Genomic DNA, 288,358 nt, shown 5'->3' with positions numbered 1-288,358 from the left:
TAAAAATAAAATTGAATTAAATTGAATTAATTGATACGAATCAACTGATTAGCAATGATGTATTATTTGTTTTAATGTTACGAACGATAGTGAACAAGCTTCTGAAGTTTACAATAAAAACAAGGCCATACTTGGCTGCAGTGGCGTGCGCAAATTTGAGTTAGTGTTTCCGACCGACCGACCGACATAGTGAGCTATAGAGTCGTGTTTGCACGCGACAAAAAATAAGCATATTTTTGTTTTTATTTATTTAGGTGTTAACATTTTGACAGTGTACGGAGTCAAAAAGGTACATTTACGTATACTGGCAACAACATTGGACCTTCCAGCTAAGGCCATGGTTTGTAATATGAAACAGTATAACGGACAATTTGGTTGCAACTATTGCCTTGCAGAGGGGGAGACACTGCCAACATCACACTTGCATAGGTTTTATCCTTTTCAGGAAAACACGCCAAAAAGAACACACCAATCAATGATTAGTGACGCGAGAGAGGCAGCCATAAGTGGTGGTTCTGTAAGATTAAATTTTGATTTATTGCTGTAATACATCATTTGAATATATTTACTGTTATTTTCAGTAATAGTACACATAATGTTACCATTTTTTTTTATTGTCCTCTTTAACATGTTGAACGTAAACTAATACTGTAATTATAATTTAATTATTCAATGTGATTTGTTTCTAATCATTTGAAGGTTCGAGGCATTAAAGGTGCATTGACTTATCTACAGTGTGCGTCATAGACTGGATGCATTGTGTGTTATTAGGGGTAACCAAGCAATTACTCAACTTTTGGTTTGGAAAGGATTCCAGAGGAGAAAGGTTTAGTTTAAAAACAAAGGTATTTTTCTTATTTATATATATTATTATTATTATATTATATTGATAGCCTGTTTCATAAAAAAGTACTGTATAAAATTTCACTTGTAATCAGCAAATAATTTTTATTTTCTTTTTAGATTGCTCTTCTCAACCAAAGGTATTTAAACATTAAACCACCGAATTTTATTGCCCGCTGCCAATCAAGACTGGATGAATGTCAGCATTGGAAAGGTACCGGTATACATTTTTTTTGGTTAGTTTAGGCACAATAGGAACATTTAGGTGGTGACGTATGTGCCTTTTTAAGCCAATATAAACCACATTAAAGTATATGCGATTTTTGATGTCTCAAGTGTAGGTGTCTCAAAATTGACTACTACTACTACTACTACTACAACTACGGCATCTGGACTGTTCTAATAAAAGTATTTTAAATGTTTTAACACATACCATACCATTCTATTAAAGCATCTGAATATCGGGAATGGTTGATCCACTTCTCCATTCCCGTATTACATGAAGTCATGCCTGACGACATCTTCAAACATTATGCATTGCTGGTAAATGGAATAGCTAGGCTAACCAAATCAAAAATCACTGACCATGACCTGGAGGAAGCTGAAAACTCACTTCAACGCTTTTGCAGTTTGTTTCCTGATATATACGGTAGGCCTATATGAATTTTAAATTTAAATTAAGTAGGCCTATCTCGTCTTTCGGATAGGACCTAAAGCCGTTAGTCCTGTGTACATAATTATAGTGCACGTTTAAGTACTTAGTACTATTAAAAAAGAGTAGGGGATCGTCTTCTGGTGTGTTGCGCTGCTGGCTTCCCTGGGTCCGTAGAGGGTCGAATGTTTTATATTCTTTTATTACCTATTATTATTTTAGTACCTATTGTTTTGGGGGTTTTTCGTCTAATAATATAATATGCCTACGTTTGTTTTCTAGGGCGAACCAAACAAACCATGAACATTCACTTATTGACACATCTCACAGATGTCTGTAGAATGTATGGACCATTATACGAATACTCTTGCTTTGGGTTCGAGTCTATGAATTCTTTTTTGAAGCGAATGGTCCATGGATCACGATTTGTAAACAGCCAAGTAAGTTTTTAAATAAATGAATGTCATCCTGTAATGGTGTGCACTGTTCTTACAGTTATCTTTTTGTTTTATATGTTTTATGAACTACTTGCACTGCCAACTGTACGTAACCTTGCTAACCATAGTACTATACGTTATGATTCAATATAGATTTCATTTGCCGTTGGTATGGCTAAAGGCCTACCTTCATTGGTAAACAACATTATTGACGAAAGTGTGTCACCAAAGACGAAGAAGTTGCTTAAGCGGTTGACTTCTAAATTCCTGCGGTAAGTAGTCTATTTTTTTTAAATAATACATTTTGCAATACCCTGAAAGAAATATGAATAATTACCAATGAAAAATAGCCTTTACAGACGTATAAGAAACTGAATACATCCGTAATCCAATGCTAATAATATATGTAATAGACTAGTGTTATTATTTTTTATAGAGATGACAATCAATGTATGGAGGGGGAAACCAGTCTTGTGCTTCCAATACCAGATGGCTATGAACATCTAGGAAAAATTGCCACAATACAACACACTGGCCAATTTCGGAGGTACAGCAGAGGGCGCAGCATCTTTACCTGCTTGCACCACGAAAAAAGCACTAAAAGAAGCAACAGCAGCATTGTATACAGCAGGGAGGATGCAGAAGGACCGCACAAAACTGGCCAAATCATCAATTTCATAACCACAACTACAATTCCTTATGCCCTTATTCGAGAATACAAACACACGCAACAAATGTTGCATCATGTCAACATAGCAACACCTTCTGATCTAGTTCTAATTCCTCTTTCACATATAAAACATCATTGTGTTTTCATTCACATTCAAGACAGAACATACATATCTGTACCACGAAACTTACTCGAACATGATTAAAGATGTAGAAAAAACACCAAAATAATGTTTTCACTTATAAAAAGGCAGAAACGGTTTTAACCAAAAAGAATGTTTTGCTTTAAATTACATTTTTTTTCAGGTAAATAATGTTTTTATTTTCAATGCAGTTTTTTGGTAAAAGTGAACTTTTATAATGTGACATTAAAATGGCATATTAAACAAAAAGGTTTAACAAATTATTTTTTAGGGTGTTTGTTTGTTGGTGTTTGAGTTAAACCTATAGGCCTAAACACAAACTGATTGAATGTAATTTTCTCTAAATTGTATATGTATGTCTCGGTTGGTCATTCTGACAGATTTCCTCATCTTTATCGTTTCAAATAAATTAATTATATTTCAGTATATCACCGGGCGGTTTAGAATTAATGTTCTATGCCGGATGTGTTTATATACTGACAGATTTCCGCATGTTATCGTTTCAAATTAATTAATTAACCGGACGGTTTTGAATTTATTCTGTTTCTGTGATGTTTATAATAGAAATCCCGTTAACAGCACACTCTTGTACGTATAATGTTGCCACGACGACGTCTCTAGCTAGTAGAAATTTCCCATGCTAACATTTCCTAGCCCAGAGTTTCTAAATATAGAACAATATAACACCACTGCTCTCATGTGCGCTTCCTTGCGACGCGGCCGGCTTACACAAAGGGATCGCAATTAGACCACGTGACATTGTGATGAACTGAATTCCCTTCTCCGTACGTTGACCCATATTTGGTGTACGGAGAAGATCAAACGAGGTGACGCATTAATTGCTAGTTTGTCGTGCAGGGTCCGGATTTTTTTGCAGGATGGCGATCATCATCATAAACTTGAGTCGAACGTGGTATTTCTCATTTAATTTGTTTTAGTCCCAAGATTTGCTATTAAAACGCAGCTGTTAATACTGTACACTGTATTTTTAATACATTATTATCGTTATTTATTTAAAAACACAAAAACGATCAAAAAGTGGGTATATATTATTATATCCCAGGACAGCCATCGCAAAATTTTGAATTCAGAGAAGAAAAAACACACAATCATTTAGTTCATTGAATATTTAACTGAACTATTTAGCTGAGTTATTTGTACGGTAAACACGACTGTAATAAGTGGTCGCTGATGGTGTGATGGCTGTTTCGATCCTTAAGAGTTAGGGAGGTGGCTAGAGTGTTGACAAAGTGCGAGGCAGCGAGGCAAGCGAGGCAAATATTTGTGCGAGGCATCATTTTATCATTTCCAAAAGTGCGAGGCATGCGAGGCATATAGTTTACAATTTCAAAAAGGTGCGAGGCATATCTTAACGTGCTATTGTGCTATATTATAGGCCTAATAATCAATCGATACAAGCGTATCTAAATAGATTCGTGTATACACTCATCATGTTGTTTATTTTTATGTAACGATTGTTTTTTCATTCAAGTCATATCGTGTCAAATTTTACTTTTACAAAAGTGCCCAAACTACGGTTCAAAAATCTGAACGACAGTCTTCAACTTTCGATAAACAATAATTGTTATAGCGACACACTCATCAATTACTGCAATGTTTGTTGGCATTTCGAGCGTGTTCACTCACATGTCTCTCGAACATAGCAGAGTGAAAATAATATTTTTTCACACCCCTGCGCCTAGATCCGGTAGACCCGAGAGATGGAAAATCCCTCTTTACTATTTAGCAGGTAGCGGAATGATTCAGCCCTCAGCTCAGAGGATTGTGGTGCATTCCCCTCCTATAGCACGTGGTTTCAGCAGCAACGCACAGACTTCTCTCTGAGCGGCGTGCCAAAGACATTTTTGACATTCCATTCTCTAGGAACAACACGTGTACCTCTCTCGCAAATAAGGTGAACAGCGATTGCCAGGACAAGTTCAATAACTGGCGGTGAATAAAAGGTAACTGATATGCCGATCCAATAACATGCCGCAAAGAAAAAAATTGCGACAGAATTCTGGAGCGCGTGTGAAAAAAGACTTGTAATACTAGGCCTAAAATTAAACTTTAGCTAATATGCTTAGCCCTAACCTAGATAAGAGGCCTATGTAGAAAATAATTTAATCAATTTTGATAAAATAATAATTGGTGTAATATTTAATAATGATACACTATTCCTGTTTTAGTAAGCTAGGTATATTACGAACGATTTTTATTTATTGTTGTCCATGTACGTACTAATAAACCTGGCGCTAGTTTCCTTCGCTTGTATTTTTACTCCAAATTTGATAACTAACTTTATCGTGTGAATACCACACCTTAGAAGTATACCTCATGAGTACTTTAATGAAAGAATCACATAAAAAGTAACAAATAAATCCTTAAATTAATGATTTTACAGGCGTGTTTCTCGCACACTGTTCGCGAATTTCACTTATTCAATGTTCAATATTTTTGTTTCTATGGAGCGCCAAAAGAGCAACGATAATAGAGGACTAAAACTCAGTGGAATGCGTCAATTTCTCATGCATTTATTGGTGAAAAACACGTTTTATTTCAATATATTTGTTAATTTGTCAATAAAAATGTTGTAATATGTTACTGCTGATACTGTTCTGTTTTCAAAGAATAATAATCGATCTTAAATCAACATCACTACCTAGTCTAGACCTAGGACATCCTACTAAGGATATTATGATGAATTTTTCTATTTTATTCTTTAAAAGGTTAACGAAACCGTGTACATTATCAACAGTAACATTTTTCCTTACTGACAGTGACAAAATCTATTGAAATTGTACTTGATTTTCACCAAATAATGCGTTAAATATAAATGGATTCCACAGAGTTTTTAGCCCTCTAATTAATTTTGCTCTTTTGGCGTTCCATAGAAACCAAAATATTGAACATTGAGTGTGCGAAATGCGAGAAAAACAACGTCTGTAAAATCACCAATTTAATGGATTTATTGTTACTTTTATGTGATTTTTCTTCATTAAAGTAGGCCTAATAATTCTAAGCTGTGGTATTTAGGATAAAGCCTTGGTTAAATTACAAGGCAGGTGCAAAAGGAAACTAGCCTAGCGGGCCTAGGCCTAGGCTACTTCAATTTCGGTGATTTCCTGCCTTGCAATTTTGAGAAATGATAAAATGATGCCTCGCATTTTTTGATGATGGTAAAACGATGCCTCGCATAAATTTCTGACTTGCCTCGCATGCCTTCCCTGCCTCGCGTGCCTCGCTGCCTCGCACTTTGTTACTACCCAGGTGGCTACTGATCGGATCTCCTGCATAAAACGAAACATGCATTGTCTATGCAGGAGTGCATATTGCACTCATCAGCTGGTAAACCAATAGCGTAATACCCTCAACATATTATTATTAAAAGAACTCAACTTGGTTATCTCATTAAAACAACTGAAACTAATTGGTCGTAACATCTCGTATATTGAACAAATAACAACTCAACATTTGTAATCAATAGTATTAGGTTTAAAATAAACCAATATCAACTTTGAAAATAGAAAAAGTATGTAACAAAAAAACTCAACAATGTTATGAAATGAATAAAATAATGTAATGGCTTGGCAAGAAAATGAATGAACAATGAATGAAGTCTCTTACCTTAAATTATCGTCGAAGACGCGGCATCACTTGTACATTTTTTTTAATGACGACACAATTTATATGGTTCCCGCCATTTTTGTATTAAAAGCAAGGGGAAACAAAATCTATAACAATTAGATACTTCAAAGTTCTTTAAAATGTCTAGTCCTATCGATTAATGTACCTTTACGTATTAAAAGAAACATTTTTTTCGCGATACTAATGTAAAAACAACCACTGACAACTCCGATACAATATAAAAAAGACACTATATAACATAGCATAATTAAGACATTTTTTTAAAACTTACATAGGAAAGTTTACAGTAGAGTAAAGCAAACCGATCTTACTGTAGAAAATCCCCTATATAAACAAGATCCCGCTATGGCGTACAAGATCCCATACTTTTACAAACAAAATCCCGCCAATCCCGATGTTGCGTAGGCCTACAAAATCCCGATCTTGCGTTAAAAATCCCGTACTTTTACAAACAAAATCCCGACAATCGCGATGTTGTGTACAAAATCCCGATCTTGCGTACAAAATCCTTTACTTTTACAAACAAAATCCCGCCAATCCCGATGTTGCGTACAAAATCCCGTAGTCTACAAACACAATCCTGTCGATCCCGATCTTGCGTACAAAATCCCGTAATTTTATAAACAAAATCCCGCCAATCCCGATCTTGCGTACAAAATCCCGTAGTCTATACAAACACAATCCTGTCGATCCCGATCTTGCGTACAAAATCCTGTAATTTTATAAACAAAATCCCGCCAATCGCGATCTTGCGTACAAAATCCCGATGTTGCCTACAAAATCCCGTAGTCTACAAACACGATCCCGTTATTGCGTACAAAATCCCGCAATTCTTAACAAAAATCCCGTTTATCCTGATATTGCGAAAAAAAATCCCGAGTTCGTCCCGGTGGGATCGTCAAATCCCACCGGGATGGGGCCATCCCGGTGGGATCCCACCGCATCCCGATCGGGATCCCGATCTCATTTTTTATGGAGTGTATATACATCAAATTATTCCAAAACGGATTGAATCCTGCTTGATTAAATAATTTTGATTAAATAATTATTGATGGACAAGGCGCTCGTGCCACCATCACCACCACCTGCCATGAATAATATAAAATACAGAGCGACATTTGTGAAATGGTAATTTAATGTTTGTTTTTTCATAATATTCTTCTTATTTGAAAATCTGTAATTTTGTGTAAGGTTGGACTATATATAAGCAAAACCAACCACCTACTAACAGCATTAATCATAGGAACACCAGAGTCATCTTAGTATATTTTAAGCAAAATTAATCTGATTGGAATAAGAAACTGTGTTATTATCCATGCCCAGGGCGGGTTTCAAATTTAGTTTAAAACCCTTCTCAGTCAATTCCGATCTTTGATACATCATTACCCGAGAAGGCACATATCATTATAGATAGATTTATAAGATTATCTACACAATAATACTCGCATAAAATTGTAAATTTTATTTTAGGCTCAACAAGAAAACAAGAAGCTTGCTGGCGAAAAAAGAAAAAGAGAGAAGGTGCGCTGTTCCAGAGCGACGACCCTTATCCTAGCAGCTGCCGTGAACTAAAACATATAGAACGATATTTTTGAAATGGTAATAATGGGGTATACCAAAACCACTACTATACAGTATTAATCATATAGGCACACCAGTAACTTTAAACAATAAATGGAATTCAAGAACAAAGTGTTATGTTTGTTCTTATGAAGGTGAAGGAATTAAAAGCGGGCCAAAAAGCAATACAGTAGCAATTGGATGGATTTGCCACATGCAAATCTTGCATAAAAGCAGTGTAAAAGGTATACAAACTATTTTACTATTTTAAATTTTTTTTCTTTATTTGATTCTTACGTTCTTATAAACTCACACATTTTGCTATTAATGTTACTTTAATAATTCCTGATGAGGGGAGGGGAGGGGAGGGGGGGGGAATTTGCCTAGCATCCAATTGCTGGGCCATCAATGGGAGAGAACCCGGAGGTTCCGACAATATTATACCAGTAAAGAATAGTTTTAGTCACTTTTAAAAATAAAAATCTTTGAAACAGCACTCAGTGGGAATTGTATTATATTAATTAGGAAATATCATATTGTTCTCCACAACCTGGCCAAACTTCTCCTTTGGAAAGAGGGAGAAAAGAAAAGTACCCCTATCAGAATAGTCTTCAGGAATTGTATTTAGGACACTGCTTAAATGGATGACAAAGTTCAGTGTGGAATGTCGGCAATTTTTAAATACAAAATGGCGGCTGAAGGAGTGGTCGAAAAAAATGGCACCTAACCTCAGCAACTCAAGGATAACAAAGTTAGCCAATGAAATCTATTTTGGCACAAATATCGAGCTGGAGCTAGTTTTCCCAACAAACCCACAGTTCAATAAAAAGTTGCAACTTCTTCGAGAAGAATTGATGCCAACATTTGTGGAGAACTGGCCAAATAATTTTGCAAGATGCATTTATTAGTCAATTTTGCAATGGAAGCGGATAAAGTGTTGCATGTCAACGAAGAAGACATTATATCTAATTACAATTGCAGATGATTTCTAGCATATTATTTTAAAACAATTACAAGGCTGTGGCGGCTGTATTAAAAACCAATTAAGCCAGTCATAATGCTGCAAAAGCACAGTAAAAAAAATGAAGGGTAAGTTAAAATAATTTTTGTATTTTATTTATTAAATTTTTTAAAATTATTTGATTACTTTTCAGATCAATTGTTGAGACATGACTAAATATTAAGAAGGCCATAATCAAGTCGCTTCATAGATTTTATTACTGAATAAAATGTACCTGTAAAAAGCAACGGGAATACAGGGTATACTGGTTACTAGGATGTTTGTGTAATGGCTGGATATGTTAAGGTATAATATTAAAGTTAATAAAGTATAAAATTAAACAAGTTCTCTTGTTTGTTTGTTTCAGTACGGAATTTTTCACTAGTAAAATTCTCAACAGTGATTTGGATCAGACCAATTGGAAAATTTACAACTGGGATTGAAAATTATTACTGTGACCAGTTGGAACTATGACCAGTTGGAACTGGGACCAGTTGGACCATTTGTAACCAGTTGTCCTTTAATCGCAAAAATACATACAAATCACAGATAGTTCTTTAATTATGAATCACAGCATTTGAAAGAATACATGTGTATTATTTGCCAACAAATATTAATCTACTAATTCAAAAATGGCATTTAAAAATGGTCAATTTTGAACTTTAATGTGCTGTAACCTGTTTGTCTGTGACCTCAACCTGAACTGTAGGCATGTAACTGAATACCCTCTGACTTAAGTTGGTACCGTACAAGTAGAAATTCTTCCACAATCTGTTGATTCGCATCAACCATTCAAAGGGCAAGAATCCAAAATCGTTCAACTGTGAGCCCTCATAGACTCTTTTCCCAGATGTGTTTTGGGTCCAGCAGCTGCTGGGACTTATACATTATAGTCGAGTATGAATTTGAGCAAAAACGTCAGTCTCTAGTACTAAAACTGCTGCTAATTGCTTGTGACATAAGCGGGTAAAAAAAAAAACATTTGACTTTAACTCCATACAACTCAATTGCATTATTCTGAATATTTATTTAATACATTTTATATAGTGTAAATTAGATGACCTTTTAAACCTTAGTAACCTCCCTTCTAGTAGTAACCCACCTTATAAGTCAATCTATAATAATAACCCACTACTACGAGTCACAAAAACTATTGTTGAAGACTGGTCTGGTCATTTATGATGCAGCCGTATTTTGAAAATAGAGGCCGGTGCACACCAAACGCGAAGAAGCGAATTTCGCGTTAAAAAGTGGGAGGCGACGGACGCTTTCAGTGTGAACATACAATTGAACAGTGAACAATAGTCGAATTTCAACTTCAACACGTTGAAAACGACTGCAGTGAAGGCTTTGCACGCGAATGTTTAAAAGTTGAACCTTGGTCAACTTTTTGAGGCGTCGCGAGCACGGTTCGCGTTCGTCAACCTATCAAAACTCAGGAATATCTCTCATCATCAGACGACACCGACGGCAAAAAAATAGTGGCTGACGAGGTCTTCATGGAAATTATCTGTCATTACCCTTGTCTTTATGATAAGGGAAGTAAGTCATATCGATATCGATATCAGAAACATAAGAATGAATGCATGGACGACAATAAGTTCACAGACAAACATCTCTGTTGAAGAATGCCAGAAAAACTATAAGCGTATAAGAGATAAATTTGTAAAGTGAGTTCGCTAGCCTTCTCCTATTCTAGCCTACCTACTAGGCTAGGCGGGTATTGACAAACTGCAAGCCATGGATTCATTGGAGTCAGTGCAGTCAACTGCCCACGTGACCATGTTCATTGCAATTCAAGCGAGTCAGTACGAAGTGTAACTGTACGTTGGAATAACATTTGTAGAAAATTTTCTGCCTCGTTAATTTCTAGCCAAGATGAGTGTATTCCACTCAGTAGGTTTGAGTCTCATGGCAGAGACCTACGAAGCACCAACAAACTTACTGTCCCTGTTTTCCGGACAGTCAGATATCGTAAACAGCTCCATCCCATACATGATTAGGCAGTGGAACCGTAACTGATTTTACTTCTGTTTGAAAATAATTAATAATAATGTTAGGTAATTCACTTGGCCAGTCATTTAGATTTTTACTTGTTTTGATGTTGTGGTCATTTATTTTAATGTTTTTATATGATGTATTGTGTGGTTATCAATTTTTGATGTTTTTTTATGCTATCTTTTTATTACATTCCAAATATTTTAAGTACATTTTAATAATGTAAAAAATTGTCACCATTCAGTTTTTCTGTGAAGATAATTTTAATAAATATACCATTATGGATGTACCAAAAGTGCGAGGCACCATAAAACATATTAAATAATTTAATATAAATTAGTATGTTCATATGAAACATTAGAGAGGCGTAACTGCAACAATTCCAGTTTATATCTAAACTAAGCCTCTCTGTTCCAGTAGATACCCTGCACTACTGTCCAGGAGGGTCAGCATTTGGAGTTTTGTACGTATGCTAGAACCTCACTTGCCAGTATACCACACTCGTCAAATGAAGACCAATTTTGAACAAAGGTGAGTATAATTGTTAGTACAGTTTAAATAAATTATAAATTGGTATTTGTTTTCTTATTTTTAAAATTTGATTTAAATATCGTTTTTATTAAAACATTTTCAAATAATTTTCAATAGGTTTTCAAATTTGACACATTTGAGTGGCTCTTTAATGGATGCTGTGTATTCTGAACGCATGATGCTTCAGTGCCTTGTGATCGTGAGATGGAACAACGAATTCAACTGGTATTGCAGGGGGAACCTGGTGCTATTGTGGATTTAAGGAAAATGAACAAGGGTAGACCTGGGGAAACTTTCCAGACATATTTTTCTATACTGGAGGAAATTGTCAATGAGGTTACTGCTGCTGATGAAAGACGTCGTGGTATAGCGCACTTATCCGAATGGTTGTCGTTGGGTGACATGGTGGAAAGGATTGCAAAGAGATGCCCTGAAGGAACAGATATTCCCAGCAAGGCATTAGTCCGCCTACAGTTTGTACCTAGAAACAAATACACACACAGAGCTCTGAGTTTCACTGGAAGATTCCAACTGCAAAACAAAATGCAGGTATGTGAAGCAGCCAAGCTGTCAGAATCATACTATACCCCAACTCTGGAGGGTACACAAGTTTAAGTAAGATTTTAAATGAATCATTTATGGTAGCATGTATTTAATTTGGTGAAATTTAATTTCTCATTTCGTCAATTGAGAGCTGCACATCGTGATTCTCAATTCTGCTTTCAAGTATTTCAGGGCACGTATTTTGACGATCAGAAATGAGGTTGAAGTATATTTCGTTGACGACAAGGCAAAAATTCCAATTGGAAATCCTGGCTGCCCAACTTCCACTGGTGTCCAAGGGAAGAATATCCAATATCTACTACGTTGTCTGCTCTAGACCATGATATCCAATCAACAAGAAAGCGCACAGGAAAACACACAAAAAAAAAATTGGTACAGGTAGGTTTTTACAGGATAGAAATTTACATATACATACCAGTGAATTAGCAAAAGTTATCATTGAAAATCACTTTTCTATATACAGGTACTGTAATCTCCAAATTGAAATTTGACACTATTTATGTTTCTTTTTTGTTACATATAGGAAGATTCAATGGATGAACTCATAAGTGAAATGAGCGGCCTTAGATCAACTGATTGTACACCATGCAGTTAAGAAACTAAAAACGAGAAAAGGTGGAAGAAAAATGTGTGCAAGATGTTATTGTCAGAAGATGAGTAAGTAAACCTCTTTACTATTGTGTGCTATGTGTGGAAAACCAAGATTTAGGAGTGTAAATGAGATGAGGTATTCTTGTTTAAAAGAGAAATGCGGATTGCATGGAGGTTTGTTAAAGCCATTAAGAAATGAGAGCCAACTATCAAGTGGCAATATGGAAATGCGCTAACTTAGCAAAACCTATAGTTCCATCACCAACAAATAATAATGGGTGGACTGCAACAGAAAATGGATCAGAGCCACAATGGACATCTAACGAAATTTTACCACAAAACCTAATTGATATTCTTGATAAACCTGATGATCCAAAATTCCAGGAAGATGATTAAGAGAGTGATTTAGATGAAGATTAATTTAGGTATTTTAATTATACATTTACGTGTTTGTAGGTACAGTAAAACATACATCTTTATAGCTATATGTACATGTACCTAAAAATGGTTATATGAATCAGAATATATACCTATCATCTGAAACATTCTAGCCAATTTTTAGACTATATTTAAAAGATACATATATATATATATATATAAATGTTCGGTTCAATGTAACCATCTATCCCTAGTAGACAAACATTTTCCAAAAGATAACAAACTAAGAAAAATCTTCAACCGAAACACTATCAAGATTAGCTACAGTTGTATGAACAATATGAAACAGATAATAGACAGTCACAACAAGAGAATACTCAACCAGCCCGAAACAACATCCGTGGAAAACACGCAAGAAAACAAAACATGCAACTGCCGACAGAAAAACACATGCCCGCTAAACGGAAATTGCTTACAATCATCTGTAATATACCAAGCCACAATTACACGCAAAGACAAATCCACCTCGGAAACTTATATTGGACTCACTGAAAATGATTTTAAAACACAATACAGAAATCACACCTCATCATTCCGTAATACACGTTCTAGAAACTCAACCGAACTCAGTAAACATATTTGGACACTCAAGGACAACAACACAGACTATTCAATCTCATTGGCATCTACTAAAGCATATAGTAGCGCAAACAAAAAATGCAACCTCTGCCTCAAAGAGAAATTATTTATCATCCGCCACCCTGAATTATCGACATTAAACAAACGTAACAAACTTGTGTCCGCCTGCCGGCACAGAAAGAAAGCATTGTTACATAACAGCTGACATTCCAAAACATATCACCTGCAAATGCTAATTCTACAAGTAAATGTGCTTATAAGCAACGTTGTAATTGATTCTTCTCATTATAGTCTCCTGATGAGTGAGTTTCACGACTCACGAAACAAGCCTGTAGAGACCAAACTGTAGTTTTTACTTCTTTTCCAGACTTAACGTATATATAAATATATATTGACATGTTTGTAGATACCAGAATTTTTCCATTTTCAAAAATATTGTGACCTTTTGTATGTCATCAATTATTTAATTACCACTTATTACTATTATATCCTACTTGTAGAGCAGACAATACTATATAATATACATTGATACCAAGAATGAATGATTTGTTCAAAGAAAACTGTACTTATGGCTATTTGTATTACCGCCTACCCCAAAATTGGTAAAAACGTCTTTAAAAATCTGTTAAAAAACCCATCTCGGGAATGAGGATATTTGATGTTAACATCTATTTTTTTAGATGTGTACCACACTATACATTTGACGTGGAATTATTTTGTAATAAATACATAACCACATCATCGGTACAATTATTCTTTAGGTCTTAAACACGTTTATTGTCCTATTTTCTCAGGGGTGGGGAGAAAATAAAAATTCAATTAAATTTCCTCTATGATAGTACTGTAAACGTCAAACTAATATTCCATATTTATTTTTGTCTCACAAACCAGCTAGCTAATACACAACATGCGTGTCCGGCCGAGGAGAGAGAGAACGGGCGATGACGAACGAAACAGAATTACGACTATGGCATGCAATTGTCGCCAAAAATACCAAAATAAACGGCAATATTAACTTGCTTCAAGTTAATGTTCCGTTTAAGCAAAAATTCTATAAAGTGAAAAATGTAATTTAACAACTTTTTTTTTTCTAAAATAATGCAAGTTCTCGTCTATATTGACACTTATAACCATACCGTCGTGCAATAAGGTTTAGCCAGTTCGCGATGCATGATGGGAACGAATCAGAAGCAACATCGCCCCCACCTGAAAAAAAAGTTTGTATTATAATAACAAAAGCGGCTTTGAACGTACGTAGAAAATATGTTCATATTCAAAACAATATCGTCATGATTTTTTGGTACAGGATATACTGATACAGTATGCACATGTGCTCGACACAACTTAAAAGCAAGTTTCAAAGCGTACATGCTCTCACAATTACAATAAATGTCGTCTTGTTTTAATTATTACAATTAGCCATTTAATCAATTGATCATTTACAAGATAATCCTTAAAAAGGATGTGTAACTTTAATGTTTTAAAATGTTTTCGTAACCGCTGTAACCAACCTGTAATGAGTTAACGTTACGTAGAAATCTTGTGTACAACAACAATTTATAGTGTTATTTAATTAGTCGCTTCTTTATTTCAACAGATGTCTTTTGTAGCAGTTTATATTCTTTCAACATCAATGCTACATAGTGACCATTGCTTTTGTTTCACTATGGACGAAAACTTTGAGGTGTATGAAACCACCTGTGTGTAAAGGAAAAAACCTAATGCAAACTATATCCGTTTAAGCAGTAATTTGTATGTACTTAAATTTAACTTATGCCTACCCTATGTACCATTATAACAATCCACATTATTTATATATAACACTTTTTTCTAGATTTTTCTAACGTCAGCCTTTGACATACCCCAGTCCAAACTGACGGAATTTTACAACCCTCGTGTCAGAGACTTTAGTTTTGCCAGCGAAAAGGAGAATTAGCTTAAAGGCCACAGCTGAGGTGCAGTATTAATTGTAGTTATATAGATTCCCATTAACTTTTTTTAAACTAATAAGGTCATATGCATAAAATATATTGAGCATAAGAAAATGAAAGTATTACACATCACATCATTACAGGTTTTTCAAATCAGAGAGAGAAGTGGCTGGAAAAGACGAGATATCTTTCTCGCAGAAAGCGACGACAGACAGTTTCACATACAGTATGTGAAAAAGTGAAGCTAGAAAAAGACACCTGATAACAGCAACGAAAACCCACCACAGGGTATCAACCGAGTTTGCACTGATGGACATTCCTGCAACACAAAGGGAATTTATCAATAAACACTTACGACACAGCAAAGACACAAACGTTAACATATCAAGACCCTCTTGCTTAAAGGGAAATTACGGTTGTGGAACGAGGATTGCAGAAACTTGATGACAGTAAATTAAATTTTTAATGGTTTTTAAATTCCATTTTCTTAATCTTTCTGTCCTCTCCTTCCATACATAAAAAAAATAGGCATTGTTGCTTGGTACAATGCAACTAAACACCTTAAAAACCAGAATCTTGCCAAAACCTAAATTATCCCAAAATATTTCCTTCCCTTTATATAGTCCGTACAGCTTATTACCAACACAGTACATCTTTTACTTACCTGTTCTGCCAGTAGGTAATTGAAAAATCAGCAAATTTTGTCAAATTAAGGTAAGGTAAGAAGAATAAGAAACTTAAACAGAAAATTTAATTTTTTTAAATTAATTATTTTATTGTATTGAATAAATTCATCTGGTTCAAAAAAATATTTTTGTGGATTTTTTTTTTTTTACTTTTTACTTACTTACGAAACGTTCACGAAGGTAATTTATTCTTTATCGTTTCTTTGGTTCAACATAAAAGAAAAAAAAAATCCACAAAAATTATTTTATTGAGTTTTTCTATAGGAGATAACCCAGAAGCCGAGAAATAGAAATGAATAATTTTAAAGGTAAGCTTTAATATAGTTTATAAACAAAGTATGTAAAGAGAATACTTCTTTTGCTAATAGAATAGACAATTCCAGAGTGGCATAAAATCAAGACCATTATATTTATTGGTTCTAAACATGGAAACAAATGTTATGGTAGATCTTAAGTTCTTCAATACAATCACAACCACCTGTGTGTAAAGGAAAAAACCTAATGCAGACTATATCCGTTTAAGCAGTAATTTGTATGTACTTAACTTTTAAACACAGTATAAGTTATATAGATTCTCATTAACTTTTTTTAAACTAATAAGGTCATATGCATAAAATATATTGAGCATAAGAAAATGAAAGTATTACACATCACATCATTACAGGTTTTTCAAATCAGAGAGAGAAGTGGCTGGAAAAGACGAGATATCTTTCTCGCAGAAAGCGATGACAGACAGTTTCACATACAGTATGTGAAAAAGTGAAGCTAGAAAAAAGACACCTGATAACAGCAACGAAAACCCACCACAGGGTATCAACCGAGTTTGCACTGATGGACATTCCTGCAACACAAAGGGAATTTATCAATAAACACTTACGAAACAGCAAAGACACCAACGTTAACATACTATATCAAGACCCTCTTGCTTAAAGGGAAATTGCGGTTGTGGAACGAGGATTGCAGAAACTTGATGACAGTAAATTAAAATGGTTTTTAAATTCCATTTTCTAAATCTTTCTGTCCTCTCCATAATTCCTCTTTGAAAAAAAAAAAAAATAGGCATTGTTGCTTGGTACAATGCAACTAAACACCTTAAAAACCAAAATCTTGCCAAAACCTAGATTATCCCAAAATATTTCCTTCCCTTTATATAGTCCGTACAGCTTATTACCAACACAGTACATCTTTTACTTACCTGTTCTGCCGGTAGGTAATTGAAAAATCAGCAAATTTTGTCAAATTAAGGGAAGGTAAGAAGAATAAGAAACTTAAACAGAAAATTTAATTTTTTTAAAATTAATTATTTTATTGTATTGAATAAATTCATCTGGTTCCAAAAAATATTTTCGTGGATTTTTTTTTTTACTTTTACTTACTTACGAAACGTCACGTAGGTAATTTATTCCTTATCGTTTCTTTGGTTCAACATAAAAGAAAAAAAAAATCCACAAAAATTATTTTATTGTGTTTTTCTATAGGAGATAACCCAGAAGCCGAGAAGTAGAAATGAATAATTTTAAAGGTAAGCTTTAATATAGTTTATAAACAAAGTATGTAAAGAGAATACTTCTTTTGCTAATAGAATAGACAATTCCAGAGTGGCATAAAATCAAGACCATATATTTATTGGTTCTAAACATGGAAACAAATGTTATGGTAGATCTTAAGTTCTTCAATACAATCAAAGCACTTATTGTACAGATAGATATTAGGAATATATAATTATATATTAAATTGTTACCTTTTCATTTATTATTGATCAGCAGATGAAACTTTTGAAGCAGAAGAAAACGATGACATCACAGGTAAGCTTATAAAACATTAGTACTAAAAATCTATACCAGCTGGTGCTGAGGTGAGGTGAAATTAAGATTGACTCTTTCTATAAAGTTCTTTTTAGTGTTAAAATTAATTAATCCTAATGTCCTATTTTCCATTCCAAACTGTCACTGTGTCATAAGAAATGTTTAAGAGTTGTTCTTTATAATTTCATCAATATCTGGAATTGATAGATTAAGTAATTCAAGTACTATAACCGCTTTCCCAAGTGCTTCCAGTTCATCAAAACTGTCATCTTCTGAAGATGGAAGGTAAGTTTAAACTAAAATACAAAAACTGCATGTATTGGGGCACTTTACCCCTTTTCTGTTTCACTTATTTCAAATGGAATGAACACAAAATGACCTCCAATTACTGATGACAGTTTATGCTACAATAGTAAATGGACATGACTGGAATGACATGCTGATAAAGTTGATGCAATACGACAGTTTCCTCTACCAACATCAATGAAAAAGCTTTGGGAATTTTTTTAATGAAGATATTAATAATGAAGATGATTTGAAGTCCTCTACTACCAGTATTTTTAGTTCTTCATTTTCATTTCATTCTACCACTGCCATTGGTGGAAGTTTGTCTATAGATACATAGTATATGTACCATATAACAATCCACATTATTTATATAACACTTTTTTTCTAGATTTTTCAAACATCTGCCTTTGACAGAACATACCATGTCAGAGACTTTAGTTTTGCCAGCGAAAAGGATAATTAGCTTAAAGGACACAATAGCTGAGGTGCAGTATTAATTGTAGTTATTATAGATTCCCATTAACTTTTATTAAACTAATAAGGTCATATGCATAAAATATATTGAGCATAAGAAAATGAAAATATTACACATCACATCCTTACATGTTTTTCCAATCAGAGAGGGAAGTGGCTGGAAAAGGCGGGATATCTTTCTCGCAGACGGCGAAGACGACAGACAGTCCAAAAAAATAAATGTAAGCAATGGGGCTGCCACAGTGAAATGATAACCGATGCAAACATTGGCAATACCGTGACATTCAGCAACGTCAAAATCGAGATCTACAATGACGTACAACAAGTGAAGTCTTTAGATTTAACAATCATAAATGAGAAGAACATGATAATTTTGGTTCCCCATAGTCAATTGAAAGTTACAAGATAAGTTCTATATATCCATCTATTTGAGCAAACCACGTACAGCTTCTCTCGCCTTCTTGCACAATTAATATACCTACAAGATGACAAAAGAAAACGTTTCCCTTTTCCATTTTCTTCACACAGGTAGACGAATCCGATAAAACTTACAACTCACCATCACTGCTGTAGACGAAGAAATTGATTCAGAATAGTAGGCATATGTATCAAAATGTAAATAACTTCACTAACGCAACGTTTGTTTTCTTTCCACAGAAAACTAAATCTTCTGACAGACGATGATGAGATCGTGATGTGCAATGTGGACATTTTCAAATCATTAAATTTGTCTGTGGAAGAGTTTACGAACCTAATGCCAGTACAATGTAAAATACAAAACAAAAAATTAATTGATTAGTTCAATTCAATTGAACAAATGCAAATGTTTGAAAATAAAAACAAAACAAAGCAACAAAAACTTTTCATGTGTTTTGTAAACAGTATAGCTGAATGCTTTCATCTAAATGTTACTATCCTAGTCCAGTCGTCTAAAAATCCTATCGTTCAATTCCGTTCTGACCATTGCTTCATACAATAACATAATCTATATATAAATTATGGTTAATAATAGCACAATCTCAGATGTACCGCGAAATATAAGTTTGTAGGTATAAAATATAAATAAAAGATAAAACAACACTAACGTTTTCTTTCGTAGATTACTTGTTTAAGTTTAACAAAAAAAGTTTTAACATCAAGTAGGTCTACGGATATGTCCTGGAAATCTGACAGGATTAAGTCCCAGATTCGAGGGAATCTAAATAAAGTTGTACTAGAGGGTAGTTGTCCTACGGGATAATTGTCCTAGTGGGTAGTTGTCTGGGTCGTAGTTGTCCTAGGGGTAATTGTCCGGGTGGTAGTCCGGATACGCCGATTATTGTTCAAATAAAATTTCCAAGCATCTTGACATGTAAATTTTTCCAGCAAAGAGTATAAATACAGAAATATCCAACCTAAAAACCAGTGATAACAAATAATTTCAAACATATATTTGTCTAAAATAGGACCTGACCTTGCAAAAAAATATACCGCAAGAAATTCACAGAAGATATTACTAATCAAAGCAGGACCGACTTAAATTTAGTTTTGTAAACCAAGAATACATTTATAAACTAAAATTAAACTCACTCTATGAAATGAAAGTAAAACAACAGGCTTCCGGCTAAAATGCTCGTTATAGGGAGAGATATGGCAGATGGCTAGCAAATACAGACCCATATCAACCGATTCACTTATCTTTTTTAGAGAAGTAGACTAAGGAGGGTGATAAAAAGCGGCGCTGTTCATCGGCGACGCGGGACGTTCAATTTGCTCTTCTAACATATTTATTTTTATCGTTTTTATTGTATTATGTGTGCTGTAATTTTGCGAATTTCAATTCATACTTAGTTTCTGAGAGTATGGATACGTTTTTCTTTGTCTGGATTGTGAGTTTTTTCGCATTTTTTGCCGTTTTAAGCTACTAAGCTACGATCGTGATGTGCTGCTAGCGCTTGGCATATCAACACCAAGCCAAGCATCCCGGATGCCGAGCCCCATTATTCCAGAATGGGTGCCAAATCGGAATGACGTTGCAGTTAAACCCAGGAAAAGAGGACACAGAGGAGGCTTAAAGCGACGAAATAGGAAAAATCCACACCGTCTACCGCTTCCAGTTATAACTATGAGCAACGTTAGATCAATCGTAAATAAAGTTGATGAAATCCGTGCCTGTACAAAATTTCTAACCAACTTGAGGGAATCAAGACTAGTCTGTTTTACGGAAACTTGGTTATCTTCAACGATTAATGATAACTCTGTAAGTATTGATGGCTTTAATTTATTGTGACTTGATCGAGATGCTACAATGACTGGGAAAAGTAAATTAGGGGGTATTTTGTAATGTGTATGTTTGTGAATAATCATTGGTTCAGTAACGTCAACAAGAAGACTATGTGATGTGAACATCGAACTTATGTGCGTAGCTTTTCGACCGTTTTACTTGCCTAGGGAGTTTAATGAACTTAATATGTTATTTTAGCATATATTCCCCCAGATGCGGACGCGAATAAAGCAGCTAAGATCGTTACCGATACTGTACATGAAGTTTCAGATAAATCTCCAGATTCGCCTAAACTGATTATGGGTGATTTTAACCACTGTGATAAAGAATTGTCGAATTCTTTTCCTAATTTCGTAAAATGCGTCAACAAACCAACCAGAGTGCTACATCGCTCCTGGAATCGGCAACTCTGATCATAATGTTATCCACCTTCTACCATCTTACAAGCAAAGGTTTATTAGTAAAAAACCTCTAAAGCATTCGGTGAAGATATGGTCCGATGATGCTGTTGATACTGTGCATATATTACATTTTGTGAAGAACAATTTGTTAAGACAAGGACTATTAAAGTGTTTGGTAATGATAAACCTTAAAAATTAAAGAGTTTGCTAAGAGATAGATGTAAAGCCCATAAAGACAGGGATTTAGTAAAGTTAGGTATTCTAAAAGACGAAATTAAATTAGAAATAAATGACGCTAAATTTAAGTACAAAATAAAATTATCAAATAACCCACGTGACGCTTGGAAATGTTTGTACAACATGACTGGTATGGATAAGAAAAATAGTAATAATAATAATTTCGGTTTTTGAACATCCTTATGAATTTGCCAATGATTTAAATAAGTTTTATTCACGATTTGAGAATGATAATGATAATGAGTCCTTTAATGAGTTAATTAATATAGAAGACCGCATTGTTATAGATAAACAGGATGTTTACCAACAATTTCGGAAAGTGAACAAAAGAAAGGCAGGCGGACCTGATAACGTTAGCGCTCGAGTACTTGGTATGTGTGCTGAACAATTAGCGGTCCCTTTTACCATTTTGTTCCAAAAATCCCTGGATCTACACCATGTGCCTATCTGCTGGAAATCGTCAACAATTATCCCTGTCCCTAAAAGAGCCCGCCCTAATCAATTGAATGACTTTCGTCCGGTAGCACTTACCCCTATTGTTATGAAGTGCTTTGAAAAGATTATAGTAAACATCTTATTGCCCCTTTATCTCCGCTTCTTGATCCTTTGCAATTTGCTTTCCTACCACACAAGTGTGTAGATGATGCTGTTCTTACACTTGTCCATTTGATTCAGAGTCATGTTGATACTTTTGTACATTTTTCCTCTGCATTCAATACATTGCAACCTAGCATTCTAATTAGGAAACTTAGTGATATGAACGTAAATCCTTATCTTATAACATGGATTATTAGCTTTTTAAGTAATAGAGTACAACGTGTGTCAATATCGGGGACTCAATTCGGATAAACAGATAACTACTGTAATGTCGGATCCCCACAAGGTTGTGTTCTCTCGCCGCTATTATATGTTTTGTATACAAATGATTGTAAATCTATTCATCCGAACAATTATTTGTTGAAGTACGCCAACGATACTGTCTTATTAGGTTTAATTGATAAGAATGACGAGACATTGTATAGAAACTCAGTGAATTCATTTATTACATGGTGTGTAGATAATCGTTTAGTTATTAACGAATGTAAAACTAAAGAAATGATTTTTGACTTCCGAAATAGTTCTAATCAACCGGATTATGCTCAGGTTAAAATCAATTAAGTTGATATTGATATTGTGTCCAAATATAAATATCTTGGAATGGTAATTGACAACAAGCTTAATTGGGGTGAACATTGTAAAACGATCATGTCTAAGGGTAACTATAGATTGTACTTTTTAAGAAAATTAAACTCGTTTAATGTTGACAACACAATAGTAGGTCTATTTTATAAGTCGGTCATGGAAAGTGTCTTAGTTTATGGTTGTCTGATATGGTTCAGTAGTTTTAGAAAATCAGAAGAATGATGTTCAATGTTTAGTAAATATTAAGGCGTGCAGAATAACTAAACAGATCGTTAGAGTTGATGATGTTTGTAACGTCAAAATTTATGATAAGGTATGGGTAACCCCAAACAGAATGAAGACTTCAAGACCCTAATGCAAAATTTTAAAATGTTTAGTAATCCATTTGATTTCCTGTCGTCAAATTATAAGAGAAAAAAATACTTCAATTGCCATGATTTCAAATGCCAAAAGGAAGTATTACGTGACCCGCCGTTAACTCCTGGCTTAAAGATAGTATTTATGGGAGGCCTCTAAAAATCAGTACCGAACATGCTTCGTTAAAATGGCTCATGAATTTCAAGAATCCAGAACGGCAGCTAGCTCGGGTGTGTTTGAGATAATTGCCAGTTAGAAATACAACACCACCTGGGGTCCCGACATGGGAATGCTGACGCTCTGTCTCGTCGCCCTTGTAAACAGTGCGGACGAACTAACAATGATGCGGATGCAGCTGATACAGAACCAGGAAAACCAGGCATTTCGCCTCATCCATTTCTAAGGTTGACAAGGTTGATACCAGACATGAGTACCTCAATCTTTGTGAGGAACAGTTGAAGGACCCGTCATTATCTTGGGTGACTAGGGTCAAAGAGTCGGAAAGCCGTCGACCTGAGTTGGGTGAAGTGGATCCGATTGATAGACCCTTGTGGGTTCTTTGGGAGGTACTAACTGTTTGCAGAGGAGTACAGTATAGACGATGGGAATCTGATGATGGCCAAGAACAAGCGTACCGGTTAGATAGTAGTACCTACATCATGCGAGAAAACATGGTGGTCATCTGGGGCAGCGCAAAACGCTTGCACAATTAAAGCAGCGCTATTACTGGCCACAAATGAATTTGTCAGTTAGAACCTGTTTACAGACATGCGATCCATGTGCCAGCAAAAAGGCGATGGATAGCCTCGGTCCGTTACCAGAGACTGACAGCGGAAATAAATAAATAAAGAAATAAGTCCCAGGTGTTGGCAGAAATATGCACCCTTTTAGGGATAAAAAAAAAGAACTACCCTGTCTAATCCGAAATCGGACAGAATGGTAGAAAGGTTTAATCGAACATTAGTGACCATAGTTTCCTTAATGCTAGACCCAGTTTGTAAACAGAAGGATTGGGATGAATGGTTACTACGCCACGTCTGTGTATAGATGCACGCCTCGAGAGTCAACAGAGGAAACCCCGAATATGCTGATGTTAGACAGAGAAGTACAGCTGCCCGTGGAACTTGCTTTCCCTTCACAAAAGACCCCATCCCCCCAGCAGTGTTCCTGTTGCGGCTTGCCACAGACCACCACTGGATGCTATGTTGGTAGATAGAACGGTTGAAGTCGTGGTAAAATACGAGACAACGTACCTTGAAGATAGACAAGCAGTACAAATCGACAGAGAAACGAGAACCTATAAGTTAGACTAATATTGTCAGGCATAATAGACCCTGAACGTCCTAATATTAAACGTCCCAATTTTGTTTCATTCATTAAAAAAAAAATGTTAGATAGTGTTAAGGTGTAAACGCCGCCCTCTATTTGTTTGGATGGGGGTGTATTCCTAATTGAGTTAAATAATAAATGTTACCTTAAAGACAAAAGTGATTCCGTGTTATTATATTTCTGTATTGCATTCGATTGAAGTCCATGGCGTACAACTGTGGCCTTACTCACCTTCCTCTTACAAAAGTAATCCAAAGAGGAACAAAGACCAGAAGTTTCGTTATACAATATATTATCCAAGAATGGACTGATCAATAGGAAATATTATGCAAGTAATTCATAGCCTTTTAATGTTCCAATTAAGCCACTTTTGAAAATTATCCTAAACAATGGCAACATCATTACAGAGAAGATGGCATCATGGAAGAAAGTTCCATGATGGACAATTCGTTTTTAGCGTAAAGTGATGTTATCAAACTTATACTCTATGTATTTTTTAGGGTGTCTAAATTCTGTCTAAATGACAAGCTTCTAATTAAAATTGGCCATGCAATGTGGCAAAAGGTGAAAAGTTGAGTGGACAAGGCAGTGGATGATGTGGAGGCAAGTCATGAAGGTTGGCTGCAATTCACTAACACTTGCTGAAAACCAAAGATGTGCTTGCTGTAATGGAAATTATGGTTATGGGACAAGGATTGCAGAAACTTGATGACTATAAATTAAATTCCTCATTGTTTTTCCATATACAGTACTTACTTAAACATTATTATAGTATTGTAACTATTTCTTTATTATTCTTTATTATAGGCATACAGATGTTTGATATTCTGCCCATATGCTGCTGAAATGAAAAAGTACATCATTTCAACGTAATAACTTAAGTGTCCAAATTATTTTTATACTGTATACCATGTTAATGATTACCAAAGCATAATAGAATAGAATTTTCAATGAGTGAATTGACTTTAATGAAGAAGTGCCCTACAATATTCTACTCTATAGAGTTGCATCTAACAAATCTACTGGAAAATACATTGGTCTCTAATACATTTATTTCAATATACCTGTATGTACTGTTTTGTCTCTTACCATTGATTTGCTAATAATATAAAACACATTTTTTGGTTTTATTTTTTCAGAATGAGTGATAATAGAAGGAAAGAATCTTGAGAAGGAGGTATATAAGTTAAGAAAGGGGGTAAAAAAAAGTCAGAGGCAAAAAAAAAAACCCTAAGGATGATGGAAGCCGATACAATGGCCATTCCATGAATGAACTGAAGACATGTGCATAAGGCCAGTAGACCCATTTTCTAAAAGTGTTGAAGTTCTGGCCAAAAAACTACTTATAATTGAAGAACTGAAAAACAATTCAGTAACTGGGGAAAAATCAGTAAAGAGTGGAGACAGGCCTCGCCCTCGACTTAATCAAGACAGAATGCAAATTTGTTTTTATATTACACGGACAGTGTCTGGGGCGTCCAGAAAATAGGTGGTAGAAAAACTACAAAATACCATGAAAGTAGTAGAAAAACAAGTAAGCTAGAATAAGTATTAAAGTGATAAGCCCATAATACAATATTTAAAAATACGACTACCAGAATTGGAAGGTATTGACATGTTTGGTGCAGGTTAACAAAAGTACAACATTGTAAACACAACATTCTCAAAAGAAGACATTGGAGTTACTGTAAATTGGCACTTTTTTGCTATGTCACATGGCAAAGGAGCAGTTGGCATCGGTGGCAATTTCAAGAGAGAGGGGTGGCGAAAAATGCTTGCCCGCCAGGTGGAAGTTACAGATGCAAGATCATTTGCAAAATGTGCAGCTGAAGCCAATTCTATCACCAATGTTCTGTGGTGTCTTCGAAAAGTACACCCAGAAGTGCTCCAATACCACAATCTTCACCATCTACATCACCAACTAAATTTGATGATTGGGTGGTGGTAGAGTACAAATCAACCAAAAGTACTCGCCATTTTTTAGGCCACGTCATTGGCGAAAATCCACTGCCTGTAAACTTCTTAAAAAAAATTAGTGATAGCCAGAAATTTGTCTGGCCACAAAATGAGGACATTTCTGTCGTTGATGAATCTCAGATAATGGCTAAACTGTTGCCAACATTTGAGTTTTAATTATAATTTCTAATTTCAGTGTTGAACCTGTAAGAACCTTTTAATAATCTAGACAAGCCCACTAAAAAGTTTGTGTTTGGAACCATCTTGGACCATTGGTATCTATAACAAATAACATTAGTAAACACTTGTAACAGTATTAAGTGTCTCTGTTACATCCGTGACACCTATGTCACGTTCGTTACAATTAATTAAGTAGCTATTAATTAAAATTGGTAAAATAATTTAAAACTTTTTTTCATCAATTTAGTGTAGACTTGTTTTCATGTAGAAACACTAAATGTTCATCTTTTCCAGTGAGCTGAAATTTACATATGAAGTCACATTTTCAGTTATTCTAAAAAAGACGCTGTCACGTACAGGTACGTGACACAGTAAAACCGCGTATATTTTCATAACAAAGCAATATTTTAAATAAATTTTGGTAAAATAGAGTTTTACTGGTCATAAGTCTTATTTTGTTACAAGTTGATGCAAGCGTCTTTTATTATTTTATATATTTGCTTTGGAAGTGTAAAAATGTCACGTCCGTTAAAATGGAATTTCCCATATGTGGAATTCTCCACATAGTATGTAGTGTATATGATAAATCTGATCATCCGGACAAGTGCATTGAAACAGCAAGATTTAACAATCTATTCAGGTTGTATTATTAGGACGAATGATGTTGCTGCAGCAATTGGTCTGAACAATGATTAGTTGAAAGTTCCAGATAAGATGTGACGTGGGCCTACCCCTCTGTTCAGAAGAGATCGTTGCATTAGCTGTAAACTGCCTATTTCACACCTCTCGGAAAGTATCTTAATTCTCTTTCTAAGATGACCACATCCTTGTTGTTAGACTGGTTGATATTTTAAGTGTCAATATACAGTAACGCAGAGTTCAGCCAGATGTACTTGCCCATGTTGGTACTTGCATTTAGCTAAAATAGTCACAACCTATATCTGCATTGCATGGCATAATTAATGTTTTGTTTTGTTTGTCCTTTGGGACTTTTATCATTGGGATGAACCAGTTTTTGCCTTGTTTCTTCAGAAAGTTTATTATGCATGTGGGCACTGTCTCAAGAAGTGTCAGTGACAAAATCAACAGTCTCTGAGGTGCTTCAGAGGATTTATAGAATGCTTTTGCAAAGGTGCAACTGACAGTCACATGCTCCAAGTTTTTATGCTCATTGTCATTTGTTATTATACCAATTTGTGGAACAGGGGTGATGAAGTCAAATAATCAATTCTGTGGTGTTTCCAATGTTCCATGGTATGTTGTTGTTACTAAACAGCCCAGTCCTGTTGTTAATGTGGTTGAAAATGATCTAACTGGTCTGGTCACATTTAGACCCACAAAACAAAACCAATGAGTAGGCGGTACACAAATTTATGTTGCAGTGTTCATAACAGGTTCATCATAATGGGGAAAATTTGCCATTTTATAGCATCTGCAAAACCTTCCATTGCAAACATAGTAGGTAGTGTTTTAAGAAATCCAGCAACAACAAAATTTATCTGGAGTTACTGTAATTTGGTAATATTTTTTTTGTGTGAGATCCTTATTACCAGAAAATATTTTGCAAACATTCATGACTGCTTGTTGAGTTGGAACACAGTGCTGATACATCATTGTGACGAGATCGAAGAGCTATTGATAAACATCTAGGGATCTACATGTCATACATAGACCAATCGCAGCAACAACATAATTTTTCCCGATGACATGACAAATTGCTGTGTCAATAAACAAGTATATTAAGTTGATCAGATTTATGTTATCTGATGATAATATTCATCCAATACAGTACATAACAAATATTCTTTTTTTTTGTTTAAATTCATGCATATTTTGCATGTGAAAGGAGAGTAATTAGTGGATAAAATTAAGGGGAATTTGAAATTGAAATTGAAATATATATTTATACTGGGTAACCTCTTCAGTCAAAGACTGGTCTCCCAGAGGGCCCAGTTGGTGATCAGTGGCTGTGATGTACTAATACACCGGGGTAACCCCCTACTCGTCTCGAAAGATGTACTAGGTTCTTTAAAGTGCACACGAGCAAGTTGTGTACACTGGACCTACGGTTTATAGTCCTTATCCGAGAAGACTCGTTCTACCACCAGAACCATGGAGTGAGTGAGCCTCGAACCTCTGCCGATGTTATGGCTACGTGATTACGGTTCCACTGTCTTAACCGCTCGGCCACTCACCCACGATGGGAGATGGGAATCCAATTCAAGACACGCAATATGTAGTACTAAACATGATTTGAGGTGGGCCATGTTACCACTGACTGAAAAATGTGAATGTTCAATATGCAGAAATCATATACCACATGTAACTGTCCAAAATATCAGTATAAATATAAATTTCAATTCAATTAAATTCAATATTAAAGTATAACAGTGTTATTGCACACAGAAAGAGGTTATGATTATTGGATTATGCTAATTCCATCCTATCGGCTCGACATTCAATGTCTACAAATTGTTCAGGAATAAATTCAGAATAAACATTCAGAAATAATATTCTTTAAAGCTAGATGTTTGAAACCTTTTCCAACAACTTCACGGGCTTCAAATTACTATCATCTCAAATTTTAAAAAAAATGTAATTATTACTTTCAAGTATTTCAACAACTCTGCCCCTTCCTATATTAAAAAGTCCTTTATATCCATCAACCTGACATTCTCTACATTCATCTAATGACAAACTCAACCTCAAAGTTCCTAAATCAAATTGGCAAACTCTATAACATCACATACTGTATCAACCAGGCTTAAAAAGACTAGACAAGTTAGAATTTTTCCATGTGTGATGATGATTTCAAGAATGGAGAGTGGCATAATGCAAAGAAAGATGATGATAATATGGTCAGGTTGAAACGACAAGGATTCCAATTATCCACATTCATTTTTTGCAAAAGGAACAATAGATTGTTTCTGCAATTGTTATAATTCTGTTGGTTCTGTAAAATGACAGAACAGCATTAACAAATATTGAGAGTTATGGGATCTATTTAGATGTAATTTGCCAACTTCAAGAGAATGGATCTTTGTAACATCACTCAATGATCCATGTACGACAGTGGAAAGGGAAATCAATTATATCGAAGCGGTGGATCTACAGTATGAATAGAAAGAGTATGTTAAAAGCCAACACTGTGGGTAGGTTAAATCGACAAGGATTCCCAAAATATTTGGTTTCTGCAAAATGAACAAAAAGATCGTTTCTGTGGTTTTTTAAATTCTGTTTGTTGGAAAAGTAATTGCATAAGAAAGATAGTTGCGGACAAATTGAACGTTGACAAAGAAAGAAAAGAATGTAGCAAGTTACTTTTTCATAGCTGGATTCAGAATTCATTTGGTTGGTGCCACCAGGGAATTGTTGTTATTATTGGCTGTAGATCAGTTAATAAATTCATTACTCTATCTAATAAGAACTCCATGGTGCCACTATATACTTTTGTGTAATATACAAGTTTTGGCTGAAAAAAAATTCATCATTATTATGCATGATATTAATATGGAGGCAGGATACCCATCGATTGATACATCAGTTAAACAAATTCAAGGTAATCCTAGAGCCAGATTTAAGAGACAGGTGAAACCTAACTATGGGGAAAAAGCAAAGTGTTGGAAATGTGGCAGGGAAGGTCATCTTAGCAGAGATGAAAATTGTCCAGCAAAGAGGTCAAAATGTCATCGATGTGGAATCACAGGACATTTTGAAATTGTTTGTAGAAGTAAAAATAAACCACCTGATGGAAAGAAAAAGGGACATACTAATAGAAAGGTTAAGGGTCAGTTGGGAGAATTAGATGTAAATGATGATTATGAAGATTGTTGTGAATATGATTATAATACGGTAGCTTTACCAACTAGTAGAGATTGTAATGACATATATCATGAATTGTTTACTATTACTAATAATGTTATTCTAAGTAGAACAAGCACTGATCCATATCAAACAGTGTTAAATGTAAATGGTATTAACGTTAATATGGAAATTGACACAGGTGCCGCTGTATCTGTGATAAGTGATCATATGTTGAAACAAGTGTGGCCTAAAAGTAAAGATAGACCCATAATTAAACCATCTGATGCTAAATTGAAAACATACACTGGAGAAGAAATTAAAGTAGTTGGTGTGTGTCACCTTTCATTAAAGGTGAAATGTATGGAGGGTAAACTGGTTATGTTACCTCTAGTAGTAATTCCAGGGAGAGGATCCACCTTGATAGGCAGGAATTGGTTAACTAATCTACAATTAGATTGGGGTAAAATCAAACAAGTGCAAACGAAAAGATCTATGTTAAGTAGTGAAATAATTGGTAAATATGATAAAGTCTAGGGCTGGTTAACACTAAAATCAGTTAAAAATATGGGATGAAAATAAAAGGTTTTTTTTAAATTTTACAGCATACAGTACTATATGAGCCTACTGTCCTAATGTCCACAAGAAGCAGAAGACACCTTATAATCAAGCCGAAAGTGAGTAGTTAGTATTATATTGTAAATAAAGATACATTTAAAATCTAATCAGGCGAGTCTATTCTCACAATATACTGGAGATCGACATCTTTAAATCCTTTAATTTCACCCAAATTATTATTGGTGAAGGAAGGGGCTGTTCCCAAATTCTGTAAAGCAAGGCCAATACCCTTTGGGATCAAAGATAAGGTCGAAAAAGAATTACACAGATTAAAGCAAGAAGGCACAATTACGCCTATTAATTTTTCTGAGTGGGCTGCACCTATAGTCCCCGTTATTAAGTCTGATGGTTCCGTACGAATTTGCGGAGACTACAAATTAACGATTAACCAAGTTGCGAAGGTAGATACGTACCCATTACCTTTAATTGATGATTTGTTCGCCAATATAACACAGACACAGTACAACTGAGTTTGTTTGGTAATTAAGTACAGTACTGTACAATTGTTAAGAAACAATGATTATATTTATTGATCGGTAAAACCTTTATTAATAAAAAAAAAATTGTACATGCAATTTTACATGTAATTAACAATCTTGGTTGATGTAATCTTCATTAAAACTCATCTCATAAACTCATGTTAGCTTCATTTATGGGCCACGATTTGCGTGTGCATCGTGCATATTACCAAGTACCTGATAGTGTGCTACGAATAGCAAAGCTCTCAAAGTTATTCCTTTCATTGGAGAAATCTAACTTACCTGCTCAAAAAGGCAAAAACCTGCAGACAATTGCCATTGATGATCCAGCCAAGCAATTGTCCAGTGGTATGTAGAAATTACTATTAATTTTAAGGTCAACAGGAATACACCATACAGAAACAGTCTTTACCAAGTTAAGTAATATAATAATGTATTCAGTATTATATTTGCATCCCAGCCATCTTTTGTTTGCTTTTGTCAGAAATGTACTCAAAATATTTTTTTAAATCTAGATTCTGATAGTAATGGGAACTCGGATGAAGATGATATTGAAGGCCGAGTGGAGCCTGATATTGGTAAGTTCATATATGCGCACAATATAAAAAAGGAAGTGTACAGAACCACTCAATTAGAATAATTGAATTAACAATACAAGCCGGCTTTGATCAAGAGTGTCAATTAAAATTGAATCCACGGACGAATAAACAAGCCTAATTTCGGCTAGGTTGCAACCCATCACAACCAACAACCCATGTGTTTTTTTGTTGTTGTGACCACACAAAGAATATTTTAAACCTTATTTTTTTTTATGTTGAAAAAATAAATAAAAGTGGGGTGATCCCACACAAGGCAAAAATGTATTTAGTAGTATTTAGTCGTAAAAAGGGAAGTAAAAAATAATTGTTCACGGATCTCCCTGACAATTAATGGAACAATTTAAATAATGACTCAAGTTTCAATTAATGCGCAATAACAACATGTTTCATTGTCAGCTTAAAAAATGAGTTGAGGTTCGGTGAGAATGTTTTCCCACTCCCATCATTCTTAGGCTATACGGTTCATTTCGTTAGTTATGGAATTAGTAAATTATTACGAAATAGACAGTCAATGCACTATATAGCCTAAGACATTTAAACATGGACAAATAAAATCACGGAGAAGGCCTACAGCCAGGCTCTATAATTTATAAATAGGTTGCTAAAACTATACGAATGTTTGTTCTATGAGTATGATATAAAACAAATTGATAATATTGATGAAATCATAGTCACCAGGCTTATACTAATAATACTATCACTATCCACACTGGGTGGCATCGAGGCATACATTAATTTTTTTTAAAATATCCCAGTTTATTGAAATCTCAGCTATACTGGCGACCTATAACTAGTTGTATGCCCATTAGAATGCGAAAACCTTGGCCAGAAATTTGACACGGTATGTCCACTTGTCATTGGTTTATGTATTATAATCTAACCAGTGGTAAAATACCAGTGGTCAAACGCGCGAAGTGCAAATGCCATAAACACTTTCTAATTTGCAGCGTTAAGTCACACAGTATATAATTTTTTTAATGCAATTTTCAAACATGGATAATTCGAACAACCTGGAGTGACATGGTGTCTGAACTGAATGGGTACGGCGAATTGTATCCAGGTTCGCAAATTTCAGCTCTTGAGAGCGTTACAATTCCACTTGGATATAGGATCCAGTGTAATGCAACGGATGCCGATATGATTTTTTTATTAAATATTATTCGTCAACATATGCCCAAACAACACGCACGGTCGTTAAAACACTTGCAATCCTTGTACTTCTTTAAAAAAAATTCGACGTTGATAGGGAAAGTCAAGTTTACTCGTTATCAAACTTGTGTGGACTGCTGCAGTGTTTTAGAAAATTTGATTTGCCCGGTGTGCAACAAACAAGGCAACAAAAATGAATCCTACTTGTTGACATTAGACGTTGCCAGTCAATTGGAAGAAATACACAAGGGTGAGTATGTAAAACAATGCTTTTTCTTTTCCATATATTATTCAATTCAATTTATCTTTTAAATATTGGTCTAATTTATATCTTTGTTATATAATAATTGTATTAAACATTTACAGCGAACACCAACAATTACTGTAGATAATTAAATTCCTTATTTAGTCACTACGTGCCACGACATAAGTTGAAATTAGGTTTATCACTCTTTTGTGTGATAATTACATATATAGGAGTTAGTAAAGAAACACAGGGCACTCTTTAGGTATATACGTATTCTTATGTGATTGGATAATGCGCAATTTGAACGGTATGCGCAATTTGTAATAGCGCTAGGATTTCATTGGGCAATTTGAAGTAAAATATTCAATATAAATATAGGGTGTAGACTAGTTTTTAAGTTAAATATTTAAGGAATATATTTGATTTGATATACTTGATTTCCGGCCAATTAATCCATACTTTCAAAGTGATTATAATTTTCTTTTTGCAGATCCTAAAGTTGTAGAGGTGTTAAAAACACCTAGAAAAGTGAGCAAATCCGGAATCTGTGACATATATGATGGAAGAATGTATAAAGAACTATTGAAACCTGGTGGCTATTGCACCAATATCAATAACCTTACAAAGGTTTGGCATATCAATGGGGCACAAGTCTGGGATAGCTCCAGAGTGTCGATTTGGCCAATCCAAGGATATATTAATGAGCTCCCCCCTAAGATGCGGTATGTACAAATCCACATTTTCAATTACAAATTTGATTTTATATAAATTAACTTATACAGTACATAGGCTAATTAAATTTCGTGGGGGAAGCTTTAAGAGTTAAGCCGCCGATCATTTGATGCTTTTATTTACGATACGTAAATCTATCGATAATACGGCTGGACCGAATTTGGTAGCCAGAACCAGTCCAACGAACTAGCTTGGTGCGACAGATCTACCCCAGGCCTAAATTCACAGCAACTCTGTTTTTAATAAACAATAAACGGGGGTTTTTCTCACATTTTTTCCAGTTCGAAACGTCCCAAACAAGCATAATATTTTAATGTATTATTAGTTTTCAATAAAAGTGTATTAGGCCCTAGTTGTTTCTGCCTCAATACAGAAGTCGATATTCCAACCCTTTGCCTTGGCCAGTCCTGGGCAAAAATAACGTAAATGAACGATAGGCATACAAAATGTCGTATTTCAATTTATTTTCTGTTTTATCTACATCGGCTTATACTGATAACATCACATTGTCAAATGGTGTATTTTAGTTAACCATTAAAAACAGACTTACAAGAAAATGTCCCCTTAAAATGGATGTCCCTGATAATGTTTGTCACAGAGGAGGGGTACTACCTGAACTGGATTTGAAATTGATTTGAAACAAATTCAATAAAAAAAATACAGTATAAAGCGTAATAAATTGAAGTGAATAATAGTCATAATTGATATGATGAACACTAGTGTAAGGTTTCAGCAAGTATTAAACTTTAATTATTCAAAGAATCTAATGAAGCAGCCAGACAGCGATGCAAGTTAGCCATGATCACAATGTTAATAACCTGGGGAATGATAAACTGATTATTTGACGATTTGTTAATACTAGGCCTAATTGTCACGTGGCCGAACTGGGTGGCAAATTGTTGTAGTAAACAGGCATATGAGCAATGTCTTTGCATGGGAATTTTGGACATAATGTTGTTTTTAAAAATAACCATAGAACAGAGGGTGGTATGAGAAGGATCTACATCTGTGGCCGGTAGGCTGAGGTTGACACTATATTGAACAAGTGAATGATTGTTTATCTAGAAGGTAGTGTTGCTAAGGTGTTAATTGTTCAATCTGTAACAGCATGGGGCAACTTCCAGTCTGATTTGTCATTAAACTGTTAATTACTCAGTAATTACAAATAAATTGTTGTATAAATACTATATACATTTATTGCCATAACTCTGGGAATATTTGCTTGATTTAAATGATCTGTTTAGCATTTTGAAGGATATATTGTGAGGAATTTCATTATCAATAATAAATATCATCACATTTTTCACCAAGTGCCTGGTTTTCATGTGGCTGTACACATATTAGCATTGAGGTACTAGACTATGCAAAATCAAATGATATAGTAATGCTTTCATTCCCACCACATTGCTCACACAAGCTACAGCCACTGGACAGGTCTGTGTATGGCCCATTCAAAAGATACTATAATACTGCTTATAAGTAGATTTAGCATTACAATGTTTTGAAAATTACTGTATTGTAATCTTCTTTTAAATAATAATAAACCTACTGTACAAATTCAAGTATTGATTTGCCTCTGTGATCATATCTCTTAAAATATCAAATGTGTATATCAACAACAATTTTGACAGGGTTTTATACTATAGTATATTGGTAAAACTGATAAAAAGTGTTATATTCATATGTATAGAAAGTTAAAGAATTCAAATTAAAGACAGTTTTAGCATTGCTTTTTAGGCTCAATTGAGAAGGCGCGTACTGCAGCCAAATGCACTGAGGACACGTCGAACATGGACGACGCCAGTGGTGACATTGCGGAAAGGAAAAAAAAGTGCCTTCGAGGTTTGCGTCCTCAGAAAGTGATGGTAGGTCGATTATATATGCAAACTATATTATCACAATCACTACTACTTGCTTTAAAAACAAGCATTACATTTCTAATTATAATCACAACTTTGACTCATAAATAGAGTTGATATTGTTTATCATTACTTGTAGCTACTGTACATCTATATTAAAAATTACACAGAAAAACCTGTACTACAAAATTTACTTTCTATTGCGAGTTATAGTGGAAAATGATGCATACAGTAGCAGTTAACAAAGTGTCATTCTCATTTTAGATAGTGATGTTAAACGAAACACCAAGAAAACCAAGCCGTTGCCGCAGTTGGCGAAAGCGCCCAAGCTTACCGGAAAGTCTTTCTCAAACAGCTAGCTTAATTTTAGTACGGGCTAAGTGCATATTGTTTTGTATGACACAAAATAAACTGAATTGCAAATATTTTTCACACAATAAAAAACGAATGAATGTTTGTTTTCATTATTTAGGAAGAAATCTCTTATTGACGGTGAAATTGGACACCGTGATCGACTTACAAAAGGAAAGCCTGTCGCTTCTAAGATCGCTGGTGGAATAACAAAATACAGCCGATGACGAGATTGAAAGTCCATTAAAATTCAAAGATGAAATGGACATCAAACTGACAGATCAGTCTTTCCAGTGACGCATGGTAACTATTTAATTCCACTATTATTAACCGTATTTATTCAAAGAAACACCACCCCCTTTTAAATAAACAACCATTATCATAACATTGGACTTCCACAGAACAAACGTCCCAGACGTTTATTTTTCTCCTCGAATATAACACTGTGCCTCATTCTGTACACACAATACTGTCATTTCTATTTTTAGTAGAGTTATTCACCAGCGATGATCTACAATTCTACATTCTAGTATTAGCCTAATAGGTTTAGTCATTGGCTACATTTTGATTAATAGTATTGTTGAAATTTCATAGCAGTTTTTATGGTTGTACTAAATGTTACTAGACGCTTAAAACCAAATGTGCCCATACATTTTTCCTTTCTCATCTTGGGAATACTTTTGGAAAAAATGGAACTAAAAAAGTAATTAAGTTAAGCGTTTAAAAGAAAATCAATTTAAACAAAGACTTATGTTATATTAATAATGTGTTATTTTTAATTTAATTATAGCAGGGCCGTACGCAGCTGGGGGGGGGGGGGAGGATGGTGCGACGAGTGCGTAATTGCAAAAGGTCCACATTTTATAGGGTCTTGAAATAAATCTGTAGTGTATTATACATTTTATTCTCTAGTCTTGATCTCGTTTTTTCAAAATAATTGTATTTTATAATAAAGAAATCATAGTCATTCAGTAATTTTTCTGCATTTCATTCAGCATTTATTACGATTAAAGGACTTATTTTATTCATTATTGTTATTATTACCATTATATCTTAACATTTTTAAACTTAGAAGAAATTTGCCGTAATTATGTGACCGGTAAAACGATTGAAAGTAACCAACTTGCTCGCTCCTTTGGCGGCCCCCCTGGCCTCCAGCCCATGGTTGCTCGCTTCGCCCCAATATACTCAATGTCATAAATTGACTAGACTCAGCCGAGAAACACCGGGATGGATGCGGGGATGGATGTTGTCCGGCGGGGAATAGTTTATTTACATACTATTTAAGTGCCTTGACGGGACACAGGGCAGATGATAATGTTCGTTGCATTATGAGAAAGGGGGCCACCAACAATGTGCTGTCACTTTATAGTTACAAGGGCCGAAAAGGCAAGCTGTATTTTGCAAGACGCAGTTGTGCAGTGCAATAATAAGCAAGCCTCATTCGCACTGGATTAATCCGGTCAAATTTTAGAGTAAGATCTTACCGAGGTCACGGGTAACATTTTACCGTCGTTTGCACTTGGACTAATTACACTTGGTAAGTCTCTCCATCAGCTAGCATCAAACTTACTGAGCCATGGAATTACCAAGAGTCAAGAAGAAAAGAAAACATTGATTGTTGAATGAGGACTTTTTGACATTCTTTTGATAGTTGTTGTTGAATGTACAGTAACTTAATTTCAGTCTTTCAAACCATTGTGTATGTAATTATCTTTTCTTTTACATTACATTGTACTAAGAAATGCAACCAATGCCGACATGATTTTTTTATTGAAAATTATTTGACAACATGTCAAGTGACCCGTTACATGCTGTAGTGTTTTGGAAACTTTAATTTGCCCTGTGTGCAATCAATAAAGGCAAAAATATTAGTATACTAATGTTGACATTAGACGTTGGCAGCCAATTGGAAGAAATACACAGAGTGAGTATGTTAAAACAATGGAAGTATCTTTTAAATTTAAACAATACCAATTCCATGTAATGATTGTGTTAATGTCGTTTGTTCACTTTAAATAGAGTGAACACTAACAATTAAACCAATTACTGTACCTACATTTATAAATGTAATGTATAGGTAAATTATCTTTATAAATTCTATATCTTGAAGGCGTACTTGTTGCAAATAAAACAATGCGACTCAAATTGTTGGCAGCAACAATGGCACAATTTAATGGAAAGTATGGGTGTGCAGTGATTAATGCAAAGCGGGGAGAAAAAGTGGTGAAAAAGGGAAAAGAGCATGTAACATCTTATTTACGCTGGAAACGTCGCTGGAAACGCACTAAAGAACAACACGGAACCAGTTAAGTTTTAGATTGCCTAAATATTCATCAAATTAAAATCAAGTTTAATTTATAATTAAAACCATGTTTTCTGTGTTTACAGGGTAAACGGATCAATGGTCCATCGGTCCATTCACTTATTCATAATGTAGACCTAGCAACACATGTGCAGGTAGACTACTGCATGGCGCCTGTCTGGTGTTATTAAAGCCTTAATAACAATTTGGATAACTAATACAAAAGGGTCCTACTACATCGGTGGCCGGTAGGCCGAGGTTGATGACCAACTTGTTAAAATAAAACCCAGATGATGTAACAAGATCGCCTTGGCCAATTAACAAAATTTCACAAATTACAAATGTTTGTTCCTGTGAAAAAATAATTTTTTAAACATTTTTTTGCTGAATATGTCACATAATAGTTACTCAAGTTGACCAAAAATTGGATTGGCAAAAAAATGATTTACCGTTAAACTGAAATTTAAAGAAAAATTTTGTCAAATTGGCTACGACAATGAGTTTTTGGTTAAATTTAACTTTTTATTTTGTCTTATTTTTTGTTTTTCAATTGAAAAACGCTATCGTTAACATTACAATTTAATCAGTGATCTTCTATGTTAAACACAGAAATCTTAATGATTTACAGGAAAGGGTACTTTTTTTAAACTAATGATGACACAAAATTTCGCCGATTTAGGGGAAAAGGTGTAATAACTACATATAATTATATAGAGTATCTACCAACAAGTATGGCCAAGCTGACATGGTATTTGATGGATATGACTAATCATTTTCAACCAAAGGAAACGAAGAGAAGGAAGGATGGCAAACAGAAAGTCAACTTTCAATTAAATACCGAGTGCAAGTGTGACAGAGAAGACTTCTTTTTGTCAGCTGAATTAACAAAGCAGAATTGTAACGTTAGACAAACTATTAAACTATCAAACTATTAAATAGATAAGATCATTCATCATTTTAGACATTTTTAAAAGTATTATTCCTCTTAGGATTAAATTAAAATGAAAAAAAAACCAAAAGATTTATTTTTAAAAGAGGGTCATACTTATTATAAATTTTGTTTAAACGAACAAGGTCCTCAAAGAATAATTCAATTTTTTTAACCAAATAAATTATAAATAAGTATTTTAATGATAAATAACATTATATCATATTGTTTTATTTAATACAACACTATATTATCCTCATTAAAACACAACATTAGCAAGCGCTTAATTTACAATTTCTGAGGATGATTTACAGTTTTCTAATAACAAAATGTTATTGTTTATTGTGTGGAAATGTATTATGTAAATGAATGAATTTGTTTTATAGGACAAGAATGAAATAAATGAAGGACAAGATGAAGAAAATAAGGATATTAAGGAAAAAGATGAAGAAGAAAACATGAATGAGAAAGAAAAACAAAATGAAGACAATAAAAAATCAACACAGTTTCAAACAAACTTGACGCTAGGTAGGTTAACAATTATGTTATTGAGGTAACTTAACTAACTTAAACAAACTTTGTTTATGCCATTACAACAATACTATTTATGCTATTATAACAAATGCTATATTCTAGGGTAATGCTGTAAGTCTATGCTGTTTTTTAAAGGACCCCATTGAAATTAAGTATTACATGCCAGGTTAATACAAAATCTAGCCCTGATATTGAACTTAATAACAACATTGGATTATTTATTATTTTCATTATATGTCAGTGTTAACTGGCTTTTTACGAACAAGAAATACTGAAATCAATCAGCTGAAGGAAAGCATTAATAAACTAAAAGAAAATGAGTGGCTGAAATTGCCAAAATTCAGCATCAACAGTCAAGATTTGAAGACACTGATTAGTCCACGGTGGATTAATGATGCGGTAAAAATGTGCTATTTCTTAAATTAATATTAAATACATGCCAAAAAGCATTACTAAATTATTTTTTTTACACCACAAATAATCACCTATCTACAGCAGCCAATTCACTCATCTATATATAAATTTACGTAAGGGCAAAATTCGGTAAATCGCGCCTTACTTCTAGAATTTTCACTCGATGGTATGTAAAGTTGGTTCGTACTTTCGGTACTGATTTTAACCGCCTGATGTAACCCTGTTTACTAATTAAATTGAGTTAGATAATTAGTTATTGACGATTAAAACGAATTTAGGTTCAACGATTTGCCCCAAATAGGGGTGTTTTCCGATCGTGGTATACACTGTCTAATGGATGTCCATCTTGAAAAATACCCGCCAAAAAAATGCGAGGAGGCTTTGCATTTTTCTATCTCCTCCTACGATAATTGTTTTTAATAGCTGAAAACCGGTTGAACAGCTAGAGTACACCATCATAATGTTGAAGACAGGCCGATTTTCTTTAAAAAATACTATTTTGATAGATTTAATATACGATTATACAAATGTATTGATTTGCGATGAATGGAACATCCCAATCTCTCAGTCTGCCAGAGTTTGGTTTAACACAAGTACTGTAGGTAAATTTACGAGCCCTTGGTTTAACACATACGGTAGGTAAATATATGGGCCCTTTGAGAATAAACTTGCAATACTTTGACAATACTGTAAATACCTATTAACTATTTTTCATTTGAATCGAACATTTCTTACTGTGAATGTTCGTACTGTTAGATGTAATATAAAAATATATACAAATAAACTTTATTACTGAGACTGTGGATAGGCTCTACTGTTAGATATACAAATAAACTTTATACTGACAGTTCATTCTCAACGTTTGTATTAATTAATAATTACCAAAAATATAAACGTCGTAGTGGTGTATCGTGACATGTACTTTAATATTTCAATCGATTATGACAGTGACAGTTTTAACAAAGTATTAAATCGCAAATGTTTTAGGCCTACTGTATTTAGAGGTATATTATTTATAGGCCTATAAAACATGAACAAAATATTTCGTTACTCAGTGGATAAAGAATATATTTAAAAATTGTTCCTCTTTGTACCTATCCGCTTTCCCATCCCTCAACCCTAATGTTACATAGCGAGGAGGCTTCGCATTTTCCTATCTCCTCCTACGATAATTGTTTTTAATAGCTGAAAACCGGTTGAACAGCTAGAGTACACCATCATAATGTTGAAGACAGGCCGATTTTCTTTAAAAAATACTATTTTGATAGATTGCTAGAGTACACCATCATAATGTTGAAGACAGGCCGATTTTCTTTAAAAAATACTATTTTGATAGATTTAATATACGATTACCGTATACAAATGTATTGATTTGCGATGAATGGAACATCCCAATCTCTCAGTCTGCCAGAGTTTGGTTTAACACAAGTACTGTAGGTAAATTTATGAGCCCTTGGTTTAACACATACGGTAGGTAAATATATGGGCCCTTTGAGAATAAACTTGCAATAGGTTCGGAAAATGTTAAAAACCAATTTCTATTATTTGAATCGGTAAACAGTTTCCATTTATTATACATTGATAATGAAACATGAAATATTCCTATTTATGTCCCTCGAGGTTCATTACAATTTATATTTAGTAGTCCCACGGACTTCATCTTAGCCACTCCCCCGAGTGCTAAGGCCAAATTTATGATACCCTACTTTCTATGTAAGTTTATGTGCTTATAAATTAAGACTCATGTAAACAGCTTGATTACATCATTTTACAGACAAACGAAACTTTTTTAAACCTACTGTTTCAATAACTGAGTATAATACTGTATACGTTTTCATAAGTAAGCGCATATACATTTTCGTGTTTTCATTGACGAGATTGTAATAGTAACTTCAGTAACTATTACAGTACTTATTTATTATACGACACAAGACAATTGTATCTGACAGGTACGTACATTATTCTAAAAAATAAGTCTAGATAGATCCCTTAGGCGTCATAAATCACAGGCCAACAAATCAGTACTCATGACAGAAATTCGACCCAGTTTGGTTCACACAAATGTTTACAGGAATTTCAACACCACAACCGATGATTTGCCCTAAATATTTAGGTAGACTACAGTTTAATTTTTCACTGAATAGGAGCTTGCATTTCCGATTTCCATTTCGCAGAATGTCTAGGTCTATTTATTTAGTTTGGTTCTTATAATAAGAAGTTGGATAGTCGAGTGGTTAGGACACTTGACTGTCATACAGATAGACCCGGGTTCAATTCCCGACAACTCCCAGTACACTCAGCTGTAAATGAGTACCTGGTTGAAAATACTAGGGAGAAAAAAGGCGGCGTGGAAAGGAACTGGCCACCCTACCACATAATGCCGAGGCTTAGTACAATGAGCTCCTAACAGCTCATTCCCCTACGTTCAGAGAACACGGGACTCACCTTCCTTCTTATAATATATAAATACAATCAACTTTATTACTGCGGTTCCATCACCACCACCACGTGCCGCCGCCCAATTCCCGTAAATACATTTCCATTTCTCCCTAATTTCTTTAATCCACATAAATTAATTGTCCTTTATGGAATCCAGTATTGGTTTTGTTGTCTCTATTTCTGAATACCCCAATTAGGGGGACACTTCCGTTTTTGTTTAGTGTCCCAAAAAAGTCCCCGTCCGTGGATTCTACTGTATTCGAGAACCATCTGTGAGCACCCCTAGATGGTACGCGAGCGAAGCGAGCGTGCCATCTAGTTTTATAATAATTTTCAAAAACATTTTAAACTAGAAAGAAAGTGCATACCTAAAGTATAATTCACCTACATATTATTTTCCCTCGAGTGTGATTAGGCTATTTCCCCTCGAGTGTGATTAGGCTATTTCCCCTCGAGTGTGATTAGGCTATTTCCCCTCGAGTGTGATTAGGCTATTTCCCCTCGAGTGTGATTAGGCTATTTCCCCTCGAGTGTGATTAGGCTATTTTTGGTTATATATCCTTACACAGTTGAGATTCTTGGTTAAATTCTCGCTCAGGATCTTTTTTAAGGATATTTAACATTTACTATTTATTTCTATAGATCATAAATGCCTATCTGGGCTTAATTGCCTTCCAAAGAAACTTGCACGATACGGGGCATGTGTTCGTGTTGCCCACAAACATTGCCTCGAGGTGGAACAACCCACACATTTCACCGTGGTTGGCAAAGAAGGTATTGTTTCACAGTTATTTGCTTTTTGTACCTACCGAAATTGAATTTTTATTCTTTTTAAACAATGGTCAGTTACAATTTAGTTTCTCTCTTTTTGATTATTCTGTATATATTAGTTAACATGTCCATCCATCTCCATCGGCTTATTATTATTATTATTTTTAATTCAAGAATACATTGAATATTTTTGTGTGTACATTCATGGGTTTTATCACTATTATTAAGGCCTACAAAATGTTATGTCTCTACTAAGCATGGATAAGCAAACCTGTGAGCTACAGCGATTTCAACTGCTTTTGCTTATCTTTGCCTCCTTGGATTTCCACCTGTCTTGTTTTATTTCGATTTTAAAGGCTAATTAAAGAATGAATGAATGAATGAATGACTCTAAATGCAAATTTGCTGAAAACTTTGTGATCAAATTCTGTGACATAGGATTAGTTTGGAATAACAATAATATTATTTGGTCTTAGTGGCCCATCATACATTGTTAAAATCCATTTGCCTTGTTAATGTTAGCAATATATAATCAACTGCATATAAATGATTTTTTATTTCTTTTACATTTTATTATTATTATTAATAGTGTTCTATCAATGTGAAATGTGTTTTATTTAGAACATATTGTGTAAATATGTATTGTGCTACATTATGGTGCAACTACTGTAGGTAGGTAGGCCTAGGCCTACTAGGCTATTTTTAGTTTAGAGCTACTGTAGGCCTAGGCAGACTATTTATTAATTAGGTGATCATTTAGAATAAAATGACCTATTGTTATTGTATGAAATCTTATTCCGCTTTATTTCTTTCTGTACAGATTTTGTGTGTCTATAGGCTAGGCGTATAATAGGATGGCATACATCAACATTTTCCGATAAATATGTTAACATGCGTGCATGTTTACAAAATATTAATGTCAATAAAATGATAAAAATGATCACTATAATTCGTCAAAGTGACGAATTAAATTCTAGTTAAACGTAATATTTTCTAGGCCCAATTTCACATTTTGACTAGGAGCCTTACAGTACAGATAAAAACTACTGCAACATTTGCCACGCGTAGGTAACGTAGTCTACGCGTGACGGGTGCGTGGCGGTTGCGTGGCGTAGCATTCGTAATGCGTAGGCTACGCGTAGCATTCGTAGCCTACGTTGTGATTTAGAATAAAATGACCTATTGTTATTGTATGAAATCTTATTCCGCTTTATTTCTTTCTGTACAGATTTTGTGTGTCTATAGGCTAGGCGTATAATAGGATGGCATACATCAACATTTTCCGATAAATATGTTAACATGCGTGCATGTTTACAAAATATTAATGTCAATAAAATGATAAAAATGATCACTATAATTCGTCAAAGTGACGAATTAAATTCTAGTTAAACGTAATATTTTCTAGGCCCAATTTCACATTTTGACTAGGAGCCTTACAGTACAGATAAAAACTACTGCAACATTTGCCACGCGTAGGTAACGTAGTCTACGCGCGACGGGTGCGTGGCGGTTGCGTGGCGTAGCATTCGTAATGCGTAGGCTACGCGTAGCATTCGTAGCCTACGTTGTGATCAACTGTGTGTGGGAATTCCCCAAACTCAACTGTGTACAAGTACATCGTCGACGGCTAAGCAGGCTACGAAAGGTTCGAATAAATAGAAATGATACGATTGTTTCGCCAATACAATAATATCATAATCATTATTAAACATACTTGAAATTCAAATTTTTCTAAAGAAAATAGCAATTAAAATTGCTCAAAGCCTAGGCTAGACGCGAAAAGTCTAATTAACTAGGCCTAGCCTAGGCTACTGCTGACTGCTGTACATTCACCATCGCCGGCCAGGCAGTAGTGTACAAAATGAATTGATGACGGGCCGTTATTATGACTACCTTCCATAGCAATAGTATTAGTAGTAGGCCTAAAATTGCAAGTTAATTTTTTATAAGTAATTAATACAGTACTCAGTATGTTTCATTTAAACAAAAAATATCCAGGTTTGGGGTCAAGTTACAGGTCGTTTAGAACATCGTCATCAGCAGACTGCAGGAGGAGGATCGGAGGACAAATAACACATGGTATAATACCTCCATGCATAACATGCGCTTGCCTGATCTTGTTGTTTTGGTTTTTTTTAGTCATGCGCGATAATAAATTAGATAGTATTTAAATAAATGTTATTTTAGTTATAAATAAAAATCAATTTTAGGGTTAGGAAATATGCAAGACTTTATTTAATAAAAGTTGAACTTCACTAAATTGAAGGTTAAAATCAAAACATAAAAGTACCTAGTTCAGAGAGAGTATCCATCCGCGGATCATAAACACGTGGATATAAACACACTGGGCGAATGAATTACAAATGGAGTGATCCGTCTCGATTTCCGTTGGAACAAAAATAATATCGTATTTTTATTCTACTATTTTGACATTTACAGTATTTAAACAATTCATATTATCCCATAGTACTAAATAAGTGTAATGTTTCATTTAAACGCAATTTTAAAACGAAACATCGTTCATTATATAGCCTAGTATTAGTAAACAAACATAGTTCAGACAGTAGAGTTGTACTGCGCGATACACACACGTGGGTAAACAGCAGCTTCACGGCACTGTCGTATCGAGAAAATATCCTTCTGTCACCTAGCTAGGCTATACCACATTATTTCACATTTTCACGCCATGTACATCGTATTTAACGCTTGTACACAGTATGGATTATCATACAGTACTACTACTAAGTAGGCCTATAAGTAAGGCGTACCACATATTTTAAAATTAAACTGTCGGTAGGTACGCGGGTAACCCTACCTTTTTAGCAAGCTAGCTAGGCCTAGCCGGAGGCCATTTCACACAAACAGACGACGACCGCCGTGCGTCCGTACGTTGGCCGATCGGTTATAGATATACTACACTTGTTCTTCTTTCATAAAAATAAATGTTCCATTTTAACACAACCAACACACAGTAATTAATACTAATATTAATACATTTATTATTACTTCACAGTAATTAACTCGCATTTTAAATTTGATGAAAACTAGTTGTCATATTATTGATGTTGTGATTCTCTGTGATTAGAGAAGGATGCTTTAGTCCACGTCCGCCTTATTATTAGCCAATCAAAATCGTGTAAATTTCGGAGGGAAAATGTTATCCTCCTCTGAAGCCTAAAATTTGCATATCTTGTATAAAAGTAGAATGTAATAGTTAGTAAGAGAGAAGAGAGAATAAGATCAGAGTAGATAAACGGAAAGATGATAAAGAATATAATAAGGCTTGACTGGTAGTGGTAGAAAGATGTATTAATCGAATTACAAGGAATAAAAGTTCTAGTTGAGTTAATTATACTTTTTGTATGAGTTATTATTCAGTGACAGCTGTGTACGTCGCGTGGAAATATATACGCCCGAGAAAGCTCGGAACGACAGCTGTGTACGTCGAGTGGATATACGCCTGAGAAAGCTCGGAACCAACTAAAAGATAAATTCACTACATGGTGGCAGCGGTGAAAATTTTTGTTTACATGATTTAAGTATCAAGAAGAAGAAGAAGAAGAAGTGACAGTGCCTACTCTACGGGCCTGTTAAATCAGTAACCAAAAAGTTAAATGGTTACGAAGATCTGGATTCCTGACAGTTTTTATACCGTGCGTTGTTTGGATATTACAACGAAGAAGAAGTACTGTTGAGCTCAAGGTACCTACTCAAGACTGCTGGATATTCATCGGAGAGATATATTCACCGAGATTTGAAAGAAGAAGACTGAAGTAACAGAAGGAAGCCCAGTAATTTGGAGAAGATTTGTAAAGCTGACTTTGTAAACTATTTTTTATTTCGAAAGTAAATTTTTGTACGGAGCGAACTTGGAACGTTGTTTGTGACTTTGAAGTAAATTAATGTCTTATATTGTATTGCATTTAAGAATTTATGTGGATTTCATATTAATCAAGGTAATACAAATACTTTTATAACATATTTTGTATAGGAACATAAGTTTACAGATTTCATTAGTAAAATTGTTATTAGCATGACAACTTTAAGATCGGGTAAAAATATAGATAAGACTATGTCCATTGTCAGACAAAGATACTAGGGAAGATATGGTTGACCAAGAAGAGGTTGACCAAGTCAATGAAATGTATGATAACATGGCTAGGGATATTGATTTGCCCGAAATACCCGGCGGTATGCCTAAAGATATGATGCTCGAATATTTTCGAATGAAGTTCGAGGCCGAAAACAAAAAGTTAGAATACCAATTAAGATTAGAAGCAGATATAGAGCAAAAGAAAATAGAAGCAGATATAGAGCAAAGAAAAATTGAATCACAAGAAAGAGTGAAAATGATGGAATTAGAAAATAGGTCTAGCTACAGTAATGCTAGGAATATAGTAGATGAAATGAAGGTAAAGGTTCCTACTTTGAAGGAATCAGATGATATTGATATATATTTTAGAACATTTGAACACTTGGCAGAAGCCACAGGTTGGGATAAGAATACGTGGTCCGCTAGGTTAGCACCTGAACTGTCTGGTAAAGCTAGGACAGCATATGCATCCTTAACCGTAAAAGAATGTGTAGATTATGATACCTTAAAGAAGGCAATCTTAGAAAAGTATGATGTGTCCGCAGAGACCTACAGATTTAAATTTAGAAATTCAAACAGAGTTAAAGATATGTCCATCAGGGAATGGCTGAATGAGCTCTCCCATTATTTAAAATGTTGGATGAAATGTGCTAATGTAAAAGAAGATGATGCTGCAGGCATTATTGAAATGATTATAATGGAACAGGCACTTGATAAAATGCCTGAAGATCTGAGGCTTTATCTTAGAGATAAACAAGTAAATAAGAGCTATGATATGGCTATGATAGCCGATGATTATATAGCTAATAGAGGTGGCCGTGGCTATTGGAATGCCGTAAATTCTGAAAATAAGCCTACGTATTATAAGGGCCAAGAAAATAGTAAACCTAAGAATAGTACGACTCAGAATAACCCTGGAGCTAGGCAGCAAGGATACAATAGGTATCGCGGAAGGGGAGGCAAATTCCATAACTATGGTAGAAATTTCCAACAGAGAGAACCTTCAAATGAATGGATTAATGGCCTATGCTTTAATTGTAAGGAGAAGGGACATAAAATAGGGGATTGTCCTAAGATGGTAGCAAAAGGAAAGACTAGTGACACTAAGAAGGGCCCGAATGTGAAAGATGGCTTAAGATGTGAAGGAATAAAATCAGATAGACCCCAAGTAGTTATGGATAGTGTAGAAAATAAAATGGAGAAGTGTATAATACCAGGAAAATTAGAAGGACAGGATATAACTATGCTTAGAGACTCGGGATGTACCCAGTCAGCTGTTAAGGAAAGTCTAGTGCCTAACAAATGTTACTTGCCAGGAAAATGGGTTACGTTAAGAGGTATAGGAGGCGATATTACCGTCCCCTTAGCTGAAGTAGCTATAGAAAGTAAGATAGTGACAGGAAAAGTGATTGTAGCCGTAATCGAAGGATTACAGAGGGATATGTTATTGGGTCATGATTTGGACCAGAATTGTGGGGAAACAATGGCTAAAGAAATGTTCGTCCTAACTAGGGAGCAAGCCAGAATAGAAAATGATGTTAGAATACAAGACGAAATGATATTGTTAGGGAAAGATAGTAACTTTAAGCCGATAGAAGAGCCGCCTAAAGAAACTAATGTACAAATGTTGAAAACAGTAGTAAATGATAACAAAGTAAATAAAACTAAGTGTTTAGATGATATGAATGGAACAGAAATGAATAATTTGTTTGACGAAAATGAGGATAAAGCTAAAGATAAAACAGTCAAACGTAAAACTTAAGAACAACAGCACAAGCTGAACCTAACTAAACAAGAACTGATCAAATTGCAAACTAAGGATGACTCACTCAAAGGAGTGTTTGACAGGGTAGTCCCTATAGAAGAAATAGGTCAGCATAGGGTGTGTTTCTTTATGAGACAAGGTATATTGATGAGAAATTGGAGTAGTATTAAAGATAAGAATAACCAAGTGGAACAGATTGTATTACCCACTCAGTGTCGACAGGGTGTATTACACTTAGGTCATAATGTGCCATTTGCAGGTCACATGGGTGTTGAGAAAACTAAAAGTAGGATCCTGAACCAATTCTATTGGCCAGGTATATTTAAAGATGTTGTAGTCTATTGTAAAGTCTGTAAGGAATGCCAAAAGGTAGATAAGGGTAAAAGTAAAAGGAAACATACTTTGATACCATTACCGATTATAAGTACACCATTTCAACGTATAGCGATAGATATTGTTGGACCCTTATCTAGAACAAGCCGTAATAACAAATATATGCTTACTATAATTGACTATGCTACGAGATATCCGGATGCTATCCCGTTACCCAATGTTAGAGCTGAAACAGTAGCCAGGGCTCTAATAGAAGTCTTTACTAGAGTAGGATTACCCGAAGAGATTGTACATGATCAAGGAACTAATTTCATGTCTTCAATTATGCAATCTATATGTAGTATGTTGGGGATTAATCAATTAAAGACTACAGTGTACCACCCCCAAAGCAATGGGCTTGTTGAAAGATTCCACGGTACATTGAAAAATATGATAAGGACACTTACAGTTAAGCAAAGAAAAAATTGGGATAACTACATAACCCCCTTTCTGTTTGCATACAGAGAAGTTCCTAGTAAAGCGACGGGCCATTCACCTTTTAAATTGCTTTATGGTAGAGAGGTGAGGGGACCCTTGAGTTTACTCAAAAGTAATTGGGTAGAAGATGAAGAAACATCTACTGATGTTATCAAATACATGTTAGACATAAGAGAAAAAATGGAGGAATTAATGAAAGATGCTAATGTAAACAAACTTGAACAACAAGAAATTATGTCCCACAATTATAACAAGAATGCTATTGATAGAGAATTTGTAGAAGGGGACAAAGTGTTGATATTCCTTCCAGTAGGAAATAGTAAGTTAGACAGTAAATGGCAAGGCCCCTTCACTGTTACAAAAAAGGTCAATGATGTAAATTATGAAATATACATAGGAGGTAGAAGAAAAGAAAAACAAATTCTACATGTTAATATGTTAAAGAGATGGTATGATAAAGTAGAAATAAGTAAAGATGGTTATTATGTAGTAACAAATGTTCAGTCGATAGAAGAAGTAGACTTAAATGAAACAGTCCATGACAATGAGTTAGATAGTGAAATAGACATAGGATTGTCTTATCATCAATCACAAACATGGAGAGATGTTAACGTTAGTAGTAATTTAAATGATACACAAACTAAACAATTAACAGAATTGTTAAAGTACCAACAGAATGTATTCTCGGATGTACCAGGTAGAACTCACTTAGTGACTCATGAAATTAAGACTAATGGTGAAATGCCTATAAGGCATAGGGCATATAGAACGCCCCAAGCATTAAAGGGTAAATTGAAAGAAGAATTAGATAGTATGTTGGCTATGGGTATAATAGAACCTACAGTTAGTGCCTATGCTGCACCTATTATTGCCCTGAAGAAAGGCCAGAATCAAATTAGAATGGTGACAGATTTTAGATCACTAAATAAGACTACACAATTTGACCCTTATGTTATGCCTCGCATAGACGAAATGTTGGATGAGGTATCATCCGCAATATACATAACTACGTTAGATCTAACTAAAGGATTTTACCAGGTGCCTCTGGATCCTAAGACCAAAGACAAATCAGCATTTATTACACAATTTGGACAGTATTGTTACAATGTACTTCCATTTGGTATGCAAAATAGCTCTAGTACTTTCCAAAGATTAATGGATAAGGTATTACAAGGTACTGAGGGATATGCTAAGGCATATATAGATGACATATGTATTTATAGTCAAACTTGGAAAGATCATATTTTTCATTTGAATGATGTATTAGAAAGATTAAGTAGTGCTGGATTGACAGCAAAGCCTTTGAAATGTAAAATTGCCTATGCTCAGGTAGAATTTCTGGGGCATAAGATTGGTAATGGAGAAATTAGACCCATGATTGATAAGGTTGAGGCTGTGGAAAATTTCCCCAGACCTTTGTCTAAGAAACAAGTCCGATCATTTCTCGGATTAACTGGCTATTACAGAAAATTTGTACAGAACTATGCCGATATTGCTAAGCCATTGATTGATTTAACTTTAAAGAGTAAAAGTAATACCGTTAAGTGGAATGAACAATGTGAAAATGCCTTTGTAACTTTAAAGAAACGACTTACTGATGATAATGTATTAAAAGCCCCAAATTTTGATAAGATGTTTATATTGCAAACCGATGCCTCAAATTATGGCATAGGTGCAGTGCTGAGCCAAATAGATGGTGAGGGTAATGATTATCCCATTGTGTACTTAAGTAGAAAGTTATCTGTACATGAGCAGAGATATTCTGTGCCAGAAAAAGAGTGCCTCTCTATTGTTTGGGCTATCAATAAACTTAAGTATTATCTGTATGGTTGTGAATTTCAAGTTCATACTGACCACCAGGCATTGAGATGGATGGACTCAATGAAGGGTGCCAATGTTAGACTTATGAGATGGGCTCTGTTTTTACAAGGATATAAATTTAAAGTTATTTACAAGAAAGGGTCATTAAATGGAAATGCAGATGGATTAAGCCGTGCATAAATATTATAGAGGTGTTATTAGTAGATAGTTTATAGTAAAATGGTTTTAAATGTTAAATTTTTGGAAAGATTGACACAATCTTTTTCCCAAACAGGGGAATGTCATATTATTGATGTTGTGATTCTCTGTGATTAGAGAAGGATGCTTTAGTCCACGTCCGCCTTATTATTAGCCAATCAAAATCGTGTAAATTTCGGAGGGAAAATGTTATCCTCCTCTGAAGCCTAAAATTTGCATATCTTGTATAAAAGTAGAATGTAATAGTTAGTAAGAGAGAAGAGAGAATAAGGTCAGAGTAGATAAACGAGAAGAGAGAATAAGATCAGAGTAGATAAACGGAAAGATGATAAAGAATATAATAAGGCTTGACTGGTAGTGGTAGAAAGATGTATTAATCGAATTACAAGGAATAAAAGTTCTAGTTGAGTTAATTATACTTTTTGTATGAGTTATTATTCAGTGACAGCTGTGTACGTCGCGTGGAAATATATACGCCCGAGAAAGCTCGGAACGACAGCTGTGTACGTCGAGTGGATATACGCCTGAGAAAGCTCGGAACCAACTAAAAGATAAATTCACTACACTAGTACTGTATTCAAATTCGTTAACTAATTCCGTGTGGTGCATGCAGCACAGTCTAGTACACAATAATCTGAACATTGGGATTTCCCCTCCTAGCTCTCGCTTCGTAGGCTACGCGTAGACTACGCGTAGCATGTTAGCTTGCGTAGATTACGTCACGCGAAACCTACGAAGTGGCCACGCGTACGAAACGTAGTCTACGCGTCCAAATGTTGCAGTATTTATTATCTGTACTGTAGGTTACCTATTCTATTTTTCTTCAGGTCAAAAAATAAAAACAATGTTAAAAACATTTATATTTTGTAGATAATCCTGGAGCCAATGAAGGAGTCAAATCTTCAAAAAAAAATAAAGGTACAGTATACATGTCATGTATTTACTTATTGTCTGGTAAAACTTTAGTTTTGTTTGTAGTTGGTCAGAAACATTCATTTAAATTTATAGTTTAGTTAGCCCACTTTTAAATGTGTTTTTGAATTGATGTATTTTTATTACCTTTTTCAGCTAAAACCACCAAGGGCAAAAGGCTAGAATGTGTCTTTACAAAGGAGGATGCCACAAGAGAAATCCCCAACTTAGTGCTGGTTGCGCTCAGGAAGTTGAGAGACCATCCTATTATGGTGGAACGTCTTTGCCAAATACATCTGAATTGCAACGTTTTGTCACCCAACTGCTCACAGATGGTGTTGAAAAATTGATTACTTTTACTACAATTTTGACAGAAGTTTTATATGGTGGCGGTATGTTCTGGCGACACACTGTGTTTTGGACCAGAGATGTATGGACAACAAGACTGAAGAGGAGGAACAAGTTCTTCGGTATGTTTCAGGGTACATTCTGTATGCCCTTTAAACAAGCGTACAATTTATAGGTCCATGGTTTCAAGAATAGCAAATGTTGGAGGGTATTGCTAAACCCTGCAAACCCCATTGAATATGTTTCAGTAGTAGTAGTATTAGTTTTAAATAAATTGGTAAATGGTGTTTTATTATCTGTACAAGAGGTTTGGAAAGAGTTAAATTCTGCTAATACACCAGATAGTGTACCTAAAGGCATAAAGGATAATGTGTAAAAAGAATTGTACAAGGTATATGGAAGTAATGTATTCATTGATGATTGTGGTGCCTTGCATTAAAGTTCACATGTTAAGGACATGACTCACTTTATAAAAGCCATTGCAGATTGGAAACAAAAGAAACTGCCGGATTTAATTATCATGTTGGAAAAGTTAGTTAAGGGGCAATTTAAAGATGTGAAAATGTCATTTGTTAATATGGGAGGGTATAAACTGTCAGATGATTTCAAGAAATTTAAACTAGATCAGTTAATGTGGACTTCAATGAGTGAAGAAGAAAGAAATGTACACTATGATAAATTTTCTCTTTTCATGCCAAAAATTAAGAAGGAAAATGTATACCATCTCCACAAATGGACAGTTGTCCACAACCAATCCACCATGTACTAGTGGCATGAAAAAGGGACAAAATAATTCAAAAAGGGCTCACAAAACCAGACAAAAAGAAAAAGGAAAAAGAGCATTGTAAATTATTATTATTTTGTTATTTTGCAAAGTGGAATGTTATAAAGAACCTTACTTGTAAATAATTGACAAAAAATGCATTAAATAAAGTATTATTGTTTGAAAAATAAATTGTCTTTTGTTGAAATGTTTCGTAAATCCAGAATTGATATTTTTTCACCCAAGGAGGTTTGCGCAGTGTTTTTTTACTCAAAAAATGATGTTTTTCGCCCCACAAAAAAAAAGCAAACTTAGAGTGCTCATATTTTGTTGTCAATAAATTGTCTGCTATGATAGTCCTAGTCATGATAGAACCAATAATAAATGATTTGGAAGAAGTTTGCACAGAGTTTTTTTAGGTTTGCACAATTGACACTGTGAAATCTGATATTTTACCCAAAAAATGATGTTTTTTCCCCAAAAAAAGCCAACTTACAACAATTTCATAATTTTTTATTTTCATAAATTACCTGCTATGATAGTCCTAGTCATGATCGAACCAATAATAAGCCATCTGGAGGAGGTTTGTGTAGGGTTTTTTTAGGTTTGCGCGATTTACACAAAAAATTGCAGATCTCAACCGGCCTGTAAAAAGGAAAAGTTTGGAAAAGGCCTTAATTAATAGCAGGGTATGCGGGTCATTAAGACCTTAGTGGAGTAACGTCCATACCCCAGGATGCATAGTTATTGTAAATAACGTGGGGGTATTTGGGTCATTAAGACCTTAGTGGTTTAACGTCCCTACACCAGGATGCATAGTTATTGTAAATAATGTGGGGGTATGCGGGTCATTAAAACCTTAGTGGTTTAACGTCCCTACCCCAGGATGCATAGTTATTGTAAATAATGTGGGGGTATGCGGGTCATTAAGACCTTAGTGGTTTAACGTCCCTACCCCAGGATGAATAGTTATTGTAAATAATGTGGGGGTATGCGGGTCATTAAAACCTTAGTGGAGCAACGTCCCTACCCTAGGATGCATAGTTATCCATTTTATAAATAAAGTATATTGTATATAAATTTCCCACTGGGTTTACACAATTTACCAGTTGTCCGAATTAAATAATAATAATAAAATATTATGATTTATTATAATCTGGTATCCACTTTTTTTAGATTGGTGAAATCATTCAACTGGAAAACACAAACTTCGGCACATTCAATTAACTGATGGGTCAAACAGTGTAAACTTGTCTTTGTGGGGAAACCACACTTCCCTCGAGTTGGCCATAGACCAAAAAATACAGGCGAGTGGTGTAATAGTCACCAAATCCAAAAATGTGAAAGGATTGAGTCGACAACATCAATGTCTGTGGAGGTATGTATAATAATAAATAATAATAATAATAAATAATCAACTTCTTAAATCTCCAACCAATTACAAAATTAAAAATGTCTAAGGAAGAAATGAGACAAATCTGCAGTTTGGCTTCTACTGAAAAAGATCAAAATTTTATTAAATACACAGCCATTAGAGCACACCAGTTAAATCCTACACAAAGCCGACAACATCTAGGTGTTCACAACCCAAACTTGTTAGTGGAAACAAGCATCAATTGCAACAAATACGAGAAGACTTGTGGGAACTTGCATCAATCCAGTTTATATAGATGGCATAAGAGTTTGCAGGGATGCCTTTCTTTTAATTCACGTATTAGTTATAATCTAAATACTGTATAATGACTAATTCTATTTTTTGCTCCATGTTAAATTAAACACTTGTTTTTGGCAATATGAATCATTTTGAATATACTTTTTTTAAATTACAGGACTAGTGACAAGTATTTAACTAAGCTTGTTAAGCACTACATAGAAAATGGTGTTGAGTCAATTGAGGTTCTTGCAAGAGGGGCGAAACACAATACAAGAAGGTTTTTGATTGAAGACATAGAGAGAGCAGTGAAGTTCTTGTCTACTGTACATACGCAGAGGAGAAGTCCTTGTGTATCCCTGGTCGTATTCCAGGTATAAAGAGTGCGGATCCTTGTATCAGGCTGTTGCCAGCTATCGAAAACAAAACTTCAGTTTGGCAAAGATATAGAAAGAGTCTGATCGATTTAAACACAGCTGATGAAACAGGTATTTATAACAATAATTATGATATTAATAATGCAACATTCAATTACAGCGTTGCCAACGTTTCAACTATTTTAAATGTATTTGATAATACTTTTCAGAACACGGGATCATTGGAAAATACTATTGTGAGGACTTGGAAGAAGTATTGCCCCTTCATAGTCACTACTGTATTACATTAGAGGGGTCGCCAATAATCACGTCAAACAATTTTGTATTTATTGTTTTTATATACTTTCAGAACACAGGATCATGGGAAAAGATTCTTTTGTGAGAACCTGAAAAAAGTATCAGCCTTTTATAGTCACCACAAGGCCAGGAACTAATCTGTATTAGACCTGCCAAAGACACAATAAAAAAATATACAGTAAAACATAATCAATAATAATGCATACATTATGTTTTTTCGTTTGTTTTTAAAATAAAATGTTTTGATTGAGTTAATAGTTTGAATTAATTAACTTTATTTCAGAAGTGCAAATGCAACCATGGCAACAAAGGAAGAGCTATTGCAAGCCCAGATAGAGCACCTTAGGGTGGTTGAAGTCGAGAGGACACTCTACCGCAGTGATACGGCAGCTGCCAAGCATTCAGCAGCTATGATACCTGTTAGAGTTAGAGTTAGAAGAGCACCAAGCATGTTACAAGCCTGGAGTTATGCACTACAGCTTTGACTATGCCCAACAAGTTCATCTTAGTCAAACTTAGTAAAACTCATCATGTCAGTTTTGCTAACAAACATCAGTTTCTCCAAATAATTTTTTCATTATAACAAAAATCACTTATGCTGCTAAAACATGATTAGCGATCACAATAACAAAGTACAGAACCCCACCAAAAGTGAAACTTTCAGAGATCCCAGATAGTCCAACAAAGAAGAGAGTGTCTGTTAAGGAACTATAACAGAGGTATGAATAAAATCCATTAAAAACATAGATTATTCGATTTTTATTCACAGAATAAACATTACACATGATTAACTACAATGTACTTCTCCTTCAACAATATATACAAATGGAAGAAAACAATAAATTAATTGCATTAACTTTTCATTTACATCAACAACAGCAGCATTTACATAATTGGGATATAAAATATACATAAGAACAATAACAAGCACAAACAATTAATTTATCTAACTTCATGGAAACTACTGTATTGTCTCTCCAAATGCATTTCGCAAAATACCATATGCAATTTACTTAAAATATTAACACATTTTGTAGGTAGGCGATATCAGACTTGTAGGTCAAACAAGGAAACGCATCAGGACTATTCAACTTTCAGACGATGCAAGTAACAATGTAGAACTTTCACTGTGGGATCAACACACACAAGTGGATTTAATGGTTCATCAAAGAATAGAAGCCACAGCATTGATAGTCACGGAGTGGAAAAACACTAAAAAATTAGAGTCCACAAACTCTATGACCCTAAAGGTATGTAAAACAAATGTACAACTAAATTTGAACAACAGTACTACTGTATATAAATTCACTTTTAAATTCACTTTAAATTAACTTTAAAATGATACTTTGTAACTTATTATCAATATTTTGTTGACTATAATTGCTTGTTAGATTTGTATTAGTGAAATACAGGTAAATAACTCCACATTTTCTGTCAGATATCCCCTATTCTAGCTAGTTAGGCAAAGCCTACTGTGTAGGCCTAAAATACCCCTCGGGTGCAGTATCAGGCATATTTTCTACCAAACATAGCCTGATATTTTCAAAGTATAACAAGCATCTAGCGCTCTATCTTTTCCAATTTTTCTTGCCTCAGTCCCAACCATGATTGGGCCAGGAAACTCTTAGGGGATCATGGGATGCTCTTGTGGCTGGTGACCAACAGCATTGGTGTTTTGATATACATTTGATATTAAATCTTATAAGGCAGTCAATGGGTGGGGGAGGTTACACTGGAGGGTAAATTCCATAAGTGGAGAAGTGCCCTTTTTTGGGGGAAAAAGAACCCCCTTGTAAAAAACCTGGCTACGGGCTTGCACACACTACAAATAATGTGTTATTCGAATGAATACGGTGTGCTGTTCTAGCCACGGTGTAAAGAATTCTTTACTCCATGGTTCTAGCACATGAGTTTTAAAACACAATTCATTCAAAAACAACTTTGACAACACACATTAACAAACGAAATACACTAAAAAGACTAAGAAGAAGCAACTCTTACGAGTTAACTCTCTCTACTCACTGTCTCTAAAAGGTGGTAAGCATCATTCATTGAGACTTCATTGGTATGGTTTACTGACACATTGTCCTCCTCACACACAGTACAGTCGATAGACACCTGCCATCAGTCACGAAATCAACATGTTGCATGCATGCAGCGCGGGTGGCGGGTGAGGTGAGATGAGATTGCCGTTTTATTTAACCTTTCCGCTCCGTCGAGACATCATCGGTCCATATCATTACTCTTCATTCAACAAAATTACTCTAGGTTTTTGTTTACCGATTTGTAAAACAACATAGGCCCTAGGCCTATAATAGATTATAATAATTATGGTGTGTGACCGAAACGGCCGCCGACTGAAACGGCCGCCAACATTTTCTATGGGACGCCAATACCGCCGCAGCTACAACAAGCCAATGCAGTATTATAAACGTACAGTAAAGCCTATGAAACCACGATGGAGGAACAAATAAATGAAACCAACCAATATATGTTTAAGAATAAAATCAAAGAATAAACATATTTTTTAGTTAAGTTTTTATTAAAATAATGTTTATTATAATAATTCACCATTCTAAATTTATTTAACGTATTCAAACAAATACTATATCAATTATTGAAGTTGAAGTAGGCAAAACAATACGAACGTTTTGTAATAATATTAATACATGTTATGTAGTAAATCTATTTATATTGTTACTTTATTAGTATAGGTCTATAGTGAATTCAATAACATATGAAAATGTGGAATCATATTGAAACATTCTAATAACATGCCAATAAAGCATTTTAAATGAAGTTGTGTCCTATGGTTTTCCTAGTATGTGTATCAACACCTTTTCGGGGCTAATTGTTTTGAATTTATGTTTGATGTTACATGTGGAGGTTGGGCAATCACCTCAACTCCAGGAACTTCACATTTAAATGGACGACTACTTTGTAGCTTATGTTATTTGTATTTTGTCTGTAAAATGGATGCACCATTAACTGATAATGTGTGCCACCGATATAAAGGTGATTCCTATGAATTTAAATGTGGCTCTTGTGATATTTCCGTGTCTGGTGATGATCGTGGTATTTGTTGTAATTTATGTAATTTCTGGTTTCACTCGAAATGTCAAGGCATTAGTAAGGGAAAATATGAATGGCTAAGCAAGGGTGACTGACGTTAGCTGGCACTGCAGAACATGTTTACCTACTTCGTTGTCATTTAACGAGCTTATTAAGAAATTAAATATGAATCATGAGCAATTGAAAACTGATATCGAGCAGATTAAAAGTGATGTCAAATCCATAGAGAGGAGATAGAAAAGATATCAATTACAGTACAGGTTTAGAGAGCTTGCGAGCGGAAGTTAAAGCGAATAAAGTCAAACTCGATCAACTATGTGGCATCGATTGTAGTAATCACAGCGACTCAGATTTGGATTCTGTAGAAGACACAGTATTGCCTATTGATTTAAGAATTGAAAATGTGGTTCAGGTACGTCTTGATGAATGGGCCGACAAAGAAAAGCGGAAATTTAATGCTATGGTGTTCGGTTTAGTTGAATCTACCTCTGATTTAGTTGAACTTAGAAAGGAGGAAGACATGGCAGTAGTAAAGGGTCTTGCGGAAGATTTAGATTTAAGTTTTATTTTATGTTTCCGAATTGGCAAAAGAGATTTGGACAAGCCAGGGCCTAGACCTCTTAAGGTTATTTTTAGTACAGAATGGAATAAACGCAAATTTATAAAGATAGCTCGCGGAAAAGATTACAAAGGAAAAGCATTCTCGGTATTTAATGACCGACTAAAATCGGAGCGCGAAGCATATAAACGACTAAAACAAGAACTCCTGATTAGAGAAGCTAACGGGGAGTTAGACTTAATCATCCGAAATAATAAGATAATTAGGAAGAAGGGGCCGAGTATTTGATAAAGGCTTAAGCAAAACTAGTCAAATTGTGCTAAAAGAAAAAGTCGTTTATTATGTTTATATAAATCGTACCTCTCTGAAAAGCTAAAAGAATGCATAAATAAGTTTGTACCCCTTCGGTCTGCTTATCATAAGAAAGCCACTAATAAACTATGGTTTAATAAAGAGATAGAAAATAAAATCAAAGTTAAACAAAAAGCATGGAATAAGTATCTTAAATGTAAAAATCAGAGTAATTGGAATAGCTTTGTTTTAGCTAGGAATCAAGCTACCAATGAAGTCCGCAAGGCAAGAGCTTCTTTAGAGAAAAAATCGCGTCAGATGTTAAAATAAATCCAAAATCCTTTTGGCATTATGTAAATAGTCAGCGAAAATATAAGCCTTTTATTCCAGACTTAAAAGATGATGAGGGAAATTTTGTGTCGTCAAAAATAAATAAAGCTGAATTATTTAATGAATCGTTTATTGGAGTTTTTACAGTGGAGAATCTTGAGGAGTTTCCTGAAATGGCTGATAAACCAGATATAATTCCGGTCAATGATATGAAGTTTTTAGCGTCTGATATAACTAAATATTTAAGTAGTTTAGACATCTGTAAGTCACCAGGTCCGGATGAGATCCATTCAAGGATTTTAAAAGAAAATTCAGATATTTTGGGTGAAGCGTTCGCAGTTATTTTTAATAAATTAATGAGTGAGGGTGTGGTTCCAGAATCCTGGAAATATGCCGATGTCGTTCCGCTCTATAAGAAAGGAGACAAGTCAGCTCCGCTAAACTATCGACCGGTAAGCCTAACATCAAACTTATGTAAAACAATGGAAACATTTGTTAGAGATGAGATTGTGAAACATTTTGAATTAAATTCCATTTTTTCCGTTGCTCAGCATGGCTTCAGGTCGGGCAGATCTTGTTCAACTCAGCTTTTAGAGGTTCTTAATGACTGGCAAAATTCTTTGAGAGTTTCCCAAGAGAGTTTTGACTGTTTGTATCTGGATTTCCAAAAGGCCTTTGATAAGGTGCCTCATTGTCGTTTATTGAGGAAACTTAAATTTTATGGAATAAAAGGACAATTACTAAATTGGATTAAGTCTTTTTTTGTCTGGAAGAAAACAACGAGTTTCAGTAGAAGGAATCAAGTCTAAGTGGAGAGATGTTGTTAGCGGAGTTCCGCAAGAGAGTGTATTAGGCCCTATCTTGTTTTTAATTTTTATAAACGACATCCCTGATTCAGTAATCCATTCAAAAATTAAAATGTTTGCAGATGACACAAAAATGTATTTTAACATCAATAATATAGACGATATGATTAAATTCCAGAATGATATTGATTTATTGTGTAAATGGTCCTCTACATGGCAGTTGCTGCCCTTCAATCTAACGAAGTGTAAGATCATGCATTTTGGTAATAACAACCAGAAGTTTAAATATAGTATAGGAGTAGGCGAGCAGAGGACAGAACTGGAAGCTGTAAGTGAAATGAAAGACCTAGGCGTTGTAATTGACGATAAGCTGAGTTTTAGATCTCATGTGTCCCATGTAATTTCTTCTGCTAACAGGAAGTTATGTATTATATATCGAGCGTTTAAATGTTTGGACCCTGAGAGTTTTTTGCTGTTATACAAGTCGCTTATACGTCCAACCCTGGAATACTGTAATAATGTATGGGTTCCTAAGTTTTTAGCGGATGAGGATAGGTTGGAGAAGCTACAACAAAAGGCCACCCGATTTATTCCGGAACTAAGGGGTACAGAGTATGTATGTAGGCTAAAAATACTTGATCTTCCTACGTTAGTTTATAGAAGAAAGAGAGCTTCTCTGATCCAAGTATTTAAAATACTGAAAGGATTCGATAAATTGGACATTGAAACCTTTTTTAATATGTCAACTATCCATTATAGCCTACTAGAGGTCATTCTTTCAAACTATCAAAGCCGCGGGTCAAAACTAAATGGGGATCAAATAATTTTGGAGCAAGAGTAGTTAACGATTGGAACGCTTTGCCGAGAGTTGTTGTAGAGTCAAAGTCATTGAATCAGTTTAAGTCTAATTTGAAAGAACACTGGAAAAACCACCACCAGAAGTTTCAGCCGTATGTAAGAGATTTGTAATTCCAGAGAGGCGAATAAGCAATTTGCTTTAGCCTTAATTTCAGGTAATTCAAGGTAATAGATAAATAAATAAAATAAATACTGGATTAATGGTGACATCTACACAGTCCAATGGATTGAGTGATATTCCGACAGCAAATTCGTACCAATAACGATTTGGAAGGTTACCACCAACGCCTCAAACACAGAGCTAAACGAGGTAAGTTAGTTTTTTCTGTTCTTTGAACAATCATCATTTTTTTTTAAATATATAGTTTGTTATTAACAATGTTTTTTTTCTCCTTTACAGCGAACCTTCACTTCTACTTGCTGTGTAAGCTTCTTCACGAGGAGAGTGAGATGGTCGCCATCAATGCAGCCCATTTTCACCCGATTCTGCTACTGTCCACAGGCTCTACCTGTAAAACTATAGCAAGTTATACACGTTATTGTCTATCATAAATGCTGTACTTTTAACACACTGTACACTGTCTGTAACACACTGTCTGTTGACAATTTACAATGATGTACAAGGTAGGCTATCCAATCCGTGACGCTTGGATCAGGGAGTTGTTCAACTCCCTGCTTGGATCGCCGTGACGCTTGGATCGCCCCGCCGGGAAGCGATTTTTTTTTTCGTACATAAGTTGGGGACCCCCTCATGATACGTCACAAAATAAACATGAATAATTCATCAGTTAAATTTTCTTGTTCCGTGTGCACCCAAGCGTATAGCAACAAGAAGTGATTACAGTAGTTTACACAAGTGCGGTACGATTCTAGGCCTATCTCCGCTGTGGTTGCCGCGTGCGATTTCATAATAGAATAGCGGCGTTTTGTGTGGATTGTCGAAATAATCAGCCTTTAGTTTATGGTGTGTTTAATATAATTTATTACTAAAGAATTACGTGTTAAAATTATAGTTTCTATTGATACTATTAGGCCTAATTACTATTCTCTAAACCCATGTCTATTCTAGTAGTAGCTGTGTTGGTGTGTGTGACGTGTGTGTTAGAGTCAGCAAAATTAAACAATAAACATTACCAAAGAATATATATCACAAGAATGAGTAATCCGCGATTTTCCCTGTAACAGTAATATTGTCCATGTGGTAGGGCGCCGCCATAAGTGTGGATGTATCTGGGATGTATACAACTTTTTGTGAAGGTTTCACTAATCAAATGCTGGACCACCGGAGTATTTTCCGATGATAAAAATGTTATCAACTACATGCCAACATCATGTTAAATACTATTCAGTCGGAAAGCCGCGTTGGTAACGCATCACTGATTTCATTCATTGTGAGGGCGCGCTTCGTGGAAAATGTTGGAATTTTTGCTATTTTAGTACACTTTGAAAATTGTATAATTTTGATATTAGATGAAATCAATAAACGTATTTCAATAGTTGAACTGCAAGCGTAAATAATGATAAAAACTGTGATCTAAATTCCACAGTTTTTTTGTTTCGAGAAATATCATTATTTTGTGTATAAACTTTTTTATTTATATTTTTTTTTTAATGATGGTAAAAAATCATTAAATTTCATATTTTCTAGATAAGGTTTCAAAGCGAATTTAAAATCCTTTCAAGATAAACTATTAAGCTATCTATTAAAATAAAAATCTAATTTTAAGCTTTCTTGGGATGCAACTCGCACTAATCAAACCAAACCCACTACATTTCTGTTCAGTTACGATCTAAAAACCGCCATTTTGAAACTTTGTTTACGTTTTACGAAGCTGGTACGAATCGACCCGGACCGAATCGTGTCCCTGTTTAATCCGGTTGTTCATGCAGGCGTACTGCGTCACAGGCCTAAGGTTTCAATCTGCTGCCCGATTATTGTTCTATTTGGTTTCTGAGCTAGGAAAGGCCTACTTAGACTAGCTACTATAATTACTTACTTAACTTCTAGCCTAGCTAGGCCTAAAATAGTATTTTCTAGGCCTAGTTAGGCTAGGTAATTCTGATAGTAGTTTGTGTTATAGTAGGGCCTATAATAGTAGCTGGAGTAGAAGTAGACATAATCTGGGTATTCCATAATCTAGGCTGGTAGGTCTATCCCAGCTCATATACCAAGCAAGAAGAAGCCTGAAGAAGAACCTAGGCCCAGAAAAAATTACAAAAACACTGTTAAAAAACAATAAATTGAAAAACAAAGTGCCAAAAGATAACCCATTTTCAATTTATATATAAATATGGTGGGGAATGTTATTTATAAAATCAGGCATCTTTTGTTTGAGAGACTCAACCATGTATTTTTATATGGTCATGTTTTTAAAAAAGATAATTATTAGCCCATCATTTACTTGAGTATTGTTAATTGGTTGGTACTTATAAGTATATCAATATCTGGCAGTAAATGTCACACTTGTATACAGAAATATTCTATTACTTTATTAGATACAACTTACATTTCACACAAGCAATACATTTTTTCTTTTTATGTATACATATACAGAATGTGAAAAAATACAACCTTTCAAACAATTACTGATACAAATAGTAAATACTACTGTATATAAAAACTTCTAATAGCACCTTGTTCATCAGACATAACAAACTAGCTAGGCATAATACTGTAAATATAAAATATGCCACCATATGTACTTTTTGAGATATCATTTTTACTTGAGTCTTACTGATTTTATGATTGTTTTATGTTTTTTGTATGCATCTGTGCGACTCTGGTTAATAAAGTAAATCAATCAATCAATTGCAACTTAATTTATATCTTTATAAAAATTTACTGATCTGAAACACTTCTACAACTTAAATGAATATAAATTTATATGTTATATTAGCGAATAAAATGAAAAACTATCAGCAATGATATTGAAATCGAGAAAACCACTTTACAGCTTCCACCGTCCAACCTCATATTGAAGAACGAGATAGAAATCTTGATACCAACAAAAAACCTGAAATGAAAATGAATAGCTGAAATGTAAAGAACTATTTAAATAATTGTCACTATGACGAAAACATTTTCTTAAATACTGTATAATTATATAATTATTCCACAACCTGAAAACATATTCAGATAAAATATGACTGTACTGTAGGCCTACCATAAAAAAGCACTAAACACAAAACTTCCTTGTGTCTGTATATTTATTGTATAATTATTAATACAGTAAATAAATTGTACCCATCAGTTGCCAATAATGAGGATATTTAACTATATGTCAGGCTGCGATTTTAAAACCTTCCCAACGCATCTTCAATATAGAGTAGGATTAACGAAACTTTAATAATACTAAATTGTAACTAAAGTATTTTAATTATCAACATGTTACTAAGGCTAAGCCTAGGCCGATATTACGACAACGATCCACCAGGTCGTGCACACACCCACACCTGCAACAACCACAATCAACACACCATGCACCACACACGACGGAACTAGTGCCGCGAGACGTAACAATTATGTGAAATGAGGACCTTTTTTAAAATGTTCGCTGTAGGAAGCTTAAATAGGGTTTCAAGCCAATTTTAACGTAAAACAGACTATTGATACTTACTCTATCCATATACGCCGATTTTTTGGTAATTCACAATACTTAATTTACCGGGCGTACAGTAGTACACGGCAATGGTAAAGAATAGGCCGTGCTGAGTAACGATTCGTTGATTTTTGGTGTTGCTGTGTTAGGCCTTTTTTGTGAACTAACTTAGCATGTTAGTAAATAATTGTTTGTAAAAGTGAATGTACACTAGTTTGTTAATAAATATGTATTATAAAATAGTTTACAATTGCAAAACTATTATCATAATTCTATTTAATGTGACATGTATAATATCTATTAAATCAAGTCTTATTTAGTATGTATACATCCGCCCTTATGAGGGCGGGCATCACTCTCTGGAGTTCTCTGTTACAAATTTCTCATGCAAAAATCGCGGAATACTCATTCTTGTGATATATATTCTTTGACATTACACAAAAATACATTTTTTATTCTCGTGGGTCTAACCTTCCCATCTCATGTGTTCATATACGCGCAGTTCCTTTGATTACATGCATACTGTTTGATAATAAAATAGCAGAATTAAAAAAATACAGTACACAAATTTTACACATTCTTTATTCTTGTGGGTCTAACGCCCGTATTCGAAGTTCGACTTGGAAAAGTCGTAGTTCGAGCTATTACTTCAAATTCGATTCAAAAACGAAGTACAGTAGTCGAAGTTTGCAGTTCGACTTATAGTCTGGGCTCCAGACGGAGTTTTGTCTTAATATTAGTAAAAATATAAATATTTTTGCACATATGGCGTTTCATACGTGTATTACTTGAGTTTGGATACTCCGTCTGGGGAAACACGCACAAGTCACGTGGTTTGACACCAAGAATTCTTGGTGCATACGATTATCCGGTTGACTAGTTTCAGCTGCATGCGATTGGCTACTCACTCGTACACTGTTTTAATATTCATATTTCAGAATTTCAAATACTCAACATCTAAGACGATGCGCATGCGCTATATTACGTTTAGACAATGTGTACTTAGGTACATTGATGAAAGTTTCTGAAAGCTAGAAATGATTTTATATGCCTAGTAGTCTGGTAAACATTTGATGGGATTTTTCCCAAGAACATGAAAACTCGTCTTGATATGATAGGCTAGCTTCTCCGCAAATCAAACATTGAATGGATCATTTATTATGCGGAGATAATTTAATTTATTTCCCACCCATCCATACCCTGTCCTGTTCTTTGTGGTGGTGTAGCCCTGTTGTGTGCCGGTGTAGCCCTGCTGTGTGCCGGTCGGTGGTGGTATGTACCTTATTGGCGTTCTATTTGGCAGGTCATGTACGAGTTGAGTACCCTACGAAGGAGGCCTAGGCCAGGACTAAACAATTAATAAACAAAACAACTTGGCAACACGATTTTATATTTCAACAGTTGTTCAGTTTCAATCGTACATTCAGCACTGTACGTACTCTATCTTTTTCATTTTGAAACAAAATGATCATTGGTTGATTCGAAATCCATATTTACATACCGCCCGCCCCATATAGCCAAATACGGTATGATAACCTACGTCATTCTTATCGGATGTTTGCGGTCTGCAAATCGATTTCTATACGTGTTTCACAAGTCTGTATTTTCAGAGAAAAATCGCGGTCGGAATAAAAACAAATAAATATAAAAAAAGACAATAAATACAGACTTGGGGCAAGTCTATTCGACTTAATGAAGTCGAACTTTTAGTCGAGTTGCACACGTCTGGGTAACAAAGGCTATACATTGGCCAATGACAAGAGAGTATTTGAGGAGCAGACGAAATTTTGCGCATTGATATCACTTTCCATTTCTTACAACACTTTTTACGCATCAGGACTATATACATGAAAAATAATTTTAATCGTTAATTATTAGAACAATATCAGTATTAATTTAACAGTGAAGTATATTTGATTAACAACAAATAAAATCTTAAAAATATATTTAGGAACCATGGCGGTACGGTAACTTTTATATTTTCTAGGCCCCCAACAAACTATGATCGCCACGAACCACGCACTTCATAGCGTGACAAGAAAGCGCTAGGCCCCCTAAACATTCCATCGCGTGGTGAATTGCCGCATCTCCCATTGTCGCTATGGCGTGACGTAGCTCAAGTCGGACTTGCGCGAAGAAAATAATGTAATTTGTATACAGTTGTAAATAAAGATGATTTTCATTATTATAATTTATACCAATGTATATTTAATTAAGCTAATATAAATATAGATATTTCATTCTTCAATATCTGGCCAATATAACAACTCAATGACTGTTACGTTTTTTATAAACATCGTTTAAAAACCATTTAGTCGACCATTTAGTCTTCCCCCTCCTCCAGGACTAAAAAAATCGATCAAAATCCGTCTCGATTTAGTCGAGGTTGGCCTGATCATGGATTAAAGAATAGAAGGATATGCATCAACGGTGACATCAAACGATTTTACAACGCGCTTGCCTATACTAACGCCCGTATTCTTAAACCGGACTTTAGTCGTAGTTCGAAGTTCGACTTGGAAAAGTCGTAGTTCGAGCTATTACTTCAAATTCGATTCAAAAACGAAGTAGTCGAAGTTTGCAGTTCGACTTAATGAAGTCGAGCTTTTAGTCGAGTTGCACACGTCTGGGTAACAAAGGCTATACATTGGCCAATGACAAGAGAGTATTTGAGGAGCAGACGAAATTTTGCGCATTGATATCACTTTCCATTTCTTACAACACTTTTTACGCATCAGGACTATATACATGAAAAATAATTTTAATCGTTAATTATTAGAACAATATCAGTAATAATTTAACAGTGAAGTATATTTGATTAACAACAAATAAAATCTTAAAAATATATTTAGGAACCATGGCGGTACGGTAACTTTTATATTTTCTAGGCCCCCAACAAAGTATGATCGCCACGAACCAAGCACTTCATAGCGTGACAAGAAAGCGCTAGGCCCCCTAAACATTCCATCGCGTGGTGAATTGCCGCATCTCCCATTGTCGCTATGGCGTGACGTAGCTCAAGTCGGACTTGCGCGAAGAAAATAATGTAATTTGTATACAGTTGTAAATAAAGATGATTTTCATTATTATAATTTATACCACTGTATATTTAATTAAGCTAATATAAATATAGATATTTCATTCTTCAATATCTGGCCAATATAACAACTCAATGACTGTTACGTTTTTTATAAACATCGTTTAAAAACCATTTAGTCGACCATTTAGTCTGCCCTCTCCAGGACTAAAAAAATCGATCAAAATCCGTCTCGATTTAGTCGAGGTTGGCCTGATTTAGTCGGTGATTTAGTTGAAGTTCGGTTTATGAATTAAAATGACGTCATTTTTTTAGTTTTAGCTCGAACTACGACTAAAGTCCGGTTTAAGAATACGGGCGTAAAGCACTGCTGCCAATCAAACAAACACGCTCATTGAACTCCGTGTCTTTAACCGCGGCCCTCTGTAAAACGCTGCGAATCAACTGTTACATTTTTTGAGACCAAAACGTAACCATGTAGAAATCGTATGCGCAGTCTGAATGTTCTATTGACATGTCTGCGTCGATGATTAATTGACAACAAAAATATATTGCTGAATAATTCTGTTTTAGTTACATCACAATCGGACTACGAAAAGTTCACTTTCTTACGACTGGTAATTTTAAGTAGTTGGTAACATTAATAAAATATGCAATTTTTATATTTGAATTATCATTATTTGCCTGCCATCTTCTGTCATTAAAAATTGCGTTAATCTATAGAATATTAAATTATGCATTTGACCATGTATGTTGTTAGCGTGGCCGGTATTCACCCATACAACAATCGTGTAAATCTCCTTAATTATCGATGTGATTATATTTAAATTGTAGTGCCTGGTGATTGGCTAGTGGTTATGTCATCCACATCACATCCAATCACCGGGTCTAATTGAATGAAAACAGCGATCCCTGATCCGGGATTGGCTGGCTATGTATAGTTGCGATTCGTTACCTAGCGGTCGTTTTGAAAAGTACACGCAGGGCAAACTTAATCACGAACAAACGAAGTACCTATTATTATTCACACAAGAAGTAAGACAACGGTGAGTATATAGATCATGATTACACGTTGTATCTACTACACTTAAGATTAGCCTAGGCCTACCTAGGCAGCATCAATGTCGGCAAATCATATGGTTTACTAGTAAGCCTAGAAGGCCTAGGCCTAGTATCCTTGCTGATTTTGTAATTTTACATGTATGTAGGCTGAGACAACAAATAAATAGTTATTGTCTCAGATGTAGGGCTACTACAGGTCATAAAATGCTACTTTAATGTCATAAAAACATTAGCGTAGATCAATCGCGGCAGAAACCTATACTAATTACAATTATAGCATCTACAATTCTAAGCCAATAACAATATAGTATTGTTTTTATCTGGTATATTGATGAAGTAGGCCTACACTAGGGTCTTCACAATAACATACAATGTAATTTAATAACTAGTGGCGTGAGGCCCGGGCGTGAGGCAGAGGCCTGAAGCCACTTGTTTAGGAAACCTAAGTGGCCCTCCAAGTTTCAAAGATCGAGGCCTTGGACGTTTTTAGCATTTTTCGACATATTTTATGCCTGTTCCTCTGGGCACTGCTCATGGGCCCCAAGCTTCGGTTTAGCCAGTGAGCGCACATAGCCGTTACGCCACTGATTATACTGTTCAAATATGTATGAATACATACAGTGCAACAAAGAACGCGCGAAAGAAGCGTAGTCAACAAGGTTAAATGTCGTTGCACATGTGCAGTAAACAATATATTAGGCACGCGACCGTTTCGTTGTTACCATGCGGTTAATTAAATTGTAACATTGTGGGCGGTCCGCGGTCTGTCGGCGAGAGTCAAGGAACCCTTGATCTCACGTCGATGCATATCCTTCTATTCTTTAATCCATGGCCTGATTTAGTCGGTGATTTAGTTGAAGTTCGGTTTATGAATTAAAATGACGTCATTTTTTTAGTTTTAGCTCGAACTACGACTAAAGTCCGGTTTAAGAATACGGGCGTAAGCTTTCTTTGGGCTATGTCCAATGAATTACTACTTACGCCCGTATTCGTAAACCGGACTTTGATCCTGTTGAACGAGCTTTGCGATGGAGATCCACAATTGTGAGAAGAACCTACAATGTAACTGTTCCAAATCAACTATGGTATGTATGCATCTCCATGGGTTTTACTATGATATTACTTAACTCAGTACTTGTATGCAAATGTAAGGCATTATTCAGGGCGTTTATATATGGTTTATATAAAACGATCTGTTTAATTAATGATATCTACAAACAAAACTGTAACTACCCATATTAAGCTTGTTGAAACCTAATCAACTTTCATTAGTTTACTTAAATGTTAGATATTTTTAGATTTAAGACTTTTGTCTGCATAAATAAAAGCATTTATATAAAGTCATACAGACAGACATACATATATTTTATTTGACCTTTTGGTAATAAATAGACATTTTTTTTGTGCAAAATAATTAGTACCTGTACAGTTACACATTTTTTACTAAAATGAATTTTGTTAATGATAAACTGTGCGCAATGGTTTGAAAGCCAATGCACCTTGGCAAAATGTAATTTATCTTTTCTGTTTTTTACAGGCATATAGATTCCAACCACAAACTTATCTCATGGAGGTTTGTCTTTCATGGATGTATTGATGGGGAAACAAGATGTGTTATTTATTTAAAAGTTGCATCAAACAACACGGCAGGACAAATTTTAAAGTATTTTGAAAAAGGTTGCACAGACTTTAGTACTTTTGGTATTTTTAAGAAATCTATTCTTCGTACTTTTAAATGTTGTATTTTTTTATTTTGAAATATATATAAATATACTGTATTTTAAATTTAAGAGATTGTGTCAAAATGCTTATTAATATTATAATCTTATTTATAATACTAAATTTTGATGTTTTAATATATAAGTGTATCAACAATTTTTAATGGTTTTATAATAACGGTATATAATAAGCCAAATTCTTAATAATGAAACTGAATATAAATTTAACTACCTTTTAAAACTGTATCCATACTTTTATATATCTATGTATCTATGTCACTTTTTGTCTGTCTTGATGTATTTATGTAAAGCGCCTTTACATAAATTAAATAAAATAAAATATAAATAAAGTAAAGTATAAAAGTAGGCCCAACGTCAGCCATAGACTTGTTTACCTGTTTATTTCCGAGTTGTTAGAAATATTTTTTTATTTTAAAAAGGCGGAAATGTGGCATGACAAACTTCAGAAAGTGGGCTAGGTACAAAATAATAGTATAACTAGGCCCAGATATTTTGATATATAATTTACAGTATTTTATAGTAATATGAATAAGCTGTGGTTGAAAAATAAATATATATATTTAATAGCATGATTTCCAACTTTATTAGATATTGAATGTTACACTAATGGCCCAGTTGATTATTATATTCTTGTGAAATATGCACCAACATGCATTTAAGATAGATTGCCCTCCTTAACATTTTTTAATTGTTTTCACATATGCCATTTTAATGTTATATATTATTCACTTTGACGAGTAATTGGATCAAGAAGAAAAAAAATTTCCTTGAAAAAACTGTAACAAAATTGACCAAAACAACAAATATTAAGTGTATATTCATACTTGAAAATGTATTGTAAGAATGGAACAAATGTATGAAAAAAAAAAAGTATTTCTTGTAAAATAAAAGATAGAATATGTCATATAATTATAAATAAAAATATTTTAATGATGTGGAATCATCAGTGACTAGGTCTCAATGAAATACAAATAAAATAAGCAAAAAGCTTAAAATTAAAGTTAATTTATGTTCTAAAAAACTGTTTTTTTTCAGGTAGGCCTAGATAATTTTTTTTTCACTTCTTTTTTTCGTCTGTACTTTTTATATTTGAATAAACTTTGAAATGTAAGTTTTGTAATAATTTAATTCTCTTAATTCTTAATTGCGTTCAACAACAACAAATACATGAATTACAATTAAAAATTATTTAAATTTAAAGATAAGAGTATTCAGTTGTCATTCTTGTAGTATTCATCTTTTGCCGCATATTGAAAGAAATGTAACTACTGACAATTTGTTCCATTGCATTCATAAACATTTTGTATAATTGGTTAGGGGGTCCATGGCCCCAGCAGCATTGCGCCCGGTATTTGTTCAGAGTCTTGTGTTAATGATCTCTGATAAAAAAAAAATTGCAGCATTTTTTTTATCTGCCCGATACCCAACACCTATATCAGATGACACATTCCCTAACACAGGTAGACTAGCACTGGCAGTGATACAATTACAGGAGTATCCTAAACATGTCTCAGCAAAATGAATTAACCAGGTTATTCAGCATTTTAAATCGCCAAAGAGAGATAGAAGATATATTTGGCCAATCTTCAAGGTATCTATATTTGAATATTTGTTTTCAACAATATATTTTATGAGCATTTGCCTAGGTCATGTTCATAGGCCTATGACTAGCCCATAGGCTATATATTCACCTCCCTGCCCTAACTAAGTTTAGCTAATTCCAGCATGGTCCTACTGCAAATTTGGGACTGTACAAACAATCCATAAAAATCCAAAACGGCCTGAAGAGACCAAAACGCCCCTGAAATCTACAACAAAGACGTATGGGCATGTGAATTATAAAATCTCTCAACAAAAAGATTATATGGAATTATAATTTGTATTATTAGGATTTTCAAGAATCATGCTTATGAGCTATGTAGGCCTATGGTGCGCATCAAATGTCAAAAGTGGCATTTCTTTGGGTTAAATGGATTTGATTAATTTTTTTTTTTTTTGTGGATTAATTTGGTTAATTGTGACATTTCATTTATTTATGTAAACATAACATAATTAAAAAATTTATTTTAAAATAATATTTATCTAATCATGAAATTCTTTAAAATGTCAATTGGTTTAGGCACCAAAAATCCCTGTGGTAAAATATAGTATGATTAAATGTGGTAAATTATTTGTGCAAAATAAGAATTTACAGTGGTTTTATACAGTGTTAAATAATAGTTATTCAAGAAGCATTTTAAATTTTGATGGTCTTGCATTTATTTATTCTTATATTTTTTCCACAGGCCAACTACTGCAACTGTGGCTTCTACTACTTCCAACCCTTCTTCTTCTGCCCCTTCTACTTCCAACTATTTTACATCTGCCCCTTCTACTTCAAACCCTTCTACATCCACTGTGACTGCACCGGTTGTACCAAGATATCAATTTCAGGCAAACTTTAGACCTTCCAACACAAACAGAAGAAGAAAAAGAAATAGAAATGATGTGTAAGTGGTTTTTGAACAATTTATTCAATGTTGATAATGTCAGAATTAATCGTACCTTTCTCATTTTTAAAGATGTACCTCCCAAACATTAACATTAAGTTAACCAAAAAAAAAAAGAACATACCAAACAATGTTTTATAATGAATAAATTTACTTATAGTGGAATAAAATCCTTTTATTTATCATAAAGCAAGGGTAGTAGTGGACCATACTTCAGGGAAGTTGTCCTTGTTTCCGGGCCAGAAGTCAACACAGTGCCAAGACATGGTTCAAAACTGTTTCTCGCTCAGCATGGACATGTTAAAACAGGAGTGCGTTTTATGAAAGAGTGGGATGATCAACAGATTGTATCTAAACTCAAAGACCTTTTTCCAAGCCTTGGTGATGTTAAGTGAGCTACTTTACAAAATTTTAATTGAAAAAGTATTTACACTTATTGATTAGTTTATTGCATTAAAAATGGTTTATTTGTGTTTGGTAATTGTTTAATTGTTTCACTATTATTGATTCAGATTCGAAATACTCTACAGCATAGGGCAGACTTTGTTCAAACCCCAACTTGAAAATGGACAGAAGATATCAGGATTCATTCTTTCCAAAATGATCAAGTACACTAAACCTGTATATCTACGACCTGAGCGGGTACTAATTGAAGGGATGGAACAAGTGGTATGAATCTTAAAATATTGTCTTAAGATATCAGGCCTTAAGTTTTTTGTTTTTTTTTAATATGTTTTGGCAAAATAATGTTTTTATTTACAGATTGAAAGAGCAAAAAAGAGGTTGCCATCTCCACCGATGTTATCGGATGATGATATGGATTTCAGAAAATATTTTTCCATCAACACGTATGTAAATCATAACAATTAACATAGAATTACAACTATTATGTATTATGTTTATCACATTTCCAATACTACGGACTAGAAAAATGTGGCATTGTCCACTTAAATAAAAATAAGCCACCCCATCCTAATTTTGTTTTCATTATTTTATTGGTGTTAAACATCATTTTAAAAATTATGTAGTATTTATATAAAAATATTGTTTATTAAAGCATTAAAAAATCAGTCAGAATGTTGCTTTCTACTAAATTGATATATTAAACCTTTATGATCTTTTTATATTTTGTCACTATTTTAGTTGCTACTTCACTGTCGACTGTTATATCTACACCAGCCTCAACAGATTGCGCAGTTACATTATCATCAACCGCACAATTGTTACCTACACTGCCATCTGTAACTACCATACCATCATCAACACCTTCTTCAAGTGCAGGAGTTCCATCTTGCTCTTCAGCTCCAACAACTTTCAGAGTGTATGACAGGTTAGTATTGGATTTTAGATTTATGAATTGTTTGTACCTGTTATTGTTCGTTGTTCAGATGAATGCCAGCACCATATGCATATAACCACAAGATAAGAATTACAGTTGTTTATTTCATTACATTTAGGCATGCTGAGCGACATTCTGGTAGAATTGTCAGGGAAAATAGACTACAAACTTCCACGGAATCTGTTCAATATCTGGAGAGGAAATGTGTGGGAAGGAGCGAAAATTGGATTTAACCGAAAAAGGTTCAACCCTTGTGCCCAGTTAGATGTGGTGTTTGCAGACAGCACATTGGATGTCGAATTTAGTGCGGAAGGGGCTGTGGACCTTGGAGGTCCCACAAGAGAATTTTTGACGCTTTGTATGAAAAGCATGCAGGAAGGACGTTGTTTCATCGGAGATGAAAAACTTCTTACTAGAGATGCTGAAGGTGTGTTGCAATAATATACATCATATAGAATCCTCCTCTTCTATATCATATAGATGGAGTCAAAAACATACACTAATGCTATTAGAGAAAACAGCGTCATTGTTTTGTAAGATTTTTTGTGTCAATGAAACCGTTTTTACACTTGAATTCTAATAACAGCCACTGAATTTAATTGGTTTTTACTGATATTTTCTTTTTTCGCAGCCATAGCAGCACAAGATTATTTGTTATGTGGAAGAATAATCGCCACCTCACTGGTTCATGGTGGACCAGGTCCACATTTCATAGCTCCGATTTTATTTGAAGCGATTGTCAATGGGCCAGAAAAGGTGCATGTACCTTTAGAAGCACTGCCACCAAGTGAAGTGAAGGAATCACTGCTTCAGGTACAAACTAACATCTGCCTCATTCAATATGGAAAATGTGTCAAAGGATTCTTTTTAGTGCAAAATGAAATGTATGAAAAGTTAATTGGCATTTTATCTTAGGTTTTTTTTAGATATCTTACCTTAGTGCTTTGGCTACTACCATCGACAATGCCGGTAGTATGGTCAACGTAAAATCTGTCGAGGACATAGAAACTGCGGTACAGAGAACATCACAATACTTTCTCTTTGGAAGGACAGCTGATTGCTTAGATCAGTAAGTACTGCATTACAGTATTTGTTAACTGGACAAATTTAACCAGCCCCTCACAGTTACAGAAAGTACAACTAAATAAAACAAATATACAAAACGATACCAAAGAAAACAAGGCAATTTTTGTTTTAAATTAAGTTACTATTTTGCAGGTTCAAATCAGGTCTATCCACACTTGGTGTTTTAGAAGCTATGCGACAACACCCTACAGCCTTCAAACAAGCATTTTTAAGAGAAGAAGCAACAATTGATTTGAGGTTGATAAACAAACTGTTCAAGACAAAGATATCAGAAGATGATGACAAAAAAAGTACTGAAATGCGTGTCCTCAACCAGTGGAGGCAATTTCTCCAACAAATTGATGGTAATGAATAACATTTAAATAACCTTCTGTACAGTGGGTTGGATGTCTTGACAATTTTTAGCTAGATTACTATAGTACATAAACATTTAGCTCAGCATTAGACCAGACCAGATAATTTGTTTTATAACAGGAAGACAATAACTGTATATTCCCACACTTTTTCTAAAATTGTGTGCAACAATAAAAATAGAGATGTGTACACACACATTTTGACAGCCTACTTTTCTAAGTTGAATACTTTCACATTTTTTCGTTTTGATTTCTGTTACAAAATATTTGATTTATGTACAATTAACCAGATATTATATTTCAAATTCATGCCTGTACCTCAGCTTTAAAACCTAGATTTGTGATATTGTGTTTTTACTTTTTTTTTTTAATGAACAATCTTTCTCCTCTATGTCAAGGATGACTAATAGAAATCTTCAGATTGTACTTTATATACATTTATAAAAATATTTTTCACAACTTTAGATATATTTATATATATATGCATATATGCTAGTGTTGCCCGAAAGCTCTGCTAACTTTTCTAGCTGTTTTACTTTATCGTTTTGATTTAGCTTTTCGGTTTTGGCTCACCCGTACCCATCATTGGCTAACCCGTACCCATCATTGGCTGGCCCGTACCCAAGTTTAATGCTATTTAAAGTATATTTATATAGGCCTATTACAGTTAAACCCAGTTTTATTACATTTTTAGGTCATATGTTCGATATTATAATGGCAAAAACTATTTACCTAAGTATAATTTATGTACAGACTCGTACGAAAAAAGCACAGCTTTCATCGTATTTGGGTCGTAGTTAAATTAATACTTGAGGGCGCTGTTTTACATGGAAGATGTCAGTGGTCGGCTGTGCTGCATTCTATTTTTTTCATTTATGAATTGTTATTGATCTATTATTTACTACGAATAGCCTGTACACACTTTTAATTTTATTTTACAGATAATGAAGTAGGCCTAATGTGCTTTTTGAAAATCGTTTTAAAAATGGTTGTTGTTTTGTTTGCAAGTTTTGTTTTAACATTTCGAAAATATTTAATACATTTTTAAGTAGTCACTCATATTTTAAAATCACGAAACTATTTAAGTGGATACCAGCCTCATTTTTGCTGCTACTATAAGGACCATTTTTGAATAATGAATCTAAGTAGATTATTGCCGTTTTTAAAACAAATTCCCTAGGACATGATGGATGTGAGAATAATAATAAAAGGTAACCTCCAATAATTTAACATTTAATTACAAACGACGACATTTGCTGTTATTACGTTTTCATTTTATAATGATTATTACTGTATTATTATGACTAAAAACCGAAATAAAATACTACTAAAACTAAAAAAAAATCATCTTATCGCTGACAGATACATATGTACACAGACACGTGTAGGTAGGCCTTCAGAACGTTTATATTATTTTAGTAAATAAGACGACATCCGTTGCCATGGAAAAACGAGTGTGGGTCATTTATTTGTAGAATATTATAGAATGCGTATTTTTTTAAAAAGGGAATCCCTCGTCAGCAAAAACACGTAGCTGTTATTGAGGAAACATCTACCAAAAATGTTTAATTGCTGTAGGCCTAAACAAACAGATAATTTTACTGAATTATTTAAGAAAAAAAAAAAAGAAAACGATCGTACGCCAAATTGCGTACCAAAAATGTTTAATTGCCTTAAAATACGTGTATATGATCATTTCACTGAATTATTAATAAATAAAATATATGGAAAACGATCATACGTCATTACTGAGTCGTCTCTTTGACGCCCTATAAATGCGTGTTTTTTTTGTAATAAAAGGTTAATCCCGGTCAGCAAAAACACGTAACACGAAATCTACGCCCCATAGCCCTGCAGGCCTTACAGTACGTGTATATGATCATTTCACTGAATTATTAATAAATAAAATATATGGAAAACGATCATACGCCATTACTGAGTCGTCTCTTTGTGACGCCCTATAAATGCGTGTTTTTTTGTAATAAAAGGTTAATCCCGGTCAGCAAAAACACGTAACACGAAATCTACGCCCCATAGCCCTGCAGGCCTTACAGTACGTGTATATGATCATTTCACTGAATTATTAATAAATAAAATAATATGGAAAACGATCATATACGTCATTAATAAGTCATCTCTTTGACGCCCTATAAATGCGTGTTTTTTTATAATAAAAGGTTAATCCCGGTCAGCAAAAACATGTAACACGAAATCTACGAGTAATTCGACCCCATAGCCCTGTGGGCTTTTTGATTAAAACAGGGCGTCGTTAATTCAACCAATTTTAAATATACCAATACAATAGAAACAATATTACTTGATCGAATCATGGAGGTATACCTCCATGATCGAATGTAATCAGGGAAGATAATTAGGTGATAAGAATAAAAATTGATAAGTATAAAAATGATACGTTGTTGGTACTTTACCTGGGCTTAATTGAATTGTAATACTATACAACAGTAAAAATATGTTTTTATTAATTAATGTTCTTACGTAAATAAATAAAAAGACACATCAAACATACGTTTATTAAACTATAATACTACATTTAAATAAATGTTAACAAATATATGCCTAATTAAACGAAGTTTACAATCAAATCAATGGTCATTTTTATTAGCACACATTTCACCGAGACCTGTAAAATAAAAAAAAAACAATTTAAATATAAAAATATTCATACGTCAAAAGCATACCACTAGTTTTGCGCCGATCAAATCATTACAAGTAGGCCTAATTATTCAAATTGGGTACGAGTAGTCCAAATAATGGGTACGAGTAAGCCAAAAATGGGTACGAGTAAGCCAAATAATGGGTACGAGTAAGCCAAATACTTGGGTACGAGTAAGCCAAATATTTAGGTACGAGTTGGCATGGGTACGAGTTGGTTTGGGTACGGGTTAGCCAAAGTGGGTACGAGTTGACCAATTATTTGGGTACGGGTTAGCCAAGTTGGGTACGAGTTGGCATGGGTATGGGTTGGTTTGGGTACGGGTAGTAGTAGTAGCTGTATAGTACTAAAATAATAGTAGTAGTAGTAGTAGTAGGCCTTTTGGGTGGGATTGGTACGTCCTACCTAGGCCTACTACTAGCCTAGGAAAATATTTCTAGGGCCTAGGCCTAGTATTTAGTATCCTACATTTATTAGTAAAAAGTAGCCCTAGGCGTACTATATTTTCAGTTCAAATATTTACAAGGTCCATCACCAGGACATTTTTTTATTAAATATTATTATGAATTTAAAGTGTACAGTAGTATGCTAATTAGGTAGTTGGAGTAGTTTGGAGAGATACATCTATTTATAAGAGAGTACTGTATATATCAAACTATCTGTGTTGGCCGCCTTTGTATTTTTAGATATAATACCAATAGGTACCATGTATTGGGATGCAATTTAACAGTTATGAATAAAAAATCTCTATATGATGCTTTAGTGCATTTTTCAGCTGTGAAATATAAAATTGTTAATTGAAAAAGAAAATTTAGGGTGATCATCCCAGTATTTACAGTCTAAATTTGATACTTTATGCAACAATAGGCATAAACGATTTTTAAATTAACAGGTATAAAAGCAAATTGGAAGCCCTACGTACTCTGTATTTGGAGGAAATAAGCATAAGAGCAAATAAAGCCTTGACCACAGGGTGTAATTCACTGTTTTGAATCAGTAGTACGACTACTGTACTTATGTGTTGGACCATACTGTAATGTGGTCCAAGTTGACGGGCCAGAAATGATGGTAGTGCCAGTATATCATTTACTGTAGTTTAGCCTCAAGGCAGTACCATGTAGCTGGAGTACCTTGGAGAAATACAGTACAGATTTATGAGACTTGGTGTGTGTGATGATTCAGTATGATAATTTGTCCTGTGAAAGAAAAAATTGTTGAACTATGAAGAAAATATTGTAAAATATAACAAGGAAATTATACTATAGTATAATTAAGGGGTAACCGTATAATATATAATAATAATAAATGCAATGGCAATTACTAATATTATGTATACAATATTACATTTAAATTCATATATTATTTTATTATGATAAGGAAATCTGTTTTAGAATGAGAAAAAGCCGCCCCAACCCAGCTATCAATAAAGCTACAGTATAAACAGAATGAATAGACCATTATTGTAACCGGTCTGGGTATAGCATAGACCTACTCTACTCTAGGCCTAGTAAGATTAGGATACAGGCCAACGTACCCAAATTTTGGTTTACTCATACCCAAAGTGTTGGCCCACTCGTGCCCATCATGGGCTGGCTCGTACTCATCATGGGCTGGCCTGTACCCATGTTTAATGCTATTAAAAGTATATTTATATTACATACGGGTTGGTTTGGGTACGGGTTGACCAGCACCCTAGAATACGGGTCAACCCGTACCAATGGCTGCCAACTCGTCGTACCCATCAGGCATCATGGGGGATCCAGTCAAGTCGCCCCATCGCAAAGTCGCCCCATACAAAGTCGCCCAATACAAAGTCGCCCCATCGCAAAGTCGCCCCAAAACAAAGTTGCCCCGGCACAGTCGCCCCATTACAAAGTCGTCCCAACGCAAAGTCGCCCCAACGCAAAGTCGCCCCAACGCAAAGTCGCCCCAACGCAAAGTCGCCCCATCGCAAAGTCGCCCACGGTTTTATTTCGGAAGTAGTGCCGCCGCTAGTAGGATAGGCCTAGGGTCTAGTTGTTATTTGCTAATACATTTTGAATGGCAATCTACAGTACCCACCCAGTGTTCACTCTGTACTTTACTGTATCTATGTTTAATTTTTAGTTTTAAAGGAATGCCATACCAGCTGACATTCAAGGTATCCTCGTGTCATACTGGGAAAGAGGTATGACAGGATTCGCTGTAAGCGATGAGAAAAAGAAACAACTTCTAGAGGAAGAAGCCATTGAAACAGGCATGGATACAACAAGGATTAAGGTAATAGCCAGTATTATTCTTCTATTTTCATAATAATTATTGAGCGGAAGCCTAAAATATATTTTTAAAGCCATACCTACCCAACGTTGATGGACTAATGATGATGGTGACAATGATTAGTGTCAGATTCACTGAATTGTAGTTTACAGTATAGGCATGGAGGGATAAAGTACAGAATGGAGAAAATAATGAGTACAGCTTATTAGAAACATTAAATAAACAAACATAATTGTTGTCATAATCGATCTACTGTAGTACGATTGTAATGTTTTATAACGTTTAAAATACTAAATATAAATAAAAAGTGCCATCGTACATTTCTGCAATTTAGTGTTTCACTGCGAATGTCATTTATAATAAAGAATATTATATAAATAATATGAATACGTAAAAATAAAAAAAAATTGTACTACTGTACCAGTTCTTTTCACTGTAACAATTATTTTCACAGGATTGGATTGGTAATTACCGCAGAAAGATGCTAGGAAGGAGGTATGCAAGTAATGTGACAAAATGTAGAAAGAAAAAGGCAACAGCATACAACATGTTCTCATCTGAACATATTAAATCAGGTAAGAATTTAACCTTTATGCCAGAACATTGGTATGTCAGTAATCCCCCATGACATAGTATTGGGTCAATTTATGTAAGCCATTAGTCTTCAAAATCTCAACTGATTAGTCTACAGATATTGTGATTATATCAGATTCAGATTCTCTACTGTTTGTTTAAATTATAATTGTGTGCAGTATGTGATGTTTTGTGCGTTTATCCCAAAAATGCATATTGAAATATTATCAATGAACATTAGAACAATGTATATTTTAAAATTGTAATTAATAAGAAATGAGCAAGGGGTCCACATATAAGGAGGCTGCTAGATCGATACCAGCTAAGTGGTTGGAGACCAAAGCCAATAGAATGGCGCATACATATTACACAGAAAAGGCAGTGGAGGAGTCGAACAAACCACCAACAGAGAGGCAGAGTGATATGTTATTCAAACAAAAGCTGAAGGAGATTTCTCAAAGAGTATGTACAGTATTTTAATGATATTTCATCATATTTAGGTCTCATCGAAACATTGTTTCCAACTTAATATACCATAGCTTTGGCTTTCTGTACCTAGAAAACTTCATTGACCGAGATTATATTTTTATAAATCTGGTTTATGCAAAGTAAATTTATTATGATTACAAGAGGCTACAGTACACATTTCAGTAGAAACACAAAGTCAATGAACAAATTGAAAGAATATCATTGAAATTTGATTTCAAACAATAGTCATGCATATTTGTCCCCAGAGTGTCTACCGTTAGAAATGTTTATGGTAGCTCCATATTTAACAGGTAGAGGATCTAGAAAATCTGGGCTATGAAAGCTGTGTGTGCATTGCTAAATCAAACGGAAAGATGACTGGCATTGGATCGACCAAAGGAGTGACGTTTTTGGAGAACACCAACTTTTTGCTGGATTTTTCCAAACAAATGTCCACACCACTTATGAACACAGAAACAAAAGGAAGGAGTGTATTGAGGAAAGAGGTGCAGTCTCTATTTAACAATAAATTCTGTAAGTATATATACTCATATACCATACTCTAAATTAACATGTTAATAATTTTAATTTTGCATTTTGTGTAGATTTTACCAAAAAGTATTTTTTTCCTTTGTGTGTATAAAAACCACCTTATGGAATAATCTTCCTGTACATATCCGTAAAAATTATGAGACATTTAGTCAAGTTGAATTTAAACATCTTGTATAACTTCTATTGTACATAGTTTTAATATTGCTTTTACTTTTATTTTTCTTGTATTTTTTTCCAAATCTGGACCTCTTGGGAGACCAGTACTTGTGTATTGAAAGAGCTATTCCAGAATAAAGAAAGATTTGTATTGTATTGTATTGTATTGACATTGTCACATCTCAGTCTCTCTCGCAAATACCTTATTGATCATCAGTTGCCATACTGAAATATAATCAATATGGAAGATTTTGTAGTAATTATAAGATACATATATAAAATTATCTACAACAAATGAAAAAAAGCAAATGAAGTTTTTTCGGACTTTATTATAATTATGATGTGTTGGTTATTTTTGTTCTGCAACAGGTTCAGTGACTGGTAGGGCCCAGGTCCCATATAAGGAAATTGAGAAAGGAAAGTGGACAATTACGGATCTTCCAGAAGGAATGACATTCAAAAACCCATCATCCTATGGAATCGAGAGTCTGCAACAAATTCTCAAGAAATCTGAGATGATTACTTTTTCAAGTTAGTATAAAACACTTATATTTGATCAAATATAAATAACTAATTCATTTATTTACAGAAAGATGACTGACATTGGATCCACCACCAGATCGCATTCATTCATTCATACTACAGTCTGTCTTAATGAGGGAGGTGTATTTATCTCATACATCTTAACAATCTTAAGTACAATGATTATAGCAAGAGACAACAGTGTTATAGTGCTAGTTATACAATGGCATTGTTTACCAGAAAGTCTGATTATAGTTAAAATAAATATGCCTAGAATAGCATGAACTAGAGTTTTAATAAGGTAACCCATTTTTGTTTTGTTTTAGTGAATTTACCTATTCAAGAAGAGTCGGAGTCGATGAATAATGCCCTAGGAGATGATAATAACGATACAGGTGTGTATTAAAACATGATTTTTAGATTTAACACAATAAGTCTTTTCACGCTTAGAACAGGACATGACATGTCTCAGACACGGTTGTGAAAGTATTAATCATCCTAATTTTTTTTTATTAAAGGCCAGGTGTTGGCAAACATTTTCTATATTCATTCATTCATCTATATTTGGGAATGTTTACATACTTATTTAGCTTATTGAAAAAATACTGTTAGATTTAATTCCTATTGTTTTAACTTGGCAAGTGGGACTTTCTGGCAACCATGCAAAAAAGGCTACTTTACACTAAATAAAGATACCAGAATATTATTTTTTTAAATATTTTTTATTCCATGACCGTTGATTTTTACAATTTATTTAAAATGCCTAAAAGAATAAGGATTTAAACTATTTTCCAAAAGATTACTCACACCAAAAAAAAAACATAAAAATTTCCAAACACAGATGAACACACTTGTTATTATTAACTAAACACTATAAGGAATGCCAAAACAAACTTTTCCTGCACCTGACCTTTAGGAGTTTTAATAAGGCAATACAATTTTGGTAATGTTTTAGAGAATGCCCCTATGCAAGAGGAGCCTGACGAAATGAATTTGGTGATTGATAGAGAAGATATTCATGATACAGGTGTGTATAAAATCATGATATGACCATTCAAAAGTTATTGGATAAAAATTTAAAAATGTAAACAAAAAATCTTGGCGAGCATGTGATGGTTAATAATAAATTGCTTAAAATATTATTAAAAATTGATTTATAAGTAATTTTTTTTTTTACATAGCTTCATTTCCATTAATTAACAATCTCTTGTCAAATTTTGTCTATGGGGATGTCAAACTATTTTTCAGTGCTATTTTGGATTCAAACTTTTTCATTGCTATTTTGGGTTCAAACTTTTTCATTGCTATTTTGGCAAGGTTAACAGTAGTAACTCACTCTTAAAAAACTATCAAAGAATTATATCTTATTAGAAGCTTTGTTGTATCAGGAATTATTGGTTTTTCCATTGATGCCACAGTTTTAATGAGGTCAACCATGTTTATGTTTTAGAGAATGCCTCCAAAGTTTCCCCCGAAGAATCTGGTGAAAATGAAGGAACTGACAGTACAGGTGTGTATAAAAAACATGATCATCATTTTTAGATGTAATACAATCAATTAATCAATTGTGTTATTGTTAATTAGATAAGCCTACAGGTATGTGTTCAAAATGACATGATAGTGTTAAAAAAAATGTTCTAAGCATTCTAGATTTATATTGAAAACAAACTATCATTTTATTAATAGACATGGCTGAGCTTTGTACGATAGTTGGAGTCTTTTTCAACTAGTGGCGACATTATCTTACGATTATGAAACAGAATAATCTTCTCCACAGCTGTAGTAACATTGGGCACTACCAACAAAACTTACTATATTTTTGTTGAGTGTTATGTAAAATTAAAAATAAGTAAGTTCCTATATAAGGCAAGTTGAGTGGCTCAAACGGTTAAGGGTAAGGGGTCGCAACCACATATAAAGAACCCAGTACATCTACCTACCTCTACATGGTAGGCGCTGAAGGTAGGCCCAAAAAAGGCCTAATTAGAATTTCTTCAGTTAGAATTTCAACTGAGGAATATATTGCATTCAAACTTTTTCCAAGTATGGCCAATTCCAAGCAAGTTTTACAACAAGCGCGTCGGATTCTCAACAACGACTTAAGCCTGTATTCTTCATGTGTGAGGACATTTGGTTTTTGCTTTGGAACCTCAACGTTCAGTAAGGCAAGATGTTCTAGTAATGTTTATTTTCTGTCCACATGTCTAAGACGGAACGTCATACCCAAGTCATTTAGATCTACCTGGTCACCGTCCTTTGCTTATGTTGATAAGAAGTTCATATCTGTTTCCAGACGTTTTATGCGTATGAGCATTCAGATGAACTTAAAGAAAGTTGCGTATCATGATGAACAAATGGTACATCATAAGACCAACCTACGAGCAGCTTGTACCAACTACGAATTTGAGAAAATACGAAGTATCGTCCATGGATTAAACAAATGGTATTACAAGTCATTGACAGAAGCTAAATTACTTAAAGCTAATCGTGTTTGTAGAGAGTATTCCATTGATGGGTAGGACCAACGAGAGCACACCCTGATACGTCTAAACTAGTTGTGACTATACCTGATGATTTGCCTCTTAAAGATGAAGAACGCTCTGTTCTTTCTAAGGGTCTATCTTTTATTCCTATAAGGAAAGAGATTGATGATTTCCAGCTTAAACAAGACATGGATCAATATTACAGACGTTTACGACTCAAAGCAAACTTTCACGGCAAGAATCAGACAAATGTAACAACAAAAGATGAATTCCAGTTGCTGAATAAGAAGCCATCTAGCTGGACACCGCCACAAGGTATGTTCGCTGAACTTGATCTGTATGTCAATACTTGCAAACGAGAGATTAACAAGCTTAAGTTAAAACAACCAAAGAATATTTGTAATTTGTCAAAAGGAAAGCAAGCTGCCATTAGATCGCTTAAAGGTAATCATGACTACGTTATTAAACGAGCAGATAAAGGTGGTGCTACTGTGGTTTGGAGAAGGGACCTATATATTACAGAGGGAGAAAGACAACTTTCTAATCTTGACGTATATCAGCCACTTGATGCCGATCCTACTGATTCTGATATTGGTATTGTTAAGAAGACTTTAAATAGTATGATTAAGAAGAAAGAGCTTCCTTCTACAGCCCATATATTGATTAATTCTGACGCCACTTGTCCTAGCTTTTACATGTTACCTAAAATACACAAGACTAACAGTCTTGGTAGACCTATTGTTTCCGCTTGTAACGCGCCTACAGTTGTTATTAGCGAGTTCTTGGATGGAATCTTGAAGCCAATTGTACAAAATCTGCCAACCTACATCAAAGATAGCAAAGAAGCTGTAGTTTTGTTTAAAGATTATACATTTTCATCTGAGAGTGCTTATCTTTTTACAATGGATGTTACGGCCTTATACACATCAATTCCTATTCAAGATGGACTTAGCGCAATGAGACATTTTATTGAACTAGATAATTCAATTAAATATCCCGCATCGACAATACTGCGTCTCGCTGAACTTGTACTTAATACTACAGCCTTCAACTTCAATGGAAATTTTTTTCGGCAAGTTTCTGGGATAAGCATAGGTACAAAAATGGGACCTAACTTTGCTTGCCTCTTTATGGGGTATTTTGAGCAGAATGTGTTACGAGATTATAAGAGAAAGAAACCAGATTTATTCAAACGGTATATTGATGATTGTGTTGGTGTTATGTCGGGAACTTTAGATGAACTTAATGAGTTCATTAACTTTGTGAACAATTTTCATCCTGCTATAAAGTTTACTCATGAAATTTCTGACAAGTGTGTGCCTTTCCTTGATATTAGTTTATCTATTGATAAACCTGGTCTTTCTACATCCGTCCACTACAAAGATACTGACGCGCACACTTATCTAAATTACAACTCTTTGCATCCTCCAGCTTGTAAGAATGCTATACCGTATTCGCAACTTGTTAGACTTGTTAGATCTGAGATGATCGATTTTTTCAATGCACGCGAATATCCATCTGACATTACTGTGAAATCTCTAAGAAAAGTTTGCCAGTTAACGCACGAGGACACATTGCAACCTACACATAATACAAATGCTTGTGACCGCATACCTCTAGTCCTCACGTATCATCCTATGAATAAGAAGGTTATTAACATTGTCCGCGATAACTTTTCAATTTTGACTGAAGATAAATCCGCTACAAAAGATATTTTTCAAGAACCACCCATGATAGCTTACAGACGTGATCAAAGCATGTGTTCGACATGTAATTACGTTTCATGTTCAAACCAAATAGTAGGACCTTCTGGTAATTATGTTATCACAGATCGTATTACGTGCACCACTAGAAATCTAGTTTATTGTATTTCGTGTACTAAATGTAATATGCTTTATATTGGTGAAACTAAACGCAGCCACCCATTTTTGTAATAATGAGCATTCCCTTTCGGATATTACTATTTCTGGTGTTAAAATATGTAATGGTTCTGAGACATCTCGTAGAATTATAGAAGAAAGAATAATTGTAAAGCTTGGCACTCTTGCCCCTACCGGCATAAATGTACAATTTAGATCCTTTAAACATTAATTTTGCCAGAGACATTCACATATTAACAATTATTTACACTTGAAGCTTTTGTCTTTGTTTTAAATTTCCTGCTTTATAAGCAACCATTCCTGCTTTGTACACCATAGCTTTTGGAGGCGTGCCTTTATAACTATGCCTTTTGTTTGTTAACATCTTTGATTGGCTGATTTGTTTTATTATGTAATTTTGTGACTTATTATGTTATCCTTTGTTACAATTCTTTTCACCTGATGATGGGCTATGCCCGAAACATGTCGTTAAAATAAATCTATATTGAGGCAGTTTTAACTTATTTGATCTTGATTTTTTTCTATATCCTGCCTATGCAGCTCTTTGATTTATATATTGCATTTATATATACATATTTTATAACTATGTAATTTAATCCAGGTAGAGTTTTATTTGAATATCCAATTTCTACTAGTTAACTTTCAAATTATTCTAATAATTAAAGTGTACCAAATGATGATGAAAATTGATTTTTAGACTTGCTGCATATTGTTTTTTAATTAAAAAAGTTATATAAAAAGAAAATTGTTTGCAACCAAAGTATTTTGAATGGATTGTTGTTTGGGGGTTATGCAGTACTGTTCTCCTTATATTATACAGAATATATGTTTCTCTTGTGATAACACTGTGGTAATATCTTTTTTTTTCAAATAGAATATAGCGTGGAAAGAATTGTAAAGACCAGAATAAGAAGGAAGAAACTGCAATACCTTGTGAAGTGGCATGGGTATAATGACAATGAACAGACCTGGGAACCAGCTATAAACATCCCATTACCAATAAGAAAGGCGTATATAAAATCTAAAAAAAAATAAATTATTATCAACCATTCTGTTAAAACAGGCTACTATCACCTTGAAATGGGTCATTCTAAATCACACTTTTTAATTGGAGAAACGTTTATAGGAGAAATGTTTAAAAAAAAAGCTATTTTTCCGGTATACCACCCTTACAATAGCGTTACATGCCCACTTTAAAGGCCAGGTGCAGGCAAAAAATTTCTATTGATCATACATTCCAATAATTATCGATCTATAGTATCCCCTATGTTTCATAATTTTTGGGATTTTATTTGTGTTACACAAGCTTGTTGAAAATAAGCACTTTCTTATCAGTGGGGGGATAGTTCAAATTACACAGTAAAATCTCTATTCTTTTGTACACAAATTTTGTAAATAGAGAGGCATTTTAAAAAGCTATGAAAACTAAACAGTGTGGTAAAAAATGTTATCAGATAGGTAATATAACTTGAATATTACATTTCTGGTATTTTTATTCAACTTCAGATATTTATTTTCATGCTATAGCAAAAATTATCCACCGTAAATCAACCATCTTTTTTCACCACCTAACTACTGTAAAAAAGTCTTCCTGCTTTTTATGTAAAAATTTTGCCAAATTTTGTATTTGACCATATTAAGGGAAATTCATGTTTTTTTCGTCTTGATTTCTGTTACAAATATTTGATTTATGTACAATTAACCAAAATTTTATTAAAATTTCATGCCTGTACCTGAGCTTTAATATGAAATGTTTATTACATGCTTATGTATATACAGCTAAGGTATAAAAAAAAAGGTTAATGCAATACAAAGGATTGAATGTTTTTCAAATCGTAAATTGTTTCTCATTTGGTGTACACGTTTAAAGTAACCACTGCATATACACAAAAAACACACAATTAGAACACAGACAAGAGACAAAGACGGAAGGATGTGGACTGCTAAATCCTGATGATGGATGTGTATTGTTTGAATTCTCAAATAAACTCCCTTTAATTTCAATAAAAATGTTATTGCACAGTTTATAAATACTAATATCAGTTAACCAAAATGTCCATGGATTAACTTCAATTAAGAAAGTATAATACATACTCCAAGAAATGAGATACACATCATGCTTTGATTCAATATTTCGACATTGATATATGATGACATAATGTTGAAATAAAAAAAAGCACAATGACGTGTATCTCATTTCTTGGAATATATATAGTGAATTGTTGAAAATGATGTTGCATAGCCACCAGTTTAACCGTACTTATTCCAGGGAAAAATAAATTTGTCACTGCCTGGTCCCTGTCGGATATAGGCTAGTAGTATCATATTCTAGTAAAAGGTGCGAAATGTCATCACAATTCGCAAAGCCAAAGTGACATTCCTGCAACAGAATGTGCAAGAATAGCTTACCTAGCTAACCGTGATCAGTAGTACTAGTAGTAGTACAGATTATTAATATTATTAGGCTATTCATTCTAGCCTGGCCCATTTAGGGAGTTGTTTATTGTGAAAAAGTATTAGGCTTAGGCTTAAATAATAAACACTGAGTTTACAATGATTATTAATAGGCCTAGGCTCGTAGTAGTAGTGGTGTCTGATCATTTCGGCCGCCAGTCATTTCGGCCACCGGTTATGGAACGCCCAAAATAATTATTTGCGCCTATGTGTGTCGGGGGTTAACTTCCGGTTAACCCCCGGAAGTGTTTTTTCCAAAATCTATGTCTGCACAGGGATGAATTGTTTGATTTTTTCTATGGTTTGATAAACCATAAAACATTGAGTTGTGATAAAAACCATAGGACTATTTGGTGGTTTTTTAAAAACAGTTATTTTTGGAATGACCCTCCAAATTCTCAAAGGGGCGAAACGTCTCGATTGAAAAGAATCTGGACGAAATGACTGAGAGTCGTTGTTCGGGCTCGTGTCGTTCTGGCCTGGGTCGTTTCGACCTTGTACTTGTAGGCCGCAACAACTCACTAAGGCTTAACACGATTTTACGCATTCTTACAATTGACACAATCAGTTAATGTATCGATTAATTAAAATTTATCTACATATACATCTAGGTATTGCTGAAGATACGTCGCGTCAAAAGTATGTCGCGAAACCGGAAACAGCACCAGCGACCCGAGCAGCAATGGTTCCCCGGCGATCCAAGCGTCACGGCGATCCAAGCGTCACGGATTGGATAGCCTACCTTTGTACATCATTGTAAATTGTCAACAGACAGTGTGTTACAGACAGTGTACCGTGTGTTAAAAGTACAGCATTTATGATAGACAATAACGTGTATAACTTGCTATAGTTTTACAGGTAGAGCCTGTGGACAGTAGCAGAATCGGGTGAAACAATATATGTAAATTATTTTTTCAAGGGGACAATCAAATACAATATCTTTAATGTAATCTGAGTAACCCATGCACAACTGTTCACCTAATTTCGTAATGATAAAACCTCATACTGTAAATCATTTGTGTAGAACGGTTTTATATTAATAATTTTTTTTTTTTTAAAGGCGAGTGCGAGGCATATGATGACACCACCGCCGACGAATCAAGTAATGAAATGCCAACTGGCCCAGGAAAGAGAAAAACAAAAAAACGATCATATTCAGATTTTCTAATGGGTAGGCTATACTTCTAAAACTTGTTGTAAAGACATATCAACATATCAACTAAACAATTACTGAATTATCAACTACATGTTGTGTTTAAATAACTAAATATTTACTGAACAATAAACTACATTTATTGTGATTAAATCAACTAAACAATGACTGATAAATTAACTACACTAACTATCATCAACTAAACAATAACTATAATTATTCAACTACATTAATTGTGTTTAAATCAGTTAAACAATTACTGATTATCAACTACATTTATTGTGATTAAATCAACTAAACAATTACTGATAAATTAACTAAATATATTGTGTTTAAATCAACTACACAAAGTATAATTATCAACTACATGTGTTGTGTTTAAATCAACTAAACAATCCTAACTATTAACTACACATACTATAAATCAAATCAACTAAACAATTACTGAATTATCAACTATAACGATTTCATTCATTTCAGGATCTACAATTTTGCATGGTACGGCACAAGAAATATACTTATCAACAAAATCAACAATTTCCTTATCTTCATCTAAACCAAAAACAGGAGCATTTTCGACCCACACTAACATATGAACATGTGGACTTCCTCTAATTTGAAATTCAATTCTGTAAAAATAATCTATAACTTTACCAATAGGATTTGCTTCAGACAAAATTTCTCTTTTTAAAAAAGTATGAAAGCATTTGTCGAACATTCCTGGCAACAGTCACTGGATTCGATTTTAGCAAATTACATTTGTCTGTCCATTCCAATTCATCGATATTTCGTTGGTCTCCTGTTTGACTTAATAAAGTCGTCATTATTTCTTTCCAGCGGAAATCTTTACTTGAAAATGAAAGAAAGAATGCTGGCTTGCCAATCTGTCTAACCATTGATATTACATCTTTCTGTGTTGCTTGCCTTTAAGGCGGAGTTCCGCGTATTTGTTTAAAAAATTTATAACCCTTATCAGATTTCAAAATCTCCTCAATTTTGTTAGCATTTTTCAAATCAGATATAGTTAGTTTACTAAAATCATCCTTTTTACTCGACCCTTTTTGCAAAGCAATGGAAATACTTGATAACATTTGTTGAAGTTCGTATATAGATTGAGCATAAAATATGAATTCTGTATTGTTTGCAAATCTGTTATCTATATGCATTAATCTATTTTGTAAATAACGTCCAAGTGTTATTTTAACATTGATATGCGCATGTGCGCGATACAATTTAAAAACAAGTTGCAAAGCGTGCGTGCTCTCATTGTAAATTTTTAAGCCTTTAATATATTTTATGTCATTTGAATATTTAATAGTTTATGTGTTGTACTGTATGTATGTTTTATCGAGGGCCCTGAATGATCAGTTCTATTAGGAACTGGATAGGCTACCCTCAGTAAATATGGTAATAAATAAATAAATAAAAAATTCGTCTGTTGGATTTGAACTGAAAAGTTAATCCATAAAAAAATCTGTAACTTCAATATTTTAAAATGTCTTAGTTACTGCTGTAACCTGTAGGCTTAATGAGTCAACATTACGTAGAAATCTTGTGTACGACAACAATAATATCGTTATTAAAGTAGTAATTTTTTTTAAATTTTAACAGATGTCGTCGATAGCAGTGTACGTCCTTCCAAATCCAACTATACACGGCAAAAATGTATTTGCATATACCATGGACGAAACTTTCAACGTGTATGAGACAACAATCACATCAATAGGCCTACAGCACAAACTTTCAAAAGGAAGATTCATAAGAATCATAAAACATATAGTTACAAAAAAGCCGAACGTAAACTATATCCGATGTTGAGAATATACAAGATGTAATGAAGAAGATAGAAGAAGCAGTGATCAGAAAAGAAGATAACACTCCCCAGGTTTTGGGAACAATATAAGTTATTTCAAGCTACTTCAATGAACCATTTAATAGTTCTGTCATGTGTACAGAGGTGAGTATACAGTATTTCTAAGAGGTTTTATAAGCATTTCAGAATGTCTTCCAAAACTAAAAAGAAAATAAAGTGTCACAAAAGTTCAGAGTGATCCAGATGAATGTATTCACTAATTTTCAGAAAGAGTTGAAAATTCCTCCCAGTGTTTTATAAGGAATTTGTTTTAATTACCTTATCTTAATTTAAGTGAATATTGACACAATGTATTCGATTGACAAACTTTTGGTAATACAGTATTCCCATTAAAAACTCAATGTTTGCAATTTAACACATGTGTTGATCGTAACATTGCATGATATTTACAGTATACTGTATATCATTTGACTACAAAAGATGACAATATGAAATCTAATTATAATGGTAATTAAAAATGTTTCTAATGTTTTATACTAACAGACGTCTACAAGTTCAACCAGTTCTCCATGTATTGTTGCTCATAGTAGGCTAAGTATTTAACTCTTTAACATTAGATAGATATAAACATGCACGGCTGGTGCCCACCTGCAGCACTGGTGCCCATATTAACTCTTTAACATTAGATAGATATAAACATGCACGGCTGGTGCCCATCTGCAGCACTGGTGCCCATATTAACTCTTTAACATTAGATAGATATATAAACATACACGGATGGTGCCCATCTGCAGCAATGGTGCCCATTTAAACTCTTTAACATTAGACATAAACATGCAGTCTGCAGTACTGGTGCCCGTAACTGCCCGTATTAGATAGATATATAACTATGCGTGACGGTTGCCAACACTGCGCAGCACTAGCGCCCATTTACAGACGTGTTGAATATTCATTATTGGAACCTGATACAGCGATTCGCGGGAAGTTATGAAATGTGTTGTGTGTGTATTGTGTGAGCCTGAAAACATGTCAGTTGACACAAATTGTTTGCCATTGTGGGCAAAATTTCTAAATTCTCAGTCTGAAAACTATTTAAAAGGGTGGGTTTGTGGTTTATCAGATTGTAAAGAGCTACGAAACGTATTCGAAAATGCGAAGTCATTACATTTCGTTGGAAACAAGAAGGGAGACTTCGGAAAAATGAAGTTTTCTCCGCTTCCGCCTCAGGCCAATGCCTATTGTACCACCAACGGCGTAGAAGAGCAGGAGGACAACGTTGAAATTGGCGAAATTGGTCTTATCAATACCTCATCTGCACCGGTTAGCCTAGCCCCTTTATTCGTTGTTTAAGATAAAGTAAAACCATAATTATACATTCATGGCATCATGTTGGGATATATTTCGACACTTTGAATGAGCATTTTGATTTATTTTGACAATACCTTGCATGATTTGCCGTAGGCCTACTACTACTACTAGGCCTACTGTAAAAAGGGGACCAGACTAGGATAGACCTAGTACTACTAGATCTAGTAAATTTTCAATTTTATATGAAACTTTCTATTCAATAAATATCACATATCAAGAAAAGTTGTATTGTTTCTTTTGTTTGCTGTCACACCCCCATTAACTAACTTCCTTTATTGTGTGAAAAATCGGATAGATGTACAACCTTTTTATATGTTTATTTTATTTAAGAAAAGGGATATGATTTAAAAAAAAATATATATAGGCCTAGGGTTGGCCATCTTTTCAGGCAAACTTAGGAATAGTGGCAGGTACAGTACGAATATTTAGACAAACATTTCACTAATTGACAACAACCTTTTAAATTTATAGGAATACAAAATACTAATACTTAAAGACCCCTTCCCTGCAATTTTGGACGTTTTTTGGAAAATAATACATATATATCACTTTAAAAACATTAAACCATGTCATTCCTTGTCTTAAATGTACGTTTTATGGTAAATTATGATAAAAAGTGAGAAACAATGCACTACCTAAGTAGCTCGCGGCGATCGACCTCTCGTGGACGGTCTTACGCCTAGCCTAGCTAGGCTTAGTTTTGTAGGCCTAGCTGGTAAACATCGGTAACGTACGAACATCGTACGCTACCTATATACCTAGCCTGACGTTGACATTAATTGTATTTTTATTTTTGCCAGACTCCGTTGATACAAATTAGGGAAAACCCGGTATTTTCGCTGAAAAGTTAGGAGTCTTCCATTTGTTTTGGCCTCACAATCGATCGAAAAGTGGGCGAATTACAGGTGAAAAACAAAAATATCAATCCGCGCGCAATGCATTTTGGGATTTATAGCGGGCCGCTATAATTATTAGAATTGACTTATTTTTCACATTTTTAACCGTTTAAAGACGAAAAAAGTTATCGCAATAGGACCATATAGTATTATTTTTACATTAAATATAGTTTGTGATCTTAAATTAGATCTAAAAAACGTAGGGAATGGGGCTTTAACATGCCTTTTCTATATTACATTCCAAAGGTATTGCATCACACTTGGTAAGATTTTCAGGCAGGAAAGATGGTATAGATTTTGATGGAGTTCCTTTCATATGATAACAGCATCATATACGTTAGGGTGTATGTATGGACGAAATAAGCACAATGAGTTCATTTTCACGGTTATCTGCTTCTTTTTTTTTAGCCAAGGTATCCATACATTACATTTTATTATTTTTAAATATAGTGTATACATATTCTGTAAGTAATTAATTCTGACCCCTAATGAAGTATTTAATTTTTATAATATCGATATAATTATCAAGCTGTATTTTGTTAATCTTGATAATAGAGTGACCATCCAACAGGAAAGAAGAGAAGAAGGAGGATGCAATGTTTCAAAAAGAAAGGCTGCCCAGCAAAACTAAAATTAAAGGAAATTATTAGATTTCCAGAATTTAAGGTATAAACTTAAATTAAAATACTATATAACAATTCACAGTTTCACAATTTTGTTTACAGTACCTTACTTTAAATCTGACATTGAGATTTTAATGTTTGTAATAGCTGCATTGTCTATTTATTGTCTTTTCTATTTATTTAAACATAAATGCATTTTAAAAAGCAATTATGATTATTTATAAATGAATTTTTTGTTATATCTTATGTGTATTTATTGCATCTTTCATTGTGTGTACAACGTACTGTATACATACAGATTACCAACCATGTGGTTACATCGATCTCCCTTAACCCATAATGCCTTGCTTTCCCTTAGTCTCCCAATCCAGACACTACATTTGTGACGAGAAAAGTCAAGTGCTTAGGAAGGCTGTTATCTCTACCATCAGATCAGGAACATAACAGTTTTAGCTGCAAACGGTACAGAGGAGATGAGGAGGCATTAACAAATATATGTGGAAACGGTATTGTGACAGATACAGCCTACTACCCGCAGCACCAGACATTGAGAAACCATATTTACACTTCTTTAATAGCATTAAGGTTTGTTTTTTATATTTACAGCTTATAAAACCATAATTATATTGTTGCTCTACTCTTACAAAATATATATATATACAGTAGAAAACATTTATGGGAATTATTGAAAATCTCTGATGACCAGGGTGCACATTTTGGTTTGCTCCTATTACTGTACAGTACCTTTTTGTTTCCCATAAACTTATTCATTTAAAAAACCGAAAAATGTTGTTACTTTTAAGTTATGTACCAATATTCTAACCTTTTTTAGGTATTCAAAGCTAGATCAGGAGAACCTGAAACAACAAATGGAGGAGTGGCAGAACCAACATCCATTAGATAACTACTTTTTTAGGCTTGCTTCTTCTGAGCCCTCAAAGGAGTTTTATGTTAATGAAGATGATAATGAATTGATTCCTGCTGAATCATCTTCAAGTTCATCTGCTTTCTTTTTCGCTCATCAAACAGAATTTCAGAGGCATCTTTTAAACAGGTAGGTTATTTGTTTTCTTGTGATTGAAGCTTTGGGACAGATATATTTTGACAACCAAGATGACAATCACCCTCATATTTTTTATGGTTTCACTGTTCTTTTATTATTTATTATATTTATGTTACTCTAGATATGGAACAAACTTGTGTTTTCTTGATGCCACCTATAAGACCACATGATATGCCTTGCCATTGTTCTTTTTGGCAGTCAAAACAAATGTTGGTTACACTGCAGTGTGGTTGGTAAATTTGTTGTTCAGAAGGAAACCAAAGCAGCCATTCTTGAGGGTCTGTCTACAATCAAACAATCTTTAATTCATATCTTTTTTTCAAAATTGCATGTAGAAAAATAATTACAATGAAGGATATCCCAAAGGGAAATTTGTTATTATGGTATAATGGAGAGATAATCGATCGAGGAGAGGGGATGGCAGAGAGGAATTTGATTCAACAGGGTCTAGGTCTTTTTTTAAAAATGTATGTACAACAGTTCTCGTTTGCAAATGCCGATGTATTTATATTCTCCCCTGCTCTTGTCGGCTCTTCTCCTCGATTTGAACCATTTGAATTTGTTTTTTAAGACTTTTTAAATTGCTCTTCCTGCCCCATTGTGAGTCAAGTAGGGACAGTAACCACAGAATAAAGTGCATGCTTATTTCACGTTTACTGAGTCCAGGGCCATAATAGAAACCAAGCATTTACGACGCCACAGGTTTGTAATTACTACGGAAATTCGGCCTAATTTTACGGACGTAGAGAAATGAAGAAAAAAAATCCACTGACCGGATTACCCACTGACCGCCGTTAAATTGTGCGCGGTTAATTTTACACTGCAGTCTGTCAATTTACATTTAGACCCTTCCAACACTGGACTTCTATAACGACATTAATGGTTAATATATGCCTATGATGAAGTGGGATCTAAATTTTAATTTAGTGGCAGCAAAAAACATTTAGCATGAAATTAAGGGTGTTGCAATGTCTAGCAAATATCTGTTCATTCTCTGCTAGGCCTATATTAATTCAGAAAGAGATATTTTACATGTATGAATCAACTTCAGGTGCTGTAAATTGCCTAAAATATCACCACAGAAAAAAGAGAAAACGGTTTCTTTTGCCAGCCAAACATTTCTTTCCAATAACAAGAAAGGCAAGTTTTTATGATATTGATTTGTTTGTTGTTGTTGTTATGGTTCAGTCATTTTGTTTTGATTTTTAATATAACGGCCAATAGCCCATGGGGGATGGGAACCCTGCTGGACACCGAAGCCTAGATAGCTGTATCCAAGGAGACATCTCTCTTTTTGGCCTGGGTGACTGGCAGGAAAAGGAGTGTTCTCCTTGCTAAAGCAAATAAATGCTGTAGAATTTGTAATTAAACTGCCATAAACTGGTGAGTGAGAGTTTGTTATGACTTATATTTTATTTTTGTTTCTTATACTTATAGTTGGTTTATATTATAGGTCTGATAGGATTAATATTTTGTGAGGTTGTACTGTAGTGCCTGGTGAATGGCTAGTGGTTACGTCATCTATACGTCACAGCCAATCGCCGCGCCTACGCGCACTCAACCCCCGAATCCGGCCCCGGGACTGGCCAGTGGCGTCACGACCAGCCCCAGGCGTTGAATGTGCTCTCTCTTGTAAAGCGAAGGAAGACATAAACCAAACTACTCGGAAGCCGTGTTGGCTATGGATTGGGCAGACCAGATAGATGTGGAATTTCCTCTCTTGCCTAACCCTGCCCGACCCTCTGGATCACCGACCACTCCACTACCCCCTAGGGTAGCGGTAGGTACAACCGAGGACGAGCCCTGGCACGTACCCTCTGGAGAAGTGCAGGACTCGTTCCCCACTGACATACCGGCTGTGGCGGCGCTTCTCTTGCCCCCAGGGGCAGAGTTGTTCATCCAGCAAGCAGAAAAGGAGACGAAGCCTGAAGATGCGATGTCGCCTCTCCGGCCCCCATCACCATCCATGCTGCCCCCATCACCATCCATGCTGTCCCCTTCACAGCCTCGAGTCGCGCTGGGCCAGGTTTTGTGGATTTGGCGGATCTTGGGAGTGAGCGGCAGGGGCGCATTTGATGGTATGGTGGCCTTATCACCAGAGGATGCAGAGATGTTTCGTGCCAATATAGAGGTGGCTGGCGTTCCGCGGCCTCGTGGGATGCCCGCTATGAGATGCAGAGCCTAGCCAGGAAGGGTGTCCTGCTTCAATCGAAGGTGGTATCAACAATCGGACCGGACCGCATCATTTGTTCTATCCATCCGTTTCCGCCTAGGGCAGAGACGGTGGGGGAGCTCATGACGCGTTTCCTCAGAGACGAGGCAAGCAAAACAACCTTTATTTGTCAGGACGTCAGGCTGAAGAACCCGTCCGGAGACGCTAGGGGTCGGCCTGCTGCCAGGGCGGACTAAACCTTCGGCCCGGCTGAGGTTGTGGATGTGTCAGCAGTGAAACGATCATATTTCTCGCAGCACCCTGACACTCCCGCAGCCAAGAACGGATCTGGGTATGCGTGCCCAGTGCCAGATTGCGGTCTGCAAGGCTCGGCAATGGACCACCTAAATGTGCATGCTCCAGAGGTTGTGGCGAAGTATGTACACCATCAAGACGACCATAAGATGAGGACAGCCTGGAGATACCTCCAAGAACTGATCCCCCTGCTCCCAGGTGGTCTCTCAACTCTGAGGAAGGCTTTTGAATTCTTGAGAAGGTACTTCCTGAGGCCTGAGCAACAGTTGGTTGCGGCAACTTACGCTTACAGCTCAGGCAGTCAATTGGAAGGCGCCGTCAGTGGAAAGAGACATCAGGAATCAGGTCACCGCCCTGGTGATGCTGCACCCCTTCTGTCTGTGCCCACTGCTGGCAGAGGCCATGCGGGCTAACCCGAAAGGACTTCATGAACTGAACGAAAAGTACGGAGGACTGCGTAGCCTGCCCTCATGTCCTCCGCCATCGTCGAGAGCTCCAGGACCAATGGAATCGGCTAGTATGGGAACTTTTAAACCCTTTCAGCAGTCCTCCACAACATCGCAGCGTGCAGCGGAAGCCTTAGGTGAGGAAGACCGCCGACTGCTGAGAGAGGCGTATAATGCGAACCAACGACTGGCAACAGCAGCTTCCTGCGGGAGGCGGCCGCCCGCATGCACCGCGTGTGCATCGAGCAGCTGACCCTCGCCGAGGAGTTGGACGCGTGAAGAGCCACTGGACTAGAAAAAAAAAAAGAAAAAAAAAAGGGACCAATGAAATCAGCACCGGGATCTTCATCACTGGACGCACCGCCCAGGGGCGCTACGGTTAGTATGGGAACCTGGGCTGGCTGTTTATATTCCAATAAATGTTGTGAGATCAAATCAAGACGAGTTACCTGGTATCATTATTTCACGTGTCGACCGCAATCCCACACAAGTTAGGTAGGCCAGAGCCTTTTACAGTGGTGTCAGAAGTGGGATTGAACACAAGACAAGGTAAAGGTAAAAAGTACGTTATTCAAGGAACCAGCCTCAGTTTATGGAAGACCTATACTTTTTACATAATCATATTTATATTATATACTATTTACGATGGCTATGGAAAACGGAGAAGGTCCTTCTACACAGGAGATTTTACAAACAATAGCAACTGCACTTCAAGGCATCAACGTCCATCATGTCCATCCTGTCCATCCTGGAATCAAGTTGACCAAGTTTAGAGGTTCCAAGGCAACCAATGAACCTTCGTTGACTGAGTGGCTGGAAGATTTCTCAGCCTACGCAAATCAGTATGGACTGGCAGATGCCAAGAAAGCTCAAGCCTTGTTGGACCATTTGGGTGGAGGTGCTAAAGAAGAACTGATGTGTTATTGGGTTGATGTGCAAAGCAACCATGAGCGAATAATCAATGTGTTGAAAGAACGTTTTGGTCCACTTGAGACAAATGCTTCGTTGAATGAGACTCTACATAATCGTGTACAACAAGATGGAGAAAGCCTGGAAGAGTTTAGTTTAGCCCTTAATGAGACTGTATGGAAAAATGGAAACATCAACGACAGCTGCTGGTGAAAGACTAAAAGATAAGACTCTAGAAGGTCCCATGGCGTATACGAGGTGCATGCTGATCAAGTGGCGAATACTTTTCATCGTGACCAAAACAACCAATTAAATGGGAGTCACGAGTTATCCAAAGAGGTCAACACCCTGAAAGATGAAATGGCCAAATTAAGATTGGTGATCTAGAAAATGGATAGGCCAAGTACAAGTACTAATAGGCTAGTCAATCTAGCATTTTGAGTGAAACAAATTGCAAACAGAGATTTTTTTTTTTAAATGGTTACATATGATAAGATGATTATTTTTTGAGCATCACACCTCTGACACTCATCCCGAAGGTATGCAAATTAGCTTAAATATGCAAATTAGGGTGAAATTACAGGGTTACCATATCTTAAAAACTACTAATCGTAGAGAGGATGTGATTAAAATGTCTGTAGAGACTTTATTTTGGACTCAATGACTTGGATATTGTTTTTCAATACCCACCATAGAACTGTATTATAATTCCCAAAATCACACCTTTGTCACGCACCTCGAAAGTATGCAAATTAGTAGTACAAGTAATATTAAATATGCAAATTAGGGAGTGAAATTTACAGCGTTGCCATATCTCGAAAACCGCTAATGCTAGAGTGTTGATTTTTTCACTAAAATATTTAAAATGTATTTATATTTGCTGTAATGAAACATTTTACAAAAAAATGCCTGGAAGTATGACATTTGACCCTCGACCCCATTTCTCAATATTGCATATAAGGGTCATTCCATCTCAGATCACCCAATGATTTAAACCCTACCTCTTCCAATTTTGATGAAATTTGGTATATGGGTGATTCATAGCAATTAAAGCCAAAATTTCAAATTTTAACTTTGTCGGACCAACGGTTTTCGAGATATCGCAATTTCAATTTTCGGTTTTTACGCAAAAAAAGGGCGCGTCCGCCACGTTTCAAAGAGCTGTATCTCGGGAACTATAGGTTCGATTTTAAAAGCAAAGGTATTTTTGTTAAAATCTAAATATACTAATTGTGTGTGTTTTATGTTAATTTTAAGTTGAATAAAACTTTGACATATATTTTGACCTTGAAATTGACCCTGTGGAACACGCCCGATTTGTTGGTGACTATCACGAAAAATGTAGCCCTACGTGTCAACTACAACATATAAAAATTTGGAGGTTTTTTTTTCTTTGTTTCCATGAAATTACAATTTGAAGTTGACATACCTCTTCCTTTTAGTGTATTTTTGGTGTCTGTCCATGCATTATTCATTGTATATGTTCTCTTTTAGTTAATCAGTGGACATATAGCATTGTACATGTTCCCTTTTAGTTAATCAGTGGATATATAGTATTGGGATATGTGCTTATAGTCTCTTGTGAAATAAACATGTTATTGTATTTAATTATTTGTGGTTTTTGCAATTTTAATAACTTACAATTAACTAAATTGATTTTTGGGTGATTAAAGCATATTATTATTATGGTCAACTTTCCTGCAGATCATGAAAGTTTACTGTGACTGGGCTAGAGTCAATTTCAATCCATGCAGCCGTCCCTACGATATTTTGTAGTGTTGCGCGGTGCACATTTTCGTGCCATTAAAATTCTTTTTCACTAAAGGTTTAAACAAATAGAAAAAAAAGAAATGTTAATGTTTTACTTTTACAATTCAGTTTGCCTGCAGCCTTGCACGCAGCTAGTTTAAGTAACAATAGAGTATGGTGGGAAGGGCCAGAGTTTTTAAAGTTAACTGAAAATAGATGGCCAGAGAATAAGATAGAAACAGTAGAAAACACTGAACATCGAAAAAGTGTAGCATGTTTTATGACATTGCCGACAATTCATGACAGTGATTGGAGATTAAATCCTACTAGATTTTCTAAGTGGCACAAATTAGTTAATGTCCTTGAATACGTTACTAGGTTTATTACAAATCTTATGACTAAGAAGGGGGATACAGTAGAATAAAGTGATGTTTAAGTGTCACTGAAGTTTTTAAGGCAGAGTGGGCACTAATTAAACAAGCACAAAATGATGCATTTAAACCGGAAATTAAACAATTAAATAAAAACGAATCGGTTCATCACAACAAGTTCTCTATGTCCAAAAATTGACAAAGAGGGCGTTATTAGAGCGACAGGTAGACTTGAATTAAATGAGTCCCTTCCTTATGATGTTAGGTTTATCCCGTAATTTTACTTAGAAAACATGTAATCACTAGATTAATTGTTGATAAATATCATATGCAGGGAAACCACGTAGCAGGTGTAAATCATACACAAACAAAACTATCAACGATCAAACCAATAGATAGACTTGATTTGTAGTAGTGTTTGTAAATAATCAATAAGTTGACTTATACAGTGTTTTCTATAGAGAATATGATTTAATTAAGAACTTTCATGTTAATGTTTGACGTTTAATATCTAACAGAAGTATCAGTAAAATTACTATTGATATCTTCAATTTGTTTTAGAAAAGATACCATACTTAACTGGTTTTTGGACAGCGTGGTGTGTTCACGCAGGTTGGGTTGAAACGTTGTCATGTTATGTTATGTTGAAGTATAGAGTATTTAATAAACTTCACTTTATTGATAATAGTGGTCGATATATTTATTCGAGTCAGTAAAAGTTATTGTGTTATATATTGTCTGTCCTGCCGTCCTGTCCATAACATTAACGTACGCCCTCTATATATATATCTTAAATTTTTATTATTTCTCTACAAATATTCTGGCCGTCCTGTCCATAACATTAACGTACACCCTCTATATATATATCTTAAATTTTTATTATTTCTCTACCAATATTCTGACCGTCCTGCCGTCCTGTCCAATATATATATGACGGCATAGTATTGCACAAAGCCTGAAATTTGCATATTGACCCGGAAGTGACCATTGGGGTCAACCGGGGTCAATGGTCAATATGCAAATGATAAAATATGAATTGGTAATAACAATGATTACGGACTCAACACAAAAATTAGTCGAAATTAGATGTTTATTTCATGGGTTTACACAAAACGTTATTTATTATGGAAACACGAAACCTAGGCTATTTGGATTCGTTTTATTTGTACAGTATGTGTTTTTTTGTTTTTTTGGTTTGTTCATTTACATTTTTTTCAAGTGGATTGAACTCAAACCTACTAAGCATTGATATCAATGGTCGCGGCGATTTGCTCACTGAGCCAAACCGTGATTTACAAAATACATTCTGTTCCAAGGATAGGTGTAATTAATTAAAACTTCAACGGCGCGATCATTCGTCACGTTCTGAATAATTACTGGGTTAATTAATGCTCTGCTGGGAGTACTATTTAAATTCCGGGAGAATGCAGTAGCTCTTTTGGCAGATATTCGCAAAATGTATCACTGTATTAGTACTACCTTAAGATATCAACACTGTCATCGATTCCTGTGGCGAAATATTGATATCAATATCCCAAGACATTCTGCATGACAGTAGTAAACATGGTGGATCGACCATCTGCTATGATAACGTTTCCAAACAACTTTATTTCAACTATGACTAGACTAGAAATCTGCAACAATAATAGTATAAACACACCAGTTACATTTGACTTGTTCCTAATAAGTATGCATTTGGTCAGTAAATGTCAATTTTAAAGATGTATATTGTCCCTTTGACTAATTCCAAAAAGAAAAAAATCATACTTAAAATTAGGTAACATAGTTTGCTTCCTACACACACACGATTACGTGACTCCAAAACTATAAAATATAGAAATTGTCATTGATCATAAATTGTTCTCTATAATTTCATCAATATCTGGAATTGATAGATTAAGTAATTCAAGTACTATAATACCGCTTTCCAAAGTGCTTCCAGTTCATCAAAACTGTCATCTTCTGAAGACGGAAGGTAAGTTTAAACTAAAATACAAAAACTGCATTCTTGCTTCTCTGTTCTTTTCTGTGACCTCCGACCTCCAATTCCAAATTTCTGGATCTACAGTACTACTGATACAGTATATGCTACAATAGTAAATGGACATGACAAGTAACAATATTCAACCACATGCTGATACAGTTGATGCAATACAGTTTCCTCTAGCAACATCAATGAAAAAGCTTCAGGAATTTCTTAGTGAAGATGATTTGTTTTTTTTAGTTCTTCATTTTCATTACATTCTACCACTGCCAATGGTGGATACAGACATTTCCTGGTTCGTGCCACACCTACCTTAGCTATTACACTAGCGTGCTTTTATTTGTCATTAAACATAATTTGACACAGAATGCTTTTGCCGATTTAATGCAATTGCTATAGTCTATTCTTCTAAACCAATGTAAGGTTGTTAATTCGGTGTATAAAATAAACAATATCCTGAAGCACGAAACTGGCTACAAAGATCCAGCGAAAAACTATTACTGTGACTTCTGCCTAAGAGACCTGAATGAGGCAACTGGGTGTATTTGTAGAGGAAAATCTGTTTTGTACTATTCATTAAGCCTCGATAAACAACTCGAAGACATGTTCAAAGGTATAATTATCAAATGTTAATATATTTTTGTTAATCATCTAATAATATAGTCAGGTGAAGTAATTATGGCTGATAAAGACTTCACGGAAAAAAACATACTTAGGCCTACAAGTAAAGTTCCAAATTCCGATCTTCAAATCTGTTTATTTCATGTTTTACGAACCTTCAGTAGGGAGGTCAATTGACAAGATGGGTATTTCATCTGGTGAACGAGCACATGCTCTGGAGCTAATCCAGAAGATGGTTGATGTTGATGAAACAGAGTACAATAATTTATACACCGATTTCTGTCAATGTGTACCTCAAACTGTTCAAGAGTACTACACTAAACAATGGCATGATTTGAGAGCAGAATGGGTAGAAGGATTAAAATAAAAAACAGTATCCATCATAAATAGTACAAACAACAGACCTGAGTCGCATAACAAAAAAATAAAAATGATAATCGCATGGTACAGTTCACTTTTGGAGTTTTTTAAGGGTTTGAGAGAAATATATCTGCAGCTCATATTAAAATCAAATCACATGCAGGCTCCCAGAATGATCAGGTGGTTAGACAACTGCATTTAAAAGACAAGGTTAGAATTAATAGCATAGAGGGTGGATGCTATTTCTCACCAAATTTCGACTAAATTTCAAGTAAGTTTTCGTTTGACAATGCCTGCGTAAATCAACTGGATTCAATGGAATTCCATGCCACAAGATGCTTAGAGTTGAAGATGATGATGAAAAGTTAGCTAAGCCTAAACAAGAAGCTAGTAGCGGGCTATAGACTGGTCCTAGTACCAGTCAAGTAGGTGTAGGTGGCTCGCGTGACCTCAACAATGACCTCGGGCCTGACCCACCAGTTTATCCACAAGGACCGATCAATGGGAATGTGCAATCTACAACAACTATCAGATAGATCTGATGCAGTCTCCGCCATACAACCATGTTTCGATTGGGCTGCACTCCACGCGCGTGGTGTCGGCGCGGGAATTTGTTACTTTCCGGAGGTTGACCCAGAACTTGAATGTTCGGGCGCTGGGAGAGGTGGGTCTGGACCACAACCGGTCCATCGCTGACTGGCCCCGACAAGATTGGCTCCTGGAGCGGATTTTGCGGGAATGTTTTTGTCCTCAGCGTCATCACGTGCTGACTCTGCACTTGCTGGGTGCGGCGACGGACCCAACCGGAGAGGAATGCTACCTCCGAGGGCTGGACCTTCTCCGGCTGGTGGGGGTACCCCGTGGGCAGAAACTTATTTTGCACAGTTTTTCGTCATCTATATTCATTGTGATTCTTCCCAATGACTTATTTCAGTTTTAATTTGGGGGTCGGGCGAGCGTGCCCAGCTGTACAGGAGGCATGCAGGTACCTTATGTACCAGTCTGAGCGCCGGGTTCTACTGGAGACGGACGCTCCTCATTTTCGTCCGGCGGGGCACCGGGTAGGCGCTCCTTACTTAATCAGTTTCGCCGCCGAAGCTCTGGGGAAGGTTACTGGGATGGAGGCCAGTGAGGTCCTGGACCTCACCTGGAAGAATGGCCGGGATCTGATCCCGGAATAGTCTTGCTCCGCTAGGGGCCCAGAAGTGTTTTTGTTGTTTTATTAACAAAATTAAGGGAGAGTACAGTTATTTTGAGTTCAGTTAACAGAAGCATTTTAAGTTGAAATTTGCACCATGCCCAGGGCCAGGTGCTACGTTTCGAACCACCAGTTAGCGGTTCATTAAACCCAGTTTCAGATACTGGGCAGCAACGCTGGACAGGTGATCCCGGGGGACTACCTCTCTTTCAAAACCGGGGGAGTGTAGTATCGACCGTAAGGGGGTGGCCACTGAATGAATGGCCCGAACCTACCAACCGTCTGCGGGCGCCTGGTTCTAGTACTTGTGACGTATGGACGTCATGCGCAGACGGTTGGAGCAGACCAGAAATCGGGGCAGTTAGCCACGGAGTTTGCCGTGGTTAGAAGGATATTACGGCTATTAGCAGTATTACCTGAGGATATTTATACATTGAATTGGATTTGCCCCAAGCGGGAAGAAGTTCGCAGATAGGTGAGTATCTGGTGCACTTTATTAAACAGGGTGAATACAATACTACGATATGATGGATTAAAAGAGTACTTAATTACAATCGACCGATCGTGAGAAGTCGTTTCGTCCTGTATATTATAAATATGTTGTTATAATGAATAAATATTTGGATTTTGTTACTTTATATTAGTTTCAGTTCTATGTTATTGAGTGTTTTTTTTTTTTTTTTTTTCTAAGGAAGGTAATGGTCAAGACCCAGAAAACTGGCGCCCTATTAGTATAACCTTGCAAGAAGTTCCAAATGCTGTTGGATATTATCAAAGAATGAACTAATCAACAGGGAATATTATGCAAGCATTACCTTTAAATGTTCCAATTAAGCCACTTTTGAAAATTATCTTAATTGACCTTTCGAAACAACTGAAGGTCGGGTATCAACCTGGGAAGGCCAAGCACTTGGTGCGATATGTGCAGGAATCATGTGGCATTTCCAGTACAAATAGATATTTGTTTCGTAGTACAAAGAGTTAAGAAGAGCATGTTTCTGGTTGGCATGCTGTACATACAATATGTGCAGCTAGAAAAAAGACACATGATAACAGCAAAGAATACCCGCCACAGGGTATCTACCGAGTTTTTCTATTAACAATCCAAACCATCGCAGGAAATCTGTATCTATCAAGAATCGAATACCTGATGTTCGGTCAGTAACAAAAAACAGACGACTTAAATGCCTACCAGAAGAATACGTCGTCTCTAGTCTATGGCTGAGTTGTTTCGCTGCTTGGTATTTTTGGGTTTGTAGTTGCAAAGACGTGTACATTTAGTTGCTGCTTCACCAAATCTGCGATGGTAGCCTTCCGCTGACGATGTTCGTTGCCGGCAGTTCTTCCACCAGCAGGAGCTGCTGTAACCGTTTTTGTTCAGACACGGATGTCCGTTTCACCAACTGCTCTTTGAGAATTGTGTACGGCCTTCTTGCTGGTGGTGATAACAGCAAATTACGAATTGTGCTATCTCAGGCTGTAATAAACAACATAGGCAAACATCGTAGGCTCGGCTGTGATACCTCGTGTAAGGAACAGAGCCTCAACCTGAGCACAAACCAAATGGTATGGTCGCCAGGCCAAAATGGAGAAAGCTTCAGATTGACTGCTGCTACTTATTCCACTTGTGCATCTCCATATATTTCTTCAGGCTCCAAACGGGCTACAAGCTTCTTTGGTGTCGCCATCAGTAAACAAAAAAAAACAGTGCTCTAAAGCAACGTCGGGTCACCACTTTAGTGACTCTGCATGGTCACTAGGCGTTTTCACCGGAACGAAGAAATATAGACCAATGTTTGGTGAGAGAAAGAGAGCTTTATTTCTAAACCCAGTATATACAAAACAAACAAATGTCAAAATAGAACTAATTAATTATTCATAAATAAATAAAAGGTGTAGTGTTCTGTTAGAGAAGTGAAGCCTTATATTAATTTTTATATGCACAATCTGATATTATATAGTCAAGAAATGTTGGACATAAGTTTGATATCTGATACCAATCCTCAAGACTTCACTCCAAAGAAAAGGAAACGCTCCTCGAAGCACTTTGAGTTTAATCCCAGAAGAGTGAGGTATGCTTTTTGGCGGATGAGGCCCAAAACTAGACTAGACCGGAGGTAGTCCAAATTTAAGCTATCATTGTCAAGCCTCATTTCACTGATTTCGGAGCATCTCAGTATTTCGTTTCATTCCACGTTTGTGCAGGTATACTGTTTCATCTAACATCTTTACTCCCTACAAAACGAAACAAAATTCACAGCTTTGACCTTGATGAATCTGCGAAGAATGCCTTTACAGCTATAAAAGATGCGCTAGCGGCAAATTACTCTAACTCATCCAATTCCAAATGCTCAGCTCAGCCTTGCAGTTGATGCATCTGATATTGGTGGCGTTCTACAGCAACGAATCAAAACTGATGAGCAATGGCAACCTATGGCTTTCTTCACCCGCTCACTACGTCCAGCAGAGGTACATTTGGGAAAGAACTATTACCGGTCTGTCAAGCATTTTCGGTATGCTCTGGAAGGTCGATGTTTCCGGGTATTTACAGATCACAAGCCACTCGTCAATGCCTTCCAGGCTGGTCCAGATCACCACAGACATTCGTCATATTAAGGGGAAGGAGAACTAACTAACTGGGTGCGGTCGAGTGAAGACGTGTTTGTTCGGTGCTCACTAGCCCGGTCTATTCATACTATCTCAACACCTGATGTTTTCCGCTGTACATTAGTATTAATATACTAAGCCTAAGCAGACGTAACAACTTAATAGTGTACAGAGTGGAAGATAGCGAATATGAGAATGGGAACACTTTTGGTATCAAAATGTGTCATTTTATAAGCACACTGGATACTAGTAGGCCTACGTTTTGTAATTAATTGTAAATTAATAACAAATTCTAAACCGCCCAATGATATAGGTATACTGAATATACTGTAAACGAAATTTTAGATGATAAAGCTAGGTAGTAGTAGTGCAGATGTTTGTAGTCGCGAAGACGAGATAAAGAGAGAGCGTGGGAATTTGTTATAACTTTTTTCCCCCCAAATCTTTCCCATCATGCATTTTTTAGGTGGCGCTATTGCTCCCAAACCCTTCCCACCATGCACCGCGCACGCTATTTGCGATAAACCTTATACATCACACCACCTCTTGAACACAAGGTCATATCAGAGTATTATTTAGATGCCTCTAGTATGTGAATTGTCTTTTAGTCAAAAGAATTGTCAAATCAACTATCTATAGGTAATCTTTGTTGTGTTTCTAGAGTGAAAATTTAAAAATACCTGCAATATACGATATTTCACTTCGATTCAGACAACTCAGATCGTAAGCACCCAAGATGTCTGTATTTGCAAACACATCACCAAAAATACCTCCTCGAATGGAGAAGTAGTCCTACCAGTCGCACAGAAGAAATGTGTCCAACGTACTAACGATGTATCAAAAGAACGAAAGGAAGAAAAACTATTTAATTATGGGGGTATAGAGTATCAAGGGGATATAGAGTATCAAGAAAATATGATATCTAAAAGCTGTAAGAAAGTCTACACAAAATGGAAAAGTGTGTCTTCAAAAGACCAATCCTTTTCTTATTTAAGTGGAGATGAGAAACTTTATTCATGAATAATTAAAAAAAGCAATACATACTGTAGGCAACTAATCAAATTTTTGTTTGTTCATAATTATGTTGTTATTGTGCGTAATTTTATGCGTATTTTTAATTTGTAAAATTAATTAATATAGCGGCAAAGATTGTCGAATCAAAAGCTCAAGAAATTGTAAAAACATCACCTCATTTTGTTTTGGTGTGTAAATCATAAATGTCAATCAAAAACGTTTTTTTTGCATAATTATCACTGATTGGCAAAAATTAAAAAAATGGATGTCCAATCAAAAGTCAAAATCTGTCTGAAACATCAGTGTATAATGAATATTAATTTTTCAATTTCATGATTTGGTCACGGAGGTATGATATGAATGTGTCACTTACGCAAAATGTCTCGAACACCGAATCATGTCCGTGCACGAATAGTCCGCTATAATGCTATTGGTTTTAGCATTAATAAAATAATAAATACGTTTAAGGCACCGAACAACTGTATATAGAATACTAAAGAAGATCCGAGAAATGAAAACGATCGCTGACCTTCCACGTTCTGGCCGACCAAAGATAGTTACCGCCGAACACCTCAATATCATCGATAGCGAGATGGAGGCCAATGACGAATTGACGGCTAGAAAGCTGAAAGAAATTATTCAAGAGCGAACTAATGTCAATCTAAGTATAGATTGCATTAAGAAAACACGGAGAAAGCTTGGATGGCGATGCAATGGAAGTAGGTACTGTCAGCTAATCAGAGAGCCAAACAAAGTTCACCGATACGAATTTGCGCTTCGTTGCATTAGAAACAATGAACAGTTTAAAGATGTAATTTTTACAGACGAAAGCACTATCGAATTAGATCACCATGGTCGCATCTCCTTTCGGAAAATAGACGAACAGCCAAAATTAAAACCAAAACCCCCATTGAAGGTACATGTTTGGTCTGGCATATCTACGAAAGGAGCCGCGCATGATAATTCATGAATTTTATTCAATGATAATTCATGAATTTTATTATTTTCAGTAATAATTCATAAAAACTATTCATTAACAATCTATGAATTTAATTCAATAATATTCATGAATTTGATTCAAAATTATTTAATAAGGATTCCTAATAAATCTTGAATTAATAGAGAATAGAAATCATGAATTATTATTGAATAAAATTCATGAAATATCATTGGATCTGTGGATAGATATCTACCACAAACAAGGGTTCAAAGATGAAATCAGGATGGAAAGGTATCATCAGTAAGTAGAGTTAGGACATCTCTTCATGCAAGAAGGGTCATAATAAACATCACTACAAGACTGTTTCTAGATGGGCACAGAGTTCAATTTCTAGAAGATGCATTAATGAATTTGTCTGTGACCCATTCAATTTTGACAAGAGGATGTACTTTGACGTCATTGCATACATTTGAAAAGGAACTAATCCGGGGGAGGGGAGGGGGGCTCGGAGTATATTCTTGGCAGACGGGAATTAAACAGTCTAAAGGCATCAATTTTTTTATACATCATGATGACAATCTCTGTAAAATTCACAGAAATCTAAAGAGAGAAATTACAATTTGTTATATTAAGGAAACTTAAAAATTGCTGAAAAAGTTATTAGTAAACTCCTATACCAAAATCTGGACAAAAATAATAATAATATATTAAATAATTTATAAAAAATCAAGTATTTGGTCAATTGGTCAAAGGGTAAAAAGTCGAGTGGACAAGGCATGATGGTTGGCTGCAATTCACTAACACTTGCTCAAAACAGAAGATGTGCTTGCTGTAATGGAAATTAATGGTTATGGGACGAGGAATGCAGAAACTTGATGATAACGTAATAACTTTGAACATCATCATCGATCAATAATTATAGTAATAAACATAAATATTATTATTAAAAGGCGTATAGTACAGTATAACAATCTTAAAAATGAAATGATCAACAGCAAATAAAAAAAATTAATTAGTCGATCCTTTATTTCAACAGATGTCTTCCGTAGCAGATTATATTCTTTCAACACCAATGCTACATAGTGACCATTTCTTTTGTTTCACTATGGACGAAAACTTTGAGGTGTATGAAACCACCATTCCAAAAATCTACAGCAAAAAATGTGTAAAGGAAAATGCATAAGAATGATCAAACATACAACAAAAAAACCTAATGCATACTATATCCATTTAAGCGATAATTCGTATGTCCAGAATTTTACCACCCTCCAGAACATAGCATGTCAGAGACTTTAGTTTTGCCAGCGAAAAGGAGAATTAGCTTAAAGGCCACAATAGCTGAGGTGCAGTATTAATTGTATTTATATAGATTCCCATTAACTTTTTTTAAACTAATAAGGTCATATGCATAAAATATATTGAGCATAAGAAAATGAAAGTATACACATCACATCCTTACAGGTTTTTCCAATCAGAGAGGGAAGTGGCTGGAAAAGGCGGGATATCTTTCTTGCAGACGGCGACGACAGACAGTTAAAAAATTAAATGTAAGCTGTGGGGCTGCCACAGCGAAATGACAACCGATGCAAACATTGGCAATACCGTGACATTCAGCAACGTTGAAATCGAGATCTACAGTGACGTACAACAAGTGAAGTCTTTAGATTTAACAATTGTAAACGTAAGAACTTAATTATCAAATACTGTATTCAAAATTAAAAAAGTATAAATACATAAATATCCAACCTAAAAACCAGTGATAACAAACTAACAATTTAAAACAAATATTTTTCTAAAATAGGACCTGACCTTGTAAAAAAACATCCCGCAAGAAATTCCCAGATTAGTTATTGAAGATATTACTAATCAAAGCAGTGCCTACTTAAATTTAGTTTTGTAAGTAAAGCAACAGGCTTCCAGCTAAACTGCTCAAGTTGGTTACAGATCACAAGATAGTGTCATGGAAGATTTCTATGATGGGCAATTCGATTTTAGTGATGTGATGTTATCAAACTTATACTCTATGTAGATGATTTTGAGGGTGTCAACCAAATAGGTCCCAAATATGACATACACAAAGCGTAAGCAAGTATATTTTACAATAGCCAGTCAACATCCAAAGTACAGATCAACCTTAAAAAACATTAATATGCTCATTATAATTGCATTGATGTCTAGCTATATATAATTTGGGAATATATCATTCTTAATCATTGAGTAATGATTTGAACTCCCTTGCAAATGATGGTTTGGTGGTATCAACATCAGTTTTCAATGGAAACATTAAAGGTGGGGTCGCCCAATTTGTTGGAGACAATTTGGGAATATATCCAATCTTTGGATTTTACAGCAAACTACCCATGCAGGTGGTGTAAAATACATCATGATTAATTGAGAGTTTCGGTACACAAAAACAATATTAATAACTACATTGCTCTATTGACATAAGATTTCTTTGGAGATTATCTACACCATCTCATGAAGACAGAGAAAAGCAGGATGAAACACATTACACACCATTCACAGGCACCCCAGATATATTTCTTAATGATCACGCATTACTCCATATCTTCAAAAGCATAATTTAAATGAGAATTACCAGTCGGCATATCGTGCATGTCATAGCACGGAGAGTTCCCTTTTAAAGGTACAGAATGATTTGTTACAAGGAATGAATGATGGGAAAATAACGCTATTGGTGTTGTTGGATTTGTCAGCAGCGTTTGATACAGTTGATCACCAAAGACTGATAACCCGTCTGAGAAATCGCATTGGCATAAATGGTGTTGCTCTTAACTGGTTCCAGTCATATCTTACAGGAAGACGTCAGCTAGTCTGTATCAATGATGCATTCTCAGATGAAGCTTGCCTGGAATATGGTGTACCACAGGGGTCAGTAATTGGGCCTGGCCAGTTTTCCATTTATACGCTTCCCCTTGGTGACATTATTCGCAAACACAGTCTACATTTCCATTTCTATGCAGATGATACACAGATTTATGTGTCAGTAAATCCAGTGCAAAGGGATGTTGCTGCAGCAATCAGTAAGATGGAAGCCTGTATAGAAGATGTTCGCAATTGGATGACAACAAATTACCTAAAGTTGAATGATGGAAAGACAGAGTTTATTATCGTCGGGTCTAAATGTAACATCTCCAAAATCAACATCACACATATCAGAATCGGAAACTCTAACATCGCTCCCTCATCGGTGGTCCGGAATCTGGGAATCATGCTGGATAGTAATCTCACTATGGAAGCACAAATAACAACTGTATCCAAAGCAGCATGCATATCGATTAGGAATAGGTATCCCAATGAAGCGGATTTTCGTTACCGCGATTTTAACACGTTCGTGAAATTTCAAAAAGTGACGTGTCTTTGAAGTTAAAAATATACTATTTCTTATATACACATGTGAATAAAAATTATATGTCTGGAAAGATCTTGTTTAAGGGATTATTTTCATATATTTTTAATCTATGTTTATTAAATATTTTAATAGAAAACGCGAGTTAAAAATGAGGTACAAAAGCCGGCGAGCCGAAATCCGCGCGCTAAAAATAACTTTGGAAAACACCTACCCATTTTCAAAACACGATCGCACGAGGTCCATAATAGGTGGTGGAGTAATTTTTGTTGCATGTTATCAGGCTTTAAATACTCTTTATTTTGATATGTAAATCGGTTATTATTATTATGTACATCCGCCTCAAATGTCAATTTTAACGATAAAAATTGAATTTTTTAGTCTTTCTCATTATCAAAATTTGGCTAATTTAGTATTGAATTGAAGCTAATTTATATTTCTGTTTGATAAACCACATCGTTTTATTTGACTTTGCGTGGACCTCGTGCGAAGAGACCAACAAGACCAACCACTGAAAAAAATAATCCCTACCAAAAATATCAGTGTTTACCATTTTCCTTACGGGGGGGATTCAGTTCTCCGCTTATTACTAAATTACCGTCGCCCAGACAATGTGCATGGTATGCATGTATTAGCGCGTTAATTAATGATTGGATAACCCCTGCAGTGGACTGTTCCATTTTCTGAACTAGTCTTCGCCGCACACGAGGCATGTCGAAAAATGTCGCCTCTCATGGAATATTTGCTTCGAAACGTCAATTTTACCGATTTATTAAATTATTTAATAAGTGGAATATTTATAAATCTACTATATAAAGCAAGTACGTTAGGAAGAAATGTACCGAAGAAATTTAAGAAGCTTTGATTTTGCTATGCAGCGGCCGTAAGCCATTCTATGTAGGCGGCCGAAACGCGCTTTGTCCTGTGTTGCCGTTGTATGTCTACGCTGTTTCTAGGCCTAAATTTTATTCCGTATATTTCAATTCAAAGTGCAACTTTCGGTTAGAATAATCGAAAGGGAAATAAAATTAAACATGTTACAATTATACCATTGAGGTAATTACTTTGTTAAATAACAAATTTCTTCCCGATATTTCTTAGTCTTAGGCAGAATTTAGCGTCAGGCTTTTATTTAGGCCTAGACCTTAGGGGCCTATATAACTTAACTTGTAGTAGGCGCGGCCGAGTCTACGTTCGGCCCGGCGCTCCAAATGGAATCGAACACATAATAAGCACGGGCTTAATTCTTATTTTTGGCGGTTCGAAAATCAATTTAAATAATATATGATTATAAATATAACTTTAAATACTAGAATTAAAAAAAAAATGTATACTTACGAAAAATAATATTTAATGAAAAGAAACAATACCCACACAGTTTTTTAACGCAATATTTTTTTTTTTCACATTTTAACATTTTTTAACAATACTTTATGTTGTATTTCAGAATTACCTACCTGTCAATATAAATAACCTTACTAAAATACATATTACATTTTATGCAATGCAAAAAAAAAGAAGTTAATTCACACATTGGTTCAAAAGTTATGAATCATTTAAAGACAGGAACTTTTTGGGCATTTTTGAGACATTGGGAAAATCACGCGTAAAAAGCCCTCGGACGAATTTTGGAGGGCGATATCTAAAAAAAAAAATGTCGAGGACACCCAAAAAAAAAAATTCTTGTACAACTCTGTTGTATCTATGGGTTTGGAAAAAATAAGAACTTTAAAATTATTAGTATAAAAGTTATAACCCTTCAAAAATGGGTTCAAATATAATTAGAAAAAGTGCCATTTTTCAAGCAAAAATCACTGTTTTTTGGGCACTTTAATGGACCATAACTTTTGAATGGATAATCCGATTTCAATCATTTAAATTGCAAAAGTTTATGTTCAGTAAGTTCCTTCTGATTAACTGAAAGAAAAAGTACCATCATTAATTTGAATTTTTACATTGGGATACCTATTAGGAACCTTGGTCGTATTCGCGGTAATCTTAACAAGAAAACAGCTGAATTGATTGTACACTCATTTGTCACTTCTAAAATTGACATTGGTAATGCCTTGTTGTTTGGCATACCAAAATCTCAAATACAACGTTTGCAGCGCTTGCAAAATATGGCAGCTAGAATTGTAACTTATACAAAATCAAACGCTCACATAACTCCTGTCCTGATGGATTTGCATTGGTTGCCTGTTCAACAACGTATTAAGTACAAACTTGCGTTGTTTGTATTCAAGATCCTAAATGACAGTGCTCCTGCTTATTTATCTGACCTTGTGGATCGTTACGAATCATCCCGCAGAGGCCTACGATCATTGTCACAAAACCTTCTTCAAGAGCGTAGAGCGAAAAATCAGTGGGGTCAGAGATCTTTTTACGTTGCGGCCGCAAGTGTATGGAACAGCTTACCAGCAACAGTTAAATGCTCAACTAGTCTAAACAGTTTCAAGACCAACCTAAAGACGTCGCTATTCGCTGATGTTCTCGCACGTTGTTAATGCACAAAGCGCCATGAGCGCCACATGGGTGGAGGATACCGGCGCTATATAAGTCTTCATTTATTATTATTATTATTACTATAACACTAGTGAACAGGCAGATCAGTTTTTTTTTATTATCCTAAAAAATGCTTGAGCATCCAGACAAACAAATGGTTTACTCTGTAAGGGAATGCTGTTATGAATTATCAGCCAACAAGGAGTTATTATACTGTACATAAGAAAATGAAAGCAGATACTATACTAATGCATAATACATATTCATTTTCAAAATTAAGGAATCACATAGGAAATAAGCATAAAAGCTTCGAGCGAGTGAATGATGCAAAGTACTTTCCAAAAAAAGGAGATTTAAAGAGTTCAAATTTAAAGGGATCATGGAATTATTAAGTTCAATGCATTAAAGGAAAATCACAAAAATCTATCTGTGTAATGAGAAAGAAATAGAACACTCCCAGGCTTGATTGTTTCTGCAATGTTTGCTCAATGTGATGAAAATAAATATCAAAGATTACATGAACAATTTCACAATATGAAATAAGATGCGGCAAGCACACTATCGTATACGGATCAGTTGGACTCATGGTTTATATGTGAAATGTTATTGTTTTAGATGTGGTTCAATACGAGATCTGTCTAAATAACAAGCTTCTATATAAAATGGGCTATGCAATGTGGCAAAGGGTAAAAAGTCAAGGCATGATGGTCGGCTGCAATTCACTAACACTTGCTCAAAACCAAAGATGTGCTTGCTGTAATGGTAATTAATGGTTATGGGATGAGGATTGCAGAAACTTGATGGTAACGTAATAACTTTGATCATCATCATCGATCAATAATTATAGTAATTAACATAAATATTATTATTAAAAGGCGTAGTACAGTATAATTACAATCTTAAAAATGAAATGATCAACAGCAAATAAAAAAGAAAGTTGATGTTGTTATCTACTGTTTGTTTTCAATGAATTAAGAAAATATTGAACTTGGGTATTAATTAATATTTAACATAGATATATTTTATGCAGATCATGCATTTTTTAAACCAGTACTGTGACTAAACATTTTTAGTGGAAATATTAATACTGTAATTCCAAACAATGCCAGTGCTCGAGTACAAGTTCCTTGATGATTTTTTCAATTTACTATTGTTGTTGCAGAAAATGAAGGAAGTAAACAAGAGGAAGGTTTCATTAGAGAAAAAGAAAGGTAAAGAAAAAATGTTTATCATCAATGTATGTACAGTACTCTGTGCATAAAAACGAAAAAAAGGAAAGAAAATTTAATTAAATGTTTATTTGTTGTTGTTGCCACCAGAAGAAAATATACAATACATTACCAAAAATATTATGTAGAGTCGAATATTGGCATAATGTATAAATACAGTACATTATTCCATACATTTGTATACATTATTTGTAGGCTACTTAAATTAGACCCATATGTATAACCAAAATAAAAATCCTAATCTTGGCTCGGAGGCAGGAATATAATTCTCAATGAATTGTACTGAGTGAATTAACTTAATGAAGAACTGCACTCTATAGAATGAGCAGTAATAGAAGAATAAAGAACCTTGAAGAGGAGGTGTACAAGTTGAGGAAGAGGGTGAAGAAACTAGAAAATGCGGAGGCAAAAAAAACCACGGATGGTGATCGAAGCCGATATAATGGCTATTCAATAAATGAGCTTAAATCATGCGTACGGCCATTAGACCCATTGTCTAAAGTGTAGGGATACTGGCCAAAAAATTATTTACAGTTGAGGAATTAAAAAAAAAATCAATAACTGGAAAGAAATCAGTAAAGAGTGGAGACAGGCCTCGCCCTCCTGCTCGGAGTATATTCTTGGCAGACGGGAATTAAACAGTCTAAAGACATAAATTTTTGTATACATCATGATGACAATCTCTGTAAAATTCACAGAAATCTATAGAGAGAAAAACAAATTACAATTTTTTATATTAATTAGGAAACTTAAAAATTGCTGAAAAATGTATTAGTAAACTCCTATACCAAAATCTGGACCAAAATAATAATAATATATTAAATAATTTATAAAAAATCAAGTATTTGGTCAATTGGTCAAAGGGTAAAAAGTCGAGTAGACAAGGCATGCTGGTTGGCTGCAATTCACTAACACTTGCTCAAAACAGAAGATGTGCTTGCTGTAATGGAAATTAATGGTTACAATGGGACGAGGATTGCAGAAACTTGATGATAACGTTAATAACTTTGAACATCATCATCGATCAATAATTATAGTAATAAACATAAATATTATTATTAAAAGGCGTATAGTACAGTATAACAATCTTAAAAATGAAATGATCAACAGCAAATAAAAAAAATTAATTAGTCGATCCTTTATTTCAACAGATGTCTTCCGTAGCAGATTATATTCTTTCAACACCAATGCTACATAGTGACCATTTCTTTTGTTTCACTATGGACGAAAACTTTGAGGTGTATGAAACCACCGTTCCAAAAATCTACAGCAAAAAATGTGTAAAGGAAAATGCATAAGAATGATCAAACATACAACAAAAAAACCTAATGCATACTATATCCATTTAAGTGATAATTCGTATGTCCAGAATTTTACCACCCTCCAGAACAGGATATCCCCAGAACATAGCATGTCACAGACTTTAGTTTTGCCAGCGAAAAGGAGAATTAGCTTAAAGGCCACAATAGCTGAGGTACAGTATTAATTGTATTTATATAGATTCCCATTAACTTTTTTTAAACTAATAAGGTACTCATATGCATAACATATATTGAGCATAAGAAAATGAAAAGTATTACACATCACATCCTTACAGGTTTTTCCAATCAGAGAGGGAAGTGGCTGGAAAAGGCGGGATATCTTTCTTGCAGACGGCGACGACAGACAGTAAAAAAAATTAAATGTAAGCTGTGGGGCTGCCACAGCGGAATGACAACCGATGCAAACATTGGCAATACCGTGACATTCAGCAACGTCAAAATCGAGATCTACAATGACGTACAACAAGTGAAGTCTTTAGATTTAACAATTGTAAACGTAAGAACTTAATTATCAAATACTGTATTCAAAATTCAAAAAGTATAAATACAGAAATATCCAACCTAAAAACCAGTGATAACAAACTAACAATTTAAAACAAATATTTTTCTAAAATAGGACCATGACCTTGCAAAAAAACATCCTGCAAGAAATTCCCAGATTAGTTATTGAAGATATTACCATAGAGAAATAAGTTAGGAAGGAGTAACATCGATGTAATGCATGGATTTTAATCCAATTAAGCACATTACATGGTCAAATGACTCCTATTAAATTGCACTGCGACCGCCCGCCGCGTTATCTTGGTTCGATCTCCTTACACACAAGGCTCCTCGCCGCTAAGTAGCAACCCCTATACCCTGTCTAACTAACAGTGGAGTACATAAATACGAACAAAAAACACATTGCATATGCGCAGTTAATTGTCAACAAGGATTCACATGCATGTTTTATGTATTCGGATTCCGAATTTTTTTGCGAACGTACCAGTCATTAAATCATTAAAATCAACCAAAAATAAGTACTTGTTTTATCAATTGTTTAGTATTCCATTATTTTGAATATAACAACGAAACAAACACGTATTTTAATAGTTTCCCTTTGTACTGGAGTTTTAAGTTTTAGTTATATGAATAAAGGAAAGCTGTAGCTTTCATTTGATGCCTTGCATGACAGTTTCCGATGGTGTCCGGCTGACATACAACGAATTGAAAAGCATCGAATCTATCCGACCGCCGAACCGAATAGCCGGAGTTAGTTCGGTAGTTCCACCGGTCGTAGTTATTTTGGTCCACCGATCGTTGTATTACTCAGGTCTAGGCCTAGTTATTGTTTCGATGTTTAATTTAGGCTAGGTCTTACAGTAGATTACATTTAAATTTTAAACCAATAAATAATAACTAACATTAGCCATAAAATAATTACTTTCGTAGGCCAGCTACTACTACTACTACTACTACTACTAGCTTGGCCCTAGCTAGTACTGGTAGTAGACTAGGACTAAAGTACTCGACTCCTAGCTAGGGTCTAGTCCTACTAGGCTAGACCTACCTATTGTTGTATGTACTATTTATCATAGAGGTAATGTTAATCTGCCACACCTAGGGTATGCCAAAAATAGCAATCTACTATCTAGGACCTAATTATACTGGGTTAGGCTATGTTCAATAACATTAACAATAAAAAAAAAACAGGTACTGTATTTATTTTTAGTTAGCTAGCCTAGATAGTACTACTACTAGGACAACAACTCTAGGTCATCATTCGCCATTTAAATTAAATTGCTCTTGTTTTCAGAGAACGATGACAGGACATAGTGTTTGTTTGAAACCTACGTGTCGACTTTGTGGAATTTCCAGGGCGATTCCTTCAGATCGTTCACCTTATACAAAGGACGCGTTCAAGTCTGTAATCAAGTCATGTTTTTGCTTAGATATTGATAATGATGATCCAGAAATCCACCCACCATTTATTTGTTATTCCTGTGTGCAAAAACTGAAAAGGTGGAAGAAATGCCACAGCAAGGACCGCAGTAAAGTGTGCAATATTGTAATTGCAAAATTCAATGATTCTCAATGTGCGTCTTGTATGACTGATGGGGAGATTCCTACCAATCTTCACGATTACAGAAAGGAAGCAGAAAAATGTAGCCTTGTCTCTTTGTTTCCACAAGATGAATTACTAATAATTAGACTTTCACCAACTGGTGATGCTGTCATCAAGTTAACAATCCACAGTGATTCGACATGGAGAGTTGTCATTGCTGGTGTTGTATTGCAAGCACAGCCTATTCTAGGTGAAGTCTTTAACAAAAAATTACCATTACATCAGTTCACCAAGCTGTGTGATATATTGAGGAGTGCTAAAATTTGTGCAGGCAATGAAGATTATTTAGATTTGATAGAGAGACGAAAAGGACCAGAAGGGCAGATTCCTATAAGGATAACACCAAAAGATGTCTATTTATGCAACACCATTAGACATAATGACTGAATTGCTAATTGCTGAGGATCTGAAGCGGTGCGCAGTTTGCCGAATTTATCGTGGGGATTTATCATCAATGCGAAGTGCTTCCTGCAAGGAAAAGTCTTCACTGACGGTAGCCAACAAGTATTTATCAAATGCTCAACTGCAGAACAAAGCAGCAACATTACAATGCAATTACAGACGGTTGAAAAGAAAGAGTGGTTGCCTTGAGAATAAAGTTTCCAAGATGTACATGCTAGAAAGCAAATTAATTTCTGAAAATGCAGCTCACTTAATAGAAGACACAATGGAAATGGGAAAACCTGAAATTGAGAGTTTATTATGTAAATATCCGTCAGCAAAGCTTTTGTGGGAGCAGCAACTGGCATCTATGGCCCGGGCAAGGGAAAGCAGATGCGTTGGCACCCAGCAATTTTACGTTGGTGCATTGCTATCCAAAGCAAGTCTCCGTCAGCCTATAATTTAATTCGCGAAAGTGGATTCATGACGCTGCCTCATCCAAACACACTCCAACCCTACAGCCACTTTGCTGGTGTGACAACTGGTTTTTGCCATGAGATGTTAAGTAGAGTTGTAACAGACCTCAAATTATATGAAGAAGGTAATGAATTGCAAAAACATGTTGTGCTATTATTTGATGAAATGAAGATAAAATCAGGATTGGTTTTTTCACAAAGCTCTGGCAAAGTTGTTGGATCAACAGATGTAGGCAGCTTAGCCAATGAGATGCATTCAGTTGAGCGGCGATGTCGAGGTGAAGAAGAAATCCCAGTTGCCTCACATGTTCTGGTGTTGATGATTCGGGGTTTGTTTTCTAACCTGCATGTTCCAAAAAAATCAATAACTGGAAAGAAATCAGTAAAGAGTGGAGACAGGCCTCGCCCTCCACTCGATCAAGACAGACTCTGAATCTTTTTTGATATTATACGGACAGTGTCTGAGGCTTCCAGAAAAGAGGTAGTTGAAAAATTACAAAATACCATGAAAGTAGTTATGAAAAAAAACAAGTAATTTGAAAAATAAGTACAGTAAAGTCAAAAGAAAAATAAAGAATTAAAGAACAATGCTGAGATGAAATTTGACAATTTTTTTGCAGCAATTGTTAGCTACTTTTACTATGTATGAAATTACAGCTGGATTTGATTGGATAATATGCATAGATAGAATAATAATTCATGAATTTTATTCAATACTTATTCATGAATTTTATTCAATGATAATTCATGAATTTTATTATTTTCAGTAATAATTCCTAAAAACTAAATCATTAACAATCTATGAATTTAATTAAATAATATTCATGAATTTGATTCAAAATTATTTAATAAGGATTCCTAATAATTCATGAATTAATAGAGAATAGAATTCATGAATTATTATTGAATAAAATTCATGAAATACCATTGGATCTGTGGATAGATATCTACCACAAACAAGGGTTCGAAGATGAAATCAGGATGGAAACGTATCAGTAAATACAGTTAGGACATCTCTTCATGCAAGAAGGGTCATAAGAAACATCACTACAAGACTGTTTCTAGATGGGCAGAGTTCAATTTCTAGAAGATGCATGGATGAATTTGACTGTGACCCATTCAATTTTGACAAGAGGATGTACTTCGACCTCATTGCATACATTTGAAAAGGAACTAATCACTGACAAAAAATTGTTCTTGAATGATTGTGCTGCTGCCCAGGTTGTTCTAAATGTTGCGAAGCTATGCTTCAAAGATGGTACAGGCAATCCCAGAGGATTTAAAGCAGAGCTAGCAAGTGCCAACCTGCCTAAAGGCTTTATTCCACGATATCGCGGAAACCGGTTGCATATGTTGTTCCACATCTGTGAGAAGATTACGTATAAAGATGAGTTTTTTACAGCTCTATTCAATAATTAAACCATTGGTAGTGTCAGTTTGAGAAAAGCCCTTGCACTTCGCTAATCCAATTGCAAAACTTGAAATCCAGGTGTTGGGGATTTTAGGGAAGTTATTGACCGGCCCTTGGATGTCGCTGTTTTATGTCCCTAGCGGCAATGAACTGCATCACAAGGAAGCATTTGTAAAAGCTACAACATTTCATTGACGTCCCCAAAACTAGTTTAACAACAACTACAGACTTCTTTGGTGGTAAGCTGTCATGTGACGACCCACTCATTTCTGCTTTGAGACAACAACCAGGCGATACAGAAATGTTTGCCAATATGATATCAACATGCCTAAAAGGTGCACATGAGGTACTTGTGCGTCAGTACAACAGGTACTTGGAGTTGGATTTATCAGAAGAACTCCAAAAGGAGACTGAATCGTCATGAAATCACAACATCAATGCTGAGCAGATTATTGGCATGTTTTCTGCTCGACAGACTTCCAAAACAAATGCCACAATTGACTACCTTTCGTGCAGTATAAGAGCGAGGAAGAACAAAGTGCTGGACTACCTGGAGCAAGTGAATGATGATCACAGGGAAGGAATAATAAACACCTTCATCAACATTGCCAGGAAGCAAAGAAACACTAAGAAAAAGAAATCAAAGGAAGTCCAGACTGAAATTCTCAAGAGAATTTCTCCAAAAAAACAAGCCGCAGAAAACCCGTAAAAAAAAAGAAGACTATAATACCAGCAGCATATCCAGAGTTAAGATTCAATTTAGAGCATTATTTCGCTGGGGAATTGGTGGACAGTAAAATATTCATATACTGTATGGTTTGACAAGGATGAAGGGGATATTCCTTGGAGTGGTTTGGTTGAGAAGTTTTCTAAGAGGGGTTATGTGATTTCGTATTGGTCAGAGAAGGATGAAACGTACGAGGATGATGCTGAAGACTACATTATTACGAGTTTTCAACTTGCAGTTGACTTCATCTATGGGGATGTTGTTTTGGAATTAAGTTTTGTCTTTTGAGTGTTTTTTTCGAGATAGATAATTCACATACAAATTCTACAGTTCAATTCATGTGATCTAGAGCTTTCCATAGAGGTGCTACTGAATATATTGCTTTTCAATTCAATATATGTCATAATAAATCACATGTGACACCCCACCCCCGGCAATACCCCCACCCCTGGTAATACCCCCACCCCAGTACTACCCCCACCCCAGTACTACCCCCACCCCAGTACTACCCCACCCCTGGTAATACCCCCACCCCTGGTAATACCCCATCCCTGCTATTACTTGCTAACACTATTAACAACTTTTGATCCACTTATAACAAGTCTTCATTGGAGTATTTAACCTGCTTGGAAGGGAGATTAAAAACATGCTGTGCAAAGAAATGACGATAGATTAAAATGTGGGGGAGGAGGTGGGCGGAGTATATTCTTGGCAGACGGGAATTAAACAGTCTAAAGACATAAATATTTTTATACATCATGATGACAATCTCTGTAAAATTCACAGAAATCTATAGAGAGAAAAACAAATTACAATTTTTTATATTAAGGAAACTTAAAATTTGCTGAAAAAGTTATTAGTAAACTCCTACTGTATACCAAAATCTCGACCAAAATAATATATTAAATAATTTATAAAAAATCAATTATTTAGTCAATTTTAATGAAATAAAGATTTTAATGAAATAAAGATTTTTTAAAATGATATTTTTTACTGGATTTTTTATTAAATTAATTTATTATATGGAGTTTCAATTTTTTTGTATCATACCTACAGTAGATAGTATGTGGTGGGGTCTCCAATTCCCTTCCACGATACGAGCCAGATGTTTTACCATCCAGCAAGAAAAGTGATTGGTTGTTAATAGTCATCATTCAAGTCATCATTCAATTCCCCTCTACATTTTCCTCTCATCATATAATTTAAACTTTTTTTTTAATTTCTTCAGTTTGATTCAGGATGTGAAGTTACCTGGCAGTCAGGAAAAAGAACGCAAGTTCATTCAGTATGCAGATGATCTAACATGTGCAGTGTCGTCTCACTTTTGGGAGATGCCAAGGGTTAACAAGGCTTGTGGATTCAATCAGCGTTTTTAAGAGTTTGTGGAGTCCAGATAAGGAGGAGATTCTGGTTGGTTTTTGTGGTAGAACGTTCTCACACAGAATATTGACTGGAGAGAGGCTGATGCAAGTGTATGGCTAGATGGGCGGCAATTGAAGAAGCTGGATCAATCTGGGAAGAGCAAGCATTTGGTGCCTACATTATTTCCAAAAGACACTGAATATCAGTCGACACCACTCGCTAAGGGAATCTGCTCGCCTGATTTTTCTTCATCATATTATACTGTATACCATGTTAATGATTACCAAAGCATAATAGAATAGAATTTTCAATGAGTGAATTGACTTTAATGAAGAAGTGGCCTACAATATTCTACTCTATAGAGTTGCATCTAACAAATCTACTGGAAAATACATTGGTCTCTAATACATTTAGTTCAATATACCTGTATGTACTGGTTTGTGACGTCTCTTACCATTGATTTGCTAATAATATAAAACACATTTTTCAGTTTTATTTTTTCAGAATGAGTGATAATAGAAGGATAAAGAATCTTGAGAAGGAGGTATATAAGTTAAAGGGGTAAAAAAAAGTCAGAGGCAAAAAAACTCCCTAAGGATGATAGAAGCCGACACAATGGCCATTCCATGAATGAACTGAAGACATGTGCATAAGGCCAGTAGACCCATTTTCTACAAGTGTTGGAATTCTGGCCAAAAAACTATTTATAATTGAAGAACTGAAAAAGAATTCAATAACTGGGAAAAAATCAATAAAGAGTGGAGACAGGCCTCCCTCCACTTAATCAAGACAGAATGCAAATTTGTTTTAATAATACACTAACAATGTGTAGGGCTTTCACAAAATAGGTGGTAGAAAAACTGCAAAACACAATGACAGTAGTTAAGAAAAAATAAGTAAGCTAGAATAAGTAAAGTCAATAGAAAAAGAAAGAATTAAAGAACAATGCTGAGATGACTTGACAATTTGTTGTCGGATTGTCCCTTGAAGGAGCTTGTTTTTAGATACCCGAGTATGACATTTTAATTAAATTTTGTCAATACTTAGACATGATCACATTAGTGATAATGTAAAGCTTAGTGATGGAATAAAGCAGAATTCCTTCCATTCTGTGTCAATTAGTGTCATCATCAACTGTAAAAATTACAGACATTGCATGTAATAAGACAATTAAGTTGTGGCATGTTTCAAGCTATTTGGAGGAGTTTTGCATAAAGTAGGAAAAATGAAAAATTAATGCTTGATTTGAGTGTGTTTTCTAAATAAAAACTAAAGATACAAATTGTAGTCTTGTGGCTGGCTCACTTTTGGGAGTACTTGGAATTAAACGGAAGAATGACACTTATGAGTGTGCAGAATTGTTGGATGCAATAATCACTTTCATGTCCATACACAATTTAAATATTGACAGTAGGAAGTTTAAAATCAACATTCCATAGCTCTGATAATATACACCTCATAAAAAGACCAGGAGTGTCAGTGTCTAAATTTTATTTCAACAAATAAGTTTGCTCCTCTTTCTCATCTGCCTTCTTTGGGAGGATTTAGTCTACTAAAATATAGCAAAGGTAAATACTATTTATTTTGAATAAAAATATTCAAATATAATATAATGTATAATGTATTTAACTATTAATTTAAAAAAAAAAAAGATCTGTTTTAATTATTAAATGAATGCAAAGTATTATACAATATTAATTCAATTATTTAAAATAAAGATGGCGCTTGTTTTGGGGAAGGATCGGATGAAAAAGCACAGACAATCAATGTCTCAGGAAAAGAAAATGTTAATCAAGCTGAAAGATATAGAACGCAAAAGAAAACATCAACTAGAAGTTGTTCTAACAGAGGAAGAACTATCAGGAAAAGAGAGGCAAATAAAGAACGGCAAAGTAGACTTTAGTGAGAATTGTACAAGATGAAGTACTCACAGGTTAAATGACCTAGTCACAATTTACACTGCGGTCGCTAACATCCCATTAAAGTGCATCTCATATGTTGTTGTTTCAAACTATCTTTAGTCATGATAAGTATGCTGTGCATCAATTCAACAAGCTAATAATCCAAGACTTAAAAATATGACTACCCGAATTGGCACTTTTTTGCTACGTCACATGGAAAAGGAGCAGTTGATGGCATTGGTGGTAATTTCAAGAGAGAGGGGTGGCAAAAAATGCTTGCCCGCCAGGTGGAAGTTACAGATGCAAGATCATTTGCAAAATGTGCAGCTGAAGCCAATTCTATCACCAATGTTCTGTGATGTTCTGCAGAAGATGTGAATTCAAACAAGGCCTTTTTAGATAAAAGATGGGAAGATGTTCTAACCCTACCTCATACACACAAAGCACACTCCACTCCATTCACATTTAAGCAAACTGTTTCAACTTCTAAAAGTACACCCAGAAGTGCCCAATACCACCATCTACATCACCAACTAAATTTGATGATTGGGTGGTGGTAGAGTACAAATCTACCAAAAGTACTCGCCATTTTGTAGGCCACGTCATTGGCGAAAATCCACTGACTGTATACTTATTTTAAAAAAATAATCAGATCATGGCTAAACTTCCAATGCCTACATGGGACAATCGCCAACATTTGAGTTTTGATTATTATTTTCAATTTTGGTGTTGAACATGTAAGAACCTTTTAATAATCTAGAAAAGCCCACTAAAAAGTCTTAATAGTAACTAGTATAGTAATGCTCAATTGTCTTTTGAACCATCTTGAAGCATTGGTATCCATAATAAATAACACTAAAGCACTTGTAATAGTATTAAGTGTCTCTGTCACATTAATTCCAATTATTTAAGTAGCTATTAATTAAAATTGGTAAAATAACTTTATTTTCATCCATTTAGTGTAGAATAGACTTGTTTTCATGTACATACACTAAATGTTCATCTTGAGCTGAAATTTGCATATGAAGTCACATTTTCAGTTATTCTAAAAAAGACGCTGTCACGTACAGGTACGTGACACAGTAAAACCGCGTATATTTTCATAACAACGCAATATTTTAAATAAATTTTGGTAAAAGAGAGTTTTACTGGTCATAAGTCTTATTTTGTTACAAGTTGTTGCAAGAGTCTTTTATTATTTTATATATTTGCTTTGGAAGTGTAAAAATGTCACGTCCGTTAAAATTGAATTTCCCATATGTGGAATTCTCCACATAGTATGTAGTGTATATGATAAATCTGATCATCCGGACAAGTGCATTGAAACAGCAAGATTTAACAATCTATTCAGGTTGTAGTATTAGGCCGAATGATGTTGCTGCAGCAATTGGTCTGAACAATGATGAGTTGAAAGTTCCAGATACGTTGTGACGTGGGCCTACTCCTCTGTTCAGAAGAGATCTTTGCATTTGCTGTAAACTTCCTATTTCACACCTCTCGGAAAGTATCTTAATTCTCTTTCTAAGATGACCACATCCTTGTTGTTAGACTGGTTGATATTCTAAGTGTCAATATACAGTAACACAAAGTTCAGCCAGATGTACTTGCATTTAGCTAATATAGTCACAACCCATATCTGCATCGCATGGCATAAACAATGTTGTGTTGTTTTGTTTGGGACTTTCATCATTTGGGTGAACCAGTTTTTGCCTTGTTTCATCAGAAAGTTTATTATGCATGTGGGCACTGTCTCCAGAAGTGTCAGTGGCAAAATCAACAGTGTCTGAGGATTTATAAAATGCTTTTGCAAAGGTGCAACTGACATCCACATACTCATTCATTGTCGTTTTCATTTTAAAGAGGTGTTTTCTTGATACTATTAACAATTTGTGGAAATAATCAATTCTGTGGTGTTTGCAATGTTCCATGGTATGTTGTTGTTACTATTAACAGTCCAGTCCAAGTTTTTATGTTGTTAATATGGTTGTAAAAAGAATTAACTGGTCTGGTCACAAACAAAACCAATGAGTAGGCGGTACAAATGTACGTTGCAGTTCTTTCAAAGTGTTTATAACAGGTTCATCATAATGGGGTAAAGTTGGTCATTTTATAGCATCTGCAAAACCTTCCACTGTAAACATAGTGTTTTGAAGAAACCCAGCATCTGGAGTTACTGTAATATTTTTTTTGTGTGAGATCCTTATTACCAGAAAATATTTTGCAACATCTAGGGATCTACATGTCATACATAGACCAATCACAGCAACAACATAATTTTTCCTGATGACATAACCTGTATAGCTTATGAAATATTGCTGTTTCAATAAACAAGTATATTAAGTTGATCAGATTTATTTTATCTGGATGGATGATAAAATTCATCCAATACAGTACATAACAAAAATTTTTTTTTGTTTACATTCATGCATAGTTACTGTTTGCATGTGAAAGGAGAGTAATTAGTGGATAAAATTAAGGGGAGACGGGAATTTAATTGAAGACACGCAATATGTAGTATACACATGTTTTGAAGTGGGCCATGTTACCACTGACTGAAAAATGTGAATGCTCAATATGCAGAAATCATATACCACATGTAACTGTATTAAAGTACAACAGTGTTATTGCACACAGAAAGAGGTTATGATTATTGGATATGCTAAATGGTACAAATGGTTCAGAGTAAACATTCAGCAATAATATTCTTAGCTTAGATGTTTGAAACCTTTTCCAAAAACTTTACTGGCTTCCAATTATACTATCATATCAAATTTTTTTTAATGTAATTATTACTTTCAAGTGTTTCAACAACTCTGCCCCTTCCTATATTCAAGACCTTTATATCCATCAACCTGTCATTCTCTCCATTCTTCTAATGATAAACTGAACCTCCAAGTTCCTAAAACAAATTGGCAAACTCTACACCCTATCACATATCAACCCGGCTTGAAAAGACCACACAAGTTAGAATTTTGTGTGATGAGGATTTCAAGAATGGAGAGTGGCATAGTGCAAAGAAAGATGATGATGCCAGAGTCAAGTTGAAACGACAAGGATTTCGTTTTTGGTAAACGGAACAAGAGATTGTATCTGCAATTTTTATAATTCTGTTGGTTCTGTAAAATGACAGAGAAGCATTTACAAATATTGAGGGATATGGGATATTTTAGATGGTACTTAAAGTAACTTCAAGAGAATGGATCTTTGTAACATCACCAAATGATTCATGTACGACAGTGGATGCGGTGGATCTATGAACAGAAAGAGTATGTTAACAACCAACACTGTAGATGCCAATAATTTATGTTATGGGTAAGTGAAATCGAAAAGGATTCCCAAATTATTCGGTTTCTGCAAAATGAACAAAAGATCGTTTCTGTGTTTTTTTAAAATTCTGTTCATTAGAAAAGTAATTGAATAAGAAAGATATTTGCGGACAAATTGAACATTGACAAAGAAAGAAAAGAATGTAGCAAGCTACTAAACAGCTGAAAATACTGGTAATGCCTCAAAGCTTTGTGGATTTCGGTGAAATATGTTGAAAGAAGATTGTTCAAATATAACATTGGAAAAACCTAGCTAAGAGGGGATTACATCTGATTTTTTTATCACCAGCAAATATTAGCTAAGCTTTATGTGAAACTCTTTAAAACAAATTTGAGAAGCATCATGGACAGATAACACAAAACAAAAATAATCTGTTTACATCATCAAACGATTAGTGAAGGAGGGTGAGAGATTTAAGGTCACTTTTTCATAGCCGGAATCAGAATTCATTTGGTTGTTGCCACTATATACTTTTGTATAATATACAGGTGGTATAGGTAAATAGTCTAATAGTTTACTTGCTGTTTGCTCTTTTTGTAGTTTTCTGGGTCAGAGTGTGACGAGCAGTAGGAAATAGTTGAAGAATTTAAATTTATTACTATACTACTATCATTCTTTGTTTTCTTTGCTGTCATACAGAGGTAATGCTCAGCAACTGTATTAACCATCACAGGAAACACTTTGTCACATGCTCATCACAAGAACCTCAAAGAGAAGAGAACATATTCATAAATGCTATCATCATATACTAACTTGAATGTACTGTAATATGCAAGGTTGACGTTCAATATGTTTCAATTGTAGACCTATCACAGGCGTTTGCTGCAAAATGGAAAAAATTATTGACCAATCACATAAAATTAGCGGTCTAAAAAAGCGCTGAAAGGTGATGTCATGTCATGTTTAGATTGAGGCGACTGCGAGTTTCTCTGTTAAGATTTTTATTAGATTTTTATGTGACAACATCTCGTTCCAAATTCTCTAAAAATTCACCCGTTTTTCGAAGCGAAACCCAATCCCGGAACCGTTTGCTTGTATTCTAGGTAAGAATGAAATTGATATATGACCAGATCCGGAAGAGGCGTGTGATCTACAAGGATTTTATAATACTTTTTAAAAACATTCCTCATGTGTATTTCGTTGTAAAGTTCTTGGAATATAAACAAATCATATAACTATTATTTACAAGAATTTACATACCTGGGCGAGGCCAGATTTGGGTCAGCAGGGAAAGGCTGAAATATCAGCAACAACAGTAATGCGTGTCCAAGGAGGAGTGCACAACGTTAAGTGTATATAGGTTTGGCCGGGATAAGGTGGCGATGAGGCAAAGAGAGGGGCGATTAGAAGTGAGTAAATTTACAGTATATTTGGTTACGTAAGCAGCAATCCCCTTCCAATCCCCACCTGTTGAAACTCAACTCTCAAGTAGTGATGACAAGATATGTGACGTATTATGATTAAAAAACAATTCATTTAAAATGCAATATGTCAATCGACTTCTGATTTTTTATCACAGCGAGAATCCCGAAAAAAAAAAATGATCGGGATTCCTGGCGGGATCCCGCCTGAATACCGTTGAGGAGTATCACAAATACCAGCGGGACACTGACGGGAATCCCAATCGGATTTTTTTTAAATTCAAGTGGGATCCCGATGGGGGTGTACTAATCTCAGCAGGAATCCCGACTATAAATCCCGGTCGGATTTTACGCAAATGCCACCAGGAACCAGGAATCCCAACCATATTTCCCGGGATCCCTGTGCGAATCCAGATCATTTTTTCATCCAGGTATTTATTTTTATTTTAGCTTACTGTATGTTATAGTGGTTGATGTTTATAAACTATAAATAGAATTCTCGTACCTTATATGAGGATTTCGATTTTTTCCCTCTTCCCTTTGACTGTCGTCAATGTATGGAAAACATAAAAAAAAAATTAAATGCACATTCAAAACAATTTCAGGAGTTTGAGGATTCTAAACCCTGGCCGACTGTCTATTCCAGTTCAAAGGAGACAGTGGTGTCGTAAGTAAAACTCAAGCAGAGCAGATCACAAAGCTATGGAACAACCTTGACCCTTATGACAAAGTCATCAAACGCCAATCACGACATCAAGATTACCTGTCCAAGGGCAGGTTAAAAAGCAGATCACAAAGCTATGGAACAACCTCGACCCTTATGACAAAGTCATCAAACGCCAATCACGACATCAAGATTACCTGTCTAAGGGCAGGTTCAAAAACAGATCACAAAGCTATGGAACAACCTCGACCCTTATGACAAAGTCATCAAACGCCAATCACGACATCAAGATTACCTGTCTAAGGGCAGGTTCAAAAACAGATCACAAAGCTATGGAACAACCTCGACCCTTATGAGAAAGTCATCAAACGCCAATCACGACATCAAGATTACCTGTCTAAGGGCAGGTTCAAAAACAGATCACAAAGCTATGGAACAACCTCGACCCTTATGACAAAGTCATCAAACGCCAATCACGACATCAAGATTACCTGTCTAAGGGCAGGTTCAAAAACAGATCACAAAGCTATGGAACAACCTCGACCCTTATGACAAAGTCATCAAACGCCAATCATGACATCAAGATTACCTGTCCAAGGGCAGGTTAAAAAACAGATCACAAAGCTATGGAACAACCTCGACCCTTATGACAAAGTCATCAAACGCCAATCACGACATCAAAAGGTGTAAAACGACTGTAATCCCAGGTGTCGAAAGCACTAGACGGTAAAGAAGTTTCCTACTTTGGTTCAGTTTGTTGGTTGATGCGGTGGATGCAAGTTGCTGTTAATTGAATCAAATGTTAATAAAATATTCTTTTTAAATATTACAGATGCTTCTTTGGTCAAAACACCGAACCGTCCCAATGGCCAGTAATCGGTACATGGAGTACCTTATAACAAAACTGTGTGAAGCCTACCCACCAATCGTCATCTCAGTCCGAGAGGCAATCGATTTTATTTACTTTGGTTTTTGTTTTGTTATTATTCGATAAAATTGTACTATATTTTTTATTTTAGGCAGCTCTTCACAAGTTTTCGCTTTTTTGGTTTTGCCGCTCTTATTTATAATTAATTGTGAGTAAGAAGGTGCAATGCTATATTAATGTGTATCTGTGTGTGAAGGATTACTCATTTGCAACTTATGAACATATTGGAAGACATAATTACCAGAAATATTTATCAAAGTAACAGTATCCTATTAAAAAAAATATCCCAGTTTCTTATCTATAACCAGTGGTAAATATCGGTGGTCAAACATGCGAAATTCAAATACCAAACACTTTTTCTTTTACCTTTGCAAAGTTAAGACATGGAGTATAATTTTTAAAATGCAATTATCCAATATGGATGATTGTTGAAATAATTGAATTGAACTCAATTGGTACTGCGAATTATATCCATGGTTCATAAGTTCAACCCTGGAGAGCGTTACAATGTTACTTGGATTTAGGCTTCAATGCAATGCAACAGACGCTGCCATGATTTTTTTATTGAATATTATTTGACAACATGCCAAACAAAATGCAGTTACCAAAAGCTGACTGCTGTTGTGTTTTGGAAACTTTAATTTTCCAGGTGTTGACATTAGACGTTGCCAGCCAATTGGAAGAAATTACACAGGGCAAGTATGAAAAAAAAATATTTTGTTAAACAAAATAAAGAAAAACAAGTCAAGTAAATCATTTGAAGAGAGCAAAGACTTATTCCAAGAATATTTTGAGCAGTATAAGTAGATGGATAAATGCGAAAAAAAACCTTTTATAAGTGAATGGAAAAAGGAGATGCAACATAAGAAAGAAGTTGGACAGAAGAACAATGCAAAAAGGCCATCGTATTACAATTATAGCTTTTTTTAGTTATTATATAATATTTATTGTTTTAATTTTGATTTCAATATCACAATATATATTTATACAACTTTTTGTTATTATTTTGGTTTGTTGTTGGTAAAGTACAGTTGGCAGTACAATACAATTTGACAATAGTTTCATTTTTCCTACAGTAATACAAGTGAAAACAAAATTGATTTAATATGTTAAATTGATTATTCTATTACATTTTTTGGCATGAACAAAGTATCAAAAATGAACTTAAACTTACTCAAACAACTGTTGAGTGAGATAAGCGAGACTGAAATAGCGTTTACAGTAGAACGATGTTTACAGTAGAACGATATTTGCAGAAAGAAGTGATGCCTATCATCTCATGGTATAGGTAGTTTAATCTCTTTTATTTTCTTTACTTTTTTTATGGTCAGCAGAATCTTATTATCTTATCTATTTTCTCCTAGACGTATGCTTGTTAGTATTGCTTCAATTATTGACGAAGACCAAGTGTATGAATTGAAGAATCTGCTGAAAAGCTACATGCCAAGAAAACACATAAAACGGAGAAACAATTTGTTTGAGCTCTTTATCGAGTTGGAAAATCTAGATTTCATATCAGAAAATAACGTAAACTTGATTGGCTCAATCGGAAATCTGGAGTCTACGTTGCGTAAAATCATATTCTGTGGCTCAAATTTTGTGAACGACGGCCGGGACGTTGTTGCAATTAGTGCGGAAATTCAAAGATCCCTCGTCCATTTGTTGATGGAGAAATTAACATGTAAAAAACATAATTTTAGCTCCAAACATATAATAAGAATTAAATTAAAATGATATCGTTTATTATATTTAATAACATTTTTACAGAACCGATAGCTGAATCATCACCCTCCTGTACTGAGAGTAAGTTTAACAACTTATGTTATGCTTAACACATTTTTTCACTCTCGCATGTATGTTCAAACAACATGGTGTTGAAATTGGTGTGGAATTTCTGTAATGACATATACAATGTAAAATACTGTAGATATTTTTGTGATAAACTGAACATGTTGTGTTTTTATTGATAGTTTATGTCATAATATTATGTTTCTGATTTCCTGTAGTTTAAAGGATGTTTCAGACTAGGTCTGCTTAATTTATGAGTCAATCAGAATAGTATAATTTTGGTGGGAAACTTTTGGAGGCAACATTTGATCCTCCTCAGAAGCCACTAATTTGCATGTCAACTATAAGTAGTAAATGTTATAGATAGTAAAGAGAGAAGAGAAAATAAGATACTACTGAGTTAAAAGAAATAAAAGTTTTAGTTGAATACACTATACTTTTTGTATGTGGAATCATTTGGCAGTCAGTGTATGTCGTGTGAATTAAAAACACCAGAGAACGCAATACGCTCGGAACCAATTCACTACAGTTTACCAGTACTACTACTGCTGGTAATGAAGTCAATAGTAAACAAATTAGCTTGATTCTTTAGTAGGGCTAAGTGCATATTGTTAAATGTTCGACACGAAATAAACTGAATTGCAAATATTTTTCACACAATAAAAAACGAATAAATGTTTGTTTTCATTATTTAGGAAGAAATCTTTTGACAACGGTGAAATTGGACACCGTGATCGACTTACAAAAGGAAAGCCTGTCGCTTCTAAGATCGCTGGTGGAATAAAAAAATACAGCCGATGATGACATGATTGAAAGTCCATTAAAATCCAAAGATGAAATGGACATCAAACTGACAGATCAGTCTTTCAGGCGACGCATGGTAACTATTTAATTCCACTATTATTATTACCGTATTTATTCGAAGAAACACCACCCCTTTTAAAATAAACAACCCTTATCCTAACATTGGACTTCCACGGAACAAACGTCTCGGACGTTTATTTTTCTCTTTGAATAAACACCGTGCCCCATTTATAATAGTGTACACATAATACTGTAATTTTTATTTTTAGTAGAGTTATTCACCGGCGATGATCCACAATTTACATAGTGTAGATTTTTTACAATTTGTAGTGTATATTATCTTTTTATGATATTAATAATTATAGTTTTTCGTAGCGAGAGGGTGTTATTTTGAGTATAATATGTTACCATTTTACACTAAACAAATAGACCCCCTTAAACAAAAACAAAAATAAACATGGAAAATAGGCGTATGTGCAATACAAATCCTGTTTCTTTTTCATATGTGTTAATATTTTGTGTTACATAATTCATCTATTATTATGTGATGTTCTTGAGACTTTTTTGTACTGTTCTTTAGTGTTTCTCTACAATTTTGCTTTGTATTAATAATCATTATTTACTATTTATATTCCAAAAAAGGTAAACTATTTAAGTTCCTTGACGGGACACAGGGCAGGTGATACTGTTCGTCGCATTATGAGAAAGGTGGCCACCAACAAGGTGCCGTCACTTTATAGTTATAAGGGCCGAAAAGGCAAAGCTGCATTTTGCAAGACGCAGTTGTGCAGTGCAATAATAAGTAAGTCTTGTTAGCCTAATAGGCTTATAGTCATTGGCTACATTGGATTACTGTACTATAATCTTAGTGAAATTTCATAGCAGTTTTTATGGTTGTACTAAATGTTACTAGACGCTTAAAACCAAATATGCCCATGCACATTAGTACTTATTATGTGTTCGGCGTGCGCATATAGTAAAGTACTGAACTATCTACAGTATGTCGTTTATTTACTAAAAAAAATTTGTCATAATGGCATTAATGTTTACTGCCAATACAGGATTTTCAATTTTTAAATGTGTACATTGTGGCTAATAACTCCCATTCAAATTGTTCATCTTTAGAATCATGTATGCGAGCTCACCCACCAACAAAGCAATGTGCAGAGATTGGTGAAACACTGAAGCACGCTCCCAACAGTCCACATAGCTCAAGACACAAGATAAGAATAAATTTAATTTGATTTTTCATTTTTTTTTTTTACCATGTCAAAATAACTTATTCCTCCATGCTTTTACGTATCACTCATATTGGTTACTACTGTATAGTCCGCATCACTTTAAATAAATAATTTACAAACTAAAAGAAACTACTCATTGTTGTACAGTTTCACCAATTGGTATAAAGCAATAAAACACACTTTGTACAATCGCACTCAAACAAATAGTTAATGTAAAGTTATGGGATACAAATTGTGGAATAAAGTAAATTACAACTAACGTCTAGTACTGATATTTAGACTCAACAACACTATCCAATACGAAATAAACATAACAACTACATACGGTAATGTAAATTTAATAGGGAATGTGCAACCACATAAAAAACACCAAATAGTCAATAGCCAAAATCATTTATAATTTAAATGTGGGGAAAATCTGATTAGAATGACAATTTATTTAAGATTTACTGCTAAGGAATAATTTTATTTGACCTAGTTTTACATTTTTCTTTTCAGGAACGGGATGTGCCAGACAGCAGAGATGAGGACAACATATAGGCAAACTTGCTCATTCTCGTATGATCGATCTCTGTATTATCGAGAATTTAAAAATTAAAATTTGCCAGCTTAAACAATAATTCTAAACTAGATGGTGACTCTACACCAAACTCAAAATACTATGATAAAGAAAGTATTGTAATCGTCGGACGCCCCAAAAAAAAGATGAAAGCAAAAACTGTAAATCAAAACAAGCTAAAGATCAAAAAGAAAAAAATTGCACAAATATTGGTAAACTTTAATTATATGTTCAGAACCCATTCCATATACTATAACTAATAGATCACTGTTTTTATCTTGTAAACATGTTTTTGAGTTAATTAACAAAAGATATAAGTAAAGAGGGTTATAAATTAATTGACAACCGTCTTAATAAAAAAGGGTTACAAAGTTAAGATAATTTCATATTCAATGCTTCAAATTGAAGAAAGTACTGTACATAAGCTATAAAGCTTTAGACTGCCTTTTGCAAAGCGATGGTAAATGGTGGCGTGAAGAATGGCCCGCTATAAAAGAAGCAAAGCAAAATACACTGTTTCCAGGGCAACAAAAACATGAAAGTCCGACTCAAAATTTGTCACCAAAGTCAAAAAGGAAAAAGACTGTTAAGAACGATTACAGGACCTTTTTAATGAGTCATGCAAAGAAAAAAAAACTGAGGATTTTGAACAATTAATCAAACCAAATTCGAAGAGAAAAGGTTCATTTAACAAAAATGATGTTAACAAAATCCTAAAGTAATGTAAACCTCAAGATAATAGTGTAGCAAAAATTTACTGGAAGAAATCAAAGGGCCTTCTCTTTCAGTAGATGACCTAATCCACTTAGAAGAAAATGTTCTGGTACGCGGATGCCACAACAAATGCCAAGTCAGAGAAGAGAGAGAAAGCGCAAACTTCAATTTGACTTTGAATTTAAATCTATTTTGTTGCCTTGCAGACCTTTTTCTGGATGGAAAGTTAATCCACAGCGATTTCGTTCCTTCATTATTGGGTTCGTTCAGATATACATTGACGCTTGTATGGCGATGGAAGAGAGTTTGGTGGTCGTCCAAGCACTTACATATCTTTAAGTATTCTTAACAATGAGGAACTACTTCATGGAAAACAATATCAAACACCAAACCCAATTAATGTTTTTTACGAAAATGATTCACGTCAAAATTTAGAGTTGAATTTAGGATATGGTATCACATCATGGCTTGAGCAATTTTTAATTAGTAGGAAAGACGATACATTTTTTTTAAACAGGAGATGAGATGTTTTTAGAAAAAATTTTAGACGACGAAGAGTATGGCTTAAGTCCCTCTTCTAATGAGGAATGGTGTATATCTACAGTAAGAGATCAAAAGACACCAAATTTAATGTAGATAAAGATGGTTTCCTATTTGGTTTAAAATTAAAAATTGATAGGGACCATCCAAATTCCATCTTACAAAAGTCTATCAAAACAGACAAAGTGGTAATGTGCTTATTACATTGTGTGGCTCGATCTGTAGAGAAGATGTTAACTCTGCAGGTGGAAACATTTTATCAGAATCAAACAAAGCTGGCAGCACAGAATTACGCGATAGGTTAATCAATAATTTAGTCAAAAATATTAATTTAAGAGGCGTTCGACAAGGACATTTTGAAATTAATCTAGAAAAAAATTAAAGTATTAAAGATGATATGAAACTATTTTGAAAATTTAAATAAATTAGTGTTTATGAATCTTTCTAATGTAAATAACTAACACACCAGAAATTAGCTTTAAATACCTCATAAGACTCGAGAAATAAACAAATTAAGTTTTAAAGAAAAACCTCTGGAATATGGCCGATCAACTCGCACGCTATATTGGTTTTAACGATCGCTCTAAACACACGTACCTCCGATCGCTCAGCTGATTTGAAATACCCGCGGTAGTAGCCACGGCAGCCGTTACTCTTTTTCAACCCAGGCGAATCGTGATTGGTTGATTTCATGCACTTTGACAGACACAGCGAGCTTGACGTTTCATGCATGACGACGAAAACAACATGTGCGACACAATCTCACCATCATTATTTTCGGAAGATGCCGAGTGCTTGCTGTATCGGTAAATGTAACCGGACTTGATCAACACACCCAAATGTTTCATTTTTTTTATTTCCCGACAAGTTAAAACGAAGTGAAACGTTTAATAAATGGACTGAATTTGTTAAGTTAACTAGAAAGGGGTATGTGTGGAAGCGGACTAAAAGAATATGTAGCGCCCATCAACAATTTTTTCCATATTTCTGAAATGCAGAAGACGGGAGTGGTGGTAAAGCCGAGACTAAAAACGAATGCTTACCCCGCCATAAAAGCTCCGGTAAGTGAGGAAGAAGGCCTACCACCTCAACCCAAAAAACGGAAAGTGCGGCCTCGGACTGCGGCGTGTCGAAGACGCAAGGTTGAAAGGGTACCGTAAGTAATATTTTTATAAATTAAAATCCCCTGCGTGGACGGTTGCCTACGTACGTAACGTTGTCGTTCAAATCTAGGCCTAGCCTGATTATACTATAATAATCGTTCGATTAAAAAAAATTGAATGCCTTAGTCAAAATTGGTATAGTCTACCCTTTATTATTAATTATATGGATGATGAAATATTTTAAATAGTTTACCTGTTAATCTTTTAATCGCTGTGTGTTTTAAAGACATTAATTGAAATCATTAGTTCTCTACTTTGTTTATAAAGTAATTAAATTTAGATTTTGGTGAGTAAAAATAATCTGGTCACTAGATATGTTGTACTTTTAATCCAGTCCCAAGGACAGTGTCCACAGTCAGCAGGTATAGTATTTAGATGTTAGACAAATCATGGGCCCCGTTTCTGCTGCCAAAAATATACCGTATATATACGGTATATTTTATATACGGTATATTTTTTGGCAGCAGAAATGGGTCTCATAAAAAATATACCGTATATATATGCGGTATATATACCGCATAAATATCCCCATCGTTTGTGGATATTATACGGTATATTCCAAAATATACCGTATATTTCGTACCCCAATTCTGCTGCACTCAAAATATACCGTATATGTGACCCGGCCCATGACACGAGGTCAAAAACTAACAGAGCGTGACGCGTTTGTTTGGTTTTTCTGCTGCATTGACACACACGTGTATAATAAGCAAGAAACAGATCAAAATATCACTGTGGACTGAAGAAATAACTATTTTTGATACCGAGATTTACAAAAGTATCTCAAACAAAATAAAAGCAGAATTTGTGGTAGACTTAATAACGCCAAAGTTATCGGCAAACGCCGTCGTCTTCTTTGCATAAATGTAGTCAATGCCCATTCTGCATTTCTAGATTGTTTGTGCGATGTAAATTCGTTGCCACTCCTGATCATTAGATTTAAAATAGAAAGCAATGCTAAGACGTTTTGAGAAACCATCATTAGACTCTAGGTCAATCCATACTTCCGTCTCACAAAATGCATTTTGGGTATATGAAAGCCAACTTTTTTTACAGCCCACCCACGAAGTATGTGCAGCGGAAACGGTGCACGAATTTCATATACGGTATATATACGGTATATTTATACGGTATATTTGGGATTGGCAGCAGAAACAGGGCCATGGAGTTATTTCTCCATGGACAAATATACAAAGTCATTGTTTTGTTGGTTATGTATAATACAGAAATATTAAGTCATGTTAAAATGATCAGTTCTTGTTCATGCATGTTTTTGTGGAGTTTTATTATTTTTTAAGCCATGTTCCGATCTGTTTTGCATGTATGCGTAGTTCAATTTTATTGATTTTACTGTTAATTTCCATCTTTTTTTTCATGAAATGCATGCAGTTCAGTTAGACGTTTATCATTTCCATATAACAATTATACAGAGTACAAACACCATACCATTTACTTATAGTTTTATCAAATAATTTGGGTTTTTTTTTCTTGTACTTAAGCAAGTTTATTAGGAAACATAAACCCCACCGTTACCCCTTTTTTTTTATTATCTTTTTCATATTTCATGGTACCAAAAACAGCACCGACGCAGCGGTAACACAAAATAAATATAAATTTATAATTATATAACTTATATAATTTATTCAGTTTACTCAAGTTCCGAAGAAACTGGGGGAAGCAGTAATGAAGACGGAGATAAACGTGGCATACATTTATACAAAGAAGCGGACAGTGACAATGATGATGCGGATCCAAATTACATCCCTCATGAAGGATCATCTGATGAAGAACCACTGTGAGTTAAGCAAACTTCTTGAGTGATGTTTATAAACCTAATAACCACCTTTTATAGTGGTAGCTTTTTGGATATATACTGTACAAATAAATATATACTGTACATTTATATTATTAAACAAACATTTCTTTTTTGTAGCAGTGATAACATAGAATCTGGAGAGACTGTCCTTGGACAGAGGAAATATATTGTAGGGCAGGATGAGCTTCTGTCATTGTTCGACAGATGTCGTGAATGTGGAAGAAACAATATGTGTCTTTATAAATTTACAGAAGATTCCTTGCCTACATAAATTGTAGAGTTGGTCTTAGCAGTTTCTAGAGCACACGTGTGTGTTGGTAATTCAGACCTCGGTGAAAATAGGCATCCGAATTGCAAATTGTTAACTGAAAATGGTGGGCGCTGCCCCACATGCAGGGTGAGCAGTAGTGACTTCTGTCTTTAGCGTCAAAACGCAAAAAGAGAGTGAATGAAGACAGGAATGTGCTAAGTTCGAAAACAAGGAATGATTTCCTACCAGCATCTGCATTGCAGAAAAAAGCAAATTTGTTGAAGGAACAAAATAACATGCTGAAAAGGAAAAAAATGACCTTGAGGAAAAGATCAATGACAGGATTAAAAATGAAGGAACATCCATTTACACAGCCACAAACAAACTGTATTGCCTCAGTTTTTGCGCCTAAAGATGACGAGAATAATATGTCTGACCTATTAAAAGATAAACCGGCTGCCAAATTGCTTTGGGAACAACAAAAAGAATCATTTACAAAAAACAAACAAATGCGGTGGCACCCAGCCGTATTACGCTGGTGCATCGCACTTCACGCAAAGTCGACATCTGGGTATTAAGTATTACGCAACAGCGGATTTTTAAAGCTTCCACATACAAAAACACTCATTTTACGGATGGGATCAATATGGATTTTGTAGAAAGAGTTTGCAAGGACAACAATATTGAACCTGGGAATATTAAATCGCATCAAAAGAACATCACACTGCTCATTGATGAGATGTCAGATCTGGCCAGTTAATAGGTTTTAATGGAAATTTAGCAAATGAACTGAATGACTTTGAACAGAAGTGTTTAGGAGCGACAAAAGCTGGTTTGGCAACACATGTCCTCGTTATCATGCTTCGTGGAATCACAAGTACTTTACTTGCACCAATTGCATACTACCCCACAGAAGGCAATGCTAGTCGTGCATTATATCCAATCATGTGCGATGCAGTTTATACGATGGAAGCTATAGGTTTTCATGTTAGAGCCCTCGTTTCTGATGGAGCTTCGTCTAATCGCAAATTCTATGACCTACATTCAGTTGCAGAGGTATGTAGTAATGGAATCACATACTACACCACAAACCCAGTTGATGCTAGTTGTAGGATCTAATTTTTTAGCAATGTGCCGCATCTAATTAAGACGACAAGAAACAACTGGGAGAAATGTGGATTTCACAGCAAAACTAAACACCTACATGTAAGCGTAATTGTAATTAAATTTTTTAAATGGCACTAAAGAAAATAATTGCTGTACACATCACTTTTAATTATGTTTTTTATTTTATACTAGTATAACAAGCAAGACATTACTTGGACACAACTGCTGAAACTCTGCGAATGGGATACGGGAGCAGACAAACGTTACAGTGTTGGACTACGGCGACTAAACAAGATTTCACATGAGCATTTATATTTAACACCTTCACACCGTATGAAAGTTTATTTATCTGCCCAGGTAATCAATGGGAACAGTTACTTTGTTGCATCTTACAGTATCTGTAGAAAAAAAAATTACGGATTCAGTTTTAGGCGAGATTAAATTTAAAAAAAATGTTATTTTAATCCAATTGGTATTGCTGTCTTAGGTTTTGAGCTCATCTGTTGCAAATGCATTTGAAGCACAAGGACGATCGGACACCAAATCTACTCAAAAGTTTGTCCGCTACATCGATCAATTCTTTGATTGAATGTTTCGCAAATAAAAAAACAGACTACAAAACCTACAATGAGACCATATTATTCCGTTGACGATTGGAGGTTTGAGGTAAGTCATCAATACCAATTCTTAATTTAACTTTAATATAAATCCCTTTAATGAAGACTCAATAAACATACTTTTTATTCTGCTTTTAATAATGCCTACCAATGTTTAATGTTTGTTTCTCAGTGGCTTAAGGGGAATTCTTGTCATTTTTTTATGACTGGGAAGAACAAATTTTGAATTTAGAGGATACCACCACTGGTATACGCTTATCTGGTAAGCTAGTATTTTATACTATTGTCACTTTTGTTATCCATAGGTGCAAAATAAAAACAAATGGCATGAAATTTTTTTCGAAAATGTATGCTTAATTAAGGCTGCCTTATGGTCTGTTAACATAATATTTTATTTGTTTTTCTCAGTTCATTCATTCATTCGTGCAGCTGTTACAAAACTTGCTTTTATCAGACCAGGGAATAACATTTATCCTGAGTGACAAATTTAACCAGGACCCCTTAGAGGAATACTTTTGTAAACAGCGAGGTGTTGGTCGCTCACACGACAACCCCTCTGTGGAGCAGTTTGGGCACAACATGCTTGTGCTGCAAGTAGCTGGACAATGCATCCGTGCATCCAAAAAAGCAAATTGCTTGTCATTGTCTGGCAGTAACCAATTGGATGCAACACCGTTACAATGCAGAAAGTAAAACATCTTCAGAATTTAGTACTTGAATTAGTATTTTTAATTAACCCAATTCTTTTCTCAGAGCCTTTTTGCCATGCTCAGATACAGACTTAGATTTTTTTTTGCATATCCAAGTAGACCCTTAAAAAAGGCTTTGTTCCTATTTTAATCCAATAAAGAAATACACTTTTTTGTAGACTAATAGACAGTTTTTCTGACAATTCGCCATTGACTACAGCACACCAAAATCTATTAATCTTATGGTTACCCGTGTATTTTTCAAGTAACAGATTGTTAATGTTTACACCTTTCAATTGAGCAAGTGTTCCCCCTTGTTTTTCATTAAATGTTATTGTAAAGTTAGTCTATTAATTCGATACCGGTATGCGCATAATTAATTATGATCATTGTTAATTTAAACAAATCAAGTATTTCATCCAAAATACTTATATCTAGTATTGGTAAAAATTTGATAAAGTTATGTTATCCTAAAAAAAAGTTGTATGCGTTTTTGTTCTTTAATTTGCCCATCTCGATCACAGTTTTGCTTTAAAGATAATACAAAACAATAGGGAACCAATTATGCATATGTCTGCATATTAAAAAAATAAAAATAACTTCCTTAAAATTAAAGATATGGAAGTGAATAAAGGTATCAAATTAAAGGTAGTGTTATCCTCTATCTGATAGTATAGGTTTCAATGCATATTTCTGAAATTTTAAATTTTTGTAATGTCCCTAAATATATACTAGTGTTGTGATGTTACCTCCCAATACACGTTCCGCCAACACAATCAGTTCTGCTTCTCACTGCTTCCTTCCAAGACACAATACACGTTCTGCCAACACAATCAATTCGATGTTGTACAGTTTCCAAGTTGCCAGTCACACACAAATACTACCAAATCTGCATTCACCCTTTTCAAAATCTTGCAATTACACTCCAAAAATAACGTCTATGAAATTACTTTGGCATCCAATGATTTCCAATGAAAATTTCATTAATTTTTAACTGCTGACACCATGTTGTGATGTTACCTCCTATATCTTTGTAGACTCGACATACAAGATATGCAACACCAATTTATATAAAACAAATGTATAACTTTTATTCAATCTTCAGGTATCTCGGCACCTTAATCGGAAGTGGACTGGAAGTCTTTCTCTCATAAAATCACCAACCAAACTTAACTACATCTTAAATATCACTCCTATATCAAATACATGTTCAGGTCAATACAACCAATCAAATCATCCTGTTTTATCAGCAACCAAAATTAGCACAAAGCATCATTCATTTATATGCAAACATTTTCTGTACATAAGACCAATCAAAGTTATAGGAAGTGTAGACAAAGAGAGATAAACAATTATCAACACTTATAGTTGTTGTCTAAAGAAACAAATATGCCAATGAATAAGTGAACTGTGTGAAGATGACATCTATCTTGAACTACAATACAAACATGTAGGAATACAACATATAAATACAATGACTTCACAACAGATGGCTATAAAACAATGTGTTCCCAGATCCCAGAATTAACATAGCATGTTTTACAAAATTTTGATAAAAACCCATTTTTTTTTTGCCATGTCAAATACAGAAAGTATTTCCAGTAGCAATGATGACTTTGATTCGCCAACAAAGTCTAAATTAAAAAGTTTGACTCCAAACACTTCGGTTTTAATGCAAGAAGGGCTCGATATGCTGCTACTAGACAGTTTAAACGCAAACAACCTGCAAAATCAAGACCACCTAAACACATCTCTTTGACTTCTGATACTAGTAATTGTAACAGTGAAGATAAAATAATCTCACCGAAAATGTTCGACAGTTCTGCTACTACTCAGTGACTTCTGGACAGAACCAACTTCTAGTAGTTCAAACAACGCCCCCTTTTTTACGAAATTATTTTAAGGATCTGATCATTTATATATACCGTAGTAAGCCTGTATATGTCGATTTTATTATTTGTAATTAAGCACTCACTCACACAAGCTGCATATTCTGATTTACTTTTGCTGATTTCTTCTATTCTCCCTTCAACCTGTAAGAGACATCACTATATAAAAACAAACAAATTATTAAACGAAACACTAAAAAGAACCAACACATCATTTTTATTGCGAGAAAAAGTCCCAATGTGCATCCTTAGGCTACAATTTATGCCAAGAAATGAGAATTCACACACATACGCGGCTTATACCGATTCACACGTTGGGCACTTGGCACATATTGAACTTTTAATTTATACAAGACTTCACTGCTAATCTACAAGGCACAACAATCTTTTCAAAAATCGACCTTGTACGAGCATACCACCAGATAACTATGGCTGAGGAGGACATCCATAAAACCGCCATTACTACCCTATTTGGACTCTACGAATTCGTCAAAATGCCATTTGGATTACGTAATGCTGCTCAAACTTTCCAACGCTTCATCGACAAAATTACGAGTTGCCTACACTTTCTACGCGTATATTGATGTTTTGGTAGCAAGCTGCAGCCCAGAAGAACATGAACAACATTTAAAAGAACCACTAACAAACATGTTACGCACAGGCGGCAAGCCCAAGCACAGAAATCTGACACAGAACTACAAACACTCCTCAACTCCAATGTTCATAACACAATTGTTTGGAAGGTATTGCCAGTGCCGAACGCTGATATCACAATTGTATGCGACATGTCAAGTGGCAACCCTTTACCTTTTATTCCCGACAAGTATCTTCGCCTAATATTCAACACCCTTCATAACTTGTCACATCCGGGAATTAAAACAAAACAAAAGTTTGTATCAATGTTATAATTTGACATTAATTCTGATGTACGAAACTGGGCTAAAACATGCTTGCAGTGTTAAAAATCAAAAATTCATCGACACACAATCGCACCATTATCTGCATTTGAGCAGACAACTGGAAGATTCCAGCATGTTCATATTGACTTAGTAGGACCATTACCACACTCAAATGGATATACTTATTTGTTAACGTGTATTGACCGATTCACACGTTGGCCATAGGAAATATCCATTCAGGATATTAAGAGAGATCCTCGTAAAGAAGGATTTCATATTTAAACGAAATTGAAGGGGTTGCGGTCGTCGTATAAAGCGGCGAAAGACAGATTAAATAAATCTGGAGCTGGTGCAAGTATGGGATTTGGCATTTTTCTGCCATAAATGATATTTTAGGTCATGGACCAAATATAAACCCAAACCCCAAAATGATCGGCAATTCATTCACGGTCAGTGAGGGGCTGGTTGGCATGCCTAGCAACCAATCGGTAATGCCGAGCCCAAGCCTCAGTCTATGCCGATAAAAATAACGATTAACTTCCTAAATATTCACAAACTGTTGAAACATTCATTCGAGAAACTACGATAGAAGCCATGCTACAAAAGCGTCAGCCAATCAGAGAGCGTAATTTGTCTCTATAGCCAATCACAGACAAGGATTCATAAATTCTTCTTAGAAAATTCAGCAACCTAACACCTTAATAAAACCAATTTCCTTTAAAAAATTCCTAAGGTTGTTAAAAATTATGGTAGCTAATATATTTTCGAATAGATACTGTAGGTACCAAACATGACGTGATTCGGGTTAGTTGTTTGTTTACCTTCACCTTCTGAACTTCAAGGCTAAAATCTAAAAAGTTCGGGTTGCAACTCTGCGCCTCTCACATCTCGAGCTTCAATTAATACAAGACCTGTTGTTAATGAACATCAAGTATGTGTCGGTATATAAAACTGCTTTTTATACTGTCAATGAAAATCTTTATAACCGATTTAAATACAACAATTTATAGTACAGTATTTTGTATATCTTACAGATAGAAATGCTTATGTACTTCTTCCTCCACGAAGAAGAATTTTACAGCATTTTCTTCTACAGTATACTTGATGGTAGGTGCTAAATTTTTCATTTACAATAATTTTATGGAATAGTTTGCCCATTAGTTTGAACAGAACAATCTTAATATTTTCTTATTGTTAATCATAGAATCAGAGGGTCAAGATGATGAAAGCACATCAGGAACTTTACGTGGAATGATTTATTGTAAGTACCCTACTGACGCGGGTATAAGCCCACCCCCCTTGAACATGAAATCACATCAAGCGAGGATCCGAAAATGCAGATCGTCAAAAACAGCACATGTACACTGTGTATTCCACCATGCGAGCAAGCGCCCTCACTTGTACGACGTTGCCTCTAAAATACACGAGGTGTAGAGTGTCGGAAAATTAAGCTTATAGTTTGTGTAATTTATCGTAGAATATCTTATTTTAAACATCAATTGAACAAGAATTTATCAAGCAGAAAAGCAAGTATACAATGTTCGTTAAATAGAAATGTACCAAAGAAATTTAATAAGCTTGTTTATGGCAGCCGATACCAAATAGCGGTTTTCCGTTTTGGCGACATGTAGCGTCGTGTGAAAAGCGATCTTTTACCGTGATATGGAGTGTAAACAAAACAGGACCGCTAGGCCTCATATGGCCTAGCGTATATTAGCCTAGCTTGGTTATGATCAAAGGTAGGTGTATTCGGTGTATGGACGTCGCCAAATACAAAATAATGTATTACGACACAGACTGTAGATCTTCAAATTAATGGGTGGGCTTATACCAGAGTGCCTTATTTTTCATGAAAATTAGTCAAAAGTCGGGGCTGGGCTTATACCTGAGTATGGGCTTATACCTGAGTATGGGCTTATACCCGCGTCAGTACGGTAAAACCAGGTTCATTGGCATGGATGTACTTAAAAATGCACTTTTACCACTGTTAAAGCACAACTCAAAACTTATATTTTTATTTCTTTGCTTTGGCTTGCATGATTTGCATTTCCTGACGAAGGTTGTCAAGAAAAAACAAGTAATAATAAATTACGTGATAATATTCTGTGACATTATAATGATTTTGATTACGTTTCTAGAAATAGATAGAGATGCTGATGAACAAGGTGATAAAAGAGATGTAGATGAACCACACCTAAAGTGATTCATCGGATACAGGAAACTGTCCCAAACCAGGTACTGTATACTTGTTTTAAAATCTGTCTTGCTTGTGTTTTATAAACCAACGATGAAAAAAACGATTGATTTGCATAAATTTGCATAATTTAAACATTTTTTTATCTTAGGCAAAAAAGGCGATTGTCGGGAAATTAAAAAAGGGACAAAACCGTAGACGCTCTCAGTAAGAAGATGAAGGAGACCTCCGACGCCAACTGGAAGCGAATGTCGTCCCTTTTTGCGAGGTCACGCCAAGAAGACCGGCAAGAGCTGACGAGCAACAGGCAAGCAGAGATATACCTGAAAAGTGAACAAATTGGGTCCGCCATTTTTAAATCCAAAATGGCGGCTTTCCCCTGACCAAATTTTGTGCAACCCTTCCATTTCATATTTTTGACACCCTAATGAATAACTGTGCAAAGTTTCAGAATGTTATCACAATTTGAAGGATTGGGTCACTTAACAGGCCTACTACATACAATGTCAGGGTTATTGCACAAGACCAGATCAATAATACTACTTTTGTTGTTGTGTTATATATTATATTCATGAAATGTATTATTTGAAACTCGTACTTTCTTTTTCAATACCTTATTCACTTGTTTTATTGTTATTGATTGAAAGAAAGAAAATAAATGTTTACGTTGAATTGAATTGAATACAAAACTATTATTTTTTTCCTTTTTTTTATAAATTACTACTAACTAGGCCTATATAATTATATATTTTTTATTTGGAGGCTTTTGTTAATCTTTTATTGCTATTTATTGTAATTTTTTTTTAGGTAAGTAAACAGAGCAGGATGGACCAAAGTTGCATAAAAAGATTTAAAAAAAAGTTGCATGATGCTGATTCATCAATTACTGATATTTTCTTGAGTCTTTTAGATGACCATCTCTACTTCGGATGATTGTGACGGAGACCAACAGGTATGCCCAGAAGCTGATTGCTGAGCTTCCACCAGGTAGGTTGCAGCACTTAACATTGAAAGGTTTGGTTGATACGGATATACATGAGGTACGTGCTTTTATTGCAATTATTTTAGAATTAGGTTTTGATAAACGTGGTAGCTATGATATGCATTGGTCTCAGCATTGGCTTTTAGATCAGAGAGGTTTTAGGAAGATTATGTCGAGGAACCGGTTCATGCTGCTGTTACGATGTCTCCACATTTGTAATGATGACGACGCTCTACCATGTGATGATCCAGCATACGACAGAGGATTCAAGGTAAGTGCCTTTATGGCTCATATAATTGCTAATTTTCAATCTGCTTTTTACCCCTCTAGAAATGTTTCTGTAGATGACAGTTTGACTGCGTTCCTAGGCAGAGTAGGGTTCAATTCGTACCATCCATTGAAGCCACACAAGCGTGGGATGACAGCATGGACATTAACGGATGCCAACACTGGATACGTCAACAACCAAAACTTGTATATTGGAAAGGACAACCGAGGTGCTGGTGCTACAAGAAGAACGGTCAACAAGTTGTGTGAACCAATCACAGGTAAGCGACATCATGTGTACATGTATAATTACTTCACTTCTCCAGATCTCTTTTCAGATTTAGCTGATTCAGGTTGTGGTGCTTGTGGGACAATTCGCAAATCCAGAGTAGGATTACCAGACGCCGTCAAAAATGGAAAACCTGCAGTTGGAGATTCAAATTTTAAACAAGATGTAAAGAACCTCTTCATGGTATGGCACGACAAAAAAGAGGTAAGGCTGCTAACGAATATACATAATTCTAGAACTTTTCAGAAACGGGCAAGACAGGACCATGGACCAAACCAAAGGGAGATCAGCAAGCCATGTGCCATCGAACTATATACGCATTACATGGGTGGAGTTGATAGGGCAGACAGACTGATATGGACCTACCTGCACACACACAAAAGCCTGAAGTGGTGGAAGAAAGTCTTCATGTACTTGTTGGAGGTATGTTTCACTTACGCTCTTATCATTTACAGATGGTTTAGACCTAATAAGCATATTAGGTCTGAAAAGCTGCGACTCAACCTTATTGATGTTTTGCTTGAAGGCTACGTTCGACGTCCTACCAGGCCAGGAAGGCGTCCAACAGATCGACCCCAGCGGCTGACCGAACGGCATTTTCCAGGGATCAATCAAAACAAGACGCCATCTGGAAAAACAGCAGAACCAGACTGCGTTGTTTGTTCAAAGAGAGGAGTAAAGCGTCACCAAACCAAATTCGTGTGTGAGCAATGCGAAGTACCAATGTGTAATGTGCCCTGCTTCAAGGGGTGGGATATGTATATTTAATTTTTATTTGAGTATGTTTTTTTCCACAGCAAAGAGCATCATTCAAAAATGCTACCTACGGGGCCTCGATGAAGCCACCATAACTCGGATTCATTTCTGCATAAACTGTGGCGATGAATAATTCAACATCATCTTCCTTCTGGTGTAGTAAACTACATAGCTAGCCCTTTTGAGTTTTGATGATGTCCCCAAATTCAGTTTTATTTACTGCATAATTGAAATTCAAAAGCATAAACATAAATTTCCCCTTGGGCATAGTAACTAGATAGCCCTTTTAGGTTTTCATTGATGATGTCCCCAAACTCAGTTCAATTTACTGCATAACGGTGGACTATATTCAATAGTAAGCATAATTTTTCCCTTCGAGCATAGCATAAAATAAACAAATTAAATTAAAACATGTGGCATCCTCTGGCTTCGTCCTGCTCAGGCAGAGTTCACCATTTTCTTTCAACACTTTTTTTTCCACACTTGAATCAGTTAGCGGCATGGTATCATTTTTTCTTATTGTCAGGTTCAAATACAACAACCACAAACAGAACATCAATACAATATCGTTGTCGTCGTTTTTGCTCATATCTATTTTACTACTTGTTTTCTGGGATTGTTTCAGCCACTGAACTATGGCTTTTTTCCTTTCTCCATCTAATTTGTCGACACTGAGAACAGTCCCGCTCTACCAGCAACAGACAGTTTTTCTGTTAGCTGTCTCACAAACTCGTCCGGCATTAACTGCCTCACTCTTTCAATTTATGCTCTGCCTTTTTCTTGTTTACCTTTGGCCAGTCATAGTTACTCCCATTGTTTACCCGAGCATATTGCACCCGAACGACGTCTGGCATTAACTGCCTTACTCTTCCAATTCATGCATCCGCCTTTTTTTTGGGTCTACCTCTGGCCAGTCATAGTCACTCCCGCCGTTTACCCGAACGACAATGAGAACAGTCCCACTCCAATCTGACAATTCATAGTTACTATATTATATTGCTGTCCATTTTTGACAACATCTATCTTGTCTTGGATTACATAAACAACCTTCAGCATTAATCAATCATTCGCAATACAGCCTTCAATCATTCCATCATTCGCAATACAGCCTTCAGCATTCTTCCATCATTCGCAATCAATGTTGAAGAATGTATTATTTCGACCACCAATTTTGTTTTCATGATAAAAAAAAATCCATACGCTTGTGACTGACGAGCATGCAACGATTGCAACAACGATGCAAGAACACCCAAATATACGCTATGAATTTGACATTTGGCATATAGCCAAAAGTTAAGGCAAAATAACAAAGATTTGCCAGAAACACCAGGAGCTGAAAAATTGACAAAAGGCAATTTCAAATAATTTTGGTGATCAGCAGAAGGTGTGAAGGTAGCTACAAACAGTTCAAGGTAATCAAAGGAGATTGTACGACCCAATTGGAATGCTACACCCGAATTGTACAATATCAATTTTTATTTAAGTGGGGGTGCATTGATATCAAACTTCCCTTGTCTGCTTAAGGGATGGTCTTTGTCTACACATAATGATATCGTTTATATTCATCTAGGGGAGAATTACATTGATGACACGATCCAATTATTTCATTGTGAACAAACTCGATAATTTAATCGACTTCCTTAAAGTTGGGCTGGAATGTAAACACATTTTGGTAGCCAGCTGTTAAAGCAACACTCTAGCTAGGTAAGCCTTAACTTTAAAGACTGTTTAGACATAAATCGTCAACTTCAGGTGAATTATGCCGATGATACATGTGTAACATTTTGCCGTCACAAAGGTCTGTGGAATGACATACTCACTCTGATGACATACACCTAACAGTCTTCAAATGGTCAATCGTCAGGAATGTATTGGTATGCACATAGCGTTCGACAGGCTATTCTACACGCAGAGAAAATGATAAGGCCAGTATTTTAATTTTCAATTTAAGTACAAATGATGGTGTGAGCGGTCTATGTATTTGCGTCCAATTTGGGCCCAATGTTTGCCTTCAGTCTCCTCTATTTAAAGCCCCTGGTACCGGGCATCAAACGCAACCATCCAAGTGCCCTCGAGCACCCTTTCCAGATAAAAGAATTTATTTCTAATGGTTTACAACTCAGTAGAGTGGCTGGCCCATTTGAGTCCCCATTTTATTTCCTCTCCGTTGGATATTGTTCTTAAAGCTGAATAAGGCAAATACAGCATAAATCAGGGCCTATCGTACTCTCGTGGGGCTTCGTTTAACTCAGGGATTCATATGATGCTTTACATGTCGACACAATCAACAATGTAGTTTATCAATTCCACGGTAACTAATTGATATTCTGACACAAATTTGAATTTTCAAACACATGTACCATCAGTACTTTTATTAATATCCTCAAACAAATATAATATTGTGATAACAAATAGCATTATAAAGTATACAGAGTGACTTTTTTTCTTTTTTAACAATTTCTATTATTAAAAAAATGATATTAATATGTGCGGTAACTAATTGAGGCAAATCCGACATTGCATTTGTAGCTATTGTACATTTTATAAAAACTCTGTGAATTTAGAGGCCTAATGTTATTAATATGGTATTGATTTGAATCCATAGGGTATAACAATGAATGCAATACCTTTGATTTAAAAAAAAATTGAGTTATCATAAAAATATGATGATATTTATAGACATGATTCCGGTAACTAATTGATGGTAACTAATTGAGGCTGGAAAAGTTAAAGTAATGTGTAACTAGGTATCCCAATGTAAAAATTCAAATTAATGATGGTACTTTTTCTTTCAGTTAATCAGAAGGAACTTACTGAACATAAACTTTTGCAATTTAAATGATTGAAATCGGATTATCCATTCAAAAGTTATGGTCCATTAAAGTGCCCAAAAAACAGTGCTTTTTGCTTGAAAAATGGCACTTTTTCTAATTATATTTGAACCCATTTTTGAAGGGTTATAACTTTTATACTAATAATTTTAAAGTTCTTATTTTTTCCAAACCCATAGATACAACAGAGTTGTTCAAGAATTTTTTTTTTTGGGTGTCCTCGACATTTTTTTTTTTAGATATCGCCCTCCAAAATTCGTCCGAGGGCTTTTTACGCGTGATTTTCCCAATGTCTCAAAAATGCCCAAAAAGTTCCTGTCTTTAAATGATTCATAACTTTTGAACCAATGTGTGAATTAACTTCTTTTTTTTTGCATTGCATAAAATGTAATATGTATTTTAGTAAGGTTATTTATATTGACAGGTAGGTAATTCTGAAATACAACATAAAGTATTGTTAAAAAATGTTAAAATGTGAAAAAAAAAAATATTGCGTTAAAAAACTGTGTGGGTATTGTTTCTTTTCATTAAATATTATTTTTCGTAAGTATACATTTTTTTTTTAATTCTAGTATTTAAAGTTATATTTATAATCATATATTATTTTAATTGATTTTCGAACCGCCAAAAATAAGAATTAAGCCTGTGCTTATTATGTGTTCGATTCCATTTGGAGCGCCGGGCCGAACGTAGACTCGGCCGCGCCTACTACAAGTTAAGTTATATAGGCCCCTAAGGTCTAGGCCTAAATAAAAGCCTGACGCTAAATTCTGCCTAAGACTAAGAAATATCGGGAAGAAATTTTTTATTTAACAAAGTAATTACCTCAATGGTATAATTGTAACATGTTTAATTTTATTTCCCTTTCGATTATTCTAACCGAAAGTTGCACTTTGAATTGAAATATACGGAATAAAATTTAGGCCTAGAAACAGCGTAGACATACAACGGCAACACAGGACAAAGCGCGTTTCGGCCGCCTACATAGAATGGCTTACGGCCGCTGCATAGCAAAATCAAAGCTTCTTAAATTTCTTCGGTACATTTCTTCCTAACGTACTTGCTTTATATAGTAGATTTATAAATATTCCACTTATTAAATAATTTAATAAATCGGTAAAATTGACGTTTCGAAGCAAATATTCCATGAGAGGCGACATTTTTCGACATGCCTCGTGTGCGGCGAAGACTAGTTCAGAAAATGGAACAGTCCACTGCAGGGGTTATCCAATCATTAATTAACGCGCTAATACATGCATACCATGCACATTGTCTGGGCGACGGTAATTTAGTAATAAGCGGAGAACTGAATCCCCCCCGTAAGGAAAATGGTAAACACTGATATTTTTGGTAGGGATTATTTTTTTCAGTGGTTGGTCTTGTTGGTCTCTTCGCACGAGGTCCACGCAAAGTCAAATAAAACGATGTGGTTTATCAAACAGAAATATAAATTAGCTTCAATTCAATACTAAATTAGCCAAATTTTGATAATGAGAAAGACTAAAAAATTCAATTTTTATCGTTAAAATTGACATTTGAGGCGGATGTACATAATAATAATAACCGATTTACATATCAAAATAAAGAGTATTTAAAGCCTGATAACATGCAACAAAAATTACTCCACCACCTATTATGGACCTCGTGCGATCGTGTTTTTAAAATGGGTAGGTGTTTTCCAAAGTTATTTTTAGCGCGCGGATTTCGGCTCGCCGGCTTTTGTACCTCATTTTTAACTCGCGTTTTCTATTAAAATATTTAATAAACATAGATTAAAAATATATGAAAATAATCCCTTAAACAAGATCTTTCCAGACATATAATTTTTATTCACATGTGTATATAAGAAATAGTATATTTTTAACTTCAAAGACACGTCACTTTTTGAAATTTCACGAACGTGTTAAAATCGCGGTAACGAAAATCCGCTTCATTGGGATACCTAGTGTAACTGATTTAGGAATTTTTTTAATGTCTAAATACATATTTTAAAGATAACTTTAAAAATATATCAAAACAAAAGTATATAAATACTATAACATACAACAATATATAGTAAATGAACTGAAACACGTCTAAAATTATATTAAATTTTACCAATTTCATATAAGACAATATTATAAATTTGTAAAAAATCTGAAAGTCTGAAAAGTTTAACCAATGGTTTTATGGTACCACATTGAATCTTAGTGTTAACAATTCATTAGATATGTTTTCTTTCAAAATAATTGATTTAATTTAAAAAATATGATGATATTATGACAAAATATTATGGTAACTAATTGACGGTAATTAATTGACAAATATATTTTCGAGAAAAGAAATATATTTATCTGTAATTATGAGAAAATATTTAATTATAAAGTATTTGTATATGCACCATTAAAGAGTACTGGAGGCATACAAACAAATTAAGTTTACATTATACTCAATTTTGTCATGTCAGACTCAATGTTACCGAACAAGTGAGATTGCGATAGCGCTCGCGATCCTTAAAAACGAGGGACTGCCATTAGGCTTGTAGCTTTATAACTTAGCTTATATATTATTAGCCTAGGCCTAGATTGGTTTTAACTTTTAAAAATCCACGTGTTTTTAGGCCTCTTGACAGAAAAATCAACACTGTCAAAAGCTAGGCTCTATTTTGAAAATTAAGGAGCGCGATAAATTGCTCTCCTCGAAGCCTGTTGAGGAGCGCGGTCGCGCAGGCGCTCCTTATAAATGATGCCCTGTGAAAGGATCGCCAGCTAAAATTAAACTTGTCAATAACTCTACTCCATATTGTGTACATACCCCTCGTCGAATACCTATACCTTTATTGCCAAAGGTGGAACAGGAATTAATTCGTATGGAAAAACAAGTAGTTATTAAACGTATCATGGAACCAACAGAATGGTGTGCGCCTATTGTTATTGCTCCGAAAAAAAAATGGTTCTATTCGCTTATGTGTAGACTTGCGCAATTTGAATAAATGTGTGCTACGTGAACGTTTTGCAATTCCGACTATTGAGGACGTGGTTGGTAAAATTTCTGGGGCTAAGGTGTTTTCGACATTGGATGCAAAACAATGGTTTTGGCAGATTCCGCTTGAAGAAGACAGTCAACGCCTTACAACTTTTTATTACTCCATTTGGAAGATACTGTTTTACACGTCGGCACCAGAAATATATCAACGAGTCATGAGTGATATGTTAGCCCAAATGCCGGGTGTGGTTGTTTATATAGATGACGTTCTTGTTACAGGTAGAACTCAACAGGAACATGATGATCGTTTGAAGAAAGTCTTGGACACTGTGTATAATATGGGTCTTCGTTTAAACAAAGAAAAGTCTTGTGTATCAAAATCTGAAGTTCAATTTCTTGGTTATACACTTGATAAAGATGGTTTGCATGCTAATTCGACTAAAGTTGCTGCTATTATTAATATGCCCATTCCAACCTCGAAAGGTGATGTGAAACGTTTTATGGGAATGATTAATTGGTTCTCTCGATTCATTCCGCATGCTTCTAGTGTGGCTGTGCCACTAAATGATTTGTTGAAAGATACGGTGGACTGGTTTTGGGGTCATACTCAACAGGTCGCATTTGATCGTCTTAAGGAACTATTAATTACTACACCAACTTTAGCATTTTATGATCCTAAAAAAACAACTATGGTTAGTGCTGATGCTAGTTCATATGGTATTGGTGGGTGTATACTTCAACGTCAACATGATGACATGTGGCAACCTGTTGCATACTGTTCTCGTACTTTGACGTCTGCAGAAAAGAAATATGCGCAAATTGAGAAGGAACTTTTGGCTGCTGTATGGTCATGTGATCGCTTCTATACTTACCTTAGGGGCCGTCCAAAAACTAATTTTCCGCGAGTTCCGCGATTTTACCTTCATAGTTCATTGAATACAAAAATATTCATTCGGAATGCTCGCGGAACGCAATTGATGAATATTCATATCAACAATCAAAATGTTGCCGCCCACATATCGCGAGTTCCGCGGGTAGCGGCCTAATAAATAGATGAGATCATAGTACAGAATAGCACGGTTTTTTAGGCCTAGCTAGGTTGGCCGAATACGACTACAGTAGGCTAGTACTCTACTAGGCCTAGTCCTGCTTAAACTACTCTGATACTAACGGAGAAAATGATACCAAAACAATTTGTTTGTAGACATTAACTACAACTATTCATACACAGGGTTTCAACCACGGTAAAATTCAAGCCAATGACATTATGTAGTAGAATATAAATTATAGTTATTTTCCGAGTTTCGATTTTTAAAGCTTTTTTTTAATATAAAATTCAAAACACGGACGGACGCCGACCCCTCTCTCTCTGTTAGTTTAGAATTAATTCTGCACATGTATTGTGGACTATACCATTTCTTTGAGGTCGGTAAAAACGCGTTCGTTAATTTAGTGTACGACGTTGTTAAACAAGATTTTTCGATGATCTGTCGGCTGGATTATTGAGGTGGGTGCGATAAAATATAAATATAATATACTTCCAACGATCTTCGGATTGAGGTGCGTGTTTAACTTTGTTACTAAAAGTGGACACCCCTAATTTTAGACGTATAATGGACTGCACCATGCAGGAACGCACATGGTATTTTCTTATCAGAGGGTGCGTGTACGTCAAAAGGAATTGTTTTTCCAACGATCCTTCTAGATCTTTCGTGCGTGGAGGATGTATGTACACGATCGACACGACGCCGTGTGAAATTTCTTATCAGAGGGGTGCGTGTGCGTCAAATGGAATTGTTTTCCCAATGAATTGAATTGCATGTGTTCTCTCGATCGGATCGGCGGTGGGAGGATAGGCTAGGAGTGCGTGTAATGCGTCGTAATCTGATTTATTATTTTCTTTCTGTACTGTACACAGGGGACTATCATTGTTTAACAATTAGCAAGCATTTCATAATAAATCTAGGCCTACCTTGGTAGTTGTTTTTACCAGGCTAGCGGCGTGGCAATGACAATGTGGCGACAACGTTAAAAAATGTAAACGCAAGAAGGAGGCCTCTGCAAGCAAGGGAAATCCCCTTGCAAAGAAGTCAGGCGATGTTTGCGTCTCGTCCGAGTCGTTGTGTAAACAAATCTTCTTGACATTATTTTCTATCTACTTCAGTGGTTTTTATTGTGGTAAAACTCGGGAAGGGCACTCACATTTCATTTATTATTATCTATATATTTATTAATAACAAAAACAAGATCAGACACACGAATGGATATAATAATTGTAAACAATATTGAAATATAATTTGTTCTTCTGTAAAAATCAATTACCGTAATACCTGGCTGGCAAAGCGTTATTCAAACGAGCACTATATTCTCTAGTATTGGCAATACTGCCGCGAGTTCCGCGATATTGTAAGGCTTTCGCGAGTCTCGCGATATTAATTAATATTCATGAGTTCCGCGAGAAAATCAAGCTTGAATGATTTTGCCTCATTACCGCAAGAGACGTTCACTTTCATGGTTGAGTAAGTAATAGGGTATGTTATCGCGGAACTCGCGGAAAATTAGTTTTTGGACGGCCCCTTAGAGGACTTAAAGTGTTAATACAAACTGATCATAAACCATTAGTACCTTTAATTAACTCTAAAGATTTGTGCGATGCTCCATTGCGATGTCAAAGATTGTTGATGCGTCTTATGAAGTATAATTGTTGTGCAGAGTACACGCCTGGAAAATATCTTGTAATTGCTGATACGTTGTCGCGTGCTCCACAACTTGATTATGTTGCTCAACCACAGGATATAGAACTTGAACAAGAATTATTGGTCCATGTTAGCATGGTTGCTAAACATTGGCCTGCATCGGATGCGAGACTTCATGAAATTGTTCAAGAAACTATTAAGGACAAAACATTAAATTTAATTTTGTCATATGTTGTTAATGGATGGCCGAAATGCGCAAAAGATGTAACGTCTGATGTTAAACCATACTGGGATGCTCGTGATCACATTAGTGTGATTGATGGTATTTTGACTTATGGTGAGCGTATAATTATTCCAACAGTTCTACGAGCTGAAATGCTTTTGAGAATTCACTCTGGACACTTTGGAATTACTAAATGTCGACTTCGAGCTAAGGAAGCCGTTTGGTGGCCGTCTATTGGGGCACAAATTGCAGAATACATGAGTAGATGCGAACATTGTACAACTAAAAAACCTGCACAGAAAGCAGAGCCATTAATGCAATTTCCACTTCCAGATCGTCCATGGCAACGCATTGCATGTGATTTAGCGGAGGTGGCGGGTAAACAGTATCTGATTGTTGTGGATTGTTACTCCAAGTGGATCGAGATACATCTTTTGCATAAATTGACGTCTGTTGCTCTGATTAATTTTTTGAAGAATATCTTTGCTAGGTTTGGGATACCAGAAACTGTTGTTACGGATAATGGTCCACAGTTTTTGGGTGAATTTCGCCAGTTTGCACAAAGCTATAATTTTCAGCATGTTACTACTAGTCCATACCATTCTCAAGCGAATGGACAAGCAGAGAAGGCTGTGCATATAGCTAAAAACATTATTAATCAATCTGATTACCTTTCAGCTTTAATGGTTTATCGATCTACAGCAATACCTAGCCTTGGATTGAGCCCTGCGGTGCTGCTAATGGGAAGAGAGATTTGTACATCTCTACCTCAATTGCCTGTAAAACTTAAGCCACATACACCAAATTGGAATGATATTCATGCTGCGGATAAAGTGCATAAGCAGAAAGCAAAAGTGTACTACAACTCCAAACATGGTGTGGGAACATTGAAAGAACTTAAGCCAGGGGATAAAGTTAAAATCAGAGCAAAGCATGGATGGGGTTCGACTGGACGAATTATTTCCAAGAAAGCACCTCGTTCTTATATTGTGGAGGTAAATGGAAGGACTTATGTTCGTAATCGTCGTCATATATTGTATGCTCCACATTCCATATTGAACTCAGAAGATGATTTTGCTGACTTTGATATTACGATGTCTGATACTAATACAGTACAATGAGTACTGTATATAATACAATATTATTGTACAGCTGCAGTGCAGCATAAAGGGAACAGCACGGGAGTGTTGTTGGAGAGATACAATAGTGAGTGAGTGAATAAAGACGGTTACACACCAAGCTGGTTTAAGTGTTCTTTATTACTGTGTACCTTGTAATGACTGGATACTACAATAGTAATATTAATAGATATTTTTAACATGTTTATGGTAGTTTTTGTTGTTTAATTTTACAGAACATATCGGTATGTGGCTTATTATGACATTTAAACACCATGCAGTGCTTCATTTTTTATCTAGGCTAAATTGTGTAAACGTGCGATCTCAAGATGTTTCGACAGTGACAATGATGAGGAGAATGAAACAGGTCCTGAGGTCACAGGTTGTCGCACGTTGTGGTGTTTATTGTGTGCATACCGGATATGGCACATGATCATCTCATGAATATTTAGTAGTGAACTATTGAACTACCTAACTACTGAAAAAAAGTTTAACCAGATTTTGTAGGAGAATTTGACGGATTTTTTTAAGTAACAATTTTTAGAAAAAATCGTGCATTTTTGTGTCACATTTTCGATTTATGTATATTAAATCAAATACTATATCCAAAAATCCTGCCTGAATCTGGCCTTTAAAGTATCTAGAGTTATCACTAATTGTTGTGTTGAACAATTTTATTCTATCAAAGCAAAGTTGTTTATACTTTAGTAGATAGAGCTACAATATTTATTTATTTAGCCCTCATACTGTACACTTCTTTTGTTGGTTACATTACAACTTGTAATGTAACCAACAAACAATATTACTATTTTTTAATACTTGATCAAGCAAATGGTTTTTTTTTATGATGGTTTCGAAATGTCAATCTTTTTTTATAAGACTTTTTAATATTTTTTTATTTAGTGCAGTATTTATAACAAAAAATAGTTTTTAAATTTAATGAAACTTTGACTGTTCTAATACATATTTTTTCTTTCTATTGTCTTGCTGTTGTCTCCATAGAATACAATGTAATACTAGTTAAAAACAATTTTATTTTAATTACGTTTATAGAATCTGAAAAAGGCCAAAATTGCGTCTGTTGAGGCAACTGCCCTCAAAACAGTTTTGGATGAGAAACTAAAGCAAATACGTCAAAGTCTTCTCTTCCCCCAGGCTGTATCACCACCGACACGGTCAGTGTTAGAAGAAAGGTATTGAAGTTAGCACAAACTGCAGAAAAGAATTGCTTTGACTTGGGAGGTTGCCTCTAACAGAGCAAAAACATGCACAGAGGAAGGAACTGATCACCTACAAAGAATTAAACGTCTATCTGCAAAAGGCTCTGTTGTTAAAAAACATATGGCCGTCAAGTAAATATACAGGTACTTGTTAATACAATATTGTATGTACTGCTTTAAACAACCTACTTTATAAAAAAGTTTATAAATTAGACAGAATCAAGTAATACTGTTTGTTTACAGGATAAATAAAATAATATTTTTTTAGCATGGTTATTAGTTTTATTTACTATGTATGTTCAGGTCTGGTTCAGTACATAATGTAGTTTTACTTTTGACATTACTTTAGGTGAGATTAAAATTGATAATTGACCTCATTTTAACATGTGCATCATTTCAGTATGCTGAAAATCGCATGGCATTCTATACATTAACTATCTGACTGATTTTGTATTTTTAGTTCCAAGTTCAACATCAACTTATTGATATTCGTGAAAAGTCAGTTCTTGATGAACTAGAAGAACCAGAAAAAGAAGCTGGGGATCTTAATCATGAGCAACCTGAACCAGCAGTTATGACACAGCCTTAAATGGCAGTCATGACACATCAAGATGGAAATGTAAGTTCAGCATTATGTCTATAAAGTTTTGTGTTATTTTCATGTTTCATTTGGGGCCCTCTTGAGTGCATTGTTTAGTGGACAGATGACGGGTACTAATAAATCATTAATACAATTTATTTTAGGTATATCTTGGCGGAGGCATACTTACAGTATGCCCATTGAAATGGGAGGCGATACAGGTATCCAAAAAGTATGCGATGTTTGTAAAGACAACAGAATAACAGGATAAGCCCAGGGGTCATTTATGAATCAACTAGATTCAGATAAGATTCAGATAATATTTATTTAGATAATAATGAATGAATATATACAAAATAGAAAAAAGATATTAAAGTGAACATAGATAAAGCAGTAATTGGTAGTCATTATTATCATGGATCCCTTCTAGAAGTTAAAAACTTGTCTCGTAGGGACCCACAACAAAACACATTACTAAAAAAATAAATAAACCTAGAACCTATTAAAATCAATAGACATATTTTTAATTTCTGTGTTGAAAACATTCCTAGTATCATTTTTTTTCATGTCACATACGAGGAAATCCAAGAATCTGCGGCTCAACTGGAATCTCGATTTTTTAACGCCAAAACCATTAAAGACACCCTTCAATTGCACAGATTTGTACCACAAGAAGATGGTTCTCTTCTGGTATATAAAACAAGTGCACAAAAAGATTAATCAAGGAAAGTAAACGTAACAAGCTGCCCATCAACATCACTAGAAGTTCCACAAAATGAAATTTCTCAAGAATCATTTTGTGGCATGTTTGTATGATGGTGTGTGGTGGATTGAAATGGTGGATGAAATATCAGCTGAATTTGGTGATTACTTAATATCATTTATGCATCCTCCTGGTCTACAGCAGTTCTATTGGCCAGATAAAGCTGACAAGTGTTGGATTAAAGAATCAAGTGTCCTATGTCTTATTGACGCACTATCACTAACATCATCATCAAGTAGGAATTACAGTATATCAAAACAATAAGAAGATTGATGCCATATTGTCTGCTTTCAACAAAAATTTTATCTTTCATTAACACATTTATACTAGAGGCAATGTAAAATACAGTATAACTGATTAAACATGTTAAACACTATTTTTTTTTAAATAGAATTAGTTTGATGTACAATTTTGAAAGCCTATAAAATAGAACTGGAACAAAAGACATCTTAGCTTCATCTAACATTTTACAGGCAAGAAGTGTGAAAATATAAATTAAAAATAAAAATAATATATAAATTTTTTAACATTTGCCATGGGGTCATGGCAAAGATCAAATTATAGGTCAATAGAACATTTTTAGTGAAATTTATATTAAGATTCTGATTACAGATTTGGAATCCTCCTTGATTGGCCATTAATTCATTAAAATAGTTTGGAAAATGTTCACGTTTTAAAATTGACGCTCTCGCATGCTTTTTTTTAAAACAATTTTGGCCATTTTAAATTGCCCATAACTTTTCAATGTTTTGTCTGATTTGAAATTTGGGATTTTTTCATAGTGATTACCATTATTAATTATATTTCAAATTTGATTAAAATCTGAGATGGTGAGGTGTAAATTTTTTATTTTTTTTGGGTGATTTGACGTGGAATGAATCTGCTGTGCAAAGGTAAATATTTTTTTCTTTTGCTGTACTTTTGTTTATAAATTCCAATAATATATATGGTTCCAACAAAAATTTAGTCTACAGAAGTCTCGATCATCTACAAAATTTCTCCAATACTAATTCCACGAGGCCTGTTCCATGTTTGTAATTATGCACATAAAAAAGTAGAAATAAAGTTTACTTTTTTCATGTTTGAATATCATAACGTAAAAAACAGTGAATTATCATGGCAAGAATTTTTAGGTTATTTTATAAAAAAAAAACTATACAGCTTAATATGTAAATTTCTTCCAATTCCGAATGATTTTTAGTGGAGTAACGTCAAATTTGGACATTGGAATTTAACCAACAATCTGATGGGTGTGATGCTATAGTTTAGACAAGATTGCATAGCAGTCGTTGGCGATATTGAAGTAATGTTCTATCAGGTTTTAGTGGCACCAGAACATCAAAATTTGTTGAGCTTCTTATGGTGGCAACATGGTAATTTCAATGATGGCGAGCCCAATGGTTACCGAATGCTAGTTCACGTTTTCAGAGTAAGCATCGTCTCCTGGCTGTGCCAACTATGGTTTTAAAAAGGTAGCAGACTTGTAAAAAAAATGAGTATGAGATAATTGCTATTAAAATTGAAACTGTACAATATACAGTGAATGGAATGATTTGAATATGCAGGTGAATGTTTTATTATGGTATTATTTCCCCCTGTTACACTGTAATATAATTGGGCAAAAATAAATATGGAAAATACCACATATAAAACTAAGTTTAAATGACTAGGTACATTTAACAGAGTACATGTAGAGTATAAGATATCACTTTGGTCATCTGACATTGGGTTGGGATATGTTCCTCTGGAACCAACTGACACCAGCTATTCTACAGGTAAGTACTGTACATCATTTTACTTATTTGATATGTTAGAAATTACTATATATTTCAATAAATTTGATAATTAATTAACAATATTGATTGTAAAAGTAGATGTTAGGTATTTATCATTATTTAAACATTTTCAGTCAGTAATATAGACAACAATCAATGAAGCCATCATGCCATGCGGCATATATGATGAGTACAGTGTACTATGTTGTAAGGAAAAGCTCAATGGCTGAAGCATAATTGTATCTCTTTTTAACTTTATAACAATTTAAGATATATTATTATTAGTATTTTGTAATTAACTTATTAAACATATGAGACCCGGCATGGCATAATCGGCGACAAGTCGCGATACCTAATATCAAGCAAATTACGTTAACATACTTACAAAATAGGTCACATGTGTAACAGGTTCGTACTACTAGCGTCATAGCTTTATCGCGTAGTATTTTCAGGAGCTGCAGCACTGGCACAAACACAATAAAATCATCCACAGAGACAGTTCTTGGTTTGGAAAAGTTAAATTCTTTTTATAGAAGCTTTAACCAGTCGGAAGGAGATATAACAAAGACAGTGTTAATATTCTTCTGACAAATGATCCCAATTCTCAAGCTGAGTTATATAATAGTTCTATTCGCGAAGTACTTGATAAACATTGCCCGGAGAAATCACGGTCCCTGAAGCTGATCAGACAACCTAAATGGTATACTGATGATGTAAGAGACTCGCGTCGTGAGCGTAGACAACTTGAACGCAAGTGGAGAACGTGAAATGTACCTTAAGCAAAATGTTAAAGTTACTAAACTTATCAAGGAACGTAAAACCAACTTTTTAAACTTTAAACTGGTTTGCTAGTTACCATCAAGAACGTGTAAATAGAGTCTGTGTTCTAGGTGAATACTCGCAGAATCATGTTTTGAGATATGGTGTACCTCAAGGGTCCATCGTAGGTCCATCTATCTTTACTATGTATGCGCAACCTATTGCAGATATCGTTAGGCGATTTGAAGTAGCGTATCACATATATGCTGATGACATACAGCTTTACATTAGCTTTGATTCAAAGTCGGAGGAGGATATCTCCGCCGCTAAGTTTAAACTTACCGAATGCATTACTGAAATACGTTCGTGGATGATGATCAACAAACTAAAGCTAAATGATTCAAAAACTGAGTTTTTCGTGATTTCATCTAATAGGCATGTTAAGGCTATACCCCAACTTGATTTGAAAATCGGTGAATCTATTATCACCCCATCCAGTAAGATTAAAAATCTTGGTATCATGCTTGACAACCAACTCTATATGAAAAATCATGTTAGTACATTGCGTAGTAGGGTAAACTTCCATCTTCGTAATTTGAGTAGGATTCGGTGTTTCATAGACCGCTCTACTTGTACACATGCAGTAAGATCTTTCCCGACTGGACTATGGCAACTCTTTGCTCGGTGGATTGGCTGTTTCAGACGTCCGACGTTTGCAAACACTGCAAAATAGCGCTGCACGTCTTATTTTTCAAGCTAGCAAGCGCACCACTGCGTCTCCTCTCATTGGGGAGCTGCATTGGTTGCCTGTCCAGCAGAGGATTGAATTCAAGATCTTAGTGCATGTGTACAACTGTCTGTATGGCTCAGCACCTGGTTATTTACAGGACCTTATAAACAAACACCATTCTGGTCGGCATGGACTTCGATCTACCCAAGACCATACCCATCTTGCCATCCCCAAGACCAAGAGGTCGTTTGGCGATAAGTGTTTTTCTGTCATCGGTCCTAGATTGTGGAATAACTTACCATCTTATATTTGTGAAGCCCCAAATGTGCAATATTTCAAGAAAATGTTAAAAACCTATCTCTTTCCTAAATAATGTTAATGAAATTACGGTAACTTTTTGTATAGGCCCTCATAGTTTTTATATATAATTATATATATTTGTATTTTCATTCCATTTTCTATTTTTTTGTTTTTTGTAAGCTTTGTTGAGTATATAGTATTTTCTATTATACAGCGCTTTGGTCACTTGGAAAAGCGCTATATAAATCCAAAATTAAATAAATAAAATAAAAATATTTAAAATAACATATCAGTGATCGATCAATCGTATCATTAACGACAGTATTGGCTACTATTGCGTTGTGTCTAGTATATTCAATCAAATAACTAATCAACTATATTAACTTAAAACAATTCTAAAATTAAGAGAGAGAAAAATATAGAAGCTTACCTAGTAACCAGTCGGAAGGAGATGAAAACCTTCACTTTGGGCTAGGCACTAGTAAGTGTCATCCATTCCCAGTTGGGTACTATGACAACTTTTAACCGATGGTATATACTTTTACATTAACATTATTTCGTAGTTTACAGACCGATGATTGTAACTAAGAGTCATACACACGTAATTATCAATTTAAAGTTCGGTTATACAAAAAAAAAGAAACTATTAAAAATGCAAATCAATTAACAAAATTTCTTGCCCATTTATGAACTGACCCATACTGAAACATTATACACTAAATATTCATGACCATTTTCCCACCACTTGGATGAGGTGACTCATCTATTTATAGCATGGTCACACCATTCCAGCTTTTATTTTAATGGGTCCCACAAGGTTTCTCAGATTCAAGTCCAATTCAGCAGATAAATCATTCAAGTATTTGGGTATTAAGCATACCTGTTACCCTGTTACACATGGTCAAAAAAGATGTTTTGCTAAAAATCACATCTTTTAATATCTATCTAATATCTCACAAAGTTTTAATTGTTAAAAATGTGTGTAAAGTCATTATTTAGTAGAAATAAAATCATTCATCAAACACAAAATTGTTATTTTCAATGAAAAAAAAACAACACGCCATATTTTACGATAACATTGTCAACGAACCCGAGTACCCACATCGTCGTGTTCGGTATCTATCGAAAGGTTAAAATGTGACCTTTTCATTGCAAACAAAAACTAATTATTTTTAATATCATCCAGCCAGTCCTGTTAAAGATTTCTTGCTATATAAGAGAAGCGATCGGTCTAATACGGTTTGTCGTTGGTCAGATTCAATCATGTGGTCATAGAATGCCAACTGCGCATGTGCATGAGGGCAATCACTTCCTGGTTGTCTCTATCGCACGCTTAAACAATTTTAATAGTATACGTTATTTTTTACTACATTTTCACTGCTTTATCTACTGTTTCTTTACAAATTGCTTATTAACACGCTAGGCCTGGTTTTGTTTAAAGTTTTATCATGCCATTTTCTACTGAAGAAGTGGTTGAAGCGCTAAATGATGCCCGTTTTCTAGGACTTGATGCTACCGACAGAGCAACGATTGGTGACATGGCTACCGAATTTTTTAGCAACAGGCTAGAGGAAGACAGGGAGGAGGACAGTAGTGAGTCTGAGGAGGAGCTTGATTTTGGTCTTCCTGAAGCGGAGGAAAGATCTGAAATTGAAGATGTGGACATGAGTGAGGGGGAGGAAGATGGGTCCATGCCTGCTGTTGTTGTCAACCCTGGCCTAGACAGCGTAAACGGTTTGTTGAACCAGGGAGGAATGGAAGATTGGGCAGGCCCAGCTAATGAAGACGAACGTACTGCTATACAAACATTTAGACGCTGTCGTTACCCCAGAAATCGAGACCAAGCTAACCCGGACCCATGCCTCAATCAATTCGAAGAAGAGTATGTCTTAAACCTCAGGGCACAAATGCAAGAACTTTCAGCCGTAGAAAGAAAAATGTTTCTAATGGGGAAAATAAGTGCCACAATAAAAAATATGGCACAGACACAGTAAGTCAAGAAAGTCGGTACAAAGCGAAAGACAAAAATCCCGCATAACCTATTTGGTTGAAGGCCAGAAAGTGTGCCGATCTTTTGAATACATGCATTCGTAAGTATTTTTTTAAATTAATTTTTTGTCAAAGCAGTCAATATTAACAAAAAACTAACAATCAAACATTATTCATTAACCGAACCTAGCATAAAAATAATTATGATTTTGATATTTAATTTCTCTGTACATTTATATTTTTTAGCATATCCAATTGTCAACTTCAGGGAATTATCTCCCATTACAAGACTACAGGCGTCACACCACCGCTAAAAAAGTATGGGGGTCGACGATTTAGCAAAACAGCGCTTTCTGAAACTGATGTCCGCCATGTTGTGGGGTACATAAGTAACTATGCAGTATTCAACGGAATGGTTATACCAGGCAGAGTGAGAGGTGTCAAGTGCCAGGATCCGAGAGTGCGGCTCCAGCCGTCGTGTGAAACCAAGTCAGGTGTGTGGCGGAAACACGAGGTTCAGCTGATGGATGTTAATGAAAGGCGAATTAGAGCAGGTAATGAACAGAAATAAGCTAACTGTAGTTTGCTTTAAATGTTTCTAATCTAAAATTGTGTTGCATTTCAGCTTGATTAATAATTAATAGTATTAATAATAACAATTGGTGCATTTTTCTTAAAGGTCACAGTGAGATGAGAATCATCAAACGAACAACGTTCTCCAAGGTTTGGAGGCAATTCTGCCCATTCATCCTGACAACAAAGCCACGGAGTGATCTATGCTGGGTATGTCAGAAGAACAACAGTGCTGTCTACCGCTCAGCAAATCAAACAGAAGCGCAGAAAAATGCACAGTTAGAAGCGCAATTGGAACACCTACGTGTGGTTCACCTTGAAAGGGATTTGTTGAGATCAATGATTGCGGATGCGAAGGCAGTCATTACAGACGAAAGACTAGGACCAAACGCACAATGTTCGTGATGCACTATTCGTTTGACTTTGCGCAACAAGTAAGCTACCCCTCGGACCCCTTGCAACCAGGCCCAACTTACTTTATTTGCACCCGCAAATTGGGCATTTTTGGCATAGCCTGCGAGGCAGTTCCTCAACAGCAATTGATGAAGGTGTAGCCATTTCCAAAGGATCTAATGCTGTAATTTCCTATGTTAATGATTTTTTTTCTTGGATGGTAGATTGGGAGAGGACCATTGTCTGCTACACTGCGACAATTGTAGCGGACAAAACAAGAACAAGTATGTATTATGGTACCTGGCATGGCGAACAATTCATGGCTTGCACAAGTCAATCGGATTAAATTTCCTCATCGCAGGGCATACTAAGTTTGCTCCAGACCAGGGGTTTGGTTTACTGAAGCAACGTTTCAAGAAGTGCATGGTTAGTTGCTTAGATGACATGAAGAAGGTTGTGGAAACATCATCTCACTCTGGGTACAACAAAACAAAGCCAAGATAGTTGGAGCAGAAGATGGTACGATGCACGTCCCTGCATACAATTGGCAGACGTTCCTGGAACCATTTTTCAAGCCGCTACCGCAAATCAAGTCTCTTCATCACATGAGGTTCGTTTCTTATTGTATTTCTTAACATTCTGTAACCTACAGCTCTATATTTATGTGATCTTTTAAAAATTATATGGATTCATTTAATTCAGTTTGTTGCATTATTACTATTATTTTGGATGTTGTGACGTCATGTCATATCATATGACAAGTTTAATTAAAAAGGTCAAATTTTCATCATCTGCGTCAAAGTTCATCACATTTAAATGTGCGCGCACCAACATTTTACATATTCAAATTTCTTCTACACGTTAATATGTTGTTGCTGAGATAATTTTCTTCAGAAATTGCTATCTTTGTGTTTTATTTTGATGACGTCATCATGTTAAATATTTGAATTAAAATATGTCCCATAATTAATTAGTTAATATGTCATATAATATACAGTAGTACAATGTACACCAGCATAGGCTCTGATGTGAGCAAATTCTTGTTTGCCGCCCTCTGTATCATGTAGAATTAATGTCTCCTTTGTATACACAGTATATACTGTATAATTATAATACAAGGCGAATTTACAGGACCACCTCGTATTATAGTTTTTGACATATGACGTGCACGTGGCGTCTGTCGTGCGGAACTAACTCGTCAAAGTGACGAGTTTCATGTCTAGTTAATTTATTGTTATTTTTTACATTAAAATAATTCTCATTTTTCATCTCAATGAGATGAATAAATCAAATAAAATGTAGGTGGAATCTTTTGCTACCAATACTGTAGTTTTATTTGTGACAAAACCCCAACAAATGTTATTTCTTTATTCAATGATGATTTAGTTTCCATTCCAAATATATTTTGCATGCAACACTTGGTAACCAAAACATGCAGATAATGACCTTGTTTAACCGATTTGTTAAATTTTGAAGACAATACCCTTCCATATTGAATGCTTTTTGGTTATCCGCAAAATATCATATGATGCAAAACTAGATTGAATATTCAATATACTGATTACATTTCTTTTGCCTATATTAGAACACTGGGCATACAAATATGCAGTTCATCCATACAGATAGCTTAAAGGCAAAGGTAATCTGCATTCCACTCTCTATCTTTGATGAAGATGATGCAATATCATATGTCATCTTGTCGCTTGTGCATACTTTGTAGTTTGAAGTAAGCATGTTTTTAGTGTGTCATGTGTTTTATGAATTGTCTGATTTGCTTGATAAGATCTGTTTAAGTTTCTGTTTGACTACTATTATTATATTAGCTTAAATCCTATTTTTTTATATCATTTTTAATACGTAGTTTGTGAGGTGGATGACGAGCACGTAGTTGTAGTACCCAGGCCGTGGATGTTCTGCACTAATGTTTAATGGTTTTGCCGCTGGACAACATCCCACACTAAGACGGCGAACTATGGAATTTTTAATCCAAATTGTCTGCGTCGCACGGTAATAACGACAATCGTGGAGGTAGAATTGCAATATTTTCAATGTGAAAATATCTATATTGACTTGTTTGGATTATCGGTAGATAACAGAAATTTGACACTGTACCTTTACCTATAAAACAATAGATCTAACCATTCAGCAATTATATCTTTTTGCAGAAAGCTACAAAGAAGCAGACAACTTTATTAGTGACCTATCTGGAAAGTCAGACTTATCATTGATTGGACTGTCTTCCACAACGCTCACCGATGCAGAAGCAGGGGAACCCTTAACCCCTCCTCTTCCTGAAAAGCGCCAGCGAAAGAAGAACAGGCGATGGTTTATCGATGACGATTTAGATGATTCCCTGTGTTCTGGAAGAAAAACTCGAGCTTGAGTTCAAAGCAGTGATAGTGAGAGTGAAGAAGGTAATTCTTAATAAATTACTTGCAGTGACAAGACGAGCTGAGATTTGTTCAGCTCCTTTTGATTTTACATGTTGTGTCATCGCAAGCACAGTTAATGACTAAAATTTACGCAATTGTTTGGTAATTTAAAAGTATAATTTATTGATGTTCAATAATATATCGAAATCACCTTATAGAACATTCAGGATTATAACAATATTTTGTATTTAAATACTTTAAATTCATTCAAATTAAGCAACTTGCCAGTTTTTCGGGCTTCAATGGAGCCTGCAACAAGCCAGGAAATACAATCACTTGGTTAGTTTATTTTCATTAAATTTGATTATAGTAATTTTATTACAAGTAAACATACATAGTTTTAATTAATTCAATTTGTTTTTCAGATAATTCTGAAGTGTTAAGGCCATTGACACCAACCAACTTCTTGCAACAACTAGAAAAAAAAAGTCAGCCTGGGACAAGCCAGACCACACTATCCCCTGGTTAGTTTAACTTGACACAATTTACCAGTGATTTAAGTATTTTTTTGCATTACAGCTAAAGATGTTTTTTTTAAATTGTAGTATAACATTTTTAAATAATTCAATTTGTTTTTCAGAAAATTCTAAAGTGTTGTTAAGGCCAGTGACACAACCAACAACAACAACTTCTTGCAACTAGAATTAGAAAAAAGTCAGCCTGGGACAAGCCTTCAGACCACACTATCCCCTGATTAGTTTAACTTGACACAATTTACCAGTGATTGAAGTATTTTTTTGCATTACAGCGTAAGATGGTTTTTTTTATTTTATTTGGTAGTATTATTTGAATTGTAGCATAACGTTTTTCAATAACTCAATTTGTTTTTCAGAAAATGAGTTTTTTTCAATTGATATGACTGTATTATGAATTTGTTATCAGAAAATGCTGGACAGCTTTTGACCCCTCATTGCAAATAGATCTAACAGTTTCTTTTTTTCTATTTTGTAACAAACACACATGTATTGGTATCAAATTTTTCCAGTTTCAGAAAATGAATTTGATTTGTCAGATCAATTCTCCAGTGGTGATGAAGATGAAGCAGATAATCTCAACAATACTTTGGGTAATAAAGTAAAATACAGTAATTATCTTTGTTTATTGCTATTTTTAAATAAAATAAATTCAAACACTAAACATTTATGTTTTGTTTTAAATTTCTGCATTTAAATTTGCAGAATTTTGATAATTTCCACCATGGAGATATCTATTTCCATACAGCATGCTTTTAATTTATGTGTCGCACATTGTCAGAAAAAATTGTTAAAATAATATAATCCATTTTTTCGTCTGGGACACAGCCCTTATGACGAAGTCAAGTCATTCTCAGCAGAGGAAATTGGTCAAGATGCTCCAGACGGTGTTAAAATGTATCCAGACTGTGCCACAGGACTTGCTTGGGATAATTATGACGTTAATATGGATACAACTGACGGGAAAGATACCCTCCATGCTACAGTTGGGATCGGCTACCAGAACATACAAGAGGCCAACCAGATGACATGGCAAGTGTTTCTGGTATCAGAAGTGGGAAGAAAAGAAGGCAGTTTGATGGAAAGCAGTTAAAAAAAGCCAAATTTGACTTATCAGTTCCAAACAATTATCAGAGAACATCAAATAATCTTATATCACTTCATACAGTTGATTTCTACCGGTTGCTTTTGTCCAAAGTTGATGAGTCACTTCCACTTTTTCCTGGATTTTATTCACAGTTTGTGAATGATGCCCTGCCACAACAGAAAATGATGTACATGCATCCAATATATGCCCCACCAACGAAAAACGATGTTGTTCGCGAACCCATCAAGAATATGGTGTTGTTACCTACGATTTAGCTGTGGCTCTCAAGGCATACTTGATCCAGGCATTGGAAGCGCCTCTGTTCGATAAGCTTCTCATCTTGCTTGAAAACTTCCATTTGGAGTCGGCCTTCTATGGTGCTATTGGGACATTCATAAATGAAAGTGGTGCAGAATACCTGTTGACAAAGTACTGGCAGAAGGATCGCTGATGGGTTTCATTTGTGAAAAAAAAATTACAATCGATGTGTTCGAATACATGATATCCTTGCTCTTGCTATGAAAAGAAACCTCTATGAAAATGTCCTGTAAACTGTTGCTCAGGAAAATAAAGATGACCTTAGGGACCTCCTTACTGATGTTCCCAAAGACAGTAGTACACAGGAACAGTTTCTGGAGACTAGTCCAATCTTCCAACAACACATGCTGGAATATGAAGGGTATAGTAAAAAGACAATGAATGGAGACTTTGGCCCAACTGCCCAATACTGGAGCATGTATCCATATGGTAAATAGAGTTCACAGGAATCTCATGATGTCAATGCCTACCAACACAATCCCTGACATGATTGATATTATTTTTGGACTCAATTGACCAAAATATGCACGGTGGGGTGGGGTGTGCTGTTTCTCAACCAGTTAATGAAAGCAACACCACAAATCAGGGCGGTGCTACAGGCAGGGGCCTTTTCCATAAGGCGAACGGCAAAGAGTTTCTCACGATCTGCGATTGACTTAACATTGGAACAGACAGTCAATAGAGATGCAGCTTCACCTATGAAAGGAATTGCAGGTTTTCAAAACTCGCAGAATGCCATAAGAAGATGGTGCATCACGTCAACCCAGCGTGGTATGTCTGTGACAGATGTAAGACGTATGACAGGATTAGAAACTCAACAGCAACCAACTATGCAGCTACGGCCCAATAGAATTGAGAAAGACAGTTGCCAAAGAGATGCTTTGTACAATGCAATTACAGATTTGTGTGACACCTTCTCATCACCAGCATCAACATCTGATTGCCTCTTCTATAGGTCTAGTTGTGTTTTAATCAATATTAATAGATTTAAAGGAGGTTTGTGCTGCTTTTTTTGTTGTTTGCGCTGTGAAATCAGTAATTTTCCCAAAAATTGAAGTTTTTCACCCAAAAAAGGGCAAACTTAAAGGAATTTCAAATTTTTTCCCCATAAATTGTCTCCCTATATAGGTCTAGTTGTGTTTTAATCAATATTACCGTAATAGATTTAAAGGAGGTTTGCGCTGCTTTTTTTGTTGTTTGCGCTGTGAAATCAGTAATTTTCCCAAAAATTGAAGTTTTTAACCCACAAAAAGGCAAACTTAAAGGAATTTCAAATTTTTTTTCTCATAAATTGTCTCCCTATATAGTTCTAGTTGTGTTCTATCAATATTAATTGTTTTGAAGAAGGTTTGCGCAGCTTTTTTTGTTCTTTGCGCTGTGAAATCAGTAATTTTCCCAAAAATTGAAGTTTTTAACCCACAAAAAGGCAAACTTAAAGGAATTTCAAATTTTTTTTCTCATAAATTGTCTCCCTATATAGTTCTAGTTGTGTTCTATCAATATTAATTGTTTTGAAGAAGGTTTGCGCAGCTTTTTTTGTTCTTTGCGCTGTGAAATCAGTAATTTTCCCAAAAATTGAAGTTTTTCACCCAAAAAAAGGCAAACTTAAAGGAATTTCAAATTTTTTTTCCCATAAATTGTCTCCCTATATAGTTCTACTGTAGTTGTGTTCTATCAATATTAATTGTTTTGAAGGAGGTTTGCGCAGCTTTTTTTGTTCTTTGCGCTGTGAAATCAGTAATTTTCCCAAAAATTGAAGTTTTTCACCCAAAAAAAGGCAAACTTAAAGGAATTTCAAATTTTTTTTCCCATAAATTTTCTCCCTATATAGTTCTACTGTAGTTGTGTTCTATCAATATTAATTGTTTTGAAGGAGGTTTGCGCAGCTTTTTTTTGTTCTTTGCGCTGTTAGTGTTAAATCAGTAATTTTCACAAAAATTGAAGTTTTTCACCCAAAAAAAGGCAAACTTAAAGGAATTTCAATTTTTTTTTCTCATAAATTGTCTCCCTATATAGTTCTAGTTGTGTTATAATCAATAATAATTGTTTTGAAGGAGGTTTGCACAGCTTTTTTTGTTGTTTGCGCAGTGTTTGCGCAGTTTGCGCAGTTTAGCAATACCCACCCAGAAGCCGCAGGAGCTGGAGGGGCGTAAGTACCTTCATCCGGGTATTTTTAATTGTGTAGCACTGTGTGCACATGTGTTTCGTATGCGTTTAGCTGTAATATCGAAAACAACAAAGATTTGTTTATCCTAATTAAATTGATTTTTTCGAGTAGTATAGATTCTTTCTCTATTTCATTTGTGTTTGTAATTATTTTGGAAGTTATTGGTGATTGATCGAAACAAAAAAAAAGTGTACTGTAGGCCTACACATTTATCTCAATTTAAATTTGTTATATAAATCTTTAGTTTATTTATAGTACTTATTTTATTTTTAAGACCATCAACTTGGAGAACTTAGTGGAAAGTGAGAATGCAGAATTAATGAGTGGATCTACAGTTGACACAGCATTTGATGAGCAGATGGAAATTCCTGTTGAGGTGTGCAACTGTAGACATAGAACTAAAATCAGCAAATCAACACAGGTTTGTGGTACTTAAATTAAATAATCTTTATTCTATATCTTTATTGGCCTAATGTGATAACAGTTTGTGGAAACTCTAGTTGAACTATTAGTTATGCCAACCCCTTCTTTTACTGTAGACGGACACTCTGGCAGACCAACTGAAACTCCAGCATGACCATTCATATGCGAAAATAATAAGAACGGACACCACAAAATCTAAGACTACAACCTCCAAATGCAAATTAGTGCCAACCAAGAAGTCAGCAAGTTCACCAAAGAAACAACCTAGTGTTGAAAAAGAGCCAGAATTGGAATATTCAGATGTAGACCATTCTGACAGTGACACAGGTAATGTTATTGTGCTTTGATCTTGATCACAGTAAAGACAAGCTGGAATAGATGGACTTTTGTTTTGTCTTGATTTTAAGCGTTAATTCTTGGAATTGACGATTTTCTTTTTTCTTGTATCGGAAAACTTTTACACAATACTTCTTTTTCAATACAGTAATTAGTTTTTACAATTTTTACAGATTGTCAAACCTACAGCTGACAGTGAGTATGAGCCATCAAGTAGTTCAGATGAGTCAGATTCATCAAAAGAAGATAACCATACATCCAGTAATAATAATGATGCTGTATTCTTGGTCTACCAGTCATCACTGGACAAACTTTTTGAAACATGCAGCATTTGTGGCAGCATTCTAGAAGTAACTAAATTTTTCAGGGGAACTATGGTTGTGTACGAGTGGATATGCCACAACAATCATCGCGGGAGATGGGAATCCCAGCCAGGAGGAAGTGTCGAAGCACATCAAAGTTTTGCAAGCAGTAGTAGTTAGGCCAAACTTCCTTTAAGACATGCAACATGTAAGTACTTAATTAGAATTACATAAGAATGAAATTGGTGTAATAATCAATAACATGTTATTCAATTTTTGTACAATAGTAAACAAAAAATATTCTCTCAGTGAATCAATACTGTATGTAATTCTGAACGAATTTTCAGGCTGTTCAGTTTTGCCATACAGGAGACCTTGAAGTCTTCCATAATATGCTACTGATATATATGCCAGAGAGAAGTCACTTCAGCCACAAGTGCCATACAGGAAACCTTGAAGTCATCCATAATATGCTACTGATATATATGCCAAAGAGAAGTCACTTCAGCCACGAGTGCATGGTGGCAAGAGGCCACATAGGAATTACAAAACATGCCTATTGAAATTTTAAAAATCAACATGCGCCTTCTGTGGCAATATTTTGCCAAGTACTTCACTCAGTTTGCGAATGCTTTCATTAAGTTAGTTATTTTCTATCAAATGGTTAATAAATATTATTATACTGTATTCATTTGTTATATCAATGTAAAACTAAAACATATTTATATGGTTGGCTATAATATTACTGTAGGTATCACTATGTTTCGAATGAATTCACTATCATAATATTGAAATGGTTGTCAGTCCGGGAATTTCCTTCACATTACCGATTACACAACACGTCTTTAGGATAAACAATGTAGGCTGATTCTACATTTCAGTTAAAACATTGAACACTCAACCGAAATTGGGTAAATCAAACATAAAAATTGGAAAGCATAATTATCTTAAAATCTATCCCTTGTAAGATTAAAAATAAGAAGACATAATATGGCATAGATTTTTTTTTTAATTTTCAACAAAACATCATCAAATGTGATGTGCTACGACCTCATCACATTTTTAGACAATTTGGTATCAATACACCCCTATCCATTAAATGTTAAGTAGGACAACTGTCACCACTGTCGCTCACACGGTCACAAGATTACAATACAAAATAACGCCTCGCATATAGCACACTCAAGGAATGATTGCATGTGTCTAACTAAATATAGTTAGTGTTTTTTCGATGGATTTTAAGTGATCAAAAGGCCCTCTCTAAATACCTTAATACAAGGTATAACTATAATAAATTGAGTTTTGACATAAATTGAGATAAATTGCCTATAATGTTTTACCATTTAATTTTCATCAATTTTTAATTTTGGTTAAAATTCATTTGGCTAATTTAATTTGGAATGAATTGACTAAATAAAATAAATGTGCTAGTCCAGCTTACCGGAAATGTGTACATCCTTTTCTCCCAGACAGAGCGCTACTGTACTTTCGAGCCACCTGATGGAGTAAGCTGTCCGGGTACTGTATGGTCTTGTCATTTTAGAATAGACATTTAATACTTTAGAAAAGTAAAGAAATCGAGCTACTAAACTTGTTTCGGAGATCTTCCAGCAGAATCAAAACTCCACAGACTTGGCCTCAGTAGTCTACATTACTATGATGTCTGAAATTCATTCTGGTAATCACTAGAATTCATCCATAATCCTGTCAAGAAGAAGTAAATATACAACATTCCGTTCTTCTTTCTCTGACTCACGAATTGTGAATTTCTGTGACTCTCTACTTAATTTAATTTACTTCGAATACATCAAAATCCATAGGGACACTATACGCCTTTTTCACGAAACGGAAGACATCTTTGATCGATGACAAACAATGCTGTGCAACAAAGCGTAACCAACAGAAATAAAATAGCGTTTTCAGCCTATTTTCGGAGGACAAGTTACTTGTTTCTAATTTTTTTCAATCACACAGTGATGTAGGCCAATCTTTTAGTTTTTAAGAAAAATTTTTTTTTCTCATATGATCCTCCGTTCCAGAGTTACGAATATTAACATGGTGTCCTGAAATCCCCTAAAAACGCTGTTATTTCTATTGGTTACCATTCGTTGCATAGCATTGTTTGTCATCAATCGAAGATGTCTTCCGTTTCGTGAAAAAGGCGTATCAAATATAGGCGTAGATATAGTCTGGAGAGAAGATTGTATACGACTAGATGCAGCCAGTATAGAAAAATAAACACCTCCCCTGGTCCCGAATAAATTGCTCCCTCCATTAAACTCCCCCTATTTAAATAAAAACCTCCTGAACAATAAACCCTCAGTCCCCTCCACAACAACAATAATGTTGTGTTATTTGAATAAATACGGTGTGCTTTTCTAGCAAATCAGTTTTAAAACACAATTCATTCAAAAACATCTTTGTTTGACAGACACATATTAACAAACGAATACACGGCGCTTAATGCAGTTTCGTACCCACCCCTTATACAATTACTCAAAATGGTTTCAATACTTCATTTAACCTACTCATGAGTTGTCTACAACATTCAGCAAGCATAAAATGGTAAAATATCGATAATTTCTTATTTATAACTATTTTTAATCAATTAATAATTGAGCACCCTTCAGAAATCCATTTATCGCCAGCTTAGCTTCGCGAAAATCATCGCTACTCGGCCTGCCGATAAAAGTACTGGCGATGTATTTCCGAAGGGTGCTCAGTATTAATTGATTAAAAATAGTTTTAAATAAAAATTTTTTTACAATTTTATGATTGCAGGATGTTGTAGACAACTCGTGAGTAGGTTGGATGAAGATTTTTTGAGTAATTTTAAGGGGTGGGTACGAAACTGCATTAGCGCCCAAATAAACTAAGTTAAGACTACGAGAAAAGGCAGCCCTTAGGAGTTAACTCACTGTCCTCTAAGCACTATTCATTGAGAGACTGGTATGATGGCGGGAACTTCACTGACACTGTGTCACACACACAGCTGATAGACACACACAATAGTTGGGAGATCCACACCTCATGCACATGCTGCGGTGAGGTGAGATGGCCGTTTCATTTAACCTTTCCGCTCCGTCGACAGACATCATTGGTCCATATCGCTCTTCATTCAACAAAATTACTCTAATGTTTACCGATTTGTAAAACAATTAAATAGATATATCGCAGGACCAACCTATCCTATCTAATCTATGCAGTAAATTAAACTTGGCGGCGCGCACTTCTGGCAGCAAACACCATGTGATGACATTGACATGTGGGCCGGAGACACAGCAGAGAATATATCACAGCTAGCTGCATGCTGCAATTTAAATTTCTACCAACGGTTAATCTATGCTTATCATATGCTTGGACCGCGAAAGTTTCGTAAATTATTTAAAAAATTAATACATAACAACCACACCGCCCTCTTTTTCTCGTATGAACGTACTTTAACACACAATATACATAACATGAACACGTGAAAAGAACAAAATCCTGTAAACAATGTGTTTTTTCTTGATAAAATTATGCTCAATGAAATGTACGCCATATTTTATGGCATGCAATAGGTTTTTAGGATTCGGAAGACACGCCTTTATCAGTAAGTAACTCACACACACACAACCTAGGCCTATGCTAGGAGGCCGTCTAATAAAGCTAGGCCTAGGCTAGTCTAAAACGGTTATCAGACGATCGGGACCACGGACGATTGGGCCCACTTCAAGACGATCGGGCCCATCAAGGGTGAAAGACGATTGGGACCAGAGACGATCGGGCCCAAACGATCAGCCCCAATGAATAAGACGATCGGGCCCAAAACATTCTCGCAAAATTGAACAAAATAATTATTCGATTTAAAGTCAGAAAAATATGAAAATATGTATTACCGAATCGGGTTTCACGCATGTGCTATTATTATTAATATTATTAATTTTGTCACACTGTATGGGTGTGTCGAAAGCAAAGACCGAAGACCTCGAAAGCGAAGACCCTACGAAATGGTAGTATGCACAAAATCATACAAAATCGTGATAACACCTTGAATTTACAGATTCTAAAAACAGATTTCGATTTTAATCGTTATGTTATCAAAAAACATGACTTTATCTATTAACAAGCTCACGCGTTTTCGCCAATGGAGTTTATATGTGATATGGTTTACGAACAAACACATCGCGCTATTTGCAAGGCGACGGACGCACAAGAAGGACACGCACACGGTAGCATTGAATTGAATGTGCACAATATTAATTAATATACTACGGTTCCGATAACTTTATGTCACACGTCGCCTGCAATTTAAAACCATAGCCAATTGTATAGAAAAGTATAGAAATAAACTACAGTAAGTAAATTGTAAGAAGTAAAGGATTGCGATAGGCCTATTTAGGCTAATTTTAGAGCCTATATAAAAAGTGTCCTTATCATAGATTTTACACTTGTTTTTAAAAATGTTATACACTTACACTTACACTTAATGTTTGATGGAAATAGTTTAGGCTAGTGCCTATTAGATTCCATTTCTAGCCGAAAATAGTTGTCAAGTCTAGACTTAAAGATGTTCACTGAAGAGGCTTTTATTACATATTCAGGCAGAGAATTCCAGTGATGTATGACTCTGATGGTAAAAAAGTTGACCCTGCACATAAGATTTCCTCTAAGTTTTGGACGATATAGTTTTAAGCTGTGTCCCCTGGTTCTGATGTTGTGAGACAATTTAAATAAATCTTTTGGGTCAATATCCTCAAAGCCTTTCAAAATTTTGAAAGCTTCAATCAAATCTCCTCGTAGTCTTCTTGTCTCTAATGGTTGAAGATCAAGATATTCTAACCTTTTTTCATATGGTAGATCACTTATTGACTTGACCATCTTTGTAGCTCTTCTCTGCACCTTCTCCAAGATTTCTTTGTCTTTGTTATACAGTAGTACTATACGCGTGAGTACAACTTATTGATGTTGATATATATTTATTTTCTATAATATTTGCCTGTTGTCTAAATGTACGATTAAATACAATAAGATATTTATTTTCCTTTAGTCATGCTGTACAGTATTTTAAACTTTTACATTTTCCCCATTGTAGGCCTATACTACAGTAAACTATTGCTGATTTAATTATTCACCAGTTTAAAAATGTTTTTCTAATGTATTCATAATGGACAAATGATATTATCAGTATCGGTTAGTGTGGTTGGTGAAGCGACAGTACTATGTAAAGAAGAAAAATATAAAAAGTAAAATAAATATTTCATTAACCAACGAACCACTAAACAAAAACATCCTGCCGCAATGTACTGTATCGTATTGACGCGCGCAACATAAGAAAATACTCTTCTATCTATTTTGCATCCCCTCTTACGATCGAGAATCATTATGACGAACGTAAAGCAGAAGTGTTGAACACGTCTACGGACCGTGCTTCCGTCGTCGGTTCGGTTCCCACTTGTAATGACACGCAAGTTTGTTCTGAAGGCGCACGTTGCGTCGATCTGGAAACTAATTCCAGCTCTTAAAATATTTTCCCTGGCCAAATTTGACAGAATATATTCAAATTATGATTTGACAAAAAGCTAAAAAGAACGAACGATAATAGGCATCAGCGTTCTATAAATTTTGGTTATAAATCGATCGTTTCCTGCGACACATCATCTGTTTCACGGCTTCCATAAATCCGAATAACATTTAATTATGCCATTATGTCAAAGTTCACAAAAGCCATTCAAAACAAAGATTGAAATAAAAAAATATTCGCTTCAAAAGTTGCCGATTTTGTTACGGTTGCAATGTGATTAGTGACGATAGTGTGTTCACGTTTAATTATTTTTAAAACGGGTGTTTATTCATATCGGTATTACGTTTACCAACACTGTCAAAATACATGTTTAAAGCGTGGTTCCCACTAGCGACGCAACGCAAGGACGTAACGCAACGCAAGTGAATTGACCAATCACAAGCGATGGCTTCGCTTGTGATTGCTAACTGTCTATAACTTCACTTGTCATTGGTTAAAACGCTTGCGTTGCGTTTACGTCCTTGCGTTACGTTCTAGTGGGAACCAAGCAGTAAAAAAAAAACCTCAGCGGGACTTGAACCAGCGATCTCAACTGTGAGAGGCTGGATACATAACCATTACACCACACTCTCATCCACAACTTTTTAGTGTGCAGTTAGCCTATTTACACTTTAGAACTAATAAAAAAAATGTTTAAAAAAAACATTTTGGGGGGGAATTTTATGTAGGGGAATTTTACAGTAGGCGGAGGTTTGTACTCTCGGAGTACCCTCTAGTCAATATTGCATTCAATTCAATGCTACAGTTAAAACCATATCACATATTAACTCCATTGGCGAAAACGCGTAAGCTTGTTCCTAGATAAAGTCATGTTTTTTGATAACATAACGATTAAAATCGAAATCTTTTTTTAGAACCTGTAAATTCAAGGTGTTATCACGATTTTGTATGATTTTGGTCGGATTTTGTGCACACTACAATTTCGTAGGGTCTTCACTTTCGAGGTCTTCGGTCTTCGATCTTTGCTTTTGAGGTCTTCGCTTTCGACACACCCCACACTGTACAGTCTATAGAGCAAAGGATAGCCAATCAATATTAGGTCCCATTGCTGGATCGCCTGCTGCCATTCATTATTGACCAGGGGTGGTACAAAATTTCCATTCGCTCCACTGTGATGACAGAGTTGATAGGCCTATATGCCTGTCAGTGTCTTGTTGTAAACACTGCTCACAGACTGAAAATGTATGTTTTGATTAATAGAGCATGTTGGTAGCTGTAGTTTGTGCAATATACCAGATAATGTCCAAAACAGTTTCCATGTGAAAGTCAATGAATTGCAGACAGGTCAGTTTTTCATTTTACTTTTATTAAACAAATATTTTAATAGGTTTAATATTTGGTGGAAAAAAAATCATTAAAAACTTAATGAAAATTAAGTTATATTGTTCCTCTAAAATTTTTAATTTCTTTTTAATATGATATTTTAATGTCACATACTATATTAGTTATTAACTTTAAACCAAGAATTAGATGGAAAAAAATTATTTGTCCTGAAAAAAATTGTAGGTCCTGAAAAAGTTAAATTGACAATTAAAGTATATGGTTTCTTTTCTTTAGTATTAGATAAAAGAGTTAATCAATTGCAACATGTTGTCAACAAAACAAACATCCTTGCAATTTCTGATCACAGAGCCGTGGATACTGAGGCGATAATCCGTCATTCTACTAGTGATAAGGAAGAATTTCCACCAGTCAAGAAAAAACATGATGTTAAAAGCAAGGAAAGAAAGATTAAATCCAAACAAAAGACAACAATAAAGAAACCGAGGAAGAAAATAAAAAAGGATGTATCTACCAAACTAGGGAGTGAAATCAAGAAATTAAAATTAAATAAAAGCCTACCAAAATGTGGTCTGAAGAAAGCCAAGCAAATAACTAAGAAGAAATTAAAACTTTTAGAAAATAAACCAGAAGTTTCATCAACAGGTGCTATTAATAAAACTGAAACAAATGAAATAAATACTCAATCAAAGAAAAAAGAAGCTTTTGCAAAAAAAAAACATTTTAATTCAACATCACTACAGTTCAGTAAAGAAGATATTAATTCATCAGGTCAGATTACCAACGAATCACAGATCTCAAGTAAAAGGTATTATATAGTTTAACACATGATTGATTCCATGCCTAAAACCCCAATGTCTTTTTTTAACAAAACTGTAGGATTTGTATTCTTACCTACCTTATACTGCAATGCATTCGATTATGTTTGTTTGTCCCTTAAAATTAACTTTCATGTCTATGTCTTTAATTGTATTTTTTTTTCTATACTATTCAGATCACAAGTAATTGAATGTGAATTGAATGCAGATGAACTAGATGACAGTACAATCACCACACCCGAGACAAAAGTTATATCTATGCATAAGAAAAAACATTTACCGCAAGCTGAAATCATGCCACTTTACAAAACATACTTTACCCATCCACATATCTACTTATTACCGTATCTTGAAGTGTGTATATTCACTGGTATGGTAAGTATAATACTGAAAAACCTTATGAAGAAGCCTATGGAAAAAAAGCCTAGTGGGCAAAAAGCCTAGTGGGCTTTATTTCGAGATAGGCTTCTTTTCGAGATCGTTTTACAGTATTGTGGTTGTTATTTTAGGTCAATAATGTAGTGTAGATTTGATTAGATTAATAGTAAAATAAAAAGATAAATATTTTGGCACTTAAACCATTTCTTGTTTATAATGATTTCAGACAAAAATTAAAACAGCCACTGCTGGACTAAGAAAATACAATATAGCTCCAAAGACAGTAACTACAGTATAGACTTCAATAGGCAACTAATAATTTCAATGTAATTATATGTACTGTATGCATAATATTATGTCAATCTTTTTATATCCCTGGAACTATTTTGTTTTTTTGGTAAGGAAAGAAGAATAAATTCTCAAGGCCACCTTTTTCATAGTTTAGTCCAGATTTTGAGAATAGGGACTTTGCGAAACACTACGGTTAGGGGAGGACAACAAATATCCTGTGTTTGCTAGAGTGTAAAATCATATACAGTCAACAAAGCCTTTTTATTAGTTACGCATCCTGGCGCAAAGACGACGACCAACATTATCTCTCTCCCTCCCTTCTCTCGCTGTGTGGGGCCTTTCTGAATCGCTTGGCTCTAGTGGAACAGCATAGGTCTTCCTAGCTAGAAGGCTTGTATTCAAATGCTGCGCAGAATGTATTGCTTTTAATACAGCAATTTTAAGCCAATCAAAATGTTATGTTGTTGAACAATTATATAGGAAGTTCAAATATAATTTAGAGTTTTGATATTTTCACATTTAAATGTAATTTTTTACTGTATATTAAAGGTTATACAGTATGTACATTATTTCTAGACTTTCTCCGTAAACAGGAACATTTCAACTTTAGTTTCCTCAAAAAGTTAAAGATGTATTGTCCCCTAAAAACATGAAAAATAAAGATTAATAAAATCAGAATTTTAATAGATTATTTTGTAGTTTTAATAGAGTTAATCACTTCCATAGAAAAAAATAAATGTTTTCACTTATAAAATGACAAAATAAATGGTTAAATTCAACCAAAAACCCATTGGCTGGCAGCCAATTTGACTATTTTTGCTTTAAATTACAGTTTTTTTAGGAAAATGCTTTTTTTTTTCTCGATCCAATTTATGGTCAAAGTGGATAACTATTAGGTGACACTAAAATGGCATATTTAACAAAAAATGATTTTTCAGGGGACAATACATCTTTAAGCTTATCCTGTGGGTTCCTTTCATGTTTCATAAAGTCCCTAATACCAACCTAAAGAAGGCTATCCTTAGTCCTGGACTAATGTTGTCTTTCAAGAATACTTGTGTTATTGAATTATATGAACTTCGTAACGGTATAGCATTTTTTTATACGTTCAGTTGAATCTAATTTTTAATGTTTCCTTAGTTGACCCGAGCTGAATTGATGTTCCAGAAATTCAAGAATACTATACCATTAGATGTAGAAGTATTTAATGTCATGCTACATGGATATGCTAAACAAGTTAGTAAATATATATTTATACAGCAAAAAATAAATCATACATTAAGTGCTACAGTCGATAAGTTGAGCACTTTTTACTGAATAAGTCCCACTGTGATTATACAGACTTATTCTCTGTTTGTGCTTTTGAATGTGCCTGAACTTCTGACATGTATCCAACCATGAACAACATTCCACACTTCCTATAACTTGTTCAATTATTTATGAATTTTATTGGTTCACATAATTAATCTTGTGTCCCACTTGTATGCAACACAACAACAGTGCAAGTGCATTGACCAATCACAAGCTACAGTTCAGATGATCCACTCATTATTACTTGTCAAATGACAATTGTGTCTTTGTGTTACGTTCATGTGGGAACCAAGCTTTAAAAACAGAAATACAAGAATTGGAATGATTAAAAATGGCTTGCTTCAATTGTTATGACCTTATTCATAAAATTTCAAAAAATGTATTTATTTATTTTTAGGGTGATCAGAGTAAAATTCGTAAATTATTTAAGGACATGATGGAAGTAGGCGTACATCCTGATCTACAATCATATGCAGCTGTACTTGAATATATTGGAAGGTAGAAATGAATACGAAATATTTTTATTTTATTTTGATCTACCAAACATAAAATCCTGTCTATTACTAATCATCTGTAAGACATGTCCCTCTCAAATTCATTGCTGCTTAAGTCATAAGTCACTTTTTTTATTGAGATAACAAAACTGTACAGTACTTGCGTACATTCATAATATATGATAATCACCCAATGATGCAATTGGCCACTGTAATAAATAATGTGTAGTCTACGCTCGCGCTAAGGTCAAATTTTCGTTCGCCAAAATGGCGAAAGGTTTTGAAAAACATTAGCCAAATTGAAAATCCTTTAGCCAAATTTAAAAAACCATAAAAATTCGCAAAAATGTTTATTAAATAAATAATGCATGTATTTGTTTGTTATTTTACTTCTTTTACATTTATATTATTATTAGGTATCCCAATGAAGCTGATTTTCGTTACCGCGATTTTAACACGTTCGTGAAATTTCAAAAAGTGACGTGTCTTTGAAGTTAAAGATATACTATTTCTTATGTACCCATGAGAATAAAAATTATATGCCTGGAAAGATCTTGTTTAAGGGATTATTTTTATATATTTTTAATCTATGTTTATTAAATATTTTAATAGAAAACGCGAGTTAAAAATGAGGTACAAAAGCCGGCGAGCCGAAATCTGCGCGCTGAAAATAACTTTGGAAAACACCTACCCATTTTCGCACCCGATCGCACGAGGTCCATAATAGGTGGTGGAGTAATTTTTGTTGCATGTTATCAGGCTTTAAATACTCTTTATTTTGATATGTAAATCGGTTATTATTATTATGTACATCCGCCTCATATGTCAATTTTACCGATAAAAATTCAATTTTTTAGTCTTTCTCATTATCAAAATCTGGCTAATTTAGTATTGAATTAAAGCTAATTTATATTTCTGTTTGATAAACCACATCGTTTTATTTGACTTTGCGTGGACCTGGTGCGAAGAAACCAACAAGACCAACCACTGAAAAAAATAATCCCTACCAATACCATAAATATCAGTGTTTACCATTTTCCTTACGGGGGATTCAGTTCTCCGCTTATTACTAAATTACCGTCGCCCAGGCAATGTGCATGGTATGCATGTATTAGCGCGTTAATTAATGATTGGATAACCCCCGCAGTGGACTGTTCCATTTTCTGAACTAGTCTTCGCCGCACACGAGGCATGTCGAAAAATGTCGCCTCTCATCATGGAATATTTGCTTCGAAACGTCAACTTTACCGATTTATTAAATTATTTAATAAGTGGAATATTTATCAATCTATTATATAAAACAAGTACATTAGGAAGAAATGTACCGCAGAAATTTAAGAAGCTTTGAATTTGCTATGCAGCGGCCATAACCCATTCTATGTAGGCGGCCGAAACGCGCTTTGGCCAGGGTTGCCGTTGCAGTATACGCTGTTTCTTAGCTATTCAATTTAAAACGCAACTTTCGGTTAGAATAATCGAAAGGGAAATAAAATTAAACATGTTAACATTATACTATTGAGGTAATTACTTTGTTAAATTTAAAATTCCCCTTTTTAAATAACAGAACAGCCTCGTTTACGGAAGTATTCGTCCACATGTTTCTGTTTACATTTTCTTCTTGAAGTTCATTTTCTACGTCGAAGAATAGGGACTTCCCCTTTTATTCGCTCATCATCACGTCGACGACGACCGGCCACGAACCAATCACATTAACTGTGTGTCATTAAAACGTCATCGAGGCACGCTCTGCGCATGTTTAAACAGAACTAAAAAAATGAACACGACGATCGTGACGTCGTCACATAAAATGCTGTGGTGGTAAAAAGTGTACCCGAGTCAGAAAGTACTGAAGTGTAGCGAATTCTCGCTCCCATAGAAGTCACGCCGACCAGCCTAGGCCTAGGCTTGGAAATGTATTTTCGCCAATTTGGCGAACGAGGCAATAATTATTTTCGCCAAATGGAGACTCCAGTCGCCATTGGCGAATTGGCGAGCGGTTAGCGCGAGCGTAGAGTTTGTTCCAATACAAGTGATATTGTGATTTTGGATAAAAGAGCTGTTAGGCTTTACCAGTTGTTTTTTTAAAAACTTAGTGGATCCAGTGGACAATATATCTCTAAGTATAGTTATTGGGACAAAATAATTAATCTTTTTTTCTCTTTTAGAAATGATTCAACTACTTCTAAAAACTCAACTTTAAAATATATTAGTCAGATGAAAAAAGAAGGACTAGATGTAAATAATATACTTTCATGCAAGTTAACTGAAGATGAAAAAGGATTTATTGTTAATGCTTTAGAGAAAGCTGGGTGTTATGAAGCCTTAGTTCAAAAGGAATATGAACCACAACTTTGCACAAATCACCTTGTCCAAGAGTTCTACTCGTCTACTATCAGACAGGAGGATAAGCTTCAGGTACAGTGGAGCTATACAGTAGGTATATTAGTACAGAAAGAAAATGCTGCGTATACGTAACCTTTCATACTATGCATAGGTAAACCATTGGAAGGGCATTGTTCTGAACCGGGTCAACCGGCTCAGCTACAGTGATTAAATTCACTTAGGTTGACCCTGGTCTCCCCAATTTCAGTTTTTTTTTGTATGTATATACTGAAATAGACCGAATAAATAATGAAATGAACACAGTGTTTATAGACCAAGAAGTATTGTTATTGATAATTATCTATGCTTCAATTGTATTCTATAAAATTTACAACTGGGTCATCTGCCAGTCAAATTTTAATTATTCATTTTCATTATCGTGTCTATATGAACATGAGCATCATTTTTTCATAAAAGTTAGTGCAAACATACTGTAGCTTTATTGACACATTGTTGCAGACGTGTGACACATACTATACAACAGTGTGTACTTGTCTTGATAGTTGATAGATGGCTGTTAATTCGTAAAACAAAAGCCTAGGAAATGCTTTTGTTTAAATAAAGGGGTATAAGTAGTGCTAGCAGTGTTAATTGTGAAATAAAAATAGTTTATTGAAAAACCAAAGACAACAGCAAAAACAAATCAGCCACTTACAGCAAGGATAACAGAAACACAAGGCAAAATAAAAAAATGCTGCTAAAATTTTTTTTGTTATTAGGATTCTGATGTCTTTTCTGAAAAGTTACCTTTGGATAAAGATTACAATACTTTCAAGAAGAGTATGGTCAAGCAAGTGAAGATAGAGGAACTTGGATATTTAAAAGTGAAGTCAGTAGAAGTAGATGATGACATCAGCCCACAGATAGAACAAAAGGTTTGCCACACAAATGGTGCTTTACACAATTAATAAAGAGTGGAACCAACGAAAGTTGGTGCTTTTGGGTCAATTTGGTTATTTCTTGCAATAATACTGTATATGACAAAGCAAATGTTACAAGCTGTTTGTTAAGGGTAAGTGCCAGAATTTAATGATTTAAAACTCTGCTGTGATTTGTCGTTTTTTTCTAGATATTTATTTTTTTTTCAACAGCGAAGAATACTTAAGGCACATGAGCGTGAATGGCAGAGTTGTCTATCGAGAGCTTTTGATGAAGACAAGTTTGGTCATAATATCAAATCTTTTAGTGGAAGTGAGTATTTGTCATTTAAAGTAGAATGCAGTTCGCACTAGACAAAAGCGAAACTCGCACGTTGAAGGGTATGTTTCATCAACCATGGGTTACACCATGACAAAAGCGAGCACGGTTCCTAAAATTCAACATTCTAGTTGATTATAACAAATACAGTAGCACCATTGGGACCCAACAAATTTCCCCCCTAATTGGGTTACACCTATTTAGGGGGAACCACCTAAAAACTGCCCCTTATTATGTGTTTTCACACAAATATCTATGAAAATGAACATTAATTTATCTGGACTCGTGAAATTGAGAATTGAAACTTTAGCAACCAACGTTTCACTAATGAAAACTGTCAAGCCAGACATCAGATTATAATTATTATGATCATATCCATTTTCAGCAAAGTTTTTTCTTGATTGCATCGTTATCTCTAGTACTACTGTACCCCACAGTTTCTTTAAAAACAAAAACAAACATCAATGGTTTTTACTTTCCTTTCAGGTAATTTGATATTCATAAAAAAAATATATTGCTGCTGAAAATCTGAAGGAATATCTCTATATGTTTCCCATACTTTTTTCATTCCAGGTGGCCACAAAATTTTAAAATTCTTTTCTACACAGATGTTGTATATTTTTATCTATCACCCTACTACTGAAAAATAAGTTTTATATAATACCAGAGTGTTTTCCAAATATTTGTCCATTTTAAGAAAACACAATTTTAAATTTGTATTCATTTTAAACCAAATATGTATGCCTGGAGCTGAACTGTGATACATTATACTTTTTTTTTTAGTTGCAAATTTCTATCCATTTCTATGTTTATTTGACACAAACGAGTATGTTGATATAATGTTGCAAGCCTTACATACACTGGCGACTTCATCAGAAGGAAATGCCCGTGTTAACTTATCATTGGAACTTGGACAGCGAATTTATCATCGATATGTTATTCTGAAAAAGATTAAAACAGGAGTTAGCAAGAAGGTATGGTTTCAGATATGCAATGACTATTATTTCAACAATATACTGGCTTTCTTTTGAACAGTACTGCCACACTGAGTTAAGAGGCACTTGAAAGAAGATTGGCCCTTGAATGGCCAGAGTTAGAAAAATTTGGGATTCATGGCATTTTGATTTTCCAGGCAAGGGGAAAAGAGGACGTTAGGACGATGGATGTGAACTCAATTGAAACTACTAATAGTAATACTATGATTTATTAGGTTTTTACAGTGCTTTTTGAGTAGTAATATGAACATGTCTTTTTGATTCATCAGATTGACCAGCTATACACACGGTTTGTACCTTTGTGTTTAAATGAAGAAAAGTTGACTTCGACAAATCTTAGAGAGAAGTGGCTGGAGATTCAACATTGCCATGCATCTGGAACATCACTGGTTTGTTTTTTTTATCCATTTGGAAAATATGGACTTCCAATTCATAACAAAAATAATTAATGTATTAATTAAAGTGTTTTATTTTTTGTTAATGGTGGCCTCTGCTCAATTGTGACCACCATGTACATTTATAAATATTGACTGTATAATGTCCGTAATGCAGTGTTAGTAAGTGCTAACTGTATACAGTCAATAGCCACCATATGTGATCTAGTATCACGGTTACAAGTTACAAGTACCAGTAAAATTATATGTATTTGTGGAAACTAATAATCAGCAACAAACAAAGGGAATACATATCTGTATCTTTCAAACTCGAGCATTCTTACTAGGTGCTCTACTTGTTGACGCTTCTGTGAATCTGTAACACTATAAATATGCATCAAATCTATTGCAGGACACTGAAAGTAATCATTGGTCAAGAGCTGTTATTTTATCAGTAAGTATTATATCATTTATCATTGGTTAATAATTTGTCAAATGCGACATACATTATGCTTTATTATACTTTACACATATTTATATAATAATACACAGGAGGACACAATTTTGCAAGTATTATCAGGTGGATTGAAACCAATGACATCCAAGTACAGTAATTACCTCTAGACATACGTTCCATGACCCTAATTTGGTTCCCAAAACAATTTGTAATAGTAAAGATGAATGTCAACCACATGTTCGTATACCTAATTATAATAGTTTTGCACTTTGAATTACATTTCTGTTTTTTTTCTAGATCGGTTCCTTGTTAGCTGATATGATGTTACATGAGATTAACATTGACACTCACCTTGGTTCAGCATCTGTGAGGTAGGTAAAAGGTATTAATAATTTCTCAGCTAATCTATTTGCAGTCACTGCTCTGTATGTATTGCAGTGCTGTAGCCATGAGGGTGTGGTCTGAGCCACATGGTTTACAAAGACAATATGTGGTGGCTAAATCCTTTATTAGCTATATTGCCTAGCTATATTTGTTAATGGTGGCCTCTGCTCAATTGTGACCACCATCCCCATTTATAAATATTGACTGTATAATGTCCGTAATGCAGTGTTTGTGAGCGCTAACTGTATACAGTCAATAGCCACCATATGTGATCTAGTATCACTGATACAAGAACCAGTACCAGTAAAATTATATGTATTTGTGGAAACTAATAAACAACAACAAACAAAGTGAATAAACAATTGAATAATATAGCAAATGTGATCATACTGTATCTTTCAAACTATCTAATCTGTCATAGTAGTGTTTGAGCATTCTTACCTAGGTGCTCTATTGCTACTACCAACTGTGGTGGCTAAATCCTTTATTAGCTATATTGCCTCTTATCAGGTTTAATACAGGGTATTTTTTTTTTTACATTTCTTATTCTTCTTTTAATAACAATGTAATAAGTATAGACCACAAATCTACAAGAAGTGACTGCTTGTAGAATAGCATTATTTTTCTTATTTCCAATATTCGCAGCTTTCTCAATGCATAAGCAAAATGTAATTACGGGTGCTGCTTTATACAGAAATAAATTGTTAAAATACAAAATTGTAATTTAAAAAATTTGTTCGTATCTGCTTACAAGAGGTACACCACATTGCTCTGATTTACCTTAAATCTTACCCCAAGGGGTTTTCTGCAACATTGGTTTGGAACCAGCTTCAGTGTACATCTCATAGCAATTCAAATCACATCTAAAATCTCACCTTTTTCAATAATTCTTGTTGGTCTTTTAAGCGTTGTGAGACATCAGTAAACAGCACTTTATTAAAGTTGTATTATTTTTATCTTACCAATATAGAAATTGATAATTTAATAACTTCTTTCTGTAAATAAATAAATGTAATTGTTTACCTATACATATTTCCTGATTGTAATACTTTTGGGTAATAGGCAGATGATTCCTGGGCTGTATCACATCTTTGATTACAGAAGTCTTAAGACAGTAGGTTTTGTAAAGGTATGTATGTAGACCTTATTCAACCACTCGTTCTTTTTTTTCTTTATTTGTAAAATAATAATAAAATACTTATAACAAACTATTATATGGAATAAATGTACATACAAAAGAAGGTCTGTAGTAAAAAAAAAAATGCATATAGTGGGTCAAATTTTACAAAATCTACAAAAAATACCCAAAAGACTTCTAACGATGGGTTACCAAAAGACAGTTATTTCTGTATTTGGCACTTCAGCATTGGTATCTAACTCTAGATTTTCCATTTACAGCCACATCCCAAGTTAGTAAGCCTTATCCAAGATGCATGCCTACCTGATGTTACATTTGACAGTAACCAAGTACCTATGCTGTCTCCACCTCTTCCTTGGTGCTCACACAAGTTTGGAGGCTATTTGTTTTCTCCTTGTAAGTTTTTCTGTTCTATATCGTATGTGTATAGTTATTATTAAACCTTTATAATAGTTTGAATAGTGGCACCCAATCTTAACAGAGTATATTGTTTATGTCAGGTTGGCTGAAAAATTCACTCTAGAATTTAGTTGTTTGTTGTCATAAGTATTTAATTGTAAGAAAATGTGTGTTGTCTCATCAACATTGTCTGTAATCTCCTATGTTTGTTTAACTGTTTATTTTGAAGGTTCCCTAATGAGAACTAGAGATGATTCACCCCAAATGCAATTATTAAAAGAAAAACTTGAATCTGCTGCCCTCAATCCTGTGTTAGACTCGTTAAACCAGCTTTCAAATACACCATGGATTGTGAACAATCCAGTAAGTACACTTACCTAATTATAATTGTATTATTACTAAATACAACAAAGACTATACTGTCTATACACTGTGTGAAAATTATAATTTGATGTTTTCTAGAATGTTATGTATACATTAAACATAACCTTCAGTTCAGTTGTTATGGCAAACTAAGTTTATGTTTACCGAAAATGTAACTAAAGTAGACAGGTTTTGTCATATCCTGTTAAAAATGAATAATCCCTGTATGTTATTGCTCAGGTGTTGGATATAGTGTTGGACATATTCAGGAAAGGAGGAGATGAAGACCTCAATATTCCACCTCCATCATCTGTTTGTCCAGAACCTCCATCATATTCCAAGTAAGTAAAATTGCTCCCAATCATAGAAATGTTATTATCTTTTAATGATTTATTGTCTATAATTTTTACAATTAATATTGGAATAATTTGTCCTAATATTTCCAAAAAGGTCAATTGACTATAAACATTTATATTTGTCAGATGTATGAAAAGTGAAGAAATGATAGAGATTCAAAAGCAGAGAATACAATATCGCAAGAAAAAGTCTGAGATGCACGCTCTGAGGATGAACGAAGTTTACAAACTATCAATTGCCAATGCAGTATGTATAAATACATATAGCTTTTTATCTAAATTGTTGTAAATCATCACCAGGTTTTGTGTATTGTTCCTAATACAGAACATGCTAAAAATAGCACATACTATTCAAGCATGTTTGTATTATTGTCTGGACACAATATTTGATTTTTTAAATTATATTGAGATTCTTATGAAAAATAGTCAAAACAGTTAGGTTATCTTCTAACCTTTATATTGTTTAACTAAAAATCTGAATAATCTTATACAGTCAACTCTCCCAATACCAGATTACTGAAAATTAAAAACATCTCCTAATACCATAATTTCGGTTCCAATTTTTTTTTTTTTTTGCTATAAAACACATTAGGTATACCGGAGTTTCAAGAATGCCAGGTATATTAGGTCAGCTCAAGCATACCTGGGATTGGAGAGTTTCTGTATAAGCATAGAATTATGCATAATAATAATATATAGTATATTATATTTAGTTTCGAGACCATATTTTTTGGTTTCCACACAACATGGACTTCAGAGGTCGTGTTTACCCTTACCCACCTCACTTCAATCACCTTGGTAATGATGTAACTAGAAGCTTACTGTTATTTGCTGTTGGCAAACCACTTGGTGAACATGGTCTCGACTGGCTCAAGATTCATATTGTCAATTTAACTGGACTTAAAAAGAGGTTGTTAATCTTCATCAGAGTCATTTAGAATTCGTTAAAGGCTAATTTACACTAGGCGAGCGGTAATTGGAGAACTGCGAAGCTTGTCCCACATAAATTAAATCTGTATCGCTCCTTGTGTGTAAATTGTCATAAAAAAAATAACAGATTCTATATTCATATTACCGTTACCGCTCCTCTGTGTAAATTGGCCTTTAAACTTTCAACATAACACTTTTGTTTGCTTAAGATAGTCACTCTGATATGCAGTGAATGAAACTCAATGCATTCCTATTGTCTCTGTTAATTATATTTCTCTAATGATATACTGTGTTTACAGAGCATCTCAAATGGAACGATTAGAGTTTGCTAACAGCATGATGCCATTGATACTGGATTCTGCACACTATCCTTTAGAGGTAATTTTGTAATGTTAATATTATATACAGTAGATCCTCTAACACTGAATACTGAAACAGTGCAGGAATAAATTATTTTAATCTTTTTTTAGGGTAAAAAATGGTGGCAAACAGTGGATAATTGTTGGCAAACGTTAGCAGCTTGCAAAGAACTTGCTGCTGCAGTAAGTTCTCCAGATCACACTAAACACATATGTCATCTTCCAGTGCACCAGGTAAATACACTTTTGATTTGCAAATCACTTATTTCAACTTTATTTAAATTTAACTAAACCCACTGGCCATCTGATATCCAGAGGCCCTCTTTAAAATGATAAAATATAAACATCTACATCTACTTAACTAATTTAAACCTTTACAATATACGAAAACAATATAAAAACATTACATTTAACAAATTATGATAGAATATAAATTTAAAGGAATTAATATTTTTAAAACGGTTGGTAATAAATTATATAAGTGTGACGAAAAATAACTCAAACATAGATCGAAGCAAAATAAAATAGCACCTAGCTTCACATTCTCTATTTTCTCTTCCAAGGATGGCTCTTGTAATGGTCTTCAACACTATGCAGCTCTTGGGCGAGATGTTATTGGAGCTAAACAAGTGAACTTGTATCCCCTAGATCTACCACAAGATGTGTACAATGGAGTTGCTCAAATGGTGAGTGTAAATATTTTTTTTCAAATGATATTCAAATCAAAGGGCTTCAAAAAGTTTATAGATTAAGGAATTAACCCTTGAGGTAGGTACTGTGGTATCAAAATGACCATAATTGTACTGGGAAGGTTTTAAATTACTTTTACATGTAGTTAATGTATCTTTGCTACAGATGTTTATAAATGGTATAAATAATCTTTTTATGAGTAGAAAATTATGATAAAGTAAATAAATGCCAATACACTTATTACATAACAGGTGGAAGAATCACGTCGAGAAGATGCTGCAGATGGCCATGCTGTAGCAATTTTATTAGAAGATAAAATTCATAGAAAGGTAAATATATCTTTGCTTTTAAATGTTATTTTGTCAAGAAAATGTAATATGAAAAGAAAATCATTAAATATTTTGTACTACAGCAATTCTTCTAGATCAGCTTGCTGAATCAAGTAGGTTGAAAACTAATAACTGGAACTAGAAAATCTCCAGATAGCTTGTGCTGTCTACAGGCCAATTTACACAGACAAGCGGTAACGGTAAGCGGAAAACCACGTAGCTTGTCCCAGTATCAGATACTGAGCGGGAAACTGCCCATCCAGTCTGTGTTCTGTGTAAATGGTCAGGATAACAGATTATATATATGTATTACAGTTACCACTAGTCTGTGTAAATTGGCCTCAGCTTTGTTATCCAAAAGAAACATTTTTGAGAGAAACTTTTGTGATAAATGGTGAAAGAAGTGTTATTGTCGTATAATATAATAGGCATTCAATTAGTTTTAGAGATTAGTTTTTTATTGTATAGTATATGTAGGGAGATAAAATTAGAACTCCCTGGTCTAGGTCAATAATTTGTTTTATTTGGTTTCCTAAAAAACCAATCATAATTTTGGTAAAATGAAAATAAAAAATGTTTATGTTTACTAGGAGTAATTTTTTGTTTAAATAGTGAGCAATTTAGTAGTTGATTCAAAACATGATTCATATCATTATGTCCAGGTTGTAAAACAGACAGTTATGACAATTGTATATGGTGTGACTGCTTATGGGGGCAGACTTCAGATTTTAAAGCAATTGAAAGAAGTCAAAGAGCTAACATTTGATCAGCAGTGGGCTGCATCAGCATATATAACCGGCAAAGTTTTCCAGAGTTTGCGTAAAATGTTCACAAAAACCAGACAAATACAGGTAACAGTATTTTTATTGACTGAACACATTTATTTACTATCTGGTTAGCTTTCATATTATGTAGTGTACTACCTATTTAGTCATTTTAAAATAGTTTTGAAGGAAGTTATTTACACGAGTGAGAAAACATGCCCAAATAAATAAATAATTTATATTCATGATAAGTACAATTGTATTTAAACTCTTGATTTTTTTGTTTTATATGCTTATTTAATGTTTATTGCGTAATAACAATTGTTAACTCAATAGAACTAGAGCCCATTTATGGACATCATGATGTCATATCACTATATTATATTTGAGCATATCACTACCATATGTGGGCATATCACACTTTTTATGTCAAACTAGTTTGATAGTGTAGACATAGCCTTAGTATAAATATTTGGATTGTACTTGTATTCTTAGGATTGGTTAACAGAAAGTGCTTGGATGATAGCCAAAGCTGGTGAACTAGTACAATGGGAGACTCCACTTGGTTTGCCAATTGTGCAACCTTACCTAAAAAAGGTTTCTGGCAAAGTTAAAAAATCAAGTAAAGACCTAGATGCTTTAATGTCAAGGCAGTACGTAAATTATTTCTTTTTTCTACTACACTCAAGTAAAATCTCCCGTTCCATCTACTGTAATTAAATTAATAATTTCAATAAGTAAAATTATAAATACAAACCTTATTTATAGACATGAATACTCAAATATGCTGTATCAATCAACTTCACTGCAGTTTAAACACAAGATTTTATCTTTGTGATATAGATAGCATTCTTCTTCACACATGTTTTTTTTAACATATTTACTGCAGTGGACATGTTTAATAACAACTGGATTTGTTTTCTTAAAGTAAATAAGACTTTAAAAATCAGTACTGTACTGCGATACTGAATATCGCAAGACAGAAATAATGAATGAGAATCTTGTATATTTGTTTTACATCTTGATATCGCTAAATGCCTTCTCTTTTTATCTACAAACTGAAACATTTTTTTTAAATATTTTGTTATAGTAAATCGGACACTATGAAACAGAAGAATGCATTTCCTCCAAACTTTATTCATTCATTAGACTCATCACACATGATGCTTACCAGCCTCTATTGTCAAAGGTATATTCCTATTATTAATTACAATAACTATATATACTGTAATCCATTTTGTTTTTGTCGTCCTTGAATATATACTTTTGGTCTTTCTTAAAATATTCTGCAACATCACGTAATGTATTGTGAAATAAAATATATTTATCCCAGTTTCCATCAAGGAGAAACTGACTAAACCCTTAAACTGAAATAACTAGTGATTGTGAAAGAAGGGCTCTTGGTTATAATTGTGAGACTTTTAAATATACATGTAGTTTAAATGTTTTCATCAAGGCTACGTAGATGACAATAATCCTGCATAAAATGTCCAAGTTGAAGAGCAGAAAATAAATTTGACATGTTTCATGTTCTGGTACATTTTAAATATACTGTAGGCTGCTGCAACATATTTATGAAACAACTGTCAAAGAATATAAGAAAAATGATGTGTTTTTTCCCTTATACAGAGCTGGTATTACATTTAGTTCTGTACATGACTGTTTCTGGACACACCCTAATACAGTGGATATTATGAATCAGGTAACAATTATATGTCATAATGTGCAACTATATTTAGAGCAAAGACATTTTTTTGTTAATTAAAATTGTGATTAAAAAATGTTCATGAAAATATAGATTGTAATGTACTCGAAGAACTGCTCTATGGTTTTTGAAAAATATGTCTACATGACTTTAATTGAATTGAAATACTGTTATTACACTCTGCTATAGATTTGTAGACATCAATTTGTGAAGTTGCATAGTGAACCAATACTTGATGATCTTGGAAAATCTCTCATTACAAAGTTTGGCAATCTGTAAGTGGCCTTTTTGTTTTAATATGTATGTTGCAACCCCCTGGGTTCTTGTTTCAGGAGTTTTCGATGTTCGACAAAGATTAAATACGATGCAATATGAAAGTATTGTAACTTAAACAGTAAATTGAAAATGGAATTTGATTGGTTGAATTATTTTGAGGATGATCAGGACACTATCAAATCTCAGTTGCAGTTTTTAGGATGGCCCTTTTATGAAGTGAAATGAGAGGTTTAAGACTGATTCTGATGATCACCACTTGAATTTTCTGACTACCACTTACATGATGCTGACTATCATGATTTTGGTTTAAATATATAAAAAACCTACTATTCTAGGCTCACGCTAACCGCTCGCCAATTCGCCAATGGCGACTGGAGTCTCCATTTGGCGAAAATAATTATTGCCTCGTTCGCCAAATTGGCGAAAATACATTTCCAAGCCTAGGCCTAGCCTGGTCGGCGTGACTTCTTATGGGAGCGAGAATTCGCCACACTTCGGTACTTTCTGACTCGCGTACACTTTTTACCACAACAGCATTTTATGTGACGACGTCACGATCGCCGTGTTCATTTTTTTAGTTCTGTTTAAACATGCGCAGAGCGTGCCTCGATGACGTTTTAATGACACACAGTTAATGTGATTGGTTCGTGGCCGGTCGTCGTCGACGTGATGATGAGCGAATAAAAGGGGAAGTCCCTATTCTTCGACGTAGAAAATGAACTTCGAGAAGAAAATGTAAACAGAAACATGTGGACGAATATTTCCGTAAACGAGGCTGTTCTGTTATTCAAAAAGGTGAATTTTAAATTTAACAAAGTAATTACCTCAATAGTATAATGTTAACATGTTTAATTTTATTTCCCTTTCGATTATTCTAACCGAAAGTTGCGCTTTAAATTATTCTAACCGAAAGTTGCGCTTTAAATTGAATAGCTAAGAAACAACGTATACTACAACGGCAACCCTGGCCAAAGCGCGTTTCGGCCGCCTACATAGAATGGGTTACGGCCGCTGCATAGCAAATTCAAAGCTTCTTAAATTTCTGTGGTACATTTCTTCCTAACGTACTTGTTTTATATAATAGATTGATAAATATTCCACTTATTAAATAATTTAATAAATCGGTAAAATTGACGTTTCGAAGCAAGTATTCCATGATGAGAGGCGACATTTTTCGACATGCCTCGTGTGCGGCGAATACTAGTTCAGAAAATGGAACAGTCCACTGTGCGGGGGTTATCCAATCATTAATTAACGCGCTAATACCTAGGCGACGGTAATTTAGTAATAAGCGGAGAACTGAATCCCCCGTAAGGAAAATGGTAAACACTCTGATATTTATGGTAGGGATTATTTTTTTCAGTGGTTGGTCTTGTTGGCTTCTTCGCACCAGGTCCACGCAAAGTCAAATAAAACGATGTGGTTTATCAAACAGAAATATAAATTAGCTTTAATTCATTACTAAATTAGCCAGATTTTGATAATGAGAAAGGCTAAAAAATTGTTATCGTTAAAATTGACATATGAGGCGGATGTACATAATAATAATAACCGATTTACATATCAAAATAAAGAGTATTTAAAGCCTGATAACATGCAACAAAAATTACTCCACCACCTATTATGGATCGGGTGCGAAAATGGGTAGGTGTTTTCCAAAGTTATTTTTAGCGCGCAGATTTCGGCTCGCCGGCTTTTGTACCTCATTTTTAACTCGTGTTTTCTATTAAAATATTTAATAAACATAGATTAAAAATATATAAAAATAATCCCTTAAACAAGATCTTTCCAGGCATATAATTTTTATTCTCATGGGTACATAAGAAATAGTATATTTTTAACTTCAAAGACACGTCACTTTTTGAAATTTCACGAACGTGTTAAAATCGCGGTAACGAAAATCAGCTTCATTGGGATAAATAATAATAATATAAATGTAAAAGAAGTAAAATAACAAACAAATACATGCATTATTTATTTAACACGTTCACTGCCACGGCGTATTTATACGCCAAAAATTGCGTGTCGCTACTTGCCAAGACGTAATACTACGTCAAAATCGTAGCACTTTTGTATTGTATGTAGAATCGCTGGCAGTGGTGATTGGAACAGGAATTATCGCATGGCAGTTTATGAATGATGTACGTAAACGATAATCTAAAAATAAATGTCATATGTTTGTTTGTGTTTATTCCCTCATGCATTGAATATGGTTGATACGATGGCGCCCTCACACTCAATATAATCATCTCAAACATGTCATAAATTGCGCTAATAGTAAATAAAAATAATAAAGGATGAAATGATTCAGTGTGGTTTACTGTTTTTATCTCTCGATGATAGGTTTGACCGATTTTAGCGCGGAAAATCCCCGACGTATATTTACGTTCCTGGCAAAGTCAATAAAATTGTTGGACCATTGCCAGTGACGTATTTATACGTCTCAACGGTTTTTCCCGCCATCGTATTTTGAATGACATCATGATAGTCTGTGACCAGATGTTACACTTTCAAACTGTAATTTAATATGTAAACGGGACTTGGCACTGGGACAGAAATTACGGAAAATGCCTTGGCAGTGAACGTGTTAATAAACATTTTTGCGAATTTTTATGGTTTTTTAAATTTGGCTAAAGGATTTTCAATTTGGCTAATGTTTTTCAAAACCTTTCGCCATTTTGGCGAACGAAAATTTGACCTTAGCGCGAGCGTAGCTATTGCCTAGTATAATTTGAATCTGGCTAAACACATGTTAGACACAAGCGACCATTTAATTTGTGTCTTCATAGCTATGAATGAGGGCCAGCCCTAATTTAGGATTGTTGCAACTAGACAATTGTCAAATGAACCTTGCATGATATCATGACTGTCCTAGTGATGTAACATACTGAAATACTACTACTAGTACTAAAATATTTTTTTAATGTTTTTTTACACAATATTTTTTTTATGTTTTTTTACACAATATTTTTTTATTATTAGACTACTGTTCTTCTGCCCATTCACAATGACAATAGCCAATCATTTAAAAATGTTAGATTGCCAGACCTGAAATATATAAAACTAAAACTGAACAAAAAAAAGCCAAGAAAAAATAAATTTACTTGAAGTACTAACCAAATTGAAATGACTCAAACAAATGTTTTCTCCTATACAAAACAAACTTCATCTCTATTCACGAATGTTCCATTTTTTGCAATCCATGTTGGACGCGACAAAAAGCATAGACGTACTTCAGTCAGTACTATAAATATTATTAATTGTCTCTTTTTTTCAGCCCAATTCCATCGAGTTCAAAAGGTGATCATGATAAAGTGAACATGAGTGAACTCAAAGACTTCATAGAAAAAATTCCAAGTAAAGGAGAGTTTGATCTAAACAGTATAATTAAATCAACTTATTTCTTCAGTTAACATATAGTGTCTCCTACCAATAAGGTAAGATGTATCAAACTGAAAATTACCCCAAAGTAGATGAGCCAATAAATGATTTGCTAGTATGGAATTGTTCTTTAATACACCATTCTGACTTCTATTGAATTGAGGAAAGCATATTCATAAGCTGGAATAAAGTTCTAAGAAGAGGCATAAGGTAATGGTGAACAGTACTAGGTTTTTTTGCACACGATATAGCAGTTATACACTGTTGTTATGTATGTATAAGCAGTTGCATTAACAAAATATTTTGTGTTATATTACAGTACTATAAGTTAATTCATTTGTGGAGGTTTACTATAATTATCTTCTGATTAACATAGAGATCATGGTTTAAATGAGTAGCCTCCATTTTGTATTTTAAATCACTTGAATGTATATCCTTACAATCTGATTGGTTAATTTCGTATCATGTTGAAAACATTTTGAGAAGTTTGTTCCAACATGTAATGTGTAGGCCTATCATGTCTACTAATACCAAAACACTTAAGTAAGGTATAAAACAACGAATGAATGTTTTGTATTTGTTGAATGGAAAGAATATTTCATTTCATTTTACAAAGAGAAAAAGAAAAAAAACTCTTTATCAATTCTTTGTCAATGAAAATTTATTCAATATTTCTAACACATAAACATGTTACATAAAGGTAAATTCAAAGCCAAAATTGTGACTCTTAATTATGGTTTATGTAATGACCACCTGCAAAAATACTAGTCTTGGTGTGGGCATTTACGATACATGACTTTGCATTTATACTTGAGTTAGGCAAAAATAGTTATTGGTAAAAACCCCCTAAGCTTCACAATGCGGTAGATTATCAAAATAATGATGTGTGCACTGAGGGAAGACTTCATAGATTGCAAGTCGTTGAACTTGCGGTAAGTAATTGGCTGGGGGAAATCAAGCATGCAAAGCTATCTAAAGGACACATTAGAGGTCCTCTTTGACAGGATTTTCCTTTCAGTATCAGGTGTCAAACTCCGTTTTAAATACATTTTTTCATCCCCTTAAATCATGAACCGTAGGGATTTCTTACCCGGCCTGATAACTATTTATTAATTACATCATAAATATTTGGCCTAATTCTCCATCACAACAACATAATCACATAGGGCCTGTTTCTGCTGCAACTGCTTAAAAAAAAACGGTATAAAAATTTGGTACAAAATACGGTATTTTTTATACTGTATTTTTTTATATTGCCATTCATTTATTTGGTCGATAATTAAAAGTCGCAATAAAGGAAGTTTTATGCCTCACTTTCAACAGCCTAGCCCTAGTGATAGAGATGTTGTGAGAGCACAGCTATGGCCCGATCTCCCAATATTTGGGCCAAAACATCGTAATAGGGACAAGTAATTCGTGCCCTCTACGAGTGTAATTGTCGTTTGCAATGTTGTACTGCTTTCTCAGGCTCTTCAGCTCTGAGTTTAATTGCTTTGGAGACCAGGAAGTCTATTCCAAACTCCTGCTTTATTTTTTTAGGAATGTCTTTATACAGACATTTTAGCCCAACCCCCTCCCCCCTCACACAGATTTATATAGTAGGAGAGGAGATTCTTGATTGTCGTATGTGATAGCCGCAATGTTTGATGATAGCTGTTCCATATATTATTTGAATGATTGTAATTTTCAAGGCAGGTGGAACGTTTAACCAGGCTTGAAATGATGTTTGATAATCATTTTCTGTATTTCCATTATCGTTGACATTATGGAAACAGGACAGGACGTATTTTCTAAAGAAAGTCTAAAGTCCGGCTGAAAATTATTTATTATTTCTTCATTGTATTTTCGGATATTTATTATACCTCGCCATTCTTTATAATAACTTACCTGTTCTTAAAACATTTGCTTGGTTTCCAGGCCTTAAATAGGTTTTTCCACGACCTTCCAGGCATCGGATTAATATAAAGCGCAATTATGCAGTAGCGAATTGTCTGAGCAAATCATTGGACGCTTCTCTGCGGCGAAATAGTAGTTCTAATCGTCTTTGCATGTTTCAGGCAGTATCTAACCGTGCGGTTATCGAATCCTTATAATTTTGCCAAGTTTGCAAGCATAATTCTGGCTGATTCGCCAGAATTCTTTAGCGAAGACGCTGAGAAAACCAGTACCCCTTTATTTTGTATTTAATCGGGAGATTCTTGATTGTCGTATGTGATAGCCGATGTTTGATGATAGCTATTCCATATATTATTTGAATGATTTTAATTCTCAAGCTAGGTGGAACGTTTAACCAGGCTTGAAATGATGTTTGATAATCATTGTCCTTATTTCCATTATCGTTGACATTATGGAAACAGGACAGGACGTATTTTCTAAAGAAAGTCCGGCTGAAAATTATTTATTATTTCTTCATTGTATTTTCGGATATTCAATATACCTCGCCTTTCTTTATAATAACTTACCTGTTATTAAAACATTTGCTTGCTTTCCAGGCCTTAAATAGGTTTTTCCACGACCTTCCAGGCATCAGATTAATATAAAGCACAATTATGCAGTAGCGAATTGTCTGAGCAAATCATTGGACGCTTCTCTGCGGCGAAATAGTAGTTCTAATTGTCTTTGCATGTTTCAGGCAGTATCTAACCGTGCGGTTATCGCATCCTTATAATTTTGCCAAGTTTGCAAGCATAATTCTGGCTGATTCGCCAAAATTCTTTAGCGAAGTCGCTGAGAAAACCAGTACCCCTTTATTTTGTAATTAATTGGGAGATTCTTGATTGTCATATGTGATAGCCGATGTTTGATGATAGCTATTCCATATATTATTTGAATGATTGTAATTCTCAAGCCAGGTGGAACGTTTAACCAGGCTTGAAATGATGTTTGATAATCATTGTCCTTATTTCCATTATCGTTGACATTATGGAAACAGGACAGGACGTATTTTCTAAAGAAAGTCCGGCTGAAAATTATTTATTATTTCTTCATTGTATTTTCGGATATTCAATATACCTCGCCATTCTTTATAATAACTTACCTGTTCTTAAAACATTTGCTTGCTTTCCAGGCCTTAAATAGGTTTTTCCACGACCTTCCAGGCATCAGATTAATATAAAGCCCAATTATGCAGTAGCGAATTGTCTGAGCAAATCATTGGATGCTTCTCTGCGGCGAAATATTAGTTCTAATCGTCTTTGCATGTTTCAGGCAGTATCCAACCGTGCGGTAATTATCACATCCTTATAATTTTGCCAAGTTTGCGAGCGCAATTCTGGCTGATTCGCCAAAACTCTTCAGCGAAGTCGCTGAGAAAACCAGTACTTCTTTATTTTGTATTTAATTGGGAGATTCTTGATTGTCATATGTGATAGCCGCGATGTTTGATGATAGCTATTCCATATATTATTTGAATGATTGTAATTCTCAAGGCAGGTGGAACGTTTAACCATTCTTTATAATAACTTAACTGTTCTTAAAACATTTGCTTGGTTTCCAGGCCTTAAATAGGTTTTTCCACGACCTTCCAGGCATTTCTGAAATACTAAGAACACATGGTAATATTATAGCCTTAAATTCAAATTTCGTATTAGAAGCAAACGAAAAGGACATAATGAATACTCTACATGACTGAATCAACAAACACTGTTATATAATAAAAACGTACTTAAACTAATTTTAACTACTAATTCTTTATTATGAATCAAAGGTGTAATCTTTGTTAAACAATCTGCCCCATATATAAATAGATGCCCTATAAATAATTCAAATTTATTGGTTGCTTACCCCAGGAGGTATATAGAAAACAATTGTTGATCTAACTGAAAGTATTCAATCTAAAATACAAAGAGAAAATATTTTAAACAAATTTAAATGAGAAAATTAAATCTACGTATTCTTAGTGGACCAAAGTTTTTTGTACAGTACTTTATAGTAGCAAGGTGTTTTAATACGCTTTAAATTGATTATATCAAATTACAAAACAATTTAAATATAACTAATTTTTTTTTAAGAATATAAAATAATTAATAATCTAAATAAATAAGCAGAAACTTAATGAGCTTTGTAGATTGCCTGTGCACTCTTCAACATTCAAGTAATGTTTTGTTTAGTTGTAATGTAGCTACCCTTTATAACTATCCAGTTACCAATTTTTTTTTTAACCAAGATTTTTTATATACTCTTGTCCATTGATTTGATGTAGGCAGCGATGTTTAGCGAATTTTTTGTTCCTTGGAGATTATTCAATGCATGTATTTTCTGTTCGTCATCTAGTAACTTTACAAATGATGCAATATCTTATGGAACCTTCACATTTTTTAACTCGAAATATTCGTTTTTTGATTAACAACAAAAATACAAGAACAACGGGATGAACGGTCCAAAGTAACTTTACGTCTCACTCACTCAAAATCAAAACGAAGAGTGAGAGAGGTCCCTGGAAAGTTGTTTAATGGCAGGAGGTTTCTTCTATTTGCAACACGTCTCCACTCCGCATCACACGGTAATCGTACCACCACTCAGTAACAATATTATCTTGCAGCGCATTACTTGCATGACTGTGTTTTGCTGTACTAGGAGAAGCTGGTGCTGATGATGGGATAGGGTCGTTATTTTTATATGATCCTATTCCAAACTCAGTTCGCTCTTTTCATTGACGTATAAAAGTGCAGGTTTACCCCTAGATATCTTTTGAAGGACGCCGATCTCGGCAGGGGTAACTAGTATCTGGTACGATGATCGTACAACTTTTTCTGCCTTCTTATACGTTTTTGCATGGTTATATGGGGTAGTTCTGATTTTGTTTCTTTAAATTGTTGACTCAAAATTTCGTCCCTGATCGGAATGTAAAAATTAATCATTGAAACTAACACATACATATTAACACGTTCCGATATAGGAAATGGTCCAAGACTGCCAATGGGACTCTTTCTAGCGGTTCTCGAACAGGCCACTGTTGTAGCTTAGCTTTTCTACGTTCTGGAGGTGATTTGCGCTTCGCACAGGGAACACGCATTCGAATATGTGCCCTTACATTTGTCTGCTGCATTTTGGGCCAATAAAATCGTTTTCATTTTCATATCATCATTAAACATGGGCCTCGTTTATTAAACTCTTCCTTAAAGTATAGGGAACTACGACTTTCCAGGTACTGCTGGTACTGTCACCATTCGCTGCCTCCCATCGCCGACATACACTCCTTCTCGTATATAGTACGTCCCAAATTATCCAATAAGGTCTTTTGTCATACGACATACGACATACTTTATTATCTCCATAAGAAGAAATTACAGACATTACTGTAAGGAACAGGAACTCTCATACATCTACTTCTGGGGATATAATGCCTGACAATCACATCATAGAGAGGATGAGTATCATCACTCATTATATGACAGAACAAATTTGTAACCCTGACCCTGTCGGGATTTATATCCTCCCATTTAGGACGATTAGAATTGTTAAGTTTTGCTTGGTATACTCGGGATATAGACTACCTATTTATTTTTTAGGTCTGTACTTCAAGTTCCAATCTAGTTAATCTGGCATGGAATATTTCAGTAAACTGATTCTCATCGTCACGTCCACACTGTTTACAAACACGTCTCGACAATCCATCTGCATTTCCGTGTTTGTGTCCGGGCCAAATTTGTCCCTTTGGATTTTAAAAATTAAGTAGCCAACGGAGTGAAGCATCGTCAGTCAATCTTTCGGGATATACACAAGAGTTTAAAAGCATGGTAACGCAATAATTTTGTTTTACTACTGTACGCCATTACTCGGACTTTCCTGTTCTGAATTTGAGACAGGAAACCTCCAATTCCGTAGTAACTCGCGTTCGTGTCTAATATGAATTCCTGTTCATAGTCTGGATATGCAGGGATCGGGGATTGTTGTAATTTTTGTTTTATAGTCCGGAATGCTTTGTGTCTGTTTTCGCCCCAAAAAGTATTTGAAAACTGAAAACACCTGTATAAATGTTTGGTAATAGGAAGCTAGGCCAAGGAGACTTCCAACATCACATACACATTAGTGTATCATTATTATCTTAGCCAGGTCTGTTTTTACTCCGTCTTTAGTTACTATGTGTCCCAGGTACAAAGCAGGCTGCATTTCTTTGGTTTCAATTTCAATCAACACCACTTCTATAATCTCCTAATCTAATTTTACTCCTTCTAAACGGAACACCTGAAGAGTCCCACACCCTAGTTTATTCTACGGACATATATGAAGTTTAATCTCGCTAGGCTAGCCTGTCAGGTTCCCAGATTTTCTTATTCTGTCTAGGTCTAGACATGAAACTCGTCACTTTGACGAATTAGTTATCCGCACGACAAACGCCACGTGCATGTCATACGTTGGAATATTGCACACAGATAAAGATTATGGCATTATGACCTGAACTGAAGAATATGATTATGTTATTATTGCTGAATTCTGTTATTTTGTGTCATATAGTATACACAGTATAATCTGTATACATATCAGATACAGTGTAGAATAAGTAAAATTATGGGACCTGCCATTTATTGCAATTTTTAACATGTCGACGATTTTAAAATGAAACGCGAAGGTAGCAATTTCGGAAGGAAATTATTTCAGCAACAACATATTAACGTGTAGAAGAAATTTGAGTAAATAAGTTTTTTACTTATGTTCATATATTGAGAATTCCTTGATTTACATAATTATGTTTTATTATTTATTAAATTAAGTTAGTAATGTTAAATTTACCTTTTTTTAATACACGGTACAAAAATAAAATATTGAATACCTTTTTACGCTTTAGCAATTATCCATTTTGAAATGAGTTATAGATAATTTAAAATAAAATAAAAAACACAACTAAACATTTTTTTTTCCTTTTTCTTTTTTTTATTTATTCATCGACAATAGAAATCGATGTCACTTTTTCTTTCGATACTGTAAATTTAATCGTTATAGGTAATTCTGCTTCAACATCAAAGTTGACCTCTTCTGGTACAAGAATAGTTTCTCCACTTTCGAGGACAATGTCAATTGGGTACCTTAAAAGAAAAAAAAACGTATAAGCAATTGACGATAACTATGGAATAGTTAATATTGTATAATCTCTGAGCAGCAGTGGTCTGAAATTGACATACCCATTGGAATCATCAATACCAATAACAATTCTTACTTTTTCTTTAGATTCCGACACCTGAAAAATACAATTTAAAAAGTACAATTGTCATGTTTTGCCAAGGACAAAAATGTGTACTAATCATTTTCCATTGTCACACTAATATGCATGAACGTAGTATATTAATATATTAAATTCATATTTACTTCAATTTTGCTCAAAAGCGTTGAAACCAATCGATTACTTTCTTTTATTAGGGCAGTTATCGACACGTTTTCCCCAATTACTAGGTCGTTGGCTTCCTCGGCTACTTGCCCCCACAGTACAATGTCCATATTTACATCATCACACTCGAGTGTAATACTTTTTCTCTTATATTTTGTTGTTGAAACAAATTCTCCAAGCTAAATAAAAAGGAAAACAAACTTGTGGTTATTAGCAAAGAACTTCAAAATCAGCAGATAAAATGCATAAACATAATTGACATATTAATCATGGTTGGTACGATGAAAACAAATTACTTCTGTAACGTCTCTATTTAAACTTAGCCTTCTCTTAACCGGGAGACCTTTGGCTTCTGCCATGGATACAAACTCTGGTGTTTTGAACTTCTGTATAGCTTCATCGTCAACACCAAATTTAGTAACTTTCGTAAATATCTGAAAATCAAAATACAAAAACAAATTGTAAAATTGGATTTATATTTTAAAAGTAAAATGACTTAAAAAATAAATGATTTTGCGTGTAAGGTTTTTATACGACTTATTTTTCACATAAGATGTTTAAATTATTTAGAAAAGGAATGATAGTTTACTTTTGAAGTACTGAAGAGGCGGAGATTGTCTCCTCCTCTATTTACATTTGTGGCAATGAACCGGTCTCCCACCGCTAAAGCAAGGGCTTTTTTAGCCACGTCGCTCTCTGGATTTCCATTTATATAGCATGGGATGATTTGTCCTTTCTCATCTTCATTTATACTTTCACTGTGCATCCCCATAATGTAACTGCTTTCCGAGTGTCTTTTTTTTTGCTCGGTGAATTGCTCAACGACGATTAGCTTGCTTGTTGATTTCTTGGTTGCCATTATGAAGCTTTGAATCAATATGCGAAAACCATCGAAAAGATCTTCTTTTAAATGCTCAACCACTAAAATGTAGCGCTATTTTTTGCATAATTTAAACTAATAATTTAAATAATAATAATAAACCAAATGGATAGACTTACCGGACCTCATGTTATTTAAAATTTTCATGAAAGAATCAATTGTACCAAATGCCTTGGAACTTTGAATGCTAAACGAAAAGGTGGCGCTTGTAATAGGACATATTTAAATGATGAAAATTTAATTTGCATAGTGCACCAGCACATGTAACACCAGCAATCCTATTCCTATTTCGTCTTTTTATTTATTTTTAAATGCAATATTGATCTTTTAATTGTATTGAATGCTCATGCTGGTCATATTGCGTATAGTTTTTTTACAACGTACATTCTCTGATTCCTAATAATCTACGATGTTTATCACGGGTAAGTCCCTAAATGCAATTTTAAGTCTCTTCTTTGTATTTTTATTTTTAAAGTGCTGTGAGATTACTTTTTATATATATAAACACAACAGGCAAACAACATTAATTCTAAACGGCCCGGTGATATACTGTAAATGTATTAATTAGTTTGAAACGATAAGATAAGGAAATCTGTGAGAAATCTTATGTAGGAGAATTTTACAGTAGGTGGAAATATGCTCTTTTGGAGTGGCTTTGTAGTTTAAAAATATCCTTGAAGGTACTCACTAAGTAATTATTGCTAGATAAAAGACTTTGAGATTTATGACAGGTAGCGTCAGGTTCGATGGTGACACAAACAATGTAAATAGATAAATTAGGAAAATACAAGTAGATTAAATTCTCATGAGCCTTTATGACTCTTTGGGTAGGTTCAGACTCGCGTCTTTGTCCAGGCATACTTTTTTTTAAATTGTATTGGGCTTCACAATCCTCTTCCATCTTTTGTCTGATTGCGTCCACTTCGTTACAGCAAAGGCATTCTATTTCTTTGGTCATAACCCTACAATGCCCACATGTGCACCATTTTGTTGTGGCTTTCCTGCCAGACCTAGGCTGCTAGAGTTCAACTCAGACATTGCCGCTGAGCTGAGAAACATTTTGATCGTCAAATGGCACTGCATCTGGCTCAAATGCATACAGTACCCATCTTCTCTTTTCTTTTCTAGAAACATTCATGTTGTAATTTTATATAAATTCAATGTCTTTAAGTCCGTTGATTGTTGAAATACAGTATTGCTTGTATTATTATAGAATCTTATTATACACAGTGTAGTTATAGTCACTCTCGAGTCGAGTCTCATTCGTTGTAATTTTTCGGCCTATCATCACGCGATCGACTCCCAGCTACTGTAAATATCGGTCTCAAGAGAAATTAAACGTGGAAATTGTGGTGGCAAATGAGTTGTGGGTATTCAGTTCAGTGTTGATCCACTTGAGAAAATTGGCTACTCTCATGTTCTGTTGCCCTTTCGCACATGTTTTCCCGTATAAAATTTATCTCGGATATCTTCATTATGAAATATGAACTGCCACTCATGTTTTCCAGTTGATGTGTCTTCAACATTTCCTATAAAAATAAAAATATAATTTAAAGTACAGTATTCAGATTAATATTTGATATTTAATTACTGTACCTATTTTATTTATGTTCACACTTCTTTTTAAATTACCAAAGTATTGTAACGTTTTTAGATCAGGTCACGTTAATAACTTCCGGGATCGGCAGCAGGTGTGTCCCACTGACTTATCTAACTAAGTATAAAAATTACAGGTACAACAATGACAATGAGGCTCATACATCCGTTCAGGTCCAGTGCTCTGAATCAACTCCACTCACATGGCCCGGGACATTCCTTATAAATGAACCGTAATTAACCGTAGAGGGCGCATTTTCATCACAGTATCTTAGTTGGTTGAAATGTACAGTCACAGTGACCTTCTTTTAAAGTTATATATTTTTATTTCAACAACATTTTACGAGGGTGATCCATCCAGCATACATGTCATAAATATAATATTTAGTCATTTTAGTTAATAAATATTATAATATAAATTAATTTACGTCTGTTGGTATAAAATTCATCTTGCCATCTTCTTATTGTTTTCATATCCCAGTCAACAATCAGTTTGGTATGTTGCAAAGAAATATGTATGCCCTAGCCAAGTATCTAATATTAAAACCTAGATAGTTTTATTATCTTCTCTCTTCCCCCTCCTTCCGTCCCTCCCCCTCCTTCCGTCCATCCCCCTCCTTCTCTCCCTTTTCATCTTTTCTCTCCCATTTATTTTAGTATGCCCTGCATACATGATTCTCTACACTCAAGCATGTTTATGCTCCTCACATAATTTACACTTGTTATTCATTTAGATAGGAAATAATAATAATATAATAATAATATTTATTTCAACAAATAATAAAGCAAAATACAGAGTAGCATAATACTGTAAATATACAACTGATAATGAACATAAATAATATAATGCAAGAAAAGAAGTTGGTAAGTGGAAAAGGGACGCCACAGCAAGCAAGCTTTAATTTGGGCGCCCCTCTCAATAGTGAAACAACTTAAACTTTAACATTTTTAAATATTGATATTAATTATTATAAAAACAACAATTGATAATTCAGTTATATGCGATTACAAATTATACAATTTTCACATAAACACCTATTTACATTGTTCCTGTATTCAATAATATATAAACTTTTAATTTTCCTTACTAATATTGTTCCATATTCTTGGCCCTTCATAAGATATTCCCCTTTGTCCCATGTTTGTGTTCTTTTTGATGATATACAAATTATTTTTGTTTCTCGTATCATGTACATGAATAGGGTCATATGTTCGAAAAAAAGGATGACAATTTGATGGCAGTTGATTTTTATTGTATTTAAACATAAAAAGTGAAACACATTTTTTATATAGGTCATAAACGGTAAGGGAATTAGTTTTAATAAATAGTGGTAAAAGATGGATGGTTTGTTTTACATATAATTTTTTTAAGCTTTTTTTTTAAGTACAATGGATACGTTTCATGTTTTTGGCATCAGTAGTGCCCCAGACTGTTATACAATATGATATATTTGGTAAGATCAGGGAGTTGTATATAGTTAATAAGACTTTATAGGGAAGGATTTTTTTAGTTTATTTAGGGAACCAATCATAATAGAAATTTTGGTGGCTATATGCCATGTACATGATACGAGAACGTCAGGAACTGGTCCAGTTCAATACCAAGAAATCGTATGCTTTCTACACGTTCTAGTACATCATCGTTTATTTTGAGCTTATTTAGGCCAATATCAAGTGGTTTAGTTTTTCCATTAAACAATAATTATGTATTTCGTTTTTGTTACATTTACAGTAAGCATGTTTGCTTTGAACCACAAACTTAGACGATGTATTTCATTATTCATTATATTAAATGCAGTATCAATATCATCATGTTCTAAGAAAACGTTGGTGTCATCTGCGAACATTATTGTTTCTGTTTGCGTACATATACCAGGTAAATTAACATACAATAGAAGCAATAACAGCCCCAGTATTGAGCCCTGGGGCACTCTGTGTGTTATCTCTGTGTAATCAGATTTACATCCTTCGATTTCTACATATTGCTTCCTATTACTTTTTTTAGACATCATTTAAAGTTTCAAGGTAAGTTTGTCTTCATATAATTAAGAGCAAGTAATGGGTTGTCCCGCCAAACTTGAATTTGTGCTTCCCTCATTCAGCGCTTGTGAAAAACCAGTCTTGTTTTATACAAATAATGAATGTTTAAGTGTTCAATAATGAGTTAAATAGAGCAGTCTATCTTGCAACAAATAAAAATATTCTGTTCATTCAATGAATACAAAACATTCAATTTGGTTTTCAGTGTTGCATTCCAAAAAAAAAAAGAAATGGATGTTGCTAATAGTACATTGAACCCATTGAATGGGACAAAATACACAAAAAACTGTATAATTTGTTTTCAATTAAAAGATTGTAGGCCTACTAGCTAAGATAAAGGGACCATAATTTATTTAATAAAATGAAAAAAATGATTTGATTAATTAGCTATTTTTATTTTTTAAAACTGTTATTAAAAAGTTGGAATAAAAAGGTATGTAAAAAAGCCCAACCAAAGAGATCTCACTCAGGATGTTTTTATTCAAACAGATAAATTTGTTAAACTGTCTCTTAAATTATTGAGAAAGCTCACAAGAGTAGTACTGTATGTCGATGTTTTGATATTATTTGAAGGTTTACATGGTGAAAATCAACACCATACATGTAGTTGTAAGTATCAATCAATATGCTTTTTGATTGTCCTCAGGAGTGAAAATGTCTAGCTAGACTAGCTAGGCTAGGCCTGTAGCCTAGCGGCTGAATAGCAATACAATGTTTCCATGCAACTGATGAAACTGGTACAAAAACGTTATTACTGTACTGAATTATTAAGTGCCACTTCTGAATTGCAGGTGGAGCAGGCAGAGATGTTAACATTTTTTTTAAATAGTTTAATAGTAAACAAATAATGAATGCTTATGAGTGTGATAGTACAAAGGTGAAAGATGAAATTAAATAGAATTTCATATTTAACAGGATGAAATTATTAATGTACCATCGCACAAATATAAAATATTATATGTCTTATATCTATGTCTATGCATTGTTTTGATATTGTTGTTGTGAAGGAGAGATTGCATCATGCGCGTAGCTGCTTCTGTAACCCACAATTGTCCAATCAAATTACAAGAATTTATTAGGTGTGTTGCAATAAATGTTTAACCATAATTTATTGCATAATTGCATTCCTTCTTTGTATACCTCACTTATTTCATTTCAATCAGGTTTAATTGCTTTCGAATTGGATATAATAATAAAGATTTTTATAATTAACATTATTTGAATATGTTTGTTAAAGATGTATTGTCCCCTGAAAAAATAATTCTTACAAAAATTGTTTTGGAATATGCCATTTTAATGTTACATAATAGTTATCCAAAATTTGGGTACAAAAAAATGTATTTACCAGAAAAAAAGAGTTCAATTTGCTGACAGCAAATAGGTTTTTGGTTTGGTTTTTGTTTTCTAAGGAAGTAATTAACTTTATTAAAACTACAAAGTAACCTATTCAAAGTCTGATTTATTTAATACTTTGGGGGACAATACATCTGTAATATTTATTTGTATTTTTCTTCTTCTGTATATACTGTAAATAATAATGAAAAGTAAAAAAGTATATAAAGTTTATCTTTGTATTTCTTGTTATTTTCAATTACAAAATGAAGATTATGTAGATCAGAAAAATACAGCCATATTATGAAAAAACATAGCAATAGATATCTGATTATTGTCATGTCTGTTAATGAACATATTACAAGGAATCTCTATTTTTTTAGCCGATTAAACTGTTTTAGCCCAGGGGTGGATTGCTATAAAACAGTCTTAACTGATGGTCTTAACTCCCCGATTAAAGCCGTCTTTATCAGATAGACGGTCTTACTAAAGCCACCCCTGTTAAACCATTGCTATAAAACAGTCTTGGATAAGACCGCGTAAACTAACAAATTGAAGGCGTACTTTGCGCGTAGAATACCAAATAAGATAATGTTCGTCACGCTTGTTCAATTCACAATCATAACAGTACGTACATTTCTACGCAAGAAAATCTATTCTATGCCTATATAAGAATAAAATCACCGTTATTATTTGATTTAACTCTTAAAACTCATTCAATTGATTGTCTTTGACGATAAATAATACGTAAAAGCAACAAAAAGAGAGGTTTAAGACTCCTTCGAGTAGGCTTTAATTTTAGAGTCCGTTTACATGTTAGACCGTGGTATAGCAATGTTCTATAAATAAAGACTACTTGCTACGTCACGAATTATAGCCGGCTAAGCGCTAAGACCGTTTATAGATCGCTTATAGCAATCCGCCCCAGAACTTAATAATATTACCTAAAGACAACTCTTCTACAATACAATTTATTCTTCAAAAAGCACATACTTTACTATGAGCGAAAATAGGCATAAAAAGCCAAAAACAAGAAAAGAAACTATAATGCATTTGTTGAGTTGAGTAAGTTTGGGTTGGGTTTGGAATGACTGTTTCCTTTCAGTGTGAGGGTAACACTTTTTCTTTTAAATTAGGTATTAATTTGTATTTGTGAAATGTTTTAGGAAAGCCGGTACTAATTTATTAAAGTGGATTATTTCTATTTCAAAGGTGTTCATTGGTGTTGGTTCAAACAAAGAGATATTATAGTAATATCTCTATGGATCAAAGCATAAGCAATGTTTGAAGAACTAGGCATGGTGGTTTGTTACCTAAAACATTGTTCTTTTGAGAATCGCATAAACCATAGAGATATTATAGTGAACTATAATATCTGATTTTCCTTTCATATGAACTATAAACTGATGCTGTAAAGTTCAATTTAAACATTGTCTAGTCGATGAACATTGCCTAGATTTAGTTATTTGTAATAGTCTTGACATTTGTATGCGCAATATAAATTGTTTATGGAGCGAGTAAAATGTACTCTGTCCCATATTGATGCCTATAAAAAAATCTTCCACAATCTACTTTACTCCTTCACAAAGTTGTACAGTAGTGGTTGGTTGATTGCTGGTTTTGCCTTTCACTTTTGTCCCTTAAAAATTATTTTGACGATGTTTATTGGCACAGTAAAGTAAGATGTATGAACATGGGTTATTGGTCATTTATAGAAAGAAATGCTGATTTATCTGGCTGTTTAATTATGTCTTGAAGAATTGCCTTGAGATGCCTACTTATTTGTTTCATCTCAGACTCTGTACCTGCACCCTTTAACAGATTGTTCTGTGTAAAGACATGAGTAGATTCACATGATTTTATAGAGCTTATAATCGCCTGAAATAAGTCTACAAATGCTCTACCTAGTTTACTACCATACCAGTCTTCGTCATGAGGATATTGTATACATTGTTCAATAAAGATATTTCTAAGCAGTCGTGGAGTCCAGGGTGCAAAATCTGCTGCATTATCTTCAATGAGAGTTTCTAAAATAGAGTAAGCTTTGTAGCGGCAACTATCAACCTGATGTGAATCTGCATATTCCAGAAGAGTACACTCACTCTTTTCATAACATACTTTCCATAGTCTCTCGTCAACATTTTTAGCAGTTGTGTCGCATATTAAATACAGATCTTTCTTAACCATACCGATGCGTTGTGATGATAACCATTTATTACTCAAGTGTTGTTTATACCAGGAATTCATAGACTCAGGCCAGGAGTGCAGAAGCAGTGCTGGTAATATATCAACTGTAAATGTCTCTCCAGCAAGAAGGATCTTCAGATTAATACCAGATCCTACATGAAAAAAAAAAAAAGTGTACATGTTATAAATCGAAGATAAGCAGCATCATTGATAATATTTTTTTTTTATATTTATTTTTTATAAAGGAATCCACATAAAACATTTTTTTAATTTTTTTTTTGGCTCTATAATTAACATCATAGTCAATTACTCTAGTAGCTAGATCAACTTTCGTATGCACTTTGAGGTCCAGAGAATTTGACTTCAGAAATTGGTTTAGGGTGGTCAAACAATCATTTTTGGCTTGGTTACACATTTTGAAAATGTGGCAAAAGGTCAGGGTGAAAGGTCATAAGACCAAACACCAATATGTCCTTAAATCTCAACAACCACTGGACACAGCGAAGTAATTTTGGTCTCAAATTGATCAGAAGGTATACATTTATATTCAGTCTAATGGGACATTTTAGTTAAAAATGACCGGAAATGACATTTCTGACCTTTGACCCACAACCCAGGGCATGTATTTATCTCCGTAACTACTGGTCGTAGACACTTGAATTTGGTTTTAAATTGTTCGAAATATATATTTTGTTATTTGTTACACATTTTGAAAAATGTTACAAAAGGTCAAAGGGTCAGGGTCAAGGGTTATATGAACAAATAAATAAAGGTACTTGTATCTCGGCAACCACTGGTCGCAGCAAGTCAATTTTGGTCTCAAAATGTTCAGAAGGCATGCATTTATATTCCGTCTAATGGGGCATTTTAGTAAAAAATGATCAGAAATGCCATTTCTGACTTTTGACCCACATACCAGGGCATCTTCATATCTCTGTAAGTACTGGTCGTAGAAACTTAAATTTGGTATCAAATTGTTCGAAATATACATATTTACATTCATTGTAATAGAAAATGTGGTTAAAAGATGAACAGAAAATACTATTACTAATGTTTCAAACAAAAAACATATCTCTACATAACTTATCCTTAGACAGTAATGTTATGCAATAACTGATACTTTAAATTGTTTCAATTTCAAGTACTAGTTATTGCTGTCCACGAGAACAATTTGATATAAACGTCAAGCTCAACAGTTCTTTTCAGAATGCTAGAAGTAACTTGCCATGTGTATTTGTAATAGAAAATGTGGTTAAAAGATGAACAGAAAATACTATTACTAATGTTTAAAACAAAAAACATATCTCTACACAACTTATCCTTAGACAGTAATGTTATGCAATAACTGATACTTTAAATTGTTTCAATTTCAAGTACTAGTTATTGCTGTCCACGAGAACAATTTGATATAAACGTCAAGCTCAACAGTTCTTTTCAGAATGCTAGAAGTAACTTGCCATGTGTATCCGATTAAACACCCCGGGCATTTATTGTTCAAACGGGTTTTTAGGGGGAGGGGAGGCATCTTTATTTGGAGTATAATATGGTAGCATAATCAAATAAATACCACCTAGATGTAAAAAAAATACAGCACAATTAATATCAAAAAATGATAAAATTATGTCAAAATGCTCGGTAAATTGTAGATTATGGTAATTAATGAAATGTGTTGTGATACAATTATTTTGTAAATGCATATGGCAGATCGTTTATTCCACATGATGTTCTATTGGAGGGAATGGAGGCTTTTATTCAAAGCGGTTAATTCGAATAAATACTCGAGCTCAACAGTTAAGAATGCTAGGCCCGGGCATTTATTTATTCAGGGAAGGCGTTTATTTTGTTTGGGTGTAATAATGGTAACATGTATAATCAAATAAATACACCCCAGATTAAAAAAAAAAATTATTAATATAATTGGATTAAACCTCTTTCTATCCTGTTGCAAGTACAATCATGTAATAAAAGGTATCGGAGACAACTATAATAGACCAATTCATTGTCTTTATTCCGTAACACTGTTGCATAATATTTTTTAATGTTACGGACAAAACTTATACCGGTACATAATATGTATAAGTTTTGTCGGTGTATATTATACACGTCTGTTCCCAGTGTAGATAATAAAACAATATATGTTTCTGGAGATTTATTATCAATACCACTAGAAACTTTGACATGTTTTAGGTACTGAATGCATTGACAATAAAAGCATCAGAAGTTATCATGATAAAATCATACTACTGTACTACAGTACACAAGGGTGTTTTCAGGAAAGCTGGACATATTGTACAATAGTAATGAAACTATGTATTGGCATTTAAAAATATGCAAAAGATTGATTGTCAAATTGTAGTCACAAACAAACAGATGATAGAATGAAGATCCATTATGAGTGCAATCGTGTCAGGATAATGATATGTCATTGTTTTACTCATTATACTGGCACCTGGAAGAGAAGATCCATTTAATGTTATCTATAACAGTGTCACTTTTATTCTAAAAGACAGAAACATTTCGTTAAAAACCATAAAGAAGAAAACGAATCATGTAAAGTACCTTTTATCAGTTGAGAAATGATTATAATTATTAAAATTTATTCGAATTAACACCCGCTTTGAATAAAAGCCTCCCTCAAATAAACGCCACGGCATTCTCTCCAATAGAACATCATGTGGAATACGCCCGCCACATGCATTTACACAATAATTGTATCACAACACATTACATTAACTACAGTACCATCTACAATTTACCAAGCATTTTTTTCACTTTTTGATATTAATTGTGCTGTATTTTTTTACATATAGGTGGTATTTATTTGATTATACATGTTACCATATTATACTCCAAATAAAGATGCCTCCCCTCCCCCTAAAAACCCTTTTGAACAATAAATGCCCGGGGCGTTTAATCGGATACACATGGCAAGTTACTTCTAGCATTCCGAAAAGAACCGTTGAGCTTGACGTTTCTATCAAAATGTTCTTGGGGACAGCAATAACTAGTACTTGAAATTGAAACAATTTAAAGTATCAGTTGTTGCATAACATTACTGGGTAAGTTATGTAGAGATTAGTTTTTTGTTTGAAACATTAGTAATAGTATTTCTGTTCATCTTTTAACCACATGTTCTATTACAATGAATGTAAATATCTATATTTCGAACAATTTGATACCAAATTTAAGTTTCTACGACCAGTACTTACAGAGATATGAAGATGCCATGATATGTGGGTCAAAGGTCAGAAATGGCATTTCTGACTAAATTTGACTAAAATGTCCCATTAGATTGAATATGAAAGCATGCCTTCTGAACATTTTGAGACTAAAATTGACTTACTGCGACGAGTGGTTGCCGAGATACAAGTATCTATTTATATTTGTTCATATAACCCTTGACCCTGACCCCTTGACCCCTACAACAAATAACAAAATGTTTATTTCCAACAATTTAACACCAAATTCAAGTGTCTACAATCAGTAGTTACGGAGATACATACATGCACTGGGGTGTGGGTCAAAGGTCAGAAATGGCATTTCCGGTCATTTTTGACTAAAATGTCCCATTAGACTGAATATAAATGTATACCTTCTGATCAATTTGAGACCAAAATTACCTCGCTGTGACCAGTGGTTGTCGAGATTTAAGGACTTATTGGTGTTTAGTTTGATAACCTTTCACCCTGACCTTTTGACCTTTCGCCACATTTTCAAAATGTGTAACCAAGCCAATAATGATTGTTTGACCATCCTAAACCAATTTCTGAAGTCAAATTCTCTGGACCTCAAAGTGCATACGAAAGTTGATCTAGCTACTAGAGTAAATACCTTGATTGCACAATTTCACTTCAAACACAGTTGGTTCTTTTTCCCAAAAACATTTCTTATCAAGCTCTTCAACAGCCTCAGAAACAAGTGTACTAAATGTCTGTACAAATTTATGAGGGCATAGATATGTCTCTCTTTCTATTCCACGTCCAATATTGTCAACACTATCATTTAAACAAGATACTAAATCATGAACAAGGATATTGTCTGCATTGATAGCCAAATACCCAAAACCATTGAGAACTGGCGTGTACGGGTTATTGCAGCATGTACTATCAATAAAGGTTACTGATTTGTCCTCTTTCGTTGATGATTTGAGAGTTGGTTTTGATCTACCACCAGCAGCATTATTTTCGCCACCAGAGAACGCATTTCGTCCAAAATTCACAAATAAGTTAGGTATGACGACAAGCAAGTCAAACTCGTAAACGTTGTTCTTGTTCATCCCAGTTGTTCGATTTACCACTGTATGATGTCTGGCATTGAGCCTGACACTAGCATTCTTTGATGTCGTTCCATTCTCATCAGTAAGTCTTCCACCAAGCTCGGAAATACAAAACCGATCGTCCATTTCTCCAACGGTTCGTAAAATTGGTTCAATTACTCTATTAACCACTCGTAATTGAATACTTTCCTTATATCGTTGCCGTGGTATAACATCGCAATTAGCAAAATTATTCAGTACAGCTGATAGACTTGTCCTAGTCGGTCTAGTTTTCTTCTTCTTTTTCTCGTCCATGATTTGACTGAGTTACGGTCTCAATGCTGAATGTACTTGATGCTGTATTATGCCAATCGAATAATCGAATCGACCGTACTCAATCTTGTCCTATCTATTTATTTCGTTCCTATGGCTACCAAGTATCATACTTGTGGCGGCGCTAAACGACACGCATGGCTGATCATTTTAATAATTCACGGTAGGTCTATTTCATATTCAACAATTAAATTAATACATGACAGGCAAAGGCTAAAATACGTTATAATAATATTTATTTAACACATCAATTAATATTCAACTATTAAAATCAAACAAGCTAAAATAAGTACAAATTGTAACAGGATTGCATCATATTCATAAAGACTAAAGAAATAGAATAGGCCTACTTCTTTAGTCCATTCTTACACCAAGTCTCGCAGTATCGACACAAAGCCTTCTAAGTAAATCTAGCCACAACATTTAGGCTTAAAGCATAGGCCTACAACATGTTTTTAATTATATATTTAGCTGTCCGTAATTGAAATAGACTACTACGGTATTTGTCTAAATTGTCAATATTTAATTATTCAAAAAATTCCATCAAAACAATTCAACAAATGTATCTTTCAATAAGATAAATTTGCTTTATGAAAAAGTTTCCACTTATTTTTAAGTTTATTCATTTTTGTATAGGCCTAACTGCAAAATACCAACATTTAATATTTTTATGAATTATTATTTTTTACAATAAAATGAATGCTTTAAAAAATTCCGATTTCAGATTTGTATAGGCCTTTAAAGATATAATATTACAAAGATAGTTTTTACATTCTCCAACAAAATTAAACATAATAGTCTCGTATTATGTACAAGCTCAACAACATGAAAACAGAAATAGGCCTAATAACTAAAAGTTTAAAATATACAAATACAAATATAAACAATGACTCGGATTACTCCTTAGGTTCGATCTATACCTAAACACCTATTTTAATATTGTCTTTAGGTGAATTACTGAAATGAATTACAACCCTATAAATGTTTAGATTATATAGTGCAAAGTCCAACATAGCGTATACTATCATGAAAATAAAAATAAAGTTTAAGAATACGGCAGCAGTTAGATATGAATCAAAAGATGATTGAAAAAAGAAACGCTGAAGTATGCACCACTTGCACTAACTGGATACTTTATTTAAAACAATTCAGATCTGAACTCTACCATCTATAAAAGCAAATTAGATAAACAAATAGTTTTTGGCTATATCGCCTTCAATCTGTAATAAGTGAAGCATACTATACAGATTTCCAATATAATAACGAGAACATTCCTTATCTAATAACATGCTTTGGAGATTTATTTGAGTACTGTATATGACTCTGAAAAAGACAAGCCTAATGCCCGAAAGTAGGAGTGTTTAACAGGTAGCCTACCTGTTTAACATTCTAGCCGCCAAAAATCGTATCTTCTTTTTCTTGATTTTATTCCGTCGTGTTCACGTAAAAAGTTCGAAGACAAAGTTCAGCCAGTCACTATAATCAGGGAGTTACAACTCTCTGCTATAATAATCAACAATGGCAGCAAGTGTAGTTGAAAATTGTGTTTGTGTAAAATTCAGTGTTTCGTTGCAATTAGTTAGTAACCCTGATCAAAGTTGATACTGTAGGCCTAATGTTGTGTGACAAATTACTTCGTCGATAGTCATGCAGATATTATCGGTCTTTAAACTACGGTTTTTGGCAGAATTACTTAATTTATCCTCTTCTCCATTTTCAAGCCTTTCAATAAATAAATAATAATTATAAATTTCTTTATGCCTCTTCGTTCTTCGTAAATTATTATTTTTTTTTTACACATGGATAATCATAATCCATTGATTCGGTATACCGACGCCATGGCGTAGTCTTTGCTATTTGAAAAAAGCAGATTACACATGCGTACTGAATGTGTATTCTATCAAATGGTAGAACTGTTTGAAATATAACATAAAATGGTTTTTTTTTTCTCGCACAAATAGAGGTTATAAATGATTACTGTTTACTAGAGTCATCATAGTTTGTAGCCTACATCATAACGATAACGATCGACGATAAATAGATAAAAATACATTTTCTTGCATAAAACAAAAGAACTATAAGATAATCATTTATGCTGTCTTTGATAAAGTTGGGTTTTTTAAAAATCCAATTAAATGACATCATGTTCAATATAAGAACAATAAAATCGTTGTATTGTCACGATATTGTTACTCGTACCAATCATGACGTCATTTGATTGGATGTGTGAAAATATAAGACAGCATAGATGGTTATCCTATAATTCTAGGATGAAAACTTTTTAAATTTCCTTCGTTTCAGGTATGAAAAATGCATATCGTTATCGCCCTAGTGTAAATGGGCCTTAATGATGTTTATAAAGAAATCCCCCGATCAACTACCCCCCCCCCCCCCCAAATCCAAAAGTAGACAAATATATAGGACCGGTTTCTGTAAAAATGAAATCATCTGTTTTTAACGGGTGTTTCGAAACTAGAGACCCGAGACCAGAGACCTGACACGAGACCCAATACGAAAAGGGAGACCTATATTTGGGTCTCCCTTTTCGTATATTAGGGTCTCACTTTTCGTATAGTGTGGTCTCTCTTTTCGTATAGTGGGGTCTCCCTTTTCTTATAGTGGGTCTCCCTTTTCGTATATTTGGGTCTCCCATTTCGTATATTTGGGTCTCCCTTTTCGTATATTTGGTCTCCCTTTTTGTATATTTAGGTCTCCCTTTTCGTATATTAGGGTCTCCCTTTTCGTATAGTGGGGTCTCCCTTTTCGTACGTGGGTCTCCCTTTTCGTATATTTAGGTCTCCCTTTTCGTATTGGGTCTCGGGTCTCTGGTCTCTGGTCTCGGGTCTCTAGTTTCGAAACACCCGTTTTTAACCGATTATTCTGTTTAACAGCACGCTAGACCCTAGATGTGCTAGATTTAAAGTACCGTATTTATTGAAAAAACGGCCTGGGCTGTTTATTGTTTAGGTGGTTTTTAGGTGGACATTTATTGGAAGAAAGTTGTTTATTCAATGGGAAGGGGTATAATCTAATGGAAATAGACGCCGATTATTCCATATGATGTGTCATGGGAGTGACATGGTCACCGTTTATTTGAGGGGAATTTATTTAAAGATCGCCGTTTATTCGGTGAGTGAACATTGAGGTCAAATATCAAAAGTGATATTATTCTTCAAGTGTACAAAAATACAAATGACAAATTTGAGACAAAAATTAATTCTTTTAAGACCAGTGGTTATCGAAGCATTGTCCTGACGCAAACATTATTATTATTATTAGCGAACCCAGTCTTTATAGTAAATACAGGGAGTACTATATAATACGTTCGACTATCCTATGATCATGTGTGACAATCTTCAGTTTATACCAGGCTATATTTATGTTAAATCTTTTACTTTTGTTTACAATAATGAATAGTAATTCGTCAAAGTAACGAATTAAAATATAGTTATTAATTCCTATTATACGCTGTTGCAGAGTCAGGTTGTTGAATGGTCTGGGTGGTAGTTGTCCGTCCGGGGGGGGGGGGGGGGTTAGTTGTTCTAAAGGGATAGTTTTCTGGGTGGTAGTTGTCCAGGGGTTAGTTGTCATACGGAGGTAGGCCTAGTTGTCCTAAAAGAGTATTTGCCCTCGGAGTATTGTCCAGGAAGTAGTTGTCCTACGGGGAGTTTTGTGTCAGAGGTAGTTGTCCGCGGGGTAATTACCCGGGGGGGGGGGGGTAATTGTCCGGGGGGTAATTGTTCCTGGGGGGTAATTGTCCGGGGGGTAGTTGTCCAGGGGGTAGTTGTCCAGGGGGTAGTTGTCCTAGGGGGTAGTTGTCCTAAGGGGGTAGTTGTCTGGGGGTATTTGTCCGGGGGGTAGTTGTCCTAAAGGGGTGGTTGTCCTAAGGGGTAGTGGTCCAGGTGGTGGTTGTCCGGGGGGTAAATGTCCGGGGGGTGAATATCCGGATACGGTGTGAACTATTGTTGAAAGTGCGCGCTGTATGATGGGTAGAGATTAGCATATCCGGAGAGCTTTCAATCAAGGTCAAACGTCAAATTAAAGATAGCTAGCTCCTCGCGCCACCACCACCAGAATGTTGATGTTTACTACGCCGTGCAAACCACAATTTCTCGGCGTGTGAAACATTTTTGTGGGAGGGAAATCCTAAGCAAAACCTCTCACACAGGAATCTGTTGATAATCGTACTATCCAAATGAAAACCTATTTACTGATGGGTATTAAAACTCTGCTCATGATTGCTTCAAAATTATGGGAGATCTTCAGTTATGTCATACGTAGGAATATTCGGAAGGTAAGGATTTGTTTTGTCAATGACTGTCTGTCAGGCTAGCCTAGCTAGCTAGCTAGCCTAGCCTCTAGGCATGCCTACTGTAGGCAAGGCCTAGCTCCTAGAGGCTTATTAAGGCCTAGCTTAGGTTAGCCTAACACTAACATAGGCTAGGTCTAGTCCACCTAGATGTAAAATAGATAATAGATGCAATGAATGGATGATATTAATTAGGAATAAGGATAGAATTGAATTCTTCACTAAACTAATTAAGCATAATAGGGCCTAGCTAGGCCTATCTAGATTCCTAGAGGCTATATATACTGTATTAGGCTAAGCCTAGACCTAGGCTATATATGCCTGTGTGTGACTAGAGACTGAGAGCCTAGGGTAGACCTAGTAGTTTAATTTCATACTAGGCCTAGGTATACTCTGGCCTAACTAGCCTCTAATAATATAATATTAATTATTTTAATTAATACTAGATAGGGCATTGATTGACAGGTTTCTAGAGATTTAGCCTATAATGTCTAGCTTCAAATTATCTAGCTAATTACTGTAGGCCTACACAGTTTTATTAAGAAATATATGCTTAATAATATAACTAGGCCCTAGGCCTAGGCCTACTATCTGTGCAAAACAAAATCATGTACATTTTTATTTTAATCAGTTCATCCAGCACCAAACAGTTAGATATGATGTTCAACCACTTTCACCACTTTCAAAACGCAAATTAGGTAAGTATCAATCAGCAATATCCTTTTTGTCAAATTCTGTTGGTAGATTTTTTCAATTCATATTTATCAATTAGTTTAACACAATACTATGCATTTGATTTCAAAATCAGGAACTTAACAAGAATGGAGTTTTTTTCAGTTCAGAGCAGATATTGGCTTAATAATATTATATTATTATCATGTTTCCATTTGATAAAAAGGATGTCAAAGAGATTCAACATTCCATATTTTGAATTGTGTTTCATTATACCAAGTGAAGACAGTATCCAGTATGTTTACATTTAATTTACTTTACTGAATTGTTTAATTTAATTCATTTAATAGATCTTGTAAAACGAAAAACATTAGTGCTTGATCTAGATGAAACTTTAATTCATTCGTATCATGACGGATTGATACGTCCTAATTCAAAGCCAACAATTCCACCTGACTTTGTGTTAAAGGTAATTTTCATATATATATATAAGACATAAAGGTATATGTCCTTGTTTATAATAATATAATATATACGAATTTGTTCATAGTTCATAGTTCATTTTATTTGTCCATACGGAAATTCATGTGACATACAATTGCTCAAAGTTAAAAGGTTAATACAATAAAATTACATAGCAACAAAATTCAACGACTTAACAACGATTATTAAAATGTCTAATTGAGTACGGAACAAAAGAATTAAGAAAGCGTTTTGTTCTACAACGTGTAGCCCTCAAATGCCTTCCAGATCTCAACCATTGAAAATCACTATAGAGTGGATGACTCTCATCTTTCATTATGGCAATGACCTTATCATGAATTTTGACGTTACAAACATCATCAAATCTAATGATCTGTTTAGTTATTCTGCACGCCTTATTTACTAAACATTGAACATTCTTTAAAGCGCCAATTCTAGCAACAATTAGTGATCAAAGACACTATGGACTTAGATGTTGCCTCTCTTCAACAACATTCTTCTCCCTAAAGGGTCACATCGTGTCATCGGCAGCCAACTATGGCACCATTACGTCTGTACACGACAGTGTGTATATATGAACTAGTACACCGGGGTAACCCCCTACTCATCTCGAAAGATGTACTAGGTTCTTTAAAGTGCACATGAGCCAGATGTACACTGGACCTACAGATTTTTAGTCCTTATCCAAGAAGACTTGTTCTACCACCAGAACCATGGAGCGAGTGAGCCTCGAACTCGTGCCGATGTTATGGCTATGGATTATGGTTCCACTGTCTTAACCGCTCGGCCACACTCACTATAAATGTGTTGACACACCCTATATTTCATTATTCAGAATCCAATCTAATCTTGACTCGTTTTGCATTCCCAGGTTTTCTTAATTTCAAATGTGTATGCAGATGAATATCAATGATCATTCAGTTTAACAGTTAGTAAACAGGGATATTTGATTGATTATGCCTACTACCCTCTATAAGGAGCCAGAGCAGTGCATCAATGTAACATGATTCACACCAGAAGATAATTACTTACTCTTGTTGAATATCTATCAAGTTGTAGTGCGCTTCATTTACACAGAAGCAACAACTTAGCCTCTTTTTCAAATTAGTGAATAAAACATTCCTGAGTTATAATTGGTTTCACATTTTTCCATGTCACAACAAGTAGATGAAAATATTACTACACATGCGCATTAGTGAACACTTACAATTTGTACAAATAAATTTGTCTATTGGAAACAGTTTAACATCCCATCTGAAGGACAAGGCAATGGAAGTAAAGCATTACAGTACTAACATGTGACATATCACTATATTTCATGGAATTTATAATCTTTATTGTAAAATATGATTTCTAACCAAATATGGCTAAATGTTTAATATTATATTCTGCATTACAGGTAACTATTGATGCCCATCCAGTACGATTTTTTGTCTACAAGAGGCCACATGTGGACTTCTTTTTGGATGTTGTAAGTTCTTTTATCCCAGAATAAGTTTAATAACATGTATAATAAAATTATGAGACTTTAAAGGAAATAAAAATAATAATCTTAAAAGCTCGGCGACAGGCATGAATTTCAGATATAATATTTGGTTAAAATACATTGATTGATGCTAGGTATTATTGAATAAAAACAATTTGTTGCCACGCCTTTCATTTTTCAAAATCTTTTTTTAATTCCTCTTTAAATCTAAAATCAACATCTTACTATAATTCACAAAATGTTGTGCATGTCTCTCTGTCTATCCGTCTTTATTCAGAGACTAGGGGTCACATGGTCTTCAAATTTGGTGGGTGGGTGTAGCTTGGTATAAGAAAGAACAAGTTTGCATTCGTAGAGTTAAAATCTCTAATTGCTTCGATGGAACTGAAACTTGCGTAAAGTAATCCTGTAGAGCACGTATTAATCTGGCGGGCGCCACCCAAGATCATGCGATGTCAAGGTTTAATTTCAAAACTACTCCGATCGAGCTGAAACTAGGATAAACTAATTTTGGGGATATATGGCGATTATGGATCTGATAAATGATGTTTTAAACTACATTTGAAACCTGCTGTTGTGCGGGTATACTTGCTAGTTCAAGTAATTCACAAAGAACTCAAATACATTTTTTTTTTGTAAACAGGTTAGCCAGTGGTATGATTTAGTGGTATTTACAGCAAGTATGGAAATATATGGTTCAGCTGTGGCAGATAAATTGGACAAAGGCAGAGGGGTACTCAAAAGAAGATACTACAGACAGGTATGAACATCGTGCGCAAATTCCTATAAAATGTTCTTAACCGTTTAAAGCCGGCTTTATCAGACGGTCTTACTAAAGCGATCCCTGTAATAGACAATTGCTATAAAACAATCTTGGATAAGATTGTGTACTGTAACAAATTGAGGCTGCACTTTACGTGTAGAATACCAAATAAGGTAATGTTTGTCATGCTTTCTCAATTTCGCTCATAACAGTACATACATTTTTACGCGAGAAATTTATTAATTTATTTAAGATCATCATTATTTGATTTAACATTTAAAACTTGTTCAATGTGTTGTCTTTCATGATCAATTATGTAAAGCAACGCCATGTTGACAAAAGACTGTTTTAAGACTCCTTCAAGTAGGCTTTTAGAGGGATTTTACAGACTGCTTACAGGTTAGACTTTGGTATAGCAATGGTCTATAAAATTACTTAATACGTCAAAAAGACCTAAGCGCTAAGACCGTTTATAAACTGCTTATATCAATCCACCCCAGTAAAGAATATCAGTAAAGGGAATAAAGACGGAATTGAAAAGGCGCTGGGTAGAGCAGGAAAGTAATTGGTTCATCTGTGCAAATTCTTGACTTTCTACAGCAAACGTCTTGCCGATGTGTTCCATGCTATATTGGACGACACCAATCATCCTCTTGACATTATCGACTCCGTTATCGTGGTAAGATGAGGACTTTGGAAATTTAAATAATCATTAGTTTACATGTATTTTTTTTGTATTGACAGCATTGTACATTAGATTGTGGTAGTTATACTAAAGATTTGTCAGCAGTGAGTGACGATCTCTCAAGGGTATTTATAGTAGATAACTCACCAGGAGCATACAAATTATTTCCAGGTAAATTTTTTTTTTTTAAAGTAAGCCATAATGTACTGATAGTATGGCTGTTTTTAGTTGTATAACAAGATTACACAATAATAGACCTAAATGCTTAATCATTGAATATGGAGGACAAATATTGATCATTCTATTCAATATGCTACAAAAATATCTATAAAAATTGCTTTGAAAAAAAGTATATATTCTTCCCATTCAATGGAATATAATATTTGTTGCACACCTACTGGAGGATGACTAAAAATATGGGTTATCAGCAATTATTGGGATACTTGGGAAGTCCACTTACCTGAATAGTAGATTCTTATTATTTGATAAGGAGGATTGTGCGTGATGTTAAATAAATGTTCTATTGCACTCTTTATTACATTACCGAGAGTGAAAGGATGATTCATTTTGTATTGAACTAATAATTTCATTTGATGAAACCTGAAATGTTGTTCTATTTTCACGTCATAAAATTATTTGTATCAGTACACTCATAAACATTAATTTTTATTTACTGTGCAGCATCATAACATGAGGTCTTTGCTGGCTTCATACTTGTTTATTGCTATTTTCATTGCCTTTTCAGAAAATGCAATACCAGTAGTATCATGGTTTTCAGATCCTAGTGATGTAGGGCTGTTAAATCTGTTGCCAATGCTTGATGCTTTGAGGTTTGCTAGCGATGTTCGATCTGTACTTAGACGAAATGTTCATGTTAATCGAGTATAACATTCAATAGATAAATAGTTGGTGAACTGTTAACATTTTGTATAATTTTAGCATGAAATAAGGTCTTATTTATCTTGGAAGTAAATTCTTACATATAAGATGATCTGAATCAATTGCTTGTATACGGAGCATGGAAGGTGATCTCCTATTTACAGGCATGATAGTAAGCCACGCAGGCCTAGCACTGAGTTCAAATTAAGATTGTGTGCAGATAGAGAACAAGGGTCATCCTATATGTCAGAATTAACAGTTTTGAATTGCTGCGGATTTGTTAAAAATCATGATGATATAACATTTTTACTAGAAATCTTGTGTTATTTTTGGTGAGATTTTAATTAAAGAAGATGGTGATAGCAAACTGCATTTTAAAATAATTATTGATAGTTTGAATTTAATCCAGATTGCATTTCATTGTATGACCTCACTTCTTGCAGTACAGTATTAATAAGATAGGGAAACTTTTTACAGCTTAAATTTGTCGATATCAACATTTGTGTTAAGTTTTTATACAAACCTGAGAGAATACTGTTACTGTATAATGCTGATTTATTTTAGCCTAGGTAGTGTTAATTATATCTCCTATGACTTCTTACATAACACTATAGAATAATTAAATCTACATTATAAAACATCATTTTTGAAAATTGCATAATCATTTACATAGTCATTACACCTATCCTTATTAAAATTCTGTACATTTGATTGATTTTTAAAACGTAATTTGTTCAGTGTACTTTTATATCATGGATAATTGTAAATGTCTTATAATATGCTTAATAGTCTTTTTTAAAAACTCCATTACCTCAGACCAAACTATTATCACCTGTAATGTTTTGTATATATGTTTAAAAACCCCTTTGGTTTTAAAAAAATCAAATAAATAAATCTTGTGAATATTTAATTTTGCATTCTTTTGTTAAACTATTAAAAAACGTTATTTTTACATTCCTTTGGTATTTTAAAGTCTGTATTTTTGGTTGTTTTCCCCTCTATAAATCCTTATTATTGTTTAAGTATTTTTGTTAAGCTCAACGAATTAGGATTAGGAAGTGTTTGGCAAAATATATTGCCCACATATAGTATAATTTAATTTGCCATGCAGTTCAAGATTATACTTATAAAAATAGTTACAGTGAAATGTAAGGAAGCAAAGTATATTCTTCAGTTCAGTAGAAATAGAGCAAAATGTCTGAAATAGTTCATTACCGTTGCTGAGTTTCTTTTGACATTCATGTACAATTCATGTACAATTCATGTCCAAGTAAAATTTAAAAAATGCTGCCCATTAATAAATGGCAAATATTTTTTAATTCATACTAAGTGAATTTTTTTCTATAATCCATATTTAATATACAAATGTGCCTTGTCACGTTTTTCTTGACATTTATGTACAATAGATGGTATGACATTTTACTTTGTTGTTTTAACTATCAGTTTCATTGTTTTCTAAGTAGCAACCAATATTCTTTTAAATGTTTATATTGTTAGAATACAATTTTAATGTTTATAAATAACAGGACTTTTTTTTGCATATGTCATGTGTTTCTTTGTCAGCTAACTATCTATGTGCCATAATAAAAAGACAACACTTCCAATGTTAGTGCTTACTGCAGTATTTATTTTGAATATTTAAGTACAGTAGGTATGGCGAAGTTTATAAATAGTAAGGCTACAGTATCTTTGAATTGATCTTTTTGAACAGCTGATAATATCCTCCTATGTAAACAAACAAATAACAAGTAAAATAATTGTAATTATAGAAAATGACTAAATTGTGTTTTACTATTGTTTTTCATGTGAAGATAATAATTGCATTTTTAAAACAATTTTGATTGAAGTAGAGATAGTAAGCATACATACTTTTTAAATCATACATCATGATGTCATTTTGTACTTTTTTTATTTATTATTTATTTTTTCGTGTTTGCTTTCTCTCTTAGAAGCTCTTTCAACACTATCAAACTAGTTTGCCAAAAAAAAAGTGTGATGTCCCCAGATATGGATTTATATGAAGTCAAAGTGCCCATATATGGCAAATCATTTTTTAGTTGCGTAAAGTTTGATAGTGTACAGGGGCGCAGCCAGTGGGGGGTCACAGGGGTCCTGACCCCCCCTTTTTTTTTAGAAAAAAATAAATAAAAACATGAGACAACAATACAGATCAAATCATCCTGGAGATACTGTGGAAGATTACTACCGAGCAGTATTACCAAATCAACTTCTTGATAACAAACCGAGTTAAAAACCCGTTTTTCTGCCGATAACAGGCCATGCTTTAAAATATTTGGCGTAGCACCCGAGTCTATAGTGAAGTGTAATGTTGAAGAAGTCTTCAAGGAACTTGAATTTGGTACGATGATCTGCCAAGACACGAACATCTTCATTCCGAGCTTCAGTGATGGAAGCGACTGTGTAAAATTAGCGGATCCAAATGTGTTCCCGAATGTGCGTGCACTTCTTCTAATCGCGTAGGCCTATGCCCGTAACGTCTGCTGAAGCTGAGTGGAGTTTTTCGACTTTATGGAGAACGAAAACCTGTTTGGGAAATCACATGTCTTATGAGCAGCTTTCGGGACTGTGCCTCATGAAAATACACTTTAACATGAACATTAATACAGAGAATGTCATTCGCGAATTCTGTCTCCAAGCCAAGAAGAATGTTCCAAACTTATGTTTAAAGATGCATCACGCGATGTCAAGAGCGCCGTTATAGTAACTAACGTAAAATGTATGATAATAATTTAGAAGTTAGTTATTACAATTATGTATAAGCTATCACCTATACTATACATTCGAACAAAATAGGTATATTTTTAAACAAAATATTGTATGTACTGGGTATGATAAGCGTCTCACATACACACGGAGCCAAGATAGCTTCTTGGACTTGCACAGTGTATGAACTCCAACCTTACGGTTCTCATTTAATAACATCACTCCCTCCATGCTATCATTCTAATTTCTTTTTTCAAACTTTTGCATCTCTACGTTCATTTCATGCAACTTTTGTCTTGGTGAAAAGGGAGGAATTCAAATAATTCCTCCTCTGAGTTTACAGCCTCTCTACACAAATCAACAAACAAGCAAGAAAAAAAGTGTTTGTCTGTGGCAGCCTGGAATATAAAAATGTTCTGTAATGAAAATGAGAGTTGTTTTTTGTTTTCTTTGTTTCAGTTTATTAGTGTTAACATTGTCATATTTGTGTGTGCGTAAACCGATTCAAATGATCTAGATTGCCCTAGACTGGCCCCCAGCCCATGGTTGCTCGCTTCGCTCGCAAAATACTCACATATTGGTTGACCCCCCCTTTAATTCTTTGCTGGCTGCGCCCCTGGTGTAGAGAGAGCTTTAAGGACGACATTTTCTTCCATAAAACAAAAAGATTCTAGAACTATTTTACAACCATTTATGCTTTCTTTGATAAAAAAAAAAACCAATATTCCCAATCCAGTCCTTGCGTTCTAGTGAGAAACATCTACTCTACACAAAGTACTGTGACTCTCTTGATAAATTAAACTATACAAATTACAATATTGTACAACGCAATTGTTTTATTATTTCTAAATTTAATGAATATAAGAATAATTGAAAAATTCTTGTATTACAGTAATTCAGTGTTGCATCCTGGAAAGAAAATATAGCTAAACAAGCGATATAAATCAATGAGTGAGAACTGGATGCGTGATCCTCAAAATGCTATGTCAATTCACTTTCAAAGGGTTTGTTGAGTGTGAATTTCATACAACAGTGGCATAAGTAAGTCTACTGGAATGTTCTCTTTTCTTTTGACACGCCCTAACGATTCTGGGTTGTGGGTAAAGGTACACGGAAAATGAAGATCTTTTTTGTTTATTTTATTTGGTTACCACACACATTTATACAAATAATAATGAATAGTAAGAACAAAAAGTGAGATATTATACTATAAATATAATTTGGGTAGGTCACCAAAGTAGGATTGAAAACAATCTTGAAGTCATCTAAAACCTATATTTCGTGACTCTTATGATCAATTGTGGCTATGTAAGAATAATTACTTTAATCGAATTCATGGAAGCAACGAAATACTATACTATGTACATGGATTGACCTAATACCAAGACTCGATATAGTATTTTAAGTCACGTGAAACTAAAATGTCCACAATTGAGACTAACCATTACAAGCTAGGTTTATTGGGGAAAATAAATATGAAATGCAAACAAATGGTAAATGTCGTATAAACATTTTTGCTGGTCTGTTGGATGGCATCTCATAATGGAGGTAAGCCTATCAGATTCAAATGGAAAATGAAATCAGTTTTAAATTTATCTTAGTAAACTAACTGGACGGAAGGCATACAATAAATTTCAGACAACTGCAATGACAAGTGACTATGTGCACAAAATGTCCACAAAGACATTTCTTGAACTATAGAAATGCTTTCAGTCATCTCGACATAATCCGACTTTCCTCAGTTTCCAGTTAAACTTGAGGACCAGAAATAATACATTTAACATTTTAAACCTTTAAAAGGGCATGGGATTCACATTACATCTATGTCATCTAATACAACCACATCAGCGTAAGGGACTCGTATTCATATTTGCTAAAGACATCTAACTCATGAAAAACTGTTCAATTGCAATGCACCTCAAATTAGAGTCAAACATTTAGTAGCAAGTAAAACTTAATTCCATCTAGTTTACAAAGAAAGTGCGTACAGACTTAGCGATCAACTCTTAAAAAGTATACATAAAGAACAAAACACAAAAACAGACCGTATCTGTGTAAAAAACAAAGGCTATAGGTGTACAAATCACAAAGATCTCCGAAGACTTATAATAATTATTATAAATAATTAACATATAATAAAGCTGGAAAGCTTTATAATATTCATGAGAAATATTTCTTTGAACTAATGTATATATTCTGCAGAGAATATAAATGTAAACAAATTTGAAGATAATTGGATCTAGAATACAAACAATGTTTGAAGATCCAAAATACGTATCATTTGTTTAAAGAATGTTGTAATTTACATGCCACTGACAGAGAATTGGGACATACATTGACATGTAATGTGGCACAAATTGATGCAGATTAAATAAATGATAAGAATCTGTAAATACACCCAACATCGACAAAGATCTGTCTAGGAATTGCCCAAAGAAGAAAAGACATTTTTAAATCTGGGAACTAATTATGAATTAAGAACACAAACAATATTAAATGTTAAACAAAGAGTCCACAAATGATTTGTTAAAGAGTCTCTAAATTCACTTACCCGACAAAGAACGGTTTAGGAAATGAACTGAGAAGGAATTTAGTAGACATTGATTTAATTTTGGATTTACAACACCAACAATAATTTTTAAAGAAGAAATCAACAAATCAATAAAGAATCTATAAATACACCAACATCGACAAAGAGCTGTCTAGGAAATCCACTGAGACATGTGGAGTTTATTTATGGATTTAGAACACAAACACTAATGATGAAAATAATTATATCATTGTGCTGTTGTTGGATGGATTAGATGAAACTGAAATTGCATCTCAAAAAATAGTTTAAAAGAAATATTTAGGGCATTAGTAAAACACAATTATTATAAACAAAGTGTATCATAGTGCAATAAAGAAAAACAATTCTTAAAGAATCTCTAAATACACCAACTGACAAACAACAGTCAAGGAAATGCACTTAATAGAAGGAATTTAGTAGACATTTAGGATTTAATTTTGGATTTAGAACAAAAGCAGTTGTTGAAGAAAAAATTCACAAATGCTTTGTTAAAGAATCTCTAAATATCGACAAAGAAATATCTAATTATAAAATTAGAACAAAATTCACGCACATATCTTTTGTTATTTCATATTTGAAAGAATATGTTCGGTAAAGAAGGAATGGAAACATTATCTTTTTTCTTTTGCTTATTATTGAGCATAGCCTAATGTTTAATTTCAATTTCCTGGCATACCAGCAGAGACGCCGACATCAAAAATCGAAACCTGTAAGCAAAACTTGAGGCGAAGAAGGTATAGGTAAAACAACCATTTGGCTCTACCAAACAGAAACGATAAAATTGTATTGCTGTTAGATGGATTAGATGAAAAGAAAGAATTAGGGCGGTTAAGTCAACACGAGAATTATAATCAGTGTTGAATTCATAAAGTGCAATATAAAATATCAAAAGCCCATAGTATACAGCATCCCATGGACAAGTGACTTTTGAAAATGCAATGAGAAATAATTTAGAAGACATTTGGTTGTGATTTTGTATTTAGAACACAAACAATTATTTAAGAAGAAAGCCACAAATTCTTCTTTAAAGAATCTCTAAATACACAAACCATCGAAAAGGAACGTTTATGAAATGCACTGAGAAATAATTCAGAATACATTTAGGATGTGATTTTGTATTAAAAACACAAACAATTATTCATAAAGAAAGCCACAAATTCTTATTTAAAGAATCTCTAAATACACAAACCATCGAGAAGGAACGTTTATAAAATGCACTGAGAAATAATTTAGAAGACATTTAGGATGTGATTTTGTATTAAAAACACAAACAATTATTCATAAAGAAAGCCACAAATTCTTATTTAAAGAATCTCTAAATACACACACCATCGAGAAGGAACGTTTATAAAATGCACTGAGAAATAATTTAGAAGACATTTGGGATGTGATTTTGTATTTAGAACAAAACAAATTATTCATAAAGAAAGCCACAAATTCTTCTTTAAAGAATCTCTAAATAGACACACCATCGAAAAGGAATGTTTATGAAATGTACTGAGAAATAATTTAGAAGACATTTGGGATGTGATTTTGTATTTTAGAACACAAGCAATTCTTCATAAAGAAAGCCACATTCTTCTTTAAAGAATCTCTAAATACACAAACCCTCGAAAAGGAACGTTTATGAAATGCACGGAGAAATAATTCAGAATACATTTAGGATGTGATTTTGTATTAAAAACACAAACAATTATTCATAAAGAAAGCCACAAATTCTTATTTAAAGAATCTCTAAATACACACACCATCGAGAAGGAACGTTTATAAAATGCACTGAGAAATAATTTAGAAGACATTTAGGATGTGATTTTGTATTAAAAACACAAACAATTATTCATAAAGAAAGCCACAAATTCTTATTTAAAGAATCTCTAAATACACACACCATCGAGAAGGAACGTTTATAAAATGCACTGAGAAATAATTTAGAAGACATTTGGGATGTGATTTTGTATTTAGAACAAAACAAATTATTCATAAGGAAAGCCACATTCTTCTTTAAAGAATCTCTAAATAGACACACCATCGAAAAGGAACGTTTATGAAATGTACTGAGAAATAATTTAGAAGACATTTGGGATGTGATTTTGTATTTTAAGAACAAAACAAATTATTCATAAAGAAAGCCACAAATTCTTCTTTAAAGAATCTCTAAATAGACACACCATCGAAAAGGAACGTTTATGAAATGTACTGAGAAATAATTTAGAAGACATTCGGGATATGATTTTGTATTTAATTATTCATAAGGAAAGCCACATTCTTCTTTAAAGAATCTCTAAATACACACACCATCGAAAAGGAACGTTTATGAAATGCACTGAGAAATAATTCAGAATACATTTAGGATGTGATTTTGTATTAAAAACACAAACAATTATTCATAAAGAAAGCCACAAATTCTTCTTTAAAGAATCTCTAAATAGACACACCATCGAAAAGGAACGTTTATGAAATGTACTGAGAAATAATTTAGAAGACATTTGGGATGTGATTTTGTATTTTAAGAACAAAACAAATTATTCATAAAGAAAGCCACAAATTCTTCTTTAAAGAATCTCTAAATAGACACACCATCGAAAAGGAACGTTTATGAAATGTACTGAGAAATAATTTAGAAGACATTCGGGATGTGATTTTGTATTTAATTATTCATAAGGAAAGCCACATTCTTCTTTAAAGAATCTCTAAATACACACACCATCGAAAAGGAACGTTTATGAAATGCACCGAGAAATAATTCAGAATACATTTAGGATGTGATTTTGTATTAAAAACACAAACAATTATTCATAAAGAAAGCCACAAATTCTTATTTAAAGAATCTCTAAATACACACACCATCGAGAAGGAACGTTTACGAAATGCACTGAGAAATAATTTAGAAGACATTTTGGGATTTAATTATGAATGTAGAACACAAACATAATTTCTTAAAGAAGAAATCCTCGGATGCTTTATTCAAGAATCTCTAAATACACCCACCATCGACAAGGAAAGCTAGGGGTGTAATTTTGAATTTAGAACACAAACAATAGTTAGTTGCATCTTAAGATTTAGTAAGAGAAGGAATTAGGGAATTTAGTACAACGGTACTTCGTTAAAGATTTTACACCTACCGTCGACATGGAACAGTTGGAAGAATGTATAACAATAAGAAGAATTAATCCACAAATGATTTGTGAAGAAAATTTACATACATCCATAATCGATAAAGAAATTTTCTAAGAAAGAATTTCGAAGACATTTTCTCTTCACTAAAGAATATCTAAATACACGCACTGACGCAAAAAAAGTATCTAGTCAATGCATAGAGCATGTTGGGATCACCAAAAAAATCTCAAAATAATTCAGAAGATTTTTGGAATGATTATGGATTTGGAACACAAAAAAATTTTACAAAAAAAATCCACAAATGTACTCTTTGTTAAATACTTTTTTTTCTTAATTGCAAGAATGTGTTCGGTTTATAAAGACGGAATGAGAGAATTTTGGCTCTTCTTCTTTGGCTTATTAACACAATGCTTAATCTAAATTTTTTAAATAATTTTAAGCATTTGCTACCATCATTTCAACACAATCCCTGCAAAGAAAAGAGGTCAACAGACGACAATCAATTCTACACATGTATGCAAAACTTTCGGTGAAGAAGGTATAGGTAAAACAACCCTTTGGCTCTACCACACAGAAATATGATAAAATTGTGTTGTTGTTGTTGGATGGACTAGATGAAATTAAAATTGTGACAATGTGCTAAACAAAAATATGGTAACATTTTGTTTCTGTTGGATGGATTAGATGAAAGAAGGGCAATACGAAATATAAAAAGCCCATAGTAAACAGCAAGTACTAAAATTGAAAGTATTAAAAGAAAAAGCAATTCCTGCATTTACGGTAGCGACAAATATCACTTAATGACGAAACTTAATGAAGAAAATTGTACTAACACTACTGCAACAGCATATAGCTATTCTTACTTGAAAGTTCACGACCAAAGATATAAAACTAAAAATACCTAGAAGATGACCATATTGAAATGGAATGGTCAACTCATAATATATAGTATTTTCATAATTCCAAATAGTTCTTTCAACCAACACAAACATTGATTGTTACATGGTAACATTGAATATCTTCATCCAGAGTGATCTAGGAAAATGTTGTCCTCTAACATTTGGCGTCTTAAACCTACAAATAAAATTTGGATTGTAAATGCTTGGCAATAATCATTCAAACCTTAACCTCGAATGTCAGCACTGCTGAATAAAGTTAAGATAATTATATACTTTGAAACCGTACTACTCATTGCCATTACTGTCCAATTCATTCTCGCCACATTTGTACTATATTATGTTTATGCATATCATAAGTGATCATGTAACATTCGATTTATATCTGTACAAGGATGACAATCTAATTTAGAAGAATGTCCCGTTTCAAGACTATTTGGTATGTGTTACTATAGATGACACAGTTCAGTTGTGAGTGCTTGTTAAGGATAACACTGCAACGAAGAACCCTGGAACAAGATCATCGTCTGTTTAAGATCTAGAGTTGCTCTGTTCCGACGTTGTTCTATGCAATACACGTACCAACATTAAAAAGATTTAATCGTATCCAGCTAATCCGAGTCGTCTTCATAGGAGGTGAATTCGACTTCATGTTTTAATTCATCAGAGCACAAGAGAGATTACAGTATGTCTATTTTACAGTCTGAAAAATATAATGGGAACTGCAGGTCATTCAAAAGTCTGCATTATACCTAAAACTATACAGCTACGTCTAAATTGTTTTGTAATACAGCCAAGCAAAGCTTATTTGATATCAGAACGTGTTGGCCTCGAGGTCATTCGGCCAAAATATGTTTCAGTCCTTGGGAGGTTTCTTTCATTCCATTTAATCGTCAAAATAGATAACAATGTTAGGCTAGGAAGAGTAGGAGGCAATTGATTGCTTGTTATTCTTTTTCTGGATAATAACGTCGAGGAGGTGATCCTATTCGAGGGGTTTGCGCATCGAATTTGGTTCACATTGAGTATCAATTTAATTAATGTAAACTACTAATACACGTCACATAGGCCTACCATGGTTTGTCTTTCTGGTTTCATGATGCACCAAGTAACAACACAACGGTTAGAAATTAAGCTCTGAACAGTATGTCTGAAATGTTATATTTCTTATCAAGACTATTGAAATTAACTATAGCTAGTTGAAATGTATTTTGATATGAGCATAAAGCTGGAGGTTTTACTACATTAGCTGCGGGTTGTTCTACATTAACGGTTGTTTCAACAGCTGGCGTTATCTACTTTGGCGATCGTAACACAGTTCATTTTTCAGACTCGTTGGTAAGATATTTAGAAATGAAATTTGTAAATTCCTACCTACCTGGCATTAATATACCAACAGCGATTCTACACATCTAGTAGCTGGCTTAGAAGAGTATAGTAAACTGTAACTGGCCTAGCTTTCCACCATTCACAGTCCAATTCCATGCTTTCGACATGATGCTAAAGTTTAACAAGTGTCATGCATAGTTAGACCTACAGAAAGCGTACCTGTAATTTAAATCAATAGGTTGATTTAACAGCACAATTTAAAAAGGTAAAATGTATTTTCAAAGATTATATAAAGCTGTTCTTATAAATATATATACAAGTAACATAACTAAAAGTTAATACACTTTCTAATGGCGTTTGGTTCCTTAATCCTTAGGCCTAAGTATAGGCCTAACTCCAAAATTCACAGAAATCCCTACTATTAGGCCTTATCCCTATGCCTATTTAAAATAATTTTTGATTGTGAAACATTGTTTCTTTCCGCTCCTCGAAATATCCTTTCATCCAATCCCTCGAAATACAGTAGTAGGCCTACTTACTCTTTCAATTGCTTCAATTTAGAACAGATCCAAATTTTAGTTGTTTTTTCCCTCACTCATAACATTGTAGTTTTCTGTCTTTTATGTTATTTCTTGTTAGTTGTCATAGGCCTCCAATTCGTGGTTTGTTCAACTACTAATCTATCAGAATGATAAACCAAAGTTCCTGTTCAGTATAAGGCAAACGAAGGTACGAAGTCCGTTGTCATGCAAATACTGAGACTTGCCCACCTGTTTAAATAAACCAACAAGCAATAATTTTCGCGTTCTGTATAATATAGGCCTACTTATCTCTAATATTAGAGTAGACCACAAGACAAAAACACATCTTTTCTCCAATATCCAATGTTTTATATAAAAGATCAAAATGATTTGTTAGATAGAAAGCCAAAAACTAAGAGTTCTTCTGAAAATTCTGAGTTACGAATTATTACCTTATTGCAATGAGGCAAATTCTTTTCCAATATACTACTTATAGCGTCAGTTGTTTAATTTGTCTAGGCTACTATAACTCTCGCCACATCATGATAATTATGCACAATTAATATCGTATTACAACACATTTATATATAGTAAAATTCATTTCATTGATTGACATGATCTACAATTTAGGCCTACCACCAAACAAGCCTTTTTACCTATTAATATTTTATCACATATATATATATATAACTTGTATAACTTAGCTCTGCTAACGTTTCTGGCTGTTTACTTTATCGTTTTGATTTAGCTTTTCGCTTTTTATTTTTAGTCGCGTGGAAGCGACTCTATAGTTCACTATGTCGGTCGGTCGGTCGGTCTGTCTGTCGGTCCGGTATCACTATGCGTTTTATCGCTTTCTGACCTTATCCAGGGCTCGATTTATCTTTTTCATGTTGCTAGCCCACTGGGCTAGTTCACTGTAGATTTCACTAGCCCATACATTATTTTACTAGCCCACTCTTATTATCGCACCGTGATAGCAGGGCCGCCATATAAATGAATTCAGGCATTTTGTACAATAGAGGGCGCACTAATCTAAACGCTCGAGAATTGCTAAACATTTACATAAATACTGTGTTATGCGCGATTTGCGCAATTTAAAATTGCGCAAAGAATTCTTGCGCAATTTCAAATTGCGCTGCACAATTTGTAAATTGCGCAAGATAGTTCTAACTGTTTGTTAATTTTATTATTGTACTCATTTGTTGTTGAAAATGGTACCGAAAGGTCAATCTTTTTTGTCATTAAATTTAATTTTTAAGTTAAATAGTAAACGTCTAATAATTCGTAATAATTATTGTTTCTAAAAAAAATCCAATCGTTATTAGTCTTATTAATCGTCATTAGTACTGATATTTGAATTGAAATTATTATATTACTATTGGTATTTATTTATGCCTTCTCCTCATATTATGTGTGAATATGGTATTTTATAGAACCATTGGGAATTCGAGATTTTTTTTATTCGTCAAAAAAAATTCGGGAGGGAGGCTCCCGGGAGGGTAAGGAAATGCGATATTATCTTTAATTTTGAATCATTCTTAGAAATTACTAACAAAATATGGGTGTGCATGATTTCACAATCTGTCAAAAAACCTTGCGCAATTTGCAGATTACTTGCGCAATTTAATACGTTGCTTGCGCAATTTGAAACACATGTTTCAATTTAAAATTGCGCAAGAAAATCCTTGCGCAATTTCAAATTGCGCAAATCGTTCAAATCGCGCATAACAACTCTATTAAACTATTATTGCATGAAAAATTACACAAAATTGTATTTCTTTATTGTTCACATTATAAAAATTAACTTTGCGTCGCGACGCATAGTCTATTTCATGCTCACCATATTCACAGAATCGATTTATTGAGGTCTTTTTGTTGTTGGGCTTCAACCTAGCCAAGAAAACTAATTAGATTCTGTCTACCTTAGGCTAGGCCTAGAGAGCCTATTATTTATAGTAGGGTAGCTAGGATAGACGTAGGCCTACCTAGCCTAGCTAGATCGCATTGGAGCACCTGGCCTACTCTACTCAACTGTTACCAAAATGGTAGTATCTAGCTAGGCCTAGCTGCTGAGCAGCCATCACGATGCCAAACGATGGCTTTTGATTCTATCTAGGCCTACGCATATTATAAAATATGGCCTCCATGGCCTACCTACAGGGATAGAGCCAGCCACCCGGCCCTACAAAATATCCCTAGCTTTGATCTGTGACAACCAGGCCTGACAAGACTAGACAAGTTATTTTTAACATTGACAAAATTCTACTACATTTGGCCAATCACAGTTCGTTATTTATGGTCATATTTTTGTGACACGTTTGACCTGATAATGAAGCTCCGCCTACTTCACAATAACCTGGGTGACAAAAACATAAATGGCCAATCATAATTCGGAAAATTTGCTTGATTATGAGAGGCTCCGCCTACATCATCACTTGTTATGGCCACAGCAGCGCGCGAGTGGTTTTTTTGCTGATGTTGCCAAGACATATGTCTTTAATGCTGGAGTTATTTTTATGAGGTCATTTCGTCCCAATTTCGAGTTCCCACAACCTACTAGCCATCCGGGCTTAAAGGAAGATACTTTAGGTAGCCCGGAGCTGTTTTTACTAGCCATTGTACGCCGGGCTAGCACTAAATCGAGCCCTGTTATCTTGATATCAGTTTAATCTAGCTAAGTCAATTTTTCACAGTATATTCCTTATGGCCAGGAATCGACGTGGTTATGTTTTCACGGTGCGCAATAAAAAATTACGCGGTCTACGCACGATTTAACGAAATCACGTTTGTAATCTTCACAACCATGAATCACAATTAAATAAAATTTGGTACTCATAAATTTCAGGGCATAAATCATCATATGGCAATACAATTACGTGCGTAGCGCATGAAACGCATGCGTACGCGCGCTTAAAATTTTCAAAATTTATTTTCGATGAAATAAGAGTACGTTTCAGGAAATTTTAAGCTTTTACAAAATTGCCATGAGTGCGCAGATTTTTGCGTGCGCACTGCACGTTAAATGTTATTGCGCACTCTTTTTGCCCGATTTCTGTTTTCTTGACTTACTTTTCAACTCGAAATTACGTTATACGAGCACGTCAAAAGTGACAGGCTACGCACGTGTAAATTAAAAAAATATAACTGTTTTTAAACATTTCAACATGTTCAGTAATTTCGGTCAGTTGGTAGGTCGGTCGGTAAACACTAAGCACGCGACTGCAGCCATCTATATGGCCTTGTTGTATCTCCATTGAGATCCAGCCACTATACCCACAGCATAATCAGAAATAGTGGGTATAGATTTGTAAACAAACCGAATACCTCTCGCCTAGTGCGTGTCGAAGCATAGCGAAATGGCAACTGCCGAGTGCTTTTGTTGCAAGGGCCAAGGACAAGGTGCATCATAAATGTTGTATATGTTGGATAAATCGTGAATTTAACTACACAAAATCACTGAATAATATTCCTGTTTTTAATTTTCAAACACTTGCTGAGTGGTTTGCGTCGGCTCCGAAGGATAGTGGCGCAAAATCTTGAAAAATTTTCAAGGAAAGGTACGTCCACGATGTGCTCGTGTCTCTCCGCCCGCCCGGTGGCGTTGCCTGATGCGGTACTTCGTCTACCTAGCTAGGCCTAGTTTAGGAGGCTTGGGTGTCTGTTTAAGCGCCGAAGAACATCACATAATACATGGAAGATGCAATAAGAGCATGAAGAAGAATGAAAGATAATAATTAATATATTTACGCAACATTTGTAAATAAAATCAACAGTTAACATGTATTAAATGCACCGTATATTAAATATAGGCCTAGTTAGGGCCTAGCCTAGTAGGCCTCTAGCCCTAGGCTAGGCCTAGGCTATATATAATAATAATAGATAGGGCTAGGGCTAGGCCTAGGCTAGGCCTAGGCCTAGGCTAGGCCTATGTGTCAAACCAAAAATGACAATACATAAATAAAGTCGATGATTCCGAACCAAATGCCCAAATAATTCTACAGTGAATATAAAACATAAGTTTAGAAAATAAATAACATCCTTACCATGCCATTCCATCAAAAGGCTAGTTTTGACGGAGTATGGTCGACGTCGAAGCGGCCGCCACGCCAGTTTAATATCGTCATTTGTATGGAACGCCATGTGCGCTTTAATCTTTGATTGTCGTTGTCAACGCCATGGCCTATGGCGAGTTGAGTTACAGCTGTGTGTATGGTCAAACCAATAAATATAAGCCAAATCATGTACTATCGAATCTTTATATTTCTATAATAATTAAGTTTGCCTGCGGATAAATCAATGTATATTTTATTTGTATTTTAATATTAATAACTAACTAAATATATTTACATTATATATTATCGAATCATTAATAATTTACGTTTGCATCATAATCTACATACTATTGAACCTATATGTCTCATTTATTACGTACTATTTATTTATTTGTTTATTTTATCCTCTTGACCCGACGTTTCTTGAGCACTCTCCTATCGAATCTTTATACAGTATTGCATTAATAATTTACGTACGGTATTGGCGAATATTTATATCTCATTTACATACTATCGAATCTTCATACAGTATTGCAATAATAATTTACGTACGGTATTGCCGAATCTTTATATCTCATTTACATACTATCGAATCTTTTTACAGTATTGCAATATAATAATTTACGTACGGTATTGCCGAATATTTATATCTCATTTACATACTATCGAATCTTCATACAGTATTGCAATAATAATTTACGTATGGTATTGCCGAATCTTTATATCTCATTATTACATACTATCGAATCTTTTTACAGTATTGCAATATAATAATTTACGTACGGTATTGCCGAATATTTATATCTCATTTACATACTATCGAATCCTTATACAGTATTGCATTAATAATTTACGTACGGTATTGCTGAATCCTTGTATCTCATAGAATCTTTTTACAGTATTGCAATAATAATTTACGTACTATTAAGGTATTGCCGAATCTTTATATCTCATTTACATACTATCGAGTCTTTATACAGTATTGCATTAATAATTTACGTACGGTATTGCCGAATATTTATATCTCATTTACATACTATCGAATCTTTATACAGTACTGCATTAATAATTTACGTACGGTATTGCCGAATCTTTATATCTCATTTACATCAAATCTTTATACAGTATTGCAATAATAAATTACGTACGTTATTGCCGAATATTTATATCTAATTTACACCAAATTTTTATACAGTATTGCATTAATAATGTACGGTATTGCCGAATCTTTATATCTCATTTACATCGAATCTTTATACAGTATTGCAATAATAATTTACGTACGGTATTGCCGAATATTTATATCTCATTTACATCGAATCTTTACAGTATTGCATTAATAATTTACGTACGGTATTGCCGAATCTTTATATCTCATTTACATCGAATCTTTATACAGTATTGCAATAATAAGTTACGTACGGTATTGCCGAATATTTATATCTCATTAATTTACATCGAATCTTTACAGTATTGCATTAATAATTTACGTACGGTATTGCCGAATATTTATATCTCATTTACATACTATCGAATCTTCATACAGTATTGCAATAATAAGTTACGTACGGTATTGCCGAATTTGTATATCTCGTTTACACTGTACTATCGAATCTTGGTTTTTATTTATTATTAGTAGTAGGGTGTGTTATACATTTAAGTGTTATTCCATTGTAATACATTGTTTGTGTTTTCAATGAAGCAACGTGAAGACGAAAACGCGACCTTCTACAGCACTATTCCTGGCCGGCCGCCAGTCGAGTTATTAGCAGAAATTCACGTAATTAATTACCGTACCGTACAGGCACTTGCGTCTTATTTTAGTATTTAAAACTAATTTTAAATTGATCAATATTTATATATCTGAAGGTATAAAACAATTTAGGATATTAAATAAATAAATTGATGTCATCATGTTATTGTAATTAAATTATGTTTGCGAACACGTACTACTTACAGTAGTTACTTTACTAATATATTAATATACAATAACAAATATATATATTTTGATTTGATATATTTTATTGAAAAAATATATATATTATTCTTAATAATTGGCATATTATATATTATACAATAAAAACACCACAATGTTTTTTAATGACTTTATTAAACATATACTGTTAACTGTATATCATTTAGAACAGTTAAAGTAAGTAATCATCGATTCGCCATTTCGTTTAAAAGAAGGTATCACATTCAATCTGTCAAAAAAGAGAATATATTACATAATATTAATAATGTAAGTTGTTATTTACGTCCGAGGAAAAGAAAACCTGACGATCGAAACAATGACAATCAAAAATGACAAAACAACGACAATCAAAGCGCACACGGCGTTCCATACAAATTACCGTTATTGAACTAGCGGCCGCTTTGGTTGGCGGCCGCTTCGACCGTAATCCGTTTTGACGATTGCTTTTTAAGATGATCATCTCTCAGTTCTCCCATGCTTTAACATACCTCTCACTGTGTTTGTTTACCATATTGTATACCCACTAAAAGGTCAAACTGACGGTGACCTCGCGAGCGCGAAACGTGTCTCTATTATATTACACCCTAAAAAATAAACGAACACCCGCTGTGTTTTTAACGTTCCAGAGATATATATGTTATGCGCGATTTGAACGATTTGCGCAATTTGAAATTGCGCAAAAAAATCCTTGCGCAATTTGAAATTGCGCAAAGAATTCTTGCGCAATTTTAAATTGCGCAAGGATTTTTTTGCGCAATTTCAAATTGCGCAATCAACTTGCGCAATTTCAAATTGCGCAAGAAAATCTTTGCGCAATTTTAAATTGCGCTGCACAATTTGTAAATTGCGCAAGATAGTTCTTGCGCAATATGACACCTTTGCGCAATTTGAAAACGAACTGTAAATTTTCCCATACATGGCTAGGCTAGGCCTAGGCAGAGGAGTTTAAAATTTAGTATTATTTTTATTATATAAATAAGACCATTTCAATGAAGATAATGTTTAATACTCACTTTTTAAGTTTTTAATATTAGTTTAAGCTAGGCCATGTAACCTAGTCAGTATCAGTAGTCCAGACCCTAGCTAGGCTAGAGTAGTATAGCCGGCCGCCCGCGCCGCGCCCGCCTGGTGGAACACCACCGCTTCGTTTTCCTTCGTCGGTTCTTCGACGGTATGCTAACTTATAACAATATTTGCACTACTAAAATAAGGAAATGCGATATTTATCTTTAATTTTGAATCATTCTTAGAAATTACTATAAAAATATGGGTGTGCATGATTTCACAATCTATCGAAAAACCTTGCGCAATTTGCAGATTACTTGCGCAATTTAATACGTTGCTTGCGCAATTTGAAACACATGTTTCAATTCAAATTGCGCAAGGATTTTTTTTGCGCAATTTCAAATTGCGCAAATCGTTCAAATCGCGCATAACATATACCACCTGCCTGAGCTAGCCTACGCATGCTCAGTATAACCTGGTAACAAGATCGTCATAATCAAAACAATACATGCGAATGTCATGCGCGATAAAACAGAGTTTTCTCTATGATGTGTGATTACTCATTTAAATGGGGCCCAATATTGGCCTAGGCCCCGTAGATTAAGTTAGCCATGAAGCATAACTTAGTTGAATGTGTGAAACGTAAGATAAACGTAATTTAAAATTATATTTCGCCGTGTAGTTACTAGCTAGGCCGCGAGGTTAGGAAGAAGGACATGGCTACTGCTGCTAGGCTAGGCCTCTAGGCCTCCTACCTAGGAGGCCCTCTTAGGATACTAGAGGCTATATGAGGCCTAGGCTAGGCCTAAATGTATATAATGTAGTAGGGCTTAGGCCTAGCTACTGTAGGCCTAGCTTTGTTTGTTAATTGCTTCAACTCTGACTAAATTTCAGGTGAGGGAGGCCGTTATTTTTAATGTTAAACAAATTAATCATCCAGTTGTTACATTTCTGTCAGAATTTGTTGTCAGTTAAATAAATTACACTAGGCTAGCTAAAGGCCTACTAGGCCTACTACTACTACTTACTAGGCCTTACTACTTCAGTTGTCAGGCCTAGCCTAGAAGCCATTACGAGATAATTACAGTATCTTCTTATTATTGTTATTAATTTCTTGTTCACTTGGTAGAAATACACTTTCGTATAGGCCTACTATTTATTACTAAAAATAATAATTGATTTCATTAATTCATTTGGCGAAATAGTACAAATATTTGTCCATCATGTGTACATTAAATGTTTAGTGGTGTGTTTGTTTTAATAATTTATTCAAAAAGGCATAGACCTAGGCTAGCTCTTTTCATATTTAACATTTTTTAAAGATTTAAATGAAACAATTATGATTTTTATCCTATTTTTATGTACATCATCTTTCTTTATGGTCTTTAATAAGTTTTATTTCCAATTACAGGTTTTCAATTTGAATTCACTGTAAAATGAAAACAGTAACTGCAAAATGGAGGAGGAGATGGAAGATAGCAAGCTGCATGAGGCTGTTCGCTATGGGGATACAAATGTTGTCATTGAGGCTCTTGCAGATGGCTTTGATCCAAATGCAATTGGTTTCTTACAATGGACTCCAGTTCAAGAGGCTGCATGCAATGGAGATTTAGAAATTTTACAAATACTATTACAGAACAAAGGTACAGAGGCAACTTTTGTGTGTGCTAACACAGCAGTAGGTCTAAGCCTACATACAACAGACATTTTAAGACAGAACCTTGAGAGGCAGTTTGATAAAAACATAATAATGATTATAATACTGTATCTCAAAATATGGCAATTGAAATTATGTTGAATTAAATTACATGATTTCTCTCAATGTTATAATGATAGTACTACTTTTAGGAGTGTTTTAGCAAATAGCATACCGTTCAATCATAATAAATTGTTATAAAGCTAATAAAATATGTAATTAAAGTTTCCTTAATTAACTTAGCCATAGTACAACATCTACCATGATCGCAACACAGTACACAATTCCCTGCTTTGTCTTAATTTTTATTTTAAAAAGACAAACTTCTTTTCAACTACATTGTACTACAGTCATTTAATTTAGTTTAATACAAACAAAAGATACCTTTCTCCGCAGGAAACGCAAATGCAAAAGACAAACTTCTCGGTTCTACCGCAGTGCACTATGCAGCTAAAGAAGGTAACGTTGAATGTTTACAAGCCTTACTTGATCATGGTGGCCTATATGATCTACAAGATAACAATGGTCATACCAGCCTAGACGTTGCTGTTGGAAAATGTTATGACCTGTTAGATAACTGGCGTAAGTGGAAAACAAAATTGTCTTCTGGAACTTTAATCACACAAACATAAATTTGAGAAAGAAAAATTAAATTTATATGTAAATATAAAAAATGTTTATCACTAATTTTTCAGGTATCAAAGATCTTGCAGAAAGTAATATCAAAACAAGATTTGCAACTGCTGAAAACAAACAAAATGTTGAAGAAAATATTCCTGAAAAAAATGATGAATCTGTCAAGAAACTTCCAAAGGCATGGGAGAAAGAATTACCAGAGGAAAACTCACTAATTCATTGTATGTATGCAATTGTTTAAAAATAATATAACGGCAAATAATTATGCCAACTCACTTAAATATTAGTTCTCTTATTTAAAGACCCCTTTCCTACGTTTTTTAGATCTAATTTAAGATCACAAACTATATTTAACGTAACAATAATACTACAGTATATGGTCCTGTTGTGATAACTTGTTTCGTCTTTAAACGGTTAAAAATGTGAAAAATAAGCCGATTCTAAGGATTATAGCGGCCCGCTATAAATCTCAAAATGTATTGCGCGCGGATTGATATTTTTGTTTTTCTTCTGTAATTCACCCACTTTTCGATCGATCGTGAAGCGAAAACAAATGGAAGACTCCTAACTTTTCAGCTAAAATACCGGGTTTTCCCCAATTTGTATCAACGGAGTCTGGCAAAAATAGAAAGACAATTAATGCAGCAACTATACAACGTCAGGCTAGGTATATAGCTAGCGTACGATGATCGTACGTTACCGATGTTTTCCAGCTAGGCCTACAAAACTAAGCCTAGCTAGGCTAGGCCTAAAGACCGTCCATGAGAGGTCATTCGCCGCGAGCTACTTAGGTAGTGCATTGTTTCTCACTTTTTATCATAATTTACCATAAAACGTATTATTTAAGACAAGGAATGACCTGGTTTAATGTTTTTAAAGTAATATTTATGTATTATTTTTACAAAACGTCACAAATTGTAGGGAAGGGGTCTTTAATATTAGTACAGTATATTATGTCAATAATAATAACAATAATAAGAGAATTCAGTGAAGAAAAGAAAGTAGGCCCTTTAGTAAGTAGCCATAAAACTCGGAATCTTATGATTTGTATGCAGACAACTATGGGCTTTCATTTTATATTTAAATTTAATTGATTGATGCTGTAAATCGTGAGTGTTATGGTGGAGCAACACTCATTCTGAATTCATGAATTAATGTTCAGATACAGTATGCCCAAATCTTGCATACATATTTTCAAAGAGATTACATCTTAATGTTTAACACTTTTTTTTAAAAGCATCTGGTCATCTTCAGTTATCATTTGAGTATAACTCTAAAAGCAAGATGTTTAAAATTCGTGTTTGGATGTTGCAAGACTTACTGTTGCCACCAGGTAAAAACCTATGTCAAATCCAGTGAATTGATAATTAAATATTTAAATAATATTAGAGTTGTTCTTGTGCCTGTAACAGAGTACTCCACTGCTTAAATTATGTAGAATATTGGTTTCAACTAATACGAGAGGTACTGATTGTACAGATTAAAAAAAAGAAAGGAAAAGAAATGGACTTTTAAGAATGCCTGTTATGTGAGGTGTCCACACAGGCAGGTTCAACTGTACATGTTTCACTAAATGTATTTCGGTTTTAATTGTACTGAATGAAACAGTGTTGAATAAATTAAAAGATACAATGTATGTTTTTCTATTTTAGTGGAAGCATCAACTGTTAATCGTATTTGTATACGAAGTCAGCTACTTCCAGATAAGAAAGGTGATAGCAAACGTCGAACAGAAGAACATCTTTTAGGAGATAAAATGTGGAACCAAACTCTGCTAACATTAAAAAGAAAAGGTCACAAAGAAAGCTTCAAAGCAACATTTTTACCATGTACATTTAAGTTTTCAAAAGCACTTGAATACCAGAATATAACAAAGGAAATTGTGGAAAATAGAGTTGTACACCTTGATGTGTGTGCAAAGCAAAAATATGGACGTAGTTTTGTTATTGCAAGTATTCAAATCACTTTAAAAGAAGCAGTGAAGAAACTTATAAAAGAGAAATTTCCATTGCATCCTTGTATCAATATCTGTATGCCAGATAATGTTCATGCTTATGATCCTAAAGACTTGCTCGTTTGTCCAGAAGGCATGTATAGGAATCTTACTACTAGTAATCCTAACATGAGAACTAAATCTAAGCAAAGTCTGCTAGTGGAAACAGACACTAGAAGAGCAACAAGTGATAATGATTTAAAAGCTGTGAGGTGCCATTCCACGGACAGTATTCCTTCAATTGTTGTGAACATTCCAGAACCTACAGAAAATATTTCTGAAATACTGGAAGAAATTCGTACTATGGATACTGGACCAAAGACTACTTTTCTTAGCAAGAGTAATCCTGAGTTTACAACAATTGAGATGCAGGAAATAAATCTGCCACATTCTACTGGAGATGAACTATTGCATGTTAAGGTGCTTCCTGGCAGTCATAGTTCTCCAAATATTACTATTGTAGATATGGAAGAGGAAGACGATAACTTTCGAACAGGAGGAGAGGAACTGAAAACAAAATCAAACAATTCAAAATTTGGCTCTCATAAACCAGGGTATGTTGTGGACATAAGAGATAATGCACCAAATTCTTTTATGTTTCAGAAAAAAACAAACAAAACTATTTTGAAAGAAAGAAAAACAAAAGAAAAAAGTTGGACTAAAAGCAATATCGAACAAGTTCAGGACACTCCGCAAGATGTTGTTATTGATTTGCCTGAAAACCAAAGCAAAACTAAAAAAGGTGAAATAAAGGTAGCAAAAACAAGGTTGAGAAGAGCAAAACAAGAGAGGACACGTATTGGGCCATCAAAGTCTTTCATTCCTCAAGTAATGGCATTAGATGAAACAATCACGATTGCAACTCAATCAAGCCACGTTCCAATCAATCGATACACTTTCACGCGACCAGTCACTAATGACCTAGTCCAAACTGAACTTGGTTATAACGAAACTATTGAGTTGAATGAATTTAAACATAAAGATACGATACGACCGAATTCAAATAAATTAGTCAAAGGTAGATCCAACAATCCAGAGAAATCTCTTGAAAGTGGTTCAATTTTACCTTCAATACATGTTGGTAGATCAGAGAATATCTTAACACAGTTACACATTGAAAGTGAACAAACCGCAGAGGCCGACTCTGAACGTGTAAAAAAGATGTTAGCCAATACAAACTTTAAAAAAACAAAGGATGTTGTACGTCCTGCTTCAAGGTACACAAATGATATAGAAGAACATGAATTAGTGTTAATTCCAGGAACCCCATTAGCTTCTCCAATATCAGATATTTCTAGTCATAATCAACAAAAATATTCTTCTGGAAATTCCACCGGAAAGGAAAAACAATTACAAAATAAAAGCGTTGAAAAGCATACAATTAATAGACAGCAACAGAGTTGGTTTTGATGAATAGCCAAATGGATAAAATTGTATTCCTAACAACTATTTGTATCATTAGTTAACAGTTACATAACCTCAAACGAAATTTACCTTAGAGAGGTTAAAGTTCCCACCTCATGCAATGCTATTATTATTTGTTTATTCGATTTCCAGAATTAAATTGAAGAAGTGGCTTTCCAATCCAACAAAATCACCCCACTTGATGTAATTCATTTAAAATATAAAAATCAGTTCGGTTGAAATATAACCTTCTGAACCAAAATTGATTTGTTCGATGATTTATGACAATCATGTGTGAAATTTGAGAAAATTATAGAAAGTTTATTAAATAATGATAGAAAACAAATGAAAAATAAACAGTAATTAAGTCTTCCAAAGAACTAACAAAGTGCAGTATGCTTAAGGTGGCTTGTTCTTGCCAATGAATGTATGTAATCCATTATTTTATTTCAATATACAGTGTGAGTATATGATTGACCTTTTTAGTACCGTAATAGTAAAAGTAGTTTCAATGTTTTCCTTTTTTATTATGCTGGATTACACATTTATATTATGAACTGTAACAAGAGTGACTTTGTTTTAAAAGATACAAATATTTGTTTGTATTCAGACATGATTTTTATGTCATTTATTTTGGTACAATTATAACTTTTTTTAATGTAAAAAAGTTAAGACACTATTAACTACGCCGTAGCCTACATCTGTTTTGGCATAACATCTTTAAAAAAAAGTGAAAAAAAAACAAACAAATCTAGGACTACCTATTTTGGCATTTATGACTTTTATAATAGGATATAAAATCATCTGTAAGTTTACTTATTTTAATGTGTAAAATGAGATTTTAAACAAAATCATAAATAAGAAACTACAACTGATTTGATTTATAAAATTCCGAGTATAAATACAATGTTGCTAAAAAATGTGTATACAAATCAGATTTTAAAAAACGACCTTACTATGTACGGTCAAATGAATAAATGAGTTTCTTGGATTGCATGCTGTTCTTTCAAAAAATACTTTGACATATTATGAGATACCTAAAAATGTTTTCTTCAAATAAAGAGATTATAAAAATAAATAATGGATGAAAAGACGATTACTATTATTATATCAATTCAACAAGTAAACAGGCATAAAATGTTCACTTTTTCCAATTTCAGCATACAATTACAATTGATTTCCAATATTCGGCTTTACCACGTTGAAACACCGGTTCTCGTCAGATTACCGAAGTTAAGCGACGTTGGGCCTGGTTAGAGCTTGGATGGGAGACCATCTGGGAATAACGGGTGCTGTATACGGAGCTGGGGTCCCGTTAGGCATTTGAAATCAGCACTGCTGACTCTTATGGCAGCCCCTGCATCTAGTATCTGCCTCAGACCTCCTGGTCAAGGTGGGCACTGGACGAGAGAAGCCCTTGATCAATGTTAGGACCAATCAAGGTGCTTTAAACAGTCCTGGCTTTGTTTGTATCAAACCTGTTAGTGGCGGTAATCGTCGCTGTTGGTTTCGATTGAATGAAATATAATAAAAATAAAAAATAAAATAAAATTCTTGGTAAACAAAATTCTATTCACTAGAAGGTGAGCTCGCTTCGCTCGCTCCCCCTCTAGGAAGTACGTGTAGACGATGGTTCTCGGAATGATAATGTTTTAATGTTTTTGTTTTCTGTCGGTTAGGCCTACTGAAAATGCTTGACATTCGTAAAACTAAACTACTCTGTTTCACAGTGTCTTAGATGATTAATAACATTTTAAAGTATAGTGTTTATTGTTTGGTAGGGTGAGTGAGTGAGTGGCCGAGCGGTTAAGACAGTGGAACCGTAATCATGTAGCCATAACATCGGCAGGGGTTCGAGGCTCACTCACTCCATGGTTCTGGTGGTAGAACGAGTCTTCTCGGATAAGGACTATAAACCGTAGGTCCAGTGTACACAACTTGCTTGTGTGCACTTTAAAGAACCTAGTACATCTTTCGAGACGAGTAGGTGGTTACCCCGGTGTAGTAGTACATCACAGCCACTGATCACCAACTGGGCCCTCTGGGAGATCAGTCTTTGACTGAAGAGGTCACCCAGTATAAAGATAAAACAAACAAACAAATAGGGCTTTATAGGGTGGAGGTGGGAAGGCGGAGTTCATTTGAGGGTGGTGCTTATTCGAGAGATATGTTAAATTCTTTAGTTTTAATAATATGGTAACATTTATAATCAAATGAAATCCTCTAATAGATATGAAAAGTGGTAAAAAAGAATAACAAATGCTTGGTAAATTGTAGATATCAGTCAGATGAATTCTACTACAAATAGTATAATTGTGTTATTATAAATGTGGATGGACGTTTATTAGATAGTTGGGTTGGGAGGGGGGATTAATATTCAAAGTGATGTTTTATTGGAGAGGCGTTTATTCAAATAAATACCATCCTAATAATTAATCCATTATTTAATTTAAACATCTTTGAAACTAACTTCCGTGAGAAAGTGGGCCCGTTTCGGCCCAAGAAAGAAGACATTACGGCTTGCAACATGGGTAGACATCTCGGTCCTAACGAAACACAGATAGCCTACAATTATTCCTGCCAGCTTACTCAATAAAACTCGGCTATCGGGATTTCACTCGATTTTAAACAAAATGTCTTATCATCAAATCTCCCTATGTAATTTTATTTTTTAATTACTGTACCTTCACACGCGCGGTCCGTTCCTAAAATAAGCAAAAAACTGAAATGGCTATAGCCACTATGGCCAACTTAAGCTCCAGTCCTACTATCCGTTTTTTTCTTCCGACTTCCAAAGGGACGCTGTATTGATTGATGGAAAGTGCCTTTTTTTGTGTATAAAAGAAAGAAAATAGTTGAAACTTGGTTGTTGCAAGGTGAACTCATTGTGAACCCGGAAATTACTTGGACCACGAAGAATTGAAATTGAGTAGAAAATCTACTGTTGAAATCATAAATTTTGTTAAAAAACTCTTTATAATATCTTCCTAAGATAGAAATGTGGAACAATAGCGTAGTACTGAAAACTAATGTACGTTTCGCGGTACATCTGAGATAGATAAGGTAGGTATCCAAAATATCCAGAGATTTATACCGAAGTTTTTGCATGGTGCTCGCCTATGTCAGAATTAATCATAATCGCGCCGCGGCTCTAGTCCGCTATGTCCCATAGAGGACAGAATATTCAGAAGACGTTTCATCGCGGTAGCTATTATAGTTCTAAGGCCGACAGAAATGCGACTTTGGAAACTCGACTATAATTTATAGATTCCAGCTTCTGAACCCAAAAAACGTCAGGGAAAAGAGTCTATGTCGTCTCACGGTTGAACGATTTTGGATTCTTGCCCTTTGATTGGTTTGCAGTTTATTTTTGGAGATCATCTAAAAGTATGATGCTTTTTGATTGGAGTTTCCGTGACAACCTGAGGTGATTGACAATTAGATTGATTTCCGAAGTGAAATGCAAGGGCAAAGCATTACGATGTCTAGAACAGAATTGGTGAACATTCAAAATTTGTCTTCATTTTTTCGGTAGGTTAATGCAATATTTTAAATCAAAGACAAAAATACTATGAAAATATAATGTTTGAAGTATCTATTGTTGAAATATTAAAATGATTAGTTGAGAATTGATGAACGGAAAAAGAAAATAGTAGGCACATGTTTTTCGATTCTCAATCAAGCCATATACCTAGTCCATTATTTTTGTTCCATTGTTTCAGCTCAGGCTGAGGCTAACTTAGGACTGCCTGCAGAAGACTCTCAGTAGAATTTTGGCTTAATATATATTAAATTTTAACCAACATTGATTATAATTATGATTAATATATTTGCTATTCATAACGTTCCGAATTAATAATATTAATAAATAGGTGCTTTATTATTTTGTTTGTTTAAAAAAAAAATTAGTTTGAAATGCTCAACATCCCTATTATGGTAAATGGAATCGTCCGTACCATGAAAGTTTTCAAATACATTATGGACAGGTCCACTTATTTTCAAGGGACATTCTGTGGTTATTAATTGAGGATTATGTTTTTTTAAAAAGTATGAAAGGAATCATATTTTGTAGGTTTTTAGTTTTAATTGATTTATTCAAAAACTGTTTTACTGCTATACAAATCTATGTTTGCATTTTCTTCAGTTAACAATTATTTTTTAAAATTAATACAGATTATTTTTAAAAGTGAATTTATTTTAATTAATTAAATTATTAGGCCTATTTATCAACATGTATTTTCTCTACATTCATGGAAGAATATGAAAGAAAAATAACAGAATAAAAATCTTCAATGAACACATGATGTAAGGTCGACAGTTTGAAAAAGAAAATTCATCGTGCAAATAATTTATAAATAATAATTTATTTATTACCTATTTCTATGGTTACAAAAACATATTTTTAATAAACAATTTGATTGAAATTTGTGTATTTATATTATACAATTAACTGGTGAAAAATGGGCATGATGTGATTTTTAATTAAATAACTATGTTAGATTTTGTGTATTTTTGCGATTAATCAACACTTTTTTATTTTGTTACACGTTTCCATGGGAACAACAACATATTTTCCATAATTAATTATTACAAATTGTGTATTTATAGTATACAATTAACTAGTGAAAAAATGGGAATGTAATTCATAATTAACGGACTATCTTTGATTTGTATGTATTTTTGCGATTAAAGGACATCGTTTTTAACAATTAATCATAAATATATCTGAAGAAAGAACAATGATTAATTTTAAAATCTCGATCGGCGTTTTTTGTAAGAAATATTTTTTGTTTATATATAGATTCAAGTGCAGCAGTATATTAAAATTCAAACTCACAATTTCTTTTATTCCTTGTACATCACTATAATTTAGGCACCACTATATACTATAAGTAAAATTATAGATGATTACACAATACCTTCTTCTCCTGTAGTTGATAGTTTCCCATTACTCTCTCCTCTATTTTTTTGGACTCCACATAGCACTTCTTCTCTTTCCCATATCCTTTCTGTATTCTTAATATTGTTGTGAATGGAAGGTAAATTGGTTTATAAGCAGACAAGTAGAAAAAATAATAGAACATAAACTCAGTCATATGAATTGTGTGACCTTGTGATCCACCCTTTCAAAAGTTTTAGCTCGTTTTTCTTATACCGACAGAGTTGCATCTACCCACCAAGTTTGAAGACTTTATAGTCCAGTAAAGTATGGTTGAACCCAAAACCAATTGCAACATAATTTCTTTTTCGGGTTGATATGATAAAAATGAACATCATGTCCAAAGTTTACCAAAATCGGACATCGGGAAGGTTGGTTTTAGACCACCTAAGTGCATAAATGTGATATTAAAAAAAAACCATATGACGTACCGTACCTATGACGTCGTATATTATGTTATAACTGCTTAAGTGACATTATCTTACGCTAAAGAAATGTAGAATCTGCAGGAAAACAAGTTTCCTAACATTATCCAGTCGAAATGAACATCATATCCAAAGTTTACCAAAATCGGACATAAAGAATAGTGTTGGCGTTTATTTAAACTACCATACTGTATGACGTACCTATGACATCATAAGATAGTTATGACATCATAATCATTAATTCTCTTATAAGGAAAACTGTAAAACCGCATGAAACTTTCTTGACATTTTCCTGTTTGAAATTGATCATTAAGTTTCCTCATTTACAAAATCTCATGAAAAAAGATTATGATCATACTGATATAAATTATTTTATATATATAGTATTAAAGTATTTCGCAAACGTACTCATAATAATGGTACACAGCTAGCACATCATCTTTCAGAACTTCAATCTCTTTTATATTGGTACATTGGTAAAGGATAATTAAAAAAAATTATTGTAATGAGGCCATTGTCTATGGTTCATGCTATTTAAACAGTTTCCCATCCTAAATTGAAATGACACATGAAATAAATAATATCATACTGCAGTTTTTGGCCTTAAACGTTAGCATCTTCATCTACAATCAAATTTTAACTGTTTGGTGTCCTTGTCAACAACGTTTTTTGGCTTATAATGCTGTTTCTATTCAATAATGTGCCAACAAGGATGAAGAACCATCAGTTAAAGATACCGAATATCAGCAATGGCTTGGATTTTACCCATGTATTCTAGAAATTCATTTTAGTCACATAAAATTTGATAGTGTAGACAGAGCTTTAGGGGCAATATTTAATGGCAAATCATAGTCGAAAGTGTTGTTGACTGGACGTGACAGTATGCACTTGAAAATATTCTTTTTGTAATTAAACTTGTTTAAATTTTGAACAGCGTCCTTGAAAATTACTAAATATAAGAAAACAAAAACAATATCAGGTAATCTCCTGACTCTTACAATCAATATGCAACATACATTAATAATTCATCATCTTCGTTCAGAACTATAGATTACTAAATTTAAAAAGTAAAGAATAAAAAATGACGAACACATATAGTGCAGTCCACTTACCACAAAATGACGTCGAAACCGGACTGTAAGAGTTTGTTATCAAAAGTACTTGAGCTTGTAAGTCAGGATAACTGGCATTAGATAATGTACGTAATTATAATAAAACGTTATGATAGTCATCTAAATCAAAAAGAGAAACAAAGGCGGAGCAAGGGGGTTGGTTAAGGCGGTAATTTGTTGTAGATAATTCGTTACTATTCCTACGGCGATTAAAATAGAAGTGACTAAAACCAAGTATTTATAAACTCCGTGACCAAAATCGGAGATCTGGCTTTATGAATGGCATAACTTCTCTCTCTACCGTTGGAAGGTTGCTTCAGGGTGGATTAATTAAATAATAAACATTTATTTTATATAACATTACATCGCTGTTATTAAACTTAATTACATAATTTACTGTATCTCTTTAATTTATACTGAAATATAAATAATCAATTAAAATGTACGGTATCGTCTGTTGCTTTTTTTCCCTTCATAGTTGCGCATCACTCCTTTAACTTTAAAATGTATTTTGATTGTTTAGGCTTTATTTAAATTGTTTGTTAATTTTATTAGAGACGTTAGACGAGTCGAAAGTCAGTTATGATGTAGCAGTTTGTTGTAAGCTCCGGAGTGCTCGTTAAGACGATCTTTCATTATTATGCTAAGTTAAGTCAACCTTACTACAAACAGCGTACGCAAGGAATATGATACACGCTAGTAAACTAGCGTTGTGAAGGCGCAATTACCTCAAAGCTCACAAGTAAAATCCACATTGACTTAAGCTTCATGTGGACGCTCATAAGAGCGTGCATAATTTCATGTCTGACGTAACTTTACCTCAGATGTAAAGCTGTCTGAACAAAGTATTATTTGTGTACGAATTGTTCACACGTTGCAATAAAAACAGCTTTATGTCCTGCCAGTACGTTCGGCTATGTTCCTCCGAATTCTGTTATAGGTTACGCGTACGTCAACAAATGCTGATCTGAAAGTTTCATTTACCACATTATATATCAAAGGATTTACAGAAGAATTAAAATATGTTCCAAAACGACAAATAGTCAACAACCAATTTAAATCCGTTCCCATAATATCAAGAAAGGATAAAATAACGAACAAATGCAACGGTGTCATGCAGAAGACATAAATTGTAACTGTTACAAAAATCGTAAATATTTTCCTTTCAGATTTAGAGCGTGGGTCGGTTTTGCATGGATTTGTCACGTTATTATGTAACGTTCTTAAAGAATAAACGATAAGAAAACACAACATTACAATAAGTACATTTGAAAGTAAAGTGCCAACAAATTGAAGCATCCACAAAATTGTACTTTCTTTCATGTAATTTAAATTAAAACGACACGTAGTTGCACGATTCGAGATACCTCTATTCTATCAGGCCAACAAAAAATGACGGACACTCGTTCGAAAGCAATGAATATTTGTACAAAATTCACTGACAAACATAAAATCCACATAAATACGCATATTTTAACAGATCTTGAAAGAGTACCAAATCCACTTGTTTGAAACCAGTAAGGTTTACAGACTGCCATACAACGTTCAATAGAAAGACATGATATCGTTAAAATTGCTATATGCCAGGCAATAGAAGAAAAGAAACTCAACAGTCCACAGTGATAATTGTCGTCATATATATATATATTATCAATTGAACATGGTATTGTAAAAAACTCAACGTCCCATAGAGGTGCCAACATTAAAGACATTGTATCAGATATTGCAAAATTGGCTAGATACCACGTAAACTGGTTTGTGTAATTTACTCACTATAACGATGAATGTCATAATGTTTCCGACAATTCCAAAGGCGACCATAACAGGAATTATATTGTAACGTAAAATCCTCTCCCAGTCACTAAGAAGGAACATATCTATGCAGGAATCATAGTCAGTCGTGTTAAATGTTGAACACCCGTATTCAGATACATCATAGGATGCATTGTTACATGGAAATGACATTTTTTCTTCTGTTTAGTAATTAAAAATAATCGTATAAATGTAACTACATGACTAGTAACAATGATTATAATAGTAATAGATGGTTTTACTGTTTATGCCTACAAATAACGACGATAGTGGTATGATAAACGATACGGTAAGTCCACTTCACTCCACTCCAATTTAACTCAGCACACATTTCTTCCCAGTTCCAATTAATTAAATCAAGTTGCTAGAGACAAAAAACACACACAAAAAAAAAACCAAAACAAACTTCTTGCAAAAATCTTATCACTATGACGTGGCCTAACCGTCGCTTGTTATTGGTTACTTTACTTTGTGCCTCGCATGCGACATTGTGGCAAGTACAAGTCCAAACAGAACATTTACTTACTTCCAGCATGATAGCGTAAACAATATGAACATCAGTCAATAATCTTAAAGTTGTATTGTTCCCCAAAAACATGAAAAATGAAGATTAATAACATCAGACTTTGAATAGTTTATTTTTCAGCTTTAATAAAGTTAATCGCTTTCGTAGAAAAAAGAACCCCGAAAAATACCCTAAAAAAAGTTTTCACTTATAAAACGACAAAATAAACGGTTAAATTCAACCAAAAACCAATTGGCTGGTAGACAATGTGATTCCTTTTTTTCTGTAATTTACAGTTTGTTAGGGTAAATATGTTTTTTTTTCGATCCAATGTTTGCAAAAAGTGAATACAAATTATATAACATTTTAATGTTACATACTTTTTATTCACTTTTTCAAAATTTAAAAATTGCATAGCAACAAAATGTTTTAAAACTATATAATATATTATTGTATAAAGTTGAAATTTGAGTCAGTAATTATGAACGTGATAATAACTACGTTCAAGGATGTGAACTCGTAGGAACAATTACAGCTGAAGGAGAACTGAACATGAAATGTTCTCAATTTACGATTGTTTAAATCTTTGCGTGGCGAATAAATACTAATAAAGTGTTGCTGTACACCATGTTATTCTAAAAGTTACAGAGTACGAAGATGATTGATAGCACTACAAACAAAACATCAAGACATTCTCAACCATACCTTACTTACTTTTTGAAGAAAAAGCCACATTAACTTTACTAATTTATTTACAAATAAAACCATTTCTTAGAAACAAAATTGCCATCCATCAACGAAGAATCAAATTGAGTTTCATATTTTGACTTTACCTGAAAATTATGTTTAATGGACGTGCTATTTTGCTCCTGAAGATATTCTTTTTTGTAACACATAATAATTACGAATTGTGTCCTTGGAAATTGATTACTTAATGAATTACTAATATGAACAAACAGTATCAGGTAATCTACTCACTCTTCATAACAACATTATGAACCATTCATCATCTTCGTTCAGAACTATACAAACCTCTTACAGATTATTAGATTAAACGTGACGATGAAAATTCTAAATTAACTAGATTTGAACTAGTCATTTTGACGAGTTAGTTATCAACAACTTATCAGCTTCTTTAATAAGTGTTTAAGGGGAAGACGTGAATGTTGCCGAACTTCCGACAGCATAATACAATTAAGATAAACTTGAGTTTAATGAAATTGTCTTGCAAACATGTTTCGTTGTTACACCGAACAACATCATCTGTGTAATTAATTTATTATGCTTATGGTACTATGCGGCAACATTATTCACGACATCACCTTAAACACTTACCTCGGTGTCAATCAGGGATTTACGAAAGTTGTAAAAGCTCTCGAAAAAACCATAAAAGCAGCTGATATAAATTACTTCAACAATTACTTTAACTTTTTTTTTTTATTTTTATATTATTATTAACAGAGGCATAATACAATTCATATAATATATTCTTATATATTTTCTGTAGATTCTGCTATAGAAAATGATATATTTCGACTTTTAGTTTTTATTCACTGCAAAAAAAAACCCCAAACATAGAATTGAGAAAAGATAAAAACTACATTATCGTATTACAAACATTAAAATGACAACCTAGTACATTTTATATATTAAACCTAAATTTCATTGAAATATTGATTATTATATTTATGTCTAACTGACTCCGTCTCGTGAAATATTCAACGTTTCAATTGTTATAACAATTCAAACTCAATATTCAAACATTCATTATTTTGTATGATATTTTAAATGTTTGTGACAAACTTATGCTGTTGTGACATAATTCATGTTGTTTTAATGTAATGATAATAGCGTTTTATTTTACTAATAATTGTTTAAATTTTTTTATGTACTAACGGTACGTTTAGCTATGTTCTTCCGAAATCTGTACGTCAACAAATGCCTGTCTAAATGTTTTGTTTACTACATTAGCCTATAATATCAAAGGATTTACAGAAGAATTAAAATATGTTTCAAAACGACAAATAGTCAAGCCAATTTATATCCGTTCCAATAATATAAAAAAAGAATAATATTACGAACATATCTAATGGTATAATGCATAAAACATAAATTGTTAATGTCACAAAAACTGTCCTAATAATCTTCCGCTCCGATTTAGAACGTGTTACAAATTACAATAAGTACGTTTAAAAGTATAGTTATAACAAATTGAAGCATCCACAAAATTTTACTTTATTTGTTGTAATTTAAATTAAAACGACACGTAGTTGCACGATTTGAGACACATCTATATATTCATATCAGGCCAAGGAAGAATGACAGACACTCGTTCGAAAGAAATGAATATTTGTACAAAATTCACCAAGAAACAAAATATCCATATAAATGCGCATATTTTAACAGATCTTGAGAGAGTACCAAATCTACTTTTTTGAAACCAATAAGGTTTGCAAACTGCAATATAACGTTCAATAGAAAGCCAGAAAATCGTACACAATGCTACATGCCATGCAACAGTAGTAAAGTAACTTGACAGTTCACAATTTGAGTTATTCTCATCTATTTCTTCAATCGTGTAGTTTGTCGGAATTAGCTCAATTTCCCAAAATTTCACAATTAAAATGATCGTTTCGAAAGAAATAAATTACACAGAGAAGTTGATAAATTGATTAGATGAGTGCTTACAAAGTACTAGATGGTGCGATAAAATCATGGAGTAACTTTACTCCATGAATGAAACACAGATTCATTCTGAATTTAGTTCATTTATCAAAATACTGAGTAAAATGGTGTGTTTAAAACGTATATAACAACTTCATCTGGTTAACTCAGCGTCGTCATTACTTTTATATTTTCTAACAAATCATTATTTTAAACAATTGTGCATGTAGAAAAAAATTGCATCAACTAAATTACTCGTTCAACAATAAATAGGCTTAATCGTAGGCATATTATTCTTCATTAGGTCTACCGTTATGTTGAATAGAATATTTAGTACCGTTTTTAATTTTCCATATTTATTTCATTTTATCAGAAATGATACTCTAATTATACGATTAAATGTTGAAAAGGTTTAATATAATGGATGATCAATCAATCAATGAAACAATGCAACAAATCACCACATTGTACTCTCATTTGTTGTGCTATAATTGATTTTAAAAGAATCGGGATCTCAGTTGAAAATTTTGGAAAAACGTTATTCCAAAATGAAGAGGATTCAAAGAAGTCTTATACTCTTTTTACACCGCCAGCAAAAATGCGGATCCGGAATTGTGTAACCAGATTCGTACCCGTGACGCAGAAATGCGGAAATGTAGAACGGTGTAAACGACGTAAAAAGTTACCAGGGTCGCGTAACCACCAGAGTGAGTGATGAGGAATGTACTCAGCGTCAAGTGAACCCGGAAAGAACCCGTGTACTTGCGCGACAGGGCGATATTTCGATTAATCTAGAACATTTACACGGGTTGGTATTTTGCAGTGTAAACACACGAAACCCGTGTCATTCCCGGGTTAATGAATCAGGTGTGAAATAGAAATTTATCCGGATACGACACGTGTTTGTCGTAAGCTAGGCGGTGTAAAAGGGGTATTAGTACGGAATTATGGCACAGATGGAAACGTTGAACTGACATTTTCTCTTGTAAAACTTCTAATAGGCCTAAAATAACTAAACACAACATGCGTCCTTGACACTACTGATTAGTGCAATAATTTACTAAATATACATCAAATAATCTTCTTCTTCTAATAATAGGAACATTTATGAATAATTCAAAATGTTGACACACTTTAATTAAAACTTATGTTGAAAGAATCGAAATAAACCAGCTTGTTGGGAAAACAGCACAATTTAGTAACTGTAACCACTGGATTATAACAAAAAATTCTTTAATTAAACGTCTATCCTACATTATATATCAAAGGATTTACAGATGTATTTAAATATGTTTCAAATCGAAAAATAATCATCATTGTGGGCTTCATTCCGAAAATATAGATAATGTCACAAAAACTGTCCACAGTATTTTTCTAGTCTCCGGTCACCAGGAAGTTATGTCATTAAGTATTAATACATGAATAACTGTCCTGTTAGATAGGTGGTAATCTTCCTGAAAAAGGGACAAGTTCACCGGGGTATACTTCTACTCGTCTCGAATGATGAAATGCGTTTTTTGAAAGTGTATACTGGACCTACGGTTCATAGTCCTTATCCGAGAAGACTTGTTCCACAAACATAAGTGGAGCTATGTTCCTCCGAATTCTGTTATAGGTTACGTCAACAAATGCTGGTCTAAAAGTTTCATTTACCATATTATATATCAAAGGATTTACAGAAGAATTAAAATATGTTATAAAACGACCAATAGTCAACAACCAATTTAAATCCGTTCCCATAATATCTAGAAAGGATAAAATAACGAACAAATGCAACGGTGTCATGCAGAAGACATAAATTATAACTGTTACAAAAATCGTAAATATTTTCCTTTCAGATTTAGAGCGTGGGTCGGTTTTGCATGGATTTGTCACGTTATTATGTAACTTTCTTAAAGAATAAAGATAACGATAAGAAAACACAACATTACAATAAGTACATTTGAAAGTAAAGTGCCAACAAATTGAAGCATCCACAAAATTGTACTTTCTTTCATGTAATTTAAATTAAAACGACACGTAGTTGCACGATTCGAGATACCTCTATCATATCAGGCCAACGAAAAATGACGGACACTCGTTCGAAAGCAATAATATTTGTACAAAATTCACTGACAAACATAAAATCCACATAAATACGCATATTTTAACAGATCTTGAAAGAGTACCAAATCCACTTGTTTGAAACCAGTAAGTTTTACAGACTGCCATACAACGTTCAATAGAAAGACATGATATCGTTAAAATTGCTATATGCCAGGCAATAAACGAAAAGAAACTCAACAGTCCACAGTGATAATTGTCGTCATATATATATATATCATCAATTGAACATGGTATTTTAAAAAACTCAACGTCCCAAAGAGGTGCCAACATTAAAGACATTGTATCAGATATTGCTAAATTGGCTAGATACCACGTAAACTGGTTTGTGTAATTTACTCACTATAACGATGAATGTCATAATGTTTCCGACAATTCCAAAGGCGACCATAACAGGAATGATATTGTAACGTAAAATCCTCTCCCAGTCACCAAGAAGGAACATATCTATGCAGGAATCATAGTCAGTCGTGTTAAATGTTGAACACCCGTATTCAGATACATATAGGATGCATTGTTACATGGAAATGACATTTTTTCTTCTGTTTAGTAATTAAAAATAATCGTATAAATGTAACTACATGACCAGTAACAATGATTATAAAAGTAATAGATGGTTTTACTGTTTATGCCTACAAATAACGACGATAGTGGTATGATAAACGATACGGTAAGTCCACTTCACTCCACTCCAATTTAGCTCAGCACAAATTTCTTCCCAGTTCCAATTAATTAAATCAAGTTGCTAGAGACAAAAAAAACACACAAAAAAAAAACAGAACAAACTTCTAGCAAAAATCTTATCACTATGACGTGGCGTAACCGTCGCTTGTTATTGGTTATTTTCATTTTTCATTTCTTTATTCGACAACAAGCGGTCCAGGGATTGCGACAGCAACAGAGCACCATAACACATTTGTGTCCGCAATCCCTGTAACATACAACTTAATACAAGTTAAAAATGAATAAAAAATATACAGAATATATAAAAAATTTAATTAATTTGTATTACTGTGTTACACAATTTAAAATACTCCTATACAATTAAAATAAATTTAGCGTTGATCAAGCAGATATTTTTTCAATTTCGACAGGAAATTTTTCAAAGGAAGAGTAACTGCTTGATCTTTGATTATGGAGGGTAGTGATGACCATATAACAGGAAAATTGTTGATAGACGAATATTTTAAAGTATCGGTACGTGCAAAAGGGTGGACAAATGTGAGTAATTCAGGATGGCGTTGATTGATATGGATATTGTTATTTACAGTACTACAAAAAGTTACATTATAAAAACAACGAAATATAAAGGAAATTAAAATCATTAAACGTCTATCACGTAAGGATAACCAACCCAAAGTTATTAAACGTTCGTCGTATGATATAGGTCCGCAGTGGGGCCCCAGAATACGTCTAGAGGCCCGTCGCTGAACCTGTTCGAGGCGTTTTATGTGTCCTCCATTTCTGGGGCCCCACGCCGGCAAACCATACTCTAGAATAGGTAGCACCAAAGTTTTGTACAGACACGAAATCGCGTCTGGAGAGCAATTTCCGGCTACAGAAAAAATAAAGCCTAACATTCGATTAGCTTTAGATATTAGATTATCGATTTGAACATTCCAATTCAGTTTAGAATCGATATGTACTCCTAAATGTTTATGGCTATCAACCACCGCAATTGTCTCACCATTAAGAAAGTACAACGGCTTAACAAAGTTACGCTTTCTGGTGATATGCATTAATTTAGTTTTGTTGACATTGAATTTCATTTGATTCTTATCAGCCCAATTAGATAAAATATTTATATCATTTTGCAAATTAACAATATCGTTGGCATTTTGTCTGTGTCTATATAGTATTATATCATCTGCAAAAAGAAAACATTCAGAAGAAACATTATGATTAACATCGTTCACAAACATATTGAATAAAATTGGACCAAGACAACTGCCCTGAGGTATACCCGATGTGACTGGAAGTACGGAAGAAGTAGCCCCCCTGAAACAAACTTTCTGATTCCAGTCAGTCAAGTATGAAGATATCCATTTCCAGATATTACCTTGAATATTAAAATTTACAGCAATTTTTGTTAATAAGATGTCGAAGGGCATTTTATCAAATGCTTTGCTCATGTCTAAAAACAGAGTATCAATAATTGCTGGCTCACGTTTGTCAAGAATTTTTGACCAGTGATAGGTAACATTATTGAGTTGAGTTACGCAAGATTTATGTTTGACAAAACCATGTTGATTAGGGTTAAGTAAACCGTTGTCATACGTAAAGTTATTAATGTTATTTACGATAATCTTCTCTAAAATTTTACACCAATGAGAAAAGGGCCACTGGTCTATAATTAGTTATCGCTGCCTTATCGCCAGATTTATGAACTGGAATAGTATTTACACATTTCCAATCATTGGGCACAGTACCAGTATTAAGAGAAGTACGATACAGCAACCAAAGGGGATAGGCAATTGAATGCGATATCGGCTTGAGTAATTTGACTGATATTAAGTCTGGTCCAGGAGCGGAATTAGACCGAAATGTAGATATGGTGTTAATTATATCATTCGGACTAAATGAAATATCAGCAAGTACAGGGATTTTAAGAGAACAGGGGGAGGTTCGTTAAAATTAAAATGAACGTTAACATCATTAAAAATAGAAGTAAAAAATCGATTAAAACCGTTTACAATGTCTTCAATGTTGGAGTAATAAGAGTTATTCGTTGGATTAATAAATTTACTGGGTAAAGAAGATGAACGTTTGTCTTTCACAAACGCAAAAAAACGTTTTTTATTGTCAGCGGATCTGAATAGATTGTTTACATAATCCTTATATGATTTCCTGATGGCATAGTGAACTTTGTTTCGCCATTTCTTGTGAGCATCCCAGTGTTCTTGTATGCCAGAGCGTCTAGATTTTTTAAAAAGTTTCTTTTTCTTCTGAATCATACGTTTAATATGCTTAGTTATCCATGGACTGCTCTGTTTACGTGCTCTGCTTTTGACCCTCGGGAAACTATCGCGAACTGCGGCATCAATAATGTCCATGAAGCCACTCCATGAAGCGTTTACATCATTTTCGTTAAGGAACATACTCCAAGGTGCCAAATGCAAGAGATTATTTAGATGATGGAAGTCACCGCTGTTCCACTTAATAAATGAGCGTATTGTGGATGTAGTTGGTAAATAGAGACGACAATCGATATCAAATTCAATTGCATGGTGGTCGCTCTCGACTGGATTGTCAACGACGCTTATATTTCTTACTGAGGATCCCGTGTTTGAGAACACGAGATCTATCTGTGAGCCATCATTAGCGTTTGTGGAAGGTCGGGTATTTTGGTTTACTAATTGATCGAAACCATACATGTTTAACACGTCGATGAATTTATGTGGTGCATTTGGCCAATTGATATTAAAGTCGCCCAAAACGACAACCGATTCATATTTATGGAATGAATGTTCTTGGCTAGCTAGTGCAAATTCAAATTGATCCCAATAAGAAACAGTTGAGTCTGGGGGTCTGTACACAAGGCATAACAGATGCGATTTGTTGTGACATGTGATAGAGACCCATAACATTTCAATGTTCAGTTCAGATGCAATAACCTTTGATTGCAATGTGCTGTTTATACCAATCAGTAAACCTCCGCCACGGGTAACAGATTCGCGATCGCGACGAAAAATGTCAAATTTATTAGAAAAATGTAACATCTGCGTATCATCCTCGGAGTTCAACCATGTTTCCATTAAGCATATAATGTCTAATCCATCTGATTTAGTATCGCAGAAAATAGCCAAATCAAGAGACTTATTGCGAATACTGCGACAGTTTGAGAGTAAAACCGAAACAGATTTTTTGGTTGGTCGATCACTACGGGATTTGTCAGAGTTGTTGACTGGTCCTGGATTAGAATGGACATCCCCGGACGTGAGCAATACTTTAAAGTTGGCGGTTGAGTTTGGATAGTACTGTGTTGCTGCTTTGAAAAATTTCCGTTTGTGTGGCCTGGCTACGAATCCATTGTTGATGATAAATGGAGCGTGAATAGCGCGAAAAACAAAAGATTGTGTCCCGTACTGATCAATGTAATTATAATACATATATGTATGCACGTCGCCACTAATTGATGAATATAACTTCATAGGTAATGATTTATCAGGACTATGAATCATAAATATAACAGTACAAGTCAGTGCAATTAAAAAACGAAAGTTTACAATGGCACATCTTACCGCCGCCATAATCTGCTCCGTGAACACAAATTGCTGATTGAAATTCCGGGTCCAATTCCGAATAGGATCACGACTTGCTAAGTAAAATTCCGGGTCTGAATCTCTGTTAAAATAGCTCCAATACTGTACTGATCAAAACGACAACTACAGTGTCAAGATCGAGGCGCGGCAGCGATGGTATGAGAGCGAGTTAGGCCCAAGGAGTGGCTCTGATGCTCCAAAAGTATTACAGGCGATGAATGCCAGTGAGGGGTAGCAAGGTGAGCAGAAGCGTAAACAAATGTAGCTTAGAGAGCTCCACGTGAACACGTCCGTTCACGTCACGTTCAATGCACTTTACTTTGTGCCTAGCATGCGACTTTGTGGCAAGTACAAGCCCAAATAGAACATTTACTTACTTCCAGAATGATAGCGTAAACACTATGAACACCAATCAATAATCTTAAAGTTGTATTGTCCTCCAAAAACATGAAAAATGAAGATTAATAACATCAGACTTTGAATAGTTTATTTTTCAGCTTTAATAAAGTTAATCGCTTTCGTAGAAAAAAAACCCCGGAAAAATATCCTATTTTTTACTTATAAAACGACAAAATAAACGGTTAAATTCAAACAAAAACAGATTGGCTGGTAGACAATGTGATTCCTTTTTTCTGTAATTTACAGTTTGTTAGGGTAAATATGTTTTTTTTCGATCTAATGTTTTGAAAAAGTTAATACAAATTATGTAACATTTTAATGTTACATAATTTTTATTCACTTTTTCAAAATAAAAAAATTGCATAGCAACAAAATGTTTTAAAAATATATTATATATTATTGTATAAAGTTGAAATTTGAGTCAGTAATTATGAACGTGATAATAACTACGTTCAAGGATGTGAACTCGTAGGAACAATTACAGCTGAAGGAGAACTGAACATGAAATGTTCTCAATTTATGATTGTTTAAATCTTTGCGTGGCGAATAAATACTAATAAAGTGTTGCTGTACACCATGTTATTCTAAAAGTTACAGAGTACGAAGATGATTGATAACACTACAAACAAAACATCGAGACATTCTCAACCATACCTTACTTACTTTTTGAAGAAAAACCCATGTTAACTTTACTAATTTATTTACAAATAAAACCATTTCTTAGAAACAAAATTGCCATCCATCAACGAAGAATCAAATTGAGTTTCATATTTTGACTTTACCTGAAAATTATGTTGAATGGACGTGCTGTTTAACGCCTGAATATATTCTTTTTTGTAACACATATTACGAATTGTGTCCTTGAAAATTGATTACTTAATGAATTACTAATATAAACAAACGGTATCAGGTAATCTACTCACTCTTCATAACAACATTATGAACCATTCATCATCTTCGTTCAGAACTATAAAAACCACTTACAGATTATTAGATTAAACGTGACGATGAAAATTCTAAATTAACTAGATTTGAACTAGTCATTTTGACGAGTTAGTTATCAACAACTTATCACCTTCTATAATAAGTGTTTAAGGTGAAGACGTGAATGTTGCCGAACTTCCGACAGCATAATACAATTAAGATAAACTTGCGTTTAATGAAATTGTCTTGCAAACATGTTTCGTTGTTACACCGAACAACATCATCTGTGCAATTAATTTATTATGCTTATGGTACTATGCGGCAACATTATTCACGACATCATCTTAAACACTTACTTCGGTGTCAATCAGGGATTTACGAAAGTTGGAAAAGCTCTCGAAAAAACCATAAAAGCAGCTGATATAAATTACTTCAACAATTTAACTTTATTTTTTTATTTTTATATTATTATTAACAGAGGCATAATACAATTCATATAGTATATTCTTATATATTTTCTGTAGAATCTGCTATAGAAAATGATACATTTCGACTTTTAGTTTTTATTCACTGCAAAAAAACCCCCAAACATTTGATTGAGAAAAGATAAAAACTACATTATCGTATTACAAACATTAAAATGACAACCAAGTACATTTTATATATAAAACCTAAATTTCATTGAAATATTGATTATTATATTTATGTCTAATTGACTCCGTCTCGTGAAATATTCAACGTTTTAATTGTTATAACAATTCAAACTCAATATTCAAACATTCAGTATTTTGTATGGTATTTTAAATGTTTGTGACAAACTTATGCTGTTGTGACATAATTCATGTTGTTTTAATGGAATGATAATAGCGTTTTATTTTACTAATAATTGTTTTAATTTTTTTTTATGTACTAACAGTACGTTTAGCTATGTTCTTCCGAATTCTGTACGTCAAAAAATTCCTGCCTAAATGTTTCGTTTACTACATTAGCCTATATATCAAAGAATTTACAGAAGAATTAAAATATGTTTCAAAACGACAAATAGTCAAGCCAATTTATATCCGTTCCAATAATATAAAAAAAGAATAATATTACGAACATATCTAATGGTATAATGCATAAAACATAAATTGTTAATGTCACAAAAACTGTCCTAATAATCTTCCGCTCCGATTTAGAACGTGTTACAAATTACAATAAGTACGTTTAAAAGTATAGTTATAACAAATTGAAGCATCCACAAAATTTTACTTTATTTGTTGTAATTTAAATTAAAACGACACGTAGTTGCACGATTTGAGACACATCTATATATTCATATCAGGCCAAGGAAGAATGACAGACACTCGTTCGAAAGAAATGAATATTTGTACAAAATTCACCAAGAAACAAAAGATCCATATAAATGCGCATATTTTAACAGATCTTGAGAGAGTACCAAATCTACTTGTTTGAAACCAATAAGGTTTGCAAACTGCCATATAACGTTCAATAGAAAGTCAGAAAATCGTACACATTGCTACATGCCATGCAACAGTAGTAAAGTAACTTGACAGTTCACAATTTGAGTTGTTCTCATCTATTTCTTCAATCGTGTAGTTTGTCGGAATTAGCTCAATTTCCCAAAATTTCACAATTAAAATGATCGTTTCGAAAGAAATAAATTACACAGAGAAGTTGATAAATTGATTAGATAAGTGCTTACAAAGTACTAGATGGTGCGATAAAATCATGGAGTAACTTTACTCCATGGATGAAACACAGATTCATTCTGAATTTAGTTCATTTATCAAAATACTGAGTAAAATGGTGTGTTTAAAACGTATATAACAACTTCATCTCGTTAACTCAGCGTCGTCATTACTTTTATATTTTCTAACAAATCATTATTTTAAACAATTGTGCATGTAGAAAAAAATTGCATCAACTAAATTACTCGTTCAACAATCAATAGGCTTAATCGTAGGCATATTATTCTTCATTAGGTCTACCGTTATGTTGAATAGAATATTTAGTACCGTTTTTAATTTTCCATATTTATTTCATTTTATCAGAAATGATACTCTAATTATACGATTAAATGTTGAAAAGGTTTAATATAATGGATGATCAATCCATCAATGAAACAATCCAACAAATCACCGCATTGTTTCTCACTTTTTATCATAATTTACCATAAAACGTATTATTTAAGACAAGGAATGACCTGGTTTAATGTTTTTAAAGTAATATTTATGTATTATTTTTACAAAACGTCACAAATTGTAGGGAAGGGGTCTTTAATATTAGTACAGTATATTATGTCAATAATAATAACAATAAAAAGAGAATTCAGTGAAGAAAAGAAAGTAGGCCCTTTAGTAAGTAGCCATAAAACTCGGAATCTTATGATTTGTATGCAGACAACTATGGGCTTTCATTTTAAATTTAAATTTAATTGATTGATGCTGTAAATCGTGAGTGTTATGGTGGAACAACACGCATTCTGAATTCATGAATTAATGTTCAGATATGCCCATATCTTGCATACATATTTTCAAAGAGATTACATCTTAATGTTTAACACTTTTTTTTAAAAGCATCTGGTCATCTTCAGTTATCATTTGAGTATAACTCTAAATGCAAGATGTTTAAAATTCGTGTTTGGATGTTGCAAGACTTACTGTTGCCACCAGGTAAAAACCTATGTCAAATCCAGTGAATTGATAATTAAATATTTAAATAATATTAGAGTTGTTCTTGTGCCTGTAACAGAGTATTCCACTGCTTAAATTATGTAGAATATTGGTTTCAACTAATACGAGAGGTACTGATTGTACCGACTAAAAAAAAGAAAGGAAAAGACTTTTAAGAATGCCTGTTAAGTGAGGTGTCCACACAGGCAGGTTCAACTGTACATGTTTCACTAAATGTATTTCGGTTTTAATTGTACTGAATGAAACAGTGTTGAATAAATTAAAAGATACAATGTATGTTTTTCTATTTCAGTGGAAGCATCAACTGTTAATCGCATTTGTATACGAAGTCAGCTAATTCCAGATAAGAAAGGTGATAGCAAACGTCGAACAGAAGAACATCTTTTAGGAGATAAAATGTGGAACCAAACTCTGCTAACATTAAAAGAAAAGGTCACAAAGAAAGCTACAAAGCAACATTTTTACCATGTACATTTAAGTTTTCAAAAGCACTTGAATACCAGAATATAACAAAGGAAAATGTGGAAAATAGAGCTGTACACCTTGATGTGTGTGAAAAGCAAAAATATGGACGTAGCTTTGTTATTGCAAGTATTCAAATCACTTTAAAAGAAGCAGTGAAGAAACTTATAAAAGAGAAATTTCCATTGCATCCTTGTATCAATATCTTTATGCCAGATAATGTTCATGCTTATGATCATAAAGACTTGCTCGTTTGTCCAGAAGGCATGTATAGGAATCTTACTACTAGTAATCCTAACATGAGAACTAAATCTAAGCAAAGTCTGCTAGTGGAAACAGACACTAGAAGAGCAACAAGTGATAATGATTTAAAAGCCGTGAGTTGCCATTCCACGGACAGTATTCCTTCAATTGTTGTGAACATTCCAGAACCTACAGAAAATATTTCTGAAATACTGGAAGAAATTCGTACTATGGATACTGAGATGCAGGAAATAAATCTGCCACATTCTACTGGAGATGAACTATTGCATGTTAAGGTGCTTCCTGGCAGTCACAGTTCTCCAAATATTACTATTGTAGATATGGAAGAGGAAGACGATAACTTTCGAACAGGAGGAGAGGAACTGAAAACAAAATCAAACAATTCAAAATTTAGCTCTCATAAACCAGGGTATGTTGTGGACATAAGAGATAGTGCACCAAATTCTTTTATGTTTCAGAAAAAAACAAACAAAACTATTTTGAAAGAAAGAAAAACAAAAAAAAAAGTTGGAATAAAAGCAATATCGAACAAGTTCATGACACTCCGCAAGATGTTGTTATTGATTTGCCTGAAAACCAAAGCAAAACTAAAAAAGGTGAAATAAAGGTAGCAAAAACAAGGTTGAGAAGAGCAAAACAAGAGAGGACACGTATTGGGCCATCAAACTCTTTCATTCCTCAAGTAATGGCATTAGATGAAACAATCACGATTGCAACTCAATCAAGCCACGTTCCAATCAATCGATACACTTTCACACGACCAGTCACTAATGACCTAGTCCAAACTGAACTTGGTTATAACAAAACTATTGAGTTGAATGAATTTAAACACAAAGATACGATACGACCGAATTCAAATAAATTAGTCAAAGGTAGATCCAACAATCCAGAGAAATCTCTTGAAAGTGGTTCAATTTTACCTTCAATACATGTTGGTAGATCAGAGAATATCTTAACACAGTTACACATTGAAAGTGAACAAACCGCAAAGGCCGACTCTGAACGTTTAAAAAAGATGTTAGCCAATACAAACTTTAAAAAAACAAAGGATGTTGTACGTCCTGCTTCAAGGTACACAAATGATATAGAAGAACATGAATTAGTGTTAATTCCAGGAACCCCATTAGCTTCTCTAATATCAGATATTTCTAGTCATAATCAACGAAAATATTCTTCGGGAAATTCCACCGGAAAGGAAAAACAATTACAAAATAAAAGCATTGAAAAGCATACAATTAATAGACAGCAACAGAGTTGGTTTTGATGAATAGCCAAATGGATAAAATTGTATTCCTAACAACTATTTGTATCATTAGTTAACAGTTACATAACCTCAAACGAAATTTACCTTAGAGAGGTTAAAGTTCCCACCTCATACAATGCTATTATTATTTGTTTATTCGATTTCCAGAATTAAATTGAAGAAGTGGCTTTCCAATCCAACAAAATCACCCCCCTTGATGTAATTCATTTAAAATATAAAAATCAGTTCGGTTGAAATATAATCTTCTGATTAACCAAAATATAATTGTACGATGATTTATGACAATCATGTGTAAAATTTGAGAAAATTATAGAAAGTTTATTAAATAATGATAGAAAACAAATGAAAAATAAACAGTAATTAAGTCTTCCAAAGATCTAACAAAGTGCAGTATGCTTAAGGTGGCTTGTTCTTGCCAATGAATGTATGTAATCCATTATTTTATTTCAATATACAGTGTGAGTATATGATTGACTTTTTTAGTACCGTACTAGTAAAAGTAGTTTCAATGTTTTCCTTTTTTATTATGCTGGATTATACACATTTATATTATGAACTGTAACAAGAGTGATTTTGTTTTAAAAGACACAAAGATTTGTTTGTATTCAGACATGATTTTTATGTCATTTATTTTGGTACAATTATAACTTTTTTTAATGTAAAAAAGTTAAGACACTATTAACTACGCCGTAGCCTACATCTGTTTTGGCATAACATCTTTAAAAAAAAGTGAAAAAAAAACAAACAAATCTAGGACTACCTATTTTGGCATTTATGACTTTTATAATAGGATATAAAATCATCTGTATGTAAGTTTACTTATTTTAATGTGTAAAATGAGATTTTAAACAAAATCATAAATAAGAAATTACAACTGATTTGATTTATAAAATTCCGAGTATCTATATATAAATTTACGTAAGGGCAAAATTCGGTAAATCGCGCCTTATTTCTAGAATGTTTACTCAATGGTATATAAAGTTGGTTCGTACTTTCGGTACTGATTTTAACCACCTGATGTAACCCTGTTTACTAATTAAATTGAGTTCGATAATTAGTTATTGACGATTAAAACAAATTTAGGTTCAACGATTTGCCCAAATAGGGGTGTTTTTCGATCGTGGTATACACTGTCTAATGGATGTCCGTCTTGATAAATTCCCGCAGACAATAATGTGAGGATGCTTCGCATTTTCCTATCTCCTCCTACGATAATTGTTTTTAATGGCTGAAAACCGGTTAAACAGCTCGAGTACAGCATCATAATGTTGAAGACAGGCCGATTTTTTTAAAAAAAATACTATTTTGATAGATTTAATATACATTTATACAAATGTATTGATTTGCGATGAATGGAACATTCCAATCTCTGTTCCACAAACGTCTATTCCCTCAGGCGTCGTAAAGGCAAGTACTGTATACTCATAACAGAAATTCGATCCATTTTTTTTCCAATCTGTGCTGCAGAGGTTGGATATACATTTTGTTTAAACGGATAATGAGCTAGCGTTTTCACTCGCCGTATATTATGTACAAATCTTTATTATTGTAGTTAAACCACCCACATCATCACCCTTCCCTCACTGGCATGAGTAGCGTTGTAAAACCAGTAGAGGCCAGATAGGCCTACGGTACATCACATGCCCTAAACGCAGAACAACTTTGGTGGGTAGGGTAGGAACCAACTTAAGTATGAATTGGCTCTAAGAAACAATTGAAAACCATTAGGCCTACTAATTAAGTTGAGTTAGATAATTTAATATTTATTGACGATTAAATCGAATTTCTGATTTTTCCCGAATAGAGGTGGTTTTCACAAATTGTTTTACATTATTAAAACATATACACGTCGTAGTGATGTATCGTTACATGTACTGTAATATTTCAATCGACTATGACGGTGATAGTTTCAACAAAGTATTAAATCGCAATGTTTTACTGTGTGTAGTGGTATATTATTTGTAAAACATGAAAACAATTAATATTTCGTTACTAAATGGATAAAGAATATATTTAAAAAGTGTTCCTCTTTACACCCATCCTCTTCCCCATCCCTCAACCCTAATGTTACATACAAAACACAAATTAAGTTTGTTTAAATTTGACTTAAACAATTGGTCTCATTTTGTGACAAGTTTCTCTTTCGGAAGTAATTCACAGGGTGCTAATTTTAGTTGAGTACATAAATCACAGTGTCTATTTATTCGTTCCTGTAAACGACATGTATTATTGTCCTGCGGTACGTACATTTGAAATCGCCAGTTTTTTAACGCTGAAATTATTATGTATTCGAGAACCATCTGTGGGCACGACCTAGATGGTACGCGAGCGAAGCGAGCGTACCATCTAGTCAATACAATGTTGCTAAAAATGTGTATACAAATCAGATTTTAATAACGACCTTACTATGTACGGTCAAATGAATAAATGAGTTTCTTGGATTGCATGCTGTTCTTTCAAAAAATACTTTGACATATTACGAGATACTTAAAAATGTTTTCTTCAAATAAAGAGATTATAAAAATAAATAATGGATGAAAAGACGATTACTATTATATATCAATTCAACAAGTAAACAGGCATAAAATGTTCACTTTCTCCAATTTCAGCATACAATTACAATTTATTTCCAATATTCGGCTTTACCACGTTGAAACACCGGTTCTCGTCAGATCACCGAAGTTAAGCGACGTTGGGCCTGGTTAGAGCTTGGATGGGAGACCATCTGGGAATAACGGGTGCTGTATACGGAGCTGGGGTCCCGTTAGGCATTTGAAATCAGCACTGCTGACTCTTATGGCAGCCCCTGCATCTAGTATCTGCCTCAGACCTCCTGGTCAAGGTGGGCACTGGACGACAGAAGCCCTTGATCAATGTTAGGACCAATCAAGGTGCTTTAAACAGTCCTGGCTTTGTTTGTATCAAACCTGTTAGTCGCGGTAATCGTCGCTGTTGGTTTCGATTGAATGAAATATAATAAAATAAAAAATGAAATAAATCATCTTACCTAAATATCTTACCTAAATACTGTAAACAATACAAACTGTACTTTTTAAGTCAAGTCAAGTCAAGTATCATTTATTATCATTTGTTTTAGGAAAAACATAGAAATTCTGTTTGCTCTGTTGGCGGAGCACAATATCCAACGGACACAACACGAACTCAAAAACAAAAACATTACAAAAAAAAGTCTACATCATATTTAAGGCTCTAATAGATCCTGGAAAGAAACTATTTGTAAATCGTGCCTTATTGGCCTTAATAGAACGAAATCGCCGACCGCTGCGCATCAACTGGAACATACTAGAGGCCGGATGAAAATGATCATCTTTGATAGCCACTGCCTTTTTCAGAAGACGATCCGAAAATATGTTCTCCAAAGGCAGTTGTGTAGATCCAATTATACGCGATGCGGTCTTGACTATTCTATTTAGGTCACGCTTTTCATTTTCGGTAGCGCTACC

The 288,358-nt window shown here is 34.3% G+C and overlaps 6 protein-coding genes, 3 long non-coding RNA genes and 3 pseudogenes across 10 annotated transcripts; 8 read left to right on the top strand and 4 right to left on the bottom strand.

Annotated features, from left to right (window-relative positions):
* Window positions 1–32,169: 32,169 nt before the first annotated feature.
* Window positions 32,170–36,523, top strand: LOC140045372 (uncharacterized). Its single transcript, XR_011844578.1, has 3 exons — window positions 32,170–32,218; window positions 36,105–36,232; window positions 36,491–36,523. It is a non-coding gene; the product is annotated as an uncharacterized lncRNA (long non-coding RNA).
* Window positions 36,524–80,197: 43,674 nt separating this feature from the next.
* Window positions 80,198–184,535, bottom strand: LOC140043627 (uncharacterized). 2 transcript variants are annotated; one of them, XR_011844324.1, is made up of 3 exons: window positions 184,223–184,535; window positions 182,746–183,008; window positions 80,198–80,264 (listed from the first exon to the last, which is right to left on the bottom strand). It is a non-coding gene; the product is annotated as an uncharacterized lncRNA (long non-coding RNA). The 2 variants fall into 2 exon arrangements; XR_011844325.1 differs by lacking the exon at window positions 80,198–80,264 and adding an exon at window positions 111,790–112,095.
* Window positions 112,876–147,592, top strand: LOC140043267 (uncharacterized; annotated as a pseudogene).
* On the top strand, window positions 125,673–127,033 carry LOC140043268 (uncharacterized). Its single transcript, XM_072087770.1, is given in 4 exon segments — window positions 125,673–126,058; window positions 126,060–126,160; window positions 126,246–126,723; window positions 126,784–127,033. Coding segments are annotated over 4 exon segments (1,215 nt in total).
* A 286-nt stretch (window positions 184,536–184,821) lies between the features above and the next one.
* On the top strand, window positions 184,822–208,144 carry LOC140044062 (DNA-directed RNA polymerase, mitochondrial-like). Its single transcript, XM_072088543.1, has 29 exons — window positions 184,822–184,896; window positions 188,068–188,151; window positions 188,425–188,956; window positions 189,143–189,341; window positions 190,776–190,871; window positions 191,344–191,444; window positions 193,606–193,855; window positions 194,542–194,697; window positions 194,914–195,013; window positions 195,803–195,993; window positions 196,284–196,403; window positions 196,801–196,842; window positions 197,143–197,216; window positions 198,292–198,358; window positions 198,628–198,763; window positions 198,996–199,129; window positions 199,370–199,470; window positions 199,612–199,732; window positions 200,199–200,395; window positions 200,715–200,793; window positions 200,886–201,008; window positions 201,338–201,460; window positions 201,716–201,793; window positions 202,456–202,644; window positions 203,053–203,210; window positions 203,648–203,746; window positions 204,187–204,259; window positions 204,452–204,537; window positions 207,816–208,144. Exons 1-29 carry the CDS (start codon window positions 184,830–184,832, stop codon window positions 207,949–207,951), a joined length of 3,912 nt encoding a protein of 1,303 aa, XP_071944644.1. The 5' UTR covers window positions 184,822–184,829; the 3' UTR covers window positions 207,952–208,144.
* Window positions 208,145–221,336: 13,192 nt separating this feature from the next.
* On the bottom strand, window positions 221,337–227,888 carry LOC140044918 (uncharacterized). Its single transcript, XM_072089615.1, has 2 exons — window positions 227,110–227,888; window positions 221,337–223,430 (listed from the first exon to the last, which is right to left on the bottom strand). Exons 1-2 carry the CDS (start codon window positions 227,846–227,848, stop codon window positions 222,790–222,792), a joined length of 1,380 nt encoding a protein of 459 aa, XP_071945716.1. The 5' UTR covers window positions 227,849–227,888; the 3' UTR covers window positions 221,337–222,789.
* A 3,918-nt stretch (window positions 227,889–231,806) lies between these two features.
* On the top strand, window positions 231,807–238,885 carry LOC140044917 (CTD nuclear envelope phosphatase 1A-like). Its single transcript, XM_072089614.1, has 7 exons — window positions 231,807–232,160; window positions 232,807–232,873; window positions 233,198–233,316; window positions 234,730–234,801; window positions 235,460–235,576; window positions 236,324–236,435; window positions 237,010–238,885. Exons 1-7 carry the CDS (start codon window positions 232,062–232,064, stop codon window positions 237,150–237,152), a joined length of 729 nt encoding a protein of 242 aa, XP_071945715.1. The 5' UTR covers window positions 231,807–232,061; the 3' UTR covers window positions 237,153–238,885.
* A 7,780-nt stretch (window positions 238,886–246,665) lies between these two features.
* Window positions 246,666–252,389, bottom strand: LOC140043624 (uncharacterized). Its single transcript, XR_011844323.1, has 4 exons — window positions 252,346–252,389; window positions 248,318–248,548; window positions 247,828–247,949; window positions 246,666–247,152 (listed from the first exon to the last, which is right to left on the bottom strand). It is a non-coding gene; the product is annotated as an uncharacterized lncRNA (long non-coding RNA).
* A 3,479-nt stretch (window positions 252,390–255,868) lies between these two features.
* Window positions 255,869–262,176, top strand: LOC140044916 (uncharacterized). The gene is made up of 6 exons (XM_072089613.1): window positions 255,869–255,976; window positions 256,746–256,977; window positions 257,427–257,612; window positions 257,726–257,887; window positions 258,904–258,999; window positions 259,319–262,176. Exons 2-6 carry the CDS (start codon window positions 256,791–256,793, stop codon window positions 261,067–261,069), a joined length of 2,382 nt encoding a protein of 793 aa, XP_071945714.1. The 5' UTR covers window positions 255,869–255,976; window positions 256,746–256,790; the 3' UTR covers window positions 261,070–262,176.
* Window positions 262,177–262,246: 70 nt separating this feature from the next.
* LOC140045636 (5S ribosomal RNA) lies at window positions 262,247–262,364 on the top strand (annotated as a pseudogene).
* Window positions 262,365–277,184: 14,820 nt separating this feature from the next.
* On the bottom strand, window positions 277,185–278,378 carry LOC140044061 (uncharacterized). Its single transcript, XM_072088541.1, has one exon. The coding sequence runs from the start codon at window positions 278,376–278,378 to the stop codon at window positions 277,185–277,187; it is 1,194 nt and encodes a 397-aa protein (XP_071944642.1).
* Window positions 278,379–287,526: 9,148 nt separating this feature from the next.
* On the top strand, window positions 287,527–287,644 carry LOC140045584 (5S ribosomal RNA; annotated as a pseudogene).
* The last annotated feature ends 714 nt before the right edge of the window (window positions 287,645–288,358 follow it).

This window comes from Antedon mediterranea, chromosome 3, assembly GCF_964355755.1.
Source record: "Antedon mediterranea chromosome 3, ecAntMedi1.1, whole genome shotgun sequence".
In the NCBI taxonomy this organism is placed as follows: domain Eukaryota; kingdom Metazoa; phylum Echinodermata; class Crinoidea; order Comatulida; family Antedonidae; genus Antedon; species Antedon mediterranea.
The sequence above is the reverse complement of the archived record's forward strand: the minus strand, read 5'-3'. Positions and strand labels throughout refer to the sequence as shown.

Coding starts and splice junctions, on each gene's coding strand:
- LOC140044918 (XM_072089615.1), bottom strand. CDS start 227,848: ATGGACGAGAAAAAGAAGAAGAAAACTAGACCGACTAGGACAAGTCTA. Junction 223,431..227,109: donor AGTGAAATTGTGCAATCAAG/GTATTTACTCTA, acceptor TTTTTCATGTAG/GATCTGGTATTAATCTGAAG.
- LOC140044917 (XM_072089614.1), top strand. CDS start 232,062: ATGAAAACCTATTTACTGATGGGTATTAAAACTCTGCTCATGATTGCT. Junction 234,802..235,459: donor TGGACTTCTTTTTGGATGTT/GTAAGTTCTTTT, acceptor TTTTGTAAACAG/GTTAGCCAGTGGTATGATTT. Junction 236,436..237,009: donor AGCATACAAATTATTTCCAG/GTAAATTTTTTT, acceptor TTGCCTTTTCAG/AAAATGCAATACCAGTAGTA.
- LOC140044916 (XM_072089613.1), top strand. CDS start 256,791: ATGGAGGAGGAGATGGAAGATAGCAAGCTGCATGAGGCTGTTCGCTAT. Junction 257,613..257,725: donor TGACCTGTTAGATAACTGGC/GTAAGTGGAAAA, acceptor CTAATTTTTCAG/GTATCAAAGATCTTGCAGAA. Junction 257,888..258,903: donor GGAAAACTCACTAATTCATT/GTATGTATGCAA, acceptor TTTTTTTAAAAG/CATCTGGTCATCTTCAGTTA.
- LOC140044062 (XM_072088543.1), top strand. CDS start 184,830: ATGAAATGTACGCCATATTTTATGGCATGCAATAGGTTTTTAGGATTC. Junction 193,856..194,541: donor GACAGGAGGATAAGCTTCAG/GTACAGTGGAGC, acceptor TTTTGTTATTAG/GATTCTGATGTCTTTTCTGA. Junction 203,747..204,186: donor ACCAGCCTCTATTGTCAAAG/GTATATTCCTAT, acceptor TCCCTTATACAG/AGCTGGTATTACATTTAGTT.
- LOC140044061 (XM_072088541.1), bottom strand. CDS start 278,378: ATGGAAACATGGTTGAACTCCGAGGATGATACGCAGATGTTACATTTT.